General features: G+C 42.9%; 10 protein-coding genes and 1 pseudogene across 18 annotated transcripts in view; 6 read left to right on the forward strand and 5 right to left on the reverse strand.

Moving 5' to 3' along the window:
* Nucleotides 1-1,177, forward strand: part of mpc1 (mitochondrial pyruvate carrier 1) — a 9,443-nt gene extending 8,266 nt beyond the window's left edge. Inside the window, exon 4 of the mRNA XM_056270137.1 lies at nucleotides 1,071-1,177. Coding sequence (XP_056126112.1) covers nucleotides 1,071-1,095 — 25 coding nt within the window. The 3' untranslated portion in view covers nucleotides 1,096-1,177. The remainder of the gene's footprint in view (nucleotides 1-1,070) is intronic.
* A 4,135-nt stretch (nucleotides 1,178-5,312) lies between these two features.
* Nucleotides 5,313-20,014, reverse strand: chs1 (chitin synthase 1). Its single transcript, XM_056270120.1, has 19 exons — nucleotides 19,838-20,014; nucleotides 17,902-18,037; nucleotides 16,786-16,971; nucleotides 14,801-15,906; nucleotides 14,607-14,705; nucleotides 14,261-14,437; nucleotides 13,995-14,142; nucleotides 13,839-13,904; nucleotides 13,261-13,495; nucleotides 12,053-12,253; nucleotides 11,513-11,797; nucleotides 10,726-10,905; nucleotides 10,096-10,636; nucleotides 9,859-10,001; nucleotides 9,407-9,762; nucleotides 8,021-8,131; nucleotides 7,717-7,934; nucleotides 7,555-7,621; nucleotides 5,313-5,387 (listed from the first exon to the last, which is right to left on the reverse strand). The coding sequence occupies exons 1-19, from the start codon at nucleotides 19,882-19,884 to the stop codon at nucleotides 5,313-5,315; spliced, it is 4,377 nt and encodes a 1,458-aa protein (XP_056126095.1). The 5' UTR covers nucleotides 19,885-20,014.
* Nucleotides 20,015-31,725: 11,711 nt separating this feature from the next.
* irf1a (interferon regulatory factor 1a) lies at nucleotides 31,726-39,819 on the forward strand. The gene is made up of 8 exons (XM_056270138.1): nucleotides 31,726-32,095; nucleotides 32,932-33,031; nucleotides 34,686-34,865; nucleotides 37,047-37,130; nucleotides 37,208-37,321; nucleotides 37,398-37,450; nucleotides 39,539-39,632; nucleotides 39,733-39,819. Exons 1-8 carry the CDS (start codon nucleotides 32,009-32,011, stop codon nucleotides 39,807-39,809), a joined length of 789 nt encoding a protein of 262 aa, XP_056126113.1. The 5' UTR covers nucleotides 31,726-32,008; the 3' UTR covers nucleotides 39,810-39,819.
* A 1,907-nt stretch (nucleotides 39,820-41,726) lies between these two features.
* Nucleotides 41,727-70,847, reverse strand: ddx21 (DEAD (Asp-Glu-Ala-Asp) box helicase 21). Of its 2 annotated transcripts, none has more exons than XM_056270122.1 (16): nucleotides 70,693-70,847; nucleotides 69,093-69,230; nucleotides 67,341-67,490; nucleotides 67,191-67,263; nucleotides 59,843-60,021; nucleotides 58,777-58,894; nucleotides 57,992-58,177; nucleotides 54,436-54,581; nucleotides 51,883-52,032; nucleotides 49,118-49,279; nucleotides 48,497-48,616; nucleotides 47,643-47,716; nucleotides 46,583-46,742; nucleotides 45,616-45,750; nucleotides 44,174-44,218; nucleotides 41,727-42,151 (listed from the first exon to the last, which is right to left on the reverse strand). In XM_056270122.1, exons 1-16 carry the CDS (start codon nucleotides 70,795-70,797, stop codon nucleotides 41,882-41,884), a joined length of 2,211 nt encoding a protein of 736 aa, XP_056126097.1. In that variant the 5' UTR covers nucleotides 70,798-70,847; the 3' UTR covers nucleotides 41,727-41,881. The 2 variants fall into 2 exon arrangements, with proteins under 2 accessions (XP_056126097.1, XP_056126096.1); XM_056270121.1 differs by having other exon boundaries at nucleotides 67,341-67,493.
* A 2,682-nt stretch (nucleotides 70,848-73,529) lies between these two features.
* Nucleotides 73,530-124,241, reverse strand: si:ch1073-291c23.2 (uncharacterized protein LOC799862 homolog). Of its 8 annotated transcripts, XM_056270126.1 has the most exons (9): nucleotides 123,992-124,234; nucleotides 117,085-117,194; nucleotides 116,217-116,330; nucleotides 115,408-115,464; nucleotides 114,651-114,809; nucleotides 111,008-111,121; nucleotides 74,750-74,784; nucleotides 74,137-74,173; nucleotides 73,538-73,550 (listed from the first exon to the last, which is right to left on the reverse strand). In XM_056270126.1, exons 2-8 carry the CDS (start codon nucleotides 117,190-117,192, stop codon nucleotides 74,140-74,142), a joined length of 621 nt encoding a protein of 206 aa, XP_056126101.1. In that variant the 5' UTR covers nucleotides 117,193-117,194; nucleotides 123,992-124,234; the 3' UTR covers nucleotides 73,538-73,550; nucleotides 74,137-74,139. The 8 variants fall into 8 exon arrangements, with proteins under 8 accessions (XP_056126105.1, XP_056126101.1, XP_056126104.1 ...); XM_056270130.1 differs by lacking the exon at nucleotides 74,137-74,173 and having other exon boundaries at nucleotides 73,530-73,570; nucleotides 74,733-74,784; nucleotides 123,992-124,226; XM_056270129.1 differs by lacking the exons at nucleotides 73,538-73,550; nucleotides 74,137-74,173 and adding an exon at nucleotides 74,047-74,072 and having other exon boundaries at nucleotides 74,732-74,784; nucleotides 123,992-124,226.
* A 10,383-nt stretch (nucleotides 124,242-134,624) lies between these two features.
* Nucleotides 134,625-176,661, reverse strand: vit (vitrin). Its single transcript, XM_056270115.1, has 23 exons — nucleotides 176,573-176,661; nucleotides 167,708-167,829; nucleotides 166,250-166,309; nucleotides 165,871-166,027; nucleotides 164,241-164,374; nucleotides 163,996-164,070; nucleotides 162,945-163,166; nucleotides 162,684-162,716; nucleotides 161,784-161,822; nucleotides 161,643-161,696; nucleotides 160,447-160,509; nucleotides 160,273-160,332; nucleotides 159,018-159,128; nucleotides 158,789-158,854; nucleotides 158,289-158,348; nucleotides 158,009-158,059; nucleotides 156,085-156,117; nucleotides 154,527-154,601; nucleotides 154,291-154,438; nucleotides 152,736-152,839; nucleotides 150,342-150,568; nucleotides 138,910-139,423; nucleotides 134,625-135,623 (listed from the first exon to the last, which is right to left on the reverse strand). Exons 2-23 carry the CDS (start codon nucleotides 167,739-167,741, stop codon nucleotides 135,445-135,447), a joined length of 2,499 nt encoding a protein of 832 aa, XP_056126090.1. The 5' UTR covers nucleotides 167,742-167,829; nucleotides 176,573-176,661; the 3' UTR covers nucleotides 134,625-135,444.
* Nucleotides 176,662-211,926: 35,265 nt separating this feature from the next.
* LOC130103789 (uncharacterized) lies at nucleotides 211,927-213,438 on the reverse strand (annotated as a pseudogene).
* Nucleotides 213,439-235,398: 21,960 nt separating this feature from the next.
* On the forward strand, nucleotides 235,399-236,808 carry LOC130103802 (trace amine-associated receptor 7c-like). The gene has a single exon (XM_056270133.1). The coding sequence runs from the start codon at nucleotides 235,616-235,618 to the stop codon at nucleotides 236,615-236,617; it is 1,002 nt and encodes a 333-aa protein (XP_056126108.1). The 5' UTR covers nucleotides 235,399-235,615; the 3' UTR covers nucleotides 236,618-236,808.
* A 14,260-nt stretch (nucleotides 236,809-251,068) lies between these two features.
* Nucleotides 251,069-252,082, forward strand: LOC130103805 (trace amine-associated receptor 7c-like). The gene has a single exon (XM_056270136.1). The coding sequence runs from the start codon at nucleotides 251,081-251,083 to the stop codon at nucleotides 252,080-252,082; it is 1,002 nt and encodes a 333-aa protein (XP_056126111.1). The 5' UTR covers nucleotides 251,069-251,080.
* A 7,567-nt stretch (nucleotides 252,083-259,649) lies between these two features.
* LOC130103803 (trace amine-associated receptor 13c-like) lies at nucleotides 259,650-260,691 on the forward strand. Its single transcript, XM_056270134.1, has one exon. The coding sequence runs from the start codon at nucleotides 259,662-259,664 to the stop codon at nucleotides 260,661-260,663; it is 1,002 nt and encodes a 333-aa protein (XP_056126109.1). The 5' UTR covers nucleotides 259,650-259,661; the 3' UTR covers nucleotides 260,664-260,691.
* Nucleotides 260,692-277,119: 16,428 nt separating this feature from the next.
* On the forward strand, nucleotides 277,120-279,387 carry LOC130103791 (trace amine-associated receptor 13c-like). Its single transcript, XM_056270116.1, has 2 exons — nucleotides 277,120-277,463; nucleotides 278,127-279,387. The coding sequence occupies exons 1-2, from the start codon at nucleotides 277,120-277,122 to the stop codon at nucleotides 279,166-279,168; spliced, it is 1,386 nt and encodes a 461-aa protein (XP_056126091.1). The 3' UTR covers nucleotides 279,169-279,387.
* Nucleotides 279,388-288,358: the final 8,971 nt, after the last annotated feature.

Consider the following 288,358-nt stretch of genomic DNA (forward strand, 5'->3'; position numbering starts at 1 on the left):
TGTAAATACAGACTCATCCGATACAAGTACCGTTATTACCCATAATGCCTACTGTAAATCCAGACTCATCCGATACAAGTACGGTTATTACCCATAATGCTTACTATAAATACAGACTCATCCGAGACAAGTACGGTTATTACCCATAATGCTTACTATAAATACAGACTCATCTGATACAAGTACGGTTATTACCCATAATGCTTACTGTAAATACAGACTCATCCGATACAAGTACCGTTATTACCCATAATGCTTACTGTAAATCCAGACTCATCCGAGACAAGTACGGTTATTACCCATAATGCCTACTGTAAATCCAGACTCATCCGATACAAGTACGGTTATTACCCATAATGCTTACTGTAAATACAGACTCATCCGATACAAGTACCGTTATTACCCATAATGCCTACTGTAAATCCAGACTCATCCGAGACAAGTACGGTTATTACCCATAATGCTTACTATAAATACAGACTCATCCGATACAAGTACCGTTATTACCCATAATGCCTACTGTAAATCCAGACTCATCCGATACAAGTACGGTTATTAGCCATAATGCTTACTGTAAATACAGACTCATCCGATACAAGTACCGTTATTACCCATAATGCCTACTGTAAATCCAGACTCATCCGATACAAGTACGGTTATTACCCATAATGCTTACTGTAAATACAGACTCATCCGATACAAGTACCGTTATTACCCATAATGCCTACTGTAAATCCAGACTCATCCGATACAAGTACGGTTATTACCCATAATACCTACTGTTAATCCAGACTCATCCGATACAAGTACGGTTATTACCCATAATGCCTACTGTAAATACAGACTCATCCGATACAAGTACGGTTATTACCCATAATGCTTACTGTAAATACAGACTCATCCGATACAAGTACGGTTATTACCCATAATGCCTAGTGTTAATCCAGACTCATCCGATACAAGTACGGTTATTACCCATAATGCTTACTGTAAATATATGATCAGCCTGTTCTGCATGTGTTCAGGTTAGCCTGGTTCATACAGTAATGCGTTGTGTTCTTCTTCCTCAGCATGGAGCAGAAGACGGTCAAATGATGAGGTTTCAGCGCCACGGTCCCCTCGTCTCTTCAGATCAAACTATCTTTTCTGTTTAATGCAAATAAATAATCCTAGATGATCCGTTTTATGCTGTTTTCTGTCTCTGTTACACATGTATGAGATTTTAAGCCTTACAGTCCTGAAGGTTAAAGTTTGTATGTAATGTAGAAATATTTGATTAATTTATTTCCATTCATAATGAAATCAGTGTTTAAAAATTAATTATGGTTGAAAATAAAAAAAACCTAATAATGCTTTTGCTGTTTTTCACTGACTATCCTTCCATCATTCCTTCCATACATCCATCCAAGCGCGGGGGCCTCCGACCTCTAGGGGCCTCCAAGACCCCACTAACTGGGGCCTCATCCTTTCTTTTCTTTTCTTTTTTCTTTAAAATTAAATTAAAATAATTAATTAATGAGTGTGTTTGTGTGTATGTGTGTTAACAATAGGGTTGGGTATCGTTTGAATTTGAACGATTCCAATTCCGATTCCTTGTTTTGATTCCGGTTCCTAACGATTCTCGATTCCGATTCTTTTAAGAGGCGGGGTCAAAAAAGTTAAGGATATTTTAAATGAGCTAGCTAACCAACAGTCTTTCTAAAGGAAATAGTCTGACCTTCTCCGTCAATTTTAATTCTATGAACTTTTAACTTTTTATGAACTTTACTATGAATTTCTCACAGGGCTGTTTTCAACTACAATATAAATATCAAATCTATGAACTTGAATATAAATATTATAAATTATGAATATATTTTCACAGGGGTACACTTTCCTCAAGAGAGCTTTATTTTTGAAAACCTCATAAAAACACATTTACACATGAGTGTATGATGCTGCAGATACTTGAGCATGTTACCGTGCTCCCACTGAAGGGCTAACCTAGGGCTGTCAAAATTGCTCAAAAATGACGTTCGAATATTCCCTCTAAGAAACCACATATATTCGAACTATTCGAACATCTGGTTGCGCATTTTGTCAATGACGCGCATTACGTCAATAACAGGACAAATTAATACAAAGAGACATAACTACTTGTATAGGTAGTTTAAGTTTAAACATATTTGACAAAGTATTAACTTACACAAAAAAAAGTAAATCAACTAATGGCCAAGACCGCAGACCTCACTCTCGCTCAACCGCAGGCTCTCTCTCTCTCTCTCTCTCTCTCTCTCTCTCTCTCTCTCTCTCTCTCTCTCTCTCTCTCTCTCTCTCTCTCTCTCTCTCTCTCTCTCTCTCTCTCTCTCTCTCACTCTCTCTCGCCCTCACGCTCTCTGCGCATAACGGTTTAAATGAACAACAATAAACAAATGTTGAGTGCTGGATCAAGAGTTTTGTGCAAGCAATTTAAGGTCACGACTCTTGTCCTAAATATAGCAGGCTTCATTCAGTGATTGAAACAAATATTATTAACATTAATTGAAGTTTTACAGTATATATAACCGACATTGATCCCTCCGAGCGAGCTGTGGTAAACTGCTGCTATAATGGCTATTTTTTCGGGGGCGTCGGGCCACGCCCCCTTGGCGGGCTCTGACGTGTATGATGTAATGCTAGCTCATTGGCGCACACGTTGGAGGCGCCCGCACCATTGGATGTGCAGTTGCCGCAGCACAGCCAATAAGTGAGCCAGACACTCACAGTGCTAGCTGTGCAGCTGGAAAATGCGTTTTGCCACTCGTAAAGCAGACAGCCGCGCTTCTGCTATCGCGGGCGTGTCCGGTCGGCGGACTGTGAATCGAAACTAGGAATCGAAATTTAAACTTTTGAACGATTCCGAGAAAATCGAAAAGCTAGTCCCGGTTCCAATCGATACTCGATACCCAAGCCTAGTTAACAATAATTTATTTGCACACACAAAAGTATCATGATCAGTGTGTCGGCTGTGTCTGATGATGGCAATGAGTCGGCTTACTGCGGCACGACCGGCGGTAGAAGAGGGTGTGAAAGACAGAGTTGAGGACATCGAAAAAACAAACAACATGGATAAAAAACAGTGGAGCCACAAAACAGAAAGCTAAAAGGGAGAAGGATAGTGGAGAGGATTTAATTAGCCCTAATATTCCAAACATCTCCACTTTTTTCAAAAGTCGGCTCGACGCAAATAAAGAGTCTGGCGGCACTGGCGCCTGCGGTGATGCTAGCAAAGAGTTTAGCACAACATCCAGCCTTGCTATTTCAGATGAACCTGAGCATCAGCACCAGCACGACGAGACCGAGAACCCCAGCCCGGCTGGAGCGACAGACGCCTGTTCAAGTCCCCCACCCCCCGACTCCGCTTGAGACCCAAACCGGCTTCGGGAGCCGCTGAAGGCAGAGACCCGGCGGGGACGGGTAGGGTAACGTGCATTGCCAGTTTGCCAGCCTCAAAACGTAGATTGCCACCAGCTCTATCGAGACACTGCAAAGATAAAGGAGGCACTTGCACATATAGCCAGCTCAGATGAGGAGAACATGAAGCAGGGGTGCTGTGTTGAAATATCTCGAAACTGCATTTACGGCCTTTTTCTGGGATGCGATCCTTGACAGATAGCAAGCCACAAGCATAAGGCTACAAAAAAGTGACATCAACATTGCAACAGCGGTGAGTCTCATCGAGTCATTGCGTGTCGTTTCCCTAACGTGATCAGTTTGAGATGTATGAAAAGCAGCTCTGATGGAACAGGTGTGCTCCACTCCTACTAGTGTGACCTACAGCGAAGCAGAGGGAGCGAGCCTAAGGAAGATCCAAGACACCTACATGATGGGAGGAAGAAATCCAGAGAGACGCGTTGTATGTAGTCATAGACACACTGGTTAGCTGTCTTGGTCATCGCCTGTCTGTCTACAGGGAATGGACGCATATATTTGGAGTTTTGTTCCTGCCAGAAACAACGAGCAACAGTGAGGTCACAAAACAGGCGAAGCACTACCCTGCATATCCGTCAGCCCTAAACAGCAGCAGCCAATGAGCTCACACAGGACAGATCATTCATGTGTGAGCGAGACGAGTCCATCCATCCAAGCATCCATCCAAGCATCCATCCATCCATCCAACCATCCATCCATCCAACCATCCAACCATCCATCCAACCATCCATCCATCCAACCATCCATCCATCCATCCAACCATCCATCCATCCAACCATCCATCCAAGCATCCATCCATCCAACCATCCAACCATCCATCCATCCATCCAACCATCCATCCATCCAACCATCCATCCAAGCATCCATCCATCCAACCATCCAACCATCCATCCATCCAAGCATCCATCCAAGCATCCATCCATCCAACCATCCATCCATCCATCCAACCATCCAACCATCCATCCAACCATCCATCCATCCAACCATCCATCCATCCATCCAACCATCCATCCATCCAACCATCCATCCAACCATCCATCCATCCAACCATCCAACCATCCATCCATCCATCCATCCATCCATCCATCCATCCAACCATCCAACCATCCATCCATCCATCCATCCATCCAACCATCCATCCATCCAACCATCCATCCAACCATCCATCCATCCATCCAACCATCCATCCATCCATCCATCCATCCATCCAACCATCCAACCATCCATCCATCCAACCATCCATCCATCCATCCAACCATCCATCCATCCATCCATCCATCCGTCCATCCAACCAATCCATCCATCCATCCATCCATCCAACCATCCATCCAACCATCCATCCATCCATCCATCCAACCATCCATCCAACCAACCATCCATCCATCCATCCATCCATCCATCCATCCAACCATCCATCCATCCATCCATCCATCCAACCATCCATCCATCCATCCATCCATCCATCCATCCATCCATCCAACCATCCATCCATCCATCCATCCACTGATGATAACAGATTAAACTCATCTTGCATTGCATTACCATAAAAAGAGATATTTTAATGAAAGTATTTTCCAGTAAATAGATGGGTCCAGATCAATTTGATACAGAACATTTAATATTTGACAAACTAATACATTAACACTGATATAAAGTATGCAAATTATCAAAAGGTAAAACATTCAAAGCATACATAGAAAATAGTGACTTTTATTCAGTGCAAAAATCTACAGTAAACAAATCCTAGCTCCAGTTTCGGGCATGTGGTGTTAGTCCGGCCTCATCGCTGTCGTCTTCATGCCGGAGGAGCCGCTCTGTCCCTCCGCCTGTCACCTGCTAACTAGGAGTGAAAGAGTGATTGATCACAAGTCGTCGCCGGTGATGAAAAGAGTACTCTGCATCTCGTTCCCCAGGACAAACCCTTCATCCTCATCCTCCTGTGAACAACACAACCATCATTAAAAGAGGGTGCTTATCTCCAGTGTTAGGGTAACTCGTCACATCTGTGACTTGAGTTACGAAATCAAATTACTTTTTTCAAGTAAAGTTACGCGTTAAATTTACAGCAAAATATCTCAGCTAATTTTTCAAATAAGTAACGCAAGTTACTTTTTCACATGTATTGACTGACAGCTCTCCTGTCCTCATGTTGAGAGGGTCATGGGTAAGTGCAGAGGCGTTTTGTGTGTGTGTGTGTGTGTGTGTGTAAACATGATGGTTATTGTAGTTCTAGACTAAATGTGAGCGTGCATATACTCATCTCACTTGCACGAAAAAGATTCAGTGTTCCTCAAAATGAATCAAATCAGTGAAATGCAAAATCAGAATTGGTGAAGTAAGTGTTAAACTTTCCTCTCCTGCTATTACTCTGTGATCCACAGCTGAAGGTTTGTTTGTTTGCTACTGGACACGCGGGAATCTGAATTTCCTTCAGCCTTATTATTTCAATTTTGGTCTGGAAGGGCCTTTACGTTTGCCCAAAAATATAACTTTTTTTGTTAAAAAAAAACAAAAACAAGTCCAGCCCAGGGGACTCATTTATAACCGTTGCGTACGCACAAAACAGGCCCTGAAAGAGGCGTACGCCACTTCCGACGCATAAATTGTGATTTACAAAAACAAACTTGACGGAAAAATGTGCGCCCCTGCACGCAAACTCTGTCCCATGTGTAAACCAAGGAGCAGTTTGGCGACACCGATGGTGAGCTGGAGTTAAATGTCTTTTTGGTCACTTTTAGACAGAAAATCTAAAGAAAATTATACATAGGCTATACAGAAAGATAATACAAATATAATTTCACTCACCAAGCATATTACTTGAGGCAAATATTCATCCCTTCTTAAATGTCCGCGCCAGCGAGCGCGTTGGGCAGTTTAGTGAAACTAACGCCTATCTAACGACAGAGTCCTAATCATAAAAACAGTGCATGTTCACAATAACAGTTTAAATAAATAAAAGAATGATTTAAACTGTTTTACTTCTGATATAAACATTTAGATTAAATATGCCATTGTCATTGATGGAGTTAAACACTTAAACATGAAATCATTACTGAGAAGTTACAACATTTTTTATATTCAATAAATATAAATATTTGTTGTGGATGCAATGCTTTTGAACACTTTTGCTCTGGCATGCTGTGTTTTAATGTTTTAACTAAAGAGATAATTGCTTATAGCAGATTGTCTGAGAAAATAGTTTCGTGCAAATAATGCACAACAGTCTATCTGTTTCCATTAAAAATATAAATCAATAAAAAATACTATTTGGTCAGTGGAAAAGATTGTGAAAACTTTCTCTGAAATGTATTTTACAGTATTTGATTTATTTATTCAAAAACAAGGCAAGGATAGGCTACTAAATTATTTTTATTAATGTAGGCTAATGTGACGGCACATCCGTATTAGGCTATTTCATATTTTCCTAATGTCTATACCGTTAAACATGTTATCACATGGATGAATAATCATATGCAAATGATATGCAGATGAGGATATGCATAGTAAAACTAGGCGTTGCAATCTCCATATATGGTTATTTCGGGGAGGAGACGCGTGTGCGCACAATCTTCCGCTGACTGAGATTAATCAGGATTTATAAAGTGAATTCTGGCGTACGCACGGTTTTATAAATCTGAATATTTTTTTGCGTACGCCATTTTTGGCTTTCGGGCGCACGTACACTTTTAGTAAGGATCCTACGCACAGTTTTATAAATGAGGCCCTGGTGAGAAAAAGTAACGTAACGCATTGCTTTTCTTAAAAAGTAACTAAGTAACGCAATTTGTTACTTTTTAAGAGAGTAAAGGCCCTTGCACACTGTGTCCGAAACTCTCGTCCGTCATAAAAAAAATCAGATCGGGTTCGATTTTCTGCGTTTTTCGCATCCGTAATAAGCAGCTTGAATGGTGTTTGTACAATTCAGAGCCACCGAATCACAAATACAAAAAAATGCATACGAAAACTTCGGACTCAGTGTGCAAGGGCCTTAACGCAATATTGTAATGCATTACTCTTTAAAGTAACTTTCCCCAACACTGCTTATCCAGATAAAATAGTCTTAGCTGAATCATGGCTAAACGGCACTAAAGAGCGTTTACTCGCCTCATCCTTTTCCTTGTAGTTTTTCTCCGTGCCTCTGTACGATACCACATGGATGAGCGTGTAAACCCTGTAATGGAAGACAACAGGGCTTCAGTCTCAGGTCATCAAGCTCCACATGTATATAATGCTGGATTGGGTGGCGGTGCGTGACGAGTGTTGCACCTGTGGTAGAGCATCGCCAGGAACTGAACGATCAGCAGAATGGCGAAAGACAGCAGAAACATCAAACTCAACGGCTCCACCCTCATGGGGTCTGGGGCCAACGTGTTGTTCGGAAAGTACTTAGGAATCTCGATGCTCAGAACATCTCCGCCAATGGCCTGAAGGAAGAACGTCGCTACAACCCATAGGACGTTGATTATGAAGTACAAAAACACTGCCTGCTCACACACAAAAAGAGAATATTCACATTTAGCATATAACATTACGGGCCAGAAAAGATGAACTGTTAAGTTGCCAACCTTACCTTGTTTCGTAGAGACTTCAGCTCCCGTGTCACTTCGTCCAGATGAGCTTTGTCATCTTGAATGGGCTTGAGATAGCGCTCTAGCAGTTTATTCCAGAAATCGGTTTCATCCTGGTAACACAGGGAAACAGTTTTCTTTCCTTCATATGAAATTGTAGCACAAGCAAATTCATTACCAGTACTGATATGGCTCCATTTAAAAGTCCATCAGTTAATTTAGCCAAATGCATTGATAAACCACTGAAGCTTCACACTACATGATTCTTGTTAAGAAAAAAATAGGGGGGGAAACAAATAACTCCTGAGACAACACATTGTTCCCAAGTCTTATTAAAGATTTGTATAAAATGAACGAATCATTCATGATCGACCCATTTCTTCTGTTCGACGCGAGTAAAAGCACGAACACACTGGAGAGCCGCTTTATAGCAGAAACTGAAGCTGTGATTCGAACTGAAAGAGACTCTGACACTGTTTGTCATGTCTAATACTGTAAAGCTGCTGCTTTAACTCTATCTATTGTATAAAGTGCTGCATGAATAAATGTGACGCGACTGTAGATCTGAATCTCAGAGCTGGAGCAAACATCTCCACATCACTATGATCAGATGCTTTCTGAACCGCTGTTTCTTATTGTTATTGTGTGTTTATTCTGTTATTGAGAGGAAAGAGAAGCTCATATTTACATATTCATCTAAATGTGGGCGGAGTCATGATGTTCGCTAACAGAATTGTGGGTGGAGTCATGATGTTCATTACATAATTGTGGGCGGAGTCATGATGTTCGCTAACAGAATTGTGGGCGGAGTCATGATGTTCATTACATAATTGTGGGTGGAGTCATGATGTTCACTATATACTTGTGGGCGGAGTCATGATGTTCGCTAACAGAATTGTGGGCGGAGTCATGATGTTTACTACATAATTGTGGGTGGAGTCATGATGTTCACTACATAATTGTGGGCGGAGTCATAATGTTCAGTACATAATTGTGGGTGGAGTCATGATGTTCACTAACAGAATTGTGGGTGGAGTCATGATGTTTACTACATAATTGTGGGTGGAGTCATGATGTTCGCTTACAGAATTGTGGGCGGAGTCATGATGTTCAGTACATAATTGTGGGCGGAGTCATGATGTTCACTACATAATTGTGGGCGGAGCCATGATGTTCACTAACATAATTGTGGGCGAAGTCATAATGTTCAGTACATAATTGTGGGTGGAGTCATGATGTTTACTACATAATTGTGGGCGGAGTCAGGATGTTTGCTAACAGTATAATCGCTGGAAAGGTTTTTCAAACTTATTTTAAGCGAAGAGCAAAAGATAACTTTGCTGTGAGTATATCGGGGCCTTAAATCCTAACCATTCACTAAACCTCACCTCAGATAGTTTCTCAACCTGTGGCGCCACAAGCGTTCTCTCGATCCCCCTCTTGACGCGACGCTCCAGTCTCTGCGCCCCGTTCTCGATGCGGTTGGACTTCACGATGCGCCTGGCGGCTTCATTCAGAGCGTACTGCAGTTCCTCCAGCTGAGTCTCGGTCAACACATCCTCCGGACCCACTTTATCCCTCAGCTCATCATTCAGGGTGTCGGTGAGAATCGACACCAGTTCCTCGCACAGATCCTCCTGGTTCTTGTTCCTCAGCGTGTATCTGATCTGCTCCTGAAGGTTTCTCTTCAGATTTGCATAGGTCAGTTTCTTCAGGAACTCTCTCTTCACGGGCTCCACCCAATCTGTCCATCAGAATAATAATTTTTAATAATTATTCAACGCACAGACCAACTTTACACTCGTGAAACCCTGTGTTCAAGAAAAGGAAGATATCTTACCACTCTCAGGCACAAATTCCTTCGGCTCCAAATTATTGTAATCAAAATCATCATCATCATCATCGTCGTCGTCGTCATCGTCTGTGTAGTCTGTGTCATCGTTAAATTGGTCCAGTTTCTTCTCAATGCTTTTGGAACTCCCACTGTAAAAATAATTTTGAGAGACCATTTGTAAACCATTAAGAACTTTTCTTCTGCATTGCAATTGTAATCCAAACACATTTTCATATTCTTTACCTTCTCTCAGACTCCGAGTCTTTTTCCTTGTTGTCCTTGTTGAGATTCTCTTTGGATTTGTCCTTCTTATGGCTCATCTCCTGGTCGTAGTCCAGAATGTGTTTGTTGGCCTCTAAATGGCTCGGTTCTTCATTGGCGCTCTGAGCCGGCGGCTCGATGGGCTCGGGTTTGGCAGCTTGTGTTGGATTGACGGCTTGCTGCATTTGTTGAAGCAGTAGATTTTCGGTCTCTTGAGTGACTTGGATTTTCACATCCCAACAGCACATTTTGCAGTCGCGATTGCACACGACACCCACTTGCTTTTTATCCTCCTTGCCCTTGCTGGTTTCTCGAGTTCCCCAAGATACAATGTGCATGTTGACTAGGGAGTATATGGTGAGTAGGAGATAGCCACTGGGAATGCAGATGAAGTACATCAGACCGTAGATGATCAGAGTGCTCTCTTGAGGGTGCAGGATGGCTGTCACCAAGTACATGATCGCACCGGACACCAGGAAGAGTCCAGTAGGAGTTATAAATGTTTGTTGTATAACCATGTCACCTAAAGTAAGAAATCCAATGACATGGAATGTCACAAAGCACATTTTTAACACAATTCAAATGCAAAGAAAAAACGATAACAATAATTACCAATAATGGAAAAGAAGGACGCAGTCATCAGGAAGGCATATATCACACTTAGAATGGCAGCAATTGTGATTTGGAAGTTGGGTTTGGCCAAAAAACATATGATCATGTAAATTGTTGGAGGTATAACCGCAATTATTATGGAAAGAGTGCCTGAAAGTTTAAACACAAATTGGAATGCTCCTAAAATGGAAAAAGAGAAAATTAGCAGACTTTGTACTCACTTTTCATACTTTTATATATTCACAGAAACATATTTTCAATATGCGTATCATTAAATAATCATCCACTCCTGCTCCTGGACAATTCAGCTCCAACCCCAATTAAACACACCTGAACCTGCTAATCAAGGTCTCACAAGGCAGACTAGAAACGTCTTGGCTGGTGTTTTGAGGCAAGTTGAAGAAAAACTCTTCTGCAGGACCGAGTTTGGACACCCCATCATAGAATCTTGATGATTCTTTATATATTTTTAAAGTTACTTTGCTGGGGCTAAAAAACAGGTCATACCAGCCTAGGAAGGTCAGATGGTTAACCAGCTCAACCAAGTCTCTACCAGATTAGGTAATACACCAAATATACAGGTTGACCAAATGGTCTACAACATGGTTCCTGAAATCCAGGCCTGGAGGGCCACCATCCGAAAGAATTTAGCTCAAACCATGATCAAACACTGATGCAATTTTCTATTAACTCTGAAGACCTTGACTAACTTGTTCAGGTGTGACTGATCAGGGCTGGATCCCTGAAATCCCTTTCCTTATTTTTCACCAAGTCTTTGAAAATGTACCTGCAATCATGAGGGTAACAGATGCAGGTCCCAGAATGGAGGAAGCCACGGTGAAAATCTGATACAAGATGTAGAGCATGGATATGGAGGTGTTCCTCTTGACCGTTTCTGCCCCGCTGTGGAGCAGATCGAGAGTGTTGGCCAGTGTCGAAGGACCCCATCGACGTCTCTGGTTGTAAAACTCTTTGAACTCTTGGGGAGAGTTGGTGTAAGCGTCCGAGGCGGCGTTATACTCCACACGCCAGCCCTGCTGCAGGAGAAGAGTGCACAGCCAACGGTCCTCACCTAAACGTGAGCGGTTCAGTAAGATGATGAGGACTTAAAGGAAGCTGACTGTACACATTCACACAGAACGATCTGAACAGAAGAACCATATGCAATAAGCCTGGCTAATTGTCTACTATACTGGGCTTTGTTTCCTAAAAGTATCGCATGCCTAAGTTGATCGAAGAACAATTGCCACCAATGGTCTTTATAATCAACTTAGGCTTACAATGCTTTTGGGAAAAGGGGGGGGGGGTAGTAGGGATAGGGATTTACCTTGATCGTACTGCACATACTCAGAGGCTCGGGTGGCTTTGGTGGTGTATCGTTTCAGGACGTTGTCGTCCATCAGCGCAGATCCTCTGAACAGACTGAAACAGCCTGGACTGCACAGAACTGACCCAAACACGTGCTCTGCTGTCTTCTGAAGCCAGTGACCCACTGCATACTCGAACTTCTGATACCACACCATTGGGCCTGAAACATCACATTCACAGGGCCAAAGAACACGAATCGCTGTTTTGAACAATGGACTGTAGTGTGCATAACTGCATTTGAGCAGTTTTTTTTCCAGGCAAGTCTTTCTGATAGCTGAGCAATGTTATCGCATTGTAAATGGTGGTTGTCATGTTTTGTTAAGATTAGCTATCTTTTCGATGGATCTTTCCAGCATGCATGGTGTGGTGCGACGTTTCTATAAAACTGCAATAATTACCGGGAAGGGTTTATGTCAATGGACTTTGTATATTGATCAGTATTTGAATTGCAGGTCAATAAAAGGGCACGTCATTATCTGCTATATAATCCAGTGCTGCTGCTTCTTTCATCCTTTATGCCATATACAGTCTTTTGTCAGTTCTATGTAATACTGTTATGTAATTCAAAGATGTGTTTTTAACATACTACTTTCCAAATTAGCAAAGCTTTTTTCAAAATAGGACAAAAACTGTTCAGTTCTCTCATTTTCTGTCTGAACACTTGGGGTGTAACGGTACGGACGTCACGGTTCGGTGCAAACAGTCAGACGACGAATACAGTCAGAATTTCAGATTTAGAAGCCACTTTTTTTCCTTCTCGCTCATCTTTCCGTGATTTCTTGAAAAAGCGTCAAATTGAATGTGCATCCGGCATAGTCACCGCATGTTAATGAACTCTCACGGGCAAAGAAAATTACAGCGTAGGCAATGAGGAATCAAATCATTAGCCCTACAAAAAAATAAGCTATGCAAGAGTGCATTCTGTTTACTGCCCAGTGCTTAATACACTAAAGGAGGCTGTACTGGACCAACTAGAGGACTGAATGCCGCTAGGTGGATTAATTTGCACTACTGTCTGTTCAAAATAAATGAAAAGGAACCTAGCATTGGGGATTTGTTGCTTTTCCTGTTGTACCGAACTCGTATCGAACCGTGACCCCAAACCCGAGGTACGTACCGAACCGTGACTTCTGTGTACCGTTATTGCTGAACACTGATGACTTTTACCCATTCCAGTGGGGTGGATCCGTCCACACGCTGCACCCACGGTGTCATACATTCTCAGACGGTCGACAAGCAGTATCAGAGCGCCGGGCTGGAAGTCTGTGTCTCCATCCAAAGCCATGATATACGTGTTGTCATCAGATATATGCTTCCTCTTGCTGTCATTATCATGAGAAGGTAGTAAATAAGTCTCACTATCTAATGATATGAGACTGGCACGGCATGGGTTGTTTTGTCTCTGTAAGAACACAGTGTCAGAAAACAGAAAGTTATATTCAGCCGTATGTGGTTACCATGATGTCTAGGGGTTGCAAAGCTTTTCTGGGTCTCGACATGGCTGCTCAAGTCAAAAGAGTTCGTCCTTGTGTCTCTGGTCTCTAGATATGGCTTGGCTCCTTCAATGCAAGTGTGTGAGACCTTTTAACGTAAATCTAATCAGCTGTATGGTTTATGCATGCGGCACAGAAAGTTTAGGGTTAGGGGGTTGTTTGAATCCCTAAACCAACATATGAGCAATAGAGTAATAGTGAAGCTTGACTTATCAAACATCACCGGTGACTGAATGATCAATGAAAACTTACTGTTATTTTCTGAGGGTTTTTGACATTGTATCCTTTCCAACCAAGCAGGTAATACAGGTACATGATCTGAAAATGCACATGCGTTCAGTCAGGTTCAGGTAAGCATTAAAAGACTGAATTATTCTTCATATTAAGGAATAAGGCTTTGACGTTCACCTGTGACCATCTCTTTTTATTTCGAATCAGAGCTTTGTCCTTCAGGTGGACATAAAGCATGTTTCCCTCCGGCATGACAAACACAAGACGACCACCGTAAGGCGTTTCAATGATAGAAACCTCATCGGGCTCCTTATTTGTAAATACCCTTAAAGGCAAAAACAGTGAAATTCGGTTTACATTTGGTTGTGAAATATCAATAACATGAATCTGCCCAAATGAGTCACATACCATAAGCTGATAACGGATAGGAAACTTTGCCCTACCTGTACACCTCCATGACAACACTTATAAGATCGGAAACATATGAGTTGACAAGCTTTTTCTCAGTGCCAGTTTCTTTGTCTTTTTCTATCATGAAGGCATCGTCGACATAAATATGGCACTCAAAGTCAAAGACATCCTTGTGTTCCTCCTTTGGATCCCCTCTGTATCTGTCCAATCTGAAACCAACAAACAAGGGATATGAATAAAGAACAGCAGCCGACTGCTTGAAAGTTAAGAAAATCCTTAGTGATAATATATATACCAAGGACCAACTAGGTTTCTCTTTGCTTAAGGGGGTTTGAGCTGCAATACATTTACATTGCTCATCCATCACAGTATAAATACCTGAACATTGAAGTCAAGATTTTCAGCATCTCGTCATATGTTTCATGCCACATTGTTGCACAAAGGTAAATGACACAGTTTTCCACTTCAATGTCACTACTGCATGACAGAAAGGAAACAGATTGACTCGATTAATGCACTTGTACTGTATTACGTGTATCGTATACATCATGATTTTGTCTGAATGTATGTACCTCTCCTTGTTTGCTGTACGAATGACTTTCATTTTTGTGTTCAGCAGCATAGAGAGGTCAATGAAGGCGGATTCATACAGGCGGCGTACGAAAAGCTGAGAGGTGCGTTCAATTCTCTGCACTTTTATTTTCCACACGTAATACGTGCATGCGATGAGCCCGAGCCACATGCAGACCCCCTCCAGCGCCAGCATGGAGAAAGGCCACATGGCGTACGGATTGTTGAGTGACGTTCTGCAGATACTGTAGGAAATCTCCAGAATTACAACCGGGGTGGTATTGATGCCCTTGATATTTTCAAGTTCATAGCAAAAGGGCCAGAACGGAGAGGAAATGACTTGTGTAGAATTGTTACTGCCAGTAATTATGTCCATGGGAGATGCAATTGCAGGTGGAGGGACTAGATGTTCAGCTTGCGTCAAGAAAAGCGTAATGCCCAGAATTAGTGTTACTGGACCGATTAATGACACAGGCAGGGCGAAACCATATCTCACGGCGTGGATCTTGCAAGCCACAACTCCAAACCAGTGGCACGCAGCCGAGCAGAACGCCTGCAGGAAAAACAGCCCGAGGCCTATCTCTATCGTGCCTTTACTGGCTTTGGTGTACGCATCCCAGTCGATGGGAGTGTCAGCAATCAAGCAGAAATACAGAAAGTACACCCCCAGAGTCACGACTATTCGAAGGAGGCTGGTGTACAGATACACGGAGTCTCTGAAAGAGTCCAAATCCTTGAGCATCTCCTGAATGTTAGTGCTGGCCTGAAACGGGTTCTCCCACCAGTTCAGAGAAACCAACACCGAGGCAAAAATCGCAATGCCGACATATACGTAACAATACTCTATTTGTCCAATGGTGTATGTGGATTCTCTCACGTAGTAGTCGATCCCCAGTAGAGTGTAACCGCTGAGCACTAGGATGAGGGAGCATATGGGGTAGATGATCATCCAGTTTCTTGTCTGCAAGCGGAAGGCGATCTGGAGCATGGATGAAAAGATGCAGATCCCTCCAGGAATGCAGAGGTTTGTGAGGATATCAAGCTTAGGCATCACAATGAGCACCAGCACTGCCGTCCCGACCGCCACCAGACTCTCAATCCCACACATCTGCAGAAGCATTACAGCACATTTCAACTTCCAGTGCACTCAAAGTATACATATCATCAGTTCATGCATGTTTGAGCTACAGCGACTACTCGTCTGCCATCAAGTCGTCATTGTTCTCTACTAGCACGAGCATGTCCTTCGCTAAACGATTGTCTGGCATGTCTAACCTGGAGGAAAATCCAAATAAAATCAGCTTTTGATGGTCGCCGGTTTTGCATAGCTGCTCAAAGCTGGTCTTTTATGGTTTGTAGTTGGTCCAATCTGTGGTTGATTAGCTGGATCTACGGAGGTCTTGGTGCATGTTCAACTGGGTTAGGGAATGAAGACCACCTTGGCAACTGGATAGATTAAGATGGTCGACTAGTAGATTAGCTCTCATTTTAGCTTTAATATTTTTAGTGGAGGTGCTTTAAAGCAGGCGTCACCAGTCCTTCTCCTGGAGAGCTACAACCCTGATTAAACACAAGCGAATCAAGGCCTTCAGGGTTACAACAAGCTGAGGAAAGTAGATGTGCCTTTGATTTTACTCACACCCAGTTTCGCACCCAAGCTGCTTCACGTTTGATTTGGATTCGACGGAAAGCTGGGATATCTGAGAGAGTACGTTTTTCCATCTACTTATGTCAACTAGTTTAATGCATGTAAACCAATTGGTGGGTCTTGTTCATGATCGCATAGACAGCACAAAAGGCTAGACATTTTTACCTCAAGAAGCCCCTTAAGAAAGGCGTCTGATGAACATGAACCAGCATAATTATACAGCGCTTTCTTAAGGTGGGCTAGCGGTTAGTGAACCATTGGACTTATTCATTACTTTTCTTACAAAATTTGCCATAAAAGTATTTGAAGTTCATGTTAATTTGCATCACGTCAACTCACAATTCCCAGAATCTTTGGTTTCGGGGCCACATAGCTCTTGAAGACACACTTCCACAGAGACTTCAGGAACATCAGGAAGTTTGGCATCACCAGGACACACATCAACAGCAGCGTGTACATCTGCTGCTCCACATCGCTTCTCAAAGACTTCGGACTGGACAGAGTGGTCAGAACCAGCAGAGAGCCCTGCAACACAGACGAACAGCCTTGACATCAATGCACTGGACCACAACACACAGAGTCATGTCTGTGAACCCGACGCATGTCAATATGAATCATTCCTAGCATGTTGTGTGGTCGTTAAAATGTCAGCAACTGCAAAAAGAAACAAATTATTCTTTGTTTTTGGTCACACTTTAACTACTATGTGCTAACATGAACATGAAGAATTTTCGGGCTATTCATGTTTTTACTGTTATACGGTAGGGGGTTAAATATAGACTTAAATATCAACAAGACTATGTATTTACTGTGTAAAATTCCCACATTTACTGCCACTGAGTTTGAGGTATGGTTTAGGATCCAGGGTCAGGATTAGGATTAGGGGTGAGAGTTAGGTTTTAGGGTAAGGTCAGGTGTAAAGTTAACACTGTAACTACAAATTGGTAAATAAATGCAAGTACTGTTAATGTAGTAAATAGTATCGATTAGGTAAGCAGTTAAGCACACCTAATGTAAAGTGTGACCATTTTTTTCTCTGAAAAATAACCTTTAGAAAAATGCTTTTAAACTGCACACGTTGTTTGAGATCTGCTTTCCCTTCATGCACTGTTAAGATTTCCTTTCACATTAGGTTATATTGTGTGTTTTTAACACTGGTTTACATGGTGTTTGCCCAATCTGTCTTCAGCAAGTCTTTCCTGGTCATTGAACTTTTAAGACTGTTTCACAACAACATTACAGAACTAAATAAATATGATCACAATAACTCAACAATAAAATATCTCAATAACTCAGCGATTCTGTGCATGCAAACCATAACCGTAAGCATGACGGGTCCAGAACCCTAACCCTAACGTGCGAGACGTCACCATGGAGACGGCGCTCAGTAAACAGGGATGGGTGCTGCTGTTATCCTCTATAAATGTTTATGGTCATGTAACAGTTATGATTCACCTTGCTCACGACGCCGCTGACCAGCACCAGCAGGGCCACGACCACAGCCACCAGGTTCTGCAGAATCCGGAAGCATGTTCTCTTCTGCTCTTTCTCGGCTCCGATCGGGTTCAGCTGGAACGGGTCCCAGGTGTCTCTGTGCAGACGTAAGACAGAAGACCACCGTCAGACAGAGGAACTCGTGAGAGGTGCAACAGTGCTAAATGCAAACAATGCATTTCTTCAGGTCGGTCACCCTGAAATGTGCTTTATGGGAGTAAAGTGTTTTTGTTCCAAAAATCTGAAGATTGTGCAAAAATTGTACCTTTTACCCTTATCACTGGGGCAAAATCTTTAAAAAGGACATCTTTGAACCTTATTTAACCCTAAAAGGTTCATAGTACCCTAAGATACGTATTGCTACTCAGTTTATGAAACGACCTCTCATTACTCACTTTTTGCCACATTTGCCAATGGCCGGTAACTTAAGAAAATTTACAGAAACATTTTTTTACCAGCCATGAAAAATAGATGAATCCATTATTAAAGTTACAAAAGTTATTCAGTCAAGAGCAGTGCCGTCACTTTAAGAGCGAATGCACGGATCCGATATACTGATACACATGACATGCGTTTTATTTATCAACTGTTTACATTCACTTAAGACATAACCAACTATTTTTACAGGGATACTTGAGAAGACGGGCATTCTGACGTCATTTTCTTTGAATATGTCGGTTCAAGCGCAAGAAGACGTGAAAGAGAGCTCTAATTAATATATATATATATGGGGTGCGGGGAAAAATCGATTCATATATGAATCACGATTCTATCTTCTACCGATTTTTATAAATTCACAAATTTCAAAAATCGATTTTGTAAAGTGCTACACTTCTTTAACTTCGCAGTACTACTTACAGTTACTTACAGTTATTGACGTCAATCACAATAAGCTGCGAACGAGGACTCAATGCGGTGTCGTGCTGACGGACACACAGATGAGCCTCTCAGTTCTTTCACAGCCACACACACGATTGTGTCAGAATGAAAATCGTGTGGAGTATTCAATGTAAACAGAGTCTGTTATATCCTACCCGAACAATGTTTAATAATATTGGGTTTGACTAAAATGGGAAGAAAAACTAAATAAATTTCAAGGTTCACATTTAATTCAGTAGGATTTTTATTTCCTTCTAGACCAATTAAACTGCAGTCAAATAAGAAAAGTAACACAAAACATTAAACTACAATTAAATCTATGCACACATTGAATTGAAATTTGATTCAAAATCAAGAATCGATTTAAATCGAATCGTAATGTACCAAAAAGATTCACACCCCTAATATTTTTATATATATATATATATATGTTTTTTTTTTTCTAAAATGCAACTTTTACATTCAATATATATATAGGAAGCAGTTTTGATAATTTTAGAGGTAATGGCCTACTGTAAGGTTTATATACATCAATAATATCCTAAATATACAGTAACAGTAACCCCCCCCCCCCCCCCCCCCAAAAAAAAACGCATTTATACCAAACCACAAAAAGATAGAGTAATGTTACTAATGCCATATTACACCAATATTATTACTTAGTAGTATAGGCTATATGCGCACTTGTTTTCTTTTTCGCAAAGCCAATACGTTTTCAAATATATATATAAACTTTAATCCAGCAATAAGCATCTTTCTCAAGACTGTTGCTAAAGTCTTTTGTGTTTATGTATGTATAATTGAAGTATTTTAAATATTAAACGAAATCAGTCAATAAAAATAATATACTTCAGCTGTTGTGTGAATGTGTTACATCGCGTTTCTATTTTAAATAAAAGCACATCTTCACGTTTAAGAACAATTCAACTTATTTCACCTCAATAATGAGATGAAAGCATTGAGCTGTGCTTTTAAACTCAGGATTGATTGTATTGGTTGTTGATGGCGAGTGTTTTACCTGTGTCGCCCTTCTCTCTTATGTCTCCTCTGCTTCAGTTCCTCCATCTTTGAGCTCTGTGTCTCTCACTCCATTCACCAGCGCACAGGAATGAGACTCACTGATGGACAGAAGACTTAAATCTCACTGTGAGTAATGCCTGCAATCTCAACCAGCTCAGGGTCATAAAAGAGTCCAAAGATCTGCGAGCTTCATCCTTATTACAGCCCTGATCGGAAAACATATTTATGACCTGGACCAAAGTTCAGTCATACGCTTAACATCATCATAATATTACATGAGACTCTCAAGGAACTATTTAATCAGCCATTTCTCAGTCTTTTGAAACTCTCATTACAAAACTGCATTTATCAGGAACAGGATTTACACACACACACACACACACACCAATTTAATATGGAAAATACCATATGACTACTGAGTAATAGACTGAATCCTCATTGAAGACTGTCTTGAAGTTATCTCATACACACTGGGCCGAATCCAAGGGTGGAGAAGATGAGCTGAGTTTTATAACTAATACGATCTGACGCACAACACTTTATCACACAGCGAACAGATAAAGATGTCCTCTGATAAACACACAGCTGTATATTTACATCAGTTATATAATCATCATGATATCTCAGCTGTGTGTCTCCTGTGTGATACTAACATTATTAGTCCTAATGGAGAGTTGGGATCAGGAACGCTGGGGTAAATCACGGATGAGGGTCAGATGACTGTGTGTGTGTGTGTGTGTGTGTGTGTGTGTGTGACTCTCCTCCACCCTGAAACTGAAGCATGAATAAACCCAGAACTTCCTGGATGTTGGTGTTCACTCACAGATCAGCTGATTCTCCTTCTTAAGCTGCGTTCACACTACAAGCGACAAAGCGACACGATACCATTCATTTCAATGGGGAGCGGGCGGTTTCCGGCGACAGGAGGGGGCGTGTCCAGCGACGCGACAAAGTTGAGATCTGTTCAACTTTATGCAAATGAAGAGCGACTTTCGGGAGCGACAACCAATAGGAGTGAAGTCAGTGGAGTCACGTGATCTGTCACTCTTCAGTGCCGAGTCCGACCGAGGCAAGTGAACGAGAAGCTCATTTTAGCAGTCAGAAACAGTCCTATAGTTAATGATATATCTCCGTGTACATACAGTGGTACTCGTCATGCTGACTCCGAGACTGAAGGGTTTTGTGACTTATAAAGACCTCAGAGAAGTGTTTCAACTTGTGTAAAAGTTAAACATGATGATGATGAGATGCATCAATGTAACTACACAACATCTCCACAAACAATTCAGAAACGTCCAGGTGCGTCTCTTCCTGAGTCTCTCCGTAAGGCTGCACTCGCTACTGTGTGCAATCTTGCCTGTCTGGGGTTGAGTCGTTTGGCATCTCGGGGATATTGGAGATTCTTGTGATTGGTGAGTACTGTAAACGTCTCCTTGGCACCCTCCAACCAGCGTCTCCACTCCTCCAATGCGAGCTTGATGGCATGTAGTTCTCTGTTACCGATATCATTATTAATCTCCACAGGGATAATTTCTTAGAAAAGAAGGCGCATGGATGGAGATGTGCTGGTTTCCCTGCTGCTGAGACAACACCGCTCTGCCCCGGCGGTGGATGCGTCGACCTCGGCGACGAACGGCTTGTTGGGGTCTGGGTGGATCAGGAGCGGTGCACTGGTGAAGGATTCTTTGAGGCTTTGGAAAGCCTGAGTGGCGGCTGAAATCCAGGACAGAGACTTGGGCTTGTTTTTAAGGAGGTTGGTTAATGGAGAGGTGATAGGGGTGTAAATTGTGAATGAACCGGCGATAAAAGTTTGCGAATCCAAGGAAACGTTGGAGTTCTTTGATGGAGGAAGGGGTTGGCCAGTTCCGAACCGCATTCACCTTCCCCTCGTCCGTCTGTAAGTCAGTGTTCACTGATGTTATAACCGAGAAACTGCACGGTAGGCTGATGGAAAGAGCATTTCTCGGCCTTCAGGAAGGGTTGGTGTTCTCTGAGGCGTTAGAGGACTTCCGCAACGTGTTGGCTCCGGGAACAGATCAGAATATCATCAATGTAGACGATCACAGTTCGATGGAAGAATTCCCGGAGCAATGAAGCCCTGCAATATGGAGGGGGTGTTTACCAAACCGTATGGCATGACGAGGTATTCATAGTGACCAGTAGGGGCCAAAAAGGCTGTCTTCCATTCGTCCCCCTAACGTATCCGGATGAGGTTATACGCGCTGCGGAGGTCCAACTTGGTGAACACGGCTGCTCCACAAAGTTGTTCAAGGGCTGGTGGGACGAGAGGAAGTGGGTGTCGGAGCTTGACGGTGATGTTGTTGAGTGCTCTGTAATCAGTGCAGGGCCGCAAGCCTCCGTCCTTCTTTGCCAAAAAGAAAAAGCTCAAAGCAGCAGGAGAAGTGGAAGGGCTCCCTGTTGGAGAGCCTCTTCAATGTACTCCTCCATGGCCTTCTGTTCTGGAAGAGATAAGGGGTATATTTTTTTCCGTGGGGAACTGGCTCGTCCGGAAGGTAGATGGGGCAGTCCCATGGCCGGTGTGGAGGCAACGACGACGCCCGTTTGGGACAGAACACGTCACTGAAGTGGGCGTAGCAGACTGGAATGCCGATAGACTGCGGTTCTACACGGCTCTCGGTGGAGTTGGAAGGGGAATCACAGGTTGAGGAAGATGTGGAAAGCAACCTGGAAAGCCGCTATCGCCCCACACAGGACTTCTCCCGTTATCCAGGAGAGAATGGGATCGGGTTGCACTAACCACAGGCACCCTAAGATGATACCAGCGGTGAAATTCTCCAGAACCAGGAAGGAGATGGATTCGGTGTGTAACTATCCCACTTGCATTTGGTACCAAGGAGAATCGCATAATATTGAGTAGAAAATCACAGGCTGAAGTGTGAAATCCATGGCTAAGTGTTGACATTTAATCTTTGGATAGCTAATGGACACAAAACACACGTTAGTCATTTTTGATTGCATCTCCTCAACAGTAAAAAAAAAAAAGAAAAACATAACTTCTTATAAGCAGTTATGCACGCTGTGTAGTTTTATCTGTGTTTATGAACTTATAAACTCGTGCATCGACACTCATACTTATACTGGATTATAAGGCCAATAAAACATCAAGTTATGTATCACTGATATATGCACTTCTTCTTAGAGTTTGTTTCCATGGAGACTCCTGGATTTTGCACTGTTGAGAAAGTCTTTCTGCTTCTAAACTCCAAGCCGAGCTTCTGAAAGCCATAATAACTACAAGTAAAAATCTCTGGTTTATTCACCCAAAGGTTAATCAGAGACTAACATCCACACAAGGACACACTTCCTGCACACTGTGATTGACAGCTGTTTGTTGTGTTATTTTGGGCTCTACTCTAATAATCTATTGTATGACACAAATGAAAAAATACTATATATATATGTGTATATGTATATTCAACATTCAAATTGAATTTTATGTTATCAAACCCTCTTGTCCTTCTCTGCTAATATCTCTACTGCTAAAATGACTTACTATCACAACAAAATTAAAAATTCTTCTGACACTCACATGTTTTTCAAAACCTTCTCCTCTCTTCTCAACCCTAACAGCTTATGATTTGCCACATTATTCATAAATAAAACAACCACCATCAGCGGAAATTTTACCACACCACAAACTGACACACACATCTTACCAGCTAACACACACATTCTACCCTCCTTCTCTCTGCTCTCAGAACACTGGTACCTTTCCCACAGCCATTAAACAGGCTCGGGTAACCCCACTGCTTAAGAAACCCACTCTAAATCCAGCACATCAGGAAAATTACAGATCGGTATCCCTTCTTCCATTCGTCGTGAAAACACTTGAACGAGTTGTTTTCAACCAGATCTCTGCCTTTCTTACACAAAACAACCTCCTGGACAACAACCAGTCTGATTTCAAAAGCGGACACTCAACTGAGACTGCCCTGCTCTCAGTAATTGAAGCTCTGAGACTGCCAGGAGCAGCTTCCAAATCCTCAGTTCTCATCCTGCTGGATCTGCTGCCTTTGACACAGTTAACCACCAGATCCTCCTGTCAATCCTAAAGATGAAGGGCATCTCGAGAACCGCACTCCAATGGTTCAGGTCTGACCTCGGTCCTGTCATGGAGGGGTGAGGTGTCTAAGACCCCTCTTCTCCATCTGAGTGTCATCACTAGGATCTGTCATTCAGAAACATGTTTTTTCCCATCACTGCTATCATTTAGTTACTGGAGTGCCTCAGGGCTCAGTGCTGGGACCGCTTCTCTTCTCCATCTGAGTGTCATCACTGGGATCTGTCACTCAGAAACATGGTTTTCCCATCACTGTTATCATCTAGCTACTGGAGTGCCTCAGGGCTCAGTGCTGGGACCGCTTCTCTTCTCCATCTACATGTCATCACTAGGATCTGTCATTCAGAAACATGGTTTATCCCATCACTGCTATCATCTAGCTACTGGAGTGCCTCAGGGCTCAGTGCTGGGACCGCTTCTCTTCTCCATCTACATGTCATCACTAGGATCTGTCATTCAGAAACATGTTTTCTCCCATCACTGTTATCATCTAGCTACTGGAGTGCCTCAGGGCTCAGTGCTGGGACCGCTTCTCTTCTCCATCTACGTGTCATCACTAGGATCTCTCATTCAGAAACATATTTTTTCCAATCACTGTTATCATCTAGCTACTGGAGTGCCTTAAAGGCTCAGTGCTGGGACCACTTCTCTTCCCCATCTACATGCCATCACTGGGATCTGTCACTCAGAAACATGGTTTATCCCATCACTGTTATCATCTAGCTACTGGAGTGCCTCAGGGCTCAGTGCTGGGACCGCTTCTCTTCTCCATCTGAGTGTCATCACTAGGATCTGTCATTCAGAAACATGGTTTTCCCATCACTGTTATCATCTAGCTACTGGAGTGCCTCAGGGCTCAGTGCTGGGACCGCTTCTCTTCTCCATCTACATGTCATCACTAGGATCTGTCATTCAGAAACATGGTTTCTCCCATCACTGTTATCATCTAGCTACTGGAGTGCCTCAGGGCTCAGTGCTGGGACCGCTTCTCTTCTCCATCTACATGTCATCACTAGGATCTGTCATTCAGAAACATGGTTTATCCCATCACTGTTATCATCTAGCTACTGGAGTGCCTCAGCTCAGTGCTGGGACCGCTTCTCTTCTCCATCTACATGTCATCACTAGGATCTGTCATTCAGAAACATGGTTTATCCCATCACTGTTATCATCTAGCTACTGGAGTGCCTCAGGGCTCAGTGCTGGGACCGCTTCTCTTCTCCATCTACATGTCATCACTAGGATCTGTCACTCAGAAACATGGTTTATCCCATCACTGTTATCATCTAGCCACTGGAGTGCCTCAGGGCTCAGTGCTGGGACCGCTTCTCTTCTCCATCTACATGTCATCACTAGGATCTGTCATTCAGAAACATGGTTTATCCCATCACTGTTATCATCTAGCTACTGGAGTGCCTCAGGGCTCAGTGCTGGGACCGCTTCTCTTCTCCATCTACATGTCATCACTATGATCTGTCATTCAGAAACATGGTTTATCCCATCACTGTTATCATCTAGCTACTGGAGTGCCTCAGGGCACAGTGCTGGAACCGCTTCTCTTCTCCATCTACATGTCATCACTAGTGTCTGTCATTCAGAAACATGGTTTATCCCATCACTGTAATCATCTAGCTACTGGAGTGCGTCAGGGCTCAGTGCTGGGACCGCTTCTCTTCTCCATCTACATGTCATCACTAGGATCTGTCACTCAGAAACATGGTTTATCCCATCACTGTAATCATCTAGCTACTGGAGTGCCTCAGGGCTCAGTGCTGGGACCGCTTCTCTTCTCCATCTACATGTCATCACTAGGATCTGTCACTCAGAAACATGGTTTATCCCATCACTGTAATCATCTAGCTACTGGAGTGCCTCAGGGTTCAGTGCTGGGACCGCTTCTCTTCTCCATCTACATGTCATCACTAGGATCTGTCACTCAGAAACATGGTTTATCCCATCACTGTAATCATCTAGCTACTGGAGTGCCTCAGGGCTCAGTGCTGGGACCGCTTCTCTTCTCCATCTACATGTCATCACTAGGATCTGTCACTCAGAAACATGGTTTATCCCATCACTGTAATCATCTAGCTACTGGAGTGCCTCAGGGTTCAGTGCTGGGACCGCTTCTCTTCTCCATCTACATGTCATCACTAGGATCTGTCACTCAGAAACATGGTTTATCCCATCACTGTAATCATCTAGCTACTGGAGTGCCTCAGGGCTCAGTGCTGGGACCGCTTCTCTTCTCCATCTACATGTCATCACTAGGATCTGTCACTCAGAAACATGGTTTATCCCATCACTGTAATCATCTAGCTACTGGAGTGCCTCAGGGTTCAGTGCTGGGACCGCTTCTCTTCTCCATCTACATGTCATCACTAGGATCTGTCACTCAGAAACATGGTTTATCCCATCACTGTTATCATCTAGCTACTGGAGTGCCTCAGGGCTCAGTGCTGGGACCGCTTCTCTTCTCCATCTACATGTCATCACTAGGATCTGTCATTCAGAAACATGGTTTCTCCCATCACTGTTATCATCTAGCTACTGGAGTGCCTCAGGGCTCAGTGCTGGGGCCGCTTCTCTTCTCCATCTACATGTCATCGGATCTGTCATTCAGAAACATGGTTTCTCCCATCACTGTTATCATCTAGCTACTGGAGTGCCTCAGGGCTCAATGCTGGGACCGCTTCTCTTCTCCATCTACATGTCATCGGATCTGTCATTCAGAAACATGGTTTATCTCATCACTGTAATCATCACGTCACTCCTCTCCTCATAATCTTGCCCTGGTTGCCAACAGCCACTCGCATCAAATTCAAGTCACTGTTGTTTTTCTACAGATCAACCACTGGCTCTGCTCCTCTACACCTAAACTCACTACTTGAGACTTACACGCCATCCAGAAACTTGCGCTCTGCAAGTGAACGCCGTCTTGGGGTGCATCATCTCAAAGAGGCAGAGAATCTCTTTCTCGAACCTTCACCTGGACTGTTCCCTGCTGGAGGAATGAGCTGCCGAACTCAACCCGAGCGGCTGAGTCCTGGCCATTCTCAAGACACGGCTGAAGACACATCTTTTTCGGCAACACTTGATCCATTAATACTAACACTTTCTCTTCTCTTCTCTTCTCTTCTCTTCTCTTCTATTCTATATCTATTAATATATATATATTTTTTTTTTAAAGTACATGTACTACATTAGATTCAACTGGGAAGGGTCATAGCACTTTCATATTGTTGTCCTATAGTTTAACTGCTTCTATTGCTCTAATTTGTAAGTCGCTTTGGATAAAAGCGTCTGCTAAATGAATAAATGTAAATGTAAATATGTAAATATTACCAACATGTGATTTTATATAGTTTATTCTCTTTATTATGCACATAAATGGACTGTGGTGAACATATTTAACTCAAATCTGTCATTGAGACGCAGATGTAGTTAGAAACAATTTGCAAATATTGTGAAACTCAATTTTGTTAGTTTAAATTTTCCAAATAACCAGTGGTGGAATGTAACGAAATACATTTACTCTGTATTTAAGTATAAAACTGAAGTACTTTATATTCAACTCCACTTAATCTCAGAGGCAAGTATTGTACTTTTTTTTAAAGGAAAAACTGATTTTTACACAAAGATTTTTGATTTAGATATAAGATAATGTTTAAAAACACATGAAGACTATATAAGACAAACACTAAAAATATGGTCTTATAGATCAGGGACAGGCGATGATGTTCAGGAGATCTGCTTGGTTTTCCATGTTAAAAATATTTTATGGCTTGATTTTTGAGGTTGTGAGTTTAACTTTTATTCTTCCTGAAAACATCTCAGTGACACAATACACACTGATCCCAAAGTGATTGAGTGTTTGTGTGTGTGCGTGCGTGCGTGCGTGCGTGTGTGTGTGTGTGTGTGTGTGCGAGCGTGTTTGTGTGTGTGTGTGTGTGTGTGTGTGTGTGTGTGTGTGTGTGTGTGTGTGTGTGTGTGTGTGTGTGTGTGTGTGTGTGTGTGTGTGTGTGTGTGTGTGTGCAACATCTACACAAAATCCAGCAGTCAGTGCAACTGATTTTTTGAGAACTGAGAGTCATTTATTTGTTCCCAGAGGTGAGATCAGTGTTTATCAGATAATCCACTGAATAAGACAGCAGTGAAGCCACACACTGGAGGATCCTGAAGCGGACAGAACAAAGTCCAACACACAGGCAGAGGTCAGCAGAAGCAAACAAACAAACATTAACTACAAGATGATGAGGGAAAATAAATGTTTTAAAGGCAGCAGTAGTCTAGACCAGCGGGGCTTACATTACAACTGACATAAAGCTGCAGACTGAAGAAACACAAGGACATCATAAACAAACAGCCAACAGAGAGAGAGTTAAACAGAGAGTTGAACAGAGAGAGTTAAACACAGAGAGAGTTAAACAGAGTTAAACAGAGCGAGTTGAACTGAGGGCCTCTGGTGGCCGACAGGGGAACTACACCAGCAGAGCGCGGACAGGGAACGGTCTGGTAATGATATGAGCACACGTTCTTACAGTAACAGTAGTAGAACGTTCATTCAGAGTTATCTGGTCTTTAAAATGCTCTCAAAACGTTAGTGTTGTATCTTACATTAGTTCCAATAAAAGAAAACGCAGAAGTAACGCGTGCAGTAGCTCAACACTCCAGGATAATAGCGACCCCTAGTGGCAGAGCATTTTTTCTTTCTTTTTTTTATTAACAAGACATGTGGCATATACAAAGTAATAGACAAATGACATATACACACAAGTGCACATAGAGGGGAGAAAAACAAACAGCTAAATATATAGATGTATAGATAGTGTATACAGGTACAGTAATCATTTTAATGAATATTTTGATTATATATATTCTTTAGTGATTAACAGATATCTAGACAATTTGAAACAATCATAAAAATAATAATATTTGTAGTAACAGTAGTAATAATAATAATCAAGCGTAGCATCAGTTCTGGCACAATAGTTGTCCTGACAGAAGTGACAGTAGTACAGCAGTAATATTAACAATACTAATACTGACAATAATAATAAATAATTTCAGTATAATGCGACTTTAGACCAGTCCGTAAAATAATTGCAGACTATCACTACTGTCTAGTTCTGGGAGAGCATATTAACAGCGTAACAGTTTAAGCCAACACAACATTTAGCATTATTAAACATTATTTATAAATCATTCATGCAATGTTTATTTTTTCCGAAAAAACTTTTAGTTGGACGTCCATCTAATGTTTTTTAAATGTTGCTGCTTGTTTCAGAACGTTCCCATTATGTTTGAAGATTTATAAAATTGAATGTTTTCTTTACGTTCATTTAACCACAAAAAGAGCAGCAGTGTCGGCCCAGATCCGGCCCACATCTGGCACACGGGAGTCCACTTCTGGGTCGGCACTATGTTGTTGTTTGGGGTATATATAACTTATTTTTTTTAACTGGATGCTTCAGACATTTAGAGAACATTCCATAATAACGTTTTGATAACTTAATGGGAACATTAGCAGAAGGTTCTTGGAACACAGGTTTGTTATCTGGGAAGTGGGATGGGGAGCCACAAGAAGAAAAATCACATGACATTTCTGTAAAGTTTCTATGTCTCAGGTTTAACACTGAGGAGACTCTGAGACACCAGAACAGCGCACTACTGAGATCATTGTAACACAATACATCATGTTAAAAAGCTAATGCTGGAGCTAAGCAGTTTTTGGTAATTTTGGTCCTATTGGGTCAGTGTGAAGTGAAGTTAACGGGGGCTCATATGTGCCGTGAAATTATCATTTGATAAATCAATCAACTGAGCAATCATTTATAAACCGGTGGATGAATGGATAAAAATGAATAAACTCAGTTAAATGAAGCAATCACTGAATTACGGTCACATTTAGGCTATGTCTTCTGGGACTTTTAGTTTATTTTGTTCCTACTTTCTGTGTTTGTTTCCTTGGTTACCCATTAGTTTCACCTGTGTCTGCTTCCATTTGTTTGTCATCTTGTGTGTATATAATCTGTGATTTCTTTAGTTCCTTCTCAGTTATTGTCCTAGCATGTTCTGCTGCTGTTTCCCTCTAGGATTACATGTTTATCCCTCGTTTGCTAGGGATGATGCCTTGTGATTAATGATGCAGGTCTGAGTAAACATAAGCTGACACGGATGAATGATGTCCTTCCAGACCAGATTTACACTGAAGTAATGGAGGCAAAGGCTGAAGGTTGAGATATTCTACCCGAGCTGCAGAAAAGACTCAAACATTAGGTACGTACGTTATTAGGTACGCCTTGCTAGTTCCAGGTTGGACCCTTTTTACGCCAAATTCCAACCACTATCGAGCAACATAGCAACCACTGTCAAGCACCCTAGCAACCCAAATCCAAAGAGGAATATCTTCAAATCTGAACGTCATAGAGGAGTTGTGGTTGATTTATATCATTCATACTGACAAGCAGATTTTGGAGTAACATCATCACTGTCAGTGATGCCAAGCCACTCCCTAGCAACTAAACCGAGTACCCTAGCAACCGTTCAGGAAGACCTATATCTCTGCATCAGAGCATCGTATAGAGATGGGGGCTGGCTCTTTTGACTTATTCTAGCAAACTGTACTTCCAACATGCTACACATGCAAGCAGTGATGATTAGCTAAGTGTTAAATCAGGCTGAGAACATGCTAAAAACTCCATAGTAACCATCTGTGACAACTTCCAACTGCCTAGCAACACCATTGCAACCACCCAGAAAACCCTAGCAACTGCCTAGCAATGTCCCAACAACCACTCAGAATACCGTAGCAACCGCCAAACTATCGCCCAGAACACCTTAGAAACCACTAAACAACACCCTAGCAACCACCCAGAACAACTTAGCAACACCCTAGCAACAACCAGGGTACCATAGCAACCACCTAGCAACACCCTAGCAACCACACAGGATATCCTAGCAACCACTTTGCAACACCATAGCAACACCCTAACAACCACCCAGAATACCTTAGTAACCGCCTAGAAACCACGCCAAGTACCGTATCAACCACATAGCAACACCTTAGCAACACCCTGGATCCACTGGATATTTCCTCTTTCTCTCAGACCATCCTAAACACTAGAGATGGCTGTGCCTGAAACCCCAGTAGATCAGCTGTTTCTGAAACACTCATCCATATGCCAGGTTCAGTCACTTAAATCACATTTCTTCCTCATTCTGATGCTCAGGTGATCATGTCTACATTCCTAAATGTATTGAGTTGTTGCCCTGTGGTTGGCTGATTAGACAGTTGCATTAACCAGCAGTTGAACAGGTGTACCTAATAAAGTGGCCGGTGAGAGAAAACGTGAGCTAATCTCATCATTGACCTGTATTATCAAACAGCTAATCAGAGCTGGTCCAGATTCATAATGTTTTTAGCTTTTATCTGCTACCAAACCACAGCCTTCTGATTGGTTGAAGAAAAGCTGTTTGTTTGTTTTCTGGAAGTTTGGATTAACAAAAATCTGCACATGACAAGAGCGAGACCAATGATTGTTTCATTGGAAAATACCTGAGATGCATGAAGTTCACAGGAAATCAGGCAAAGCAAAGAATGACTCACCAACATTACTGAGACCGACTGATAAGCATCTAACGTGTTGCTCTTATGCAAATATGCCACTATAAGACACCTCAGCGTATTGAGCTGCAGAAAGATGCTAGATTAGTTCTTCTGCAGTGCTTTTGTTAAGTTGTTTGTCCCAGCAGGAATAATTACTCTGTGACTAATAACTGGTGTATAGCAGGTTTCAGTGGAGTAACTGACATCAGAAGCGTCGGATCGACGAGGTGTGACTGAGGTCGGCCCCTCAATACCACAGAAATCCTCCTGCGGTTGGAAGGAAACCCTCCAAACCGGTTTGTGCAGGTACGAGGACGCTGAGATTTCAATTTTGACTCCAGCAGAGCGAGTGAGGTGTGATGTTTCCTATTGCTAATGTGACTGTCAGTGATGTGTTTCAGTGAGCTGTGTGCTGCTCATGACTGCATCGAGTGAACACCTGGGGGATTCAGGAGTGAAACACACTCACACCAGAACTGAAGATGCATCAGGGACGCCTGCGCTTACGGCCGTGGCTGGAGGAACAGATCGATTCGGGCAGATACCCTGGAGTCGTGTGGCTGGACGAGGTCAGATCTGATGCTCCACACTAATAGGGTTTGATTCATATCACTGTAAAAAAATTATCGTGATTTTAATGGTAAAAGACTGTAAAAATGCTACTATTAATTGGTTAACAAAAAGTTTTCGTACTATATAAGGTGAATAACTGTGATAGATCTAAACGCACATTTAAGCTAATTTTACAGTAAAATACCGGGAAGTGGATGTGAAAAAGAACAAGTCATTGTTTAATTGTGTGAAAAAAACGTAAATTGACAAATTTCCCACAATTCCCTGCATGACACTTCACATTTGATGTATTTTTTTGTTGTTGAAATAACTAAGATTCTTCTAAGATCAGTTATGTACATTAGGGATTTACGTTACATTTAATGTTGTCAAATTAATGTTTATTGCATTTTTTAATTTCATGTGTGTTACCATAGTGTTTGTGTGTATGGCACTGTGCAGCTTCTTTATAATAGCTTTGACTTTCTCATCTTGTGGAAAAGCTGTGTGTGATGAGCTTTGATTCCTAATGTGACTCATCACCGCTGTGATTGGTGGCTGTGGCTGTCAGTGTATTACAATTGTTGTGTGTTGGTATAAAACAGATATTAATACTTCAATAGGTTGGTAAAATAACATTATATCAGATAATTAAATAGGTGTTACTGCAAATTTAATTTAACTCTGTAAAACCTAAAATATTGCTGACGGTTTTTTTTTACCGTAAATTTAACGGAAAGATTTGAACCAAATCACACACCCTACTATACAGATCTGAAGAAAAGTCTCGATAAAGTTCTATAGGGCTCTATAATCTGATTATAGATATTTCTGTGGTCTCTTTACACTGCAGTCGGCCAGAATTTTCCAGATTCCCTGGAAACATGCGGCCCGGCACGGCTGGAACATCGAGAAGGACGCGACTCTGTTCCGAAACTGGGCGATGCACACAGGTAAGGTGCGGACGTCTCCGATTACAGCTCATCTCAAGCTCATCAGCAGTCTGACTCTGTAGCTTCATTCAAACAAATGTTTCATATCATGTTGATATCTGTGAAAAACTAGTTTTTCTAGTCTAATCTTTCATCAACAATATTTTCTTCTTCAAATATCCTGTTTTTTTTTTTTTACATTTTAGTTCAGTTGTGACATAACACTCTTTTATTGGATATTTGATGGTTCCATTGAGATCTTTAATTATCAATAGAATCTTTCTTTACACTTTTAAGGTTCCAGAAGATGGTTTTCAATTGCAATGCCATTGAAGAAGCATTTTTGGTTCCCCAAAATCATTTCAGTGATCAGTTCCTAGAATAACTTAAGAACTTTATCAATGTAAAGAAAGTTTAATAATCTAAAAAACCTTTTGTGGAATGGAAAGATTACATGGATGTTAAAGGTTCTTCATGGAACCATCAATACCAAGAAAGAACCTTTATTTTTAAGTCTACTGTGGAAAGTTTTGGTCCACTTAGTACCACTAAGTATGGTTACTTAGTATAATGTCTAAAGTGGACCATCAAAAAAAAGTGTAACCAAAGGTTCTTCAGATTTCTAAAATGTTCTGCACACTGACAAAAACATGGTTCTTTAAAGATCTGACCACTGAAAGGTGCTTTGGGGAACCAAAAATTTTATTCTATTGCGTTGCTACAAAAACCCTTTTTTGGAAACTTTATTTTTAAGAGTGTACTTGCAAAGTCCCCCCAAAATAATCAGAATAATAGTTAAACATTTTGAAGAATGATAATGCTTACTGTTAACAATCTGCTATTTACATGCATAGTAGCATATGGATTGAACATCAGTAAGCAAATGACACCAGCTCCGTTAAAATTGTCCAGGTTTTACCCAGTGACTGCAGATTTGCTGTAGGGTAATTTCTCACTTGACGTTTCGAGTCTACTAGAAACTCATCCACATTATCTGATTCCAGACACGCGGCCCCAAAAAGCATTTGGACACTAAAGTGGCTCTAAAAAGTGTCTTTTCATTAGATACAAAATATCCAACCAAGTGGCACCAGAGCTTTTCTCAGAATCCACTTCACTTTCCCAAGCCACTTTTAACCGACTGATCTCGATGTGAAGAGAATCACAATAACTATCATCATGTTCAACTTGTTATCAAAATCTTTTTGTCCTCTTTTTATTGACCAATATATCTATTGCTTGTTGTTTTAATAAGCTAACACACTTTATGCTGTGAAATGTTTGACTAAAATTGTGCTGTATTTAAAATAAATGTGACTTGTTTTGATATTTTGATATATAATGCAACAATATGTTTAAATTTTTATTTGCAATACATGTCTGAATAGTTTTTGTGGTCACTGTACCTCTGATCAGCTTCTGTTAACATTGAGATGAGAACAGGTGAACCTTCATGCTCATTTAATGCCAACGTCTGCAACAATGTATACTGCATGCATTTTCACCAAACACTGTAAATATTGGTTCTTTTCTCAAAGTATTCTTAGAGAAGTTAAATAATGCAAGCAATAATCAACTTGGCCAGGAATACAACTGAATTGTTCAGAAACTAGTCCTGTAGATCCTGACAGCCTGATGCCAATCATGCAAACAGCTCTCCTTTCATGGATTTTAGGGAGATACAAACCTGGCATAGACAAACCCGATCCCAAGACATGGAAAGCAAACTTCCGATGCGCACTCAATTCCCTGACGGACGTCAAAGAGCTTCAAGACAAGAGCATCAAGAAAGGCCACAATGCGTTCAGAGTTTATATTCTCCTTCCACACAGCAAAACAATAAAGAGACGCAAAGGTATTTGCTCATCTAAACTTTCGGGATAACTATTTAATATTTCTAGTTTAAACAAACATATAGGAACAGAAGCTTTTATCCAAATATTATAAAAGCTTGTTTCCGCCACGGAATAAAAAGGACGAAAAAAGTCAGAATTGCAAGATATAAACTTGTAATTGTGAGGAAAAAGTCAGAATTGCACGATATAAACTTGTAATTGTGAGGAAAAAGTCAGAATTGCAAGATATAAACTTGCAATTGTGAGGAAAAAGTCAGAATTGCAAGATATAAACTTGCAATTGTGAGGAAAAAGTCAGAATTGCAAGATATAAACTTGCAATTGTGAGGAAAAAGTCAGAATTGCAAGATATAAACTTGCAATTGTGAGGAAAAAGTCAGAATTGCAAGATAAAAACTTGCAATTGTGAGGAAAAAGTCAGAATTGCAAGATATAAACTTGCAATTGTGAGGAAAAAGTCAGAATTGCAAGATATAAACTTGCAATTGTGAGGAAAAAGTCAGAATTGCAAGATAAAAACTTGCAATTGTGAGGAAAAAGTCAGAATTGCGTGATATAAAAATTCAGAATTGCGTGATATAAACTTGTAATTGCGATAAAAAAGTCAGAATTGCGAGATATAAAAATTCAGAATTGCGAGATATAAACTTGTAATTGTGAGGAAAAAGTCAGAATTGCAAGATATAAACTTGCAATTGTGAGGAAAAAGTCAGAATTGCAAGATAAAAACTTGCAATTGTGAGGAAAAAGTCAGAATTGCAAGATATAAACTTGCAATTGTGAGGAAAAAGTCAGAATTGCAAGATAAAAACTTGCAATTGTGAGGAAAAAGTAAGAATTGCAAGATATAAACTTGCAATTGTGAGGAAAAAGTCAGAATTGCGTGATATAAAAATTCAGAATTGCGTGATATAAACTTGTAATTGCGATAAAAAAGTCAGAATTGCGAGATATAAAAATTCAGAATTGCGTGATATAAACTTGTAATTGCGATAAAAAAGTCAGAATTGCGAGATAAAAACTTGCAATTGTGAGGAAAAAGTCAGAATTGCAAGATAAAAACTTGCAATTGTGAGGAAAAAGTCAGAATTGCAAGATAAAAACTTGCAATTGTGAGGAAAAAGTCAGAATTGCGTGATATAAAAATTCAGAATTGCGTGATATAAACTTGTAATTGCGATAAAAAAGTCAGAATTGCGAGATATAAAAATTCAGAATTGCGAGATATAAACTTGTAATTGCGATAAAAAAGTCAGAATTGCGAGATATAAAAATTCAGAATTGCGAGATATAAACTTGTAATTGTGAGGAAAAAGTCAGAATTGCAAGATATAAACTTGCAATTGTGAGGAAAAAGTCAGAATTGCAAGATATAAACTTGCAATTGTGAGGAAAAAGTCAGAATTGCAAGATATAAACTTGCAATTGTGAGGAAAAAGTCAGAATTGCGAGATATAAACTTGTAATTGTGAGGAAAAAGTCAGAATTGCAAGATATAAACTTGCAATTGTGAGGAAAAAGTCAGAATTGCAAGATATAAACTTGCAATTGTGAGGAAAAAGTCAGAATTGCGAGATATAAACTTGTAATTGTGAGGAAAAAGTCAGAATTGCAAGATATAAACTTGCAATTGTGAGGAAAAAGTCAGAATTGCAAGATATAAACTTGTAATTGTGAGGAAAAAGTCAGAATTGCGAGATATAAACTTGTAATTGTGAGGAAAAAGTCAGAATTGCGAGATATAAACTTGTAATTGTGAGGAAAAAGTCAGAATTGCGAGATATAAACTTGTAATTGTGAGGAAAAAGTCAGAATTGCGAGATATAAACTTGTAATTGTGAGGAAAAAGTCAGAACTGCGAAATATAAAAAGTCAGAATTGCGAGATATAAACTTCCAAATGCGATAAAAAAGTCTGAATTCAATTGCGATAAAAAAGTCAGAATTGCGAGATATAAACTAGCAATTGCGAGAAAAAAGTCAGAATTACCTTTTTAATTTTTATTGCTGTGACGAAAACAAGCTTTTCTACAAAGTGACTTTCAAAAGCAATTAGTCAAATATAGCCAACAATGCATTTACTAACAATATTGTTTTGCATGAATTGTTCCTAAATGTGATTTGGGTCAGTTTTACTAATGCATAAATAAGACTGATGTGATGTAACGTGTTTGTCTTCAGCATTACGGTGTTTGGAAACCGATAGTAAAGCAGCGTCGCCTCCACCACCGACACAAAGGAACTTACCGCTGGAGAGATTTACAGGTACTTACCAATAACTCAAACACACCAGCCTCCGTCCACAACATCTGAGCATGCGCATCTCTCCCGTGTGTCCTCAGAGGCCTTCTGGAAGCTCTCAGACGACCGAGGCGGTTTCCCCGCAGAAGCGCTGAGGAAAGAGGATCTCCCCAAGCGTGAGGAGGAGGAGAGGCCGGCCATCTACTGCACACAGGGTACAGTACTGCTCTTAGCTCTTCCTCAGGCCAGCACAGGGCAGTGAAGGGTTAACATGCCTGATTCCCTGTGCAGGACTGCAGATGAACAGAACAGAGGAGCACGAGCAGACAGAGGCAGTGATGAAGGTGAGGTGGACTAACAACAAACACAGTATCTTTTAATGTCTTCATGGACCATTGTCACCCGCTGTGATGAGATGTTTCCACAGTAAAAACATTTGCACTTTCATTTAAAAAAAATCTTATGTACATTTATAATAATATACTTTGCATTATATTAGCCTGGCATACATTGTTGTCATCTTTCTCTCTTCTGACCAACGTAATCAATCTCTCTATCCTCGTTTTCCTCTTTTGGAAAGTCATGAAACGAGGGAAGATGTTTCCACCACAGAATAAAACATTTTAAAAGATAATTGCGAATCTCAGAATTGCGAGATATAAAGTCACAATTGCCTTTTATATGTTTTATTCTGTGGCGGAAACAATTGCGATTTTTTTTATCTCACAATTCTGACTTTTTATCTCAGAATTTCGTGTTATAAAGTTAAAATGCGAGATATAAAGTCGCAATCGCGAGAAATAAACTAAAAATGCGGACTTTTTTTCTCAGAATTGCATGTTTATTTCTCGCAATTCTGACTCAATATCACGCAATTGGGAGATATAAAGTCAGAATTGCGAGACATAATCTCACATTAAAAAAAAAAAAAAAAAACAGAATTGCAAGATAAAAACTCACAATTATCTTTTAAAATTGTTTTATTCTGTGGGAGAAACAAGCCTCCATATGAAACTCTGTTTTCAATTTTGCTAATCAAATGGAAAAGTAAAAATAATGGGCCTCATTTATAAAACGTCCATATTTACAAAAACTGTATTTGAAGTGTAAAGTAGGAGAACTGCAGGTGTTTGGAAATCTCGGCTCTCTCCAGTAAAGGATCTGGACGTTGACTGCTCTTTTATATGTTAATGTCATTAATTACAGGGGGAAATCTAGAGCCACTCAGCGGCCAATGCCCAGATCATCTTCAGGACGGCTTCTGCACAACATCTGATAAACGAGGCCCTGTATTAGTTGTAGTTTCGGTTCACCACTATTGAAGTTTATGACAAGTTTTCAATGCTTGTATTCTATGGAAGCTTGTTTCCGCCACAGAATAAAACCATTTTAAAAGATATTGCGACTTTATCTCGCAATTCTGACTCTATATCTCCCAATTGCCTGTTATTAAGCCAGAATTGCGAGAAATAAACATGCAATTCTGAGAAAAAAAGTCAGAATTTTTATTTTATTTCTCGCGATTGCGACTTTATATCTTAATTGTGACTTTATAACACACAAATGCGACTTTAAATCACGTAATTTTAACTTTATAACACGCAATTCTGAGATAAAAAGTCAGAATTGTGAGATAAAAAAAAAATCGCAATTACCTTTTTTATTTTTTATTCTGTGGCGGAAACAAGCTTCCATAGCATTCATTGGGAACTCAGGAGTCAAGTTCGAAATAATCATAATATAACAGTATGGATTTCACATCAGCTGATGGTCAGACCTCAGGACATCAAAGATTGAGGATCTCGAAGCTTTAAAGGGTGAAGCCTTGCTTCTGTCTGATGAACATGAACAGATGTTGCAGGAGCATCTGGATCTTACACTCAAATATCCCCCAAATGGACCCGTCTGTCCCACAGACTGCGAGAGTTTCAGAAAAACACCAAGAGTTTCAAACCGTCTGGCTAGGTTTTCCAGCGTTTAGTTGCAGCGGCTACTTACCCTGAAACTAACTTCAGATTTTGGAAGCAAAAGTTGAGTTTATCGGTTTCCTCTGAGTAAACTTACCCGGGTTAAGTTGCTTAACCTGCTTTCTGGAACCCCTCCCCGGTCAAGGCCAGACACCGCATCTGTGTCCGTCACCCAGCCAGAACACTTCCACAGCCACACAAGACTTTAGCAGGCTTCACAAACTGGTTTACACTGTTCTTTTGTGTTGAGCTGGAAATCTTTTACTTAATTTGGTGTTCCAGGTCAAAAACAACCAGCTTTTTAAATAGCCAATAAATCTCTCATAATGCTATATCACCAAATATTACATATAATCTTTTTGTCAGCTCGTTTTCTGTCAATATGCACAGGGTTTGTATTTATTTTTGGGTCTGGTTGGTCGTAACCTCATGAGCTCAGTGTCCGAGTGTGCTTTTCTCCGGCAGATCGTGGATCACCTGAAGACCCTGGACCACTGGAGTCCGCCGTACGAGAGCGACCGAGGCTGGAGACCCAACTCCATGTGGATGGGATGCCTGTGTAAGAACACCTTCACATCCTAAACTTGTGTACCGGAGAACTCACTCTTAGCTAATGTAGGAGATTTGCCTTTGAAACCTGTGAACGGCTCTGCTTTCAGGCGAGACGATGGAGTTTTCCGGCTACTCCTTCCAGACAGACTGTCACATTCACAACAGCTCCGGCCAATACGACTGATCGCCACACCGCGCCACACTCCTCCACTCGCCCTTCAGCTGAAGCAGGCGCACTCACTAATGGACACGAGTCAGACGATTCCGGAGTTTACAGCCGGGTCACTGATCAGTGACACCAGTTCCCTGAGAAGATATCAGCCATTTTATTTTCCAAGTCTTTAAATAAAGTTCATTCTGTGGATTAATTTGCGTGTCGCCCTCATTCCCAAATGAACACGAAGGACAAAAATGTGATGAAACGTTAAGAACCGCAGGAACGCTCGATCCTGCCCTGCAGCGTCTACTGGCGAATCCTGAAGACCTTGATTAGCTGGTTAAGCGAAACTCTATGAAAGCTCGCTTCCAATTATGACACTTAAATATGGTGTTTTTAATGTGCTTTTAGACACACCATGTGTCGTTCATAAGTCGACAGCATTGCTGAGTATTTCCTCCTTAAAACTGCAGTGAACCAAAGACAGTCTCAAAAACACGGTTTGAAATCGCTGGTGTTTCTGACGTCACAAACGACCTTGTAACCAATCAGATCAACGTGTGATCGTCAACCAGTGGATCTCTGAGCTGAGGGAGTGAGTGGAGGCGGGGCTCATTTGCATATTCATAGAACCGCGCATACTAAATGAGGCGAGGGTGTCGAGTTACATTCAAGATATTTTAAAGGGGTCATATAATGGTACATGCACTTTTACAAGTTGTTTGTACTGAAATGTGTGTTGGCAGTGCCTGTACACAACCATCATATAATGATAAAAATCCATCCAGTGTTTTTGTTTTAATCTCCTTATATGTTTTCCCCTGCCTCAAATCGAGCCGTTCGACCTTGTGACGTCACACGCTCGGAAGCCCCTCCCACGATTGTTGATTGACAGCAGCGTTTCAACACAGACCCGCCCTCGCTCGTGAGAGCTGTCAATCATAGTCTGCGCGGACCGGCGCGGTCATTGTTGATGTGCCGGAGCACTGTCTATGAGCAGAATGGCGTCTAAGCGATTGTGGTGTTCTGTTCTTGGGTGTAATAACGAACACAGTCATTTTAATGTTCCTAAATCCGAACCGCTGAAGACGCAGTGGCTTAGTTTGTTTTCGAAGGGAATATTCCCCACGAGCAACGTCAATGCTCTCATGTTTGCGCGAATCATTTCTCACCAGACTGCTTTATAAACGAGGGTCAGTATAAAGCTGGATTTGCTAAGAAGCTTTGCTAAAAAGGATCGGTACCAGATATTCGTGTTCCTGCTGAACCTCCAGAAGAACGGAAGTGAGTGAAACGTTTTATTAAACTTTATATTAATATTTATATCTTTGCAAATCGCTAGCTGCACGCTTCACAATGAATGCGTCTAAGGTTTACACTCAGGGTACATTACGGCATGTTTTCTATGTACGAAGTTCTCAATATAATTCATAATCCCACGTTTATACTGAACAACGCGTTATGGTTATTGTGTTACAAACGGTGTAGCACAGAACAGAGGGGCGGAGTCAGCAAAGCTCATTATCATTTAAAGGCATATGCACTGAAACGGCGTGCTGAAAACAGAGCTGTTTTTGACCAGGTAAAATAACTTTTCTTACAATACTAATGAGAATTTTTAATTAAAGTATATTACAAACTTTTAATTTAGACCCTAAAGAATCATATTAGCTTGTACAAAAATGGCATTATATGACCCCTTTAAGGCATGACGACATTTTTTCAAGGAAAAAACATTTAAATATGTCATTTTGGTGATCAAAGATGAGTTTTAAGAAATACAATTATTGACTACAGGGGGACTTTAACAAAAAATGACCTTATCATCAACTAAATTATCAACTAAAATGAAAGAAAAAAATGATTTGCAACGTCACACTTCATTCAAGCCCATGTAAGAATGCGAGCCAGTGAACCGGACCACCCGAGCAAAACCATCAGTCGCGCTGTAGTTTAACCACTTTAATATCAGTGGAAGTCATCATATAAACAGCACAACTGCAAGTAAAAGCAATCAGCGTATTTAATGGGTCGTAGCGCTCCAGTAAAGAGTGAATATGAATGAAACGGTAGTAAAAACAGGACAGTCTGTCGGAGCATCAGTAATCGAAGGCCCGACTGAAGCTGCGTTTCTGAGCGCCTCCTCGTCCCCGCTTCCCGCCGAAGCCGCCGCCGCTGCCCTTGGAGCCGAAGGACCGCCCTCCTCCTCTTCCTCGTCCTCCTCCTCCTCGTCCCCCGAAGCCTCCTCGTCCTCCTCGTCCCCCGAAGCCCCCCGGGGTGCGTTCGCCGGTGAGATGTGGGTTCTGCTCCAGCTCGGGGAGCTCTGTGGCGACGGAGAGCTGCCAGCGCCGGCCGTCCTGCCATTTATCCTGCACACACACACACAAACAGCCTTCGTTCACCAAGCATTTTCCGCATCATTTTTGTCAACAATTTTTTTCACAGACGAAAATGAGACGAGAACTAAATAAAAACCAGTTTTGAATGACAAAAACCTGTTGACATTTTCATCAACGAATTAAAAACTAGACGAAAATGTTCGTTCGGGACGATTAGGGACGAGATCCAGTCAGAACCAGTGTTAAAGGTGCAGTGTGTAAGTTTAGCAGCATCTAGTGGTGAGGTTGTGAACTGCACCCAACAGAAGTTACGGTGGCCGACAGGAAGTGATGTCGTCGTCTGAGACAGCAGAGAGCAGCCAGTTAAACAATGAGGTTTCTTTACAAAGGTAAATTAAGAAATAAGGTTTACTTCATTATTCAGTAAAACGATGTTATTGCGAATATTATAGTTACTTGTTCATCATTGTGTCAGTGTTTTATTTGCTGACTTTAGCAGCTTCTTATCATAAAGAACAACAGTGACGAAATGCATGTGTCCGCTCAGGGCCACCGTAGAAACATGGATGTAAGCGGACCCTCGGTGTGTGTAGAGAGAAACGCTCATTCTAAGCTAATAAACACATAACGGCTCATTATAAGGTCTTTATACTCCACTGAACACATAGTTATGTATATGATATTGCCTTTCTGTCAACAGATCCTCCTAAATATCACACACTGCACCTTTAATTCTTTAATCCTTTAATCTTTATTTTAGTCAACAATTTTTTTTTCACAGACGGAAACGAGACGAGAACTAAATGAAAACCAATTTTGAATGACAAAAACCTGTTGACATTTCGTCAACGGATAAAAACTAGATGGAAATGTCCGGTGGGGGGATTTGGCCAGAACTGATGTGTGTGTGTGTGTGTGTGTGTGTGTGTGGATGATGCCCACGTTTGAATAACGTAGACTAAAACAATTCAGATGACTAAAATATAAACATTTATAACAATATACTTTTATACGTTTTATTAGCTTGGTATTAAATTTGTCATCTTTCTCTCTTCTGACCAACGTAATCAATCTCTCTATCCTCGTTTTCCTCTTTTGGAAAGTCATGAAACGAGGGAAGATGTTTCCGCCACAGAATAAAACATTTTAAAAGATAATTGCAAATCTCAGAATTGCGAGATATAAAGTCACAATTGCCTTTTTTATTTTTTATTCTGTGGGAGAAACAAGCTTTCATATGAAACTCTTTTTAATTTTGACAATCAAATGGAAAAGTAAAAATAATGGGCCTCATTTATAAAACGCCCATATTTATAAAAACTGTATTTGAAGTGTAAAGTAGGAGAACTGCAGGTGTTTGGAAATCTCGGCTCTCTCCAGTAAAGGATCTGGACGTTGACTGCTCTTTTATATGTTAATGTCATTAATTACAGGGGGAAATCTAGAGCCACTCAGCGGCCAATGCCCAGATCATCTTCAGGACGGCTTCTGCACAACATCTGATAAACAAGGCCCTGTATTAGTTGTAGTTTCGGTTCACCACTATTGAAGTTTATGACAAGTTTTCAATGCTTGTATTCTATGGAAGCTTGTTTCCACCACAGAATATTTTAAATTTGAAAAGATAATTGTGACTTTTTATCTCCCAATTGCGTTGAGTCAGAATTGCAAGATATAAACATGCAATTCTGAGAAAAAAAAAAAATCAGAATTGTGAGAAAATGGCATTGTCAAAAGACTATGACTAAACCTAAATCAAAGGGTGCTGTCAAAATGAACACAGAGAAACAAGCCGAGTCAGCGAACACACACACACACACACACACACACACACACACACACACACACACACACACACACACACACACACACACACACACACACACACACACACACACACACACACACACACACACACACACACACACACACACACACACACGTGTGCTAGTGAAACCCGAGAGCGAGTGGCTTGGGGAACGGAGTCAGCTGGACGTTTGTACAGACACGTCCCTCGAGAGTCGCTTTACAAACGACTCCAAACACACATACCTGGATCTCTTTCAGTTTAGCGGCCGGGACGTCGAAACACACACCCTGAGAGAAACACAAACACAAACACAGGACACGTTACACACCGCCTCTTCCCATGCAGAAGATCAAGAGCTTTCCACTCGAACTCTCCGAAGCAGAAGCAGAGCGCTGAGTCTTGCTTTAGTTAGTTTACATTCTCCTGTGATGTAGAAGTAGTTTACAGTGATCCTTCAGTATATCCTGGTGTTAAAAGTGACTTTTTATACTTTATATATGATAATAATGTAATACATTAACAATAACATAGGTCTGCAACGACTCGTTGATAAAGCCGATCATAGATGATTGATTAGTCGGGTCTGTGCAAGGAGAAAATAAGGTGCGCAAAGTTGACTAAAGCACAAGAAAGATTTGCCTTCAACAGTTTAACACACTTTTATATGAACGTTTGTAAGATTCACCATATTCGAGCCGGATCATCGTCAGGCCATGCCAGCAAAAACTAATGGATTTCGCATTGATAGACAAAATCATTTTCGTTTACCGCATCAACAAATGTAATAGCCTGATGCCAGTCTGCATCTGAGACTATCACTGTGTGTAGATCGTGTGTTGTGTGTGTAGTGTGTGTGAAGAGTGTGTGTGGTGTGTGTGAAGAGTGTGTGTAGTGTGTGTGAAGAGTGTGTGTGTAGATCGTGTGTTGTGTGTGTAGTGTGTGTGAGAAGAGTGTGTAGTGTGTGTAGATCGTGTGTTGTGTGTGTAGTGTGTGTGAAGAGTGTGTAGTGTGTGTAGATCGTGTGTTGTGTGTGTAGTGTGTGTGAAGAGTGTGTGTGTAGATCGTGTGTTGTGTGTGTAGTGTGTGTGAAGAGTGTGTAGTGTGTGTAGATCGTGTGTTGTGTGTGTAGTGTGTGTGAAGAGTGTGTAGTGTGTGTAGATCGTGTGTTGTGTGTGTAGTGTGTGTGAAGAGTGTGTAGTGTGTGTAGATCGTGTGTTGTGTGTGTAGTGTGTGTGAAGAGTGTGTAGTGTGTGTAGATCGTGTGTTGTGTGTGTGAAGAGTGTGTAGTGTGTGTGAAGAGTGTGTGCAGTGTGTGTGTAGTGTGTGTGAAGAGTGTGTGCAGTGTGTGTGTGGTGTGTGTAAAGAGTGTGTGCAGTGTGTGAAGAGTGTGTAGTGTGTGTAGATCGTGTGTTGTGTGTGTAGTGTGTTTGTGAAGTGTGTGTAGTGTGTGTGAAGAGTGTGTTCAGTGTGTATGTAGTGTGTGTGAAGAGTGTGTGCAGTGTGTGTGAAGAGTGTGTGCAGTGTATGAAGAGTGTGTGTGAAGAGTGTGTGTAGATCGTGTGTTGTGTGTGTAGTGTGTGTGAAGAGTGTGTGTAGATCGTGTGTTGTGTGTGTAGTATGTGTGAAGAGTGTGTGTAGAGCGTGTGTTGTGTGTGTAGTGTGTATGAAGAGTGTGTGTGAGCACCTTCTTGCCCTTGAGGAAGGTCATCCGCCGGATGTGTTCGTCGATCTCGTCTCCCAGCTGCTCCTTCAGGCCTCGCCAGGCGAAGCCGATGTTGTGCATCTCCTGAGAGCAGCTCAGAGTCATGGTGGCGAAGCCCTGAGAACACACCAGTACAACCAGTCAGACACAGAGTCCCAGCACTGGGAGATCTCTATCTCTCTCTCTCTCTGAGAACACACCAGCACAACCAGTCAGACACAGAGTCCCAGCACAACCAGTCAGACACAGAGTCCCAGCACAACCAGTCAGACACAGAGTCCCAGCACAACCAGTCAGACACAGAGTCCCAGCACAACCAGTCAGACACAGAGTCCCAGCACAACCAGTCAGACACAGAGTCCCAGCACAACCAGTCAGACACAGAGTCCCAGCACAACCAGTCAGACACAGAGTCCCAGCACAACCAGTCAGACACAGAGTCCCAGCACAACCAGTCAGACACAGAGTCCCAGCACTGGGAGATCTCTCGCACTCAGTTCAAAATTGCTTTATTGGCATGACTGTACATCTTACAATATTGCCAAAGCTTGGAAAACATAGAATAATTTGAAAGACATAAAAATATACAAATTAAATTATTTGTACACATTAACATAAATATAAAATAAATAAAATAAAATGGAACAGTTTATGAACATTCTGTGAAGAATTTAGAATTCAGTGTGTAAGTGTTTTCGTGTTTGGTGTACGAGTGTGTGTGTGTGTGTGTGTGTGTGTGTGTGTGTATCACTGATTAGTCGTTGACTGTGGCAAGCATCACTGTATCTGGCTGCTAGTAGGATACAAACTCTTTTTTCACCTAATAGATGTTGAAATTGTGTTTTGTTATTTAATTGTATGAAGTTAGGGCAAAGTATTTCAAATTTTGTATAAAATCACTCACTCCTAATGAAAGCACTGATATGGTGTGATAGTGTGTGTGACGTACAGTGTCGGAGCTCATGAGTGATCTCTGCTCGAGACTCGTGGCTCCTGAGATGTGAGCTAGCGCGGCTGCTAGCGCCTCCACCGCCCCGCGCGTCTCGATTAGCTCATGAGCCGCCGCGCGGAAATACTCCACCGCAGACGCCGGCACCGAGTCCAGAAACCTGAGCGATAAACACACACACACACAAGAGTTCATGAGGCGGCCCATCCCAGCGATAAACACACACACACACAAGAGTTCATGAGGCGGCCCATCCCAGCGATGAACACACACACACACACACACACACACACACGCAAGCGTTCATGAAGCGCCCATCCGTGCGATAAACACACACATGAGGCGGCTCATCTGAGCGATACACACACACACACACACACGAGTTCATGAGGCGGCCCATCCCAGCGATGAACACACATACACACACTATCTTTTGTGAGGATCTTCACATGCCCTCACAAAATTAATAGGCAAACCAAGAATTATTCAGACACCAGATATAATATGTATATGTTTCACTAGTGTGTGCAGGACACTATAGTTCATTTCTGTAAGTGAGGAGAGCAGAATAAAGTAAACTGACATATTATACACAAATATTCTTCATACAGTGACTACCAGTGACATTTATACACATTTGGGACCAAAAATGATTCCTCCACTTTGAGCTGATGATGTTTTGCTGAAGTGTGTTTTCTGTAACTGCTAATGCTCTTTTTACACACAGACTGAACAACATGAAGCATTGCTTGGTCACTGGTTGAGCTAAACTGGTATTATCTAATTGTGGAGTTAAATTTAACAGCTGACAGATATTCAACATAATTCATGTGTGAGAGTCTAACAGAAGGACGGACAAAACCAGTGAAATATCCACTGAGTTCTGCTCATATTTATCACCATTTTCTAAACTATAGCGAATAAACTGATAATGTGAGAAATGTTGAAGGTGTTTGAATAAATTTTGGTTTAGCATCAGCATTGCCTGTGTTCAAAGCGAGTGTCAGAACATCGAAGACTAGAGCATCATCTTTCTGAACACGTTTGCTTGGCCTCTGACCTGACGGCGTCTTTACTGGAGGACTGGACGATGTCATTGGCCGTCGGGACCCCGACCCGTTTAAAGCTGATGCCCTGAAGAGGTGAACAACAGTTTCCCATTAAACAACCATCATTTGTAACAATGACACCATATTAAGAGTCTTTGAGTATGTACTAATATTTCAATTACTAATTCGATCCAGTGTACCTGAAACTCTTTTATTTTATTTAATTGAGTGTTCATCAGAGCGGTTTAAGACCCCAGGAACCCTGTCACACTTGAACCACGAATACAAATTTTTTATTTTTTTATTTTAATGGATTCGAGGAGTTTTGTGGTTGCAAATTTAAATTTGACCCCCTTAGGAATGAATGGAACGCAAGAAATGCTTCACTACACAGAAAAACTTTACCATATAGAGCTATAAGCCCATCTAGAGTCAGGAAATATCATGTGTTATTATTATATTTCTACAAGAGCTCAAAGACTCCCAGTGTGAGATATTTAGAGCTGGATTAAAAGGGTTATGCATGAAATAATGAGTTACTTTGAATTTAAAGTTGAAAAAAAGTGAGGAATGTGCTTAAATTACTATTTATTTATTATTTATTGATCAAATCTAGTCATTTAAAGGTAAAAAAAATCACAATTTTAGGAAGGCTTGTCATAACTACTGTCATATTAAAACAAACTAAATGATTAGACTTAAAATATTTTTCCTTGGTAAAATAAAGCATTTAGAATTATCTTGTCACTTTTTTTTTTAATTTTAGCAAGTTGGAAAAATTATTTTTTGTTGTCCTTTTCATGCGTGTCTGATCACACATTATTACACTTGTTTCCCCCACATTAGCCCGTTACAGGCGCCTCACCGCTTTCTGCTCCACATACAGGAGCTGGTTCTCCTCCTTGCGCTGGTAGAAGCAGATGCACACGCCGGTTCTGCCGGCTCTGCCCGTGCGGCCCGACCGGTGGATGTACGACTCCACGTCCTGCGTGCGCAGATCACACTCGTTACAACAGGAGAATAAACACTGAGCAGAGCATTCAGAACTACAGCTAACGCCACATCAACAGGGTCTACTGGTGGTAAAGTAAACATGCACTAAAACACGACAGAAAACAAACATTTAACAGATCCTTACAGCCTAAAGGCCCGTTCTAGACAGCAACAACTATAAAGACAACTAACTATATGCTATATTGTTCTGTTTATTATAAGTTTTGTTTTCAGTTTGGTCATCTGTCTCATTAAATGTTCAATTCTGATTCTATTATTCATCAGCTGAAAACATCCTTAAAGATTCCAACGATATCATTCCTGTGTGTCGTTATTGTGGTGTGGACTGATTTAAAAAAAAAACTGTAACTTTATTATTTTTTAGAATTATGATTTATAGTATAATCGGGCCTTCAAGATATAAACTGTATGTATGCACTATAAGCTGAAGTGGTCTTGAAACGTGATCTTTGTAGCGGAGCGGCTGCCGTACATTAGGCGGCGAGCACTGGATGACCAGGTCCACCTCGGGGATGTCCAGCCCCCGCGCCGCCACATTGGTGGCCACCAGCACCTCGAACGTGCCGTTCCTGAAGCCCTTCAGCGTGATCTCCCTCTGCTTCTGGGCGATGTCTCCGTGCAGCGTCTGCGCACTCTGGAACACACAAGCCAGAGTCACACACCAGCAGATGCAGACGCGCAGGTGTGTGTGTGAGGCGTGGTGTGAGGTGTGCCGTTACAGGTGTGTGTGAGGTGTGCCGTTACAGGTGTGTGTGAGGTGTGCTGTTACAGGTGTGTGTGAGGTGTGCTGTTACAGGTCTGTGTGAGGTGTGCTGTTACAGGTGTGTGTCAGGTGTGCTGTTACAGGTGTGTGTGAGGTGTGCCGTTACAGGTGTGTGTGAGGTGTGCCGTTACAGGTGTGTGTGAGGTGTGCCGTTACAGGTGTGTGTGAGGTGTGCTGTTACAGGTGTGTGTGAGGTGTGCTGTTACAGGTCTGTGTGAGGTGTGCTGTTACAGGTGTGTGTGAGGTGTGCCGTTACAGGTGTGTGTGAGGTGTGCCGTTACAGGTGTGTGTGAGGTGTGCCGTTACAGGTGTGTGTGAGGTGTGCCGTTACAGGTGTGTGTGAGGTGTGCCGTTACAGGTGTGTGTGAGGTGTGCCGTTACAGGTGTGTGTGAGGTGTGCTGTTACAGGTGTGTGTGAGGTGTGCCGTTACAGGTGTGTGTGAGGTGTGCTGTTACAGGTGTGTGTGAGGTGTGCCGTTACAGGTGTGTGTGAGGTGTGCCGTTACAGGTGTGTGTGAGGTGTGCCGTTACAGGTGTGTGTGAGGTGTGCCGTTACAGGTGTGTGTGAGGTGTGCCGTTACAGGTGTGTGTGAGGTGTGCCGTTACAGGTGTGTGTGAGGTGTGCCGTTACAGGTGTGTGTGAGGTGTGCCGTTACAGGTGTGTGTGAGGTGTGGCTGTTACAGGTGTGTGTGAGGTGTGCGGTTACAGGTGTGTGTGAGGTGTGCCGTTACAGGTGTGTGTGAGGTGTGGCTGTTACAGGTGTGTGTGAGGTGTGCCGTTACAGGTGTGTGTGAGGTGTGCCGTTACAGGTGTGTGTGAGGTGTGCCGTTACAGGTGTGTGTGAGGTGTGCTGTTACAGGTGTGTGTGAGGTGTGCCGTTACAGGTGTGTGTGAGGTGTGCTGTTACAGGTGTGTGTGAGGTGTGCCGTTACAGGTGTGTGTGAGGTGTGCTGTTACAGGTGTGTGTGAGGTGTGCCGTTACAGGTGTGTGTGAGGTGTGCCGTTACAGGTGTGTGTGAGGTGTGCCGTTACAGGTGTGTGTGAGGTGTGCCGTTACAGGTGTGTGTGAGGTGTGGCTGTTACAGGTGTGTGTGAGGTGTGCGGTTACAGGTGTGTGTGAGGTGTGCCGTTACAGGTGTGTGTGAGGTGTGGCTGTTACAGGTGTGTGTGAGGTGTGCCGTTACAGGTGTGTGTGAGGTGTGCCGTTACAGGTGTGTGTGAGGTGTGCCGTTACAGGTGTGTGTGAGGTGTGCTGTTACAGGTGTGTGTGATGTGTGCCGTTACAGGTGTGTGTGAGGTGTGGCTGTTACAGGTGTGTGTGAGGTGTGCGGTTACAGGTGTGTGTGAGGTGTGCCGTTACAGGTGTGTGTGAGGTGTGGCTGTTACAGGTGTGTGTGAGGTGTGCCGTTACAGGTGTGTGTGAGGTGTGCCGTTACAGGTGTGTGTGAGGTGTGCCGTTACAGGTGTGTGTGAGGTGTGGCTGTTACAGGTGTGTGTGAGGTGTGCGGTTACAGGTGTGTGTGAGGTGTGCCGTTACAGGTGTGTGCTGTTACAGGTGTGTGTGATGTGTGCCGTTACAGGTGTGTGTGATGTGTGCCGTTACAGGTGTGTGTGAGGTGTGGCTGTTACAGGTGTGTGTGAGGTGTGCGGTTACAGGTGTGTGTGAGGTGTGCCGTTACAGGTGTGTGTGAGGTGTGGCTGTTACAGGTGTGTGTGAGGTGTGCGGTTACAGGTGTGTGTGAGGTGTGCCGTTACAGGTGTGTGTGAGGTGTGGCTGTTACAGGTGTGTGTGAGGTGTGCGGTTACAGGTGTGTGTGAGGTGTGCCGTTACAGGTGTGTGTGAGGTGTGCCGTTACAGGTGTGTGTCACAGGCGTGTTATAGGTGTGTTAAAGGCGTCACAGGTGTGTGTGAGGTGTGGCTGTTACAGGTGTGTGTGAGGTGTGCGGTTACAGGTGTGTGTGAGGTGTGCCGTTACAGGTGTGTGTGAGGTGTGCCGTTACAGGTGTGTGTCACAGGTGTGTTATAGGTGTGTTAAAGGCGTCACAGGTGTGGCACAGGTGTGTTAAAGGCGTCACAGGTGTGTTATAGGTGTGTTAAAGGCGTCACAGGTGTGTTATAGGTGTGTTAAAGGCGTCACAGGTGTGTGTGAGGTGTGGCTGTTACAGGTGTGTGTGAGGTGTGCGGTTACAGGTGTGTGTGAGGTGTGCCGTTACAGGTGTGTGTGAGGTGTGCCGTTACAGGTGTGTGTGAGGTGTGCCGTTACAGGTGTGTGTCACAGGCGTGTTATAGGTGTGTTAAAGGCGTCACAGGTGTGTGTGAGGTGTGCGGTTACAGGTGTGTGTGAGGTGTGCCGTTACAGGTGTGTGTGAGGTGTGCCGTTACAGGTGTGTGTCACAGGTGTGTTATAGGTGTGTTAAAGGCGTCACAGGTGTGTCACAGGTGTGTGTGAGGTGTGCTGTGCTGCGGGCGCACCTGTTTGATGGACGTGCTCATGGAGAGCTCGGTGGCCTCTCTCTTGGTCTCACAGAAGACGATGGTTCGGCCGTGGCTGCCGCTGTACACCTGGACGACATCACCGATGACCGACGCCCGCTGAGACCAGTGACACGCGATCGCCAGGTGCTGCGCGACAGACAAGTGCTTTAAACAGCTGATATGGGGAAACACTTTTCCTTTAAACACAACCCCCATTATGCTTTTTCAGATATTTCCTTTCGTGTAGTGTGTAATAAAGCGGTTTGTGAATGTAAAGTGTGGTCTGCAAAGTTTCAGAGATCAAAGTGCAGATAAATGGAGTGAAAGAATCGATTCTGAACTCTTGAAACGAGTCGTCAGTAATTAAGTCGAACTTCCTGCTGAACATGTGTCTGTTTGTAACTAATTTGCATAATGCCAGCCTCTGGTGTTGATTGGGTAAAAATTACTAATTTAAACTTTTGTTATTTTCCAAACATTACTTTAAAACCAATGACCTTCGAACACCAACACATTTACAAATGGGTGCATAAGACAAAGGTTGATTTATTATCAAATAAAAAAAGACTTTCACTTATTCTCCTGGTGCATCTATTAAAATCCGGTCTAGGCAAATATTGAATTTAAATGTGCAGAAAAATAAAAGATCACAATGTTCTTCCTGCCAAATTACACAGTGAGACCGACATTATTGTAGGGGTGTGCGATATCACGGTTTTTGATCGTGGACGATTAAAATGTCTCCACGATCTGCTTTTGAAGAAATATCGTAGTATCGTGCATTTTATCAGTTGCAGTTCTGGCGCCGAACTCCGTCTCAACACACAACAAATGTTAACGCAGAGGAACGGGACACTGCAGTTCACAGAAGTTCATTATTTGCATGTGCTTTAAAGCCTTGCTGGTTAAACATGTAATTCACTGCTGATGCGCTGTTCTGACGGGTGCTTTCTGAGCGCATACACCCGAAGCACACGGGCACTAAAAGCCTGTCTAGCAGCGTCTGTTTACTGCAGGACTACGTTATAAGTTATCTTTCGAGTCTTATTGCGCTAATATTGTCAAATACACACAAGGTTTACATAAACAAAGTTGGTTATGTCTAAAGTGAAAGCAAACAGAAAAAAAAATGAGAGAAAATCTGCTTGTCAAATGCGTGTATATTAGACGCGTCGCGTGCAGCTCTTAAAGCGACAGTAGCCAGTTAGTAAACAAGCTGCCTCTTGTCCTTAAAGAGATAGTTCACCCAAAAATAAAAATTCTGTCATTATTTACTCACTCTAATGTTGTTCCAAACCTGTATTAATTTCTTTCTTCTGTTGAAAATAAAAGTTATTTGGAAGAATGTGGCTAACCAAACAGTTGCTGGTCCCCATTGACTTCCATAGTAGGAAAACATATACCATGGTAGTCACTGGAGTACAGCAACTGTTTGGTTAGCCACATTCTTCCAAATAACTTTTATTTTCAACAGAAGAAAGAAACTTATTCGGGTTTAAAACAACTTGAGAGAGTAAATGATGACAATTAAAATGTTTGGGAGAACTATCCCTTTAATGTTAATAAAACAACAAAACACAGAGAGGAAATCACTCACTGCTCTTGACTGAGAACTTTAGTAGTAGCTTTAATAATAATCAATGTATAATTTATACAGTGAAGTCAATGTTGTTTTATTTTCGTATTTGTTCATTTAGCCTAATTACTTTCTTCAATGCTACTGTTAAATACCCCTACTGTAGCTGAAAAAATAAAGCACTGTTTATTTCATTTGTATATTAAGTTGTGTATGCTTAATGCGTATCTTTGTTCCTAATTCTTAATAACAAAGAAAATAATGATAAAGATTTTTATCTTCGCCACTTTGGCCTAAATGTCTGCCATTCTTTTTTCTTTTGTTACCTATAAGGCTTTTTTTTTTTTTAAATAGGGACATTAGTTTGGCTGTAATGCTCAGTCACTTGCAAAATAGTAAAACCAACATGAAAAAGAATCGTGATAAAATCGTTAATCGTGATTTTCCTGAAAAAAATCGTGATATGATATTTTTGCCATATCGCCCACCCCTACATTATTGCAACACCAAGTGTTAACTATCATCTTAGCAACAGCTTAATTCATCCCGTGAGCACTGCAAGTCATCAGACGAGGTGTGTGTGTTAAACGCCACCTAGAGGAGGAAACCTGCACTGCCTTTACAGAGCGCCAGTCTTCAGGGTTCATACTCTTCAAATCTTACTACAAATGTTGTAAAAACACTGCGACAGATTTAAAGCATCAGTGGTTTTAGGCATTAATAAAATTAAGTATTTTTATAGCAGCTCCATGTTTTCTGTCTATATAGGTTTTGATTTCAGAATTATCTTAGTATCTGAAGTTGTTTCCCTAATGAATACTGACATTTGTTCATTCATTGTCAAGAGCTGTTTTTTGACCAAAAAAAAAAAAATTCCCAGATTTTCCTTAAAAATAATCCTGAGAAACTCTGAGGAATCTCCCAGGTTCTGACCAAGCCGCTGGCGTTGAGCTCGGTCATGTGTTCGCGGTTACCTCGACTGTGGTGGCGGCTTTCTGGGTCTTCTTCCCGATGAGATCCACATGGATGAACTGAGAGCGCATGTATTTCTTGGCGACGTCATAAACCCAGGAGGGACACGTGGCCGAGAACAGCAGCGTCTGCGGTTTCTCCGCCGCATCTAACAGCAAAACACCAGAAATACTGTTTACAAGTGCAAAGCCACGTTCTGAAAACTTCAGTCATCATCAGTCGGAAGTCCTCATAGTTCTCAACGGCTACGTTTACAAACACAACTTTTGTTTCAATCAGACTGAATTTATTCCGATTGATAAAACCGAACGTAGTGTTTACATAAACACTGAACATGTGAGCACACACAACTATTCTCCTACACTGGTTCTTTATTTGTTTTAAACAGCAGACTTAAAGGGTCACTTCACCCATTTGCATTAAGGTTTGTATTGTTAGAAACCCAGTCATATATTATAATGATGGTGGAATTTTGCTTGTTTTTTTTTCTGAGATGGGAGAAAAAAGGAATTAAGTGTTTTACTTCCGTCCTATCGTGACGTAAATATCGTCATTTTGCGTCACGATAGGACGGAAGATAAATTTCATTGCATATTAAGAAAACTACAGCCTTTAGCTCATTATTATTCAAGGGCGTGGGACCCACTCACCCCACCGGCCTATTACAGATCAGTGGGTGGGACTAAACCTGAAGAAACTAAACTATTAATCCGCCATCTTGCTTGGAAGACAGCAAGCTAAGCTAACAAGCGCTCAAGGAGTTAGATTTACCATAATGCCTGAATTTACGACACACGATATGGAAGACGAGGATTTTGAAAATCTTTTGCTCGAAACTGATGTTCGTGGCTATTTATACGAGCCACAATATAGCGAAGAGCAGCTGAGGCTGATGGAGGAACAAGAGGCGGCGGCGTCGGCGGCCGCCACAGGAGACCAGCCCGGCGCAGACGAGAAGCCCGGGGTGCTCGTGCTGTAACTGTGCGCCTATGGACACCGAGCTAGAGTCTGTCTTATAATTTCTACGTATTTACGCCATTTACGACTTCTACATCATTACACCAATTCTACGTCATTTCTACGTCATCGTCATTTCTACATCATCGTCATTACGCCATTTCTACGTCATTACGCCATTTCTACATTACACCATTTCTACGTATTTGTGAGATTTTTACATCATTACGCCAATTCTACGGCATTTCTACATCATTGTCATTTCTACGTCATTTCTACATTACGCCATTTCTACATTAAGCCATTTCTACAAAATTACGCCATTTCTATGCATTTACGACATTTCTACATCATTACGCCAATTCTACGCCATTTCTACAATTCAAAGCCATCGTCATTTCTACGTCATTTCTACGTCATTACAACATTTCTACGCCATTTCTACAATTCGAAGCCATCGTCATTTCTACGTCATTTCTACATCATTACGACATTTCTACGTATTTATGACATTTCTACGCATTTACGTCATTTCTACATCATTGTCATTTCTACGCCATTTCTACATTACGCCATTTCTACATTACGCCATTTCTACATTACGCCATTTCTACATTACGCCATTTCTACATTACGCCATTTCTACATTACGCCATTTCTACATTACGCCATTTCTACATTACGCCATTTCTACGTATTTGCGACATTTCTACATCATTACGCCAATTCTACGGCATTTCTACATCATTGTCATTTCTACATTACGCCATTTCTACAAAATTACGACATTTCTATGTATTTACGACATTTCTACATCATTACGCCAATTCTACGCCATTTCTACAATTCGAAGCCATCATCATTTCTACATCATTACGACATTTCTACATTACGACATTTCTACGTATTTATGACATTTCTACGCATTTACGTCATTTCTACATCATTGTCATTTCTACATTTCTACGTATTTACGACATTTCTACATCATTACACCAATTCTACGTCATTTCTACATTTCTACGTCATTGTCATTTCTACGTCATTTCTACATTACGCCATTTCTACACAATTACACCATTTCTACAAAATTACGCCATTTCTACATTACGCTATTTCAAGATTTCTACATTACGCCATTTCTACGTATATATGCCATTTCTACGTATTTATGCCATTTCTACGTCATTACGACATTTCTGTGTCATTTCTACATTCCGAAGTCATCACGTCATTTCTACGTTATTACGCCATTTCTACGTCATAGCTGTCAACATTTGGTTTTCAAAATCCGGGAGATTTGTGGTTTTGGGGTGGGGGGGGGGGTATAGGTTGCCAGGTTGAGATTACAAACGGGTTGAAATTGTATATGATGTGTGGATTGTGTGTAGGGGTGTAACGGTTCAGTACGTTTTCGATACAGCAAAAAGAAAGAAATGCCAGAGAAATTTCCTATTTATTAAAAGAAAAAATATTTTTAAATAAGTTTGAGTTTTCCTACATCTTGAAACGTTCAGGTTTATAAATGGGGGTAATCTTTGAAGGATGAACAAATAATGTTCTGGTCATCACATTAAAAATAACATTTAAATATAGGCCTATATTTACATATAATATTTAGATAATATTTGAGTTTTGAAGTGCTGGAAAAAGATGTGTGAAGTACTTGAAAGCATTTCACTATTCCAGCCAAACTTCGTTACAGTTAGTGTTCTACTATAGGCTATTAAATCCATGGTGAATGTTCCTGATCTGTGGACTTAAAGCCTATAACATGTTCATTCACGGCACAATGTTTCTCCTGGTGTCCACGTCAGCGCTGTTTGATCTAGAGATCTACGGTTAATAACGGAGAAATGTGAATGCTTCTCACTAGATCTCGCAGCGATGTTATTACTTCAGTGGCGAATTCAAATGTTTTCTTTACTGGATCTCTCAGCGCTGTGTAGTGACAGTGTCGCTTGATCGAGATGGGCTTGCGCTGCACAGATGTTGCTGCTCCGAACTGATACACGGTCAATGAGTAGCGCAGTTTCGTTCCGCTTTCATTACGTTTGCCATTTGATGTTGCGCAACGTTGTGGTGATCGCGCCAGCGCGGATTTTGTCGGCAGGAAAAATGGTCCAAGGAATCGTTCGGTTTGTATGCGTACCGAACCGGAAGCCTCGTACCGAAACGGTTCAATACGAATACATGTACCGTTACACCCCTAATTGTGTGAATATAATGCATTTAATACAAGATCTGGCAACTGGTCAACATTAGACAAACATTTTGGTCCGATTATTCATAAAGGAGTTTGGGCCATGCAAATTACGGGAGTTTCCCGGGAGAAATAACAAACCGGGAGGGGTCCGGGAGATAGGGCTAAAAAACGGGAGAAACCCGAGAAAAACGGGAGTGTTGACAGGTATGTTCAACGTCATTACGCCATTTCTGTGTCATCAATCTGATCAAGTGTTTACATGTTCTCTCGATCGGATTAAAAGAGGAATAAACACCCCTTTCAATCCGATGGACGTCTCATTGGGATCGAGCTCAATCCCATTACTAGCGGATTATTTGGCTGCCAGTGAACAGAGTTCAGCAGGACTAGCTTACCTTTGTTATAGGAGGCGGACAGGATCTCCTCCACCTGCTCAGCGAAGCCCATGTCCAGCATCTGGTCCACCTCGTCCAGCACCACGTGTCTGAGCTGGGACAGGTCCAGCTTGTTGTTCTGCAGGTGGTCTTTGATGCGGCCCGGCGTTCCCACCAGTATGTCGATGCCGTTGCGGATCGCTTCCACTGATGCACCACAACTCAGTTATTACATGTGCCAAATTTGTCATTTTTACCTCAACTATAAACATTTCTTTCATTGATCATTCAGTTAGTCATTAGTGTCAAAAACAACATGCTGCACAATATATCAAAATATCACAAATGTATATATCGTGATATGCATATTGCAACAGCTTACAATAACTGGGTCATGAACAGAAGAGAAAATCACTCTGTTCTCGGCTGAATAGCTTTTGTAGCTTTAATAAGAATCAGTATTTTATTCACACAGTGAAAACTAAGCAGTGTTTTATTTTTATATTTGATTATTCAGTTTCTGTTGTTTAATAATCCTAATGTAGGATCAGCTGAACCCCTGAAGCCCGAGGTTTACACTGATGTTATAATAACACTTCTTACGCGTCAGTAAAACACTGTTCACTGGCAGAAGCTGTAGAGATGTTTTCTTGTCACAAAAAGAATGTGAAACATATGTAGGTTATATCAGTTTAAATATACTTTAAGTTTATTTTACACACTTTAAGCATTATCATATCACATTATTTAATGAGTTACCGCATATCGTGCAGCCCTGAACAACATGATGATGATTAAACTCCCACCTTGCGGGTTGTAAGAGCTTCCTCCGTAGAAACACGTGACCGACAGCTTCCTCGTGACGTCCTTGAAGTCTTTGGACACTTGAATGGCGAGCTCTCGAGTCGGAGCCAGAACCAGAACCTGCCAGGACACAATCACCCGGTCACAACTCTTCTGTTTAACAGAGTCAGCTTCTCAAGACACAAACCTTCTGATCCAAAGGCTTTGGCTTAAACGCGTGAGCAATCGTCTTGAAGAAGAACAAACTGTACCAAAATATGGGAGCTTGTTTCCACCACAAAGTACAAACTAAAAAAGGTAATTGCAACTTTCTCAAAACTTCGAGTTATAAAGATATAAGCTCGCACTTGAGAGAAATAAACTCGAAAGTCAGACTTTTTCTCAGAATATCATGTTTCAATCAAGCAATTCTGACTTCATAAACACGCAATTGGGAGATATAAAGTCTCAATTATCTTTTAAAATGTATTATTCTGTGGCGGAAACAAGCTTCTATACCAAACAAACATCAAAATTAACACTTTTTTTGTGAAACTCCCAGGATGCACCACATGAGGTCAGTATGCGACCAAGGTTTTAACTGCTAATGTAAAAATCAGGTTTGTAAAGATGGAATGAAAACAAATCTAAACATGTCAATAACTCAAAAAGTTTGACTTTTGAATGATACTCAGAAATCTGTGATTCTGCACTATTTTTATGTGGCTAATGAAAAGTAAATGAGTGAAAGTGATCATGTGATCATCTGAGATCCAGCTGGAGAACATCATGATCATCAGGTTTGGTTCACATAGATTAGTTTGTTACAGAATATTTTATATGAAAGAAAAGTGAAGGACCATTTAAGGAACCTTTAACTGTTGAAAGTAGAGGCTACATTGAGTAAATGATTGTGGGAAAGCAGAATCCTTGTTTTCTGCAGGTAAAGTTGTAAGATAACACAGTTGTCCACAGTAAGTGTTTCTGTAATCCGGCTGAGATGTGCATCCCTAAACAACATCTCTCCAGGAGACGGCACAGTGTATGTGATGTACAGCAGGACCCATAATGCACTGCTGCGGGCGGTACCTTGGGCGCGCGGCCTCTCCGCCGGTCCTCCGTGTCGGACTGCAGCTTCTCCACCAGAGGAACCGCGAACGAGAAGGTCTTGCCGGTGCCAGTCCGGGCCTGGCCAATAAGATCCTTCCCATCATACACGGAGTTAAAGGTCTTCACCTGGATGTCAAACAGGTACGAGACTCCACGCGCTGGAACAAACAAATATATACATATATATATAAATCACCACTTTTCAGTATAAGCGTGAGTGTAATCAGCAGCTTACAAAATAATGAACTACAGACAAACCCACTCATTCAGCATTAATAATAATAATATTACATGTCTCTTAGAAATGCAGTCCACAGCAGCTTGAGCTTGAGATGCAAGTGTACATTTATTTAATTTTCATCCTCACTAATATAGGGGAGAAATGAATATTCTGTTAGCATGAAGCGTTGATCCTCCATGATCCCGATTAGCACAGGATGATCCCGATAAGCACAGGATGATCCCGATAAGCACAGGATGATCCCGATAAGCACAGGATGATCCCGATAAGCACAGGATGATCCCGATAAGCACAGGATGATCCCGATTAGCACAGGATGATCCCGATTAGCACAGGATGATGATCCCGATTAGCACAGGATGATGATCCCGATAAGCACAGGATGATCCCGATAAGCACAGGATGATCCCGATAAGCACAGGATGATCCCGATAAGCACAGGATGATCCCGATAAGCACAGGATGATCCCGATAAGCACAGGATGATCCCGATAAGCACAGGATGATCCCGATAAGCACAGGATGATCCCGATAAGCACAGGATGATCCCGATAAGCACAGGATGATCCCGATAAGCACAGGATGATCCCGATAAGCACAGGATGATGATCCCGATTAGCACAGGATGATGATCCCGATTAGCACAGGATGATCCCGATAAGCACAGGATGATCCCGATAAGCACAGGATGATCCCGATAAGCACAGGATGATCCCGATAAGCACAGGCAGGATGATCCCGATAAGCACAGGCAGGATGATCCCGATAAGCACAGGCAGGATGATCCCGATAAGCACAGGCAGGATGATCCCGATAAGCACAGGCAGGATGATCCCGATAAGCACAGGCAGGATGATCCCGATAAGCACAGGCAGGATGATCCCGATAAGCACAGGATGATCCCGATTAGCACAGGATGATCCCGATAAGCACAGGATGATCCCGATAAGCACAGGATGATCCCGATAAGCACAGGATGATCCCGATAAGCACAGGATGATGATCCCGATAAGCACAGGATGATGATCCCGATAAGCACAGGATGATGATCCCGATAAGCACAGGATGATGATCCCGATAAGCACAGGATGATGATCCCGATTACCACAGGATGATGATCCCGATAAGCACAGGATGATGATCCCGATTAGCACAGGATGATGATCCCGATAAGCACAGGATGATGATCCCGATTACCACAGGATGATGATCCCGATTAGCACAGGATGATCCCGATAAGCACAGGATGATCCCGATAAGCACAAGCACAGGATGATGATCCCGATAAGCACAAGCACAGGATGATGATCCCGATAAGCACAGGATGATGATCCCGATTAGCACAGGATGATCCCGATAAGCACAGGATGATGATCCCGATTAGCACAGGATGATGATCCCGATAAGCACAGGATGATGATCCCGATAAGCACAGGATGATGATCCCGATAAGCACAGGATGATGATCCCGATTAGCACAGGATGATGATCCCGATAAGCACAGGATGATCCCGATAAGCACAGGATGATGATCCCGATAAGCACAGGATGATCCCGATAAGCACAGGATGATCGCGATAAGCACAGGATGATCGCGATAAGCACAGGATGATCCCGATAAGCACAGGATGATCGCGATAAGCACAGGATGATCGCGATAAGCACAGGATGATCGCGTTAAGCACAGGATGATCCCGATAAGCACAGGATGATCGCGTTAAGCACAGGATGATCCCGATAAGCACAGGATGATCCCGATAAGCACAGGATGATCGCGATAAGCACAGGATGATCGCGATAAGCACAGGATGATCCCGATAAGCACAGGATGATCGCGATAAGCACAGGATGATCGCGTTAAGCACAGGATGATCCCGATAAGCACAGGATGATCGCGTTAAGCACAGGATGATCCCGATAAGCACAGGATGATCCCGATAAGCACAGGATGATCCCGATAAGCACAGGATGATGATCCCGATTAGCACAGGATGATGATCCCGATTAGCACAGGATGATGATCCCGATAAGCACAGGATGATCCCGATAAGCACAGGATGATCCCGATAAGCACAGGATGATGATCCCGATAAGCACAGGATGATGATCCCGATAAGCACAGGATGATGATCCCGATAAGCACAGGATGATGATCCCGATAAGCACAGGATGATCCCGATAAGCACAGGCAGGATGATCCCGATAAGCACAGGATGATCCCGATAAGCACAGGATGATCGCGATAAGCACAGGATGATCCCGATAAGCACAGGATGATCCCGATAAGCACAGGATGATCGCGATAAGCACAGGATGATCGCGATAAGCACAGGATGATCGCGATAAGCACAGGATGATCCCGATAAGCACAGGATGATCCCGATAAGCACAGGATGATGATCCCGATAAGCACAGGATGATCGCGATAAGCACAGGATGATCCCGATAAGCACAGGATGATCCCGATAAGCACAGGATGATGATCCCGATAAGCACAGGATGATGATCCCGATAAGCACAGGATGATCCCGATAAGCACAGGATGATCGCGTTAAGCACAGGATGATCCCGATAAGCACAGGATGATCGCGTTAAGCACAGGATGATCCCGATAAGCACAGGATGATCCCGATAAGCACAGGATGATGATCCCGATTAGCACAGGATGATGATCCCGATTAGCACAGGATGATGATCCCGATAAGCACAGGATGATCCCGATAAGCACAGGATGATCCCGATAAGCACAGGATGATGATCCCGATAAGCACAGGATGATGATCCCGATAAGCACAGGATGATGATCCCGATAAGCACAGGATGATGATCCCGATAAGCACAGGATGATCCCGATAAGCACAGGCAGGATGATCCCGATAAGCACAGGATGATCCCGATAAGCACAGGATGATCGCGATAAGCACAGGATGATCCCGATAAGCACAGGATGATCCCGATAAGCACAGGATGATCGCGATAAGCACAGGATGATCGCGATAAGCACAGGATGATCGCGATAAGCACAGGATGATCCCGATAAGCACAGGATGATCCCGATAAGCACAGGATGATGATCCCGATAAGCACAGGATGATCCCGATAAGCACAGGATGATCCCGATAAGCACAGGATGATGATCCCGATAAGCACAGGATGATGATCCCGATAAGCACAGGATGATCCCGATAAGCACAGGATGATGATCCCGATAAGCACAGGATGATCCCGATAAGCACAGGATGATCCCGATAAGCACAGGATGATGATCCCGATAAGCACAGGATGATGATCCCGATAAGCACAGGATGATGATCCCGATAGGCACAGGATGATGATCCCGATTAGCACAGGATGATGATCCCGATAAGCACAGGATGATGATCCCGATAAGCACAGGTAAACCAGCTCCTCTACACCACGGTCAACAACTACACGCTCTCTGCGTATTTATGAAGCATAAAGACATGTAGCATAACATAAAGCATAAAGACATGTAGCAACACAAAAACTGCTATAGCCTACTAAAAAAATAAATTAATCTGTAATTATATTCCACTACTCCTTTAATACATGCCTCCTTATAATATAATAATTAACATTCAATATGAATATAACAGATTTCTGCCACAGCACCATGATTACAGTGAGTGTTGCTGCAGTACATGATAGTGTGTTTGTGATTAGCGTGTGCGTTTGTGATTAGCGCGTGCGTGTGCGATTAATGCGTGCGTGTGCGATTAGCGCGTGCGATTAACGCGTGCGTGTGCGATTAGCGCGTGCGATTAACGCGTGCGTGTGCGATTAGCGTGTGCGTTTGTGATTAGCGTGTGCGCGTGATTAGCGTGTGTGATTAACGTGTGCGTTTGTGATTAGCGTGTGTGCGTGATTAGCGTGCGTGTGTGTGATTAGCGTGTGCGTGTGTGATTAACGTGTGTGCGTGATTAGCGTGTGCGCGTGATTAGCGTGTGCGTGTGTGATTAAAGGGCATATTGCAGGTTAAAGGACCCAACGAGTCAATGTATAGAAAAATAATGTAGGAACTAGATTTTCTTTAAAATATACTTATAAATACGCTACAGAAGCTTCTGGAGTCGTTTTTGTGAGAAAATTTTACTTCCGGGTCTGAAAATGGGCGTGGCGGGCGTGACGTAACGGGCGGGAGAGCGGTCGATTCAAACAACAGGAAAACAATGGATCGCAATGACATTTCGGACACTGAGGAAATACTTACTCGTATGACGGACCACAGCCATACAATTATGAGCCTGCTATGAGCCTGCTGTGAGCCTGCTATGAGCCTGTTATGAGCCTGCTATGAGCCTGTTATGAGCCTGCTATGAGCCTGCTATGAGCCTGCTATGAGCCTGCTATGAGCCTGCTAGGAGCCTGTTATGAGCCTGCTATGAGCCTGTTATGAGCCTGCTATGAGCCTGCTATGAGCCTGCTATGAGCCTGCTATGAGCCTGCTATGAGCCTGCTATGATGCCCAGAGAGCAGGACAGGCCAGGACTAATGTCAGACAAAACGGTCAGAGACACATTGAGTTGTGGTGTGAGAACCAGTGGAGAACAGGACAGGTGTCTTGGTGAGAGACGTGCTTATAGATACACGTTCGCTAACGATATACACTGTGCTCACAATATTGTACAGATTATTACCATCGTATATGAGGCCAGCAGACATTAGTATGTTTAGGATAGATTTATACTATTAAATGTATAAAAACATACTCAAGTACATTTTTAATACATATTTTTCACCTGGGTTATAACATAAACAGAAAATTAAAGATTTGAATATTTAAACAACCCGAGTAATTTTGGTTTTCAATTACAAGTTGCCTCTATTTAGGGCATGACTACCTATATCACACTATTTCATGCCATTGGTACAGTATTAGATGATCAATATTCTTGCTTCGGCATCCCATGTTGAACTGCATCATATCGCCGGGATGATAATCCTCCGATCTGAAGTGAACGCTACACACGACCGCGGTTCTCGAAGCCGATGCGGAAGAGAAATCCCGTCTCTTCACCGGCACACACCGCACCAGGCACGAAAGATATACAGCACCGTCCCTTTTCTTGTTATAGAAACCTGTGGACTCGATGTCCTGACAGGCCGGAGTTTTTGCAACCTCCACAAACACAATAATTTACCATGACGATGATAAATTAAAATACAAAAACTACCGAAAACACACTGACTCACGGCCGCTCTCACTGAAGCCTACTCTGCACTGAGCCGAGGCTCCCTGGCGGGACGTAAAATTCAATGATGCACTTAGAATTTTGCTTAAGCACCCAAGGTGGTCAAGGGCAAGCCAAATGTTTGTGGTTAATAATGTGCCTACGTTGAAGGCTGAAAATGTATGTATAATTTTATATGTAGATTGAGTGTTTCAAAAAATAGTATTACTAGGGTCTTAAATGACATTGCATTGAGTGATACAAGGTATTTTTCTTGTTTTTGGAAGCATTGGAAAGAAAGCTTGTATGTCTTTTAAATTGTGTTTGGTGTTTTGTTGTTTATATATGTTGTATGTTTATATGGACCCATGGGTCTGAAATAAAGAAATACATTATATATATATATATATATATATATATATATATATATATATATATATATATATATAGGGGTGGAACGGTTCATGTATTCGTATCGAACCGAAACGGTACGGGCGTCACGGTTCGGTGCACGAATTTACACGGAGAATACACGGTATAAAAATAAATAAAACTCGCGTGCAAATTAATTAATGTAATGCGGAACTACTGTTAGATACGCGGGTTCTTTAGGGACACATAATCTGTACCATCGGCTTAGCTCTGAACGCACGTTCACTTCAAACGTTGGCTTTATACGCGCGTCCTATTCGCTTTGGACTAGCGTCGAACTAGACGCGAATTTGACGCTCTATTCGCGTTTGGTGTGACCGCATAATGGACAGGCTGCGATGTCAAGATTGCAATGCTGGAGAGTGTGTGTGTGTGTGTGTGTGTGTGTGTGCGAGAGAGAGAGAGAGAGAGAGAGAGGTGCGCGCGATCTAACTGTGTGTGTGTGAGAGAGAGAGAGAGAGAGAGAGAGAGAGAGGTGCGCGCGATCTAACTGTGTGTGTGTGAGAGAGAGAGAGAGAGAGAGAGAGAGAGAGAGAGAGAGAGAGAGAGAGAGAGTCATTTTGTTTATACAGATCATTAAACCTGCAAAGTGTTTACTTATTGTGTACACTCGCAATAAAACACAACATTGTGCTTTTGTCACACTGTAAACTCTTGTCAAACTGTAACCTACAACTGTCACCCAACCAAAATCACACACACACTGTTTTAAAAGCAAAACATATTTATCCAACTCCATTTCAAAACAGTCTGTGGGTCCCATCATCTTTTGGACATTCATCATATTGCATTGGTTTTCATTTCTTGTTCTCGGAGCACTAATCTTACACACTCTACATTGATTAAAAAAGAAAATCGAATGTGTTTTTAATGGTAGTATTATTTTATACAGAAATCAATTATTTATAATTCAGATGAGAATAATGTTACATTGTCAATTAATAATGTTAATTAAAATTAAGGAAAACAAATATATTGATCTGAAATATAGCAAAATAATTTTAAATTAATAGTACAATTACCAAACATATCGCAAGGTCTTTTTGTCTTTTTATTAATTTAATTAATAAACTAATTATATAAAACTATTGTCAGTGCACTACAAATAAACTGGTTCTATGCCTTTATTAATAAAACTTATTTAAAAAATACAATGCCTTCTGCATTTTTGTTTTGCTTTTTCCCTCCATTGTACCGAAATCGTACCGAACCGTGATGTCTGAACCGAGGTATGAACCGAACCGTGACTTCTGTGTACCGTTCCACCCCTAATATATATATATATATATATATATACTAAATTAGTGCCCTTATGTCGTTTTAAAACATTTTACATCCTGCATTAACTTTTCATATGGTATTTTCATACACGGTTATATATTAATTTAGATTTTTTTTTTACCTGCAATATGCTCTTTAACGTATGCGAGTGTGTGATTAGCGTGTGTGTGATTAGCGTTACCCTGCAGCAGTTTGATGGTGTTGGGGGAGATCCTGAAGTTGGAAAAAGCTCCTTCTTTCTGCTCTGGGGTTTCCTGCGGAAACAAGCACACACGTCAGAGAACACACACACACACACACACTGAAAGCAGCAGAGTAGCTGTGAACGCACTGTCTCGCGGTCGCTGTCCGAGTCCTCGCTGGACGGTGTGTGTGTGTGTGCTGGATCTGCTGCGGTCTCGGTCGGGTGTGTGTCCGTCACGCTCTCCGTCAGAGCTGCGCTGCCGTTCTCTGCCTCTGCTTTCGCCTTCTTCTTCTTCTTCTTCTGTACAGAGATATAGGACACATAAACCAGAAATATTTATTCCACAGAATAAACAAGTAAACAAGGCCATTGCCACTCTCTCAAAGAAAAACAATTTTTTCAAAACAATTGCACGAATTCAGCATTGCGAGTTCAAAATTGTGATTAAGTCAAAATTACAAGAAAAAGACAGAATTGTGAGAAACAACTGCAAGAAAAGTCAAAATTGTGATACTCAGAATTGCGAGAAAAAGGTCAGAATTGAGAAACTGCGAGAAGTCACAATTACGAGAATAAGTCATAATTGCGAGAAAAAAGTCATAATTGCAAGAAAACCTCAAAATTGAAAGAAAAAGGTCAATTGCGAGGAAAAGTCATAGTTACTACAAAACCTCAAAATTGCGAGAAAAAAATTATAATTGCGAGGAAAAGTCACAATTACGAGAAAAAGTAAGAATTGCGAGGAAGTCACAATTACGAGAAAAAGTCACAATTGTGAGACAGAATTACGAGAAAAAGGTCAGAATTGAGAATCAGCAAGTCACAATAACGAGAATAAGTCGTAATTGCGAGAAAAAAAGTCACAAGAAAAGTCATAATTGCAAGAAAACCTCAAAATTGTAAGGAAAAGTCACAATTACGAGAAAAAGTAAGAATTGCGAGAAAAAAGTCACAAGAAAAAAGTCATAATTGCAAGAAAACTTCAAAATTGCAAGGAAAAGTCACAATTACGAGAAAAAGTAAGAATTGCGAGGAAAAGTCACAACTACGAGAAAAAGTCACAATTGTGAGACAGAATTACGAGAAAAAGGTCAGAATTGAGAATCTGCAAGAAGTCACAATTACGAGAATAAGTCATAATCGCGAGAAAAAAGTCACAAGAAAAGTAAGAATTGCTAGAAAACCTCAAAATTGCGAGGAAAAGTCATAATTACAAGAAAAAGTAAGAATTGCGAGGAAGTCACAATTACGAGAAAAAGTCACAATTGTGAGACAGAATTACGAGAAAAAGGTCAGAATTGAGAATCAGCAAGTCACAATTACGAGAATAAGTCGTAATTGCGAGAAAAAAAGTCACAAGAAAAAAGTCATAATTGCAAGAAAACCTCAAAATTGCGAGGAAAAGTCACAATTACGAGAAAAAGTAAGAATTGCGAGGAAAAGTCACAACTACGAGAAAAAGTCACAATTGTGAGACAGAATTACGAGAGAAAGGTCAGAATTGAGAATCTGCAAGAAGTCACAATTACGAGAATAAGTCATAATTGCGAGAAAAAAGTCACAAGAAAAAAGTCATAATTGCTAGAAAACCTCAAAATTGCGAGGAAAAGTCATAATTACAAGAAAAAGCCATAATTACGAGAAAAAAGTCAATTGCAATAAAACCTCAAAATTGCGAGGAAAAGTCATAATTACGAGAAAAAGTCATAATTACGAGAAAAAAATCATAATTGCAATAAAACCTCAAAATTGCGAGGAAAAAAATTGAAATGCGAGGAAAAGTCACAATTACGAGAAAAAGTAAGAATTGCGAGGAAAAGTCAGAATTACGAGAAAAGTCACAATTGTAAAAAAGTCAAAATTGCACTAAAGTCAGAATATGGATAAAGGCGACGCTACCTTGATGTGGTGTGTGTCCGTGTTCCCGTTCTCATCTGGAGTCTCCTCGAGACTCTTCTCAGACTTCCTCTTTTTAGGAGCCGGTGATTCACACTCTTCTGCCTCACACACCGCTTCTTTCATCTTCTTTTTCTTTTTCTGGAGAAAAATGAAAGAAAGTGATAAGCAGTGCATCTGAGGTTCCTCCCGCATGAATGTCTTTATGATGACGACTCATCTAAACACCTTTTTTAATCATTTTTTTCCTTTCATACATTATGCTTGCACACTGTACAGAGATGACATTAATGATATGCAACTTTGTATACAATACACACAATATATATCATCTGAACATACAGGAGAAGAAAAGAAAAAGTTAACATTGATTTGTTAAAAAAAGAAAAATAACCAAGGAAAAATAGAAGATAGAAAAAATGACCGTTATTTTATACATCAGTTAGTGTACAAATTAAAGTAATTACAAATTTAGGTTGTTTTACTTGCTTTCTTATTTACTGAGGATGAAATATTGTTACAGTACATTTTAAATTCTTTAAAAAAACAAAAATAAAAACTGGTTTGTTGTTGGTTAATTTACATTTATGTATTTACAATTTGCCAAGAAAATAAATTAATCACAAAGCCAGCTTTGTTTTAGTGGGGTCAAAATCAAAGCATCCAAAAATAATGTATTTAAAAGTTATGGATATCTTGCTGGATATCATCTTTAATAAATGTGTCAATATTTTTCCATAGTTGTTCAGTATAGAATCATGATCAAAATAAATAATAAACAGTTTCTGTGTGAACTTGGCAAAATGAGCATCTTGTGTCAATATTAATTTTATGTTTAATCATAAAATATTTAACAGGGTAAAATGTGTTTATTATTTTGAAAGACACTTACTTTACTTTAGTGAGAAAATATTTGTTGTACATATTTAAAATAAATAATTTCTACCTTTGTTTTCAGAAAAACATTTACATATAGGAGTTTCTATTGGTCCAGTAGACGAGTAAAATTCTGTGCGCGTCACGTGATGCGCGAGACCGAACCTCATTGGCTCTCAGGTGTGATCCTCACTGTACTGTGTTTGATGTGCTTCTTTCATGTACATTCACTGTTCAATGTTTATATGCGAATAAAAGCCTAAATTAAGACTTGGATTAAACCTCTCCATTCACGTGGAATTATTTAACCATCTCTTTATGAACGATTTGAAGCATATTTTAATGTAGATCTAATGCATTATTTTGTAATCGCCAGATGTGTCGTTAGCATGTCGGCTCACTAGCAAAACAACACACACGTGTTATTCACGTTCACGATGCTCACACACGTGATCACTGACGCACGTCACAGTATTTTAACACACGTGAGCCCACATGTACACTGTCTGGGTTCGGAATAACACACTTTAACACTGCAGAAACAGTATCAGTAACAGTAACAGGAGTCAGGACTGCTATGATCTAACGGGAGTTTGTCAGTGTTGGCATGATGCGATGTGAACGCGCGTTTGCTTGCGTCATCAGCATCCGCGCGAGTCTCTCCGTGGAAGCGCTCGAGTGCGAGATTAGCCGTGTGTAACTGACCGATTAGCCGTGTGTAACTGACCTTGAGCAGCAGCAGGCCGTTCTCCACCTCCTCCATCTGTGTGCAGGGCTCGGCTTCGGGCAGGGTCTGCGACGGCATCTCTGGGGTTGAGGCGCAGATGGACATGTGCGACCGGTCTCAGATCGCACGCGCGGAAGAGAAGGAACCGGAAGCGACACGCGCGCATGCGCAGAGAGGACGTGCGCATCGACATGCGGACCTCGCGTAGGCGGAGCTGGGTTTACAGGGAACAGCATTTGATGACTAGTAATGAGAGGAACTTAATAAATGAGTGTATGGACGTAAAATAGAATAGCTGCTGATGAAGATTATTAAAATTAAAACCGCAAACGACTGAGGTGATCGTTAGAAAAAAGGTGGTGACCAATCAGAAGACACTTCCGCGTTGTATTTGACCTATCAGAAGCAGGCTTAGTGACAGGCCCCGCCCTCTGCAGGTTATGCTTGTGTTCATGTCTAGAGCTTTAATGCGGGGCTTTAACCCAACCGTGCCACGCTGTACGGAACGCCGGACGCGTCAAAACTCAAACGTTGCATTTGAAAATTAGTTTGTAATGAGCACAACCCGCCGCAGCACACTTCTGAAAAATAAATAGACAAATAAAATCTTATATAGAAAGATTTATATATCTTATATACAATCTCTTATATGTGTGTGTTTGTGTGTGTGTAAAGATTATATATATATATATATATATATATATATATATATATATATATATATATATATATAAAAACGGGTTATTTTTTCATTCAACCATTCAACCACACATAGCTATTGGGTCACTATTTTTAACCCAACATTATTAAGCGAGTATATAGATAGATAGATAGATAGATAGATAGATAGATAGATATGCACACACACACAAATATTAAACACAAACATTTATATTAGATGTGATTAATCAATTTGACAGCACTATTTAACTTACATTAAATTTTGGTTTGTTTTTCACCAAACCAATCATAAACCCCCAGAACATGTGGAATATATGCATCGCATCGCGTGTAATCGCATCGGATCGTTCTGTGATACTTTTGCATCTTTTTTAAAGCTTGATGCCAGTCGCTATTCACTTCCATTATATGGTTTAGGGTGAACAATTCTTCGGGTGAAAAAGAGAGAAGGGAACACCACCAGGGTGAGTAAACGAGGAGGCGGAGCTTCAGATTCTAGAGAGCATGTGATTGGACAGAAGATGTGATGAGAAGCGGTGATGTCATAAAAATCCCTGATCCATTTAAGCGGAAGTGACCGACTGTAACTTTTAAATGCTTATTTCATTAATGCGAATGTTGTCATTGTTTTGGAAGCTTATTCATAACCTTAAGGCCGACATATTCATACTAAAAGCTAAAAAACGTACATCTTGATTTCAGGCGGCCTTTAAACTTGTCTTTCCTCTATCTAGGATCATAGTTGGGGAAACAGCCTTAGTGGGAACGACATTGTAATATTGTAGTGTTTGTGTCTCTTGAATCCAGATGTTGCGAATATATTGCCATGCCTGATTATTTAATCAAGTTCACAATTGAATACAAAATGACAAACGGGAAAATAAAAATCACCTTAAAAATGCATGTGTACAAGGAGTATAAAAGCAAGTGTACTAAAGTCTAATATTTCTGGGACTGAATATAGTGCTGTGATGCGATCACCAGTGATATATATGATGATGATGTTGAGTTTGAGATGTTTAAGGGAAAGCAGGACCTGAATATAATGAATATCAGATTCATATATGGACGTTACAAGTACAAGTTTTTATTGTTGTACTGTTTAACAGAATACATGACATTAACAAACATAACATGTTATTATATCATATTTGTGTATCACTATACTATATCACACACTCATCTGTGACTGATAACAGAACTCTTCCTGATTGAAACAAGCATTTTCTGTAAAGCTGCTTTGAAACTAAATGTATTGTGAAAAGCGCTATATTTAAATTGAATTAATATGGACTAATATGGACAAATATAATTATCTGTATTTAGCACTTGTGATCAGATCACACAGACTGATGTTACATTTTAATATACATAATCACTGTATAAGATTGGTGTTTTCATTTGGAATATGTATTTGCAATGTGTGTCAGACGTTTAGGAAATGTTAATGAGACACCAGTGTGTCCCTGAGCAAGACACGTAACCCCTAGTTGCTCCAGAGGCGTGCGACCTCTGACATATATAGCAATTGTAAGTCGCTTTGGATAAAAGTGTCGGCTAAATGAATAAATGTAAATGTATATCTGCCAATATAAAGATGTATATGATACTGTATATGAGCAGTTGCCTTAAGCTGCATAATAAGTGTAATAAGTTTAGCGAGTGATAAATGTCTTCACAGTAAATAGCCAAGATTCAGTGTGTTTTCAGTTAATGTGAATTGAAAAATAGCAAAGTGCTTTCCTTTTTTTACACTGCAAAAAATAGATTTATATTATTTTTAATCAAGATAAGCAAAATAACTTCAGATATTAAGTCTTGTTTTATGAAAAATGTATCAAATCTTGAATAAATGTATTTTGATTTAAGAATGTTTAGATATTAGTACTGGAAAACAAGAACACTGATGGCTGTTTTATATTGTAGGTCTCAGTACAAAACACTGGTATTAGTAACACTAAAAAGAGATACTACATTCTAATGCCCATACTCTAGTAATTTCAAAGATCACAGTTGATTATCAGTGAAGTATCCTGGCTCCTCCTTGGCGTACATTAGGTGGATGTTCAGAGGATCTGGGTTTGTTAGGGTTAGGGTCACTCCGCTGACAGCAGTGTTAGGGTTTGGGTCACTCCGCTGACGGCAGGGTTAGGGTCACTCAGCTGATGGCTGGGTTAGGGTCACTCCGCTGGCGGCAGTGTTAGGGTTTGGGTCACTCCGCTGGCTGCAGGGTTTGGGTCACTCCGCTGGGGGCAGGGTTAGGGTCACTCCGCTGGGGGCAGTGTTAGGGTTAGGGTCACTCCGCTGACGGCAGGGTTAGGGTCACTCCGCTGGCGGCAGTGTTAGGGTTTGGGTCACTCCGCTGGCTGCAGGGTTTGGGTCACTCCGCTGGGGGCAGGGTTAGGGTTAGGGTCACTCCGCTGGCGGCAGGGTTAGGGTCACTCCGCTGGGGGCAGGGTTAGGGTTAGGGTCACTCCGCTGGCGGCAGGGTTTGGGTCACTCCGCTGGGGGCAGTGTTAGGGTTAGGGTCACTCCGCTGGCGGCAGGGTTAGGGTTAGGGTCACTCCGCTGGCGGCAGGGTTTGGGTCACTCCGCTGGGGGCAAAGTTAGGGTTAGGGTTAGGGTCACTCCGCTGGCGGCAGGGTTTGGGTCACTCAGCTGGGGGCAGGGTTAGGGTTAGGGTCACTCCGCTGACGGCTGGGTTAGGATCACTCCGCTGGCGGCAGGGTTAGGGTCACTCCGCTGGGGGCAGTGTTAGGGTTTGGGTCACTCCGCTGACGGCTGGGTTAGGATCATTCCACTGGCGGCAGGGTTAGGGTCACTCCGCTGACGGCAGGGTTAGGGTCACTCCGCTGACGGCAGGGTTAGGGTCACTCCGCTGACGGCAGGGTTAGGGTCACTCCGCTGACGGCAGGGTTAGGGTCACTCCGCTGGCGGCAGGGTTAGGATCATTCCACTGGCGGCAGGGTTAGGATCATTCCACTGGCGGCAGGGTTAGGATCATTCCGCTGGCGGCAGGGTTAGGATCATTCCACTGGCGGCAGGGTTAGGATCATTCCACTGGCGGCAGGGTTAGGGTCACTCCGCTGACGGCAGGGTTTGGGTCACTCCGCTGGGGGCAGGGTAAGGGTTAGGGTCACTCCGCTGGCGGCAGGGTTAGGGTCACTCCGCTGGGGGCAGTGTTAGGGTTTGGGTCAGTCCGCTGACGGCTGGGTTAGGATCATTCCGCTGGCGGCAGGGTTAGGGTCACTCTGCTGGCGGCAGTGTTAGGGTTTGGGTCACTCCGCTGGGGGCAGGGATAGGGTTAGGGTTACTCCGCTGACAGCTTGGTTACGGTAGGGTCACTCCGCTGACAGCAGGGTTAGGGTAGGGTCACTCCGCTGACGGCAGGTTCCTCATCACAACAACAGCCTGCAGAGACCAGGAGATGATCCATAAACATTATGAAATTATGAATAGTGTCAAGAAAACGTACAGCTAGCCGGTCACTATGGCAGAATAAACCCGACAGTGTGATCACGATACATTATATTACTTATTACATGACTGCTTAGCAAAAAAAATTATAAATAAAAATAAAATGGACGTGAAATATTGATTTGAGTTTAAATTATTTATTAGTTTTAGTTTACTTGTAGAAACAGAACACAAGAACAGCTATGTAGGAAACAAAGGTTTCCCAGCTGAACTATTGTTTGATGAATACTGTGATTCAAATATTCCAGTGTTGTGTATAATATTATAAAGTACACATTGCATTAATGTAAAGGAAAGGAATGTTGATTTACACTCTATAGTTCACCTCTTAATGCAGTCTTTGTAAATTAACTAAATTAATTTATGGTAACACTTTACAATAAGATTTTATATAATAACTGTCACGGTGTGGTGTAGGTAGAAGAAAGGCGAAGAGGCAAAAAGCTCCAATATAAACATTTACTAATATTACTTACACAGGTACAGGGATGACGGGCAGCAGGTATAACACACACACACACACACACAAACAGATCGGGGAAACAGATCAGGGAAACGAGACACAGCTGACAAGACTAACGAGGTGACAGGTGAGACAGATGAACTAATAATGATGATGACACGTGACATGACGACAGGTAGACAAGTCCAATGAAAAATAAACGGAACACAACTGTGACATTACTCCCCCCTCCCAGTAGGTGCGTCCTCACGCCGAAGGAAGACCAGCTGCGGATGGAGGGGGTTCAGGAAGAGGACGAAGAGCAGGTGAAAGGCAGACAGAAGGCAGGAGGGACGAGGGCGGAGCAGACGGTGCAGGCGGCCAAGGCGGAGACGACGGAGGGAGGAGCCATGGAGGAGGCGGGGCTGATGACTCCAGGGGGCAGACTGATGGGGGCGGAGCAGATGGTGCAGGCGACCAAGGCGGAGATGATGGAGGGAGGAGCCATGGAGGAGACAAGGCTGGTGACTCCAGGGTGCCGACTGATGGGGGCGAAGCAGGTGGGAGAGGAGACCAGGGTGGAGCCGGAGAGCCGATGAGCCTAGACGATGCTGAGGGTCCGGCGGGACATGGCGACGCTGCAGGCTCTGGTGACTGAAGTGCAGGCGGGGACATAGAAGGACACGGTGAAGACAGAGGGAGTGAGGACCAAAGGGGAACTGAAGGGAGTGAGGAGTCCAACAGAGCTGGGGGGACGAAGGGACGAGACGTAGCCAGAGGAGAGAAGTCCTGAGGTGAGGGAAGGTCGACGAATGACCAAAGTGGATCCGGGGGGACGAGGGAACTGAAGGGCCTTCGGTGGAGCTGAGGGAGGTAAGAGCCAAGGTGGAGCAGATGGGACGAAGGGCCGAGGTAGAGTCCTGGTTGCGGAGGTTGGAGGTGGAGACCGGGGATCCACCAACCAGGCCGGAGCTGCAGGCCAGCAGACCCACAGCGACTCCTCCTCGCAGAAGGTGGTTGGAAGAGGAGCTGAGGGGCTGACAGGCAGTGGCGGAAGAGTAGAGAGGTGGCAGATGGAAGGAGGTGGGAGAGGGAGGCTGGGTGGGAATTTGGAGTCAGACTCTGGAACAGAAGATTCAAGCTCGGCAGGATTGACGTGAATCTCAGGCTCGGCAGGACTGACGTGCAGCTCGGGCTCGGCGGGCATGATGTGAACAGTCTCTGGCTCGGCGGCCATGACGTGAACTTGTCTCTGGCTCGGCAGGACTGACGTGATGCGCAGGCTCGGCAGACATGAAGTGACAAGGTTCAGGCTCGGTAGACATGACGGGCAGCTCAGGCTCAGTGTCAAAGTCAATTAAGTCATTATTTTCATAACTCTGGACGAGGACAGGAAGCGTGGCGAAGAAGATAACTGGTGTAGGTGGTTGAGTGGCGATGTTATCCACTCAACCACAGCACATGATCCAGGTACCGGGCGAGCGTACCTAGGATCACTGCTGCTGGAGCTTGCTGGTATAGATGATCGTCCAACCCACACCAAAAGACAGTTTTTTGGACGTCATCAGCCCAGCTTACCCATTCAGAGAGCTCCAGGAACTTGGCGACATATTCATCGATTTGACGGCCGTCCTGGAAACAGGTCAGAAGACGGTTGGTGGAGTTGGAAGGGGTGATAAGAATACCCATATTGTTCCGTTGTTGGGGTTCGTTCTTCTGTCACGGTGTGGTGTAGGTAGAAGAAAGGCGAACAGGCAAAAAGCACCAATATAAACATTTACTAATATCACTCACACAGGTACAGGGATGACGGGCAGCAGGTATAACACACACACACACACACACACACACACACACACACACACACACACACACACACACACACACACACACACACACACACACACACACACACACACACACACACACACACACACACACACACACACACACACACACACACACACACACACACACACACACACACACAGTAGAACGGACCGTAAACAAGGCAAAACACAGGCCTTAAATACATGGGGAAACAGATCAGGGAAATGAAACACAGCGGACAAGACTAACGAGGTGACAGGTGAGACAGATGAACCAATAATGATGATGCTACGTGACATGACGACAGGTAGACAAGTCCAATGAAAACAAACTAAACGGAACACAACTGTGACAATAACATTAGTTATTAAATGCTGCAAATATATATATATATATTGCTCATTATTAGTCCATTGTTAGTTAATGCATTAAAATTATGAATTAAAAATAAATCCATAAAGTGATCCCTTTATGGGAACCCCTAAAAGATTATATATATATAAAGTGCCTGACAGAACTATGGAAGTAAAATAATGTCAAATGTTTTTGAAATAAAAAGCCTGTTGAATTGCACTACTTGAAAAAAAATAGGCATTGCATTAATCCTGCTTGTATTTTAATGCATTGTATTTTTAGGGCTTGCATTTTTATGGGCTGAAATTTAGCATGGTTGAATATTTAAGCTGTGAATATTTCAATTAAAAACATTTCAAACACATTTTCATTATTAAAAATTCAATAATCCATCATCATTCATATTTAATTTCCAAAATATTCAAACTGTTTAAAAATACAACCAATAATATTCAACAGGCAATTTTTGGTCCATTTTATTTCGCTTTGCAAATTCGCTTCCACAAATTCAGTGGCTCAAATTCGACAGTAAATTCAACATTGACGTCCAGGAACTGCAGGAAAAGCAGTAGATTGCCGAGCATACTCTCCATCTGCTGTTAGTCGACCTCACCATCAGATGGTGCAAAAGCGCTTGTTGTTGACGAAGACGTTCATAAAATGGAAATGATTATCTGTGACAGTATATGCGGAAAGGATGATAAACACACAAAAGCTGTGTTTATGTTTTATTCAATAACTTCATTGTTACTTTCCCTGTGTATTCTACATGTCATCAGCTTTCTCTACCATGAACAGGATTATAATCGGTTTCCCTCAATACCTCATATACTCAAGGATTTCCTTTCCGTTGGAACAAAACGCTTAACAGTCACATACAGTGATATGAAAGACCAATCTTGCACCTTATTGGGGATGTAGGCTGTAGGCTACTATATAGGCTACAGGCAAGAAGATGGACTCAGATAATAAACTTTACGCGCAAAGTTTCATGCTGAGCGTTTTGTGATATACTGGCATAAAATCAACACTTGATCAATTAATACTAACACTTTCTATCCTATTCTCTCTCTCTCTCTCTCTCTCTCTCTGTATTGAAAACTGTATTGAAAACATACATACAACATACATACAACAAACATTTCACACACTTAATTGTTTCACGGCTACAAACGTCATTACATAAGCAAACATTTAGGGTGACACATAAATTACACAGCAAAATAAAATATGAGCAAACAACATTACGAATTATTTATAATGAAAACATATCATACCTCGCTGCGCTCACCAAGGAATGCAAACAATATATAGTCCTTTCTTCCGTCATGAAACGGGCGTCAAGTTCAAGTTCATGAATAAGGGGGCTTTTACACTGGGCTCGTTTGCTGCGGTCCGAGCCCGAGCGCGTTTGTTCCCGGCGCCCCCCGCAGCGTTGGTCTGGTTTCACACTCAACTTGATTCTATCGAACCCTAGTGCGTTTGCGTGCATATTACGTCATCGCAAACGTGCACGGCGCATGATAGAAAACAGAACGCGGGTCAATCTTTAGTGATGGCCAAATGAAGCGTTTCGAAGCATTATTGCTTTCCGATACAATAGGGCTTGGGCGTCGTGACGTCATTACTGGCGTGGCAGCCATGTTGACAGCTTTGCGCATGTAAACATACAGCAAGTCGAACGAGGAGAAGCAGCAGATTTGGGATAAAGAAAAGAAAAAAGATGTTAAAATCCCTAAAAGGATGTGGAATTTAACGGAATATGTTAAATAGGGAAGCCAGAGACTGGTATGTGGACAAAACCGGCACTTTTAACGATTTGGATCCATATAAAATTTCCAACAAAGAGTCGGCAAACAGTGGGAACACAGTAATCCGGACAAAGGTAACGTTAAGATGCGCTCCACCTAGCTGCTAGTTTAGTAACTGTTAGTGCTAACAATCATTCACACATGTACGTTTAACTATGTGTTTCAAAAGTGTAGTTAGTAACGTTAGCCGGTGTTGTGCCGAATTTCGACTCCCTGCCAGAATCTGACTCCCCCTCGCGTGCACGCGCAATGACGTCACCACACTAGTCGCCGAATTTCGACTCCCTGCCAGAATCTAACTCCCCCTCGCTTGCACGCGCAATGACGTCGGTGCGACTGTTTTATTTTTCGTCTGTTTGTGTTTCTTAAAGTTTGGTGTCTTTTTTTTTTTTACAGGTGTTTATTAATAAATATAATAATTATCAGTGTTTTCCAGAAAGCGTTGCAAAAACCGATCACTGGCATACAGGATGTTTAAGTGCACTATACTTACCAAGTCAAATATGAAATGTTAATATTTAACATTTATTCCCATTTCCCATTGTGCACTGTTTACTAGACAGTCCAATAATACCATGTGCAATAAGTTCTACTTTATTCTGCACATAGATTATTCTATACTCTGCCAGTAGGCCTACATTTTATTTAAATCCAACCCCAGAATTATTTTCGTGTCCAAAGCACAGGTGTAAGCAAATTATATAAATCATACTTCCCTAATTTTTCAGGTTTGCAAAGTCAAAGACACATGAAACTCATGCTGGTTACACCTCTTACTATGGATGGTAAAATAATTTCTGTGTTTTACATTTGATATTGTATTGTGATAGGCACTTTTAGTTAATTCTGGCTGATATTTGCCAGTATAACTGGGTGGCTAGACATTTACCTACAACTTTAAATGTATTTTGATGGTGCACACTTTCTGTTTTCAGGATGATTAACTGCATTTCGGTGATAAAAAAAAAAACAGAAATACATGTAAAAACGCCTATAACTGTGAAGTCATTCAGGAATGTTTTTATTATTATTTGCTCAATGAAAATGTCATTTCATTGCCTTCACCGTTGGTTCCCTTTTATGTACATGTGTCACAGTAAAATAATAATTTTTATTGTATGTGCAAAATTGTTGTCTTTTGAATTGTGGTCTCCAATGAGCTGATCAAAAACGCATAAGTTCGAGAATAATAACTTAAATAGAATTACAAACTAAACAATAAAAAAAAAGAGAAACTACTACAACACTTGAAAATAAATACATTTATTTCATACAAGCTGGACACAAGTAGTTGGTAACTTCCATCGATGTTTTTGCGCAGTCACAGTGGTACCACCGAGGGCACACATCACAGCCAATCTTAGGGACAAAGTGAATATTAGTATGCACCACAGTTATCTTTTTACATCCATTATGATGAAAAAATAAATATGGTGTACTTAAAGACTACTCTTTTCAACAACAAAAAAAGGATCAAATAAAAAGTACAGTTAGAGTACCCACCCAGTCAGGACTTTCTTCCTCCCCACAGAGAAAGCACAAATCTTTTAGATCATCTATGACAATGCCAGGGGAGAAGAGCCAATATAAGACACAAGGCCAAACCTCACAATTACTTTAAACAGGCTCCTGAATAGACTACTTTAAATAGACAGTCTGAATATTTGGATTTTTTGGCAAGGGGATAGTATTCCACACTTACCCGTGTTTTGTAGGAGGCAAGTAGCTATGGCCAATCTGATGGAATTCACACTTGTTTTGCTTGTTGAAAACAGAACTGGCTTTTTGTCCAGCATACATTCAGCAAACTAAAAATAAACAATTAGAACAATTTCATTGTAATAAAGACAAACAGATGTGTTGGTATCAAAGATTGCAGCCAATAAACTGACATCAATGAAGAAAGAACACTATGTAAATCTTACTGTGTAACTGTCAGTGAGTGGTGAATGTGGTCAGCATATTAACACTGGAGTTTGAACTGATTTTTATGCTATTCATTAGGGACTACTGTCTTTTTAATCAGTACTCTTAGCCAATTCCATAATTCTTACTTTTAGGACAAAGGCCCCACAGGAACTGCTGTCCTTTTGGTGTGGGTGTGGCAGTGTGTCACATGCCCACGTGGACACATGTATGCCTTTTTGATTCATGAATGACCTGTAATCAATAATAATAATAAAAAGCTCAGAACAGCACAATTTTTTTCCATTCAACATTCATTGATAATTTGCCCCATCATAGGACTTGTTTAAAAGCTGTAATTACCTTGTCACTTCTTGGCATCTTTTAAGGTCAGGTTGCCTCTCCCCAAGAGGATCCAAATACAGAACCTGTGCTTTGGACACGAAAATAATTCTGGGGTTTGATTTAAATAAAATGTACTGGCAGAGTATAGAATAATCTATGTGCAGAATAAAGTAGAACTTATGTGCAGAATAAAGTAGAACTTATTGCACATGGTATTATTGGACTGTCTAGTAAACAGTGCACAATGGGAAATGGGAATAAATGTTAAATATTAACATTTCATATTTGACTTGGTAAGTATAGTGCACTCAAACATCCTGTATGCCAGTGATCGGTTTTTGCAACGCTTTCTGGAAAACACTGATAATAATTATATTTATTAATAAACACCTGTAAAAAAAAAAAAGACACTAAACTTTAAGTAACACAAACAGAAGAAAAATAAAACAGTCGCACCGACGTCATTGCGCGTGCAAGCGAGGGGGAGTTAGATTCTGGCAGGGAGTCGAAATTCGGCGACTAGTGTGGTGACGTCATTGCGCGTGCACGCGAGGGGGAGTCAGATTCTGGCAGGGAGTCGAAATTCGGCATAACACCGTCAACCCTCCCGTTTTTTCCGGGTTTCTCACATATTTGAGCTCTTTTCCCGCTGTCTTCCCGTTTTAGTATTTTCCTGTAAAATATCCCGTATTTTAATATTCTCATAACATTAACATTAGCCCTTCAATCGGACCTGTCAGTCTCTGTACTGTTGTCCTGTTGCTACCCCGTTGCTTTAAGCATCGTTTAGCTTACTATCTTAAGTTTTACTTAAAACAGCTACTAACTACACTTTTGAAACACATAGTTAAAAGTACGTTAACGTTACATGTGTGAATGGTTGTTAGCACTATAACTGTTACTAAACTAGCAGCTAGGTGGAGTGCAGTTTACCTTTGTCCGGATTAAGTTACTGTGCTCCCACTGTTTGTTGGAAATTTTAAATGGATCCAAACCGTTAAAAGTGCCGGTTTTGTCCACATACCGGTCCCTGGTTTCCCAATTAAACGTATGCCGGTAAATTCAGCATCCTTTTAGGGATTTTAACATATTTACTCCCAACTCTGCTGCTTCTCCTTGTTCGACTTGCTGTATGTTTACATTCGTGAAGCTGTCAACATGGCCGCCACGTCCCAGAATGCAACGCGGCGCCCAAGCCCTATTGTGTCGAAAATGGTTCATTACTCGAAGCTTCATTCAGATAGAAATTGCAGCACTATCTCCTGGTGAAGTAAATGTAATGCAACAAAGCTGACAACCATAAAATGCCAGTAGGCTTATGTTAACGCCCCGTTTATGACGTGTTTACCGAGGCGATCAAAGCGTAGTACCCCAGAGTGCAGTCTGGACGATGGGGCGGGGCGACACGTATCGCTCCGCCCACCCCCAATTTAATTGGTTTATAATACCGCAATCTTATTGGTGTAAACGATTCAGGTCTGAGCATGCGCATTCCTTTATGTACGATTTTGTGAATGATTTGACCGTATCAAAGAAATATTAAATGCTAACTTTAATCGTATCAGTTTACCATGGTAATTTTTGTTAATATCTATTGGCTAATACTTTATTATACTTAAGACATAGTATAGATTAAGTTATTGTTTAAAAACGAACGCTTGGTGACGTTACTTGTACTTCAGGGAGATGTTTTACATTAGATTAGTGCGTCATTCTCTTCATATTTCTATCAGGATCGGTGGATCAGCACAAACTCGGGATTTTACGCAAATGATGATAATTGACTGTAAGAATGTAAGCAGCTGATTTTAAATTCTAAAGCATGACCGTTTTTTGTTGTCATTTTTTTTAACGAGATTGTCCAATGCTTGCATTATTTGGTACAAAGTGCAAATAAAATGTTTAATGGCAAACACGTGTCCTGGTTGATTACCTGTTCATACAATATGAGGGCCTATTGGTTCTGTAAAGCCCTATGTTATATTTTTTAAAGATTCATGTTTTCTAATAAGTGTCAACCGGTTATGTACGACTGTCGTATCTGTGACTGTGACATCAGTAGGCTATATTAAAAATCCAATTGTTTATTCATCCACCATCGCATTGCGTGTTCATGTTCATGCAGGCTACTGGATAAAAATGGTTACAAATATTAATACTCACATATAGGCTAGCTGCATAACCATAAAAAAACACACTGCTAAATCTGTGCAATTATAATAGGCTGTAATAAAATAAATAAAACACCCAGCAGAGAAGTGATATGAACATGTAGGCCAATTGCTTAAATACGCTCTTGAGCACATAGCCTATACATTATAATATTTGCTATAGATCAACATAACATCTGTTTTAGTTAAAAAAAACTTTTTTTTTTCATTTTTTTTTTTCACATTGCAGCGCTGCACGGATTTTATTCCCATTGTACGCACATAACCCAATGGCCGCAGGGCTTGCTATTTGCTAGCCTGTCTAATTTGTCACCGTGGTTTTGCTTTAAAATAAAATAAAACACACTTTCGGATTTATCCTTTGTTTTACTGAAATACAGGGAATTATCATAATTTGTGTAAAATCCCGAGTTTGTGTTTATTCACTGATCCTAATGGAAAAACGAGGAAGCATAAACGAATGATGTAAAATTTAGGAGCTCTGCATGACATGCGGAAAAATATTGTCTAAATCAGCCCACATAGAAATGATCTCTCCTTTGATCTGCCAGTAATTTCATGCAGTCATGCTCATTGCCCACCAAAAGTGGCACTGACTTATCTGCAGGGTAAATTAATATAGCTAGGCTAAATCTCAAACAGTGTATTATTTATCAGCAACATATGATATCGCCAAGCCATAAAACTGCTCAATATTAAAGCTTACAATATTACTTTTTGTAAAGCTGCTTTGAAACGATGTGAATTTTGAATACATTTTGACAGTAACTTCATCTAACTTGATTCGTAAGTTCATCAAAACATTATCCACTTGATCGTTACTGAAATCGCAATGGTTATATCACTTAATATAGTACGGCCAAACAGCGTCATAGATAATTCATAAACTCGTACATAAAGGAATGCGCATGCTCGTGCCTCAAGCGTCTATGCCAATAAGATTGCTGTATTATAAACAGATTATAAACCAATAAAATCGAGTGTGGGCGGAGCGACACGTGTCGCCCCACCTAAAAGTGTCGCCCCGCCCCATCGTCCAGACTGCACTCTGGGGCTACTCATCAAAGCTGAAACAGTGTAGTGCTGTGAAACTCATTTATGTAGGTGAAGTTTACAGACACTGATGAATTTCATGTGTTCACCTTGATAATAAAACATTAAGCATGATGTGTGTGTGTGTGTGTGTGTGTGTGTGTAATTATTTCTTTAGACAAGGACATAGAAGATCAGACCAGCTTAAAAAAAGTTGGAAACCATCACAGAAATTCTAATGGTTTCTATTAAACTGGCTTTTACCATTTAAACCACTACATAATTCTTTTTGTAGTGTGTTTGGCACATACCGGTATTCCATTATGATTTAATGCCCCCACCAATAGAACCCAACACATAATCAGTAGAGACCCACAGACACCACTATAATTTCCATTATAACCAATAAACTTCTCATGAAAACCATTAAATCCAATAGAATTTCTGTAATGGTGTCTATAGTTTTTTTTAGCAGGGCAGTAGCCTCTCATGTGTGAAAGCTTTATCTTGTTTAGCTGTGGGAAGCAGAACTCTATAACTTATTAACTGGTGGGACTGATATATTTGTATGTTGAAAAGGAGGTGCTTGTGTAACTGGTTGTGCTTGTATAATGTAGCAGAGGGTTTTTGAAGTTTCTGTCTTTGATGCATATTTTTATGTAACAATGTTCATATGTTCTCAAATTAATAATAATAAAATGTGTCAGAAGGTGTGCTTTAGGTAGGCTACATCATACAGAAGGCTTATACAAAGTGTTCATTAAATGGTATGGTTTTTATTCAGAAATATTATTTTCTCCACAGTCTTTGGTGAAAGGCGATTTCTTTTTTTTTAAACAATTTCACCAGCTTTAGAGAATATCCTCTCGCATGGAACAGATGATGCAGGAGTACACAAAAACAGTTTAGAAAGCTGGTATAAATGAGGATATATTGCTTTGTGGGTGGCCCAGTAAACCATAAACTCAATCCACTCTCCTCAACAATAACACCTATCCAAACACCGACTACTACAACCCACATTGTTGCCATGGTTTGGCTTCACTTTTATAAGAAATACAGCCGCCAGGTTTCAAACCTGTCAACACTGGATCGGGCTGTCAAAGCAGTCAGGTGGTTCACTACAGGAGTGAAGCAGTGTGTTTGCTTCAGACGTCATTTTCACGTGACTAGTGACGTAATGATACAAGCTCCGAAGCAGTGGTTCATTGCAAGGACCGATCGAGTTTGAAGCAAGCTTCGGAGCGTCGGTGTCAGACGTAACATCACTAGCAATCTTGTGTTTTTTTTATTAATTCGCTGCTATTATGCGCAGTTGAGTGAACAATACAGGTTTACTGTGCGTGTGTCACATAAGGTGGACTTCTGCTGCTTGCAAACGGACTCTTTTGAGGAGACAGTGGATTTCCAAATTTGGTGCCCTGATTTCACGCGCAATGCACAAATACACTGCAGGCTCACTCTCGCTCGTATCCAAGGTAAATCATCAACACTATCATCCCTTACAAGTGTTTTATTTAACTTAATACATCACAATAAGCTAAAACGCATGCGCAGGTTACTTTACTTCCTGAACAAGTGCGCACCCGAGTCCGTGCTGCTTTCACATTCACGCGAACCGCGGCACGGTTCGGGAGCAACCGAACTCAGACCACCTCCTCCAGGTAGTCTCGGGTTCGGTACCCCAGTGCGCACCCGGGTCCCATGACAGCGTTCACATTAGCGATTTTTCATGCGAACCGTGCCCCATTCCGAACTAAACTGCCAGTGTGAAAGCCCCCTAAAACGCAATCTCATATAAAATCCATCTAGGCTCAAACACAGCTGCGTACCATTCACCCGCCAGCTACCATTAAAATGTTTATCTTCCCCCGTGCAAACTACGGTGCCACCAAAGGGACAAATTGCAAAACTGCAGGTGCACCGAATTTCCGGTCAATCACACACAAATGACATCAAAGCACATAGGCACATCCAGGGGCGTAGGAATGAGCTTAACATTGGGGGGGACCAGGGGTGATTTTAGGATTTTCATTTTAGGGAGGCTCAGCCCCCAATGAGAATACGCAGGGGGTTTTCTTGGCTCAAAACGAGGAGGAAGACATGAAATCCTGATCATGTACGTATTTATAAGATAATTTGAATTTTATTTTTCACATAGGCCTACCATATAGGCAGTTATTCCCACTGTATTTTTGTGGATGTAGCCCAGTACCTCTAGGTACCACCCCCGTAAGAAAATTTTGTACATTTTAAAGATAAATTCATTAATCTGGTGCACTTTGAGTCATCCAAATCCACTGTTTAAAATAAATAATCCACCCGCCAATCGACGATCTATGTTCGTGCCTGCGCGCGCACGCTACGCGGTCGAGCACAGTCTCTGTCTCGCACGCTCACTCTAGATTCCGGGAGATTTTAACTAATTTGCGGTATATCTAGTCGATCACGAGTGGCTCAACAGGGAGATCTATAGATAAACTCATCTTTCAGGCATTTGACCGACCGGGTTGACACTTCTGCGTGAGAAGTCGGGGGGTGGCGTGTAAAAACCAATCAAATAGCCTACGTGTGTCTCACGGCCAATGCGTGAGAGTTGGCAAATATTTTTGTCTTTCGCGGTGTCATTTTTGGGTGGGACAAATGCGACTGTCTCCAATATTGGGGGGGACACGTCCCCCCCGTCCCCCCCGGTTCCTACGCCAGTGAGCACATCAAAGCACATGACATCAGCCCAACCCATACCTCATTCAATCAACAGCATACATTTACTCCACAGTGGACCTTTACACTGGCATAAAATCAACACTTGATCAATTAATACTAATACTTTCTATTCTATTCTATTCTATTCTATTCTCTCTCTCTCTCTCTCTCTCTCTCTCTCTCTCTCTCTCTCTCTCTCTCTCTCTCTCTCTCTCTCTCTCTCTCTCTCTCTCTCTCTCTCTCTCTCTCTCTCTCTCTCTCTCTCTCTCTCTCTCTCTCTCTCTCTCTCTCTATATATATATATAGTCCTAAAGTCCTAAAATGCCTACGTGTATTGCATTAGCTTAAACTGGGATCATAGCACTTGCATATTGTTGTCCTCCTATTGTTAGTTTAACTGTAAATCGCTTTGGATAAAAGCGTCTGCTAAATGACTAAATGTAAAATTGGCTTGACATTCGCACATTTAGGGACCGTCTCTAAAGTTGCATACAACCTTGGCATACGTTTCTAACTTCAATAGCAAACTTAAATTTATTTGAATAAATATAAAAAAATCCAAAGGGTGCGCATTATGCCTGACACTACATGAACACTTTACAGTTGGTTTTATGACTGTAAGTCGTTCTATTCTAATGCTATTGAAGTCGTATACACCAAAGTCGTATACACTTTAGAGACGGTCCCTAAATGTGCGAATGTCCAACTGGGAAACGCTTAGCTGTGCGCGTTATTCTGATGCTGCGTTCCAGGCAGGTTTTTGAGCACGTAAATAACGACTTCAAACCACGACTCACGACTTTGTAGCGTTCCAGGCCAGTCACGCCAAACTACCTGAGCGCAAGGAATTGTGGTAGCTAGATGTAAACAAACCATTGTTGTTTTGTATGGTTTCGCGGGCTATGTGACGTCAGAGCTCGTAACTGGGAGTGCATCGATCTAGTACGAGTTCACGGGTGGGAAGTCACGGGTTTGACTGCCGTTCCAGTGCACTTTCACGGGTATAAGGTTGGATAAACACGGGTTACAGGTTGCCTGGAACGCGGCATGAGTCCTTCTGCTTGCCTGTGAGTTTGGACTTTTACATCACTAGTCCATTAAGCTACGTTAAGCGTATGTCCAGCAGGGGAATCCTGAAGTATTGAGGGAAACCCTAATAGCCTGCATGCAGCACATCGCCACAATTTAAAGTTAAGGCAACTAAACAACCAAGATAAATATATGTCAACCTCAAAAATGTTACATTGGATCTGTATATCCGCATCGGGGAATAAAATTATGATCTCGTTCATGGTAGAGAAATATGCATGTAGGCTACACAGGAAAAGAAACCGTGAAGGCACCGAATTTAACAAAAACAGCCGTCATAATAATCACAAATAAACTTACATTGCTGTAAATGAGTTTTATGAATGAATGACTTGCTCTAATTTTGCTGGTCTTCGGCAACAACACGCGCTTTTGCACCATCTGATGGTGAGGTCGACTAACAGCAGATGGAGAGTATGCTCGGCAATCTTCTGCTTTTCCTGCAGTTCCTGGACGTCAATGTTGAATTTACTGTCGAATTTGAACCACTGAATTTGTGGAAGCGAATTTGCAAAGCGAAATAAAATGGACCGGAAATTGCCTGTTGAATATTATTGGTTGTATTTTTAAACAGTTTGAATATTTTGGAAATGAAATATGAATGGTGAATATGGATTATTTAATTTTTAATAATGAAAATGTGTTTGAAATGTTTTTAATTTAAATATTCACAGCTTTAATATTCAACCATGTCGAATTTCAGCCCATAAAAATGCAAGCCCTAAAAATACAATGCATTAAAATGCAAGCATGGTTAATGCAATGCCTATTTTTTTTTCAAGTAGTGCATTTCAACAGGCTTTTTATTTAAAAAACTTTTGACATTATTTTACTTCCATACAGAACCCTCTAAACGTTTCTGGTAAGAGTCCTGGTGTTAGACAGAAGTAAGGCTGTGTGTGTGTGAGAGGACCTGAGTTCTGCTGTGGTGTTAGACAGAAGTAAGGCTGTGTGTGTGTGAGAGGACCTGAGTTCTGCTGTGGTGTTAGACAGAAGTAAGGCTGTGTGAGTAAGAGGACCTGAGTTCTGCTGTGGTGTTAGACAGAAGTAAGGCTGTGTGAGTAAGAGGACCTGAGTTCTGCTGTGGTGTTAGACAGAAGTAAGGCTGTGTGTGAGTAAGAGGACCTGAGTTCTGCTGTGGTGTTAGACAGAAGTAAGGCTGTGTGAGTAAGAGGACCTGAGTTCTGCTGTGGTGTTCGACAGAAGTAAGTCTGTGTGTGTGAGATGACCTGAGTTCTGCTGTGGTGTTAGACAGAAGTAAGGCTGTGTGTGAGTAAGAGGACCTGAGTTCTGCTGTGGTGTTAGACAGAAGTAAGGCTGTGTGAGTAAGAGGACCTGAGTTCTGCTGTGGTGTTCGACAGAAGTAAGTCTGTGTGTGTGAGATGACCTGAGTTCTGCTGTGGTGTTAGACAGAAGTAAGGCTGTGTGTGAGTAAGAGGACCTGAGTTCTGCTGTGGTGTTAGACAGAAGTAAGGCTGTGTGAGTAAGAGGACCTGAGTTCTGCTGTGGTGTTAGACAGAAGTAAGTCTGTGTGTGTGAGATGACCTGAGTTCTGCTGTGGTGTTAGACAGAAGTAAGGCTGTGTGTGAGTAAGAGGACCTGAGTTCTGCTGTGGTGTTAGACAGAAGTAAGGCTGTGTGAGTAAGAGGACCTGAGTTCTGCTGTGGTGTTCGACAGAAGTAAGTCTGTGTGTGTGAGATGACCTGAGTTCTGCTGTGGTGTTAGACAGAAGTAAGTCTGTGTGTGTGAGATGACCTGAGTTCTGCTGTGGTGTTAGACAGAAGTAAGTCTGTGTGTGTGAGATGACCTGAGTTCTGCTGTGGTGTTAGACAGAAGTAAGGCTGTGTGTGTGAGATGACCTGAGTTCTGCTGTGGTGTTAGACAGAAGTAAGTCTGTGTGTGAGTAAGAGGACCTGAGTTCTGCTGTGGTGTTAGACAGAAGTAAGGCTGTGTGTGTGAGATGACCTGAGTTCTGCTGTGGTGTTAGACAGAAGTAAGGCTGTGTGTGAGTAAGAGGACCTGAGTTCTGCTGTGGTGTTAGACAGAAGTAAGGCTGTGTGTGAGTAAGAGGACCTGAGTTCTGCTGTGGTGTTAGACAGAAGTAAGGCTGTGTGAGTAAGAGGACCTGAGTTCTGCTGTGGTGTTAGACAGAAGTAAGGCTGTGTGAGTGAGAGGACCTGAGTTCTGCTGTGGTGTTAGACAGAAGTAAGGCTGTGTGAGTAAGAGGACCTGAGCTCTGCTGTGGTGTTAGACAGAAGTAAGGCTGTGTGAGTGAGAGGACCTGAGTTCTGCTGTGGTGTTAGACAGAAGTAAGGCTGTGTGAGTAAGAGGACCTGAGTTCTGCAGTGGTGTTAGACAGAAGTAAAGCTGTGTGAGTGAGAGGACCTGAGTTTTGCTGTGGTGTTAGACAGAAGTAAGGCTGTGTGAGTAAGAGGACCTGAGTTCTGCTGTGGTGTTAGACAGAAGTAAGGCTGTGTGAGTAAGAGGACCTGAGTTCTGCTGTGGTGTTAGACAGAAGTAAGGCTGTGTGTGAGTAAGAGGACCTGAGTTCTGCTGTGGTGTTAGACAGAAGTAAGGCTGTGTGAGTGAGAGGACCTGAGTTCTGCTGTGGTGTTAGACAGAAGTAAGGCTGTGTGAGTGAGAGGACCTGAGTTCTGCTGTGGTGTTAGACAGAAGTAAGGCTGTGTGAGTGAGAGGACCTGAGTTCTGCTGTGGTGTTAGACAGAAGTAAGGCTGTGTGAGTGAGAGGGCCTGAGTTCTGCTGTGGTGTTAGACAGAAGTAAGGCTGTGTGAGTGAGAGGACCTGAGTTCTGCTGTGGTGTTAGACAGAAGTAAGGCTGTGTGTGTGAGAGGACCTGAGTTCTGCTGTGGTGTTAGACAGAAGTAAGGCTGTGTGAGTGAGAGGACCTGAGTTCTGCTGTGGTGTTAGACAGAAGTAAGGCTGTGTGAGTGAGAGGGCCTGAGTTCTGCTGTGGTGTTAGACAGAAGTAAGGCTGTGTGAGTGAGAGGACCTGAGTTCTGCTGTGGTGTTAGACAGAAGTAAGGCTGTGTGAGTGAGAGGACCTGAGTTCTGCTGTGGTGTTAGACAGAAGTAAGGCTGTGTGAGTGAGAGGACCTGAGTTCTGCTGTGGTGTTAGACAGAAGTAAGGCTGTGTGTGTGAGAGGACCTGAGTTCTGCTGTGGTGTTAGACAGAAGTAAGGCTGTGTGAGTAAGAGGACCTGAGTTCTGCTGTGGTGTTAGACAGAAGGAAGGCTGTGTGAGTTAGAGGACCTGAGTTCTGCTGTGGTGTTAGACAGAAGTAAAGCTGTGTGAGTGAGAGGACCTGAGTTCTGCTGTGGTGTTAGACAGAAGTAAGGCTGTGTGAGTGAGAGGACCTGAGTTCTGCTGTGGTGTTAGACAGAAGTAAGGCTGTGTGCGTAAGAGGACCTGAGTTCTGCTGTGGTGTTAGACAGAAGTAAGGCTGTGTAAGTAAGAGGACCTGAGTTCTGCTGTGGTGTTAGACAGAAGTAAGGCTGTGTGAGTAAGAGGACCTGAGTTCTGCTGTGGTGTTAGACAGAAGTAAGGCTGTGTGAGTGAGAGGACCTGAGTTCTGCTGTGGTGTTAGACAGAAGTAAGGCTTTGTGAGTGAGAGGACCTGAGTTCTGCTGTGGTGTTAGACAGAAGTAAGGCTGTGTGAGTAAGAGGACCTGAGTTCTGCTGTGGTGTTAGACAGAAGTAAGGCTGTGTGCGTAAGAGGACCTGAGTTCTGCTGTGGTGTTAGACAGAAGTAAGGCTGTGTGAGTAAGAGGACCTGAGTTCTGCTGTGGTGTTAGACAGAAGTAAGGCTGTGTAAGTAAGAGGACCTGAGTTCTGCTGTGGTGTTAGACAGAAGTAAGGCTGTGTAAGTAAGAGGGCCTGAGTTCTGCTGTGGTGTTAGACAGAAGTAAGGCTGTGTGAGTAAGAGGACCTGAGTTCTGCTGTGGTGTTAGACAGAAGTAAGGCTGTGTGAGTAAGAGGACCTGAGTTCTGCTGTGGTGTTAGACAGAAGTAAGGCTGTGTGCGTAAGAGGACCTGAGTTCTGCTGTGGTGTTAGACAGAAGTAAGGCTGTGTGAGTAAGAGGACCTGAGTTCTGCTGTGGTGTTAGACAGAAGGAAGAATGTGTGAGTAAGAGGACTTGAGTTCTGCTGTGGTTTTAGACAGAAGTAAGGCTGTGTGCGTAAGAGGACCTGAGTTCTGCTGTGGTGTTAGACAGAAGTAAGGCTGTGTGTGAGTGAGAGGACCTGAGTTCTGCTGTGGTGTTAGACAGAAGTAAGGCTGTGTGCGTAAGAGGACCTGAGTTCTGCTGTGGTGTTAGACAGAAGTAAGGCTGTGTGTGTGAGATGACCTGAGTTCTGCTGTGGTGTTAGACAGAAGGAAGGCTGTGTGAGTAAGAGGACTTGAGTTCTGCTGTGGTTTTAGACAGAAGTAAGGCGGTGTGAGTAAGAGGACCTGAGTTCTGCTGTGGTGTTAGACAGAAGGAAGGCTGTGTGCGTAAGAGGACCTGAGTTCTGCTGTGGTGTTAGACAGAAGTAAGGCTGTGTGTGTGAGATGACCTGAGTTCTGCTGTGGTGTTAGACAGAAGTAAGGCTGTGTGAGTAAGAGGGCCTGAGTTCTGCTGTGGTGTTAGACAGAAGTAAGGCTGTATGAGTAAGAGGGCCTGAGTTCTGCTGTGGTGTTAGACAGAAGTAAGGCTGTGTGAGTAAGAGGACCTGAGTTCTGCTGTGGTGTTAGACAGAAGTAAGGCTGTGTGAGTAAGAGGACCTGAGTTCCGCTGTGGTGTTAGACAGAAGTAAGGCTGTGTGAGTAAGAGGACCTGAGTTCTGCTGTGGTGTTAGACAGAAGTAAGGCTGTGTGAGTAAGAGGACCTGAGTTCTGCTGTGGTGTTAGACAGAAGTAAGGCTGTGTGTGTGAGATGACCTGAGTTCTGCTGTGGTGTTAGACAGAAGTAAGGCGGTGTGAGTAAGAGGACCTGAGTTCTGCTGTGGTGTTAGACAGAAGTAAGGCTGTGTGAGTAAGAGGACCTGAGTTCTGCTGTGGTGTTAGACAGAAGTAAGGCTGTGTGTGTGAGAGGACCTGAGTTCTGCTGTGGTGTTAGACAGAAGTAAGGCGGTGTGAGTAAGAGGACCTGAGTTCTGCTGTGGTGTTAGACAGAAGTAAGGCTGTGTGAGTGAGAGGACCTGCGTTCTGCTGTGGTGTTAGACAGAAGGAAGGCTGTTTGAGTAAGAGGACCTGAGTTCTGCTGTGGTGTTAGACAGAAGTAAGGCTGTGTGAGTAAGAGGACCTGAGTTCTGCTGTGGTGTTAGACAGAAGTAAGGCTGTGTGAGTGAGAGGACCTGAGTTCTGCTGTGGTGTTAGACAGAAGTAAGGCTGTGTGATTAAGAGGATCTGAGTTCTGCTGTGGTGTTAGACAGAAGTAAGGCTGTGTGAGTGAGAGGACCTGAGTTCTGCTGTGGTGTTAGACAGAATTAAGGCTGTGTGAGTGAGAGGACCTGAGTTCTGCTGTGGTGTTAGACAGACGTAAGGCTGTGTAAGTAAGAGGACCTGAGTTCTGCTGTGGTGTTAGACAGAATTAAGGCTGTGTGAGTGAGAGGACCTGAGTTCAACTGTGGTGTTAGACAGAGGTAAGGCTGTGTGAAAGGACCTGAGTTCTGCTGTGGTGTTAGACAGAAGTAAGGCTATGTGCGTAAGAGGACCTGAGTTCCGCTGTGGTGTTAGACAGAAGGAAGGCTGTGTGAGTGAGAGGACCTGAGTTCTGCTGTGGTGTTAGACAGAAGTAAGGCTGTGTGTGTGAGAGGACCTGAGTTCTGCTGTGGTGTTAGACAGAAGTAAGGCTGTGTGAGTAAGAGGACCTGAGTTCTGCTGTGGTGTTAGACAAAAGTTAGACTGTGTGAGTAAGAGGACCTGAGTTCTGCTGTGGTGTTAGACAGAAGTAAGGCTGTGTGAGTAAGAGGACCTGAGTTCTGCTGTGGTGTTAGACAGAAGTAAGGCTGTGTGTGTGTAAGAAGAGCTGAGTTCTGCTGTGGTGTTAGACAGAAGTAAGGCTGTGTGAGTAAGATGACCTGAGTTCTGCTGTAGTGTTAGACAGAAGTAAGGCTGTGTGAGTGAGAGGACCTGAGTTCTGCTGTGGTGTTAGACAGAAGGAAGGCTGTGTGAGTAAGAGGATCTGAGTTCTGCTGTGGTGTTAGACAGAAGTAAGGCTGTGTGAGTAAGAGGACCTGAGTTCTGCTGTGGTGTTAGACAGAAGTAAGGCTGTGTGAGTAAGAGGACCTGAGTTCTGCTGTGGTGTTAGACAGAAGTAAGGCTGTGTGAGTAAGAGGACCTGAGTTCTGCTGTGGTGTTAGACAGAAGTAAGGCTGTGTGAGTAAGAGGACCTGAGTTCCGCTGTGGTGTTAGACAGAAGTAAGGCTGTGTGAGTAAGAGGACCTGAGTTCTGCTGTGGTGTTAGACAGAAGTAAGGCTGTGTGAGTAAGAGGACCTGAGTTCTGCTGTGGTGTTAGACAGAAGTAAGGCTGTGTGTGTGAGATGACCTGAGTTCTGCTGTGGTGTTAGACAGAAGTAAGGCTGTGTGAGTAAGAGGGCCTGAGTTCTGCTGTGGTGTTAGACAGAAGTAAGGCTGTGTGAGTAAGAGGACCTGAGTTCTGCTGTGGTGTTAGACAGAAGTAAGGCTGTGTGAGTAAGAGGACCTGAGTTCTGCTGTGGTGTTAGACAGAAGTAAGGCTGTGTGTGTGAGATGACCTGAGTTCTGCTGTGGTGTTAGACAGAAGTAAGGCTGTGTGAGTAAGAGGGCCTGAGTTCTGCTGTGGTGTTAGACAGAAGTAAGGCTGTGTGAGTAAGAGGAACTGAGCTCTGCTGTGGTGTTAGACAGAAGTAAGGCTGTGTGAGTGAGAGGACCTGAGTTCTGCTGTGGTGTTAGACAGAAGTAAGGCTGTGTGAGTAAGAGGACCTGAGTTCTGCTGTGGTGTTAGACAGAAGTAAGGCTGTGTGAGTAAGAGGACCTGAGTTCTGCTGTGGTGTTAGACAGAAGTAAGGCTGTGTGAGTGAGAGGACCTGAGTTTTGCTGTGGTGTTAGACAGAAGTAAGGCTGTGTGAGTAAGAGTACCTGAGTTCTGCTGTGGTGTTAGACAGAATTAAGGCTGTGTGAGTGAGATGACCTGAGTTCAACTGTGGTGTTAGACAGAGGTAAGGCTGTGTGAAAGGACCTGAGTTCTGCTGGTGTTAGACAGAAGTAAGGCTGTGTGCGTAAGAGGACCTGAGTTCCGCTGTGGTGTTAGACAGAAGGAAGGCTGTGTGAGTGAGAGGACCTGAGTTCTGCTGTGGTGTTAGACAGAAGTAAGGCTGTGTGTGTGAGAGGACCTGAGTTCTGCTGTGGTGTTAGACAGAAGTAAGGCTGTGTGAGTAAGAGGACCTGAGTTCTGCTGTGGTGTTAGACAAAAGTAAGGCTGTGTGAGTAAGAGGACCTGAGTTCTGCTGTGGTGTTAGACAGAAGGAAGGCTGTGTGAGTAAGAGGACCTGAGTTCTGCTGTGGTGTTAGACAGAAGTAAGGCTGTGTGTGTAAGAGGAGCTGAGTTCTGCTGTGGTGTTAGACAGAAGTAAGGCTGTGTGAGTAAGAGGACCTGAGTTCTGCTGTAGTGTTAGACAGAAGTAAGGCTGTGTGAGTGAGAGGACCTGAGTTCTGCTGTGGTGTTAGACAGAAGTAAGGCTGTGTGAGTAAGAGGATCTGAGTTCTGCTGTGGTGTTAGACAGAAGTAAGGCTGTGTGAGTAAGAGGACCTGAGTTCTGCTGTGGTGTTAGACAGAAGGCAGGCTGTGTGAGTAAGAGGACCTGAGTTCTGCTGTGGTGTTAGACAGAAGTAAGGCTGTGTGAGTGAGAGGACCTGAGTTCTGCTGTGGTGTTAGACAGAAGGAAGGCTGTGTGAGTGAGAGGACATGAGTTCTGCTGTGGTGTTAGACAGAAGTAAGGCTGTGTGCGTAAGAGGACCTGAGTTCTGCTGTGGTGTTAGACAGAAGTAAGGCTGTGTGTGAGTGAGAGGACCTGAGTTCTGCTGTGGTGTTAGACAGAAGTAAGGCTGTGTGTGAGTAAGAGGACCTGAGTTCTGCTGTGGTGTTAGACAGAAGTAAGGCTGTGTGAGTAAGAGGACCTGAGTTCTGCTGTGGTGTTCGACAGAAGTAAGGCTGTGTGTGTGAGATGACCTGAGTTCTGCTGTGGTGTTAGACAGAAGTAAGTCTGTGTGTGAGTAAGAGGACCTGAGTTCTGCTGTGGTGTTAGACAGAAGTAAGGCTGTGTGAGTAAGAGGACCTGAGCTCTGCTGTGGTGTTAGACAGAAGTAAGGCTGTGTGAGTAAGAGGACCTGAGTTCTGCTGTGGTGTTAGACAGAAGGAAGGCTGTGTGAGTGAGAGGACCTGAGTTCTGCTGTGGTGTTAGACAGAAGTAAGGCTGTGTGAGTAAGAGGACCTGAGTTCTGCAGTGGTGTTAGACAGAAGTAAAGCTGTGTGAGTGAGAGGACCTGAGTTTTGCTGTGGTGTTAGACAGAAGTAAGGCTGTGTGAGTAAGAGGACCTGAGTTCTGCTGTGGTGTTAGACAGAAGTAAGGCTGTGTGAGTAAGAGGACCTGAGTTCTGCTGTGGTGTTAGACAGAAGTAAGGCTGTGTGTGAGTAAGAGGACCTGAGTTCTGCTGTGGTGTTAGACAGAAGTAAGGCTGTGTGAGTAAGAGGACCTGAGTTCTGCTGTGGTGTTAGACAGAAGTAAGGCTGTGTGAGTGAGAGGACCTGAGTTCTGCTGTGGTGTTAGACAGAAGTAAGGCTGTGTGAGTGAGAGGACCTGAGTTCTGCTGTGGTGTTAGACAGAAGTAAGGCTGTGTGAGTGAGAGGGCCTGAGTTCTGCTGTGGTGTTAGACAGAAGTAAGGCTGTGTTTGTGAGATGACCTGAGTTCTGCTGTGGTGTTAGACAGAAGTAAGGCTGTGTGAGTAAGAGGGCCTGAGTTCTGCTGTGGTGTTAGACAGAAGTAAGGCTGTGTGAGTAAGAGGACCTGAGTTCTGCTGTGGTGTTAGACAGAAGTAAGGCTGTGTGAGTAAGAGGACCTGAGTTCTGCTGTGGTGTTAGACAGAAGTAAGGCTGTGTGTGTGAGATGACCTGAGTTCTGCTGTGGTGTTAGACAGAAGTAAGGCTGTGTGAGTAAGAGGGCCTGAGTTCTGCTGTGGTGTTAGACAGAAGTAAGGCTGTGTGAGTAAGAGGAACTGAGCTCTGCTGTGGTGTTAGACAGAAGTAAGGCTGTGTGAGTGAGAGGACCTGAGTTCTGCTGTGGTGTTAGACAGAAGTAAGGCTGTGTGAGTAAGAGGACCTGAGTTCTGCTGTGGTGTTAGACAGAAGTAAGGCTGTGTGAGTAAGAGGACCTGAGTTCTGCTGTGGTGTTAGACGGAAGGAAGTGTTTATGAATGAGAGGACCTGAGTTTTGCTGTGGTGTTAGACAGAAGTAAGGCTGTGTGAGTAAGAGTACCTGAGTTCTGCTGTGGTGTTAGACAGAATTAAGGCTGTGTGAGTGAGAGGACCTGAGTTCAACTGTGGTGTTAGACAGAGGTAAGGCTGTGTGAAAGGACCTGAGTTCTGCTGTGGTGTTAGACAGAAGTAAGGCTGTGTGCGTAAGAGGACCTGAGTTCCGCTGTGGTGTTAGACAGAAGGAAGGCTGTGTGAGTGAGAGGACCTGAGTTCTGCTGTGGTGTTAGACAGAAGTAAGGCTGTGTGTGTGAGAGGACCTGAGTTCTGCTGTGGTGTTAGACAGAAGTAAGGCTGTGTGAGTAAGAGGACCTGAGTTCTGCTGTGGTGTTAGACAAAAGTAAGGCTGTGTGAGTAAGAGGACCTGAGTTCTGCTGTGGTGTTAGACAGAAGTAAGGCTGTGTGAGTAAGAGGACCTGAGTTCTGCTGTGGTGTTAGACAGAAGTAAGGCTGTGTGTGTAAGAGGAGCTGAGTTCTGCTGTGGTGTTAGACAGAAGTAAGGCTGTGTGAGTGAGAGGACCTGAGTTCTGCTGTGGTGTTAGACAGAAGGAAGGCTGTGTGAGTGAGAGGACATGAGTTCTGCTGTGGTGTTAGACAGAAGTAAGGCTGTGTGCGTAAGAGGACCTGAGTTCTGCTGTGGTGTTAGACAGAAGTAAGGCTGTGTGTGAGTGAGAGGACCTGAGTTCTGCTGTGGTGTTAGACAGAAGTAAGGCTGTGTGTGAGTAAGAGGACCTGAGTTCTGCTGTGGTGTTAGACAGAAGTAAGGCTGTGTGAGTAAGAGGACCTGAGTTCTGCTGTGGTGTTCGACAGAAGTAAGGCTGTGTGTGTGAGATGACCTGAGTTCTGCTGTGGTGTTAGACAGAAGTAAGTCTGTGTGTGAGTAAGAGGACCTGAGTTCTGCTGTGGTGTTAGACAGAAGTAAGGCTGTGTGTGTGAGATGACCTGAGTTCTGCTGTGGTGTTAGACAGAAGTAAGGCTGTGTGTGAGTAAGAGGACCTGAGTTCTGCTGTGGTGTTAGACAGAAGTAAGGCTGTGTGTGAGTAAGAGGACCTGAGTTCTGCTGTGGTGTTAGACATAAGTAAATCTGTGTGAGTAAGAGGACCTGAGTTCTGCTGTGGTGTTAGACAGAAGTAAGGCTGTGTGAGTGAGAGGACCTGAGTTCTGCTGTGGTGTTAGACAGAAGTAAGGCTGTGTGAGTAAGAGGACCTGAGCTCTGCTGTGGTGTTAGACAGAAGTAAGGCTGTGTGAGTAAGAGGACCTGAGTTCTGCTGTGGTGTTAGACAGAAGGAAGGCTGTGTGAGTGAGAGGACCTGAGTTCTGCTGTGGTGTTAGACAGAAGTAAGGCTGTGTGAGTAAGAGGACCTGAGTTCTGCAGTGGTGTTAGACAGAAGTAAAGCTGTGTGAGTGAGAGGACCTGAGTTTTGCTGTGGTGTTAGACAGAAGTAAGGCTGTGTGAGTAAGAGGACCTGAGTTCTGCTGTGGTGTTAGACAGAAGTAAGGCTGTGTGAGTAAGAGGACCTGAGTTCTGCTGTGGTGTTAGACAGAAGTAAGGCTGTGTGTGAGTAAGAGGACCTGAGTTCTGCTGTGGTGTTAGACAGAAGTAAGGCTGTGTGAGTGAGAGGACCTGAGTTCTGCTGTGGTGTTAGACAGAAGTAAGGCTGTGTGAGTGAGAGGACCTGAGTTCTGCTGTGGTGTTAGACAGAAGTAAGGCTGTGTGAGTGAGAGGACCTGAGTTCTGCTGTGGTGTTAGACAGAAGTAAGGCTGTGTGAGTGAGAGGGCCTGAGTTCTGCTGTGGTGTTAGACAGAAGTAAGGCTGTGTGAGTGAGAGGACCTGAGTTCTGCTGTGGTGTTAGACAGAAGTAAGGCTGTGTGTGTGAGAGGACCTGAGTTCTGCTGTGGTGTTAGACAGAAGTAAGGCTGTGTGAGTGAGAGGACCTGAGTTCTGCTGTGGTGTTAGACAGAAGTAAGGCTGTGTGAGTGAGAGGGCCTGAGTTCTGCTGTGGTGTTAGACAGAAGTAAGGCTGTGTGAGTAAGAGGACCTGAGTTCTGCTGTGGTGTTAGACAGAAGTAAGGCTGTGTGAGTGAGAGGACCTGAGTTCTGCTGTGGTGTTAGACAGAAGTAAGGCTGTGTGAGTGAGAGGACCTGAGTTCTGCTGTGGTGTTAGACAGAAGTAAGGCTGTGTGAGTGAGAGGACCTGAGTTCTGCTGTGGTGTTAGACAGAAGTAAGGCTGTGTGTGTGAGAGGACCTGAGTTCTGCTGTGGTGTTAGACAGAAGTAAGGCTGTGTGAGTAAGAGGACCTGAGTTCTGCTGTGGTGTTAGACAGAAGGAAGGCTGTGTGAGTTAGAGGACCTGAGTTCTGCTGTGGTGTTAGACAGAAGTAAAGCTGTGTGAGTGAGAGGACCTGAGTTCTGCTGTGGTGTTAGACAGAAGTAAGGCTGTGTGAGTGAGAGGACCTGAGTTCTGCTGTGGTGTTAGACAGAAGTAAGGCTGTGTGCGTAAGAGGACCTGAGTTCTGCTGTGGTGTTAGACAGAAGTAAGGCTGTGTAAGTAAGAGGACCTGAGTTCTGCTGTGGTGTTAGACAGAAGTAAGGCTGTGTGAGTAAGAGGACCTGAGTTCTGCTGTGGTGTTAGACAGAAGTAAGGCTGTGTGAGTGAGAGGACCTGAGTTCTGCTGTGGTGTTAGACAGAAGTAAGGCTTTGTGAGTGAGAGGACCTGAGTTCTGCTGTGGTGTTAGACAGAAGTAAGGCTGTGTGAGTAAGAGGACCTGAGTTCTGCTGTGGTGTTAGACAGAAGTAAGGCTGTGTGCGTAAGAGGACCTGAGTTCTGCTGTGGTGTTAGACAGAAGTAAGGCTGTGTGAGTAAGAGGACCTGAGTTCTGCTGTGGTGTTAGACAGAAGTAAGGCTGTGTAAGTAAGAGGACCTGAGTTCTGCTGTGGTGTTAGACAGAAGTAAGGCTGTGTGAGTAAGAGGACCTGAGTTCTGCTGTGGTGTTAGACAGAAGTAAGGCTGTGTGAGTAAGAGGACCTGAGTTCTGCTGTGGTGTTAGACAGAAGTAAGGCTGTGTGCGTAAGAGGACCTGAGTTCTGCTGTGGTGTTAGACAGAAGTAAGGCTGTGTGAGTAAGAGGACCTGAGTTCTGCTGTGGTGTTAGACAGAAGGAAGGCTGTGTGAGTAAGAGGACTTGAGTCTGCTGTGGTTTTAGACAGAAGTAAGGCTGTGTGCGTAAGAGGACCTGAGTTCTGCTGTGGTGTTAGACAGAAGTAAAGCTGTGTGTGAGTGAGAGGACCTGAGTTCTGCTGTGGTGTTAGACAGAAGTAAGGCTGTGTGCGTAAGAGGACCTGAGTTCTGCTGTGGTGTTAGACAGAAGTAAGGCTGTGTGTGTGAGATGACCTGAGTTCTGCTGTGGTGTTAGACAGAAGGAAGGCTGTGTGAGTAAGAGGACTTGAGTTCTGCTGTGGTTTTAGACAGAAGTAAGGCGGTGTGAGTAAGAGGACCTGAGTTCTGCTGTGGTGTTAGACAGAAGGAAGGCTGTGTGCGTAAGAGGACCTGAGTTCTGCTGTGGTGTTAGACAGAAGTAAGGCTGTGTGTGTGAGATGACCTGAGTTCTGCTGTGGTGTTAGACAGAAGTAAGGCTGTGTGAGTAAGAGGGCCTGAGTTCTGCTGTGGTGTTAGACAGAAGTAAGGCTGTATGAGTAAGAGGGCCTGAGTTCTGCTGTGGTGTTAGACAGAAGTAAGGCTGTGTGAGTAAGAGGACCTGAGTTCTGCTGTGGTGTTAGACAGAAGTAAGGCTGTGTGAGTAAGAGGACCTGAGTTCCGCTGTGGTGTTAGACAGAAGTAAGGCTGTGTGAGTAAGAGGACCTGAGTTCTGCTGTGGTGTTAGACAGAAGTAAGGCTGTGTGAGTAAAAGGACCTGAGTTCTGCTGTGGTGTTAGACAGAAGTAAGGCTGTGTGTGTGAGATGACCTGAGTTCTGCTGTGGTGTTAGACAGAAGTAAGGCGGTGTGAGTAAGAGGACCTGAGTTCTGCTGTGGTGTTAGACAGAAGTAAGGCTGTGTGTGTGAGAGGACCTGAGTTCTGCTGTGGTGTTAGACAGAAGTAAGGCGGTGTGAGTAAGAGGACCTGAGTTCTGCTGTGGTGTTAGACAGAAGTAAGGCTGTGTGAGTGAGAGGACCTGCGTTCTGCTGTGGTGTTAGACAGAAGGAAGGCTGTTTGAGTAAGAGGACCTGAGTTCTGCTGTGGTGTTAGACAGAAGTAAGGCTGTGTGAGTAAGATGACCTGAGTTCTGCTGTGGTGTTAGACAGAAGTAAGGCTGTGTGAGTAAGAGGACCTGAGTTCTGCTGTGGTGTTAGACAGAAGTAAGGCTGTGTGAGTGAGAGGACCTGAGTTCTGCTGTGGTGTTAGACAGAAGTAAGGCTGTGTGAGTGAGAGGACCTGAGTTCTGCTGTGGTGTTAGACAGAAGTAAGGCTGTGTGAGTGAGAGGACCTGAGTTCTGCTGTGGTGTTAGACAGAAGTAAGGCTGTGTGAGTGAGAGGACCTGAGTTCTGCTGTGGTGTTAGACAGACGTAAGGCTGTGTAAGTAAGAGGACCTGAGTTCTGCTGTGGTGTTAGACAGAATTAAGGCTGTGTGAGTGAGAGGACCTGAGTTCAACTGTGGTGTTAGACAGAGGTAAGGCTGTGTGAAAGGACCTGAGTTCTGCTGTGGTGTTAGACAGAAGTAAGGCTGTGTGCGTAAGAGGACCTGAGTTCCGCTGTGGTGTTAGACAGAAGGAAGGCTGTGTGAGTGAGAGGACCTGAGTTCTGCTGTGGTGTTAGACAGAAGTAAGGCTGTGTGTGTGAGAGGACCTGAGTTCTGCTGTGGTGTTAGACAGAAGTAAGGCTGTGTGAGTAAGAGGACTTGAGTTCTGCTGTGGTGTTAGACAAAAGTAAGGCTGTGTGAGTAAGAGGACCTGAGTTCTGCTGTGGTGTTAGACAGAAGTAAGGCTGTGTGAGTAAGAGGACCTGAGTTCTGCTGTGGTGTTAGACAGAAGTAAGGCTGTGTGTGTAAGAAGAGCTGAGTTCTGCTGTGGTGTTAGACAGAAGTAAGGCTGTGTGAGTAAGATGACCTGAGTTCTGCTGTAGTGTTAGACAGAAGTAAGGCTGTGTGAGTGAGAGGACCTGAGTTCTGCTGTGGTGTTAGACAGAAGTAAGGCTGTGTGATTAAGAGGATCTGAGTTCTGCTGTGGTGTTAGACAGACGTAAGGCTGTGTAAGTAAGAGGACCTGAGTTCTGCTGTGGTGTTAGACAGAATTAAGGCTGTGTGAGTGAGAGGACCTGAGTTCTGCTGTGGTGTTAGACAGACGTAAGGCTGTGTAAGTAAGAGGACCTGAGTTCTGCTGTGGTGTTAGACAGAATTAAGGCTGTGTGAGTGAGAGGACCTGAGTTCAACTGTGGTGTTAGACAGAGGTAAGGCTGTGTGAAAGGACCTGAGTTCTGCTGTGGTGTTAGACAGAAGTAAGGCTGTGTGCGTAAGAGGACCTGAGTTCCGCTGTGGTGTTAGACAGAAGGAAGGCTGTGTGAGTGAGAGGACCTGAGTTCTGCTGTGGTGTTAGACAGAAGTAAGGCTGTGTGTGTGAGAGGACCTGAGTTCTGCTGTGGTGTTAGACAGAAGTAAGGCTGTGTGAGTAAGAGGACCTGAGTTCTGCTGTGGTGTTAGACAAAAGTAAGGCTGTGTGAGTAAGAGGACCTGAGTTCTGCTGTGGTGTTAGACAGAAGTAAGGCTGTGTGAGTAAGAGGACCTGAGTTCTGCTGTGGTGTTAGACAGAAGTAAGGCTGTGTGTGTAAGAAGAGCTGAGTTCTGCTGTGGTGTTAGACAGAAGTAAGGCTGTGTGAGTAAGATGACCTGAGTTCTGCTGTAGTGTTAGACAGAAGTAAGGCTGTGTGAGTGAGAGGACCTGAGTTCTGCTGTGGTGTTAGACAGAAGGAAGGCTGTGTGAGTAAGAGGATCTGAGTTCTGCTGTGGTGTTAGACAGAAGTAAGGCTGTGTGAGTAAGAGGACCTGAGTTCTGCTGTGGTGTTAGACAGAAGTAAGGCTGTGTGAGTAAGAGGACCTGAGTTCTGCTGTGGTGTTAGACAGAAGTAAGGCTGTGTGAGTAAGAGGACCTGAGTTCCGCTGTGGTGTTAGACAGAAGTAAGGCTGTGTGAGTAAGAGGACCTGAGTTCTGCTGTGGTGTTAGACAGAAGTAAGGCTGTGTGAGTAAGAGGACCTGAGTTCTGCTGTGGTGTTAGACAGAAGTAAGGCTGTGTGTGTGAGATGACCTGAGTTCTGCTGTGGTGTTAGACAGAAGTAAGGCTGTGTGAGTAAGAGGGCCTGAGTTCTGCTGTGGTGTTAGACAGAAGTAAGGCTGTGTGAGTAAGAGGACCTGAGTTCTGCTGTGGTGTTAGACAGAAGTAAGGCTGTGTGAGTAAGAGGACCTGAGTTCTGCTGTGGTGTTAGACAGAAGTAAGGCTGTGTGTGTGAGATGACCTGAGTTCTGCTGTGGTGTTAGACAGAAGTAAGGCTGTGTGAGTAAGAGGGCCTGAGTTCTGCTGTGGTGTTAGACAGAAGTAAGGCTGTGTGAGTAAGAGGAACTGAGCTCTGCTGTGGTGTTAGACAGAAGTAAGGCTGTGTGAGTGAGAGGACCTGAGTTCTGCTGTGGTGTTAGACAGAAGTAAGGCTGTGTGAGTAAGAGGACCTGAGTTCTGCTGTGGTGTTAGACAGAAGTAAGGCTGTGTGAGTAAGAGGACCTGAGTTCTGCTGTGGTGTTAGACAGAAGTAAGGCTGTGTGAGTGAGAGGACCTGAGTTTTGCTGTGGTGTTAGACAGAAGTAAGGCTGTGTGAGTAAGAGTACCTGAGTTCTGCTGTGGTGTTAGACAGAATTAAGGCTGTGTGAGTGAGAGGACCTGAGTTCAACTGTGGTGTTAGACAGAGGTAAGGCTGTGTGAAAGGACCTGAGTTCTGCTGTGGTGTTAGACAGAAGTAAGGCTGTGTGCGTAAGAGGACCTGAGTTCCGCTGTGGTGTTAGACAGAAGGAAGGCTGTGTGAGTGAGAGGACCTGAGTTCTGCTGTGGTGTTAGACAGAAGTAAGGCTGTGTGTGTGAGAGGACCTGAGTTCTGCTGTGGTGTTAGACAGAAGTAAGGCTGTGTGAGTAAGAGGACCTGAGTTCTGCTGTGGTGTTAGACAAAAGTAAGGCTGTGTGAGTAAGAGGACCTGAGTTCTGCTGTGGTGTTAGACAGAAGTAAGGCTGTGTGAGTAAGAGGACCTGAGTTCTGCTGTGGTGTTAGACAGAAGTAAGGCTGTGTGTGTAAGAGGAGCTGAGTTCTGCTGTGGTGTTAGACAGAAGTAAGGCTGTGTGAGTAAGAGGACCTGAGTTCTGCTGTAGTGTTAGACAGAAGTAAGGCTGTGTGAGTGAGAGGACCTGAGTTCTGCTGTGGTGTTAGACAGAAGTAAGGCTGTGTGAGTAAGAGGATCTGAGTTCTGCTGTGGTGTTAGACAGAAGTAAGGCTGTGTGAGTAAGAGGACCTGAGTTCTGCTGTGGTGTTAGACAGAAGGCAGGCTGTGTGAGTAAGAGGACCTGAGTTCTGCTGTGGTGTTAGACAGAAGTAAGGCTGTGTGAGTGAGAGGACCTGAGTTCTGCTGTGGTGTTAGACAGAAGGAAGGCTGAATGAGTGAGAGGACATGAGTTCTGCTGTGGTGTTAGACAGAAGTAAGGCTGTGTGTGTGAGAGGACCTGAGTTCTGCTGTGGTGTTAGACAGAAGTAAGGCAGTGTGAGTAAGAGGACCTGAGTTCTGCTGAGGTGTTAGACAGAAGTAAGGCTGTGTGAGTAAGAGGACCTGAGTTCTGCTGTGGTGTTAGACAGAAGTAAGGCTGTGTGAGTAAGAGGACCTGAGTTCTTCTGTGGTGTTAGACAGAAGTAAGGCTGTGTGAGTGAGAGGACCTGAGTTCTGCTGTGGTGTTAGACAGAAGGAAGGCTGTGTGAGTAAGAGGACCTGAGTTCTGCTGTGGTGTTAGACAGAAGTAAGGCTGTGTGAGTAAGAGGACCTGAGTTCTGCTGTGGTGTTAGACAGAAGTAAGGCTGTGTGAGTGAGAGGACCTGAGTTTTGCTGTGGTGTTAGACAGAAGTAAGGCTGTGTGAGTAAGAGTACCTGAGTTCTGCTGTGGTGTTAGACAGAATTAAGGCTGTGTGAGTGAGAGGACCTGAGTTCAACTGTGGTGTTAGACAGAGGTAAGGCTGTGTGAAAGGACCTGAGTTCTGCTGTGGTGTTAGACAGAAGTAAGGCTGTGTGCGTAAGAGGACCTGAGTTCCGCTGTGGTGTTAGACAGAAGGAAGGCTGTGTGAGTGAGAGGACCTGAGTTCTGCTGTGGTGTTAGACAGAAGTAAGGCTGTGTGTGTGAGAGGACCTGAGTTCTGCTGTGGTGTTAGACAGAAGTAAGGCTGTGTGAGTAAGAGGACCTGAGTTCTGCTGTGGTGTTAGACAAAAGTAAGGCTGTGTGAGTAAGAGGACCTGAGTTCTGCTGTGGTGTTAGACAGAAGTAAGGCTGTGTGAGTAAGAGGACCTGAGTTCTGCTGTGGTGTTAGACAGAAGTAAGGCTGTGTGTGTAAGAGGAGCTGAGTTCTGCTGTGGTGTTAGACAGAAGTAAGGCTGTGTGAGTAAGAGGACCTGAGTTCTGCTGTAGTGTTAGACAGAAGTAAGGCTGTGTGAGTGAGAGGACCTGAGTTCTGCTGTGGTGTTAGACAGAAGTAAGGCTGTGTGAGTAAGAGGATCTGAGTTCTGCTGTGGTGTTAGACAGAAGTAAGGCTGTGTGAGTAAGAGGACCTGAGTTCTGCTGTGGTGTTAGACAGAAGTAAGGCTGTGTGAGTAAGAGGACCTGAGTTCTGCTGTGGTGTTAGACAGAAGTAAGGCTGTGTGTGTGAGATGACCTGAGTTCTGCTGTGGTGTTAGACAGAAGTAAGGTTGTGTGAGTAAGAGGGCCTGAGTTCTGCTGTGGTGTTAGACAGAAGTAAGGCTGTGTGAGTAAGAGGACCTGAGTTCTGCTGTGGTGTTAGACAGAAGTAAGGCTGTGTGAGTAAGAGGACCTGAGTTCTGCTGTGGTGTTAGACAGAAGTAAGGCTGTGTGTGTGAGATGACCTGAGTTCTGCTGTGGTGTTAGACAGAAGTAAGGCTGTGTGAGTAAGAGGGCCTGAGTTCTGCTGGGGTGTTAGACAGAAGTAAGGCTGTGTGAGTAAGAGGACCTGAGCTCTGCTGTGGTGTTAGACAGAAGTAAGGCTGTGTGAGTAAGAGGACCTGAGCTCTGCTGTGGTCTTAGACAGAAGTAAGGCTGTGTGAGTAAGAGGACCTGAGTTCTGCTGTGGTGTTAGACAGAAGTAAGGCTGTGTGAGTAAGAGGACCTGAGTTCTGCTGTGGTGTTAGACAGAAGTAAGGCTGTGTGAGTAAGAGGACCTGAGTTCTGCTGTGGTGTTAGACAGAAGGCAGGCTGTGTGAGTAAGAGGACCTGAGTTCTGCTGTGGTGTTAGACAGAAGTAAGGCTGTGTGAGTGAGAGGACCTGAGTTCTGCGGTGGTGTTAGACAGAAGGAAGGCTGTGTGAGTGAGAGGACATGAGTTCTGCTGTGGTGTTAGACAGAAGTAAGGCTGTGTGTGTGAGAGGACCTGAGTTCTGCTGTGGTGTTAGACAGAAGTAAGGCTGTGTGAGTAAGAGGACCTGAGTTCTGCTGAGGTGTTAGACAGAAGTAAGGCTGTGTGAGTAAGAGGACCTGAGTTCTGCTGTGGTGTTAGACAGAAGTAAGGCTGTGTGAGTAAGAGGACCTGAGTTCTTCTGTGGTGTTAGACAGAAGTAAGGCTGTGTGAGTGAGAGGACCTGAGTTCTGCTGTGGTGTTAGACAGAAGGAAGGCTGTGTGAGTAAGAGGACCTGAGTTCTGCTGTGGTGTTAGACAGAAGTAAGGCTGTGTGAGTAAGAGGACCTGAGTTCTGCTGTGGTGTTAGACAGAAGTAAGGCTGTGTGAGTGAGAGGACCTGAGTTTTGCTGTGGTGTTAGACAGAAGTAAGGCTGTGTGAGTAAGAGTACCTGAGTTCTGCTGTGGTGTTAGACAGAATTAAGGCTGTGTGAGTGAGAGGACCTGAGTTCAACTGTGGTGTTAGACAGAGGTAAGGCTGTGTGAAAGGACCTGAGTTCTGCTGTGGTGTTAGACAGAAGTAAGGCTGTGTGCGTAAGAGGACCTGAGTTCCGCTGTGGTGTTAGACAGAAGGAAGGCTGTGTGAGTGAGAGGACCTGAGTTCTGCTGTGGTGTTAGACAGAAGTAAGGCTGTGTGTGTGAGAGGACCTGAGTTCTGCTGTGGTGTTAGACAGAAGTAAGGCTGTGTGAGTAAGAGGACCTGAGTTCTGCTGTGGTGTTAGACAAAAGTAAGGCTGTGTGAGTAAGAGGACCTGAGTTCTGCTGTGGTGTTAGACAGAAGTAAGGCTGTGTGAGTAAGAGGACCTGAGTTCTGCTGTGGTGTTAGACAGAAGTAAGGCTGTGTGTGTAAGAGGAGCTGAGTTCTGCTGTGGTGTTAGACAGAAGTAAGGCTGTGTGAGTAAGAGGACCTGAGTTCTGCTGTAGTGTTAGACAGAAGTAAGGCTGTGTGAGTGAAAGGACCTGAGTTCTGCTGTGGTGTTAGACAGAAGTAAGGCTGTGTGAGTAAGAGGATCTGAGTTCTGCTGTGGTGTTAGACAGAAGTAAGGCTGTGTGAGTAAGAGGACCTGAGTTCTGCTGTGGTGTTAGACAGAAGTAAGGCTGTGTGAGTAAGAGGACCTGAGTTCTGCTGTGGTGTTAGACAGAAGTAAGGCTGTGTGAGTAAGAGGACCTGAGTTCTGCTGTGGTGTTAGACAGAAGGCAGGCTGTGTGAGTAAGAGGACCTGAGTTCTGCTGTGGTGTTAGACAGAAGTAAGGCTGTGTGAGTGAGAGGACCTGAGTTCTGCTGTGGTGTTAGACAGAAGGAAGGCTGTGTGAGTGAGAGGACATGAGTTCTGCTGTGGTGTTAGACAGAAGTAAGGCTGTGTGTGTGAGAGGACCTGAGTTCTGCTGTGGTGTTAGACAGAAGTAAGGCTGTGTGAGTAAGAGGACCTGAGTTCTGCTGAGGTGTTAGACAGAAGTAAGGCTGTGTGAGTAAGAGGACCTGAGTTCTTCTGTGGTGTTAGACAGAAGTAAGGCTGTGTGAGTAAGAGGACCTGAGTTCTTCTGTGGTGTTAGACAGAAGTAAGGCTGTGTGAGTGAGAGGACCTGAGTTCTGCTGTGGTGTTAGACAGAAGGAAGGCTGTGTGAGTAAGAGGACCTGAGTTCTGCTGTGGTGTTAGACAGAAGTAAGGCTGTGTGAGTAAGAGGACCTGAGTTCTGCTGTGGTGTTAGACAGAAGTAAGGCTGTGTGAGTGAGAGGACCTGAGTTTTGCTGTGGTGTTAGACAGAAGTAAGGCTGTGTGAGTAAGAGTACCTGAGTTCTGCTGTGGTGTTAGACAGAAGTAAGGCTGTGTGAGTAAGAGGGCCTGAGTTCTGCTGTGGTGTTAGACAGAAGTAAGGCTGTGTGAGTAAGAGGACCTGAGTTCTGCTGTGGTGTTAGACAGAAGTAAGGCTGTGTGAGTAAGAGGACCTGAGTTCTGCTGTGGTGTTAGACAGAAGTAAGGCTGTGTGAGTAAGAGGACCTGAGTTCTGCTGTGGTGTTAGACAGAAGTAAGGCTGTGTGAGTGAGGAAGTAAGGCTGTGTGAGTGAGAGGACCTGAGTTCTGCTGTGGTGTTAGACAAAAGGAAGGCTGTGCGAGTAAGAGGACCTGAGTTCTGCTGTGGTGTTAGACAGAAGTAAGGCTGTGTGAGTAAGAGGACCTGAGTTCTGCTGTGGTGTTAGACAGAAGTAAGGCTGTGTGAGTAAGAGGACCTGAGTTCTGCTGTGGTGTTAGATAGAAGTAAGGCTGTGTGAGTAAGAGGACCTGAGTTCTGCTGTGGTGTTAGACAGAAGTAAGGCTGTGTGAGTAAGAGGACCTGAGTTCTGCTGTGGTGTTAGACAGAAGTAAAGCTGTGTGTGTGAGATGACCTGAGTTCTGCTGTGGTGTTAGACAGAAGTAAGGCTGTGTGTGTGAGATGACCTGAGTTCTGCTGTGGTGTTAGACAGAAGTAAGGCTGTGTGTGTGAGATGACCTGAGTTCTGCTGTGGTGTTAGACAGAAGTAAGGCTGTGTGAGTGAGAGGACCTGAGTTCTGCTGTGGTGTTAGACAGAAGTAAGGCTGTGTGAGTGAGAGGACCTGAGTTCTGCTGTGGTGTTAGACAGAAGTAAGGCTGTGTGAGTAAGAGGACCTGAGTTCTGCTGTGGTGTTAGACAGAAGTAAGGCTGTGTGAGTAAGAGGACCTGAGTTCTGCTGTGGTGTTAGACAGAAGTAAGGCTGTGTGAGTAAGAGGGCCTGAGTTCTGCTGTGGTGTTAGACAGAAGTAAGGCTGTGTGAGTAAGAGGACCTGAGTTCTGCCGTGGTGTTAGACAGAAGTAAGGCTGTGTGAGTAAGATGACCTGAGTTCTGCTGTGGTGTTAGACAGAAGTAAGGCTGTGTGAGTAAGAGGGCCTGAGTTCTGCTGTGGTGTTAGACAGAAGTAAGGCTGTGTGAGTAAGAGGACCTGAATTCTGCCGTGGTGTTAGACAGAAGTAAGGCTGTGTGAGTAAGAGGACCTGAGTTCTGCTGTGGTGTTAGACAGAAGTAAGGCTGTGTGAGTAAGAGGACCTGAGTTCTTCTGTGGTGTTAGACAGAAGTAAGGCTGTGTGAGTGAGAGGACCTGAGTTCTGCTGTGGTGTTAGACAGAAGGAAGGCTGTGTGAGTAAGAGGACCTGAGTTCTGCTGTGGTGTTAGACAGAAGTAAGGCTGTGTGAGTAAGAGGACCTGAGTTCTGCTGTGGTGTTAGACAGAAGTAAGGCTTTGTGTGTGAGAGGACCTGAGTTCTGCTGGATCGTAGCGCTGCCCGAGCGAAGAACGTCATGGTTATAAGCAGACTCCCTCCTATCAAGCTGTGGCAGAAGAACACTCGCTCTACTTTTTCGATGGCCATCTGTGAAAAAGAAAAGGGAGTTTCAGTTCATATAGTAACTTGCACATGTATAATCGCTCATTCATTAAACTCTTAAAAATAAAGGTTGCAAAAAGGAGTTTTCACAGCAATGTGATAGAAGAATATTCTGCAATAGATAACAAGGAGGGATACCCCTCAGGTAGTCTACCTCTGCTTGGCAAGATCTTCAACACGGGCCATGCTATAGAGGCCTATAAAGCACCCATCAAAGGGGAGAATACATCCCTACTTCAAGACCCAACGGTAGTTAGGGAGGGAGGTAAACAAAGCAGTGGGAATCTATAATTCTGTTTATCCTGCATCAACCCTAAGTGGACACCTACCAAGCAACCCATCCACAGGGGATTTTACATCCCCTATGTAAGAGTCTAAAGTAGAATATAGCTCTACTCTGGAAAAATACTTTTAGGATATCAGAGCAGAGAAAGAGAGACGGCAAACCTCCGCTCACAGCCACTGAGCTCGGGGGTGAAGGGGGGTGTCCTCAGACATATAGCGATCCTATAACCTAATCTGAAACGATCTTTACTTTATCTTTATCTTTACTAGTGGGTTGCCATGATCTTCACTTTAGAATAGTGTTACAAATAATTAGTAATTCCTTCTGAAGGATTTGGTAATACGTGACTAATTGCTCTTAGGTTACCATAATCTTTTCTTTAGAATCAATTGTACATTGTGCATTACTCTCATTAATTATGAACCTGTAAATACTACTTATTAGTAATCCTCTGGGAGGTATGAAAAAAATAGTAGTTTTTTTTAACTGAGCGCTATTACTGTAACGTGATGCAGTTGAATTAAAGATGAGGCAGGATCCAACTGCAGCACACGCTTTAATTAACAAACTTTACAACAGGAAAGACTAGATACAGGACTCGGGAACAGGAACAAACAACATGTCGTTAAACATTCGACAAGAACTCACAAATACCAGGCTGAAACACAGGGCTTAAATAATCAGGGACACACGAGCTAGATAGGATAACAAGGGGGCGTGGTAAATGGGAAACACCTGGGAAAACTAATGACAAGACAGGGAACCACTAAACATGACAGGACACAAAACCACATCGTAACATAGCCCCCCCCTATAAAAACAGCAAAAAAAAAAGTTCAGGAGGGCGGTAAAGCGGAGGCGGTCTTGGGGGAGAGACAGAGGGCCAGGCCCGTGCAGGGGAACGGGACCAGGAGGTAGCCAAGGCGGGCCTGGGCCGCAGAGCGTGGAAGGACCAGACTGGGCCGGTGACCAGGGCGGAGCCGGACGAGGTGAAGGCCAGGGCGGAGCAGGACGAGGCGAAGGCCAGGGCGGAGCAGGACGAGGCGAACGCACCGACAAGGTCCATGTCAGCGCTGCCTCCATGACCCTTTCGTGGGACCTCCTACTGCCCCCCCCAAAAAAAAATACTTGGGAGAACCTAGGGGAACAACCTCCGGGCTGGCAACGGACTCTGGGACAGTCTCATGGAGCTCGAGAGACATTGGCAGGGCGAGGCGCAGAGGCGGGGCCGGCAGGGTGAGGTGCAGAGGCGGGGCCGGCAGGGCGAGGCGCAGAGGCGGGGCCGGCAGGGCGAGGATTATGGGAACGCCCACTGTACGGGACCGATCTAAACCAAACGAGTCCTCCTTCTCCTCCTGCGACGGCGAGTCACTGGGCTTGATACTCTCACTTGGCTAGATTCACTCACTTGGTTAGATTCGACATTTGACTCATTTGACTCGGCTCTTGACTTGACTCACTTGACTTGGCACTTGACTTGGCACTTGACTCACTTGACTTGGCACTTGACTCACTTGACTTGGCACTTGACTCACTTGACTTGGCACTTGACTCGGCACTTGACTTGGCACTTGACTTGGCACTTGACTCACTTGACTTTGCACTTGACTTTGCACTTGACTCACTTGACTTGGCACTTGACTCACTTGGCTTGGCACTTGACTCACTTGACTTGGCACTTGACTCACTTGATTCACTTGACACGGCACTTGATTCACTTGACTCACTTGATTCACTTGACTCACTTGATTCACTTGACTTGGCACTCGGCTCACTTGACTCGGCACTCGGCTCACTTGACTCGGCACTCGGCTCACTTGACTCGGCACTCGGCTCACTTGACTCGGCACTCGGCTCACTTGACTCGGCACTCGGCTCACTTGACTCGGCACTTGGCTCACTTGACTCGGCACTCGGCTTACTTGACTCGGCACTCGGCTCACTCGGCTCACTTGACTCGGCACTCGGCTCACTTGACTCGGCACTCGGCTCACTCGGCTCACTTGACTCGGCACTCGGCTCACTTGACTCGGCTTTCGGCTCACTTGACTCGGTACTCGGCTCACTTGACTCGGCACTCGGCTCACTTGACTCGGCAGTCGGCCCACTTGACTCGGCACTCGGCCCACTTGACTCGGCACTCGACTCACTTGACTCGGGACTTGACTCACTTGACTCACTTGACTCGGGACTTGACTCACTTGACTCGGCGCTTGACTCACTTGACTCGGGTTCGTCGAGGCAGAAGCGACGTGCGGGCTCGGCTGAGCGGACGAGAAGCGCGGGTTTGCCGAGCGCGGTCTCGGCAGGGCTGGGGTGAAGCGCGGGTTCGACATGGTGGGACCCTGGAATGATGGTCTTCCTGGCAGCACGCGCAGACCTCATAGGAGGATCAGCCACGCTGGAGATCGGTCCCGTACGGCCATAGACCGATCCGGTGGCTGGCTTGATTGCTGGCAAGACGTGGAGCGTGGTCTGAGGGGATACTGCAGGTTCAGGGTGCTTCTCCTCCTTGCCCACAGTAAACGGGGAACCGCTCCACAACAGAGCCAGGTCAACGTACCTTTCCAAAGACCCGTGCGGACCAGGTTCGGGCATCCGGGACCGGAGTGGTTCAGACAAACCCCCGCGGAAGAAGATCTTCAAGCCGTGGGTGTTCATTTGCGCGAGATATGCCAGCTCGAGGAATTCTGCGACATAATCCTCGATAGCGCGATTCTCCTGGCGAAGACGGAAGATCTGGACATCAGGACTCCAGGTCGGCATGGCTGCTGGATCACGATGCGGTGAGTTCTTCTGTAACGTGATGCGGTTGAATTACAGATGAGGCAGGATCCAACTGCAGCACACGCTTTAATTAACAAACTTTACAACAGGCAAGACTAGATACAGGACTCGGGAACAGGTACAACCAACATGACGTTAAACATTCGACAAGAACTCACAAAGACCAGGCTGAAACACAGGGCTTAAATAGTCAGGGACACACGAGCTAGATAGGATAACAAGGGGGCGTGGTAAATGGGAAACACCTGGGAAAACTAATGACAAGACAGGGAACCACTAAACATGACAGGACACAAAACCACTTCGTAACAATTACTTACCAATTCAGAGTTTCTTGTTAGTTAATTGTAGTTACTAGAATGTTAATATGGTGTTACTCATTTGATCCTGTGTAGTTATTCATTAATGACAGGGTAGTATTAAATCAATAAAAACCCTCACATAATGTTGGTCGAGATGTTGTCTCTCCTCCGCTGTTTGATTTTCAGTCAAATGATTCCAATATGTGTCATGGATCCCAGTGATGGCTCTGGCAAACCCCACGCAAGCGCAGAACACTCCAATGGTGGAGATGATACTCAAAGCAAGGCTGGCTGTGATCTGGGAGCAGTCAGTTCAGAAAACATCAACGCGAAAACAAAATATCAAACACATTTAAGAATATTAAAGGATTAGTTCACCTCAAAATGAAAATTTCCTAATAATTTACTCACCCCAATGCCATCCAAGATATCCATGCCTTTCTTTCCTCAGTGGAAGAGAAAATAAGTTTTTTGAGGAAAACATTTCTGGATTTTTCTTCGAATAATGGACTTCAATGGCAACCAACGTTTTGAATTCCAAATCAATGCAGTTTCAAAGGTCTTTGAAGTGCTTCAACGGGCTTTGCACGATCGCAGCTGAGGAAGAGGGTCTTATCTAGCCAAACGATAGGTAATTCCCCCCCAAAAAAAACCTTTTTAACTACAATTGTTCGGATTGAGCTGATCTGCAACGCGCCGGGAACTACGTCATCACGTTGAAAGGTATCTTGGATGGCATTGGGGTGAGTAAATTATTAGGAAATTTTCATTTTGAGGTGACCTAATCCTTTAATATTACACTTTAAATAGAGAAAATTGTATAGTTTGGACACATGCATTCTCAAAATTATTGATGAGTACAAACAGTGAAACACAAAGGTTAAACAGACACTTACGATCTTTTTGGAGGGGTTGCGTTCACACAGTATATACAAAACGCCACAGATAAAGAACTGCGAAAAAGGTAAGACATTTAGTATTCAACTGTTGCTAAATACTCATCATAATACACACAGATTCACACAGTTCATCTTTTAATGTGAATTAATTACTTAAAGTGCATGAATCATGAATTCAAAACAGTAACATATAAAATGTAGATAACACGTTTATATTCGCACTGTTTTTTCAGGATCTCAGGTTTACACATTTTGCATTTGAATTAGATAAATTGTTTAGATGTTTGATGTGTGATGCATAAGAATTTGAATGAATGTTTATACTTTTTTTTTAAATTGGTTAACGTTTGTTAAATGACTGAAACCTTTTTGCATTTTGCAAATTGTTGTGAGTGAAGTGGTCTTTTTACTAAAGTGATATCATATGCCATTTCAGTTAAATTGTAAAATGAACTAAAATGAATGAAAAGGGCATGATACTTGCCTACTAAATTTAAAGGACAAAAATAAATAAAAAAATGGTTCAATACAAGTTGTAGCTGATGTAGCAGATTTGCATTTGGACAGTTGTAAAAGTAATATTACGATTAGAACATATTAGACTTTTATGAGTGGAATAATCTCATAATTAATCTGTAGACCAGTGATTTTCAAATGTGGGGATCCAATCCAATGATTTTGTTTTGGAACATAAGGCTAGTTTTGCAGAGGTGTAGTTCATTAGTGTAGTTGGTTGTGGCCTTAGAAGTTTTCTTAGAAGTAATGAAAGAACAAAAACATGCTCATATAGTCACAAGAGCACATACCAGGATGGCGAGCCAGAAAGGGGTGTACATGTCTGCGGAGGTCATCGCATCTGACTGCACATTCATGGCGATCCCAAACATGATCAGGCATACGGCCATCATCACCAGCACAATCTTACACCGGACATGTGGAAACGGACAATCACATGTGAAACGTCTCTCAGAAAACCGCTTCTTAGGGGGGGGGGGACTTGGGACAGCAGGGGGACAAATACTAGATGTTGTCACAAGGTCATGCTACCTTGGTCCATTTTTGTTATTTCATGTGTTGTTTTGCGTTTCATAAATTATAATATCATTGTGAGTTCAATTCATATGTTTGGTCACACTTTATATGAGGAGTCTTTAACTACTATGAACTTACATTTAAAAAAAAGGTGTGAATTACTGAAATTGGTAACACTTTATTTTGATGGTCCCTTTTGAACACTCAGTTGATTATAAGTAACTTTGCAACTATATGTAAACTAACTCTCATTAGAGTATTAGTCGACTTTCTGCTTAATATCTGCAAACTCTTTATTGTGATGCTCCCCAACAGATATTCTACTGACTCTAGGTAACTTTGCAACTACATGTCAACTTATTCTACTAACCCTACCAGTCTACTAATACTCTACTAATACTCTGAGAACTAGTAGACATGTAGGTGCAACTTTACTTATAGTCAACAGAATGTGTATAAAAATAAAGTGAAATCGTGAAATTTAGTGAGTATTTGCTTAAAACAAGGAAAAATATCTGCGAGTGGAGTCAGAAAAATAATATTGACTCCCCTTTGAATTAGGTTTATTTATTTGGATGAGTCCTGATTGATCTGTGCTTGAATAGTTTTCTTCATCTGACAGGATGGTGTTGTGTGTCTCACTCCGATACACTTGGGTTGTCCTTTGAGGAAGCGGTGCACAGGTTTACTGCCGCCCGTCACCACACTGATCGGCTCCGACGCTCCTGTGGCTGCTGGACCCTCCACCATCACTGCAGCACAGTTACAATCACAGCTTTACTCAAGGCCTTTCCTCAACTGGACCCTCCTCCATCACTGCAGCACAGTTACAATCACAGCTTTACTCAAGGCCTTTCCTCAACTGGACCCTCCACCATCACTGCAGCAAAGTTACAATCACAGCTTTACTCAAGGCCTTTCCACAGCTGGACCCTCCACCATTACTGCAGCACAGGTACAATCACAGCTTTACTCAAGGCCTTTCCTCAACTGGACCCTCCACCATCACTGCAGCACAGTTATAATCACAGCTTTACTCAAGGCCTTTCCACAGCTGGACCCGCCACCATCACTGCAGCACAGGTACAATCACAGCTTTACTCAAGGCCTTTCCTCAACTGGACCCTCCACCATCACTGCAGCACAGTTATAACCACAGCTTTACTCAAGGACTTTCCACAACTGGACCCTCCACCATCACTGCAGCACGGTTACAATCACAGCTTTACTCAAGGCCTTTCCACAACTGGACCCTCCACCATCACTGCAGCACAGTTACAATCACAGCTTTACTCAAGGCCTTTCCACAACTGGACCCTCCACCATCACTGCAGCACAGTTACAATCACAGCTTTACTCAAGGCCTTTCCTCAACTGGACCCTCCACCATCACTGCAGCACAGTTATAATCACAGCTTTACTCAAGGCCTTTCCACAGCTGGACCATCCACCATCACTGCAGCACAGGTATAATCACAGCTTTACTCAAGGCCTTTCCACAACTGGACCCTCCACCATCACTGCAGCACAGTTACAATCACAGCTTTACTCAAGGCCTTTCCTCAATTGGACCCTCCACCATCACTGCAGCACAGTTACAATCACAGCTTTACTCAAGGCCTTTCCTCAACTGGACCCTCCACCATCACTGCAGCACAGTTATAATCACAGCTTTACTCAAGGCCTTTCCACAACTGGACCCTCCACCATCACTGCAGCACAGTTACAATCACAGCTTTACTCATGGCCTTTCCTCAACTGGACCCTCCACCATCACTGCAGCACAGTTATAATCACAGCTTTACTCAAGGCCTTTCCTCAACTGGACCCTCCACCATCACTGCAGCACAGTTATAATCACAGCTTTACTCAAGGCCTTTCCTCAACTGGACCCTCCACCATCACTGCAGCACAGTTATAATCACAGCTTAACTCAAGGCCTTTCCTCAACTGGACCCTCCACCATCACTGCAGCACAGTTACAATCACAGCTTTACTCATGGCCTTTCCTCAACTGGACCCTCCACCATCACTGCAGCACAGTTATAATCACAGCTTTACTCAAGGCCTTTCCTCAACTGGACCCTCCACCATCACTGCAGCACAGTTATAATCACAGGTTTACTCAAGGCCTTTCCACAACTGGACCCTCCACCATCACTGCAGCACAGTCATAATCACAGCTTTACTCAAGGCCTTTCCTCAACTGGACCCTCCACCATCACTGCAGCACAGTTACAATAACAGCTTTACTTAAGGCCTATCCTCAACTGGACCCTCCACCATCACCGCAGCACAGTTATAATCACAGCTTTACTCAAGGCCTTTCCTCAACTGGACCCTCCACCATCACTGCAGCACAGTTACAATCACAGCTTTACTCAAGGCCTTTCCTCAACTGGACCCTCCACCATCACTGCAGCACAGTTATAATCACAGCTTTACTCAAGGCCTTTCCTCAACTGGACCCTCCACCATCACTGCAGCACAGTTACAATCACAGCTTTACTCAAGGCCTTTCCTCAACTGGACCCTCCACCATCACTGCAGCACAGTTATATTCACAGCTTTACTCAAGGCCTTTCCACAACTGGACCCTCCACCATCACTGCAGCACAGTTATATTCACAGCTTTACTCAAGGCCTTTCCACAACTGGACCCTCCACCATCACTGCAGCACGGTTATATTCACAGCTTTACTTAAGGCCTTTCCACAACTGGACCCTCCACCATCACTGCAGCACAGTTATAATCACAGCTTTACTCAAGGCCTTTCCACAACTGGACCCTCCACCATCACTGCAGCACAGTTATATTCACAGCTTTACTCAAGGCCTTTCCACAACTGGACCCTCCACCATCACTGCAGCACAGTTTTATTCACAGCTTTACTCAAGGCCTTTTCACAACTGGACCCTCCACCATCACTGCAGCACAGTTACAATCACAGCTTTACTCAAGGCCTTTCCTCAACTGGACCCTCCACCATCACTGCAGCACAGTTATAATCACAGCTTTACTTAAGGCCTTTCCACAACTGGACCCTCCACCATCACTGCAGCACAGTTATATTCACAGCTTTACTCAAGGCCTTTCCACAACTGGACCCTCCACCATCACTGCAGCACAGTTATATTCACAGCTTTACTCAAGGCCTTTCCTCAACTGGACCCTCCACCATCACTGCAGCACAGTTATAATCACAGCTTTACTCAAGGCCTTTCCTCAACTGGACCCTCCACCATCACTGCAGCACAGTTATATTCACAGCTTTACGCAAGGCCTTTCCACAACTGGACCCTCCACCATCACTGCAGCACAGTTATATTCACAGCTTTACTCAAGGCCTTTCCACAACTGGACCCTCCACCATCACTGCAGCACAGTTATATTCACAGCTTTACTCAAGGCCTTTCCTCAACTGGACCCTCCACCATCACTGCAGCACAGTTATAATCACAGCTTTACTCAAGGCCTTTCCACAGCTGGACCATCCACCATCACTGCAGCACAGTTACAATCACAGCTTTACTCAAGGCCTTTCCTCAACTGGACCCTCCACCATCACTGCAGCACAGTTATAATCACAGCTTTACTCAAGGCCTTTCCACAACTGGACCCTCCACCATCACTGCAGCACAGTTACAATCACAGCTTTACTCAAGGCCTTTCCTCAATTGGACCCTCCACCATCACTGCAGCACAGTTATAATCACAGCTTTACTCAAGGCTTTTCCACAACTGGACCCTCCACCATCAATGCAGCACAGTTATAATCACAGCTTTACTCAAGGCCTTTCCTCAACTGGACCCTCCACCATCACTGCAGCACAGTTACAATCACAGCTTTACTCAAGGCCTTTCCACAACTGGACCCTCCACCATCACTGCAGCACAGTTATAATCACAGCTTTACTCAAGGCCTTTCCACAACTGGACCCTCCACCATCACTGCAGCACAGTTACAATCACAGCTTTACTTAAGGCCTTTCCACAACTGGACCCTCCACCATCACCGCAGCACCGTTATAATCACAGCTTTACTCATGGCCTTTCCTCAACTGGACCCTCCACCATCACTGCAGCACAGTTACAATCACAGCTTTACTCAAGGCCTTTCCACAACTGGACCCTCCACCATCACTGCAGCACAGTTATAATCACAGTTTTACTCAAGGCCTTTCCTCAACTGGACCCTCCACCATCACCGCAGCACAGTTACAATCACAGCTTTACTCAAGGCCTTTCCTCAACTGGACCCTCCACCATCACTGCAGCACAGTTACAATCACAGCTTTACTCAAGGCCTTTCCTCAACTGGACCCTCCACCATCACTGCAGCACAGTTACAATCACAGCTTTACTCAAGGCCTTTCCTCAACTGGACCCTCCACCATCACTGCAGCACAGTTATAATCACAGCTTTACTCAAGGCCTTTCCACAGCTCAACCCTCCACCATCACTGCAGCACAGTTACAATCACAGCTTTACTCAAGGCCTTTCCTCAACTGGACCCTCCACCATCACTGCAGCACAGTTACAATCACAGCTTTACTCAAGGCCTTTCCTCAACTGGACCCTCCACCATCACTGCAGCACAGTTATAATCACAGCTTTACTCAAGGCCTTTCCACAGCTGGACCCTCCACCATCACTGCAGCACAGTTACAATCACAGCTTTACTCAAGGCCTTTCCTCAACTGGACCCTCCACCATCACTGCAGCACAGTTATAATCACAGCTTTACTCAAGGCCTTTCCACAGCTGGACCCTCCACCATCACTGCAGCACAGTTACAATCACAGCTTTACTCAAGGCCTTTCCTCAACTGGACCCTCCACCATCACTGCAGCACAGTTATAATCACAGCTTTACTCAAGGCCTTTCCACAGCTCAACCCTCCACCATCACTGCAGCACAGTTACAATCACAGCTTTACTCAAGGCCTTTCCTCAACTGGACCCTCCACCATCACTGCAGCACAGTTATAATCACAGCTTTACTCAAGGCCTTTCCACAGCTGGACCCTCCACCATCACTGCAGCACAGTTACAATCACAGCTTTACTCAAGGCCTTTCCTCAATTGGACCCTCCACCATCACTGCAGCACAGTTATAATCACAGCTTTACTCGAGGCCTTTCCACAGCTGGACCCTCCACCATCACTGCAGCACAGTTACAATCACAGCTTTACTCAAGGCCTTTCCTCAACTGGACCCTCCACCATCACTGCAGCACAGTTATAATCACAGCTTTACTCAAGGCCTTTCCACAGCTGGACCCTCCACCATCACTGCAGCACAGTTATAATCACAGCTTTACTCAAGGCCTTTCCTCAACTGGACCCTCCACCATCACTGCAGCACAGTTACAATCACAGCTTTACTCAAGGCCTTTCCACAGCTGGACCCTCCACCATCACTGCAGCACAGTTATAATCACAGATTTGGCACATAAACAGATTCAGTATTCCTCAACATGAATAAAAACTGTGAAATACAAACAGAATATTACGGAAACCTGCAATAATTAAATATGCTAAATAACACATATGTACTTGATGTATTTAATCTCACTTTATTAACCAATGTTTCTGCTTCTGACCTTTGATGATCCAATTCAACCATACAAATTAGCAAAAAAACAAGCGTAGCGTCAGTTCTGGCAGGTCATGTTAGTCGAGCTCGCATCAGTGACTCTCAGCTGATCCTCTAACTATAAGAATACGACTCTATCACTGTATTCATATATAATCTCATCAGTATTATTCGCAGCGATCGCGTTTCTCAGGAGCGATTACCCTCCTCCCTCCCCAGCTCCTCCTGTCTCAGTCAGGATTTGGCATTCTGAGTGCCCTTGAATCAGAATAAATTCTCGAATTATGTTGTTCTTAAAATCTTGAATGAATGATATCCGCATACATTCATGTTGGTTCTGTTCTGTTTCCCCTAAGGGGGGTTATTGCTGCTCTTCTCCATGCTAGGCTGACTGGATGCACAGGGAGTTCTCGCCCAGAACAGAACCATACCTATGGTATGGTAAAATTAGTTTTTCCAGCTTCGCCTCCTGGCTAAAGTTAAGCCTGTCCTTAACAGGCATGATTTAGAAAAGGCGATTCATGCTTTAGTTCAAGGTTGGACTACTGTAATGCTCTTTATGTTGGTTTGAACCAAGCCTCCATTTCACGTCTTCAACTTGTGCAAAATGTTGCTGCTCGGTTTTTAACAAATATACCTAGGCGTGCACACATCACTCCCGTCCTCTACACCTTACATTGGCTCCCTGTGCGTTTTAGAATCGAGTTTAAGGTGTTATTGTTTGTTTTTAAGGCCCTAAATGGGCTAGCCCCGGAGTATTTATCGAGATTTTAACCCTGCGTGAGTACAGCAGATCGTGGCGGTCTTCAAACCAACTGGTTTTAGAAGTCCCGAGGTCAAGATCTAAACGATGGGGTGAGCAGGCTTTTGCAGTTGCTGCCCCGAGACTCTGGAACAAGTTACCCCCTGATATTCACACCAGTACAGATGTTACCCTGTTTAGGTCTAAACTCAAAACCTACCTGTTTAGAATGGCTTTTAATATGCAGTGGTGTGACATTTTCCTTTGTCTGTTCTATGCAACATTTTCTGATTTTATTGTTGTATATGTTTTATTCTGTTATGGTATGATATGTTGTTTTATTTGTAATCTTTGATGTGAAGCACTTTGGATACCTGAGGGTTGTTGTAAAGCGCTATACAAATAAATAATGATTGATTGATACCGCCAATCCAAGCTGTATGCTAATGGTCAATCGTATTTGACGATAGTGGTCCTGACAGAAATTACTATTAAACATCACATTTTTGTTTTTATTGCTGAAGTAGTGTTGAACTTCTCCTGCGTCCTGTTCTTCTGCGGTCCAGAATAGCAGAACCGCTGAAAGGTTTGTTTGTGTGGCGCCCTCTACTGTACAGGAGGGAATTCGCATTTCCTTCAGCCTGAGGCTTATTCAGTTCACTTCTGGTGTGAAAGGGACTTTACATTTGCCAACATTTTTATTTATTACAAAACATACAAGCCAGTCCTGCCCAGATGAGAAAAAGCAATGCAAAAGTAACTTAACACATTACTTTCAATAAAAAGTAACTAACACAATTAGTTACTTTCTTTAGGGAGTGATGCAATGTTATAACTCATTACTTTTAAAAGTAATTTACCACAGTATTGTCTGCATAGTGACCGCCTGCCAATGTTTTAACAGCCTCCCTGAACACACATGAAGCAACTATAACAGCTCGTCACTGATGCTGCGCACGCACTGAAGTCTTCTAATGCTCAACACCCTCACACTTCACGACTGTGGACTGGACTAACTCGTGGACTGTACCAACCTTAAAGCCTTTTCTTTTCTGTCTGCCAGTCAATTTGTATCAAGTCTCCTATATTTGACATTCATTCACAAAGAAATACATTTCAGCAAACTGCAACTGAAGGTCATGAGCATGTTGTGAGTATCAAAAACAAGCAACTAATGAAACAGTGAAGGAAAGAGCTTGTCAGTTACCTGCATGTGTCTGTAGTGAACCAGCAAGATGAAAACAAGGAAGTTGTGCAAGAGCAGAAGAGGAACAAGAGAAGAAAACAGAGGGAGGGAAGGACGGGGCGTCACCACGGGATGTTTGGGAAAAGAGGTCAAATCTGTGCTCAGCAAACAGAAACAATGGCCAGCTTCATGAAGAGTTGAGAAGAACACAGTCAGTGCTGTAACACATTCCTCAACTACACATACAACTATAATGGTTTGGGAAAGAAGAAGCATGAGGAGAGAGAATGAAAGATTGTCAAGTGTGAGAAAGAAGGGAATGCGGTGTCGAAAGCAGCTCCCAAAAGATAACAGCTGCTTCCTATGACAAGCTGACGGGATCCAGATGTGTCATGCTCAGCTCCACTAGTCCAGCTGTGGCCTCCACTTTACATGCATATAAATCCAGCTTTTTAAAGTAGCCTAGTTTTAAACATGAGTCTTTTTGTCATCCAAGCATGTAGAAACTCTCTCTCTCTCTCTCTCTCTCTCTCTCTCTCTCTCTCTCTCTCTCTCTCTCTCTCTCTCTCTCTCTCTCTCTCTCTCTCTCTCTTTCTCTCTCTCTCTCTCTTTCTCTCTCTCTCTCTCTCTCTCTCTCTCTCTCTCTCTCTCTCTCTCTCTCTCTCTCTATATATATATATATATATATATTAAAAAATTCTGTAAAAGTGATTTATATTGCCCAATATTTTTATTGGAATAAAAATCTTTTACAATTTCAAATAAATAAAATATCTATGAGTAAAATAAATTCAAATATCACTTTGAATTTATTTTACTCATAGATATTTTATTTATTTATCTGCTGAAGTAAAAATCACTGTAAATTGAGTAAATTTACTGCTATTAAATAATTTACTCTCCGTCATGTCGTTCCAAACCTGTATAACTGACTTCTGTGAAACACAAAAGATGATATTTTTAAGAATGTTGTAAACAAACCATTTTGGATTAACCTTTACTTCTAATGTACGGGCAAAAAAACACAGATATTTCTCAATTTATATTATTTTATGTTCCACAAAAGAAAGAAATTTATACAGGTTTGCAATGACATGATGATAAGTAAATGATGACAATTTTCAGTTTTGGGTGAACTATCCCTTATTTTTAACACCTAATTTATACAAGACATTGTTATTTATCTTTAATCAGTCTCTTATTGAATTAATATTTTACTTAAATTGAAATTAAACATATTTAAAGAGAAGAAAGCTTCGTCCTTAACTCGTGGGATCCAGGCTGTAGGTGTTGTCACGTGACGTGAGTGCACGAGAAAGAGAAATATGAATGCTCTCCTATTTTCCCAAGAAAGTTTTCTGTTCCTTGTCTTGCATTATTTGAGTTATCCGTGATTTGTGGTTGTATGTTTCCTGGTTTAGGTTTTGTATTAAAGGTCTCGTATATTATCGCCTTCGTCGTGCGCTTGATTACAGACAAACGTTTTGTGTTTTCGGCATATTAGACAAATGATATATATATATAACCTATATATTATTTGCAAATAGCTTAAATCATGAGTGTAGCTTGTGGGAAAGTTGCAACTACATAGTTTTACAAATAAATGATATTTTCAGCTCGAAAGTAAAATTTTGTGATTTTAATCAATTTTGAATTGTTTTGGTCGCCTCAACGTTCAAAAACCTTTGTCGCATTATTTTAAGATCTTAATGTCGAGAATGTTTTATCACATGGCATTCATTCTCTCGTTCTCATTCTCGGTCCGTCCCTGCTGTCTTTCTTATTGCTGACATTGGTGTAAATATTTGGTCTGATTTGAATTTGCCACATATAATAAACACATGAGATTGATGGTGATTATTTTACGTTTTAATAAAAGTATATATTAAAATTAGTAATAATTGTTTATAAATATTCTAACTGATCCAACTGAAAAAAGCTGTGAAAACACTGATTCCTACATTTTTTAAAGAAGTCTAGGAAATAATATTAACCTCAATGTGTTGTTGCGGTTGTTGTTGTTTCTGACGTTTAGAAAAATACAATGATAGACAAATATGACATATTTATATGTAACTACTTAGTTAAAAAGTTAGAAAAAGAAGGAGAGCCACAGAATTGAACAACAGTGAATTACAATGACTATCCCTTTAGGAACATCAGGAGTGTAGCACAACTTGTGTCCACCAGGGGGCGCTTTACACCGAGTCCTGACCAGAGACACCAGGCATGATGGGAGATTTCAAACTTCTTTCATTCGAAAAACATCACATGTACTCGCTTGTTTGTGTAATTTCATCAGGATTTGCTGCTTCAGTCAGCTTCTGCACTAGCCTTAACCTTTCCAGTAGACAAACTCAATCTTTGTGTGATCAAACACATTTAGTGCCTTTTTCCAGTGTTTGAATCCACTACTCACAAATACATCATGCTTCACAAATTACCAAAGACACACAAAGCCGTTTGCAGAATCTTTCTTCTGTGAGTATATGAGCCATTATCCTGGGGATGATGATGATGATGTGGTTTTGGCTATTTTTGGATCTTTTCACCCAAGTCAAACTGCTGCCTGTACTTCATCTGTGTCGGTCTTTTTCTGAGGCTGCAAATCTATTCTGTCTTCATGACAATCAGCTAAAAACACAAGGTTTCCAAGCACAGTTAAACTTCTCAGTATACAGTACTGTGAGAATTCCCTTCTGCATTTCCAAACATCTTACACAAGTGACATTTGGTGGTCCATTGGTAAATATATCTTGAGATAATAGATATCCATGCTATTTCAAGGATCTTAACTCTTTTCCCGCCATTGACGGAATTTGGCTCTTTTCTTTCTTTTGATATATTGCATGTTCAGATATTCATACAACACAATATTCTGGGGGCCATGAACGTTTTGTGAAAATGATCAAAAATGCCGTGGTGGCTGGAAACATTTATTTTAAAATGCTGGCAGGGAAAGATTTAACTACAATTTTTTTATATTAATTCATTTATATATTCATTTATATTTTATATTTAAGTGAAAGACACTTTGTCCAAACCTACTGAGTAATCATAGGAATAATCATAGATATCCTTTATACCAGAGACGAGAACATAGACGAACCCTTCATTGTTGTATTCACTGGATCATCTTTCACCAATGCTACTGTAGAATTATACAGGGCTCCTGTGGACGTACAAGCATAAGCATGTGCTGGATATATGTGCTAATATCGCCCCTGAGGGTCCGAGCAGTTCATCTTCCAGGCCACCAGAGGACTGTCACGTCCTGAGAGTACGTGTCTAGCACATAGACAGTATAAGAAGTGGACAGAGCATCTCATTGGAACTCAGTTGAGGCAGTTGAAGCCCATTTTTAGCGATTTTTGAGCACTTCCGTTCCTGACGCGCAGACTCAAACCGACTCAAACTAAGCTTGATGACGTGCGCAACCTGTCTGACAGACGTAAATATTCTAGTAGAGGTGCCAAGAGGAATCTGAATCATTCCCTTCCGAATCTTGCAGAGCCGGAGATCGTGAGTATTAGCTTTATGCCTCCACGTCCCCCCGATTGCGCGCGAGTTTCTACTTCTGTCTATACGGTAATTTTCTCTAGTGTGCGCCAGAGAGTCGCGTGTTATGACGCAATCGTTAGCCTATTTAAAAAAACGGCTTCTACGGGGCCATAACGTAAGATACAAAGTAATGGAGCCTTTTATACATTGTCGTGTTTCTTTAGAAATAAATAATGGACAAATGGAGTCTTTAAACGCCTCAGATGTAAAGTTATTCGCTGTCAAAGTGACGCCAAAATGAATGGGAGTCAATGGAAATGCTAACGCAAGTGAAGTTCTGCTACAAGATGGAGGCACCCGGCCGGCTTCAACTTCCGGTCGATGGATTACCCCCTTGGTCTAGCAGAGCCGGATCTCCTAGATGCTTTCTCAGACATGGGTTTCTCTTTGTTCTGTAGTTATAAGCAGGATATCATTTATGTTGGCCAACTATTCTATTCTATTCTATTCTATTGTCAATTGCACAGCTTATTGAAGAAATTTGAATTGTGAAGAGGTAAATAATATGCGTAAATATAGTTAAATTATTGCCTAATTATTCTATTCTATTCTCAATAGCACAGCTTATTGCAGCAATATGAATTGTAAATTAAACTGACTTGATAAAACTAACTTAAGCAGTATATAAGTTGTTACCCAACCATTCTATTCTGTTCTATTCTATTCTATTCTATTCTATTCTATTCTATTCTATTCTATTCTATTCTATTCCCAATAGCATGACATATTGAACCAATGTGAATTGTGAAAGCACTAAATAAAATTGACTTTAACTTTCATTAAAAAAACATGAATGGCATAAAAAATTATACAGCAAGACATTATTTATCTTATATTAAAATTGCAATAAAATGAAGCAAAATTCTTATGGAATAAAGTAAGCCAAGGCTAAATTATGTGCTTTTACATTGTTTCTAAGACTTTTACTAATTGTTCTGTAAGTATAATCAGTATAGAATTGTGTTGCCCAACTATTCTATTATATTCTGTTCTGTTCTATTCTATTCTATTCTATTCTATTCTATTCTATTCTATTCTATTCTTAATAGCATTGCTTATTGAAACAATCTGAATTTTAAATGTAACTGACTTAATAAAACTGACTTAAGCAGTATATTATTTGTTATTCTATTCTATTCTCAATAGCACAACTTATTGAGGCAATGTGAATTGTGAAAGCACAAAATAAAATTGACTCAAACTTTCATTTAAAAAGATTGGCATTACAAACTCTACAGCAAGACAACAATACATCTTATTATTTATCTTATATTAAAATATAAAGTAAATGTAATAAAGTAAAACTATGATCAAATAAAGTCAGACTAGGTTACATTTTGTGATTGTATTTTTTTATTCTATTCTATTCTATTCTATTCTATTCTATTCTATTCATGGACTGCCTGCAGTAGATAGTTCACAAAGGCAAGTGAATCTTGAAACAGGTTTTAATTGGTAAGCCGCAGGGATACACAGGAGAAAGGAACACAACTAACTAAACTCTAACGACAAACAACAACAGTGCAAGACAAGGGAGAGACTGAAAGTGAGGGCTTAAGTGCACAGGCAAACAAGGGAGCTAACCAGATAATTAACAAGAATCTCCATAGAAACAAACAGGCAGGGGACAGAGGATGACATGACTAAATAACAACTAATGAGCTAACTTAGAAACACAGACAAGAACTGAACAGATCAAAAACAAACTTGAAACATGACAGTACAACCCCCTCCCAATGTCCACAGAGGAGAGAGGGTGGGCACTCTGGAGGTTAACGGGGGGTGGCTTAGGCAGGAATGGAAACCTCCAGTGGGGAACCAGTGTTACAGGGCACAAGGGAAATGCAGGCAGCTCAGGGAGCCAGGGAGGCTCCAGCAGTTTAGGGACAGGCACCGTGGCCTTGTCTGGGAGAGCAGGCAGCTCTGGGACGGCCACTGTGACCTTGTCTGGGAGAGCAGGCAGCTCTAGGACGGCCACTGTGACCTGGTCTGGGAGAGCAGGCAGCTCTGGGATGGCCACCGTGACCTTGTCTGGGAGAGCAGGGAGCTCTGGGACGGCCACTGTGACCTTGTCTGGGAGAGCAGGCAGCTCTGGGACGGCCACTGTGACCTTGTCTGGGAGAGCAGGCAGCTCTGGGACGGCCACTGTGACCTTGTCTGGGAGAGCAGGCAGCTCTGGGAAGGCTTCAGTGGCCTTGTCTGGGAGAGCAGGCAGCTCTGGGACGGCCACCGTGACCTTGTCTGGGAGAGCAGGCAGCTCTGGGACGGCCACCGTGACCTTGTCTGGGAGAGCAGGCAGCTCTGGGACGGCCACTGTGACCTGGTCTGGGAGAGCAGGCAGCTCTAGGACGGCCACTGTGACCTGGTCTGGGAGAGCAGGCAGCTCTGGGATGGCCACCGTGACCTTGTCTGGGAGAGCAGGGAGCTCTGGGACGGCCACTGTGACCTTGTCTGGGAGAGCAGGCAGCTCTGGGACGGCCACTGTGACCTTGTCTGGGAGAGCAGGCAGCTCTGGGACGGCCACTGTGACCTTGTCTGGGAGAGCAGGCAGCTCTGAGAAGGCTTCAGTGGCCTTGTCTGGGAGAGCAGGCAGCTCTGGGACGGCCACCGTGACCTTGTCTGGGAGAGCAGGCAGCTCTGGGACGGCCACTGTGACCTGGTCTGGGAGAGCAGGCAGCTCTGGGACGGCCACTGTGCCCTTGTCTGGGAGAGCAGGGAGCTCTGGGAAGGCTTCAGTGGGCTTGTCTGGGAGAGCAGGAAGCTCTGGGACGGCCACGTGACCTTGTCTGGGAGAGCAGGGAGCTCTGGGACAGCCACCGTGGCCTTGTCTGGGAGAGCAGGCAGCTCTGGGACGGCCACCGTGGCCTTGTCTGGGAGAGCAGGCAGCTCTGGGACGGCCACCGTGACCTTGTCTGGGAGAGCAGGCAGCTCTGGGACGGCCACCGTGCCCTTGTCTGGGAGAGCAGGCAGCTCTGGGACGGCCACCGTGCCCTTGTCTGGGAGAGCAGGCAGCTCTGGGACGGCCACCGTGACCTTGTCTGGGAGTGCAGGCAGCTCTGGGACGGCCACTGTGACCTGGTCTGGGAGAACAGGCAGCTCTGGGACGGCCACCGTGACCTTGTGAGGGAGAGCAGGCAGCTCTGGGAGGGCCACAGTGACCTGGTCTGGGAGAGCAGGCAGCTCTGGGACGGCCACCGTGACCTTGTCTGGGAGAGCAGGCAGCTCTGGGAAGGCTTCTGTGGCCTTGTCTGGGAGAGCAGGCAGCTCTGGGATGGCCACCGTGACCTTGTCTGGGAGAGCAGGCAGCTCTGGGAAGGCTTCTGTGACCTTGTCTAAGAGAGCAGACAGCTCTGGGAAGGCTTCTATGGCCTTGTCTGGGAGAGCAGGCAGCTCTGAGAAGGCTTCAGTGGCCTTTGCTGGGAGAGCAGGTAGCTCTGAGAAGGCTTCTGTGACCTTGTCTGGGAGAGCAGGCAGCTCTGGGAAGGCTTCTGTGACCTTGTCTGGGAGAGCAGGCAGCTCTGGGAAGGCTTCTGTGGCCTTGTCTGGGAGAGCAGGCAGCTCTGGGACGGTCACCGTGACCTTGTCTGGGAGAGCAGGAAGCTCTGGGAAGGCTTCAGTGGCCTTTGCTGGGAGAGCAGGCAGCTCTGGGAAGGCTTCTGTGACCTTGTCTGGGAGAGCAGGCAGCTCTGGGACGGCCACTGTGACCTGGTCTGGGAGAGCAGGCAGCTCTGGGACGGCCACTGTGACCTTGTCTGGGAGAGCAGGCAGTTCTGGGGCGGCCACTGTGACCTTGTCTGGGGAGAGCAGGCAGCTCTGGGAAGGCTTCAGTGGCCTTGTCTGTGAGAGCAGGCAGCTCTGGGACGGCCACCGTGACCTTGTCTGGGAGAGCAGGCAGCTCTGGGACGGCCACTGTGACCTGGTCTGGGAGAGCAGGTAGCTCTGGGACGGCCACCGTGCCCTTTGTCTGGGAGAGCAGGGAGCTCTGGGAAGGCTTCAGTGGCCTTGTCTGGGAGAGCAGGGAGCTCTGGGACGGCCACCGTGACCTTGTCTGGGAGAGCAGGCAGCTCTGGGACGGCCACTGTGACCTGGTCTGGGAGAGCAGGCAGCTCTGGGACGGCCACCGTGCCCTTGTCTGGGAGAGCAGGGAGCTCTGGGACGCCCACCGTGACCTTGTGTGGGAGAGCAGGCAGCTCTGGGACGGCCACCGTGACCTTGTGTGGGAGAGCAGGCAGCTCTGGGACGGCCACCGTGACCTTGTGTGGGAGAGAAGGCAGCTCTGGGACAGCCACCGTGGCCTTGTCTGGGAGAGCAGGCAGCTCTGGGACGGCCACCGTGGCCTTGTCTGGGAGAGCAGGCAGCTCTGGGACGGCCACCGTGACCTTGTCTGGGAGAGCAGGCAGCTCTGGGACGGCCACCGTGCCCTTGTCTGGGAGAGCAGGCAGCTCTGGGACGGCCACCGTGCCCTTGTCTGGGAGAGCAGGCAGCTCTGGGACGGCCACCGTGACCTTGTCTGGGAGAGCAGGCAGCTCTGGGACGGCCACCGTGCCCTTGTCTGGGAGAGCAGGCAGCTCTGGGACGGCCACCGTGCCCTTGTCTGGGAGAGCAGGCAGCTCTGGGACGGCCACCGTGCCCTTGTCTGGGAGAGCAGGCAGCTCTGGGACGGCCACTGTGACCTGGTCTGGGAGAACAGGCAGCTCTGGGACGGCCACCGTGACCTTGTGAGGGAGAGCAGGCAGCTCTGGGAGGGCCACAGTGACCTGGTCTGGGAGAGCAGGCAGCTCTGGGACGGCCACTGTGGCCTTGTCTGGGAGAGTAAGCAGCTCTGGGACGGCCACCGTGACCTTGTCTGGGAGAGCAGGCAGCTCTGGGAAGGCTTCTGTGGCCTTGTCTGGGAGAGCAGGCAGCTCTGGGATGGCCACCGTGACCTTGTCTGGGAGAGCAGGCAGCTCTGGGAAGGCTTCTGTGACCTTGTCTAAGAGAGCAGACAGCTCTGGGAAGGCTTCTATGGCCTTGTCTGGGAGAGCAGGCAGCTCTGAGAAGGCTTCAGTGGCCTTTGCTGGGAGAGCAGGTAGCTCTGAGAAGGCTTCTGTGACCTTGTCTGGGAGAGCAGGCAGCTCTGGGAAGTCTTCTGTGGCCTTGTCTGGGAGAGCAGGCAGCTCTGGGACGGTCACCGTGACCTTGTCTGGGAGAGCAGGCAGCTCTGGGAAGGCTTCAGGGGCCTTTGCTGGGAGAGCAGGCAGCTCTGTGAAGGCTTCTCTGACCTTGTCTGGGAGAGCAGGCAGCTCTGTGAAGGCTTCTGTGGTCTTGTCTGGGAGAGCAGGCAGCTCTGGGACGGTCACCGTGACCTTGTCTGGGAGAGCAGGCAGCTCTGGGAAGGCTTCAGTGTCCTTGTCTGGGAGAGCAGGCAGCTCTGGGAAGGCTTCAGTGGCCTTGTCTGGGAGAGCAGGCAGCTCTGGGAAGGCTTCTGTGGCCTTGTCTGGGAGAGCAGGCAGCTCTGGGACGGCTTCTCTGGCCTTGTCTGGGAGAGCAAGCAGCTCTGGGAAGGCTTCAGTGGCTGTGGACGGGTAGCCCTCCCACCTCCAAAATATCTTGGGAGGAACTACACCCCTGTGAGCAGCCAGCACACACAAAATAGCTGTAGCCATGATGGTCAGTGCTGCACTCTCTGGAGCGGACTCAGGGGCTGGAGCCTTCACTGGACTCTTGTCGGGGGCTGGAGCCAACACTCGAGCAGACTCTGGAATATCTCTCATAGGAGCGGATTCAGGGATTTCACTATCTGGAGCAGACTCAGGAATTACACACACTGGAACAAACTTGGGAACTTTATTCACTGGAGCAGGAAGATCCCTTACTGAAAGCATTGTGACCCTTGGAATTGGCAATGCTGTAATCTCCTTTGAGCGGGAATTTCTCACACTAGAACGCACTCGAGGGTTTCAATCTCTGGAGCGGATTCGAGGGTTTCACCCTCTGGAGTGGACTTGGGAGCGGACTCTGGATCTGGGGGCCTGAGAGGGGAAGATTTGTTCAGGGCCTTCCAGATAGAAATAACCGACAAGAACTGAAAAAATCAAAAACAAACTAGAAATGTGACAATTCTATTCTTTTCTCAATAGCAATGTGAATTGTGAAAAGCGCTAAATTATATTGACATAAGCAGTATAGAATTTATGTTGCCCAATTATTCTATTCTATTCTATTCTCAATGGCACAGCTTATTGAAACAATGTGAATTGTAAAAAGTGCTAAATAAACGGACTTAAGTAGTATAGAATTTGTTACCCACCCATTCTATTCTATTACAAATAGCACAGATTATTTATGGTAAATGGTAAATGGACTGCATTTATATAGCGCTTTCACAGACCCAATGGCCACCAAAGCGCTTTACAATTTGCCTCGCATTCACCCATTCACTCAGTTATTCACACACCGACGGCGGTGTCAGCCATACAAGGCGCCATCCAGCTCGTCGGGAGCAGCTAGGGTTAGGTGTCTTGCTCATGGACACCTCGACACTTGGTCAGGTGGAACCAGGGATAAAACCACCAACCTTCCGGTTTGTAGACAACCTCCATGAACCACTGAGCCACTGCTAAACTAACTTGGCTTGCTGTCCTTGGAGGAGGCTCGAACCCGAGGCTTGGCTTGAGCTCCGAGTCAAAACCCCCCCATGATGGAATTGCACATAAGAGGATAGAGATAATTTACTGGAGGAGAAGGGGAGGAGGAGGGCTGCCAGAAGAATTTGTCAATGGGATGACGTGGTGTCTGCTGCTTAAATAGTATGCTAGTAATGATGATTGACAGGACTGAATGTTTAGGCTCCTCCCGAACCTACGCTTTGAACTTCATCTAACTAGCCATGATTTACATGAATGTTTTGACTTTATTCTTTGGAATAAATCTCAGCATATAAATCTACTCGTCATGTGTGCCTGCAATGTAAAGAACAACAACAACAGAAACAAACAAACACATTTGCTTGCATACTATGGCCTGACAGATTTATTACCCTAAATAATTATCAAGATTTTGGCAGAGTTTAAAGATATTCTCTCCCAACACTTAACATTTCAGTCCAAATCCATGAATTTGCTGGTTTTCAATAATCATTTTATTAAAAATGTCATTAAAATATTGGATAAATTGTGTCATCTTAAACAAAAATACAAGCATTTTTATATACAAATACAAAAATTACAATATATGAATATAAAATGACAAGTAAAAAACTTTTTAGGTCTATGATCAACATCTGCTCGAATGGATAAGAGTCATCAAACCACACAACCGGAGCTTTCTGAATGTTGCCTTTCTTCTTGTATTTTCTGTAACTTCTTTTAACAACAGTCATAATACTCCAATACTGGTCACCTTTGTGCCTTGACAAATATCTTGTACATTACAGTAACATCAGTCAGTTCATGCATGCATTAACAATCCTGTCTTCTGAACATATGCAAAATCCCATTCGTTTAGCACATCATTTAAAAAGATTTTTCATTTACAATTAACAAACATTTTCTTAGCTTGGCACTTCTATCTTATGCAGACAGTTAACTTTCCATATGAAAAAAAGATATTATAATTATTATGTAATTTTTCATATTATTGTGTTTATTAGCATGTAAAATATAAATAATCTTTAAATGAAACAATCTATGCAAAAACTGTAAGCATGTGTTTTCTCTCATACCAATACAAGTCGGTCACACTGTGATCCAAAGTCACTGAACACACATTCACTGCCATCGTTAAATGACCATTTCCACACTGTATTTTGTTTAAATAGCAAAATATCAAAGCTGGAAACATGCTGCCCACTTCTAACAGCACTAAACCTGTACCACTGTAACTGTGTGGTAATGCACTTGCTCCTCGGATTTCTGGTGATATTCCACAACGGTTCAGTTACGTGGTTGGGAGTTGAATTCGTTGCAGATGTTGTGAATAATTTTTGATACATACTTGTAAAGGTTGTCAAACTCATCGACAAAGAAAGAGTGCTCTCTGTCCGGGTCAGTGGCGATGTATTCCAGCTCGTCCTGCGCTGCCCAGGCGATCCCGATGGAGTACGCGATCACACCTGGAGCGGGAGAGACAGCAGAGGAAAACACTTCAACTTCCATCACACCACACCACAAATACATGCTCGGAAATGGGCACTTCTATTATTCAGGGCCAAAAAGTTCTAGCAACAGCCTCTGAATTATGACGTTTAATGTGATTCTAGATCTACATCCTTGGCTGGTCCTGGTACAACATTCCCAAAAATCAGTCAGATGTTAGACTTGGCTTGACTAACTCTTTTGCAGGCTTATTAGGTTGCTGTCACTTTAAGACCTAAAGCACACATCCATTATACTGTTACACATGCGTTTCTTTTCTCAACTGTTTACGTTCACAAAGCAGAACTGACTGTGTTTAAGTGAATGCTCGCCATGACCGGCATTTTGACATTATTTTGTGTGTATTTGACTGTTTAGGCGCAATAAGCTGAGAAAAATAACTCAATTTAGTACTGAGAGGCGGCTTTATGTGCACAAACTTTGGGTGTGAGCACAAAATATGTGGGAATGAGTAGAATGCGCAATCCCACGCCTGTGACACCAACAATATTCATCCAGAGCAAATGAAAGGAGTGAGTGAGGAGAGGCAGGCTTGTGTGTCACTCGCTGTCGGAGAGAGAGAGAGAAAGAGACACTGGTGTAGTGTGTCTACTCTGCGGAAAATGAGTATTGAAACGTTTCATATCTTTCAGTATCAAAATGTATTGGAAAATCAATATTTTTGAGACACCCCTCGCTGCAGCCTGTAGCACGATGACGTAGCTGGATGGTCCAATACGTATTGGATGGAGGTGTGTTTTGCTGACGTCATATACGCATGCGCAGTGTCGATCTCTGGATTTTAATTCGCATGCGCTGGTTTTAAGTGACATATATGCTCAATATTGTACTGATATGATGTTCTAACCTGTGTAGTATAGTACTGCTAAATAGTAATTATTGATAAATAAGTAATTATTTACATAAATGGGATGCTTATCCGAGTTTCACACATAGGCTATGCAAAATAGTTAATTTTACAACATTTTAAATCACATGATTTTAAACCTAAATTTGATAGATTAATAGCATGTCCTCAGCACCGCAAGTTTTTTTTTTTTTTTTTTTTTAAAGCCATTTTATTTTATTCAGGTCACATTTGCTGTTGAGTGGAAGCAAAAATGAATCAAGTAGCCAAATTGTCTTTGTAATTTTAAAGGTACAATACAATAAAGTCTGAAACATTTTAAGATACCAGTACACATTTAAGGGAAAATGCAAAAATAATAACAGCATCAAGAAAATAAATCTTGTCAGATGTAAAAAAAAAAGTGCTTGATATTTTGCCTGGTAAGAGTTCCTTCTTTAATGGCTATAGCCTACTCATTTTTCCACAGTTCAGTGTCTGCAATACATATGGTAGGCTATAGAAGCTTGTTTTCGCCACAGAGTGAGAAATAAAAAAGGTAACTTTATCTCACTACTCTGACTTTTTATCTCAGAATTGAAGTCGCAATTGCAGGTTATAACGTCAGAATTGCGTGATATAAAGTCGCAATTGCGTGTTAAGTCAGAATTATGAGATATAAACTCGCAATTGCGAGGCTTCTTGAAATTCTGGCTTTATAATAACCTACGCAAATTGGAGATATAGGCTAAAGTCAGAATTGCATGATATAAAGTCGCAATTGTGTGTTATAAAGTCAGAATTGTGAGAGAACTATTCTGAGGTAAAATTTGACTTTATAACTCGCAATTGCGAGTTTATATCTCACAATTCTAAGAAAATATGTCCGAATTGATAGATATAAAATCTTAATTATGTGTTATAAATTCAGAATTGCGAGAAAAAAGTCAGAATTTCGACTTTATAATACCAATTGGGAGATATAAAGTCAGAATTGCATGATAAGTCGCAATTGCGTGTTATAGCCAGTCAGAATTGTGAGATATTAAACTATTCTGAGGTTAAAAAAATAAGTCATTTTTTCCCTTAGAATTTGACTTTATAATTCGCAATTGCGAGTTTATGTCACAATTATGAGAAAAAATGTCAGAATTGGGAGACGTAAACTCCCAATTATGTAGGCCTATTATAAATTCAGAATTCTGACTTTATTTCACGCAATTCTGACTTTATAACATGCAATTGAGACTTTACATCTTGCAAACTGACTTTATTTCTCAGAATTGTGATATATAGTCAGAACTGCGTTAAATAAACTCGCAATTGTGAGGAAAAAGTCTCAATTATATATTTTTTAATGTTTTATTCTGTGGCGGAAAAGAGCTTCCATACTCAAGTGACCATTTATATTTAACTTACTTTATTCTTCTTGGAAGATCAAAGCACGTGCGATCGTTCACCAACTCTCTACTGTCTCTACACCTACTCTAACTATAGAATCAATTCTTAATGCGCATATGAACGCCATCAGCGTTTATCACAGGTTCTTAAACATTATTTAAGAACCGCTATAAAGCCAAAACAATCTCATTTACCTTAAATTATATGTTTATCTCTGCTTTGAAACAATCTACATTGTTAAAAGCGCTATAAATGAACTTGACTTGACTAGTGCGCATGCGTATATGACGTCAGCAAAACACACCTCCATCCAATACGTATTGGACCATCCAGCTACGTCATCGTGCTACAGGCTGCAGCGAGGACCTCTTGATATTTTTGACAACACTACATTGCACTTATTATTTGAGATGCCTTTTTAAAAGACTACAATTGAGAAATGTATATGTTATATATTAAATTCAAACGTTACACACCCCTGCTGAAGTACACACACATCTGGCGGGTTTGCGGGTGTTAACTTGAAGGCCTGAAAACGGACACGAGGTTGCTTTATTTCTTCTCGATACGCGAGTAACGTTGGTTTTGCAGTGTTTTACAGAACTAAGATATGCTGTCTTTTGCTTGAATATATACTTGTGTGTCATCTACGCTTGTTTGTTCATTTGCATTATTATTATTATTATATTAATATGAAGGGATCAAAGCAAAACAACAATTAGACATTCATATTATCATAGTAACACAAATTGCTTTCCCGTACTGATGACATCATACCCTCGGGCACAGACTCCGCCAGAGTCGTTCCCTGTGTCGCGGCGAGTAGCTGAATGTGGAGGCGGAGCTATGAAAGACAGGGGTGTGGTCCTGTTGGGTCTGGGCTTGTTTGTTTTGGTGATTTCGAATCTCAACAGCGTTTATCAGAGATCACTTTCTGCACCTTTTTGGTCTGTAAACTCGATAATGACGTCAACCTACTGCGTCCTACCTCACGCTAGGCGTTTCGCCGCACTCACCTTTCCGATGTACCGCCAGCGCCGGGGCCCTCACGTCATCGTAGGAGCGTCCGTCCGTGATGACGATCATGATCTTACGCTTGTTGGGTTTGGATTTGCTGAAGAGCTGGTCCGCGGCGTACGTGATGGCGGCTCCTGTACTGGTTCCTCCGCTCCAGTAGTTGATGCGCTTGATGGCGTTCAGCAAGTCGGCTTTGTTGTTGTGCTGTCCGAAAGCGAACTCCAGCCTCTGCTCATACGTGTACTGTACGATTCCTACGCGCGTGTCCGTGTCGGAGATCTCGAACTCCCGCGTCACGTTGGCGACGAACTGGAGCACGGTGCGGAAGTTCCCGGTTCCCACGCTGCTGGAGCCGTCGATGACGAAGGCGATGTCGTTGGCGTTCAGGCAGGTCTTGCTGCACATCAGGCGGTCGGTGTCACACACACGCTTCACCAGAGGCTGAACGGCTTTACGCAGAGCGAACCAGCTCGCGATCGGAAGCGAGTAGAAGCCGTTGGTTCTGCACACAGCCTACGGCACAAAACAAGAAATTAAGTTCTCTCTATGTTCCTTAAAGCGATAGTTCACCAAAAAAATTATATTACCCCATTATTTACTCATCATCAAGCCATCTATCCATCATTAAAGTGCATCTGTCCATCATAAAAGTGCATCTGTCCATCATTAAAGTGCATCTATCCATCATAAAAGTGCATCTGTCCATCATTAAAGTGCATCTGTCCATCATTAAAGTGCATCTATCCATCATAAAAGTGCATCTGTCCATCATAAAAGTGCATCTATCCATCATAAAAGTGCATCTGTCCATCATAAAAGTGCATCTATCCATCATAAAGTGCATCTATCCATCATAAAAGTGCATCTATCCATCATAAAAGTGCATCTGTCCATCATTAAAGTGCATCTATCCATCATAAAAGTGCATCTGTCCATCATAAAAGTGCATCTGTCCATCATTAAAGTGCATCTGTCCATCATAAAAGTGCATCTGTCCATCATAAAAGTGCATCTGTCCATCATAAAAGTGCATCTGTCCATCATAAAAGTGCATCTATCCATCATAAAAGTGCATCTATCCATCATAAAAGTGCATCTATCCATCATAAAAGTGCATCTGTCCATCATTAAAGTGCATCTATCCATCATAAAAGTGCATCTGTCCATCATTAAAGTGCATCTGTCCATCATAAAAGTGCATCTGTCCATCATAAAAGTGCATCTATCCATCATAAAAGTGCATCTGTCCATCATAAAAGTGCATCTATCCATCATAAAAGTGCCTCTGTCCATCATAAAAGTGCATCTGTCCATCATAAAAGTGCATCTGTCCATCATAAAAGTGCATCTATCCATCATAAAAGTGCATCTATCCATCATAAAAGTGCCTCTGTCCATCATAAAAGTGCATCTGTCCATCATAAAAGTGCATCTGTCCATCATAAAAGTGCATCTATCCATCATAAAAGTGCATCTATCCATCATAAAAGTGCATCTGTCCATCATTAAAGTGCATCTATCCATCATAAAAGTGCATCTGTCCATCATTAAAGTGCATCTGTCCATCATAAAAGTGCATCTGTCCATCATTAAAGTGCATCTATCCATCATAAAAGTGCATCTGTCCATCATTAAAGTGCATCTATCCATCATAAAAGTGCATCTATCCATCATAAAAGTGCATCTGTCCATCATTAAAGTGCATCTATCCATCATTAAAGTGCATCTGTCCATCATAAAAGTGCATCTGTCCATCATTAAAGTGCATCTATCCATCATAAAAGTGCATCTGTCCATCATAAAAGTGCATCTGTCCATCATAAAAGTGCATCTGTCCATCATAAAAGTGCATCTGTCCATCATAAAAGTGCATCTGTCCATCATAAAAGTGCATCTATCCATCATAAAAGTGCATCTATCCATCATAAAAGTGCATCTGTCCATCATAAAAGTGCATCTGTCATCATAAAAGTGCATCTGTCCATCATAAAAGTGCATCTGTCCATCATAAAAGTGCATCTATCCATCATAAAAGTGCATCTATCCATCATAAAAGTGCATCTGTCCATCATTAAAGTGCATCTGTCCATCATAAAAGTGCATCTATCCATCATAAAAGTGCATCTATCCATCATAAAAGTGCATCTGTCCATCATAAAAGTGCATCTATCCATCATAAAAGTGCATCTGTCCATCATAAAAGTGCATCTATCCATCATAAAAGTGCATCTATCCATCATAAAAGAGCATCTGTCCATCATAAAAGTGCATCTATCCATCATAAAAGTGCATCTATCCATCATAAAAGTGCATCTATCCATCATAAAAGTGCATCTGTCCATCATAAAAGTGCATCTATCCATAATAAAAGTGCATCTATCCATCATAAAAGTGCATCTGTCCATCATAAAAGTGCATCTGTCCATCATTAAAGTGCATCTATCCATCATAAAAGTGCATCTATCCATCATAAAAGTGCATCTATCCATAATAAAAGTGCATCTATCCATCATAAAAGTACCTCTATCCATCATAAAAGTGCATCTATCCATCATTAAAGTGCATCTATCCATCATTAAAGTGCATCTGTCCATCATAAAAGTGCATCTGTCCATCATTAAAGTGCATCTATCCATCATTAAAGTGCATCTGTCCATCATAAAAGTGCATCTGTCCATCATAAAAGTGCATCTATCCATCATAAAAGTACCTCTATCCATCATAAAAGTGCATCTATCCATCATAAAAGTACATCTATCCATCATAAAAGTGCATCTATCCATCATAAAAGTGCATCTGTCCATCATAAAAGTGCATCTATCCATCATAAAAGTGCATCTATCCATCATAAAAGTGCATCTGTCCATCATTAAAGTGCATCTATCCATCATAAAAGTGCATCTGTCCATCATTAAAGTGCATCTGTCCATCATAAAAGTGCATCTGTCCATCATTAAAGTGCATCTATCCATCATAAAAGTGCATCTGTCCATCATTAAAGTGCATCTATCCATCATAAAAGTGCATCTATCCATCATAAAAGTGCATCTGTCCATCATTAAAGTGCATCTATCCATCATTAAAGTGCATCTGTCCATCATAAAAGTGCATCTGTCCATCATAAAAGTGCATCTGTCCATCATAAAAGTGCATCTGTCCATCATAAAAGTGCATCTATCCATCATAAAAGTGCATCTATCCATCATAAAAGTGCATCTATCCATCATAAAAGTGCATCTGTCCATCATTAAAGTGCATCTGTCCATCATAAAAGAGCATCTGTCCATCATAAAAGTGCATCTATCCATCATAAAAGTGCATCTATCCATCATAAAAGTGCATCTATCCATCATAAAAGTGCATCTATCCATCATAAAAGTGCATCTATCCATCATAAAAGTGCATCTATCCATAATAAAAGTGCATCTATCCATCATAAAAGTGCATCTGTCCATCATAAAAGTGCATCTGTCCATCATTAAAGTGCATCTATCCATCATTAAAGTGCATCTGTCCATCATAAAAGTGCATCTGTCCATCATAAAAGTGCATCTATCCATCATAAAAGTACCTCTATCCATCATAAAAGTGCATCTATCCATCATAAAAGCGCATCTATCCATCATAAAAGTGCATCTGTCCATCATTAAAGTGCATCTGTCCATCATTAAAGTGCATCTATCCATCATTAAAGTGCATCTGTCCATCATAAAAGTACCTCTATCCATCATAAAAGTGCATCTATCCATCATAAAAGTACATCTATCCATCATTAAAGTACATCTGTTCATCATTAAAGTGCATAGAAAGTGGACAGATGCACTTTTAAGGACTTAAAACAGAAACCGGCCATTCACTGCCATTATAAAACTTGGAAGAGCCACGATATTTTCTTAATATATCTCAGATTGCATTCGTCTGAAAGTAGAGTGTCATATACACATATACCTAGGATTTAGCCTAAAAATCTAGACGCACCCTAGAGGCAGCAAAAATTATTTTGCAGAGAGAACGTCACTTAAGTCATTCTTAAAAAAGGAAGATGTGTTCGGAGTTTTGACGACCGGATACGGCAAAAGTGTTATATCAGCTGCTCCGCCGGAGGGAAACGCACAGGACTCACTCAGCCACAGCCGTTCGTGGCTCTGGTTGGTTGTAGCGCTGTCCTATTGCGTGCAGAGGGATTTCGAAAGACAACTGTTCATCCCGCCCCTCGGAGTGAGTTCCCAGACCTAACATCTTGATGCTACCTAGGATTAGTTGAGGGTGAGTAAATCATGGGCTAATTTTCATTTTTGGGTGAACTACTCCTTTAACTCTCAGGTTTTGTTCAGTCATTTCAGACCAAAACATTTTGGAATGTTATGAAACTTGATGACTTTTCTTGCACTTGCTATGTGAACACAAAAATAAATCATGGACATGATTCATTAAGGCTAAAAGGTCGTAAAAAATAGTCACACTTGTATTGTACACTTGCCCTGTATGTATTTATATACAGGCATCTAGTGGCGACATCATGGCATTAAGGCCTATTCACATTCAAGGACAATAACATGATATAGTTTTAAAAATCATTCTAAATAGAATAGCAGAGTCCACAACACAACTATAACAATAACGACACAGAGGAACGATATTGTTGGAATCACTTTTAGTCCAGGCAAAGTAGCGTTTTATGACAGACTAATTGTAAAATAATTTTTTTCAGCGTAGATCATTTCTATAAGGTGTCCAGAACAACATACTAAAAGTCCTAAGAAATCCTAGTTGAGGAAATGTTTAATTCTCATCAATCCGAGATGTGTGCCAGTAAGGCCAGACAACAATACACCCCAATGGGGCTATTTTTTCCCTTACTCCTATCAAAATGAAACTTTACACAATGAAAGTATCCATGAAAAGTTTTCTAAAGTTTATTTGAAAATGAATTTTAATTTGCAAATGAGCTATACACTAATTAAATATGCCCAACATACACCCACATACGATGGACATCAGGGACTGTAACATACGGTGGCCGATACAGCTCAACGCGCTGCAACTGAAGCAAACACATGCAAATAGAAAAAAAACACATGCAAATAGAAAAAAACACGTGCAAATAGAAAAAAACGCGGGGAAATAGAAAAAAACGCGTGCAAATAGAAAAAAACGCGTGCAAATAGAAAAAAACGCGGGGAAATAGAAAAAAACACCTGCAAATTAAAAAAAAACATCTTCATCAGTTTCACAACACGTGTGCTCCAAATACAGAAACGCGCTGCAAAAGTTCACAACACAAATACAGAAAACGCACTGCAAATAACACAGACCACAACGGAAATGTTTCCAGGGGAACCAAATAAGTGACGAACCCGGCTGGGACGTGCTTACTGCTCGTGAGCGTCCCTGTGCCCTACTCCCTTCGAAGGGCAGATTGCAGAGCCCTTAAAGTGGGCCTTTGGAGCAGGGCTCTAGTGTGCTGTTATAGCCGTGTGGAGCGCACTTGATGAAGGAGCAACGAAAGACGTAATTTCCTCATTATTTTCACCTGGGATGTTCCCATGACAACGCAGCACGGTGTCCATCAGCTGGGTCTTACCACAGAAATATAATGCTGTTAACATAACGGTTGCAAATACATTTTTATTTTTAGTTTACAAAAAAAGCTTTTAAAATATGCGTTATATATCTGTGTGTCTCAACTTTAAAATTTTGGACCCTACATTACCTAACATTTCTTACGAAACTTTTCTTTATGAAAATGTAATAACATGAAACAATTTGTACAGTGTAACTGATGTATAGAGAAATATCTTTCCTTCATGTTTTTCTTCTTTATCTTTTTTATTTATTTATTTTAGTTTCCAGCTCATTGTTCTTTTCTCATTTGTAATCTGATGACATTGAAGATATTGTTAATACATTTTGTACATTGTATACAAGTTGTATGTCATAAAAAAATGTAATCTCTGTATGTTTTGCACAAATAAATAAATAAAGTATCATTTTAAGCTGTAAGCACCAGCACGCCAGCACGTCCCAGCCGGGTTCGTCACTTATTTGGTTCCCCTGGAAACATTTCCGTTGTGTTCTGTGTTATTTGCAGCGCGTTTCTTTATTTGGTGGTGTTGTGAGTATTTGGAGCACACGTGTGTTATGAAACTGATGAAGATGTTTTCTTAATTTGCGGGTGTTTTTTTATTTGCACGCGGTTTTTTCTATTTGCACGCTTTTTTTTCTATTTGCATGTGTTTTCTTCAGTTGCAGCGCGTTGAGCTCTCTCGGCCACCGTAGTAACATCTTCTGTTTCTCTGAAACATGGCTCGCGACCTCAGCCCCGGACTCTGTTGTGACGCCGTCTGATAACTTTTTTTGTGTTACGGAAGGACAGAACAGCTGAGGCTGGGAAGACAAAAGGTGGTGGGGTGTGTTTTATGATCAACAAGAAATGGTGTGACCCCAGGAACATCACAACTCTGTCGCACTCTTGCTCGCCCCATCTGGAACATTTGTCCATCTCTTGCCGTCCGTACTATCTACCCCGGGAGTTCTCATCGATCATCGCCACTGCCGTTTACATCCCTCCTCAGGCCGACACCAGTGAGGCTTTGTCAAAACTCCATGAAGAGCTTAGCGGCTACATAAACAAACATCCTGACGCTGCTTTTATCATCGCGGGGGACTTTAACAAAGCCAATCTCAGGAAAGTCATGCCGAACTTTTACCAACATGTCTCTTTTCCTACTAGGGGGAACAACACGCTGGATCATTGTTATTCTCAGTTTAAAAATGCTTACAAAGCCCGATCACAACCCGCTTTTGGCAAATCGGACCATGCCGCCATTTTCCTCACACCGGAATATAAACAAAGGCTCGTCCAAGAACCTCCGGTGCAGAAAGTAGTGACGCGCTGGTCCTCCAACTCAGAAACTTGGCTACAGGCGGCTCTTGATGACGTAGACTGGGACATGTTCCGGGCGAGCTCATCTCACGTCAGCGAGTTCACGGACGTAGCATTGAGTTTTATAAACACACTAACAGAACAAGCAACGGAAACTGTAACTATTAAGATATTTTCGAATCAGAAACCATGGGTGGATAAAACTATTCGTGCTGCAGTGAACAAATGCACTGCAACATACAACGCCGGTCTGCTGTCGGGGAACATGAGCGAGTACAAATCATCGTGCTACGCTCTTCGCCACGCAGTGAAAGACGCCAAACTCCGTTACAGGGATCGAGTGGAGTCTCATTTTCAACTAAATGACTCCGGACGCATGTGGCAGGGACTGAGGACCATCTGCACCTTCGGAACTAACTCCTCTACAAAGGTGAGAGCAGATCCGTCGCTGGCTGACGAGTTAAACTCTTTCTTTGCTCGCTTTGATTGCAAACGCACCAGCGTAACTCTGCCTCTCGACGCGCGAGAAAGTAGCGGTCAGAGTGTCGACGGCCCTGTAATCACTGTGTCGGAGGACGAGGTTAGGAGGGCGCTAAAGCAAGTGAACGTCAGGAAAGCAGCTGGGCCTGATGGCATCTCTGGTCGCGTCCTGAGGTGCTGTGCTGACCAGCTTGCTGGATTGTTTACGTCAATATTCAATGAGTCCCTGGCTACCTCCGTGGTCCCCTCATCTTTCAAAGAATCTGTCATTATTCCTGTGCCTAAGAACAATAAACCCTCCTGCCTGAATGACTATCGTCCAGTTGCCCTCACATCCATAGTCATGAAGGTATTTGAGAGACTGGTTAAAAACTACATTTGCTCCTCCATACCTGAAACACTGGACCCTCTTCAGTTTGCTTATCGACCAAACAGATCTTGTGAGGATGCCATCTCTCACGTTCTACACTCCTCCCTTGCCCACATCGACAGTAAAAATGGGAACTATGTAAGGCTGCTTTTCATTGACTACAGCTCAGCCTTTAACACTATAATTCCCAGCAAATTAACTTCCAAACTTCTAAATCTTGGTCTGAATTCTTCTCTCTGCAATTGGATTCAGGACTTTCTTTTACACAGACCCCAGGTAGTGAAAGTAGGCCGGTTCACCTCCAACTCCATCACTCTGAGCGTGGGAGCGCCACAGGGCTGTGTCCTGAGTCCGCTACTTTACTCTCTCTACACACATGATTGCGTGGCTTCTCACAACTCCACTTCTATTGTCAAATTCGCTGACGATACAGTGGTCCTGGGCCTTATCTCCAACAACAATGAGATCGCATACATGGAAGAGGTTGAGAAACTAACATCTTGGTGCCAGGACAACTGTCTCTCTCTGAATGTGACCAAAACCAAAGAGATGATTGTGGACTTCAGAAAGAGACAGCAGGCCTTCACTCCTCTTACGATCAGTGGGACCCCTGTGGAGAAGGTGAGCAGCTACAAATACCTCAGTGTGAACATCTCTGAGGATCTGACCTGGACCTCTCACATACACACACAGGTGAATAAAGCCAGGCAAAGACTATACCATCTACGACAGCTAAGGAAATTTAGAGTCTCACCAACGATCCTAAAAAACTTTCTATTCAGGGGCCATAGAAAGTGTTTTAACTCAGTGTATCACAGTGTCGTATGGGAATAGCTCTAGTCATGATTGCAAAGCCCTTCAGAGAGTCGTGCGCTTAGCTGAGCGCATCTCTGGGTCTTCTCTCCCACCCTTACAAGACATTTACCTCAAACGCTGCAAGAGCAGAGCCAACAAAATCATTAAAGACTACAACCATCCACATAACTGTCTCTTCAACTTGCTGCCATCTGGTAAGCGCTACCGCAGCTTGAGGACTAAAACAGAGAGACTTAGGAGAAGCTTCTTCCCTCAGGCCATCAGGCTCCTAAACTAGGTCTCTTAACATCATCTGTACTCAACAATGACTCAACACTGATTGCTTTATTATAATGCAGCTACTTTTCTTGCATCATTGTGCACTTTACACTGCTGCTATGTAAGTACTTCGTTACCAATGTCTGCACATTTATGTATGTAAATATTACCAGTTTAGCCTATATTACAGATTTATATTACTAGGAATTTTATCTTATTTATCTAAATTGTTAATTTATGTCTAGTATTTTATAATATTGCACTATTTTGGAGTGGACCCTATTTTACATTTCACTACAGGTTGTATTCTGTATAACTGTGTATGTGACAAATAAATCTTGAAACTTGAAACTTGAAACATAGACTTAATGTTTTCCTTTATTTCTACCACAATAAAACTTTACAAAGTAAAAGTATACATGAAAAGAAACTTTTTTTGTATTACAAGTTTCTTTTGAAATGAATTTGAATATGCACATGAGCTCCACATGTCCTAATTTGCATAGGCAGAAAAACCCAATCATCCTACTGCCAATGGGTGATGGCAATGCTGCTTTTAGACTGGCCTCTAACCTTGGTACCTATACCCCCCCCCCCCCCCCCCCCCCCCCGGTATAGTCTTCACAGGGTCACAGAGGCACAAAAGCCTCAGGGGAGGGTTGTGTGGTCATTATTGCCATAAATCTCCCATCCAAAACATGCCACCCCCAGTCTTTTGGGTCCATGCGTTCACTTCGCCCTTTCCACTCCATCATTTGGTAAAAGACCCGAAGACTATGGAAGTTTGCAGCTGTTGATGTTGGAGGGAGAGTTTGAGGTTCCACTGGAGATGAGTTACTTTATCACAGAATCGCCTGTATATGCATAGGTTAACTTACTGAACGGACATGAATGTGCTAGTTATTTGGCCCCTGTTTTTTCTACTTGTGACTTTATCCATTTTAAGTCAATTAGGCCTAGTGTTGAGCTCATTTGCATATTTAAAATAGATTTTTCCAAGAAACTAACTACATACATTTTTGTTTTACAAGATACTAACTTGTAAAACAAAAATGTTACTTTTCCTGTATACTTTCACTGTGTGAGGTTTGATTGTGATAGGAGTAAAGGAAAAAATAAGCCCATTAGGGTGTATTTGGGGCATATTCGATTAGTATATTGCTCATTTGCATATTCAAATTCATTTTCAAAGAAACTTCTAATACAAAATGTTTTACTTTTCTTGTAGACTTTCATTGTGTAAAGTTTTATTGTGGTAGGAGTAAAGGGAAAAATTAAGCCTATTTGGGTGTATTTTGAGCATATTCGATTAGTGTGTAGCTCATTTGCAAAATACAATTCATTTTCAAAGAAACTTGTAATACAAAAAAAGTTACTTTTCATGTATACTTTTACTTTGTAAAGTTTTATTGTGGTAGAAATAAAGGGAAACAAATTAAGCCTATTTGGGTGTATTTTGAGCATATTCGATTAGTGTATAGCTCATTTGCATAATACAATTCATTTTCAAAGAAACTTGTGATACAAAATGTGTTACTTTTCATGGATACTTTCATTGTATAAAGTTTTATTTTGATAGGAGTTAAGGAAAACCATAGCCCCATTGAGGTGTATTGTTGTCTGGCCTTACTGGCACACATCTCGGATTGATGAGAATTAAACATATTTCCTCAACTAGGATTTCTTAGGACTTTTAGTATGTTGTTCTGGACACCTTATAGAAATGATCTATGCTGAAAAAAATTCTTTTACAATTAGTTCAATTTTTGGCTCCAAAATGAGTTACTTTGCCTGGACTATTTCAGAATATTTTTTTCCCAGCTGATGAGCGATAAAAACATTGACAGCCAATCAGAATCCATCCTGCTTTATCGAGCTCAAGCATTTAAAGAGACAGAAGAAAAAACTGCAGAACTGTTTATAGTTATAGATGGTTTTCTTTATTTCTATCCACCAGATGGTACTAATCTCTGGAAGCTTGTTTCCGAGACAGAAAAACTAATTCTGACTTTTTATTTTTCAGAAAAGCAAATTTATATCCTGGACTTTATAATTCATAATTCGTAATTCGGACTTACAATTGTGATTTTGTGTCACAATTCAGATTTTTCTCTCTCGCAAATGCGAGTTTTTTCTCAGAACTGTGAAATATAAATTCTTAGTTATGAACTCAGTTGCGAGATAAAAAGTCGCAATTATTTTTTTATTCTGTGCCGGAAATAAGCTATGATACTAATCTGCCTCCATTCAACAGATTTTAAATAATTTTGCTCCATTTCAACCTTAAATACTGCATTAATTAAAAAATAGCATCAAATGTGTTTTTTCTTATATTTTATAAATTTTAAATAGAAAGAAATGTTCCATAATTTAGAATTTTTTATTGTTTGGTATCCTAAAATCCCCTTAAAATACAAAATGTTAAAGAAAAAATAAATTTTAATGAAAATAAAATGATGTTCTCTGGTCTGTTCTGACCGCGAACAATACAATACTCGGCCTAACCCTAATGAGCACCACCAGAGGGATAACGGTGCTCGTTTCTCACAGCACTTACACACGCTGAAATCGGACCCCCCCCCCCCCCCCACACACACACACACACTTCTCCACATTAATACCTTGTCAACAAAGTTGGCCTCCACCACGTTCTGCTTCTCGTTGTCATCGGGGCCCTCGATGGTGACGAAGAAGATGTTGATGCCGGACTCTCGAGCGAGCCGCGACGCCTCCTCCACCCGGTCCGTGGGCCAGCCGTCCACCAGCACCACCGCCACGTTGGGCGCCCCGCCTCGGTTCCCATTAGCATCGCTGAAGAAGTGCTTGTTGATGTAGGAGAGGGCCTTCCCTTAAAGAGCACAGAGCCAGAGTCAGCACAACACATCTACAGTTCTGCGTCTCAATCGAGCTCTGTTCCGCCTCCAGCCTCGGCCCTCAGGGCTCCCCGTAAACGCTACCAGGACTCCGGAGAGGCGGGGTGTTGCACGCCACGGGAACACTATCAATGCAGCAGTTAGGAAAACATTATTCCACTAAGTTTAATTGAATATTCAGACTTTGAGCTCATGGATTTAATAAGAAACATTTTTAGAAGTGCTGCCCTCAGTGGACCCTGAAAGCACCGAGCTAGCACAGCTAAACATGTTGCTGCATTAAAGTCCCCATCAAATCAAAATGGACAATTCTTGTTTTTTATTGAATATTGCAGTGTTTATTCTAAATGATTTATCTGCGTATTAAATTCATGTCCCTGGTAATCATGAATCAGAATCAGTTCCTCTTGCAGCATCTCTTCTCTTCTCTGATGATGTGGGCGGGGCTATAACCTGTCACTCACATGAGATCCGCCAATAGCAAACCACAACCGTCCAATCAATTCCTCACGGACACAATCAAGCCCCGCCCACATGTGATCTTGTTCCAGAAGCGTTTCACTCGATATACGACACAATAGAGGAGAAAAGACCAGCGAATCTAAAAATTCATTTAAAATTCACACAATGGGTCTCATTCATGAAACACGAGCAGAACGAATTGATGTGTAAATCGTGTGTAAAGTGGTTCTGGCGTAAATTTTCGGATTCATTAAAATGTTCGTATTTTCCAAATGTGAGTTGGTACACAAGAAAACTACACCTGCTCCCAGCCACGCGTAAATAGTGCGCTTAACACCCGAACGTTTTGCTCATTAATAACTAAGGCTGCATTTTAATTCACCTTAATCGGGTACATATTTGCACAGCATTTTGAAAAAATATTATATATAGTAATTACATACTTTTTTTCTTATTATGAGAGCCAGTAATAGCATCTGCGATGGTGGTCCTTCTCCAGTTCGAATACTATTTTTCCGAAGTGAACTAATTCGTTTTTTGCTCTCAAGCTTAATGTCGAACCATTTTCTTCTCACTTCTGGGAATGTTCGATTAACAGATGAAACTCCAGTAACTGCATCTGTAATATACTGCAAGCTTCCTTTTCTTTAGGACCCGATACGCCACTATGTACGCTTGAAAATAAAATGTGGCGTTTTGAATGAACTTCTGATAATAAAACTTCAATTTCTGCATCTGAGAATTTTTTTTTTCATTCGCATTTATGTCATAATATGATGCCCATATATAGTTGTCAGTCGGATTTAATGGGCGGGATTTATGGTAATTGAGAATAAACGTGCACGCCATTTACGACTGATTGGAATTCATTAACACACACACACACACATTTCACTATCACATCTGACGTTTACGAAGTATTTGTGAATCAGGAGAAGAGTTTTCGGGAAGGTCTCTTTACACGCAAATCAGTCGCATATTTACTCGTATATTTACGAATGTTTCATGAATGAGACCCATTGTGTGTGTGCTTTAAAGGGATACTCCACCCAAAAATGAGTTGTTGCAAACCTGTATGAGTTTCTTTCTTCTGCCGAACACAAAGGAAGATATTTTGAAGAACGATTGGAACTTTGGCCCATTGACTTCCATAGTAGAAAAAAAATATACTATGGAAATCAATGGTGCCAAAGTTCCAATCGTTCTTCAAAATATCTTCCTTTGTGTTCGGCAGAAGAAAGAAACTCATACAGGTTTGCAACAACTCATTTTTGGGTGGAGTATCCCTTTAAGTGTCCCGAGAGTTTTCATGCTCACTGCAGTCCTCAGGGGTTTCAGAGTCCAAACAAGCGTGTTTGTGTGAATCATAAGAGAAGATGGAGGGCTACGGCTCTAATTAAACCTCATCCACCCAGATTCATCAAAGCAGATGATGCTGTGTCCTCGGGCTCTCTTTGACTTTACAGGCAGCTGCTGTTTTATTAAAGTGAGACACTATCTATAACACAAACCATACAACCAAATCTCTAGGTTGGATAAACCTCAGGCATTTGGTCGGCTTGCACAGAACCAGCAGAGTGGCACAGCCCTGTAATTTCACAGTTCCCAGCCCAGATTTAGATCTCATTGTGAACCCGTGATAACTCGGAGAGCTCAGGCGGCTCAGCGTTACGCACTCACCTACATGTGACAGGCCGCCCTTCTGGGTGATTTTACTGATGGCCGGCTTCACGTCGCTGGAGCTGGAGAACTGTTTCAGGCTGAATTCTGTGACCGCATCATCCCTGGGTCAGAAATGAAATGCTTATGATTCGTCATGCCAGTTATATTTTGGTGCAATTGTGTATGACAGCATGTAAGTTCATTTAGAGATGTACAAATCTGCAAATCTCCTGATTACTGGTCAGAACTGAAACTCCACGACCCGCCGACTTCAATAAAGGACACATTATACTCAAATAAATCAAGCTAGTTTGGGATCAGTAAGGTTTAAAAAAAGAGAGATTAATATTACAGTGTTCAAAAGTTACAGTCAAGACATTTATAACGTTGCAAAAAATTCTACATCAAATAAATGCGGTTTGTTTGATTTTTCTATTCATCAAAGAATCCTGAAAAATAAAATGTTTGACGGTTTCCACCGAAATATGAAAAGTGTAATCAATTGATTATTCACATAGAAAACAGATGATTTACACTGGAGTAATATTACACTGTTTTTACTGTAGGTTTGTATTCTGTATTTTATCAAGTAAAAAAATCCTTGGTGATTATACTGTACGAGAAAAAACAAAAAAAGTCTTACCGAATCTAACAGTAAATGTATATTAAACTCCTTCAACTCAATATTCTACAATCAACTTTAGGATTCATACACATCTCTGAAGTTCTTGTAATGTAAATATGTTTTCATTTTAGTCAGTGAAAGTAAAATGATATTGTTTCTTTCAGTGGATCTTTCATCTAAACAAGTGTGTAATCTGTAAATATTACAGTCTATTCTGACTTAACCTAAAGACGGTCTTAAGACGGTCATATTTGTATTCTTTAATCGTATTATTTGTTGTGTGTGTGTTGTGTGTGTGCACTGGTGTAGCGGTCGGTCAGCAGCTGCAGTGTCCTCGACAGCCACCAGAGGGCGCTCCACATCACACTACTGTCATCTCCCATAACTCACTGCCCGGACTCTTCATCCATTCCCACAGTCACCTGTGTCTCATTATCTTTTTAACTCACACTATAATAGCCGGGTTTTCACATTCATTCCCTGCGAAGTCTTGTTTAGTGTAACACTGCAATGCCGAGCGTTCTCCCTGGTTTCATGTCTCTTGGTTTCGGATTGCTTGCCTGTGGATTACTCTTTCTCCCGTGTGGCCTTGTTGTGTTTGCATGGACCGCCTGCCTGTGTTTGACCTTGCCTGTGCTTTGGATTACGTCTTTGGATTGCCCTGTTCAGTAAATACTGCACTTGGATCCTCAACCTGCTTGTGTTGGAGCAGTTCGTGACAACTGGAAGCTTCATTACCAAGAAAAATGCCTTGTGTGTGCGAACAGAATTGGCAGTAAACCTCTTTCTGATTCTGAGGGGAAATTAATGTATGCTAAAACCACATTTTATTGGTAATTTTGTGAATAGTAACGGGCTCATGTTAGCTGTAGGTTAAGTGCCAGTCCCTCACTCTTCTCATTAACAATCCTCCAGCATCTGTTTTCTGGCACAGGGACACATTATTACCCGTATTGGATGATGCCCATCATGGCTCCTTCCGCGCCCACATTGAGAGCCTGGGAAACCTCCACGAGGAAGTCTTTCTGAATCTTGAATCGTCGTTTCCCAATACTCCAGCTGCCATCCATGAGGAACGCAATATCCACTTTACAATCTACAGACACGGATGGGAATCGAGTGAGAGCCATGAAGGGAAGCGAGTATAGCTCTATTCTCACCAGTGTCAGGTCTGAGGACAGTACTTGGGTCTCCGCGTGTCCGGCCGCTGAGTTCAGGAGCTCTGGCTAAAGATGAGTCGTGTCCTCGAGCGTTGAATCCTGGGAAATCAGAGGATGCTGCTATTACACATCAACCCTGTACCTTATCCACAGTACTGCTCTGTCGCGCTTGAAAATAACACTGCACCTACACTAAACCCTAACCGATAGTGTGTACCCAAACAGACACGAGATAAACACACATTTGCTGAAGCTAGCGTGGCATCTGAAGCTGTTGGCCGTGACTCGCACCCGAGCGGCGCTGCACTGCTGGACCAGGCGAGCTACAGCCAGTTTACTTCGTTAAAGGGATAGTTCACTTTGAAATTAATTGTTGACATGTTTTATCTTACCTCAAGGGCATCCAAGATGTAGGTGTCTTTGTTTCCGCAGTATTTTCAATTTTGATATTTTTAGGTCAAACCGTTCTTGTCTGTCAGTCATATAATGCAGGTCTATGGTCACCACCTCAAAGAGCAGCACAGAGAAGTCCAAATTAAACATGATTTAATGACTCGTAAATGTAAGTACACATTGATGGCCTAAGACACGAAACGAGCGGTTTGTGTGAGAAAACGAACAGTATTTATATCGTTTTTACCTCTTGTAACCACAGCAGCGTCCAAGTGATCAGAGGGCGCCGGCGCTTCGTCTTTTCCGGAAAGCGCCGGAAGTGAAACCTCGCGCATGTACGTCACTCATTGTTTACACAGAGATTGTAGGTAAGACGGCTAATTAAAAGGGTACTAATTTGCGCTTATTCAGGATGTTTAAACCATCGTAAAAGAAAACAATTCCAAAAAAAAAAAAAAAAAAAATTGTATGAGTGACGTACACGCGCGAGAGATCACTTCTGGTGCTTTCAGGAAAAGACCAAAGCGCCGGCGCCCTCAGATCACTTGGACGCTGCTGTGGTTACAAGAGGTAAAAACGATATAAATACTGTTCGTTTTCTCACACAAACCGCTCGTTTCGTGTCTTAGGCCATCAATGTGTACTTACATTTACGAGTCATTAAATCATGTTTAATGTGGACTTCTCTGTGCTGCTCTTTGAGGTGGAGACCATAGACCTGCATTATATCACTGACAGACAAGAACGGTTTGACCTAAAAATATCAAAATTGAAACTACTGCGGAAACAAAGACACCTACATCTTGGATGCCCTTGAGGTAAGATAAAACATGTCAAAAATTAATTTCAAAGTGAACTATCCCTTTAAATAAGCCACACTAGCTATTTATGTGATGCAAACATCAAAATGTATTAGTTTACAAATCATGCACTATGATAAAAGTGTTTCAGCTCATAACATAGTATTGTGTAAGGAACCGCGTGAAAATAAGTTTATATTAATCAATAATATTTCCCTGTAATCATAATTTTTGTGAAAAGGAATACAATTGGTTGGTGTTTTGCTGTATTTAGTGTTCATTTCAGGTGTAAACTGGAGTGAATTGTAAGTATAGATGCATTTTTCCAGTGAGCTTGTGTTGCATTAAAGGCTTTTCTAAACTCTTCAGTCAGTGGTTAGTTTCCTCACCTGAGTCGAATGGGTTTGACTCCGCTGGCGTCTCTGTGACAGGAACACACACTAATTAATGATTAATCACACAATCTTTAAAAAAGTGTAAACGATCTGCAAAGTTTCATAGATCAAAGGTGCAGATAAATGGAGGTTTTGTCTTCCAAAAGAAAGAAGTGATTCTGAACTGAAACGAGTCGTCAGTAATTCCGTCTCACTTCCTGCTAAATCTATATAGGTTTGTAACTCATTTGCATAATGCCAGCCTCTGGTATTGATTGGCTGATCGCGTCTCTTAGCCCCGCCCTCAAACACTGGTGTATCTGAGACTGGAGGAGTTCGGCTCCTGTTGTTCGTGTCGAGAAGACGCTGTTTTCTGAGATTGATACGGTAAAACCACTGATCTATATAGAATGACTGGATAGCTCATGATGTCATAAACAGTGAAGCCACCGCGCCGCCATATTGTGATTCCCTAGTGAGCTCACGCGTTCTATTGAATCAATAGGAAATTGTATGATTTGACTGAGAAAACATTGCATAACGAGACACCGTCTTTAAATCTAAAGTCTCCCTGAACGGTCTTACAACGCAAACATCCTAAGCATTTAAATGAGTATTTGTTTAAAGTCGGAAATTATTCCTGCTTACTAAAAATTAACTATATGTGAATTGTGAACTCAAAATTTAGCTCTTTCTGATTGTGTTTTACAGATAGATCAGTAGTCTGTTCAAGTATTTGATTAGTTAGCAAGAACATGTCCAGGAAATGCATAATACAAATTGTATGGGTTAATGTACACCTGTTTCACCTCTTATTTACCCCTTATTTACACTGCACACGTCTGCGGCGCGTTTACAGCTGCGACACGGCTACCGGAGCTGATCGCGCCCACAAATCGGCAAATCACGTGGAAATGCTCCCGGTGTGAGTTGACACCGCGTGAAGGTAGGAATAAAACATTGTCGGAGCCATAATGCGCCGCAGATGTGTGCACTGTAAATAAGGGGTTTACACATAGGCCTACTCCGTTTGCAGTGCATATTTTTACCATACCCACGTCAACAGGTGGAGCTTTCACTGCCCGCGGATGCCCGTCCTGTGCGGTGCGTGCAGAGATCGTTTGTGCTGCAGGCGCTGAATTAAAGTGACAGCGCATGGTTCGTGGTCAAACTGAACACGGATTGACATGAAAATATTAAATATATGCATTTAATTAAATTTATAAGAAGTAATGCATTGAATAATACGTTTATTGGGTTTAAACTTGAATATGTCTGTGAGAGAATGCATAGTAGGCTATAATTTTTTACTATATATGGGCTTAAAGTACAACCTGTGAGCAGTTTTTCAAGATCCTTTTGTGATCTTCGTTTTACACTTGTTGATGTGCAGCGGGTCATCTTAAACGTGCCGTCGGAGCTACCGATCTCTGTATAACGGCCGTTGGAGCCCTCTGCTGGTAGGGAATCGTAAGATGGCCGCTCGAACACTTCCGGTGGCTTCACTGCCTGGTGGCAGTTTAGAACGGCATGAGCTATCCAGTCATTATATAGATCAGTGGGTAAAACCCACGCCATCGTTACTGTTCGTATCACTGTGATCAAGAGCTGAGATTCAGATATGATAATGAGCGTTTACTTTCTGACCAATCAGAGCAGAGCAGCTCTCAGAGAGGCGGGGCTTAGAGAGACTGAATCCTCGATGGAAGCGTTTCAGACACTGAGAGACAGAGCTGAAGTTGCAGTGGAGATTATGAGGACATTACAGTGTTTTTTTTACCTTGGATGCATGTAAACGTATCGTAGGAGATTCCAAAATAACATTAGGAACCTTTAAAATAGCATAATAGGTGCACTTTAAGCAGACACTGGACTATACTGTGCATTGTGAGAGAACTGTGGGCTTTTGTATATAAATGTGCTTGTGTTTGTGACACACCTCTGCTGTGGCCCGTCGCAGGCGGAGGCTTGTGGTGTTCTGGCTCAGGAGCTGGAAACACAAATCATGTACACATGAATCTGGCCTCCAGTTTCACAAAGACACAGTGACTCACAGTGATGGTGACCCTCCTCACTACAGTAACACCAGTAACAGATTCCAGATCAGCCACGAGCCTTAAACATACAGTAAAGCCGAGGGCCATACACTTCTTCTCATGAATTTTTCAAGTTTCACCTGTACTTTGCATTACTCCAAAATAAAAGAAGAGAATACTTACAAAACTGTCCAAAGTGATAGTGGTGCTGGTGCTCGGTGTTCCCCGGCGCCGGGTCGAGCGCTGCAGGACAGAGGCAGCGTGTGCACGAGCGGTTAGTTCAGCGCAGTGCATTATGGGAAACATACCCATAATACCTGTGTCAATGTGTTAGCATAACAAGCCGTAAAGAAAAGCGTAGCTTACCACCTGTTCTCTGACATGGAGGATGAAGCTAAAGTCATATCGCAGAAACACATGCTCTGAATGATTTGATATCATATGGGCCGCACATTGGGATGGATTTATTAAACGTTCTTGAAAGCTTATGCCGTGGTCTATTTAAACCACATGAAGGAAGTGAATGATAATGTAGGAACCGGCATACACTGATATGATGCTATGGTGCATGAACAGGCATGTGCTAGCCACACTATGAAGCCATAATGCAGATTTATGTGTTTCTTTGTTATTCTCCTCGGGTACTGGAGTGGATTTACAGTCTGACAACACGAAGGCCTTACCTGCGGGGTCAGCGGGGCTCGTCCGGCTCCAGGTGTGGCCCGTGTTCGGCACTGAGTGGCTACCATCTGAACACAGAAAGCGATGTTTGGGCCTCATGTCAGATATAGACATGATGGAGTAAGGATTAGCATGAATTATTATGAGTTTATGGATATTCACTCGGAATTTAAAAGCATGTTTAGCCTTCGTTTATGTCGTGTTTAATGTTTGCTTATGGAGGGTTACGTTATTGAACTGGATGGACCTGCATAATGATTCTGATACCTGTTGGCCTTCTGGTGCCAGAGAACCAATCAGGGCGTGCGTACGCAGGGTGCGTCCAATCACGGCGTACCAATGCTAGACGGGGAGATTTAGAAACTGCTTACAATACATACAAGACATAACATGGACTTGAACTGATTCTCTCTAAACAAGAGACAAAACAAGCTAAAGTTTATGAAGCATGGAAATATTAATTAAATTACAGGTGAAATATAAAAGGGTTTGCTCAAAAACACATTATTTATCATTTAATGGTAAAGTCCCCCTGTGCCTGTGGTGAAAATCCAGCTTTTAATGTTGTTTATGTGTGTATGTGGTGTGTTTAATACGCTTTAAGACACACCATGTGTAAGTTCATAAGTCGACAGCATTGCTGAGTATTTCCTCCTTAAAACTGCAGTGAACCAAAGACAGTCTCAAAAACACGGTTTGAAATCGCTGGTGTTTCTGACGTCACAAACGACCTTGTAACCAATCAGATCAACGTGTGATCGTCAACCAGTGGATCTCTGAGCTGAGGGAGTGAGTGGAGGTGGGGCTCATTTGCATATTCATAGAACCACGCATACTAAATGAGGCAAGGGTGTCGAGTTACATTCAAGATATTTTAAGGCATGAAGTTTTTTGCTTTTTTCAAAGAAAAAACGTTTAAATATGTAATTTTGGTGATCAAACAAACTCATAACAAACATTACAACTGTGTTGCTCAGAGACACAAGTGTCGACTCAGGTTTGACTTTGTTTCTGAAATATTGCCTTATTTGACAAGAGAGCAAAGATAGTGTTTAGTGTTTAGTGTTTTAGTGTTTAGTTAGTGCAATATTGCGTGTAAAAATCAAGTTAAATATTAATATCCTGTTTATTGATCTGTAGTATAAAATCATCAGATATTTTGTGCCAGAGATAAGTCTCAAGAATCAGTGAAACTGAAAGATCCTTGTTCATGCCTTAGGAACAAATGACAGGGCTAGTACATTAGCATCTAGTTTATTACTGGTCTTTAACTTAGTTGACATCAATGGCACTGGTGAATATCCATGAAAGCTCAATATTTGTTTACTGGCATCATGTAAAATTAGTTTATTGGAGAGCCTTACTAATGTATAATGTGCTTTACCTGATCCCTCTAGATGCAAGAAAGAGCACTGGACTTCTTTAATTGCATGTTTGATGTGTATCAGCACGCTCATGCTAATAGATGGCATCTGCAGACACTTACTGGGATTCGACTGCGGCGTGTGTTGCTTTCTCTCAGACTGCGGCTGCACCCGACTCAAAGCTGCTTATCAACGTGAAACAGATGGAACAATATCCAAGAGAGAAGAAAGCAAGAGTTCATGCACCGCAGCTGCTACTGAGTGATGTCTGAATCGAGTGAATGCGTCATGCAAACCTGAAGCTGAGGGAACATGCGGCTGTCTCCGGATGGTGGAGCTCAGCTCTGGCCGCTGCACACCTGCCGTCACAACACACACATGTTCAACACAAGCTGCACCTCGCTGAAACAATACACTACTGTCAAAGCCAACTAAACCAAGAAAAGGCATGCATACTGGTTAATTACTAACCAGCCTGAATAATGGCTGGAGTTAAAATGTATCGGCTAGTTTACTATGCTGGTTCATGCCCTGGTCTGATCACAGTGGTGGTGTTAGTTTAGTGTCACCAAACTCCGTCCATACAGTCAAACCAAGAATTATTCAGACACCAGATATCATTTTGTTATATTTTTTCACTAGTGTGATCAGGACACTATAGTTCATTTCTGTAAGTGAGGAGCGCAAAATAAAGTAAACTGTGACATATTACACCCAAATATTCTTCATACAGTGACTACCAGTAACAATGATTCCTCCACTTTGAGCTGATCATGTTCTGCTGAAGTGTGTTTTCTGTAACTGCTAATGCTCTTTTTACACACAGACTGAACAACATGAAGCATTGCTTGGTCACTGGTTGAGCTAAACTGGTATTATCTAATTGTGGAGTTAAATTTAACAGCTGACAGATATTCAACATAATTCATGTGTGAGAGTCTAACAGAAGGACGGACAAAACCAGTCAAATATCAGCTGATCTGAGAACTCTGAGTTCTGCTCATATTTATAAACTATAGCGAATAAACTGAGATAATGTGAGAAATGTTGAAGGTGTTTGAATACATTTTGGTTTGACATTTTTCATTAGCTCCAACCAACAGGAAGTCGGCCATCTTGGATTTAAATGAGAATCTTTTGAAAATTGCAAAATTTGATTTTTTAAAAACTCCTCCAAGGAGATTAATACAATTCTCACCAAACTTGGTAAAGATGATGCCGAGACATTAAAGATGCTCAATTGCGAATGGATTTTTGATATCTTAAATGATGTTGCCAAGGCAAGGGAATTAGTGCCAAAAAAGAGAAACAGGAAGAGTCTCATATACTAGTGCATTTTCTGATTTAGATTAAACTGTATGTTTGCTCATGAGGGCTGATCACATGAATGTTGCTATTGTTGTTCACAGTCATAGCGCCACCAGCTGGCAGCAGGAAGTGACACATACAACAGACTTTGAAACACAGACAGAGTAATAGGAGTGTGGTTTACCTGTGTTGGTGCGTGGTAAAAACCTATTGGCATAGACGGAGCTGCCTCTAAATGCTTTAGACAAATGTTATGGTTAGAGTTTAGAGCTTGTGTTATTGACAGAAAGTGAAGAATACACAGTGGACATAAAGTAGGACATACCTTGCGTGGGACCCTTTCCTTGGGCACTCTGTGATTGTCCTACATGCCGCATTTAGAGAGAACATAGATATTGAAGCAGTAGATATATTCTGTTTCTGTTTCAGCTGTAACAGTAACCGTAAAGTCAGCACGAAATCCTGGTCTTACTGTACAGGATTCATCAGTGCATTTTATTCTAAAGAAAAAATATCTTTAACCTTTATCAAAATGTTAGTATTAATACACTTTGCCTTTGACACAACTGGTGCTCAAACCAGTGTTGGAGTAAAGCATTACAAGTAACGTGCATTATGTAATCAGATTACTTTTTGATATAACGAGTAAAGTAACTTTTTACAAGTAATGTGTATTACGTAAACACATATTTTTATATAATGTGTAAAGTAACGCAAAAGTAACGTAACGCATTACTCTGCATAAAATGTACATTTCCTTTAAATTACTTTACATAAAAAGTTATGTAATTAGTTCATTTTTAGGGAGTAATGCAATATTGTAACATTATTTTTAAAAGTAACTTTCCCCAACACTGGCTTCAACTACAATTGTCACTGGTATAGTAATCAGAGGATAAAATTAAACTCCACCTTACAATTTCCTTCTTATTTAATATCTTTGTCACTCATCATGTTGTGGAAATGAAATGCTGTTTCATGCGTACTTTAAAGTGGATTAGATTAAAGAAAAGGGATTTCACAGGCCAACACCATCTACACCCCAAACGTCAAGACGGTTACTACAATAACAAGAATCAAAGGAAAACTGCAGGAGACCATTAGCTCTGTAAAGCACCACAAAAAACACCCCGAGATCTCTGAATAAAATTATACGACAGCAGAAAGCAGCTGCAAGAACACAAGTCCCACATGAGGGAGGCTTCGACATGCCAGCTTGACTTACGTGCAACAGAGCTGAAATACGGGTGACTGCTGCCTAGATCAGAAAGAAAGATTTTGCTTTAGAAACAGAGAGAGGAAAAAAGGACGGATTGAGAGGGAACCTGATCCATATTGTCCAGTCAGGATGTTCATTTCAATAGGGTACTGGAAAACTGCCCCAGTAACAAATGGATAAAAGATGGATGATTCTACTATAAGGGACCATGATTCATTCAAGGCATTAAATGAAAGATTTAAACAGGCATTAAACAGATTGGCTCACCTGCCTCGCGGACTTTATGAACGGTGGCCCGTGGCTTGGCTGATGTGGTTGTGGGCGGAGCTGTGGAGGTGGGCGTGGTCACAGGAGTGGTTGTGGGCGGAGCTGTGGTGGTGGGCGTGGTCACAGGAGTGGTTGTGGGCGGGGCTGTGGTGGAGCTCGGCTCCGCCTCTGGAGCTTCTGTCACTGGTGACACTGGGAAGTACGACAGCTCTTTAGATTCACCTTAAGCCTAGTTCACACTACATGATTTTAAAACGTCGGGCTGAACTGTGCGGTTCACACTACATGACTTGCTCTCTGTGAAATCAGGAGTGTTCAAGTTGTTGAGCTGTTCACACCACACGACACAACGTGATTGATCCGCAACAGGAGGTAACGCACTACACGAGTTGACAACAACTCTGTCACCCAACGATTCTATCTTGTCTACAAACCACGTTTTGTCATGAAAAATCACGCGATAAAACGAACCGGAAATGACGCGAAACAGCACGCGCGCCAATACCCAGCGAAGAAGACGAAGAAGTACACAACACGCGAACATGCCTTGCTCTGATTGGCTGTAGCTCATGACATCACGTGAGCTTGAGTCGTGCGACAGCTCTGGATATCTAGCATGCTAGATATTTTTCTGGGCGTCTGCGAGGCGTCTGCGAGGCGTCTTTGATGCGTTGCTGGCTCTTTCATACTAACAGATTGGCGAGCGTTCATCGCCCGCTAATCTCCCGCGATTTTCACGCGATAACACCCTGACCTGTTGGCGAGCTCAACGATTTGCAAATCGGGCTTAAAATCATGTAGTGTAAACTAGGCTTTAGGAAACATGAATGGATGATGAGCTGCTACTGGACACTGACATTCATCATCAAAGAGCTTCTGTGAACAAGATTCTGGCCTTGGATCCACACTCCTCTATCAGGTTCTGCCAAAGGGGAGTATGCTGGGAGTTTAGCAATCCCATGATCTTGGCATTGTTAGCGCCATGCATTATTGGTTGAGCTAAAGGCTTAAAGACATAGAAATATGACAAACTAGCATTACAAACACTTACCAGGTTTCACTATGGGTCTTGAGTGTACAAAGACCAGAGTGGATGGATATATCACTCCCTTCTTTGGTTTACCCACTGACACATAAAACCAAAGGTTATAAATCCAACATTCAAAACATAAGTTAAACAATGTGAGAAAGTAAGTTTCTTACGAAATTAGTGTGTCTTTCCATGTTTCTCATTTCATTTGATTGCTATAGCGAGCCTACAGTAGGAGTGTTTGCTCAGAGTAAAGTTCCCCCTACCTGAGACAGAAAATGATTCTCTCCAGTTGGGTAAGGACAGGGATCGGATGCCGTTGGCAAAGCTGCCCTTGTAGATCGGCTGTCCGGCACTCTTCATCACAATTACCTTTCCTCCAGAGTTACTGATGACTCCACTGAAAACAACAAACAGCAAAACACCATGCATGTGAGAGCTAGTAAATTCGGTAGCTTTAAGCAAATATCTAGACAGAACATTCAATTTAATTTACAGCTAATTATAGAATGCTATGCAAATGGATTTACTTAATTAGATATGCAATTCAATTGAGAGGTTGCAACTTAAATTTGACTGAGATCCGATGGCAAAGAGGTTTTGATCACTTCTGGAGATAATCCAAACTCAATGCATGCAGTCTGCCTTATACTGCGGTGTAGAGATCAAGGAGAGAGCGGGGAATGAGTCTAGGACATGATGCAGACCAGCAGCCCACATGTGCACTAACCCATTCACCACAGCAAGCCATAAGAAACAGTATTTGTTGAAGAGGCATTTTGTGCAACCTGATCCACCTGTGTAATTCTGCTCATTTATCAAGTTTCATAGTGTCAGAACTTGACCACTGAGGCCATAATATAAATTCATGTACTCTCCAAACCTCTCAGGAGCCCCTCTAAACAGACATCTGAGGATCAGATGCTACCAGATGCTCACAAACCAGGGAAGGCCTTAAGCGATCTCTAAAGACATCTTCTCCCTGCTTGAGCTCATATACAGGGTTCGGACAGGTAAGGAATGCTATAAAAAGCTTAATTTCCCCCACACCACTAAACCTACTAAGGACAACAAGAACTACAGCAAGTGTTGAGCTGCTATCATGTGGGGTCAAACATGAATGAGGTAATATTATGCCCTTGTATAAAGCCTTGATGTTGTTTTTGGGATCTACTAGGTTTCCACGCTCAAATGTTGATTATTTTCCCCATATTCTCCATTGTTGCGGCTCCTCTCTTCCCAGTCTGTCAGTAACGCTCTGTTTACTTCCTGTCTCTATGAAGCCCCTCCTTCTGAAAAGCACACTGTGCTCTGATTGGTCGGCTGGAGCAGTGTGTTGTGATTGGTTGAGCGCTTCGAGTGTGTTTGGGAAATGTCCCGCCCCTTCCCATAACCGCCAGTTTAACACACTACTGACTAACTCAACCAGGCCCCGCCCCTTTAATTTTGCGTATGGATTATTATAATGAGGAATATTGTGACGTGTTCGTTCCCGGAAGAAACTCAAGATACAATGGAGGCGTTTCAGGAGTTCAGAAACACTGACACTGATATAGAGGAGAACTGGAGCTTCTTCATGATCACACAGCAACATCACACACTAAAGAAAGATGAACATGGAAAACAGCACCATAGGACTCCTTCAAAGAACTTTTATCAATAAAATAGCATTGAAAACTTCTTACTCAACAAAATAGCATTGAAAACTTCTTACTCAACAAAGAACAGACTGATAGTATGTATTTTTAAATTAGCCTGTGCTTGTGTTAGTTTCTTTTTGATTAGATTAGCAACTTAGATTAGTAATTTGGTCAAGGCAGCCCAAGCTTTCGCATAGTAATGTCTTTTACCCTAAGACTGATCAAACTTTAACATCAGGTCTCATGTATAGCTCACCTGTGAATAGCAGCATTGCAGATACTGGATATTGAGGCAAACACACCCGTCCCATAGACCTTCTCCTTGCTCTCCCTGCAGTTACCTGGACACTTCACAATAAACTCTGGGAGATTGATCTTCCCAGACCGCATTTCACATTCAATTGCTGGAACGACTGGAAAAGCAGAATCAATGTCAGAAGAATGTGGCAAACATGCAAATTACTATTAGCATAGAAATCAAAAAATCAAAAGTTGTCACTGTCATCCTTTCAATAGCTACTAATATATACCATTTAGGTACTAAGGTGTACCTTTGAGTTACTAATATGCACCATTTAGGTGTGAATAGGGTAAAAAGGAGTACATTGTGAAAGGTTCCCACCCATTTAAGCTACCTTGTTTTTGCTTTTTGTTCTTTCCATTTGGCTTTGCTCCACTGGAAGTCAGCAGAAATGCTAGGATATACAGAACATAATGCAAAAGCAAATTATGAGACAACATTATCCAAGTTATTACATTCTCTGAAATCAAATAAGACCAACGTAAGACTATTCCTGGCATAATTTCAGAACTCGGAGTAGCAGTAAAACTGTAATCCGAAATAAAGCAGAAGGGCTTTATCTCCCTAATACTCGTTCCTTCCACCTCTCTGATGTTGAACGGGCTGTAAATTCAGCGAGTGTTTTGTCTTGTGGACGTAACATAAACATGTGAAACCGCTTATAGCAGCGTAGAACTGAAAAAAAAAACAAAAAAACATCACAGAGACTCTAAAAGGAATACTTTTCTTTATATTTACTGTTTATAAAAGTATACTTATAAAGCCCGTGTCACTCAGATTTATATTTAACAGTGAAATCAGTGACAATAACAATAGGAAACCACAGAATTGATGCTGAAAATTCAGCTTTGATCACATATTTCTGTCATTTGATCACCATCTCAATCATAGATAGAAATGACCATTTGCAGCCAATACAGGCAATTTACTATAGGAAAAATACAGAGTTAAAGTTTTTTAACAGATATAGCCCCACCTATGGTCTAATCATATGTCGCATGCTCTCATCTATTTTCGTGAAGTTTTGAGTTTTCATTCAGGAATGATAGGCTTTTGGGTAGACTTGGCCAAACCTGTTTTTTAAATGACCCTGCTATAGCTATCCAGAGGCCAAAGTTTTTTTTTTTTTTGATACCTATTGACCTAGAGAGTCCTGAGAATTGTGCCACGTCCTTTTCAATGCGACCACAACATGAGCTCTTACTTAGGTGTGCTGAGTTTGGTGAAAATATCTCATTCCGTTCACGAGTTATAGACATTTTAGTAAAAGTGGCTCCTCCCACTTCTACTTTTGGCGGCCCTTAAGGGGTAGTTTTATTGAGAACTATTGACAATCAGACTCCAGGGAATCTTGCTGCACTGGTTTGGTTCCGATCGATCGGGCCAAAACCCTAGATCTCGCAAAAGTAGTTTTAAAAAAAAACAAACATCCAAAATACCCGAAAATTTCGCCTAACGGTTTAGGAGTTATGAGGCATTTTGTACTTTTGACCGTTGTAGCGCCCCCGTCAGGCCGATCGGGGCGAGCATTGGTGACGTTGTAGGCAGTGTGAGTACTACTAGCCCTCAAAGTTTCAAGTCTCTATGACTTACGGTTTGGTCTGCCCGCTCACTTTTAGGGGAGAATGCTGATCCTTGGAAAATTGAACAATTACAAAAGGGTTACAGGGCTACACGCTTGAACCCCTAATAAAAAGTCATGTCATTACACCTTTAAGTAAATATACCTGTTTTCAGAAGTACAATTTTATATACTGTATATAAAAAAAGAAAATCGTAAAAAAACACCTACCGATAAAGACAGCAGTGAGAGTCGATTTACTCATCTTGAGCTCCACAGTGTAAATCTGCTCAAATGTTTTCTTCAGCCTCCGTATGTCTTCCTGTAATCCACCAGAGGAAAGGCTTCGGAAACTTTAAAGGCAAATACAAAAATGAAATGTGTTAATGAATGCAAATGTCACTTTGAAGCAAAGCGTGGTGTCAAACAGCAACACGATGACGAAGATGAAGGTAAAATAATACTTATTTAAAGTCCCCCTGTGGTGGAACCCAGTGAATGGAGGCGGGGCTCATTTGCATATTCATAGAATCACGTATACTAAATGAGGCAGGGGTGTCAAGTTACATTCAAGATATTTTAAGGCATGAAGAAATTTTAAAAAAGTTTAAATATGTCATTTTGGTGATCAAAGATTAGTTTTAAGGGATACAAGCATTGACTACAGGGGGACTTTAATAGAAAAAAGCATCACCAAACTCAACATAAGCATTAAATACACAGGCAAACTAGGAATATTAACAACACACAGCAGAATAACGAAATCATATACCGTGACAACTAAAGACCGGCGGGGACTAGAACAAAGGAGACTGAATAGAAACAGTAGAATTACACCCTCCACAGATTTTACAGTAATCATTGGTGTCAAAAAATATGATCTACTATTTTTAAGATTTTAAAGCCTTGTATTGGTAATGAAGCTAGCAGAATGTTAAGATGGCTTTCTCTAAACCAGTAAACTAGTTTGGTTACAGGAAATGTGAATGATAACTCATCAGACCATGTTATATTTTAAGTATATATCCAGACTGCATTCATGGTGTATTTTTGTGCACTAGTCTTGGACACAACTGTTTTTTTAATGGCAGCCCTTTCAAAAACCCTGGCTTTATGAAGCCTGTGGATATTCTGCGGCTCAACACACACGCTGCCAACCTCATCAGGGTAACAAAGACTGCAGAAAGGAAAGCCAGGTCAGTAATTTCTCATCTCAATGATGGCATTATCTCTCAACTCAACCCCACGGCCTGAGACACAGGCCTGATTTACTAAAAGTTGGCATGTATAAACATTTTTTTATAAAAAGAAAACATACTGTAATTAACAATACAGGTAGATTGAGATTGGGTCATGGGTTGTAAAGTCTTGTGGTTTCTGGGGGTTTCCTTGAATGAGACTGTAATTTCAGGAGCCCCTCCAAACATGCACCAAATTAAGGGATGCCAGATGGGTTAATTATATACTGAACCCAGAGGTCGCGTTAACAGGAAAATTTAATTAAAACAGAAAAAACAAAACAGTATTTATTGTTTAAATTTTGTGATAAAACAACCAGAATTTGAAATCTGAGACTTTGTTTCATATCAAAAGTAACAAAGCTTATTGCCATATATTAGACAAACATTCATGATGAAACCTGAAAAGTGACGAAAAGTCAACTTTCTCTTCATAAATAAATAAATGCATAATCTTGCCTATATGCTTGTCCTGTAAGTTTGTGAATAAAAATGAAAAACAGAGCCTATTAAATGGCTTATTATCATTTAAATGTGAAAATTAAAATGATGGGTAATAATAGATTATGACTGAATTTTTACGACCGAAAATGACGAACAATGCGAAAGCCTTAGGCGACCTCTGGCTGACCCTGCTGATCTGGGGTGAGTTTTCTGTACGTCGTAAATCACTGCTCACTACCATAGTATGATCATCATTGAAGAAATCAACTCGTTAGTCTCGCAAACCTGTAGTTCAACCACGTTGGTTAATGATGTCACAGGTGGTGCATGAATCCGTTTGAGGTTGAATTACTGCCAGATCTTTAGCTATAAATTACAGACATGGCATCTGAGGACTATTTCTCATTTTCTCAGTTATTCTATTCTCAAAAACTGTGTTTTAAATCTCTTGATAAACTAAAAGATGTACATGACATTTGTGTGTATTTGAAATGAAAGATATAGATTGTACTGAATGTCTTGATTATTTTGCTCAAGATAAGGATTTATTAAGTCAAACAAGAAACTCTGCTTCAAACCACAGCTCGAGATCTGTCGTCCCAAACACACAACTCTGCGATGCTGTTTGCGAAGGTTCGTTTGATGTTTTCGGGAAACACGACTGATTGAACTTTGCTGATAACGATGAAACTTGCGGAACATAGTTGGCGAATAATGTTTTAGGGAAACACACCTTAGTAAAGGTGTCCTCGCAAGGGATCCCTGGTTATATATGGACAATACTTTAAAAGGCTAAGCATTTGGCTTTACACATAGGCTAGTATTTGTGTCAAAAAAGTATACTTTTAACCATATGACCTGCACACGCCACAGTAACTGGTTTGGGGGGCATTGGCGCAGACCCTGACCACTATTACTGTTCACATATGGGTTTCTTTCTTAAAATCTGCATGAAAGGTAAGTTGCGCTCGTCTTTTCTTCTCTATTGTGTCGTATATCCGAGTTAAACGCTTCTGTAACAAGAACAAATGTGGGCGGGGCTTGATTGTGTCTGTGGGGAATTGATTGGATGGTTGTGGTTTGCTATTGGTGGATCTCATGTGAGTGACAGGTTATAGCCCCGCCCACATCACCAGAGAAGAGAAGAGATGCTGCAAGAGGAAGTTATTCTGATTCAAGATTATTAACACAATAATGATGTGCACCGATAAATCATTTATAATAAACACTGCAATATTCCATTAAAAAATAAAAAATGGTCCATTCTGATTTCATGGTGACTCAACTGGTGAGCGGAGCTAATGTAAATAGCCTTTGTCAACAACATGTGCTATTTGCACTTAGGCTCCGTTCACACTGCAAGCTTAGTGCTCAATTCAGATTTATTGCTCAGATCCGATTTTTTTGTATATCTGTTCACATTGTTGTTTTAAATGCGTCTAATATCAGATTCCAGTGGGAACATATCCTGGTCCTGAACTGACCCACATGCACAAAATAAAATCGAAATTGAAGAGTTCATTTTCAGTGTGGTTTGTGCCGTTCACACTGTCACGAGAAAAAACTGATCTGAGTCACATGTGAGCAAAAAAATCGGATTTGGGCCACATTTACCTGCAGTCTTAGGCTGCATTTACACTGCAGGTCTTGATGTCCAAATCCGATTTTCTGACTATACCCTGACTATACCCGACCCGCTTACATCATCTTTTAAAAGTGACCCGTATCCGATGTTTGCATTTACACTATACACTGCTGAAACTACCAAATGTAGACGTTCTGACCCGGAAAAAAGGAAGTAAAACAGCACGAAATACAATGGATGCAGATGCGAATAAAATTATCCAGCGTTTTGCTTTCCACAATATTTTTAAAAGTCATTAAGCTTTTTATCTTACGGTGGCACTGGGGGGTTTATCCCAGCATCAGTGTTCCCACTGGGGGGTTTATCCCAGCATCAGTGTTCCCAATGGGGGTTTATCCCAGCATCAGTGTTCCCACTGCGGGGTTTATCCCAGCATCAGTGTTCCCACTGGGGGGGTTATCCCAGCATTAGTGTTCCCAATGGGGGGTTATCCCAGCATCAGTGTTCCCACTGGGGGGTTTATCCCAGCATCAGTGTTCCCACTGGGGGGTTTATCCCAGCATCAGTGTTCCCACAGGGGGGTTTATCCCAGCATCAGTGTTCCCACTGGGGGGTTTATCCCAGCATCAGTGTTCCCAATGGGGGGCTATCCCAGCATTAGTGTTCCCACAGGGGGGTTTATCCCAGCATCAGTGTTCCCACTGGGGGGTTTATCCCAGCATCAGTGTTCCCACTGGGGGGTTTATCCCAGCATCAGTGTTCCCACTGGGGGGTTTATCCCAGCATCAGTGTTCCCAATGGGGGGCTATCCCAGCATTAGTGTTCCCACAGGGGGGTTTATCCCAGCATCAGTGTTCCCACTGGGGGGGTTATCCCAGCATTAGTGTTCCCAATGGGGATGGGGGGGGGGGGGGTTATACCAGCATTAGTGTTCCAGCATTATACCAGCATTAGTGTTCGAATAAAATTATCCAGCGTTTTGCTTTCCACAATATTTTTAAAAGTCATTAAGCTTTTTATCTTACGGTGGCACTGGGGGGTTTATCCCAGCATCAGTGTTCCCACTGGGGGGTTTCTCCCAGCATCAGTGTTCCCACTGGGGGGTTTATCCCAGCATCAGTGTTCCCACTGGGGGGTTTATCCCAGCATCAGTGTTCCCACTGGGGGGGTTATCCCAGCATTAGTGTTCCCAATGGGGGGTTATCCCAGCATTAGTGTTCCCAATGGGGATGGGGGGGGGGGGGGGTTATACCAGCATCAGTGTTCCCACAGGGGGGTTTATCCCAGCATCAGTGTTCCCACTGGGGGGTTTATCCCAGCATCAGTGTTCCCACTGGGGGGTTTATCCCAGCATCAGTGTTCCCAATGGGGGGCTATCCCAGCATTAGTGTTCCCACAGGGGGGTTTATCCCAGCATCAGTGTTCCCACTGGGGGGGTTATCCCAGCATTAGTGTTCCCAATGGGGATGGGGGGGGGGGGGGGGGGGGGGGGGTGTTATCCCAGCATCAGTGTTCCCACAGGGGGGTTTATCCCAGCATCAGTGTTCCCACAGGGGGGTTTATCCCAGCATCAGTGTTCCCACTGGGGGGGTTATCCCAGCATTAGTGTTCCCAATGGGGATGGGGGGGGGGGGGGGGGGGGGGGGGTGGTATACCAGCATCAGTGTTCCCACAGGGGGGTTTATCCCAGCATCAGTGTTCCCACTGCGGGGTTTATCCCAGCATTAGTGTTCCCAATGGGGGGTTATCCCAGCATTAGTGTTCCCAATGGGGATGGGGGGGGGTTATACCAGCATCAGTGTTCTTACAGGGGGGTTTATCCCAGCATCAGTGTTCCCACTGGGGTTCTTGAATTGAAAGTGGCGTGTATGTTTACGCTAAGTCATGATGTCATGTTGCCCAGCATCAGTGTTCCCACTGGGGGGTTTCTCACAGCATCAGTGTTCCCACTGGGGGTTTATCCCAGCATCAGTGTTCCCACTGGGGGGTTTCTCCCAGCATCAGTGTTCCCAATGGGGGGTTTATCTCAGGATCTCAGCTGGAGCTGCTTCTTCGAGCCCCTCCACTGCGGACATCAAGCCAAACACGCTTAACCTTATTAGCTTAAAGATTATATGGGCAAAGGAACTCATGAATTCTTAGTAAATCACCTTCAATACACTCATGAAGTGTACCTGCCATTTGAAAGACTATACAACCAAATCAGTTCCCTTTATTTTTGTTCTCAAGTGAAACAACCTTGAGCCCTATTCAGACGGTAATTGTTTCTCATGGGGCCGTAAGGTGTTTTCACCATTTACAGGGTTAGTCTGTGATTTTATTGCCGTCTGAATCCAGAATGTCTGTGTTTTTCTCCCACCGCCTGCGTAAAAAATCCCTGGCCGAAGTACCTACTGTTTTTTGACAAACAGCAAGATCATGTGTTGATTTAATCGCCGTCCGAATCAACATCTCTGAGTTTACATGAAGAGATCACCTCAAAATTCGCTGTTTAAATCCTTTTTGATCTCTGCAGAGCACCGTACGTACGATAACTGTTGCGCTTTACTGTAATCTACATGCATTTTAAAGATGTACACTTTTATTACTGAAATACTGGAAAGATTTTACAAGAACAATATTTCATCAATGCTACACCTCAGCGAACGAAAAGGAGAAAGAGAAAAATCACGTAAACATTTGAAATGGGGCGTTTTTGTGACAGCAATATATATCATACCGTTTTAAAATAGGTAGACTATTATGCACAACATTAAAAATACAAACCAAGCTATAGGAGTATTTGTGGATCAGACGGCTGAGAAGAAGACTCCCAAATCCACCGTTCTTCATCATTTAACTCCTGGATGTCAGAGCCATGGACATGAATAATGACATATACAGTTACACTGGTGCCGCACGCAGTAGATTACTGTACACTGCACACCCCATCTTCACCGTAATGAGTGTTAAATACTGTAGTATTTAAAGACCAGTATCTGCTTACCCAGTTAAAAACCCTGCTTAACCAAATTGCACCACTTTGTGACATGCAAAGGCCTTTCTGGCCCAAAACTGACCAAGTCTGTCTCCATTAACCACCTCAATGCATCTACAGTTGTGATTTAGGTACTCGTTGAACTCAAGTTGAACTCGTGTGAACTCATGTTGTGTTTCAGGCGCTTCACCACATATAGCTTTATTTTCTCAGGATCTGTAATCATTGAGTGCAATCATAACACACAGATTAGGGAGGAATTCTGAGATCAATGAGCTTCAGCTCTTCTTAAAGCCCAGAGTGAGCAGACAGACCAAACCAATGACCACACATGAAAGAAAACCTGTGACACGTTCAAACATCATAAAAGGAAACTATACACCTTATCCATCCATCCATCCATTCTCAGAAGCGCTTGTCCTCTGTAGAGACACTGTGGATTTGAACCTGCACCTCAGAGTTCACTAAACATCCAATATTGTGAGAATAAAAGAGCTGATCTTCATGACAGCTGGTTTAGATGAATTACACCACATTAGGAAAAAATAAGGAAACAATAGCAAAATGGTGAAAAGTTTTTTTGAGTCACAAGACTAATGTTCAGATCAGTGGCAGCTGGTACCTTGAGCTGACAAATCTCCTGAACAATCAACGTCTAAGAAACAGACTAATATCCCATAATCCCCATCTAACTGAAAGCATTACTGAGCAACAGCAGAACAGCTCAAAGAATAAACATACATTGAACCCACTTTATATTCAGTGTCTTTAACATTTAAATTGATCATTTGATACAGTTAGCCAACTATGGTCACAAGTTCCGTCATTGCCAACATAGTTCAACAATTCTATGTTTCCCGAAAAAAATGTTCCAAGAGATATGTGCTTCAAATCATCATCATCGTCATCATCATCATCATCATCATCATCATCATCAAAGCTTTATTCAGGACACACGTGGTCCAAAACACAAACAATAAAACATTCCAATACAAATACAAAAAGAAACCACAGAATCCACAATAAATATTTTCATATTTATGATAAATAAGGCCAACGGTTCCACTTACTGGAGGAAAACCAGACTGAACTTAGTGTCGGGTTCGTCACTGTTAAAATTATACCATTTACAGAGTCAGATAACCCACACATAGATCTGTACATGCTCTTGCGATTTAAGGAGACTACCAGACAGAGAGACTTCAGGAAATGACAGTGTCCTGTCCTCCTTACTCCTAACAATCATAATATTACTCTTCTTTTCATTGCATTTAATGTCAAAGTCTGAGCAATATTGAGAGCAAACCCTCAGCAACTGTTGAAGGCGCGCACTATATGGACAGAAGATCACCAAATCGTCCGCGTACATCAAGTGGATGATCGTGTACAACAGAGGCGTGAACATGTTAATATGGGTTCGCAAAAGTCGTCACTCGTTGGGTAGTTTCTCCAACGATGCGATGTACTATAGTATGAGTTACATGCTTGTACAGTAAACGCATGCTTGACAAAACTCAGCTTTACAATGTAGGGTTGCTATGCAGTTCTGAGTGTTCTAGTGTGTCATGAGGTTTGTCTGCACATCTCGAAGTTTAAGTTGTTTAGCTCTTTACTCTTGCGTATGGGTGTTCAATTCAATTAGGGGGAGGGTCATTCTCATTACAGACAGCATTTGATTGGACAAACGTTTCTATAGGCCTAAGCGCATGTTGAGTCATAGTCCTCTTTCTTCCCAGATGAGGAAGTCTTCATTTTAAATGTGTATTCAAGCAAAAAAAAAAAAATCTCAACTTTTTTGGAGTTTACTAGCATACTTAAACATTGATGGAAATAAATGTTGTGATGTTATTTCCATCAAGAGGTGCATCATTTCTTGGTCCAGATCTTGTATTGTCAACACAAGAGTCCTGCACTCTGTAAAGTCTCCTCCAGCACACCCGAACACTTTCACTGATATCAAGATCTGGACTCGTGGACATTATTCTTCATGCTCCTCACAACCGTTCTCTCACAGTCTGAGTGTTATGAATCTTCACATTATCATGCTGGAATATGGCCATGATGTTCTTCCTACATGGTTGTTTAAGAGATGAAAAGCTACACACTCCATTAGAGTTAGAAGAACTGTTGCTAAACATATAAGAAACATAATAATCACTGCAATACTGATCCAATCACAGACTCTTAGGCATTTGCCTATTTAAATCCAAACAGTGAGCTTTTTGGCTGGGCAGTGTGTGTATATACATATATATATATATATATAGTAATAATAAAAGTTGACACATATGATCAGACTGTTGGGACAGCTGAACAAAGAGCAGCGGGAGAAACACAGCAGTCCTCGAACTGCAGACATGTCTCTACAGAGCTTCCCTTCACATCTTCACATCTTCACACACACACACACACACACACACACACTCATTCACTCACTCAATACAAGCCTGATCAAGCTCACAGCGATTCCTCACATACTGCTGTAAACACACACACACACACACACGGATGAGGGAGAATAGAGATTGTTCTTCTCTTCTGCAGGATGGCTTTAGGCTGCAGGTTCAGCACGTCACACATCTACCTGAGAGTGAACTTATCCTTATCCGAGCCCAAATAAACACTAAAACCCTGTGCATTCCCAACAGAGCACACACACCGACTCTATGTGACGCGACAGTGTCTCGATATTTACTTGAAAAGTAGATGAATCAGATGAAAACATGTGGAGAAAAGACTGAACCACACACCTGCAGGTAATTCAAACAAACATAAAAGTTTGTGCCGTTTTTCTCTCAGAGAAACCGAATCCACATGAAAGTGTGTGAAAAGAGCGTCGATCTTACCTTTACAGCTGCTCGGCTCACGCGCACAGATTCTCCGGTCGCGCGCGCTGCTGTCAGTGTGTGTGTGTGTGTGTGTGTGTGTGATGTTGGAGGGGGGAAAGTCACTGCCTCCTTCAGTCCCACCCTAAACACACGCACAGCTGTGAACAGTCATCAAGGTCACGATCAAAACTCTCCGTAATACAGTATGTGTGACTCATTCCTGCTGTACATCAGCATGTTTACTCTCCAGCCTATCAGCCATTCAGAAATTCAGAAAAATGTATTTTTGGGGAAATTAAACCAAATTAAGATTTAGAGTTAAATCTATTTATTATAAATAGCTGATTATGATTTATTGAATCAATTTCAGTTTTATGACAGTCAATTAAGAGTAGTGACACAAACTAACAAAACAAAATATGTTCCAAAAACGTTTTTCTAACATTTCCATTTCCAATGTTTTTGTGTTAACGTTTTGAAAACATTATTAAAGACCAGATAATTTTGAACAAACATTCTATTAACATTGTCAGCCATTTAAAAAAGCCAACCCGTTCCCCTCTCAAGGAGTCCAATAATGATATAACATCATGATCAGCACTTTATCATCGCTGCAATGATGCGCTAAAGTCTTATGCAGGAGTGAGAACAGATGTAGTTTCCTCACCAGTCTAATCAAATCCCAACAAAGTGATGATAGATGCTATTTACACTAAATTTAAATTGCAATAGATTTTATTTACGCTATGTAAAAATAGGATTTTCTTTTCAATAAGTGTAAATAGTAGTTAGATGCTATTTACACCTCAGTGTTGTTGTACATTAAATGGTTTGCAATAATAACAGAGTATAAATGATTATGTTTATTAAAATAATGAAATGGATGCTGCCTTATTGGATCAATAAAGCCCTCCCTACACCTACCCCTAACCAATAAAACACTTTATTATTAAACACACATTAGATACTTTATTTCCACTGCTCGAATTTTTTATTTTAATTTTAATTGAAAATAAATGCCTTTCCAGTCTGATATTTGATGGGAAAAGGGAGTAGAGCAAGTTCGGCAAAAGGCAGATTCAAATCTCGGGACGATTTGAGTCAACACACACACACCTGAAGGGGGTTTATTCTGAGATAACACACACACACACACCTGAAGGGGTTTATTCTGAGATAACACACACACACACACACCTGAAGGGGGTTTATTCTGAGATAACACACACACACACACCTGAAGGGGTTTATTCTGAGATAACACACACACACACACACCTGAAGGGGGTTTATTCTGAGATAACACACACACACACACCTGAAGGGGTTTATTCTGAGATAACACACACACACACACACCTGAAAGGGGTTTATTCTGAGATAACACACACACACACACACACACACACACACACCTGAAGGGGTTTATTCTGAGATAACACACACACACCTGAAGGGGTTTATTCTGAGATAACACACACACACACCTGAAGGGGTTTATTCTGAGATAACACACACACACACACACACACACACACACACACACACCTGAAGGGGTTTATTCTGAGATAACACACACACACACACACACACACACACACACACACACACACACCTGAAGGGGTTTATTCTGAGATAACACACACACACACCTGAAGGGGTTTATTCTGAGATAACACACACACACCTGAAGGGGTTTATTCTGAGATAACACACACACACACACACACACACACCTGAAGGGGTTTATTTTGAGATAACACACACACACACACACACACACACACACACACACACACACACACACACACACACACACACACACACCTGAAGGGGTTTATTCTGAGATAACACACACACACACACACACACACACCTGAAGGGGTTTATTCTGAGATAACACACACACACACACACACACACACACCTGAAGGGGTTTATTCTGAGATAACACACACACACACACACACACACACACACACACCTGAAGGGGTTTATTCTGAGATAACACACACACACACACACACACACACACACACACACACACACACACACCTGAAGGGGTTTATTCTGAGATAACACACACACACACACACACACCTGAAGGGGTTTATTCTGAGATAACAACCGGCTGGATGTACATGATCCTGCTTATTACACGGATACTTGACACATCAGTAAATAATTAGACACAAAATATTGGTCTTAGTTGAATTTTTATTTTATTAGCTCTTTAAACGCAAAGCTTCGCGGAGAGAGCGGCAAGTTCAAACTAGATGGACATTTAAGAGATAGTCATAACACTTATTACACAGCATTTCACCACATAAATAATTATGGAGATAAGAGATATTGACTTCAAATTAAACTATTTTTAAATCGTACTTGTTTGTATTTTGTATAATCCAACAGTGAACAAAACAATAGTGACAAAATGGCCGCCGTTCTTGATGTTAGATAATATTATAACTTTTCATTGTTAGTTCATGTCAGCTCAGGTCCATTAAAAATATTAAGAGATGAAAATTTTGATTTCAATAATGTATAAATAAATGTTGAAATGTTTTTTTATTGTTAGATCATGTTCACTATGTATTTAACAAATGGAATCTTACTGTAAACCTTGATTTATTATGCCTCACTAGTGCATATCCAGTGCATGTCCTCAGGAAACCCCATTAAACAGGAGTTGCTGCTTCACTGATGTAATGACTATTATTGCATTGCTGTCATACAAAATTAAAACTTCAAGCATTTGCCAATGTTCAGGAAATTGCACAGGGGAAATAATAGAGGACATGATCACCGGTGTTTTGGGTCGTTGTGACAGAGCTTTGCGGCGCTTTCACACAAAGCCAACTGCAGCTGTCTTTCCATCCACCTATGTTTATGCTAATTTTGGGATATTGTATAAAAGCGCTAGATGGAAGCACCAAGATGAGCATAAATTCTAAAAATGTGAATAAAACGTATGTGCTCAATTGAGGCGAATAGTTTGTAAATGCATGGAACACATTTACTAAGTAAGTTCCTTTATGCGCAACAAAAAACTCATGTGACTTTCCCTCAGCGTCAGCTGTGATTGGATAACTGGAGTAACCAGTGGACCAATGGCGTCGCAGCGTCTCTAATGCATAGACAGTATAAGAAGTGGACAGAGCATCTCATTGGAACTCAGTTGAAGCCCATTTTTAGCGATTTTTGAGCACTTCCGTTCCTGACGCGCAGACTCAAACCGACTCAAACTAAGCTTGATGACGTGAGCAACCTGTCTGACAGACGTAAATCTTGCAGAGACGGGGAACTTGAGCAAAGAGTTCTTTGGCGTGAGTGAGCAGGAGTAAGTATCCCGTTGCTTTTATGGACTCATTATCTATGGGCTTCTCCCTTGACGGGACGTCCCCCCGATCGCCTGCGAGTGTTCTCCTCCTGTCTGTACGGTCATTTCTGTACAGCGCGACAGAGAGTCGAGTGGTTATGACGCAATCGTTAGCCTATTTTTACTAAATCTGTTTCTACGGGGCCATAATGTAACATAGAAGGTAATGGAGCCCTTTATACATTGTCGTGTTTCTTTAGAAATAAATAATGGACAAATGGAGTCTTTAAACGCCTCAGATGTAAAGTTATTCGCTGTCAAAGTGACGCCAAAATGAATGGGAGTCAATGGAAATGCTAACGCAAGTGAAGTTCTGCTACAAGATGGAGGCACCCGGCCGGCTTCAACTTCCGGTCGATGGATTACCCCCTTGGTCTAATGTTGGTTTGGTGTTTCTGAAACGCCGGAGTGGAAGTGTGTGATCAGAATGATGTGTAATTCCCTCCAGAAGCGTTCCCTCGACACACACTCGTTTATGATGACGCTCGACACACACTCGTTTATGGTGACACTCGACACACACTCGTTTATGGTGACACTCGACACACACTCGTTTATGGTGACACTCGACACACACTCGTTTATGGTGACACTCGACACACACTCGTTTATGGTGACACTCGACACACACTCGTTTATGGTGACACTCGACACACACTCGTTTATGGTGACACTCGACACACACTCGTTTATGGTGACACTCGACACACACTCGTTTATGGTGACACTCGACACACACTCGTTTATGATGACGCTCGACACACACTCGTTTATGGTGACGCTCGACACACACTCGTTAATGATGACGCTCGACACACACTCGTTTATGATGACGCTCGACACACACTCGTTTATGATGACGCTCGACACACACTCGTTTATGGTGACACTCGACACACACTCGTTTATGGTGACACTCGACACACACTCGTTTATGGTGACACTCGACACACACTCGTTTATGGTGACACTCGACACACACATTAGTTTATGGTGACACTCGACACACATTCGTTTATGATGACGCTCGACACACACTCGTTTATGGTGACACTCGACACACACTCGTTAATGATGACGCTCGACACACACTCGTTTATGATGACGCTCGACACACACTCGTTTATGATGACGCTCGACACACACCACACACTCGTTTATGATGACGCTCGACACACACTCGTTTATGATGACGCTCGACACACACTCGTTTATGATGACGCTCGACACACACCACACACTCGTTTATGGTGACACTCGACACACACTCGTTTATGGTGACACTCGACACACACTCGTTTATGATGACGCTCGACACACACTCGTTTATGGTGACACTCGACACACACTCGTTAATGATGCCGCTCGACACACACTCGTTTATGGTGACACTCGACACACACTCGTTAATGATGACGCTCGACACACACTCGTTAATGATGACGCTCGACACACACTCGTTTATGATGACGCTCGACACACACTCGTTTATCATGACGCTCGACACACACCACACACTCGTTTATGGTGACACTCGACACACACTCGTTTATGGTGACACTCGACACACACTCGTTTATGATGACACTCGACACACACTCGTTTATGGTGACACTCGACACACACTCGTTTATGATGACACTCGACACACACTCGTTTATGGTGACACTCGACACACACTCGTTTATGATGACGCTCGACACACACTCGTTTATGGTGACACTCGACACACACTCGTTTATGATGACGCTCGACACACACTCGTTTATGGTGACACTCGACACACACTCGTTTATGGTGACACTCGACACACACTCGTTTATGGTGACACTCGACACACACTCGTTAATGATGACGCTCGACACACACTCGTTTATGATGACGCTCGACACACACTCGTTTATGATGACGCTCGACACACACCACACACTCGTTTATGGTGACACTCGACACACACTCGTTTATGGTGACACTCGACACACACTCGTTTATGATGACGCTCGACACACACTCGTTTATGGTGACACTCGACACACACTCGTTAATGATGACGCTCGACACACACTCGTTTATGATGACGCTCGACACACACTCGTTTATGATGACGCTCGACACACACTCGTTTATGATGATGCTCGACACACACTCGTTTATGATGACGCTCGACACACACTCGTTCATGATGACGCTCGACATACACTCGTTTATGATGACGCTCGACACACACTCGCTTATGATGACGCTCGACACACACTCGTTTATGATGACGCTCGACACAAACTCGTTTATGATGACGCTCGACACACACTCGTTTATGATGACGCTCGACACACACTCGTTTATGATGACGCTCGACACACACTCGTTTATGATGACGCTCGACACAAACTCGTTCATGATGACGCTCGACACACACTCGTTTATGATGACGCTCGACACACACTCGTTTATGATGACGCTCGACACAAACTCGTTTATGATGACGCTCGACACGCACTCGTTTATGATGACGCTCGACACGCACTTGTTTATGATGACGCTCGACACACACTCGTTTATGATGACGCTCGACACAAACTCGTTTATGATGACGCTCGACACACACTCGTTTATGATGACGCTCGACACACACTCGTTTATGATGACGCTCGACACACACTCGTTTATGATGACGCTCGACACAAACTCGTTTATGATGACGCTCGACACACACTCGTTTATGATGACGCTCGACACACACTCGTTTATGGTGACGCTCGACACACACTCGTTTATGATGACGCTCGACACACACTCGTTTATGATGACGCTCGACACACACTCGTTTATGGTGACACTCGACACACACTCGTTTATGATGACGCTCGACACACACTCGTTTATGGTGACACTCGACACACACTCGTTTATGATGGAGGGAAAAACAGCCGATTGCAGAAACGTACAGTTTTATTACTGATATTCTGCACCAATTTCCCAGCAAGTGATGATGTTGTTCTCTTGAACACACGGGATGGAAACGCTGCTTTATTCGCAAATGTTTTATGCGATATTCCAATTTTGTGCATGAGTTAAATTCACAACTTTGGATGGAAACACAGCTTGTGTTGCATTACTGAACATGCATTTGGTCAACATCTGGGCATGAGCTGGTAGCATGAGATATTTATGATCTGTGTCAGCTAATGCTTAATCATTGATGTAATGCACATAAATCTACACAAGAAGGGGGAATATATAACACACACACACACACACACAGTTAGAGGTGTTTGAAACACTTAAAGCAGATGCCAGTTCTTTACACAACATGGATCTCATGCTAAAGGATGTAAGGAGTGTGTACGAGCTGGCTGGCCGAGTGCCGAGTGAAAAGCTCTGGTATATGGAAACCGCAGGTGGACCACATGCAAACCACAGCATATGGACGCCAGGGCAGAATATGGGCTCTGTAAACCACTATAGAAACCTGGAGTGAAATATACAGGTTGTGTTGAAGACAAGGCTGAATGTACAGGGACGCTTCATCATTATATAAGTACTTTGAAAGAACAAAATCTCAGGCATGAAAATACATAAACACAGTATATGTATTTTAAAAAAGTGGTAACCTGCAGTTGTTACCTTAAAGAGCTGTTTCTTTACTTGATTTAAACCATAAAAATTACAGTGTCTATTTACAACAAGTGTTGTTGACCTGCTATTACTCTGACTCCGCCCACCAGTGTCCAGTGGAGGACTACAGAGGAAACCTGTCTGATCACAGGGTCAGTGGCGTCTCGCGGTTTCCCCAGCTCGCTCTGCTCCCGTTCACCATCGCAGTCGTGTTGCTAATGTTACACTAACTATGTTCCTGTTCGCCATCTTAGATTCTAACAATTATCAGAAATGCTTTGAACAATTCTGAACATCATTGGAGAAATTCAATTTAAATTTCAATTCAAATTTATTTGTATAGCGCTTTTCACAATACATATTGTTTCAAAGCAGCTTTACAGAAAGTGCATTTCAGAAATGTACATAGAAGAATATAGTTAGTTAATCATCATGTATTAATTTAGGGCATAACATATCGCCGGCGTTGAGTCGTCTCTTCACAGGCGTCGAGTCGTCTCATCGCAGGTGTAGGTGCATCTGAAGTCTCCGTGAGAGTCTGGATACAAACTGGAGCTGACGAACGCTATTTACCTCGACTAGCGTCCCGAGATAACAGCAGAAAAGCAGATGGGAGATAATTAGCGTAGCTGCTGTTCATAAAATTAATGCATTCGATCTGATTCAACAGTGGTATAAAAGGTAAGCATTATGTGAATGCTTGGCTGAAGAGATGCGTCTTTAATCTAGTTTTGAACTGGGAGAGCGAGTCTGAGCAACAAACAGTATCAGGAAGGCTATTCCAGAGTTTAGGAGCTAAATGTGAGAACGCCCTCCCTCCTTTAGAGGACTTAGATATCCTAGGAATGACCAGAAGCCTCGAATTTAGGGATCTTAAAGAACGCGATGGATTGTAGGGCGATAGAAGGTCCATTAAATACACAGGAGCTAAACCATTTAGGGCTTTATAGGTCAGTAGTAGTACTTTGTAATTAATACGGAACTTAATAGGTAACCAGTGCAGAGATGATAGAATTGGTGTTATATGATCATATTTTCTTGACCTAGTAAGAACTCTAGCGGCTGCATTTTGCACTAACTGAAGTTTGTTTATTGAGGATGCAGGACAACCAGCTAATAAAGCATTACAGTAATCTAGTCTCGAGGTCATGAATGCATGAACTAACTTTTCTGCATCAGAAACAGATAGCATGTTACGTAATTTAGCAATGTTTCTAAGGTGGAAAAAGGCAATTCTTGTAACATATGAAATATGATTTTCGAAAGACAAGTTGTGGTCTAGTATAACACCCAGGTCTTTTACTGTAGTCGATAAGGTAACAGGACATCCTTCCAAATTAAAGTTGTATTGTAAGAGATTTTGTGGGTAGTTTTTTGGACCAATAAGTAATACCTCCGTTTTATCTGGATTTAAGGCATATAATTTATCATAATATCATAATATATATCATAATATATATCATAATATATATCATTCACCCGCTATATTGCTAAAAGGTACTTTTTCATATCAACAGAAAAATATCCCTGGATAACGTGGCTTCTCTTGAGACTCCCCTGATATGCTAAAGTCAGAGTTTGTCTCTGGTAATTAACAGCTCCAGCTAAATCCAGCCGAGTGAAGCTGATTATTGCAGTGAGTTATCATAAAGAGCAGGAACACATCAACCCGCATGTTAGCATGTAAAGAAGTGACTCACTGATGTGTCTCTAATTAACACACTGACAGAACCTAATCTCTGTACTTACTCAAATGAATATACAGTTAGGAAAGAACACTAAATATATAGTTCTATATTGTGAATAAAACAAACAGAACAGAAAGTTCTATGCAATGCAAAGTTTGATCACGTATAAAAATGCATTCTGTGGATTAGATAAATACACAAAAATACACACAAATATAAAATAAGGCTTGTATAAGAGGTGGGCGAATCACAGCCAACTAATGTCTCCTATATTTATTAAATATAGAAAAAACAGCACAGTAGGCAGTTCAATGAATGATATAACTGATAATTATAGATGATAATAACTGGGTCTTTTCTGTTACCAGGTTGAAGCAAGAGTTCAGGTGCAGACGGGAAACGTGAATACTGAAGAGCACACACACCACAGCATGAGCGCAGCATCAGGCGAGTGTGTTCTCACACAGGCGAACGCAGGAGTCTTTACCCGAAGATCGCAGACTACTGTGGTGCAGGTGTAGAGTCTGTGTGTGTGTGTCTGAAGGTGTGTGTTCTTCATACTGATGAGGACAGATGGGCAGGCAATCGGGAATCAGCTGATCACTTTTTATTCTCTTCTCACTTTGTAAATATTACAACAGACACTGCCATCTTGAAATCATCCTGCTGACTGAATGAAGAATAGCTCATGAGTCTTCCTCTTTCTCTCTTTAAATCACTATTGGCATCCTTTAATGTGTATGTGGATATCTATAGTATTAGATATGATTTACATACTGGTGAAAATAGTGGCAGATCTTTTTTTGTACTCCAGTTCAAATACTACTAATACACATTAAATGTTGCCATCACTGCAACATTTTTATTGTGTTTTTGCATGTGTTATAATCTATGGAACTCTTCCTTGAAACCTAACCTACAAAAACTAAACCATGGTTTTCTTTATAGATACTATAGTATTACGTGAAGACATAATGGCATAACTTTATTTTACAGTCCTTTTACACACACACACACTCACACACACACATATACACTCACTGGCCACTTTATTAGGTACACCTGTCCAACTGCTCGTTAACACTTAATTTCTAAGCAGCCAATCACATGGCGGCAACTCAGTGCATTTAGGCATGTAGACATGGTCAAGACAATCTCCTGCAGTTCAAACCGAGCATCAGTATGGGGAAGAAAGGTGATTTGAGTGACTTTGAATGTGGCATGATTGTTGGTGCCAGAAGGGCTGGTCTGAGTATTTCAGAAACTGCTAATCTACTGGGATTTTCACGCACAACCATCTCTAGGGTTTACAGAGAATGGTCCGAAAAAGAAAAAACATCCAGTGAGCGGCAGTTCTGTGGGCGGAAATGCCTTGTTGATGCCAGAGGTCAGAGGAGAATGGCCAGACTGGTTCGAGCTGATAGAAGGGCAACAGTGACTGAAATAACCACTCGTTACAACCGAGGTATGCAGCAAAGCATTTGTGAAGCCACAACACGCACAACCTTGAGGCGGATGGGCTACAACAGCAGAAGACTCCACCGGGTACCACTCATCACCACTACAAATAGGAAAAAGAGGCTACAATTTGCAAGAGCTCACCAAAATTGAACAGTTGAAGACTGGAAAAATGTTGCCTGGTCTGATGAGTCTCGATTTCTGTTGAGACATTCAGATGGTAGAGTCAGAATTTGGCGTAAACAGAATGAGAACATGGAACCATCATGCCTTGTTACCACTGAGCAGGCTGGTGGTGGTGGTGTAATGGTGTGGGGGATGTTTTCCTGGCACAGTTTAGGCCCCTTAGTGCCAATTGGGCATTGTTTAAATGCCACGGCCTACCTGAGCATTGTTTCTGACCATGTCCATCCCTTTATGGCCACCATGTACCCATCCTCTAAAGCAGGGGTCGGGAACCTTTTTTGACCAAAGAGCCATTTTTTCATTTTTGGTTAATGCATTTTTCCAAAAGAGCCACAGTAAAATAATTATATAATATTATTATTAAAGACGTGCTTTTTATCAATAATTTCAACAGCATTAGGCTAAAAACAAACAAATATTTAGCAAAGTTTCAATATTAATTGTGAAGGGCTTTCACTGTGAGGTTGAGTTATCAACTGATGAGCATAAATCCTCTCTGTCTGCGAGAGAGAGCGAGAGCGAGAGCTTACATTTACTGTGTTTACGTGAATACTCGACTTGCCATTTTTATATATTTCTGTATTTATTTGGCCGTTTCGGTGCGCGACCGAAGACAAAGGCTATGCTTTTCCGTGTTGCGCGCGCACACAGCATCCTGCCAGTAATTCCGTTCTCTTTCACGACTTATCGCGCTTTTAATATTTCTTTTCAATATAAAGCACATCCTTCTCTTTTTTTCATTCCTTCAATTTTTGTTAGTAATAACTTAAAACAGAATCGTCAACTGAAATCTGCGTGGATTATCAAACCCATTTGTCATAAAGGGTCTCAGCGGCAAAAGTGAAAGTATTAAAGTGTATGCTGATTTTCGCCATTATGCCTACCTTAAACAAGCTGCAGCTGCTTGAATCCCAATGCAGGAGCTGTAGGTTATCACAGAGACAAGTTGATAGCTCTGATGACTCGTAAAACTCGTGAGCGCGACCAGCACTGAATACGCACTTTTGCCGGTACAACATGAATATACTTATTATCATAAACGTTTAACTAACTTCAGTAGACTGTGCTACAAGGGAATTGTAACTGGCAGATTTTTCTGCAGAGAGCCGATCTCTATTGATGTGTCTTTTTTTTTTTTTGTTTCGCTCGTTTGTTGGTAAAGGGTGAGAGACCTCGCGAGCCACATGATTTTTGCCAAAGAGCCAGGTATGGCTCGCGAGCCATAGGTTCCCGACCGCTGCTCTAAAGCATACTTCCACCATGTCACAAAGCTCTAATCATTTCAAATTGGTTTCTTGAACATGACAATGAGTTCACTGTACTAAAATGGCCTCCACAGTCACCAGATCTCAACCCAATAGAGCATCTTTGGGATGTGGTGGAACGGGAGATTCGCATCATGGATGTGCAGCCGACAAATCTGCGGCATCTGTGTGATGCCATCATGTCAATATGGACCAAACTCCCTGAGGAATGCTTCCAGCACCTTGTTGAATCTATGCCACGAAGAATTGAGGCAGTTCTGAAGGCAAAAGGGGGTCCAACCCGTTACTAGCATGGGGTACCTAATAAAGTGGCCGGTGAGTGTATATATATAAATACACACACACACACACACACACACACACATATATATATATATATATATATATATAAATATATACACACACACACACACACATACACACACACATATATATATATACACACACTATGTACTTATTGTAGTAATTATAATATCTGGGTAATAACTAGGTACTAATCCCGAACCTACCCCTAAACCTAACCTCACCCATGTAGTTAGCTTATATTACCCAGTACTTTCAGATAAGAACACTGTAAGTACATGTACTGTAAAATAAAGTGCAACCACCTACATTAATTGCCCAGTACTCAGGTAAGTTAACTGTAGGTAAATGTACTGTTAAATAAAGTGCAACTGACATTATTATGGTTAACTGTTTTAAAACCATGGTTCCCTTCCTTTTCCTTCAAAAAAAAAAAGGGGAACCTAGCATTTCATTCAGGACTCCAGCTAATGGCAGATGTCGATTGCTGTATCGGAGAGAGGGGCTGTTTTGCTCTGGAGATCAGGATGATGCTGAGTTCCCACTGTAATGGTGTGTGTGCTTATGCTTATTCAGATTCAGGGCTGACAGCCATGCTCTCCCGGGTCTTTCTCGGATGTGCATGGAAAACTTAGCAGTATGGAAATATGCAACGCCAAAATTGCCAACTTTTGCATAAAAGTTTTCACCTGAGGTGAGGTGGGTGGGGTGGCTCTGGCAGGCACTCTTCTTGCACGAGGGTAGTTCTGAGCTGGGGTTGAGCTGCGCACGTCGACTGACCGTGATCAAGTCACAGCACAGGCCCTCGGTCAGACGATGTCCACCTTGGTGGTCCAGAAGCGCCTCTGGCTGGCCTTGCAGAGGTGCAAGAGGTCGCCAAATTACGCTTTCTTGATGCTCCCATCTCACAGTATGGCCTTTTCGGCGACACTGAGGACTGGCCCAGCAGTTCTCCGCAGTCAGTAGCAGACTGAAGTGCTTCCCCCGACAGAGAGGCGTCTGTCGTTAGCATTCTGCGACGGCAAGACGCACCTAGACTGGGACCCAGGGCAAAGAACCGGGGTCTGAACCACGTAGAAAGGGAACGAAGCCGCAGCGCGTAAACCGTACCATAAACATGGATTTTTAGAAAGGACATGAAGCACTCAGTGCGTGCCCTTGCCCTTATTCGCCTTTGGGGTTTGTACCCCCAAGCACGCTACCCTCTGGACAGGAGAGAGAACGCTCTTCTTCGTGTTGCATCTCAGCCCCAGAGAGAGAAGATGAGCGGGGATCGATCTCGATGTGGAAGCGTAAGCTCTTGAGACTGGGCCATTATCAGCCAATCGTCTATCTAACATGGCTAGGTCGAATGGAGGGACCGAGAGTGGTAAGCTTCGCCCCCAAAAGCAAACCTTGGGAACATCCTGTGTTGTGGCAATATTACTATGTGAAAATATGCATCTTTAAGATCGACCGTGAAGAACCAATCGCGATGTTGAATTTGCAACACAATCTTATTGATATATAGCATCTTGAACTTGAGCGTTCTGACGAAACGGTTCTTCTTTTTTTTTCACTTGTCAGACAGAGTGTAGAGGAAAAAGAGAGGGATTTGTCTGCACACTGCCTAGCAAAAACTAACTCCTATCATTGGAAACAGAGTTTTTGAGAGCTTGAGAAGCACACACACATAGGGCTGGGCGGTATGACGGTATATATCGTTACCGCGGTAGAAAATGTCAACCGTAACAGATTTATTTATTCCGTGTATACCGCGACATGCAAATAAGTGGGCGTGGTTAACTCGCGTGCAACGTGCGTGAGACTGAAACACTGAGAATTGTAAGAAATAAGTTACCAAATAATAGAAACAGAAAACAATGTGAAGTACTTTTCATTTCTAAAGTATTTGGGTTTATTTATTATACAAAGCCCTTTTTGTCGATTTTTCGAGAATAACTACATATATAAATAACTATATCGTGAAATATATCGTTACCGTGAAATAAAATTAGTCATACCGTGAAATAGAATTTTGGTCATACCGCCCACCCCTACACACACATCACAGTATGGTATGAAGACAAAAGAGCCGTCGATGCAGCTGTGGCTCTTCAATTTAGGGGACGTCCCCGCCCGAGGCTGTAAAAGTTCCGGGTCAATTTCATTGACGTGTTGCACACATATTGATAAAGCTGGTTACGTTAAAGACGTTCCCAATGCACTGATCAGCGCAGCATTGATCGTAGCTTTTGAAATGGAACTACAGTATTACTATGGTAAAACCACACTGTAAAATCTAACAGTGATTCAAACTATGCCTGGTATATTCAGAAAACCCAAGTTAAGATTAATTGATTGGTTTGAGTGCCATTTTGTCAAGCAAAAAAAGAAAAAATTTGGAGGCGGGGGCAACTCATTTGCTTCACTTCTGCAGTTATTTTTCTCTAGTTGCATTAATTTCCCACAGTCATCTTAAATGTTTAATTGTCAATACAACTGAAAATTTTGAGAGAACATCACATAAACTTAGTTTTCCTACAATTTTCCTAAAATGTTTTTGCATGGTTCCCTTTTGGTTGGGCACTTTGAACTTCATTGATATTATTGTAATTCTCTTCCAATTGATGCAGCAATGCAACAAGAAATCACATGTATTTGGTTTTAAAGTAAGGGAAGTAATACGTATTATATATATATATTTCATGTCAAATATTGAACTTGTATTGCTAACATTAACGTCATAAACACCAATCCCTCTATATTCGTAACAATATCTTGCAAATGACCATGCTTGAGTCACACACAGACTTCAACATTCAGCATGCAAAACACAACAATGGTAACAATTATTTTAAAAAAATTAAATTAAATTAAATTACTTTCAGTTCTTTTTTAGTCACTAGAACTCGTGTATAAGTGAAATGCATTTGTCAGTACAACATACTATTCCTATTTCACTTTACTTAGGCAATAGCTTTGCATGCTTTTTTAAATAAGTCTAACTAAATAGATTTGACAGTGCATGGTTAATTTCTGTTAGAACTGAACCCTAATCAAAGGAGCGACACAATCTAGAAATGTCCAATGTTGAGTCTTGTGATAAAGCCATCGTATTTGTGCAAATAATGACAAGGTCAAAGTTTATATTTTAGATCCTTTAACTGACCACAATTGCCAGTTTTTCACTACTTTTAAACACTCCTTTGCCATTTCATTTGAAAGGGTCTTGGGGGATGACATTACACTGCCTTCACGATCATTTTAAAACAAGATGAATTAGTTTAAAATGAAGTGTCATGCCACAGGACATGTAAACTTTGCAAAGTATTTTATGTCTGATACACACTTTGTGACAACAGAAGTCAAAAGATCTGTCAAATCAAGTAATGTTTTTCCTGAAGCAGCCAATGCCGACGGGCCTGTATTTCCCTGTAAGCCAGTCTCTCCCGCTGACTCTCGTCCCACTGGAGTACATGGACACTCAGGTGCAGTATTTCAATGGGATTCAGCTCTGGTGAGGCTGGTCGTGTCCCATCATGTTGATAGAGTAACCTGTTAATGCTTCCTACATGCCTCTCTCTCTCACACACACACATACATTTACATTCCCACATCTCTCTTCCACTTTCAAAAGGGTAAATACTGTCAACACAGTGTGCTTATTCGAAGGACAGGTTTTTAATTTTTTTAATTGGCCAGAGCGGCCATAATTTAGCACGTCAAAGAAATGTTCACTGTTTTCATTCTGTGATAGAAATAAAGACCCACGCTCTGAAACAGGAGGATATAGCCTTGTTATTATTCCCCGCACCCTGTTTTTCTAAGGTTCTGCAAACAGTCCTCTCACACAAGGCAACCGTATCCCACTGCATAACAGGCTTGGAGCAAGAAAATAAGCCAAAAGGCAGCCCACATTCCAAGCTGTGTATGAAGACAATGCTAACAATTTCACTGCCAAATGAGAATGATGAACACCATATTCAGGCACTGAACAGTTATGAGTACAGCATCATCATCAATAGATAACAATCAAGAAAGTATGGCAACAAAAACATGGGATGTGTCGGCTTTCAAACCTGTATTTAAAAAATTTAATAATAATTTTGGAATATTGATGGTCTGGGGGTGCAGAGGAATTCACATTTCTCAGTGAACCAAAGTCAGGCAATGTTCAATGTAGATAAAAGAGGTAATAATAAAGAGTTGTAACCGGCCTAAAGATAAAGAGGCCATTAATGTAACCTGAAAGCAACATTGTGCTCATAAATGACTGTATGCAGCGTATCACCCCAAAGCAAACTCAGAAAGGTTTTTCAAAGGAAACAGAAAGGTTTGGTTACAGCTCTTCGGCATGGCTTCAATTAGTGGGACTCCTAGATCTACATTTGAACATATCTAAGCCTTTTCAAACCAGAGAAGTGCACAGTGTGATACTAGACGTCAGCAATGCAGTGGTCAACAGTCTGTGACAGGCCAGGGTCAGCACTCAGTTGTGTTGTTACACAAGTAAGGGAAAATCGTTTAAGAGCTAAGCACAGAGAGTATTAGAAGATTAAAAGGATACAGACTAGTGAAGCCATACACAGAAAGAAATCCTTGGCAACATTCGTGAAGGCCACTTCAAACACTGCACTAGAACTCAGTGTCTAGTCTAGTGGCCAGACTTGGTAATCCCAAGACACATCTCAGTGACTCGAAGCACCACTTAATGAAGCTGTGTCTGCTTACTTCAACGTAAGCACATCCAAGGCAACTATGAGGCTTCTTGAGAGGGCAAATAAAACCCAGTGAGTGCAGATATTTCTCGAACTGAGGTGGTGGCACATCCTCTGAGGTCACAGCGACAGCAGTAAAAGAGGCTTTTGTATGTCACAGCATTCCAGTGAGGACTGCCACAAATTGCAGTCCTGTCAGAGACCTTTAGACCGTTTGCAGACTCAAGCACTATTGTTAGCATATAAGGCGGAAGTCAGAGACACTGTTGGTCATTGCATGGCAGTTAGCTAGTGATGCTACAGTATATCAATAAAATTATAGAAAATGAATAGAATGGATATCATTTTGTCTTTAGCATGCACCAGAAGATTGAGAAGTGTTCGGCTCTTCTTGCATATAGGGAAAATGATCTTCCTTGTAGTAGGGGCTACAGATGAGGGAAGGTTTGCAGTTGAAGAGGAGTGCTGGTCCATTCATTGCCTTGTTTGCCAGTACAAGTGTTTTCTGCTTGAAATGGTTCCACTTTATATTATTTGCCTCTAACTATGTATTCATGTTTAAAAAAAAAAGTTTGGTTCAATGTACTTTTTGTGTTGTATTGCAAAACATTTTTATCTTTTGCTGCTATTGAGGTGGGGCACGGGTGGGGTGGGTCTCCATTAAGGCCCCGATATTCTCACGGCGAAGTTCTTTTTCATTCTTCGCTTAGGGGTAAAACGAATATCCAACACAGCCCAAACTGCGGAGAGCTCCAGTTATGTGTAAAGACAAAATGTAAAGACTTTCAGCTGTTTGCAATGAACAAATCAAACATCTTCTGGCAGCATTTCTGAGGAATCTTAGCCCATTCCTCACGAGCAATGGCCTTCAGTTCAGTAATATTCTTGAGTTTGCGTGCCTCAACCACCTTCTTCAAATCCCACCAGAGATTTTCTATGGGGTTCGAGTCAGGAGACTGTGATGGTCACTGTAGAATCTTCCAGGACTTCTTTTGCAACCATGCTTTGGTGGAGTCTGAGGAATGCTTGGGATCATTGTCCTGTTGGAAGATCCAAGCGTCAGCCTCATCACTGATGGCACAACGTTTTCTCCTAGGATCTCCTGATTCTTCAGTGATCATCTCTCCTTCCCCACGCTGCAGGTTTCCAGTGCCGGAGGATATAGATCCGCCGCAGAGCATCACGAGCTCCACACGCTGAACTGTAGACTGAGTTCTTATCAGCTTATGCTTCATTCTTCCTCAGGACACACCGCTGATCCAGAGGGCCGAGAAGTTCATTTATTGCTCCACAGAACAGAATCCCAAAACTTCTGTGGCTTATTTACATGATTTTGAGCACTTTTCTTGTGGTTTGGGTCAGTAGTGGTGTATTCCTGGAGCTCTGATGCGTTTAGTATGAGCTTTACTGTGCAGCTGAACATCAGTGCCTGTGGCCACCAGCTCTTCTGCAGTCACTCCAGGGTTTCTCTCATCCGGCCTTCTCAGAAATCTGGTTGCAGCCGTTGATCGCTTCCCTTTTCTGTCCGTCCAGGTAGAGTAACCACTGTTCCGTTAGCTTTGAACTTGCGAACTATGCTTCCAACTATGTCTCTAGAAACATTTAGTGCCTACGCTATCTTTCTGTATCCTGTTCCTTGTTTGTGAAGGGCGATGATATCTTCTCTTAACTTTACTTTTTGGATCATTCTTTTGACTTGGTCATATTTCTAGCCTGCAGTCAAATGTGACACTCAACAAACCTCACCAGGTCAGATATTTCATGTGTTCTAGCTCAAGCACACCTAGTGCAACTAATGAAGCCCTTGATTAGCCCTTGATTAGTGAGACAACACCTGTCTTGCAGATTTGTGCTGTTGTAAGGGATTCTATTCACAGGGTTGATTAATTTTGAGACTGAAGAAGTCATTAAAATTTGGATTTTCAGTTGATTTGGGGGAAACCAGTTGAAACATTTGTTGTGTTAAGCTATTTCAATTACTTTTGTTTGATTTGTTCTTTGCAAACATCTGAAAGTCTGTAAATTTTGCCAATAAACCTGATTTGCAATGGGAGTTGAATAATTTTGATTACAAATGTATATCGCCTTTGCAGTGATATACTGGTAACGAACATCCCGACGCCATTCACACTGCTGTGAGCAATGCTTAGATGAATATGTAAATATGTACTGCACACCTGACTCAGATCATCAGCTTGTTAACAGAGAGCTACACGAACTCAACTGAGCGTGTCGGAAAAGAGAGACATACAAAATGTGCTGTCCCCAGGACCAGGACTGAAAACCACTGGTTAAGTGGAAGAGATTGTGTATTTATGGATGTAATTACAGAAATTAAATTAAAATTTAGTTACAGATGTGTTGACATACAGGACTTTATTTTTAAATGTAAGTAGATCAGCAGGTAGAATACCACTGTCACATTCTGGATCATCTGCAGAGTCTCAGTCATATACCTAAGAGCGTGAAGGTCAGCCAACAGTCTGATTTTCCTGATGTTTAAAAGCATGAATCTGCATGATGCTTTATAACACCCTGATCTTTTGCAAGTGTGGTAAAGTTGAGTAAATGATGGTGGGGTCATCAGGTTGAAATGACAGGCAAAAGGTATGTAGCAGTAGTAGAAGAAGTGGTGTGCCTGTTATGCCCATCGAGGGTGTGCATATCAAGAACAGAAATGGACCAAGCATTGAACCTTGAGGCACACCGCTGCAGTATTTCAGTGGCCGACAGCAGTGAAGTCTTTGTGAAATGTCCATTTTTGGTAAGCTATTTTTTTTAATAGATTAAGGTTTTTTTTAAAGTTAATTTGAAATGAAAGAAAGGAGCTTAAATGCCTAAATAAATGTGATGGAAATATTGTCAGTTGTAAGAGATGTGTTGATGATGGGGGTGAGAACAGGTAAGCGTGCTGTAGAAGATGGGATGGAGTATTTAAGGACAGGTTGTATGAAGGACTCTGGAGACATCAGTGTGGATCTGTATGATGATCTGGGTGGCTTCTTTGATAAGGAATGCAATGACTCAGCAAATATTCTGTATGTCCAGGCTTTGGTGAGTGTGTGGGGCACAACATTACTGATCCTCATGCAGTCTAATGTCAAGGCAATATTAGATCTCATAGATGTAGTCTGATGTGTGTTAGGATTGAAACAAACTGTATCAGACTAAAATATGTGATTCTGGGTAAGGGTCAGGTGTTTTAAAACATTAGCAGGCATCAGCTCAGTGGGCACTGCATGTTCATGGTGGCGCTTGTGTGCAAAAAAGTGATGATTTCCTAGAATACACGTTGGTGAAAGTGGAATAATGCATTGGTGGCCAGTCTTAATTTTGAAGAGTCAAAAGTCATCTTGTGTAAGAGTTGGCGGGGTAATATGGAGGTGAAAGCGTGTTTTCCTGATAATGAAGGTAGTTATTTTTTCTCATAATGAGGCAAGAGCATATGGAGTTTATTGAGGAATACAAGGCAAGGTATTTCCTATCATCTCTTAGTTGTCAGTCATCATCTCAAAGTTCAATATTCCAGGGCAGTACTACAAATTACTGTAATACATAAGGATATATTACAGCCATTGGCAATCCAAAATGTCTGTTTGCAAGAATGTCAGGTACGACAAAGGGGTTTGGGAAATTTTAAGGCAAAGGCAAAAATACTCTCTTTAAATCCTTTCACCCCTCCAGGCTTAAAGCTGAGAAGGTCTATGATTTCAGGCACCCCCACCCATCAGTAACCCGATTCCCTGCGTGGACGACACGCTCACAGTATGTCCCTTGTTTTAACACTTGCCTGCAGCTCAACTCCTGCAATTCTCTGGATTTAATGTGCAAAACCCACCGTTTCCTTTGAGCACAGACAGCCTCCGCTGTGGGGATAAACCCTTGACCTCCGCTGTCGTTTATCTGCTATCCAACACTTCTCTGCTTTACTTCTCTCCCACTCAAAATGTCTGGAAGCATTCATTACCTTTGCTGCGTGTTGCAACAAATAGAAGCTCACATGTGACATGATGCATTTTGTCAATATGATGCCTGAAAGCCATGCTTTGAGTTTTTGTGGTGGTGGCTAATTAAGGGTGCGTCTCAATCATCTCCTTAGCTCCTGAATCAGTGGATTGTGAACACAAATTCGGGCACTGGTAAGTAGGGGTGAGCGATATATATCTTATACGATAATATTGTGAATGTTGTTTTAATGATGTGTGATCTGACATTATCGAGTACGTCCCTCACTGTACAGAACACATATAGCATGCATATGCTACGTGATGTAGTCTAGTAAGACTAGTGCGCTTGTGCTAGTGCACACTTTCACTGCGTGATTTAGTTTATTAAAATGCATTTATAATGCTCTCAATATTCAAGATGATGAGAAAACAATCTCTGTATGTCTTCTATATTTATATAATTTTATATTTATATAATTTTATATTTAATAAAAGAAGAGTGACGTTTTTTTCTCCAAATATCAGCACGATTACAAATGTGATATTGATTTTATACAACAGTTCAATAAACACAAAGTTAATATTAAGTGACTTACATTTTAGACACAGTTTAGCCTATTTTTGCTCAATTTCGCCAACAAAAATAGTTCCAAACAAAGCCACACGTCACTGAGCAACACAACAAGGCGGTGCTTCATTACTGAATAAACGAATCGGTTGAATGAATGATTCAATGACTCACTCATTAAGACAGTCAAATGCTTCGTTCCTGAATGAATCAGCCGTTTGAATGAATCGGTTGAAAATCAATTAGTGTTCTGTAACGGTGGCTGTTTTAGAGGAACGAGAGTGGGATACAGATGCAGCAAACATTTATTCAAACAAACATAATAAAAGTAAATCCAGGCAAAACTGATAAATGCAGACACGGGCGAGGAAGGCAAACAAAACTGACAACAAGCGCACACATAACATCCATAGAAGGACAACACCAGACCAAGAACATGAGAAACACTGGGGTATCAACGCATTCTCATCCCAAGGCGTCATAAACTGACACTTTTGACATTTCGTCTAAATCCAACGCACACGGCACCCTTTAGCGTCAATATAGTTATGGGTAGGTTTAGGTCTGGGGTAGGGTTAGGGTTATACCACTAGGAGGCGCTTTCTGGCCCATATATATCTGCGTCTCATATTGACGCTAAAGGGTGCCATGTGCGTTGGATTTAGACGAAATGTCAAAAGCGTCAGTTTATGACGTCTTGGGATGAGAACGGGCTCGGGGTATATACACACTCAAGGGGAGATAGGCGAACAAGACACACCTGGAACAATCAAGAACTAATCAACAAGAAGAACTACAAGGACTACAAAACATGACACACAACAGGAAATAACACAAGACAAGGGGAACACAAGACAGGAATCATGACAATTTGGTTGGTAACAGCCCTATTGTGTCGTATTATTCTAATAGAATTTGATTTAGTGTAAGAATTTGACCGCAAAAAAACGATGCATGCATTAAATTAGGTTAAAAAATGGCTTTATAAAGTTTTTTAAAAAACCAAATAAAAGTAAAAAATCTATTTAATCTTATTGATTAAAGATGGTTTCTGTTACTTCTGCAAACTGACCACAGAATAAATATAGAATATGAAGAATATGAAAAAGGAGTGAGCCGTCCACGGCAGTCTTAAACCTGCCAAGGTACCAACACAATAAAAGCACTCAGCAAAATATCGTCTAATTTTCGTTATCGATAACATCCCAGAAAATATTGAGATATAATTTTTTGTTAACATGACAACATCCTCACTGTACAACACTACTGGAATTTATGAACAACAAAACAATATCTCTATTTCTCTTGTCATTTAAAAAAACATAAACATATTATTATTTTATACTATTAAATATTATTTTTGTACAATGCTTTTGCTACGTTTGGAAAAACTGATCAAATATTCACAGCATGCATGTTTAAGTGCACGCACACCATGGCAAGGTTTGTTTCACGTGGATTATTTAACGTCTCATCATATGTTTCTGTTCTTGTGTTGCGCTCATAACTAATAAAGCAGCAGAGATTTGCTCAGGACCCTGAGATGAGTATAAATATTATTATATAAATATAATAATATAAATATTATTGCAGGCCTGCAGCTCTATTCAGGAGGAGGTCTCATCTGTAGGCCTCTATGGTTTGTTTAACTTGGTAACTTACGTAAGTAGTGCTCAAATATGAGGAAAGATGATGAGTGTCCCAAAGGACGCCGCGTATAAAGCTGGTATGTTGATGGGATATTTAGCACACAAAAAAAGTTTTATAAATTATTTCCATTATGAAAGTTAAAAATGTAGTCAATATTGTAATAAAATCATGTACAAAAAAATTAGTTGGTAAAATGCATATTCTCTGTCTAGGGGTTTTATGATAAAAAAAAACGTGTATTATAATCAAAGCTTTGTTGAGCTTTCTTGCGACTAAAGTCCGATCACTGACTTTAATGACTCTGACGAAGGAAGTCAAGCAAAGATATACAAAGGTCTTCGTGACTCCTATAGATCTACAGCCCGGCGTTGGTTGGTGATATTGTGGTCTCAGTTCTTTACAAAACTAAGGTCTGGTTCCACAGACGGGGTTTAGATTGAGCCAGGATTAAGTCTTAGTTCAAGACATTTAAGTAGCTTTTCATAAGAGAATATTAAACACTAACACGTCTCGTCATATATTAAACATATTTCAACACTGATTCTCCTTATGCAGTCTGACACAAAGCATGCTGGGAACTAGAACTGTGCCGCACTTGTTCGGTTTGAGTTCGGCTAAATATAATGAGTAATTGAGTTCACTTAACTTTTGTATTAAAGACAATGAACTTTCAGTAATACTTGAGTGAAATAAACCCATTTCATTTGGTTAATGTCACTGTTCGGGTTTACAGTGTGATATGTAATATTTGTAATCTTGTTCAGAATGAAGAACATCAAGTTCTGCACTGAAGTAGTGACAATATGAAAAAAAACCCCCTGCTGAATATTAAGCTGTGTTTGGCAAAAAGAAAAGCCTTTTTACAAAATAACACTGAAACGTTTATAAAAGGTTTCATTCAGAAAATCAGTCAAACTTTGCTAATAAGAGTGAGGCTCTGATTGCAGGATTACGGGATGCTGACGTGTTTAAACCGTGACATGAAGCGAGTATAGAGAGCGTAACGTGTGCTGACGTGTTTAAACCGTGACATGAAGCGAGTATAGAGAGCGTAACGTATGCTGACGTGTTTAAACCGTGACATGAAGCGAGTATAGAGAGCGTAACGTATGCTGACGTGTTTAAACCGTGACATGAAGCTAGTATAGAGAGCGTAACGAATGTTGACGTGTTTAAACCGTGACATGAAGCGAGTATAGAGAGCGTAACGTATGCTGACGTGTTTAAACCGTGACATGAAGCGAGTATAGAGAGCGTAACGTGTGCTGACGTGTTTAAACCGTGACATGAAGCGAGTATAGAGAGCGTAACGTGTGCTGACGTGTTTAAACCGTGACATGAAGCGAGTATAGAGAGCGTAACGTGTGCTGACGTGTTTAAACCGTGACATGAAGCGAGTATAGAGAGCGTAACGTGTGCTGACGTGTTTAAACCGTGACATGAAGCGAGTATAGAGAGCGTAACGTATGCTGACGTGTTTAAACCGTGACATGAAGCGAGTATAGAGAGCGTAACGTATGCTGACGTGTTTAAACCGTGACATGAAGCGAGTATAGAGAGCGTAACGAATGTTGACGTGTTTAAACCGTGACATGAAGCGAGTATAGAGAACGTAACGTATGCTGACGTGTTTAAACCGTGACATGAAGCGAGTATAGAGAGCGTAACGTGTGCTGACGTGTTTAAACCGTGACATGAAGCGAGTATAGAGAGCGTAACGTGTGCTGACGTGTTTAAACCGTGACATGAAGCGAGTATAGAGAGCGTAACGTGTGCTGACGTGTTTAAACCGTGACATGAAGCGAGTATAGTGAGCGTAACGTGTGCTGACGTGTTTAAACCGTGACATGAAGCGAGTATAGAGAACGTAACGTATGCTGACGTGTTTAAACCGTGACATGAAGCGAGTATAGAGAGCGTAACGAATGTTGACGTGTTTAAACCGTGACATGAAGCGAGTATAGAGAGCGTAACGTATGCTGACGTGTTTAAACCGTGACATGAAGCGAGTATAGAGAACGTAACGTATGCTGACGTGTTTAAACCGTGACATGAAGCGAGTATAGAGAGCGTAACGTGTGCTGACGTGTTTAAACCGTGACATGAAGCGAGTATAGAGAGCGTAACGTGTGCTGACGTGTTTAAACCGTGACATGAAGCGAGTATAGAGAACGTAACGTATGCTGACGTGTTTAAACCGTGACATGAAGCGAGTATAGAGAGCGTAACGTGTGCTGACGTGTTTAAACCGTGACATGAAGCGAGTATAGAGAGCGTAACGTGTGCTGACGTGTTTAAACCGTGACATGAAGCGAGTATAGAGAGCGTAACGTGTGCTGACGTGTTTAAACCGTGACATGAAGCGAGTATAGAGAGCGTAACGTGTGCTGACGTGTTTAAACCGTGACATGAAGCGAGTATAGAGAGCGTAACGTGTGCTGACGTGTTTAAACAGTGACATGAAGCGAGTATAGAGAGCGTAACGTGTGCTGACGTGTTTAAACCGTGACATGAAGCGAGTATAGAGAGCGTAACGTATGCTGACGTGTTTAAACCGTGACATGAAGCGAGTATAGAGAGCGTAACGTGTGCTGACGTGTTTAAACCGTGACATGAAGCGAGTATAGAGAGCGTAACGTATGCTGACGTGTTTAAACCGTGACATGAAGCGAGTATAGAGAACGTAACGTATGCTGACGTGTTTAAACCGTGACATGAAGCGAGTATAGAGAGCGTAACGTGTGCTGACGTGTTTAAACCGTGACATGAAGCGAGTATAGAGAGCGTAACGTGTGCTGACGTGTTTAAACCGTGACATGAAGCGAGTATAGAGAACGTAACGTATGCTGACGTGTTTAAACCGTGACATGAAGCGAGTATAGAGAGCGTAACGTGTGCTGACGTGTTTAAACCGTGACATGAAGCGAGTATAGAGAGCGTAACGTGTGCTGACGTGTTTAAACCGTGACATGAAGCGAGTATAGAGAGCGTAACGTGTGCTGACGTGTTTAAACCGTGACATGAAGCGAGTATAGAGAGCGTAACGTGTGCTGACGTGTTTAAACCGTGACATGAAGCGAGTATAGAGAGCGTAACGTGTGCTGACGTGTTTAAACAGTGACATGAAGCGAGTATAGAGAGCGTAACGTGTGCTGACGTGTTTAAACCGTGACATGAAGCGAGTATAGAGAGCGTAACGTATGCTGACGTGTTTAAACCGTGACATGAAGCGAGTATAGAGAGCGTAACGTGTGCTGACGTGTTTAAACCGTGACATGAAGCGAGTATAGAGAGCGTAACGTATGCTGACGTGTTTAAACCGTGACATGAAGCGAGTATAGAGAGCGTAACGTGTGCTGACGTGTTTAAACCGTGACATGAAGCGAGTATAGAGAGCGTAACGTGTGCTGACGTGTTTAAACCGTGACATGAAGCGAGTATAGAGAGCGTAACGTGTGCTGACGTGTTTAAACCGTGACATGAAGCGAGTATAAAGAGCGTAACGTGTGCTGACGTGTTTAAACCGTGACATGAAGCGAGTATAGAGAGCGTAACGTGTGCTGACGTGTTTAAACCGTGACATGAAGCGAGTATAGAGAGCGTAACGTATGCTGACGTGTTTAAACCGTGACATGAAGCGAGTATAGAGAGCGTAACGTGTGCTGACGTGTTTAAACCGTGACATGAAGCGAGTATAGAGAGCGTAACGTGTGCTGACGTGTTTAAACCGTGACATGAAGCGAGTATAGAGAGCGTAACGTGTGCTGACGTGTTTAAACCGTGACATGAAGCGAGTATAGAGAGCGTAACGTGTGCTGACGTGTTTAAACCGTGACATGAAGCGAGTATAGAGAGCGTAACGTGTGCTGACGTGTTTAAACCGTGACATGAAGCGAGTATAGAGAGCGTAACGTGTGCTGACGTGTTTAAACCGTGACATGAAGCGAGTATAGAAAGCGTAACGTGTGCTGACGTGTTTAAACCGTGACATGAAGCGAGTATAGAGAGCGTAACGTGTGCTGACGTGTTTAAACCGTGACATGAAGCGAGTATAGAGAGCGTAACGTATGCTGACGTGTTTAAACCGTGACATGAAGCGAGTATAGAGAGCGTAACGTGTGCTGACGTGTTTAAACCGTGACATGAAGCGAGTATAGAGAGCGTAACGTATGCTGACGTGTTTAAACCGTGACATGAAGCGAGTATAGAGAACGTAACGTATGCTGACGTGTTTAAACCGTGACATGAAGCGAGTATAGAGAGCGTAACGTGTGCTGACGTGTTTAAACCGTGACATGAAGCGAGTATAGAGAGCGTAACGTGTGCTGACGTGTTTAAACCGTGACATGAAGCGAGTATAGAGAACGTAACGTATGCTGACGTGTTTAAACCGTGACATGAAGCGAGTATAGAGAGCGTAACGTGTGCTGACGTGTTTAAACCGTGACATGAAGCGAGTATAGAGAGCGTAACGTGTGCTGACGTGTTTAAACCGTGACATGAAGCGAGTATAGAGAGCGTAACGTGTGCTGACGTGTTTAAACCGTGACATGAAGCGAGTATAGAGAGCGTAACGTGTGCTGACGTGTTTAAACCGTGACATGAAGCGAGTATAGAGAGCGTAACGTGTGCTGACGTGTTTAAACAGTGACATGAAGCGAGTATAGAGAGCGTAACGTGTGCTGACGTGTTTAAACCGTGACATGAAGCGAGTATAGAGAGCGTAACGTATGCTGACGTGTTTAAACCGTGACATGAAGCGAGTATAGAGAGCGTAACGTGTGCTGACGTGTTTAAACCGTGACATGAAGCGAGTATAGAGAGCGTAACGTATGCTGACGTGTTTAAACCGTGACATGAAGCGAGTATAGAGAGCGTAACGTGTGCTGACGTGTTTAAACCGTGACATGAAGCGAGTATAGAGAGCGTAACGTGTGCTGACGTGTTTAAACCGTGACATGAAGCGAGTATAGAGAGCGTAACGTGTGCTGACGTGTTTAAACCGTGACATGAAGCGAGTATAAAGAGCGTAACGTGTGCTGACGTGTTTAAACCGTGACATGAAGCGAGTATAGAGAGCGTAACGTGTGCTGACGTGTTTAAACCGTGACATGAAGCGAGTATAGAGAGCGTAACGTATGCTGACGTGTTTAAACCGTGACATGAAGCGAGTATAGAGAGCGTAACGTGTGCTGACGTGTTTAAACCGTGACATGAAGCGAGTATAGAGAGCGTAACGTGTGCTGACGTGTTTAAACCGTGACATGAAGCGAGTATAGAGAGCGTAACGTGTGCTGACGTGTTTAAACCGTGACATGAAGCGAGTATAGAGAGCGTAACGTGTGCTGACGTGTTTAAACCGTGACATGAAGCGAGTATAGAGAGCGTAACGTGTGCTGACGTGTTTAAACCGTGACATGAAGCGAGTATAGAGAGCGTAACGTGTGCTGACGTGTTTAAACCGTGACATGAAGCGAGTATAGAGAGCGTAACGTGTGCTGACGTGTTTAAACCGTGACATGAAGCGAGTATAGAGAGCGTAACGTGTGCTGACGTGTTTAAACCGTGACATGAAGCGAGTATAGAGAGCGTAACGTGTGCTGACGTGTTTAAACCGTGACATGAAGCGAGTATAGAGAGCGTAACGTGTGCTGACGTGTTTAAACCGTGACATGAAGCGAGTATAGAGAGCGTAACGTGTGCTGACATGTTTAAACCGTGACATGAAGCGAGTATAGAGAGCGTAACGTGTGCTGACGTGTTTAAACCGTGACATGAAGCGAGTATAGTGAGCGTAACGTGTGCTGACGTGTTTAAACCGTGACATGAAGCGAGTATAGAGAGCGTAACGTGTGCTGACGTGTTTAAACCGTGACATGAAGCGAGTATAGTGAGCGTAACGTGTGCTGACGTGTTTAAACCGTGACATGAAGCGAGTATAGAGAGCGTAACGTGTGCTGACGTGTTTAAACCGTGACATGAAGCGAGTATAGAGAGCGTAACGTATGCTGACGTGTTTAAACCGTGACATGAAGCGAGTATAGTGAGCGTAACGTGTGCTGACGTGTTTAAACCGTGACATGAAGCGAGTATAGAGAGCGTAACGTGTGCTGACGTGTTTAAACCGTGACATGAAGCGAGTATAGAGAGCGTAACGTGTGCTGACGTGTTTAAACCGTGACATGAAGCGAGTATAGAGAGCGTAACGTGTGCTGACGTGTTTAAACCGTGACATGAAGCGAGTATAGAGAGCGTAACGTGTGCTGACGTGTTTAAACCGTGACATGAAGCGAGTATAGTGAGCGTAACGTGTGCTGACGTGTTGAAACCGTGACATGAAGCGAGTATAGAGAGCGTAACGTGTGCTGACGTGTTTAAACCGTGACATGAAGCGAGTATAGAGAGCGTAACGTATGCTGACGTGTTTAAACCGTGACATGAAGCGAGTATAGAGAGCGTAACGTGTGCTGACGTGTTTAAACCGTGACATGAAGCGAGTATAGAGAGCGTAACGTGTGCTGACGTGTTTAAACCGTGACATGAAGCGAGTATAGAGAGCGTAACGTGTGCTGACGTGTTTAAACCGTGACATGAAGCGAGTATAGAGAGCGTAACGTGTGCTGACGTGTTTAAACCGTGACATGAAGCGAGTATAGAGAGCGTAACGTATGCTGACGTGTTTAAACCGTGACATGAAGCGAGTATAGAGAGCGTAACGTATGCTGACGTGTTTAAACCGTGACATGAAGCGAGTATAGAGAGCGTAACGAATGTTGACGTGTTTAAACCGTGACATGAAGCGAGTATAGAGAGCGTAACGTGTGCTGACGTGTTTAAACCGTGACATGAAGCGAGTATAGAGAGCGTAACGTGTGCTGACGTGTTTAAACCGTGACATGAAGCGAGTATAGAGAGCGTAACGTATGCTGACGTGTTTAAACCGTGACATGAAGCGAGTATAGAGAGCGTAACGTGTGCTGACGTGTTTAAACCGTGACATGAAGCGAGTATAGAGAGCGTAACGTGTGCTGACGTGTTTAAACCGTGACATGAAGCGAGTATAGAGAGCGTAACGTGTGCTGACGTGTTTAAACCGTGACATGAAGCGAGTATAGAGAGCGTAACGTGTGCTGACGTGTTTAAACCGTGACATGAAGCGAGTATAGAGAGCGTAACGTGTGCTGACGTGTTTAAACCGTGACATGAAGCGAGTATAGAGAGCGTAACGTGTGCTGACGTGTTTAAACCGTGACATGAAGCGAGTATAGAGAGCGTAACGTGTGCTGACGTGTTTAAACCGTGACATGAAGCGAGTATAGAGAGCGTAACGTGTGCTGACGTGTTTAAACCGTGACATGAAGCGAGTATAGAGAGCGTAACGTGTGCTGACGTGTTTAAACCGTGACATGACGCGAGTATAGAGAGCGTAACGTATGCTGACGTGTTTAAACCGTGACATGAAGCGAGTATAGAGAGCGTAACGTGTGCTGACGTGTTTAAACCGTGACATGAAGCGAGTATAGTGAGCGTAACGTGTGCTGACGTGTTTAAACCGTGACATGAAGCGAGTATAGAGAGCGTAACGTGTGCTGACGTGTTTAAACCGTGACATGAAGCGAGTATAGAGAGCGTAACGTATGCTGACATGTTTAAACCGTGACATGAAGCGAGTATAGAGAGCGTAACGTGTGCTGACGTGTTTAAACCGTGACATGAAGCGAGTATAGAGAGCGTAACGTGTGCTGACGTGTTTAAACCGTGACATGAAGCGAGTATAGAGAGCGTAACGTGTGCTGACGTGTTTAAACCGTGACATGAAGCGAGTATAGAGAGCGTAACGTGTGCTGACGTGTTTAAACCATGACATGAAGCGAGTATAGAGAGCGTAACGTGTGCTGACGTGTTTAAACCGTGACATGAAGCGAGTATAGAGAGCGTAACGTGTGCTGACGTGTTTAAACCGTGACATGAAGCGAGTATAGAGAGCGTAACGTGTGCTGACGTGTTTAAACCGTGATATGAAGCGAGTATAGAGAGCGTTACGTATGCTGACGTGTTTAAACCGTGACATGAAGCGAGTATAGAGAGCGTAACGTGTGCTGACGTGTTTAAACCGTGACATGAAGCGAGTATAGAGAGCGTTACGTATGCTGACGTGTTTAAACCGTGACATGAAGCGAGTATAGAGAGCGTTACGTATGCTGACGTGTTTAAACCGTGACATGAAGCGAGTATAGAGAGCGTTACGTATGCTGACGTGTTTAAACCGTGACATGAAGCGAGTATAGAGAGCGTAACGTGTGCTGACGTGTTTAAACCGTGACATGAAGCGAGTATAGAGAGCGTAACGTGTGCTGACGTGTTTAAACCGTGACATGAAGCGAGTATAGAGAGCGTAACGTGTGCTGACGTGTTTAAACCGTGACATGAAGCGAGTATAGAGAGCGTAACGTATGCTGACGTGTTTAAACCGTGACATGAAGCGAGTATAGAGAGCGTAACGTGTGCTGACGTGTTTAAACCGTGACATGAAGCGAGTATAGAGAGCGTAACGTGTGCTGACGTGTTTAAACCGTGACATGAAGCGAGTATAGAGAGCGTAACGTGTGCTGACGTGTTTAAACCATGACATGAAGCGAGTATAGAGAGCGTAACGTGTGCTGACGTGTTTAAACCGTGACATGAAGCGAGTATAGAGAGCGTAACGTATGCTGACGTGTTTAAACCGTGACATGAAGCGAGTATAGAGAGCGTAACGTGTGCTGACGTGTTTAAACCGTGACATGAAGCGAGTATAGAGAGCGTAACGTGTGCTGACGTGTTTAAACCGTGACATGAAGCGAGTATAGAGAGCGTAACGTGTGCTGACGTGTTTAAACCGTGACATGAAGCGAGTATAGAGAGCGTAACGTGTGCTGACGTGTTTAAACCGTGACATGAAGCGAGTATAGAGAGCGTAACGTGTGCTGACGTGTTTAAACCGTGACATGAAGCGAGTATAGAGAGCGTAACGTGTGCTGACGTGTTTAAACCGTGACATGAAGCGAGTATAGAGAGCGTAACGTGTGCTGACGTGTTTAAACCGTGACATGAAGCGAGTATAGAGAGCGTAACGTGTGCTGACGTGTTTAAACCGTGACATGAAGCGAGTATAGAGAGCGTAACGTGTGCTGACGTGTTTAAACCGTGACATGAAGCGAGTATAGAGAGCGTAACGTGTGCTGACGTGTTTAAACCGTGACATGAAGCGAGTATAGAGAGCGTAACGTGTGCTGACGTGTTTAAACCGTGACATGAAGCGAGTATAGAGAGCGTAACGTGTGCTGACGTGTTTAAACCGTGACATGAAGCGAGTATAGAGAGTGTAACGTGTGCTGACAGCAGGTGCAGGTGTGGATGTCCTTTCCAATGTGATCATATACATCAAAATTCATTAACACACGCAAGCATGAGGTGCAAAAAGCATGAAACTTGAAAGCATGAAAGCATGAAACATTTGAATTTTGCTGAAATTTGTTTGAACATATATTTACAATGGCTTAATCTTTACAATGGTTAAGGAGTTTATTTTAGTCATTCTCTCATTCACAACCCTCAAACACAAGCAAACACAGACAGCACACGTTCTTCTGGCTCTTGTATACACTAAATAAAGTTGAATGCCTTTATTAAATAATATGGGGTTTTCTACATGTTGTTGATTCTATACAGTGTAAAATAAGTTTGAACACGTTTGGATGTTTTTAATGGTTTATGCATGCCTGGGTCAGTACTGGGTCAATGGTGCCCTCTGGTGGCCATCTGAAGTCGGTGTGGATGTGGCGTTCAGTGGAAGGAAAGACTCATTTTACATTTGTCCACATCAACCAGTGTTATTATGTCTTTGGATTATGCCAGTTTGTTTAAAACTGATGGGCCCAGTTATTCACAAACCAATTATATGTGGTAAACATCCATTTATAAAGACCTTAAGACGCTTTTAATTGGCTGAATTTTGACAGACATATGGTCTCATCAAGCAGGATAACATGTTGTTCATGAACTTCCATGTCTGGCCGCGGTTGCTCACGTCCCATGTGAAATTATAAGGGAAATTAAAGTGATTTTCATTAGGGAAATAAAAGAAATCGGCAACCAGTTGCAATTGATTCATTAACAATATTATTATATGTTAATGATTAGGCTATTACACAAAGCTTAGTAAAATTATATATTTAAACAAAGCATTCATCAGTTTTTGATACAATGACAAAACATGGCTAGATCAAAACTGGCAAACCACAGGCCGGATTTAATCCGGTCAACGGGTCAATGATCCTGCTCCGGTTCTGTCACGCAATATCTCTGTTCTCTTTCAGTAATGCTTCACAAGCCTCAACAAGTGTTCAACATGCGGAGAAACTTGGACAGATCTGGACAACAAGCAAATCTTGATCTCAGAGTCATGATGTCAGATGTCACAGTAATGCTCTGTCTTGTCTCACCTGATTCCCTGATTAGTTCCCCGTCATCAGTTAGTTCCCTCGAGTACCCTGTGTGTTTATTCTCCCGTTCAGTCGTCGGCTAAAGTTTGTGTGTTTGTGTGTGCATGTCTTTGTGGACACGTTGACACCTTTCCGTTGCATTGCAATTTTTTTTCTTATTCTAAACGCGATCAACATTTGATGTGTTTGGGGAATTTGGCTAACATGTAACATTTTAAATACATTCTGCTGAAATTAATGAAATGACTCGAAAAAAGATTTGATCATTTTGTTGAATGAGATTCTAAGATCCTAGTCAGTAAAATGATCCGAACTTCCCACTCTTAGAGTTGACTGCAGAGATGACACCTTACACAATCCAAATGTTCTTTGTGCAGAAGCAGTGGATGCTTACTGTGAGACGGTGGTAACTCGTTTATTGAGATGGATGAACTGCTCACACAAATATGCTAGTGCATATTTATACAACTAGTGCAAAATGCCCGTGCAAAATATTTTTAAGCAATTGTTGGTTTGGTGTGTTTGAGGGCTCATTGTTACAATTACACAGCAAAAGTTCAGTGACATTTTTATTTGTGCATGGTAGAAAGCATACTGATACTGACATAATGATGCATTGGAGGATATATTTAGAGTGGATATTTATGTTTTGTTAGTGCAGACTGGCTGTTCTTGAAGATTACATGTTGTTATTGTGTCAGCACCTCTTTATAGACAACATTGCTCAGAAAGTGGCGCTTTTTGTTTGCTTCATTATTTTGAGCAAGAACACGAAGTCTGCTTGATCTGCCAACTCTGCTGGCTGCAACGTAGAATTGACCATGACTGAAGAAGTCTCTTGTGCAGAAGACACCAACATGTTTCAAAGACTGGCCTTGTGACTTATTGAATGTCATGGCAAAGCAGGGTCTCACCGGAAACTGCCTACGTCGCAGGGTGAATGGAAATATGTTGTCAGATGGGATGAGGATGATGCGTGGAATGAGTAATGTGCGTCCAGGATTGACGCCGATCACAAAAGTAGCAACCAAAAGATGAGACAGGATTTGTTCAATGATGTATCTCGATCCATTGCAGTGTCCATTTTGTTGGTCGAAATTTCGAAGTAGCATGATCACCATTCCCACCTTTAAAGTGATGCGATGGGGAGGCATACCAGATGGGCAGGGTATTTAGAAACTCAGTCGGGTACATATGGTGACCCTCAGATTCTGCAGTGTCCACACTGTTACAAACATGCCCTTCTCCAGGAAAATTCTTTGTCATATATTCATTCACTTTGTCAACTTCAGAGTTGGTTGGGCACAGTATGACACGTTCACATAGCCACTTTGGATTGGAAATGTTGACTGTCATGTCATCATATACCCAATTGACAATGTCCTCAAGTTTCTCGCCAGAAATTGATAGTGATTCATTGAGCTCAATTGCAAATTCACCCTCTTCTTGAACCACAGGAATTTTTCCCTCACCAAGGTTCAAAAGGAATTTGGCAAAATCTGCTTCTGTTTGTTGATCTCTAGCAGCTTGAGTAATCCTCATGTTTTCTGTTAGACGAAGAATTTCAACATTTTTCCATAAAAAACACCTCCCTATGATCTGGGTATGGCTACCATGTGGGACAACAGTAAGGATTTGCCTCCAGTCACCGCTGAAAACCATTGTGATGCCACCAAATGGCTTGTCTGAACCTCTGAGCCACTGGAATGTACGATCTGCTGCTTCTAATGCACGGCGATCCATCATTGAGACTTCATCCACAACCATGAGATGCGTCATTCTAATGAGTGTTGCAGTGCTGTCATGTTCACTCATACTGCAAGTGGACTCGTCGGTGAGAATGAGAGGACATTTTGTCCTGCTGTGAAAGGTTGTGCCTTTCGGAAGTAGGGTAGCTGCAATGCCACTTGCAGCGGTTACAAGAGCTACTTTGCCCTGTGCAAGCACTTTGTTAAAGGATGTGGCACAATATGAATGTTTTCCCAGTTCCACCACTTGCATCAAGGGATATCATTTTTCCAAGTCCTTGTTCCACACTTTCCATCACTGTTTTGACAACTTTTTGCTGTTCGTCATTGAGGCTGTTTTCTGTGTCAGTAATGATAGTTTGAAGTTCCTCTATGTTGTGCTCAGTCTCATGCTGGATGATGACTCCGGACGTGAAGTGGATCAGGCTCAGGGAGGCCAAAGTTCCCATTTAAAGTAAAACCATGTCTTTCAACATGGTCCTTAAGGTCAAGTAGCACTTGAGTCACAATAAATTCATCTGGCTCATTCACATTGGCCCTGTGCATGAAATCTTCACACAGCACATGCTTGTGCCTTTCCCAGAACTGCAAGTGTTTCCCTCTATGAACAAACATTAGCATGTTGGCGAATACTTCACGCAGTGCTGAGCCAAATGTCACATTTGTGTATGTGAAGAGTTGAAACACATCTGGGTACACAATGTGTCGCATGTGTGGATGAAGAGACATTGCTTCAAAAAAGGCGGTCAGTGTGGTGGCAGGTGGCCCTGAGTCCAACAGGTTCTGGGCAGCGCCTTCATCATTGAACATGATGACCTGTTCATCCTCTAGATGAATTGCAAGCATCTTTACTGGTGGCTGTTTCTGCTGAATGGGGAAGTCGTATATGCGCCAGTATCCCTCAGATGCAGTGATGTAACGCCCTAACTCATAACGTGTCACCTCATCACGTCGTAGTATCTCACGGGTCTCATCATCAGGTACATCCAGTCTCACCATGCACTGATCAGGTCCCTTCTTCAAATATTTATACAGATATTTGACACTGGAGACAGCACATACAATTTCAACGTTAATATGCGCATTGTATCGGAGCAGGATGTACGGATTGTATGGCACAACCCATGTATTATTGACAGGTACATTGACGCCACCTCTGATGGTCTTGATGATGGGAGAACCAGGTGCTCCTTCTGTTCATCTTCGGTACAGTGGGTAGGAGTTGTCTGAAAAGCTTGTGTTCAGTCTCAATTGTTTGGGATAGTCTTTGGTGCACTTTTTGTTTACCATGCAGGGGCTAGCACTGTTCCATTGCCCACATGGACCGTGAATCATGTGTGATGTTACAAAGCGATGTAGTTCCATATTTGTGTTTTTGTCAGGAATCTCTGCAGACACCACACGGTCAATATCGCTGGCGGTCCTGGGTTTGTCGCGGGCTACCATGGTCATGAGCATGTATATATGTGGAAGATGCCTCTTTTGTGTTTCCTTCACCATCACATATGCATCAATGTGTCCCAAGATGTCACGCTTGAGGAGGTCTGTGAGGAGTGCTTCCACCTTCATGTGAAATACTTGAGCAATGATGTCTGGTCTCTGATTGGTCTGTTGACCCTCAAAAAGTGATCCTGTGATTTCAGGCCAGTTCGGGTTGCAAGTGAAGGTGAGGAAGAAGTCAGGGTTTCCTTTGATTCGTACCAAGGCCATGGCATCTTGGAACTCCTTGGCATACCATCGGGGTTATCCGTAAATTGTGTGTGGCAGGATGGTTAGGCGTCCAGGAATGATCTCGGTGTGACTATTCAGGGCATCAACAATGATTTTATACTTTTCAGCCTCGATAGACTTCTGGTTGTGGCGGATCCAGTTGAGGCGGTGTGACTCAATTTTTGCCATCATGTCACATACGTATTGCTGTGTCAGTCTCCCACCACGAAGCAGCAAATTGAAGTGTTGAGCAATGTCACGCACTTGAATATGGTAACGGTAGAATCTAATTTTTATGCCATTCAACTTTGGTTCCAATCCAATCATCTTCTATTGAATAAGAAAAAGTCATATAGCATATTGTTCCCCACCAGATCAGCTTCAATGAATCAAGATAACAAACTTTTACTCAAATTCCTAGATGATACTCAACTTGTACAAGTTGATGAACTTAAATATTTGGGCCTTTGGCTTGACTCACAACTCTCCTTTAGGTGTCATATTAACTCTGTTGTTAAAAAGATTAATTGTAATTTACGAATATTGTATCGCTCTATTAACTGTTTCACTCAACTGATTAGACTAAGAATTGTGTCACAGTTAATATTTCCCATATTAGACTATGCGGACATTGTCTATCAAAACACATCAGAATCAAATTTGAAGGTATTGAATGTTGTTTTCAATAATATATGTAGATTTGTGCTGAGATGTCCTTTTACTACTCACCACTGTGTAATGTATGACTCACTGAATCTATTATCACCAAAAGCCAGAAGACAGTATCACTGGTATCAGGTCATTTTTAAATGTGTGTATTATAATTATCCTTCTTACCTGAAGGATTATTTACTTCCATATAGACCCAGCTATAGATTGAGACACACTGAATATCTCTCCTTCATTGTGCCAAATATCTCCAAAGAGAGTGGTAGACGTGCCTTTAAATTCAAAGCCCCCTCAGACTGGAATAGCCTGCCTGGGTCTCTAAGATCTGTCACATCATTGTGTTCCTTCAAAATATCTCTCTTTACTTACTTGCAAGCAAACTGTTGCTGTAAATGTTTTCCTCATGCATGACTGGACTTTTGTTTTTTATACCCTTTATATTTGGGATACTTATTTTTTTTTATTATTTTTTTATTATTATGTGTACTTATGCGAGTATGGGTGTAGGTACGTGTATACATGATGTTTGTATATATGTATGTATAGACATATGTGTATGTAAGCCAGGGCTAAATGTTGTTATGCATCTTAATACTGCAATATGTTTTACTCATGGATTTGTTTCCAATAAGGAGTTGGTGGGTCGGGCGAGGCGGCATGAGGTAGAGCTTTAGTGTGAGTGAATGTATATGTGCTGCATTATCTTTGTCTTTGTCTCGAGGACCCCCTCGAAAACGAGATGTTTCATCTCAAGGGGTATTCAATTCAATTCAAATGTTGGTGTGATACCTGCGAGCTCAGTGTGGTATCCTTGGGAACCCTGAGGCAGAAGAAGCACATATGACAATGGATCATATGCTGGATGCATGGCGTCGATTGTCTGAAGCCTTCCTCCTCTGAGGTGAAGAGTGACAGCCAGTTTCCCAAACTGCTGTGTAGTTGTTACTCCTGGAGCAATGACAGCCACGTCACTGTTGAGTGATGGAAGATTCACAGTGCCACGATGAAGGTCATGACGTCGTGTGCGAGCTGTTAGGACCATTTTCAGTTCATTAGCATTGTCATTTTGGGTCACATAGTCAAGTCAAGTCAAGTCATCTTCATTTATATAGCGCTTTTAACAATGGATTGTTTCAAAGCAGCTTTACAGAGATAAACATATAATTTAAGGTAACAGATTGTTTTGGCGTTATAGCGGTTCTTGAATAATGTTACTTCCAGCTAAAGTTAACTTTAACATACTCAATGGCTGACTTAAACTGTTGCACGTATGGATTGCACATGTGAATGGCCTCTTGTGTCCTCAGTAAAAAATCTTCATTCAGATCACTGTTTGAGGCATGGGCTCGACGGTTTTTCCAGCTCATGAGCAGGATCGTGGAAATAGATCTGAGCAAAGAGTGGTGTGCGACCTTGTTCTGGAAGGGGGCCGGCAATGTAATGATAAACTTTGCCTTGTAAACGTACACCTGGGTTGAAGCCAGGCATAGCTACCTCTTTAATACCAATACTTGCCATTGCCAGCGCATTGTTGTATTGTTTTGCTTGCTTCACAAAACTTTGATCAAGGAAAAGGTCCTTCCAGAAAAGCATCTGGAGGCTGTGGTGGGATTGAGCCAGGCTTGGGATTTGTGGCGTTATATGTAAGGTTAATCTTACCGGAGTTGCAGCAGAATCCTTTTCTCTCCTCTTTCCATACATAGGCACCACAATGTGAGCATGTAGGACATTCAAACAGTGAGGTCTTGCTCAGCATGTGCCTATAATCACCATGAAGTTCCTCTTGGAAGAAGTCTGTATCGTCACACCGAGCAAGGTTGCGATTGTCTTTTCGTGCCTTTTCCAGACGGGCGAGACGCATCTTCTGATGGCACGTGGTATCCCTTGCTCGTCGCTCCTCTTGCTGCTGAGGGGTCTCCTCCTCTCTGAGAAGGTTGTGTCGTTGACAGTCATGCATCTGGCGATTTGCTCGTATCTCAGGTGTTTCCTTATCTCTCATGTTAGCATGGTGAGCAGCAGGGGCGTCACTAGGATTTTCATTTTAGGGGGGCTAAGCCCCCAATATGATTTTTTTTTTTTTAAATAAAAATATGTAACACTTTAGTTTAGGATCTAAAGATCACTATTAACCATTTTCATTCCGATGCAAAGGCACGTTTTTATAATAACTGTGGTCCCTAATGTGAGGTAGGGCAAATAAGGGGGTTCGGGGTCTCACCGAGAAAATTTTGATTTCTCTGATTTACATATGTGCATTTTAAGATGTTCTGAAGGCCAAAAAACTTGGATAGTGGGCAGCTGATTATTTTTCTCTCCTCATCAGCATCACACTCTTTTTCTCTTTGTTTTTATCTTGCCCTGTCTCTTCCCCTCCTAAAGCTGAGCTTTGACTGATATAGGCTTTTCATTTTTGTCTGTCAGTGAAGAAAGTAAACATAGGGTCAATTGATAGGTTGATTTTGCCTATGAATCATTTTCTCAGACGCGTTTATTTACTGAAAGCTACTAAAGGTAATTAAGTTTATTAAATGCATTCACAATATGTAGGCTACACATTTATTATTGATCTTATGCCTAATACAGGGCCGTAGACAGGGCTTTAGTCACAGAGGTCCTAAATTTGAGGTTGGTAGGGGGTTCAAATTTTTTATTTCTCTGATATGTGCATTTCAAGACGTTTGAAGACCAAAAAAGGATAAGAAATAGCTTTAAAACCATGTCAGTGGGCAGATTATTTGTCAATACCTGCTCTCTTCTCATCTCCATCACTCTTTCTTTTTTTCTCAGTCTCTTCGTCCCTTTCTCTTCCCCTCCTAAAGCTGAGCTTTTTTAATTTACTAAAGGCTACAATTTGTATTATATCCTCAATATGTACACATTCATTATTAATCTTGTGCCTAACATGATGAAAACGGCTTTGTTAATGTTTCTTGTAAACTAATTATTACATTACATGAGTCACGTTACAGCCTATTTTCAGTTCAAAATGGCGAAATTAGACAAAACTATATTAGTTTGCCTGATTATTTTTTGTCATTCGTTTAACATTTATGACCTAAAAAAAGTAAAATATGAAATGTTAAGTTTAGCTACTTACATCTTATCTCGCACTTGACCGTACGCGTCGAGTCGCACTGTTAAAATTCGCGCTCAGCAGCGTCTGTGAACATAAAGCCTGCCTACTTTGATTTGATTGGTCATCTCAAATATTCTGACATTGACGAGCAGTGACAGACCAATGAGGCTCAGATGAACACACATGAACACACACACACACACACACACACACCCTGTCCTCTGTTTCTGACGTGCTCTCTGTCGGCGCCGCTGCGGATTGAAGATGAAGAACGCGCTGAATCTGATTATAACAAGACTGAAGCGAACACGAATTTGTGTAGCCTACATTAATCTCACATTTTTAGGGGGGCTAGGCTTCAGCCCCCCTAAAAAGGGCCTAGTGACGCCCCTGGTGAGCAGCGTTGCTTGCCAGCCGAGCACGGTGTTCGTCCTCTTCCTCAGCTCCACGTCACCTTTTCTGCCGTGCAGCGTTACTTGCCAGCCGAGCACGGTGTTCGTCCTCTTCCTCAGCTCCACGTCACCTTTTCTGCCGTGCAGCGTTATTTGCCAGCCGAGCACGGTGTTCGTCCTCTTCCTCAGCTCCACGTCACCTTTTCTGCCATGCAGCGTTACTTGCCAGCCGAGCACGGTGTTCGTCCTCTTCCTCAGCTCCACGTCACCTTTTCTGCCGTGCAGCGTCACTTGCCAGCCGAGCATCTCGGGCTTCGACTGACTGAGCATTACGTGCATGACGCATTGTCTTGCGCATCCTCTCTCTGTTGGTACGACTATCTTTCGTCATCTTAGCATCAGCAAAGGTGGTGTAACAGTAGGTCACAATCAGGTGGTCTGCAAAAGATCAGATGGGCAGAAATGTGGTATGAATATAATTAATTTAGCTGCTGTTCATAACTAATAGTTCATTTGAATTTGAATAATTTATGCACATCAATGCACAGCCAGAGACGGAAGAGAGTGATCATGAACAATAAGGCTGTGTGGCGTGAGCATGGCGTCTGCGTGGCGGTTTTTATGTCTTTGCACACCAGAAACGTGTCTGATGCGGCGCTGCTGCTGCTAGGTGGCGTACAGTGAGGGCTATCTCGGGATTTGGATCACCCTTGTGCAAAATATGGTGAGAGAGTTGTGGAAGGCCTATAATTTATGTTAAACAAAACATAAATATATAGCCTACTGATACAGCAAAGACTACGTCGGCAGTATTGACAAAGTAGGGTACAGAATTTTGTATTCTGTATTGAGAGGTGCAATATTTAAATATTTGAATATCGAATAACTATATCTGCATTTATGCAGTGCTTTTGGCCGCATTTGTGCGCAAAAACCGTGTATAAGTATAAGCGCGGAAAAATGAAAGTTTGAAGAATACAGATCCTATTTATTTTGCATTAGCATGAAGCTGCAGCTTCAAAATGCATGAATTACACTTACGAATAACAGTTAAATGCTACAAATATTTTTTTCTTACACTTGAAGGGCGATTTACACCTTTACAAATCTTCTCTTGCACATGCAAATTTAATTTACGCTTGCAATCTTATGTACGCTTTCACAAATCTTACCCTGTGCATGCGATTCTTTATGTCATAATTTTACCTTCATAGATTTGCTGTCACACGATCGGTAAGAGGATTACTATACTCGTTAAGCTCGTTAAAGCCTGCTATATACTGTTGAATAGGCAGGGCAACTATTTACCATAGCATATTAAACATCACATAGTTAACATAGCACATTAAACATCACATAGTTAACATAGCACATTAAACATCACATAGTTAACATATTGAGAATGAGAAGGTGACGTCACGCGTATCACTCCGTGTTGCATTGTGGGAAGGATTCGCCATCTTGGTAGGATACGCTATCCGTTGTCATGGTTACTTCGACCGTGAGACCGAGACAAATAGCGACAGAGAGAGAGAGAGCAGCTTGATATTTGTTTGCATTTTTGCGATAAGGCACAGTTTCTTGGGAATAAATGAAGAAGGGGGAAGCAAAAGGAAAGGGGCTCTATCGGGAGAGACTAAATAACAACACAAAGCAGCGTTATTTAGAGAAACTACTTGACATCAACATAGACCCGTACGACCTGCTACAGAATGGACGAAAGACCAAAGCACTACCACCTTTCACATACGCTGACAAAGTTAATTACCTGGTTTGTTTATGGTATCAGTGACTAACGTTACTGCCTACACAATGCAAGAGGATTAGAAGCTGAACAAGTCTGTTGCGGCTGCGGGTGCAAGACTTAGAAACCCCCAAACCTGTAACGTTAAACTGCGAGAGTTCAGTCATACTTGATGTTTCATTCAGGCCTCATTCATATGTGGAAATAAATCTGATATGAATCAGATACGTGCATTTGGACCTGCCGTGCAACGTTAAGCGAACAGACCGGACATTCCCCTGTCAATGCGAATCGTACGTCATTAAAAAAAGTGTATTTTTAAAACATTTCATGGTACAGATATATCTATAACAAATGAAACAACTCTAGTTGAATAACAGAGTATTAATTTCGTTCGTTTGTGTTAAATAAAAGGCGAACTGTGCTGAAATGTGTTGCTTTTGAAAGCAGGCTTTGCTCGCTGTTGCTGCTGTCAGTTTATTGACAAGCAGTTTCTCTAAGCTGGCTAGCACTGTTATTTAGTCTCTCCCGATAGAACCCCTTTCATTTCTCTTCCTTCTCCATATCTTCCAAAGAAACTGCGGCGTATCGGTAAAATGTAAAATGTAAACAAATACTAAGCTGCTCTTGTCAGAAACCAATCAGAGTCCACATCTCACACCACACAACGATCACTCTCTCCTGAGTTCTAATCACCTGCACCTGTTCCCAATCAGCAACCAGCTCCATAAAAACATCCAGTTCACATTCAATCTTTGTCAAGTCTCCAACAGGAACAGACGCTTTACCACTGTTTCACGAAGTCTCTGATACAACCTGTCCTCGTCACGTAACGTATACTCACCTGAATTATACTAACCTCTGTGTCCTTGTTCTGATGTTCCTAGAAGCTTCAACTGTATCCGGGTCTCCTGAGTCCTTGTATTCCTCCTGAGTTCCACTCGCTCACAGCTGTATCTGAAAGAGAAAAGACAATTCATCACCGAACTGTGTTAGTTTATCGTTAGATAAACTGAAGAGGATCTGCTCACCTGGAATCCTTCCCGCACAGTAATCTTCACCGAATTCACCTCTGAACTTTGAATTTTCTCGCCTTTGAACTTGATGCACTGAAATAAAGCTTTATGTTGATTCACTTACCTCAGTCTCCAAGCCTGTATCCTGACAGAAGACTTGACCAAAACCGAAAGAGGTGAAGAAAATGGATTCCACACGAACCTCAGGCACGGATACAAACTCTATTAAACCTACCGCCGCTGCAACAAATTCCATACAAGTCCCCGCTGCCCCGGCGAACCCAGTGCTACCCCCAGCCAGCGCTTCCGTAAACTCTGCTTCCTCTATTGCTTGCTTCGCTAGTCCACATTCGCGCCCAGCGCCATTCTCCGGTCGGGCGGAGGATTGCAACGGATTCTTATTGCAATGTTCACTTGCGTTGGAACAACAAGCCCAACTATATCCCACCGAGCGATCGAAAGTCGCTTTCATTATTCAACAATTATCCGGAGCAGCTTTGAGATGGGCTGAGGCATTGTGGATGCAGGAATCCACTGTGATGACATCTGTTCAGGAATTTGTAAAACACTTCAACGAAGTTTTCGGACGTCCAACTGAAGACTCCTCTGTCGGTGATCAATTGTTGCAGTTGCGTCAAGGAAAGAAGACAGTTTCTGAGTATTCTTTAGAATTTCGCACTCTAGCCTCCAACAGTGGGTGGAATGAAAGGGTGCTCATCTCAGTTTATCGCCGTGGGTTGAATCCTGCCCTGCGTCTTCAATTGGCGATTTATGATGACACCCTGGGAATAGAGAAATTCATCCAGCAGGCTATTCGTGTGCAGCAAAGATCTCAGAACTGTTACCAAGATACTATGCTATGTCACTCTTCTTCTCCTCAAGTTGTCATGGGTTCTGCGTCAGAAGATCAATCTGAGAAGATGCAAGTCGACACTTTTTTCGACTTTCCCAGGCAGAACGCACTCGCAGAAGAGAGTTGAAATTATGCATGTACTGTGGAGCCAAGGGTCATTTTAGACTCACCTGTCCCATTCGACCAGGTCGGCTGACGGTAAGCTCCGTTCAAGACAACTCCCTTATATCAACACCCCTTACGATTCCTGTAATCCTGAAATCTCGAAATATCCATGTATCTGTAACAGCTATCATCGACTCTGGGTCAGCAGGGAACTTCATTTCAGGACAGCTCTGTAAAGAACTCAACCTCCGGAAGATTGACACTCCCAAGCCCTACTCCATCTACGCCGTAACAGGTGAGCTGATTAACAAAGGACATGTCACATCCCAGATAACACCCATCCAGTTATGGATTGAAAACGTACACCATGAAATGTTCGAACCTTTTGTTCTACAGAATAGTCAAACAGACATAATCCTAGGTCGCCCATGGTTAATTCGTCACCAACCCACCATAAATTGGCAGTCTGGTCAGATCACTAGATGGGGTTGTCAGTGCCCACTTAATGAAATTCCACATCCTAGCTCTCCTTGTGCTCAACCACCCGAAGTTCTAAAAGTGAATTCCACATCCATCGAAAGTCCCACGGAAAACCTATCCACGAGTATTCCCTCCTGTTACTCCTCATTCTCTGACATTTTCAATCCAGTTACTGCCTCCAACTTACCTCCCCATCGGCCATGGGACTGTGCCATTGATCTGAAACCCGGAGCATCCATTCCCAAGGGTCGAATTTATTCCCTGTCAATTCCCGAACAAGATTCCATGCGAAAGTACATCGAGGAAGCCTTGGAACAAGGTTACATCCGTCCTTCCACATCACCTGCTGCGGCTAGTTTCTTTTTTGTTCCCAAGAAAGACGGGGGTTTAAGACCATGCATTGACTACAGAGCCCTAAACCAGATCACCGTGAAATTCAGTTATCCACTGCCCCTCATCCCATCAGCTCTGGAAAATTTTCACCAAATTGGATTTAAGGAGTGCATACAATCTGGTCCGAATTAGGAAAGGGGATGAGTGGAAGACGGCTTTCATAACTCCTGCAGGGCATTATGAATATCTGGTGATGCGGTATGGATTGGTAAACGCCCCTTCCGTCTTCCAGAGCTTCATGGATGAGGTACTCTGGGATTTCTTGGGAAAGTTCGTGGTGGTATATATCGACGATATTCTTATTTTTTCCAAAGACCTAGTGGAACATCGACATCATGTATCTCAGGTACTCCAACGACTCCGAGAATTCACTCTGTTCCTAAAGGCTGAGAAGTGCTCTTTCCATCAAACCAGTGTCGAGTTCCTGGGATATCATCTCAGTGAGAACGGAGTGGAAATGAATAATCGGAAGACGGAGACCATTCTGTCCTGGCCTACTCCTCAGTCAGTTAAGGAACTTCAGAGATTCCTCGGTTTCGCAAATTTCTACCGACGATTTATACATCAATACAGCCTTTTGACAGCTCTCCTGACCTCCCTGCTAAAAGGAAAACCCAAGACACTTCTTTGGACCCCAGGAGCAGACAGAGCTTTTGAATCACTCAAGGCCGCTTCACCGTTGCACCATTACTCCATCATCCAGATCCGGAAAAGGTATTTGTGGTAGAAGTGGACGCCTCCACTACAGGAGTAGGAGCGATTCTGTCCCAGTACTCTGATGATTCCTCCAAAACCATACCCTGTGCGTTCTTTTCTAGAAAGCTATCAACTGCAGAAAGCAATTACGACATTGGAAACGGGAACTCTTGGCTGTGAAACTTGCCTTGGAGGAATGGAGGCATTGGCTAGAGGGGGCCAAACATCCATTTCTAGTACTCACCGATCACAAGTCCCTTCAGTATTTAAGAGATGCTAAGAGACTGAATCCACGTCAGGCTAGATGGGCACTGTTCTTGACTCGTTTTCTCATATCGACCAGGATCAAAGAACACTAGAGCAGATGCTCTTTCCCGTATCCATGCCCGAGAAAGTCCAGTTGAAGAACCCGAAACCATCTTACCTGATAGGTTATTTGTCAATCCAATCCATTGGGAAATCAATGAACAGCTGCTAGAAAGGTCACGACAACAACCCAGAGTCCCAGGATGTCCCCCCGGCAAGATTTATGTGCCTGAAGATTTTCGTAACTCCTTGATTTCATCGGCTCATTCCTCGGTGGGCACAGGTCATCCTGGAATAACTAAAACTACGTCCACTCTCCAACTCACGTATTGGTGGCCCAACATGCAGCAAGACATAACCACGTTTATCCAAGGATGTATTCCCTGTGCCATGTCCAAAGTTCCACGACAGCTGCCAGTGGGTAAACTGATGCCCCTTCCTGTCCCACATAGACCTTGGTCACACATTGGGGTAGATTTCGTTTGCAGATCTTCCTGTCTCAGAGGGTAACACTTGTATCCTCGTAGCCATTGATCGGTTCTCCAAGGCGTGTAAGTTGATCCCCCTGAAGAGTCTTCCCACAGCCTTCGTCACGGGAGAATTATTAATGGAACATGTTTTTCGAAATTTCGGTATCCCAGAGGACATTGTGTCCGACAGAGGGCCTCAATTCATCTCCCGGGTTGGGCGAGCATTCTTCTCTATGATGAATGTGACTGTAAGTCTCTCATCAGGGTACCATCCGCAAACCAACGGCCAACCCGAACGAAAAATCCAAGATGTTGGACGATTCCTGCGTACATTCTGCCACTCCAACCAGAACATCTGGAGTCGGTATCTGATTTGGGCAGAATACGCACAAAATTCCCTCAGACAGGCATCTACAAAGTTAACTCCGTTCCAATGTGTGTTGGGTTACCAACCTCCTTTGTTTCCTTGGTCCGGTGAGCCCTCCGAGGTGCCAGCGGTTGATAAATGGTTTAGAGAGAGTGAAAGGGTCTGGAATCAAACTCATCATCACCTTCGACAAGCAATAAATCGCCAACGAAACTTCGCAGATGCCCGTCGCCGTCAGATACCTGAATACCAACCTGGACAACTGGTCTGGCTTTCTATGAGAGACATCCGTCTACGTCAACCTAGTCGTAAACTTAGTCCCAAGTACATCGGACCATTCCCCATAGAAAGACAGATCAATCCAGTGACCTATAAGCTTCGTCTCCCGGCTCAGCAACGAATCCATTCCACGTTCCATGTCTCTCTCCTGAAACCGCATCATCCAGCGGTGTCTAGCACAGCTACAGAACCAGCTCCGGAGGATACTCCCACGATACCTCCTATTGAACCAGAGTCCATCTATTCAATAAGAGAAATATTGGACTCCCGACGTCGAGGTGGTCAGCTCGAATATTTGATAGATTGGGAGGGATATGGACCAGAGGAGAGATGTTGGATACCCCGGAAGGACATTCTTGATCCTGATATGCTCCTTGAATTCCACACTCAACATCCAAGCAAACCTGCACCACGACCCAGAGGTAGACCCCCGTGACATCGGGGTTCAAGGTCCGCTGGCGCGGACTCTGGAGGGAGGGGTAGTGTCAGAAACCAATCAGAGTCCACATCTCACACCACACAACGATCACTCTCTCCTGAGTTCTAATCACCTGCACCTGTTCCCAATCAGCAACCAGCTCCATAAAAACACCCAGTTCACATTCAATCTTTGTCAAGTCTCCAACAGGAACAGACGCTTTACCACTGTTTCACGAAGTCTCTGATACAACCTGTCCTCATCACGTAACGTATACTCACCTGAATTATACTAACCTCTGTGTCCTTGTTCTGATGTTCCTAGAAGCTTCAACTGTATCCGGGTCTCCTGAGTCCTTGTATTCCTCCTGAGTTCCACTCGCTCACAGCTGTATCTGAAAGAGAAAAGACAATTCATCACCGAACTGTGTTAGTTTATCGTTAGATAAACTGAAGAGGATCTGCTCACCTGGAATCCTTCCCGCACAGTAATCTTCACCGAATTCACCTATGAACTTTGAATTTTCTCGCCTTTGAACTTGATGCACTGAAATAAAGCTTTATGTTGATTCACTTACCTCAGTCTCCGAGCCTGTATCCTGACAGCGCTGTCTCTCTTTCGCTATTTCTGGATGAATGTTTAGTCGCGCCTCTGTGAAGTTCTGAAGGCGTTGCCCCTGGCAACCGATAGCGTCTCCTACCATCATGGCCGACCGGCTCAGACCCCGCCCAAATCGGCACGTGACTCCTCACTCTCAATACATGCTAACTTCAGCGCGCATGACAGATAACGTTAATAGCATTTACTACAAATGATGGGCGTGAAAGAGACTGCGAACGCAGTAAATATAATATTAAGAAGTAAACAGCGTAGCTGACTTACAGATTAACAAATGAATAAGCGCGACGATTCAGGGAGCAAATCTGCTTTCTTCGTCCCTGGTCCTGCGCTGTGCTCACCCAGCGGCTAGAGCGGTAAAAACATATATATTTAGCGAAATCTTTTGCATTTCTAATCCAAACAACGTCAAACTCGGCACTGCACTTACTCGTGCCCGTAGCAAGACACCTGTCAAGTTTGAGATCCATCGGACTAACGGTTCGAGAGATATGCGATTAACAGACAGACACACACACACACACACACAGACAGACAGACATTCCTGTAATTTATAGATAGATTTCAGTCCACAGGTCTCATCCCTCCACGGAATTGTCCATTACCGCTGTCGTAAATAATTTAGCCTACTACTGTCGCACGCGCACGCTCGCTGTTTATCCAGCACCGGCTTTGGAATCAACAATGGCCACAGACAATTTGAGGAAGTGGTGGGGGAAGTGACGTATGCCGTAAAGCAGTCGAATTTTGTAGTTCTTTTTGTGCTCCGGTTACTACCCGAAACCCGAAGTTACATAGTGCCAGTAAAAGCAATACAGACACCGTCAGGCTATGGCAGACGTGTCATTTAACCTATTGTAAGGCGATATACCATCACAAGGGTATTGGAAATATATTATGAAGGTTAAAAAAAATACATAGTGTTACTTTAAACAGGTCTTGTCCAGCGGCCGCATCTACAAACAACAACAGTGGCAAACCCATGACCCTGTCCCGCAAACATCACGGGCGGTGAGGATTTCCCTTTCGATTTGAACAACTATGTGCGCCAACTTGAACTTGCGTCAGGAATGGAAAAGGTTCGAGATCCACTTCAGGAAGTCATTGGATACCAAGCTACTCGAAGAAAGAGCTTACTCTGCCTGCTCCGGTGACCCGGCGAAATGGAGTAAAGTCATCCAGTATTCTTCCAAAACAGAATATTTAGAACGAGGCGTACCAGCGGGAAAGAGTTTGGATGGCCACTCCTGAAATACATGTCACGCATCCTAAAAAAGTTCCCCTTGAGCGATAAACATCCGGACTAAGAATGCAGGGAAAGTTGGCATGTCTGGACTTTGCTGATCATTCTACCTCTCATGCTATGTACAGAAATGCTGCAATGGGGCGGATATTCTCTGTCTCACTGCCAAGGCCAGACTACAGGTGTTACCAACCAGACACAGCCTAGCATTATGAAGATTACCATACTGTCACATGTCTGTCCTGTCTTGTGATGCACATGGGTGTTTTGTTATTTTGGGCCATGTGCTCTTGTCATTGTCTGGTCCCTCCCCCTTGTTATCTGATTATTGGTTTATTTGTCCCACCTGTCCTCCTCGTTACCCTCCTTTGTTTGCCTCCCTATTTAGTCTTCCTGTGTTTGCTGTCCTGTACTCGTTCGTTATTATTGTTATGTGTGTTGAGTCGTGTGGAGTTCTGTGCCTGCCCTGGCCTGCCATGTAATGTGTTGGATTTAGTTTTTTGGGACCTGGATTTCTTTTGTTGGTTTGCTTGTTTTTTGTTTCAATTCAACACCTTCAATTAAACACCTTCAATTCACTCTGCACTTGAGTCCTCACTCCATTCCCCACAACCCACCCGTGACACATACACACTGTATAATGCAGTCTAACTCTGATCACCTTGAATCAGTTGCTCATTTTGTAAATGGCTGTAATATGTCCAAAGGGTTATACACCGCACGCCGTGACCGTATTGTAGATCTCATTGCAAGTTCTGTTCAAGACATATTTCCAAATATGCCTATGTATAAACACTCACGAGTAACACTGTTTCAACAGCTCTGATGATGTGTCCTGTAACACCCCTAACACCCCTGACGCTGTGCTTATGGACACAGATAGACAGGAGGTGCTAGTCCTTGAAATAGGTTGTGTTTATGGTTTGTATATGGACATAGCCTTTTCTGAAAAAATTACTTTCCCATTCATTTTCAATGTGGGGTCCATTTGGTCGCCGGGGAGTGTTTTATGTCTTGTTTGTTTTTTTACATACCTTCAGAACAACCTAATCAAACCCTTTGTGTGTGTGTGTGTGTTTAGACAGATAATGTAACAAAAGTCACAAAAATCCAATCACACTGAGATAAAGGGAACATCAACTGGGGTCCGAACTGACCCCACAGACAACATGAGGGGTTCAGTAATATTCATTGTAAACTAACCCAAACCCAAAGCTGTTGCTGGACACAGCTGCATTTACATCAGCGGTGAATTCTTCATAATAACTGTAATGCACTGGGATTATAAGTGTCCATGCTGACACCAGAAGACACTTCCACATACAGGTCCTGTCGTAGGCTCGTCCAGCCAACCCTAAACTCAACATGATTTCTCAGATCTTGTGGTGTACCTGTTTGTTTTTAAGATAGGAAGTGTTAGTTTATATGCTAATTGAATACATGTGACATTAACACTGACATGACATTATCATATAAGACATCTTCATAGTCTTACAATGAAATAACCACACAAACCCAACCCAGCAAATTACATCTTAATAATGCAATATTAAACGTGTACAAACAGAGAATCAAAATCACCTCGAGTCTTAAGAAGTCCATAGCCTCCAGCATCTCTGAGCTTCGGAAACTGTTTATGAAGGTAATCTGTAAAATCCTCTGGCTGACAATATTTATCCGAAAGGCAAACAAAATGTGTACACTGCAAAAAAATGCCTTTCTTACTCAGTATTTTTGTCTTGTTTCCAGTCCAAATATCTAGTCTAGTCATTAATGATATCATATCATAATATCATGTCTAGTGGTGTCATTTACACTTGAGGGTGAGTAAATGATGACAGAGTTTTCATTTTGAAGTGAAGTATTCCTTCAACTGAATGAAAGGCAATAATCAGCAATGTGCATTCACTCAAATAACGTTTTATTTAAATGTTTAATGTGCGTTGACACAACTGACTTTATTGGAATGTTTCATTGATATAGCATGACACTGATTTGTTTGAAAATAAATGTTTAGTGACATTGCGATCGTTTCTTGAACTGGTTCAAAAACGAACTGTTCGCTGAAATAAACCGGACTTTACATCACTACTGCTCATTTGCCAAATTCTGAGGCCTTCGTAACTATTACTATTTTACTATTTCTTAACCATTACTATCTTCAAATGTTCCTTCTACTGAAGTACTGTATGTACTAAAGCAGGGGTTCAGGACTCTGGCCCTTGAGATTGAGTCTCCTGCAGTGTTCATATCTAAGCCTGATCATTCACACCTGAACAAGCGCATCAAGGTCTTCAGGATTACTGGGACGTTACGGGCAGGTCGAGGTGAGTTTGATCAGGGTTGGAGTGAACTCTAAAGTGGACCTCGAGAGTTGAGAACCCTTGTACTAAAGCATGATATACAGTAAATGTGGATGGTGAAATCACAATGTTTATTAACACAAGGAGGGTGAGATCATCTGATCACATACCTTCTGTAAATTAAAATTATTACTCAACTGATGCCTATATGAATATCTCTACACTTATTTTAGGTATTTTCTTCAAGGTCATTCACCTATACATTTTTCTAGTGAGATCCAGAAACATTGCATGTCTGTCATTTGAACTTTCTGTTTGGAATATCAACATTTATTATTATTAGTCTTTTCCTGGATTTCTGTGTGTGAATTTGGAATTTGCATGTAGAATGTAGAAGACTGACTGAGTGTAAATCCTTAGACGTTTATGCGCTAGGCTGAGGCGAATGTTGTGTGAAGAGTGCTGTAGTTAAGCCAATTATGTTACAGCAATGAAACACAATAATGTACTTCGCTTTTAGTTAATTTGCAAGTTCACCAAAAAGAAGGGGAATACAGCATTGTATGAAATTATTTAACATTTACATTAGCCTACTTCAACATGTGTTTAGGAAAAACAGGCAAAGAGTCCCCAGTGACATAATCTGTGTTGATCAACATGTTTCTGACCAATCAGCTCTTTTACTGAACAATGTTATTTATCTGACGAAATCTTTAACTCTCCAAAGTGTCTATTATCACTTATTTGTCTGGCAGTGATGTCTCATTAAATGTGTTTGAAGCCTAACAATCAAAGGTGTTAGATAAACAGGCTGTGCTGATGCAATGGCAGCTTAGATCCATTCACCTGGGAGAAGGTCGTGAAAACACCGGACTAAAACACCTACAACTTCACTGAACTTTGTATAAAACAAACAAGAGTGTCACTTTAATAATATGTTGTGCGCATGACTGCTTTTTGATAAATGTACGTACATTTTATACAACTAGTATTCTAGTACTGTTTATTCTGTATAGTACTATGTATAATTCAAAGTGGAAACAGGTGAGGTGGCTTTAACAATGAAAGCGGTGGATCACAAAAAGAGTAATATGTGCCATATCCTAATTCACCTACTTATACTACACCCTTGTGAAGAAAAAGTACTTTTGAGTTTGTAGCAGAAGAGTAGGCAAGCTTTGGGACAAACTACTTCGTCATAATCGCATCTTTAACGGAAGCTCTGTCGCATAGGCAACGTTCACACTGTCAGTCCAAATCTGGTTTTTGTGCATATCCAATTGATATCCAAATAGATTTAGCAAGTGTGAATGGCACATTAAATGTGATTTTTACAAATCCGATTTGAGCTACATTCATATATGGTTTGAAATCAAATTGCATTTCTGTCTGTACTGCTCTGATCGGATTTTGCATGGTTCATGGTTTATACGTCTCATCCCATGTAAAATAGAAACGTTAGAAGTTGTTATAGGAAACGTGCTGAAAATCGCTGCAAAAAACAAGGTTGTGTTGTTGCAAAGTGGCGGACAGAAGAAAATGACAGTATAACTGAGACATGTTTTGAAACCGGTGGAGTCGACTGTACAGAATAAAGCCAAGCATACGGTCCTGCCGCTGCCTCAGAAGACGCAGTCTTCCAGCGCGGCAGATACACATGTCATGTTGTAAATAAGACCACATCTGAATTGCGAGCCCCTCCGTGTTGTTGTTGTTGTTTTAGGCATATGCCTACCAACGCAATGTCATTGCCATTGAAACCAATGTAGATATGCTGGAAAACTAAAGAGCAGCATGGACATACAAATCGGCTCTGAACTGCTGCGATACACAATGAGGACAGTCAACAATTTTAGATCAGCTTCCAATCGGATACACAAATAATCGGATTTGGACTGACAGTGTAAACGTAGCCTTGGTTACATGCATCCTTTCAACCGTCAGTTTCGCATATCCACTATGTTTGTAGTTTTTAACACTGTTAAAATCGAATCCTCGTCCAACGTGCAATGGGTTGTAGACAATATTAACCGTTAAAGTGTACATGGATCTGCACTTTGGATTCTAAGCTGAAAAGTAGGCACTCGTTCATTGTAGTCTGCGAAGGTAAACCTAGACTTGCTTGCTGTCAGTATAATCCTTTATTTACAATGGAAATACTTGCAGGAATTTCTAACATTTACAGGTAATGTCAAAAGTGTCAGATGCAAATTGTGCGCTGAGAAAAACACATCTCGAAAGCATTAAACAACGTGCAGATCTGACAGCAGTGCAAGCCAAGTAGGTTCATGATTTAGTTTGAAGTGCTTAATATAAAGCACGTTTCATGTTTAAGACAACTTGGATTGTGCCCTTATTCGGCAGCTCACTCCGTGTCCTTTGTTATTTTTCAGATGTGTTTGCAACATTAAAGTATATCGATATAAACAGTATTGTCTCATCCTAAATTTGAAAGAGTTTGAAACGGTGTTTCACACACAGAAAAGTTCCATTTGTTAAAAAATCCCTGTATTCGTCTGGTACACAAGCGTACCAAACTGAAAGACCAAACATTTTCCGGTACGAACACATGTTCCGTTTCATCCTTACTAAACACTGAGATTTTTGTCTCACTTTTTTTCATTCACTCAAAATATTTGTCTGTCTATGTGAGAAACTTCAGAAATGAATCCAGTTATAAACATGCCTCACTTTACGTCAGATACGTATAACTGACATGCCTGGATCTTGGACACCAGCAAATCTAGAAAGCACGTCAAAATCGAAAATTGGTTTCTACAGGCAGTCTTTGTTTCCACTGGTCAACTGCAGTGCATCCATGCAGGCTAGGGCTAACTAAATGTTTCCAAATGCAAACTGTGGTAATTATGTAGTAATTATATATTTTGTAAATGTTGTAAATAATTTTAGAAATATTAGGTACAGTACTGCACATTTATTATGTGATTTATGAATGGTAGCGTTTCAGAGAACTAGCACCCTTTACTAGTGTAACGTTTGAAACAGGAGTGAAGCGGAGAGAATCCAAGTGCAAGCATTAATTTAATAAACAAACAGGTAATCCAGGGTAAAACAACAGAACATGAACTCAGGACACGGAACTCAGGACAGGAGCAATAAACAGCTACAAACAACAACGACCGACAACCAACAATTGAAGCACAGAGGTTTAAATACACAGACAAACAAGCTAAACAAGATAACAAGGGGGCGGGGCTAATTAGAAACACCTGGAGAGACTAATAAACAAGAAAAACTACAAAGGACTACAAAACATGGCACAGAACAGGAAATAACAAAAGTCCACACAAGACAAGGAATCGTGACAACTAGTCTTCGGGCCTTCAGCCTTCTGTGATTAAATTCTAAATCATATTCTGAATAATATTCTAAATCAGAATTGGACAATTGGAAATTAGTGGCGGTTCTAAGGCACAGCTGCTGACTCGGAAGTCCAGGGCAGAGCCATGGTGACGATGGGTCAAGGTGCAGCCAGAGAGTGCGTTAAGCCGAGGTGGAACTGATGGGTCAGAGGGCCGAGGTAGAGTCGGGGGCTTGGAGTCTGGAGGTGGAGCTGAGGGATTCATGGGCCATGGAGGAGTTGATGACTGGGAAGCCCCAAGCGGATCCATGCAGCAGACCGGAACCACTGGAGGAGCCGAGGGGCTGGCTGATGAACTCTCACTGCTGATGAGCCATCCGGCTTTGGCAGTGAGGAGGGAGAAGGAGGCTGGGGGGAACATCTGCGACAAACGATACCTGGAGCAGGCATCTGTGTGTTAGAAAAACAGGCATTGAGTGCACATCTACTCCAGCTTACCAGGTGGTAGTAATGCAAAAACTCTTCCACATACTGCTCCAGAGGCCTACCTTTCTGTTGGACAGAGAGGAGAAGATGATCTTCGGCCAGTTTCTGTAGCTCAGCCCATTCCATTGTATTTTTTGCTCCTGTATTCTGTAACGTGACGTGCTAGATAGAGATTCTCACGAAGAGGAAACATTTTAGAAGACAGACTTTAGTCACAAATACACAGGGAACAGGATAGACGCAGGAGAAACCACACTACTACAAACGTCAAATGATACAGGACAAAGAATGAAGGAGAACTCGGGTTATATACAAAAGGGCAAACAAAGAAGCTATTGAGTTAATTAAGTGGGCACAGGTTAATGAGATGAAACAATAATTAACACAGGAGAACTTCGTCAAAGGAAAAAAGGCAAACAGGCAAACAGAGATTGAACAGAAAGAAAACTAAAGCCGGGTGCACACTGTGCAATTTATTATCGTACAGTCAGAATATGATCATTGCTGTAATCCATGTCACACTGTAAGGTCTCAGTTGTCATTAATATCAGACTGTATGACAGTTAAGACACGTTAAAAACGGACGCACGCAAGAGTGCATTACACGCAGGATAGAAATGGTGGTTACAAAGAAATCTCTAATGTTCATTTTGGTCACCGCTTGTCTTGAAATACTAAGACAATTTGAAGGTCGTCTTAGGAGAAGCCACACTGCAGGACTGTAAGTCAAATCTTCTGACACTGCGAGAATTTTGCCTAAGATAAAATTTGATCGCGACGGTATTTAATCGGCTGTCGGTGAACATGTCAAACAAACGATCAAAGACTTCATATTTTAGCCTAGGATCAGAGGATTCTTTTAGGATTTGATAAATTTGCCACAGACGGCCAAAATTGCACAGTGTGCACCCGGCTTAAGATGAAACCTAAAACTAGCTGTGACTTTGCGGAATAGATACAGTGCTTCCAATAGGTCTTATACTGGGATAAAACATTTTGAAAATCCACTTAACTTCCATCTATAATTGGTATTATGTGTATAACCATATAAAAGCTTTCAGGTACAGTCTTTAATGAAAGGTTCATTACAATACAGATCAGATTAGATCTGATCTAAAGCTTTAGCATAAGTTCTGCCAGGAAGACTCAATTACTACATCACTTATTACCTTCACATCTATCCAATCATGTCTTAATACTTGCTGTATAAAAGATTGGTACTTACACATGTTTGAGTTTGCAGATGCTGATGCAAACAATTACCTTCACCCTCCCCACCACCACCAGGATGGTCCTGTCCATACCTCCCTGGTGGTCGGCTGCGCCCCTGCCTTCGTGTCCGTACCTCCCTGGGGGTCGGCTGCACCCCTGCCTTCGTGTCCATACCTCCCTGGGGGTCGGCTGCGCCCCTGCCTTCCCGTCCATACCCCGGGGGGTCAGCTGCGCCCTTGCCTTCCTGTCCATACCTCCCGGGGGGTCGGCTGCGCCCCTGCCTTCCTGTCCATACCTCCCTGGGGGTCGGCTGCGCCCCTGCCTTCCTGTCCATACCTCCCGGGGGGGCGGCTGCGCCCCTGCCTTCCTGTCCATACCTCCCGGAGGGTCGGCTGCGCCCCTGCCTTCGTGTCCATACCTCGCTGGGGGTCGGCTGCGCCCCTGCCTTCCTGTCCATACCTCCCGGGGGGTCGGCTGCGCCCCTGCCTTCCTGTCCATACCTCCCTGGGGGTCGGCTGTGCCCCTGCCTTCCTGTCCATACCCCGGGGGGTCGGCTGCGCCCCTGCCTTCCTGTCCATACCTCCCGGAGGGTCGGCTGCGCCCCTGCCTTCGTGTCCATATCTCGCTGGGGGTCGGCTGCGCCCCTGCCTTCCTGTCCATACCTCCCGGGGGGTCGGCTGCGTCCCTGCCTTCGTGTCCATACCTCCCTGGGGGTCGGCTGCACCCCTGCCTTCGTGTCCATACCTCCCGGGGGGTCGGCTGCGCCCCTGCCTTCGTGTCCATACCTCCCTGGGGGTCGGCTGCGCCCCTGCCTTCCTGTCCATACCTCCCGGGGGGTCGGCTGCACCCCTGCCTTCGTGTCCATACCTCCCTGGGGGTCGGCTGCGCCCCTGCCTTCCTGTCCATACCTCCCGGGGGGTCGGCTGCGCCCCTGCCTTCGTGTCCATACCTCCCGGGGGGTCGGCTGCACCCCTGCCTTCGTGTCCATACCTCCCTGGGGGTCGGCTGCGCCCCTGCCTTCCTGTCCATACCTCCCGGGGGGTTGACTGCGCCCCTGCCTTCCTGTCCATACCTCCCGGGGGGTCGGCTGCACCCCTGCCTTCGTGTCCATACCTCCCTGGGGGTCGGCTGCGCCCCTGCCTTCGTGTCCATACCTCCCAGGGGGTCGGCTGTGCCCCTGCCTTCGTGTCCATACCTCCCTGGGGGTCGGCTGCGCCCCTGCCTTCCCGTCCATACCCCGGGGGGTCGGCTGCGCCCTTGCCTTCCTGTCCATACCTCCCGGGGGGTCGGCTGCGCCCCTGCCTTCCTGTCCATACCTCCCGGGGGGTCGGCTGCACCCCTGCCTTCGTGTCCATACCTCCCTGGGGGTCGGCTGCGCCCCTGCCTTCGTGTCCATACCTCCCAGGGGGTCGGCTGCGCCCCTGCCTTCGTGTCCATACCTCCCGGGGGGTCGGCTGCGCCCCTGCCTTCCTATCCATACCTCCCAGGGGGTCGGCTGTGCCCCTTCCTTCCTGTCCATACCTCCCGGGGGGTCGGCTGTGCCCCTTCCTTCCTGTTCATACCTCCCGGGGGGTCGGCTGCGCCCCTGCCTTCCTATCCATACCTCCCTTCGTTTTCAGGCAGGAAACACACATCCGCTACCCTCGAATTATGCATTACGGACGGGGCCTACGCCAAAGAACTTTATAAATAATTGCTTGCTGGGCTGTCAATAAATTAATGCTTTGTTATATCATTCTATCTCCCTAGTCTTTCTGGTAGAACTAAGTGTTCTATGAATATTGAGGTAGTGGGTTGGTTGATAGTTGAATATTCAAACATCATGGTAAAATGAGGTGGTCGCTGAGTTTCCGTAAGTATAAAACTGAGTCATATTAGTGGCAAGCATTTGGAGTCTACTCTCCAAGATAGATCTTTCATGGAAATGTCTAACTGGGGAGTGACAAATATGGACAATCAAACAATCCAATACTGCTTTCCAAACAACAATTTGTCTTGTACCAGAAGTATCCGACCTGAAGCAGAGTACATTATTGTGTACATTTTCATCGCTGTAACATCAGTGTTCACCGTGTTTCTGAACCTGTTGGTGATCATCTCCATCTCGCACTTCAAGCAGCTCCACACTCCCACCAATGTGCTGATCTTCTCTCTGGCAGTGGCTGATCTGATCGCAGGACTGATTCTCATGCCAGTTCAGGGAATGAAATTGATTGAGCCATGCTGGTACTTTGGAGAAATATTTTGCTCAATATTCCCTCTTGTTCTTTATGTGGTTGTCACAGCATCTCTTGGTAATATGATTATTATTTCTGTGGATCGATTCATTGCTGTGAATGACCCTTTGCGATATCCAATGAAAGTCAATAATAACAGAGCTGTTGTTTCTATTGTTGTAAACTGGTTATTATCCTTCATATATAATTTTTATCTGTTGTATGATTTTTTACTGTATCCAGAGATGAACCACACATGTATTGGAGAATGCATACTTTCTGTTAAGTTGGAAAATATAATAATAGATTCCATTGTTTGTTTAGTCGCACCTTGTTGTATAATTATTCCTTTATATGTGAAAATCTGCTTTGTAGCAAACTATCAAGCTAAGCATTTAAATTCAGTCACAGACAAAAAGGCCAAATCAGAAAAAAAGGCTGCAAGAACCTTAGGGATTGTAGTACTGGTTTATCTTCTTTGCTGGATGCCATACTATTTAACTAGTCTGTCTTTGGGGCATGACGAAAATGACACTCTTATAATTAACGTAATGTATTGGATTGTATGCATGAATTCCTGTATGAATCCAATTATATATGCAATGTTTTATCGATGGTTCAGACTGTCAGCAAAATACATTTTGACACAGAAAATATATAGACCTTCATCGGCATACTTAAATCTGTTCCCAGAAGAGAAATGATCACTTACACTCTCATGCAAATGTGAATGAGATAACGTGTCTCCAAATGAAATAGTTTTTGTTTTAAGCACCTCCTTATAGAACATTATATGTCATAACAGCTGTTTTCTAAATATGGTGTCTAACATGTATACTGTGAGCATATTTGTGTGTGACACTGTCTGCTTCATTTGCTCCGTCTGAACATGAAAGCACAGCAAAATTGTAGTGGTGCTGCTTGGAAGGCAGATGTTAAAAGAAAATGTAACATTTGTCATAATAAAGTAGTTATTACAAATATAATCTTTAGTTTAAATTAAAGACATTTACTTTATTGGAAGAAAACAAGGTACAATAAATTTTTGCACAATGCATAATGACAAACCCATAATTGATTGATGATGGGTAAGAGTGATGTGATAATGATAATTATTATTAAGGTCTTCATATCTCTGTTTTTCTGCCTGTTTTTTGCCTTATAAAAAAGATTGAACCAATTAACTAATATGACGTCCAATAACTAAAACACTCATTTTGTATTTCTACAGTGTGTTAAGCATGTACATTTAAATTAAGCCTTTCATCCACCAAAGTTTACAATATGCATTAATCTTAAGAATATTTAATTGCGAAATTTTCCATAAATACTGGTTCCTTTAAAATGTTGTGCATTCCATTCCTGAATAATACAAATATATATATTTTGGAACAATATTTCAAGTTTCATTTTATAATGTTATGAAGATGTTATGATTCAGTGAACAGTGTCAAACAAGCCCAACTGTGTTTAGGCTCACAGCTCTCAGTGATGTGTCAGATCCTTGCAATAGAAGCATGTTTTGCTGGAATGAGTGAGAACCCAGTGTGCCTGTAGCTTTCTTTATTTCTGTTTTGTTGAGTGACAGAAAAGGCCTATTAAGCATGTATGGCATATCTAATTTGCATTATATTACACACCAAACCAACCTGTGATATGAGGTCAAACAAATATAAATACGGAGGGCGCTTTCACAGGACGCAATGACACTCAGACTCATTACATCATTCCATATTCCCCTCTGTTTTAGATGCGGTACACAGTTTTATTGCATTACTTCTCAAACCTGTCCTGGAGACTATGAAACATTGAACACACCAAAATGGTTAAAAAAGTGTCAAACACACCTGAACCTGCTCTTCAGGATTACTAGAAACTTCCAGGCAGGTGTGTTGGAGCAGGTGGGAGCTAAATTCTGTGGGACATATAACTGTATGAGGTGGCGAGAGATTCCTTTTACATCATTCTCAGGGCAAAAGGCACCCAGTATTGAAACAAGTACTTTAGTTTTGCATAATACAATCTACATTAATACTTAGCAAAGTTATAAAAATATATTAGATCAAATTAGTCCAGAATAAACTTCCTGCCCATGATCGCATCAAATATCAGTTAAATGTCCACATGCATAGCGAAACACTGAGTTTTTGCACTCTCAGAAAAAAAAGTACAATAGCTGTTACTGGGACGGTACCCTCACAAAAAGTTACTAATACCATTTAGCTACCAATGTGTACCTTTAGGGTACTAATATGCACCCTTAAGGGGTAAAAAAGTACAAAGATGTGTCTCTCTGGCTCAAACTTTGTGGCAGGCTTGGGATCGATGGCTGGCTCTGGGTCTGGAGTGGCGCTGGCGATGTCCTCATCAACCATGCAGATGGTGATGGGTGAGTTTCACTGCATCAGCACCCACTCCAAATATTTGGCGACGCTCCCTCGAGGACCATTTGCTATCTCTGTCTATTTAATTCCTCTGTTTGTATCATTCATTGTCCGGTATTATTTGTACAGAGCACAACGTTTCGTATTGTTGGATTGTTGTCTGCATTACTATTCTGAGTTATTTAATAAATCTTGTTTTATTTTTAAATCATCTTCTTCCTTGGAAATTTTAGGGAGGTGCAGAGACAATGGGATCCCAAGAGCAGATCAATTGAGAATAGGATTTATTGTCCAAAAGGTTGAAGGAAAACAATACAAAACATAAAATAATTAGTAGCCGAGCCACCAAGTAAAAGGGCGAGACAGAGGCGAAATCCAATGGACAGGCTGGGGTCAAAACCAGTAGCGGACCAACAGTTTCAAGGAAGAAGCCAAGGCAATAGTCCAGGACAAGAGCAGGGGGTCAAAAACCGGGTGAGCAAGCTGAGTCGAGATAGGAAACATGAACTAGGCAAATAAATAACAAAACAGGATTAAATAATCAGACAAGGCTTTAAAGGTCTAGAAGCAACGACAGTGGTGAAGCGGATGAAAACCAAGACACACTGACAGAGAACCAAAGAAAGAGAGAAGCATAAGTAGTGGAGAAAATCAGTGCAGAAAATGGAAAACAGGTGTGTGAGTAATGAGAGTGATTAGGAAAGCACTGATTAGGATGGGATTCAGCTGTGATGGTAGAGTGAGGTGAACTGACAATCAAGACACAAGACAAACACAGCAGAAAGGCTGAAGATCAAACCAGAGTCCTGACAGGAAAAGCGTAACACTTGTGTAATCCTTAATGAAGTGATCCCCCTGTTCCAGCAGGACATGATGGACAGCCAGGATATCCATGTTTTAAATTTGCTTTAAAAAACCCTATCTTGTGGTCTTGGGTTTGCTTGTATTAAAGTCCAATGAATGTTGCGTGACGCAGAATGTAACGAGGATTAGACTTTAATTAACAGAGAACTTGAGAACTATATACAAAGCAATATAACGTTACCACATGAACTGAGGAAGGCTGAAGGCTTAAATACACAGAGAGATCATTAAGAGACCAAGGAACAGGTGAGAAACTAATCAGGGACCATGGCAACTAGTGAAAAAACTAGAACTCAGGCAAAAACAATCAAATAAAACTAATACTGAAAACTTAATTGTAGATTTTTCGGACTTTGTTTGTACTGTGGGGTGCCCGGAAACTTTGGTACCAACTGTCCGGTAACTGACCGGAGGTTACTTTCGGGTGGAGTTTCCTTCGAGAAATTATCTTCTGGTACTCTTCTTCCTGTCAGAATACAATGGGCCACCACATTCCACACCTGTCAGGCTTTAGTGCACTCCGGAGCAGAGGGTAATTTTATCTATGCCACGTTTGCCATACAACTTAAGATTCTTGTGGTCACACATCCCCTTCCCATATCGGTCCATGCACTCAGCGGTCACCCAGTCTACTGTTTCCATCAAGCTCATCACACTGAAGAAATCCGGTTCCTGTTAATTGACCCCACCCTGTGGCTCCCCTGGTCCTTGGTCACCCTTGGCTGTGCCGTCATAACCCACACATTAATTAGCAACGGAACACTGTTTGTTCCTGGAGCAGTAATTGCCATGAATCTTGTTTGGTGTATGCTTGTTCTTCTGTGTCGTGTTTTGTGTTTCAGGAGGAACCGATGGAACTACCTAACGTGGTCGAAGAGTACCTGGACCTGAAGGAAGTGTTCAGTAAGTCTCGAGTTGCTTCTCTTCCTCTGAGTCGTTATTATGACTGTGTTATAGATCTATTGCCAGGTACGTCTCCGCCTAAGGGCAGGTCCTGAAAAGGAGGCCATGGAGAAATATATTTTTGATTCTCTTGCAGCCAAGATCATCCGCCCTTCTTCCTCTACTGTTAGCACGGGGTTCTTCTTCGTGGATAAGAAGTATGGTTCTCTGCAACCTTGTATTTACTATCGGGGGTTGAATAACATCATAGCAAAGAATAAGTATCCTTTATCGTTGATGTCTTCAGCCTTAGAGCGGTTGGAGTGGATTTCCTTTTTCACAAAGTTGGATCTCCGTAAAGCTTATCATTGGGTTCGCATCAGGGAGGGGGATGAATGGAAGACCACCTTTAATACCCCCAGGGGGGATTTTGAATATATGGTCATGCCATTTGGGCTGTCCAATGCTCCCGCGGTCTTCCAAGCACTCGTCAATGATGTGCTGAGAGACAGGGCTGATCAGTTCATAGATGTTTACCTGGATATATGGACATATTGATTTTTACTTTGTCTCTCCAGGAACATATTCAGCACGTTAGGCGAGTGCTTCAGAGGCTGCTTGAGAATGGGCTTTTTGTCAAGGCAGAGAAATTCGTTTTTCATGCACAGTCTGTCGCTTTCCTGGGCTTCATAGTCTCGTCCGAGGGGGTGCGCATGGATACCGACAAGATTCAGGCTGGTTTTTCATTTTACCCGTGGATCCTCCTTCGGATTTTACCCGTGGATCCTCTTTCGTCCTTCAGATGAGACGTTAAACCGAGGTCCTGACTCTCATTGAACACTCTCATTGTGGTCATTAAAAATCCCAAGATGTCCTTCGAAAAAGAGTAGGGGTGAAACCCCGGTGTCCTGGCCAAATTTGCCCCTTGACCTCTGTCAATCATGGTCTCCTAATCATCCCCATATACTGATTGGCTTCATCAGTCTCCTCTCCACCAATAAGCTGGTGTGTGGTGGGTGTTTTTGTGCAATATGGCTGCCATCGCATCATCCAGGTGGATGCTGCACATTGGTGGTGGTTGAGCAGATTACCCCTTCCATGTAAAGCGCTTTGAGTACCCAGAAAAGCGCTATATAAATGTAGCGAATTATTATTATTATTATCCTTCATAATTACAGCCAACTGGTCGCCCCTCTTACTGCCTTGACCTCCACCAGGGTGACGTTCAGGTGGTCTAGTGCAGCTGAAGTTGCATTTTTCAACCTACAAGCTGCTTTTTTTCAGCTCCCATTCTTGACCCCTGATCCCTCGAGTCAGTTTGTGGTGGAGGTCGACGCGTCTGAGGTTCTTTCCCAGCACTCTTCCTCGGATGACAAGTTGTAACTCTTGCGCATTTAATTCTTATTGTTTGTCACCTCCAGAACATAACTACGATATTGGTAACAGAGAGCTGTTGGCAGTCAAGCTGGTGTTGGAGGAGTGGCGTCATTGGTTGGAAGGCTCGGGGAGCCTTTTCGTCGTCTGGATCGATCACAAGAACCTTGAGTACATTAGATTCGCTACACGCTTGAACTCTAGGCAGGCTCTGTAGGCGCTTTTTTTCAGTCGCTTTGATTTTTCTATCTCGTACCGTCCGGGCTCTTAAAACATCAAGCCCAATGCTTTGTCTCACATTTACGATCGTTACGAGCATCCATCCTCTCCCGATTCCATCGTGCTGCAGAAACTGTCCCTTTCTGCGGTCACATGGGAGATCGAATCAAAGGTCCGAAATGCCTTACAAGGGGTAACACCTGCGAGTTGTTTGTGCCTGAGAATTTGCGGTACAATGTTATCTGCTGGGGTTCCAAGATCTCTTTGCGCTAGATTTCGTTACAGGCCTTCCACTTCCCAGTGCAACACGGTAGTTTTAACCGCGGTGGACCGGTTCTCGAAGGCAGCCCATTTTATTCCACTTCCTAAATTCCCTTCTGCCAGGGAGACAGGGGTTACTGTCATTGACCATGTTTTTCGCATGCATGGCCTCCCGATGGATGTGGTCTTTGACAGGGGACCCCAATTTGTGCCCAAATTTTGGAAAGAGTTTTGTCGTTTGCTGGGGGTGAAGGTTAGTCTTTCTTCTGGTTTTTATCCTCAGAGCAACGGTCAGAATGAGAGGGCCAACCAAGACTTGGAATAGTAAATGGACTGCATTTATATAGCGCTTTCACAGACCCAATGGCCACCAAAGCACTTTACACATTGCCTCACATTCACCCATTCACTTACTCATTCATACCCTGACGGCGGTGTCAGCCATGCAAGACGCCATCCAGCTCGTCAGGAGAAGCTTGGTGCCTTAGAATGCATCCTCCTGGAGTCAGCAGCTCTCATGGGTTAAGTACGTGCATAACTCGCTAACAGTATCGTCAACAAACCTCTCTCCATTTGAAGGTAGTTTAGGTTACCGAATACGAGGTCGCGGTTCCCTTCGCTCACGCTTTCGTCCAGAAGGGCTCTCCTTCGGGTGCGGGCGTGCACTAAGCCCCAGGCCGATCACCACTTTTCAAAGCCTCCTGCTGAGTCAGAAAGTGTGGCTTTCTACTCAGAGCATTCCTCTCCGCACCTTTTGTAATAAGCTTGTTCCCAAATGTATTGCCCCGTTCACTGTAACTTTAGTCCTTAGTCCAGTGGCAGTACACCTCAAACTTCCTCTGGTGCACAGGAGAATTCATTTGTTTTTCGTTTTTCATTCACCTATTAACCACCCATCCCCCCCGCCGTGTTTTGTATATGGGGAACCTGTCTATTCGATCAAACGTATTCTGGACTCGAGACGGAGGGGACGTGGATTCCAGTACTTGGTGGACTGAGAGGGTTACGGTCCGGAGGAGAGAAGTTGGGTTCCTGCAAGAGACTCCTCCTCGATCACTCCTTGATCGATGATGACATTCGACAGGTAAGCTCTCATGGGAGCACCAGGAGGCACTCCTAGGAGGAGGGGTACTGTCACGGTTCGCAGGTCTGTGGATTCTTACTTGTCTTCTGTGATTGTGTGTGTTTGTCATATGCGTTGCTGGTAAACCAATGATCGCAAATTAGTTATCGGGCTCAGCTGCGTCTCATCAGTCTCGCAATATCTTGAGCCTGTGTGTGTTCATTCCGTGTCGGATCGTTGTTTTGCTCACTACTCGTTCTCTGTCCAGTGTCTCCTGTCTTCTGTGTCCTGTGCTCCAGTTCCTGCCAGTTTTCTGGATTATTTGAACCTTCCTTGTGGATTTCTCTCACTGGACTTCTGCCTTGGATATTCTGTCATCATCTGCCCATTGTAGTCCCTGCGTTGCCGAGGTTCATCATCTTCATCCACGACTTTCCGACCATTGCACTGTTTATATCTTGTTCTTTCTGAAATAAAATGGAAGCTTTAGCGTTAAGTTCTGCCAGGAAGACTCAATTGCTACGTCACTTATTACCTTCTCATCTATCCAATCGTGTCTAATACTTGCGGTATAAAAGACCAGTACTTACACATGTCTAAGTTCGCAGATGCTGACGCTTTCATTCATGCTCTCGTTCAGTCGCCAGCCAACATGTTTCAGGACACGCATAGTGTTCTATTATTGAGTTCCGACGATGGATATGTCCCGCCGTATCTCCTGCTACACGTCGAGGTTCCCGCGTTCAGTGCCGCATCTCCCCGTATGCACAGTGGTCTTCGGAGAGTTTTTGATCAGCCAAGGCCTCTCATGAGAAGTTCTGCTCTCTAGGCCTAAAACACCCTGGGTAACCAATCAGTTTCCATTTTCACGTCATCAAACGCCTCAACAGCGTCAGCTCAGTCAGGATAATCCGGCAGGAAGAGAACTATGTCATTCTCAACAACTTGTCCAGCAAAAGAACCTCGCTGTCTGCACGGGTGCATTATCCCGCAGATCACCGATCCACCGACATGAATCAACAACTCTGCAAATCACGAGAGGCGATCTTCTCTCGCTAGTTCAAGTTCAAGCTCCACTTCCAAGGCTTTCAAGTCGGTTTTTCAAGTTTGGTAGGCGCTTCCACCAGCCACTGTTAATATGTCCCCTCTATCATGATTAAACTTCATCCAGGTAAGTATTTCTCCGTTGCTTCCTAAACCAGCGGCAGAGTTCAAATTGGTGTCCACGGTGACGTGGCGTACGTGTTCATAATTACTAACATTACTGATCTGCAGACTGCAATGGGGCCGGTTAGCTCGCCTTAAAGGGGAAATGTTCATAGCAAGTGTAAGCAAGTTTTGCGTCACCGCCACAGTACAGTGATCTAATAATATCAGCGTTGTCAAAACACCCGCAATGTTGGAAACTGCACAATGTATTATTTTTACAATGGAGATGAACGTTCCTGTAAACTGTGCAATTGTTGAAAAAAAATATATATATATCAGCGTTGTCGATACCACGCTCTCGTGGGCAGTTTGCAAATACCCACTAACAACTGAGTAACTGATTTAAAAATAAATAAAAAAACCTGAGCTAAAGAGAGCAAGTTGTTCATTTGGCTGTTATGCATTCTGTAGTGGATATCTCTACAATGGCAGTTAATTACATACTTACATAAGTGTTGTAATTTCACAAACAACTATTTTCAACATATTTAGGCCTACTTTAAAATCATATTACAAGTCCCTTAATGAAAATTAGATCTACAATATTGGAAATGTGTACAATTGCTGTAATATTTAACCTTTCCTGGTGACTACTTAATCCACTGATATGTGTGATAGAAATATTTTATGTGATGGGTATTTCCACATTAATGTACAGAAAAATGCAGACTAAGGATGCTCCTGTCAAAGGCCACATATCCTTAGCAAAAACTGCTAACTCAGTAGAACTAACAGTCATATTAGTTTTATCAAGTCAAACCAATCAACAGAACTAATCAGTGAAGGAGACTCGAGTGGCATTGTCTTTGCTCAACTGTTTGATTTACATGCTCATGTATCTTTCGTTTTAAGAGTCACAACTGTTGTTGTGGCCAGCAATCTCCCAGCCATGAATGGGGCTATGTCTGCAAGAGCAACTTGGGAGCCATGTCAGGCATATGCTGCGCATCTGAGAAAAGGATTCTACGCTCAAAAAACAACAGATCAAGTATCATTTAGGTAATGATAGTAGCTTCTTGACAGGACGCCGTCACCTTACTTCAGGTAAGTACCGTATTAAGAAGTCAGATTTAGCCGATTAAAAAAAAACAAAAAAAAACACACTAGACAAAGGGTGCATGTCCAATCTCAGATTCGGATATCTAGGTCAGTAAAGGCTAGATGAATCTTCTAAGCTCACTCAAGGTTCGTCCGCTCTTCACAAAATCATCCTATAGCGGTCGTTAGCGTCCTTAGGGATTTGACGTGGTCGCAAAATATATTATATCGTTGTGCTACAAAGCATGGTTGTCATCAAGGCAGATCTTATTGTTAGGCGATCATGCCATTCCTGAGACGTTAATTTGGCTATCAATCGTCTTCAATTTCATAATTAAGGTTGCGCTTATTCCTTCCAATGCAAAGCCATAGCTACGCGCTTTCACTCTTCGTTACAGGCTTTCAGACGGCTTTTGGCCTTCAGCAACCCGGATCCATCACCCTGCCCTCCTCTAACAGAGCTTGTTAAATTAGTAATGTTTGCTTTTCTTTCAGATTCCTGTTTTCACATCCTGATCACGGCCGATTGTTCCTTCCTCGTCTACAATTACGAATCGTAATTTAATATTTCTTCCATCCATAGTTTGCTCGCAGGCATTCAAATTCACGCAAGTATTTTAATACTAATTATCCAAGTCTGTTCACCGTTCCTTCTCTTTGTTTGCTACTTACGGCATAGCCAAGACCTGTAGAAAACCTCCGATAAACGCCTGCCAATCACATTGTATCACAAAGATAAAAATAAAAAAATGTGTATAATTGTGCCCTTTTCGCAGGATATGTGGTGGGTCTCCGGTGTGTATGCGGGGTTTGGCTCGGAATGCCCCACAGATAATTTTGAATAGCATGTTGGAATGGTCATTTCGAGGTGATTAAGCATATCATTTTGTCTATCCCTTTTGGATGTGGCAGGGCTGCTACTCCCGGCACAGGGGTTTGGAGTTTCAACAGCTCGTTTGCAGCTTCAATTACCTCTCACCAACAATTTAAAATTTTCACTTTGTTCCACCAGAATCATTCAAGATGGAGCGACTCAAGAAGTGTCAACATATAGACAACATTCCGAATGGTCGTTGATAAATTATGTAGCTCATCGTAGCTATCTCTAGTCACTAATTAGTTTATTCTGTCTCGATATTCTTTAAATCATGTTCTGTGGGCAGGATTCATGTAAATTTAGGTTGTTATGCACTAACCCAGGAGGAATTTCGTTAGCTCCTCTCAGCGCTGTTGTAGTCTTTAAAAAGCAATTCTTAAATTAATTTCTCCCATTGCTTGAACTTTGACTGTTGTAACCTTGAAGATGTTGGTTATGCTTATACGGCAACATTTCACACTAAGTAAGTTAAAAAAGCAAAATCCATCCAACCCCCTTTTTATTACTTCCTGTCCGCATGGTCTCTTTTCTATTGGTATTCAGATTGGAGCTGTCTGTTACAGCGTCATGGCTCATGCATCCAGGGGATTCACTCCAGGAGCTAAATACTCCGATTTCCCCATGGTCTTTTTCTGATTTGCGTTTCTCACCTAATTTCTTTACTCTCTTTCTTAAGAACTCTAAGAATGACTCTCAAGGCTCTGTTTCACATTATCAATTTATTAATTAGTAATAAATTCTGTCCCTTCTCATCTATGATTAATTTCTTAAATTCCCCTCCATTTATCCTAACTAACGGAGCACTTCTTTCTAAGCTAGTTCAGGACTCATCAGTTCTGTCCTCAAAAGCTGCAGTCTATCTCCCTCCCAGTATACTGGTTATTCCTTCAGGATCGGGGCAGCCACTACAGCAGCTGATCATGGCATTTCTACTTCAGCTATTAAGATCCTGGGCAGATGGTCTTCCTCTGCATTAGTCTATATAAGACCCGATTCAAAATCATCCTCGAAGCTCAGCAAGCTCTTCACTAAAACTGTTCAGGTAAATAACCTTTGCAACTACTGGTGGTGGTGCCATGATATTCCATTCTCACAATTGGTCTTAAATTCTGCTTGCATTTACAAATGGTCAATGAGTCATTGTCTATATGTGGCCAAGTGGCCTTGTCTTAATGTGGCCTTGTCTCTATGTGGCAGTAGTAGCCGTTGTGGTCTTGTTCCATGTGGTCTTTATGGTCTTAAAAAATAAAATAAAATAAAAAATAAAAAATCATGCAAGTGTATGATATACATATTCAGTGTGGTCTACTGTGACCGTGTAGCCTAATGTGGCCTTGTCCCGTGGTCTTGTGGCCAGTTATGGCATGGTTCTGTGTGCCCTAGTGGCTGTGTCTCGTTGGCCTTGTATCCGTGTGGCATTAGCAGCCTTGTGGCCCAGCGGGCCTTGTCTCTGTGCGGGTCTCAAGGCCTTGTGGCATAATGTTGCCTTGTCCTATGTGTGGCCTACATGGTCTTGTGGCCCTTATGGCCTCGGTTCTGTGTGGCCTAGTGGCCGTTGTCCCTCTGTGACCTCGTCTCAGTGTGGGCTTACGATATCGCGGCCCTTGCGGCCTCATTCTATGTTCAGTGTGGTCTACTGTGACCGTGTAGCCTAATGTGGCCTTGTCCCGTGGTCTTTTGGCCAGTTATGGCATTGGTTCTATGTGGCCTAAGGCCTTGTCTATGAGTGGTTCTGTCTCTGTATGGCTTTAGCAGCCTTGTGGCCCATCGGGCCTTGTCTCTGTGTGGGTCCAGAGGCCTTGTGGCACAAAGTTGCCTTGTCCTGTATGTAAAAAATGGCCAGTGGTCTGTGGCCCTTAGTGTTTAAGCATTTAAGCATTTCATCCACCAAAGTTTACAATTTGCATTAATCTTAAGAATATTTAATTGCGAAATTTTCCATAAATACTGGTTCCTTTAAAATGTTGTGCATTCCATTTCTGAATAATACAAATATATATATATATATATATATATATATATATATATATATATATATATATATATATTGGAACAATATTTTCAGTTTCATTTGATAAAGTCCTGAGGGAGAAGATGTTATGATTCAGTGAACAGTGCCAAACAATCCCAACTGTGTTTAGGCTCACAGCTCTCAGTGATGTGTCAGGTCCTTGCAATAGAAGCATGTTTTGCAGGAATGAGTGGGAACCCAGTGTGCCTGTAGCTTTCTTTATTTCTGTTTTGATGAGTGACAGAAAAAAAAGGCCTATTAAGCATGTATGGCATATCTAATCTGCATTATATTACACACCAAACCAAGCTGTGATATGAGGTCAAACAAATACAAATCCGGAGGGCGCTTTCACAGGACGCAATGACACTCAGACTCATTACATCATTCCATATTCCCCTCTGTTTTAGATGCAGTACACAGTTTTATTGTCCAGAGCAGTACTTCTCAAACCTGTCCTGGAGACTATGAAACATTGAACACACCAAAATGGTTAAAAAAGACTGGTTTCACTAAGACAGGCCTGTCCAATCCTGCTCCTGGAGGGCCGCTGTCCTGCAGAGCGTCAAACACACCTGAACCTGCTCTTCAGGATTACTAGAAACTTCCAGGCAGGTGTGTTGGAGCAGGTGGGAGCTAAATTCTGTGGGACATATAACTGTTTGAGGTGGCAAGAGATTCCTTTTACCTCACTCTCAGGCTAAAAGGCACCCTGTATTGAAACAAGTGCTTTAGTTTTGCATAATACAATCTACATTAATACTTGTTCAAACAACTACTTCAGCAAAGTTATAAAAATATATTAGATCAAATTAGTCCAGAATAAACTTCCTGCCCATGATCACATCAAAGATCAGCTAAATGTCCACATGCATAGCGAAACACTGTGAGTTTTTTATGTGGCCTAAGGCCTTGTCTATGAGTGGTTCTGTCTCTGTATGGCTTTAGCAGCCTTGTGGCCCATCGGGCCTTGTCTCTGTGTGGGTCCAGAGGCCTTGTGGCACAAAGTTGCCTTGTCCTGTATGTAAAAAATGGCCAGTGGTCTGTGGCCCTTAGTGGCGCGGTTCAATGTGGCCTAGTGGCCGTTGTCTGTGTGGCTTGCTCTGTGTGGTCTATAGTGGCCTTGTGGCACAAGTTGCCTTGTCCTGTAGGTAAAAAATGGCCAGTGGTCTGTGGCCTTTAGTGGCGCGGTTCAATGTGGCCAAGCGGCCGTTGTTTGTGTGGCCTTGCGGCCTTGTCCAGTCTACCTCGTTCTATGTGCGGCATTAGAGGCCGTTGTGGCTCATTGCGGCCTTGTCTCTGTGGTCTAGCAAGGCCATGTGGCCGGGCGGCCTTGTGTCTGTTGTCTATCATGGCCGTGTGGTCCAATGTGGCCAGTTTGCGGTCTAAGGTGGCCTGCTCTGTGTGGTCCAATGAGGCCTGGCCCAATGTGGCATTGTCTGTGTGGTCCATCGCGGCCTTGTCTCTGTGTGGTCCAATGAGGCCTGGCCAATGTGGCTCTGTTTTGTTTGGTCCATCGAGGCCTTGTCTCTGTGCGGTCTGTTACGGCCTTGTCCCATATGGCCGGTTCTGTATGCCCAAGGTGGCCTTTTCTCTGTGGTCCTATAACAGCTTTTGTTCCATGACCTGTCCCTATGTCCTAAGTTAGCCTCGTTCTCAGTTAAGTCACTATTCCACAACACTTGCTTCCCTCCAACTCATTCTCAGGGAAACTGGTTCGATCAGACGTAAGTGCGTCTCAAAACATAAGTCGACTGGATGAAAGCGTCAGCATGGATAAATGCTAATGTACATACAGCAGCAGAACATAAATGCATAAATGCATTATTCACGTCTTCTCATAGTACCTTTCAGGCTCACTATGAAGTCATCTCTTACTAATTAGTTATTGGCTACGAGGCTTTCCAGATTTCATGTTCATGCCCATTATTAACTCCCTTTTCTTTCTCTTTTAGGCTCTACAGGATACACGACTGGTGGGTATACTTTTCTTTACCGTTCTTTGGGGGTGGGCTCCGTCCTGGTGGAATTATCTTCCACCTATTTTTGGGGGTCGGCTGCGCCCCTGCCTTCGTCTTCAGGCAGGAAATGCAGAGTCCGGACCCTCGGATTGCGAGCTATGGACGGGGCCTACGCCAAAGAACTTTATTGCTTGCTGGGCTATCAATAAATGTATTTATTGTTACAGTATTTATTCTCCCGAGTCTTTCTGGTAGAAATGGAAGCTTTAGCGTTAAGTTCTGCCAGGAAGACTCAATTGCTACGTCACTGATTACCTTCTCATCTATCCAATCGTGTCTAATACTTGCGGTATAAAAGACCAGTACTTACACATGTCTGAGTTCGCAGATGCTGACGCTTTCATTCACCTCCATCCTCCCCACCACCACCAGGATGGTCCCTTCGCCTCCATCCTCCCCACCACCACCAGGATGGTCCCTTCCTATACCTCACAGGGGGTCGGCTGCGCCCCTGCCTTCGTCTTCAGGCAGGAAATGCAGAGTTCGGACCCTCGGATTGCGAGCTATGGACGGGGCCTACGCCAAAGAACTTTATTGCTTGCTGGGCTATCAATAAATGTATTTATTGTTACAGTATTTATTCTCCCGAGTCTTTCTGGTAGAACTGTTTATTGCACTTGCAATTGAATCCTGAGTCATTACCTGACACAGTGTTTCCAATTGGTCTTATACTGGGATAAATATATATTTTTTTAAATCCACTTAACTTCCATCTTTAATTGGTATTATGTATATAACCATATAAAAGCTTTCAAGGACCAGTCTTTTATGAAAGGTTTTTTAGAATATAGATCAGATTAGATCTGATAGGTCTTTGAATATTGTAGTAGTGGGTTGGTTGATAGCTGAATATTCAAACATCACAGTAAAATGAGGTGGTCGCTGAGTTTCCTTAAGTATAAAACTGAGTCATATTAGTGACCAGCATCTTCACACAGAGTCTACTCTCCAAGATAGATCTATCATGGAAATGTCTAACTGGGGAGTGACCAACATGGACAATCAAACAATCCAATACTGCTTTCCAAACAACAATTTGTCTTGTACCAGAAGTATCCGACCTGAAGCAGAGTACATTATTGTGTACATTTTCATCGCTGTAACATCAGTGTTCACCGTGTTTCTGAACCTGTTGGTGATCATCTCCATCTCGCACTTCAAGCAGCTCCACACTCCCACCAATGTGCTGATCTTCTCTCTGGCAGTGGCTGATCTGATCGCAGGACTGATTCTCATGCCAGTTCAGGGAATGAAACTAATTGAGCCATGCTGGTACTTTGGAGAAATATTTTGCTCAATATTCCCTCTTATTTTTTATGTGGTTGTCACAGCATCTCTTGGTAATATGATTATTATTTCTGTGGATCGATACATTGCTGTGAATGACCCTTTACGATATCCAATGAAAGTCAATAATAACAAAGCTGTTGTTTCTATTGTTGTAAACTGGTCATTATCCTTCTTATATAATTTTTATGAGTTGTATGAATTTTTACTGTATCCAGAAATGAACCACACATGTATTGGAGAATGCATTCTTTCTCTTAAGTTGGAAAGTATAATAATAGATGCTTTTGTTTGTTTAGTGGCACCTTGTTGTATAATTATTCCTTTATATGTGAAAATCTGCTTTGTAGCAAACTATCAAGCTAAGCATTTAAATTCAGTCACAGACAAAAAGGCCAAATCAGAAAAAAAGGCTGCAAAAACCTTAGGGATTGTAGTACTGGTTTATCTTCTTTGCTGGATGCCATACTATTTAATTTGTCTTTCTTTGGGGCATGACGAAAATGACTCTCTTATAATTAATGTAATGTATTGGATTGTTTGCATGAATTCCTGTATGAATCCACTTATATATGCAATGTTTTATCGATGGTTCAGACTGTCAGCAAAATACATTTTGACACAGAAAATATGTGAACCTTCATCGGCATACTTAAATCTATTCCCAGAAGAGAAATGATCACTTACACTCTCATGTAGATGTGAATGAGATAATGTGTCTTCAAATGAAATAGAGTTTTTGTTTTAAGCACCTCCTTATAGAACATTATATATCATGTAACAGCTGTTTTCTATGGTGTCTAACATGTATATTGTGAGCATATTTGTGAGTGACACTGTCTGCTCCATTTGCTTCGTCTGAACATGAAACCACAGCAAAATTGTAGTGGTGCTGCTTGGAAGGCAGATGTTTAAAGAAAATGTAACATTTGTCATAATAAAGTAGTTATTACAAATATAATCTTTATTTTAAATTCAAGATATTTACTTTATTAGAAGAAAACAAGGTACAATATATTTTTGCACAATGCATAATGATAAACCCATAAATGATTGATGATGGGTAAGAGTGATGTGATAATGATAATTATTATTAAGGTCTTCATATCTCCGTTTTTCTGCCTGTTTTTTGCCTTATAAAAAAGAATGAACCAATTAACCAGTATGACGTCCAATTACTAAAACACTCATTTTGTATTTCTACAGTGTGTTAATTATGTACATTTAAATTAAGCATTTCATCCACCAAAGTTTACAATTTGCATTAATCTTAAGAATATTTAATTGCGAAATTTTCCATAAATACTGGTTCCTTTAAAATGTTGTGCATTCCATTTCTGAATAATACAAATATATTTTCAGTTTCATTTGATAAAGTCCTGAGGGAGAAGATGTTATGATTCAGTGAACAGTGCCAAACAATCCCAACTGTGTTTAGGCTCACAGCTCTCAGTGATGTGTCAGGTCCTTGCAATAGAAGCATGTTTTGCAGGAATGAGTGGGAACCCAGTGTGCCTGTAGCTTTCTTTATTTCTGTTTTGATGAGTGACAGAAAAAAAAGGCCTATTAAGCATGTATGGCATATCTAATCTGCATTATATTACACACCAAACCAAGCTGTGATATGAGGTCAAACAAATACAAATCCGGAGGGCGCTTTCACAGGACGCAATGACACTCAGACTCATTACATCATTCCATATTCCCCTCTGTTTTAGATGCAGTACACAGTTTTATTGTCCAGAGCAGTACTTCTCAAACCTGTCCTGGAGACTATGAAACATTGAACACACCAAAATGGTTAAAAAAGACTGGTTTCACTAAGACAGGCCTGTCCAATCCTGCTCCTGGAGGGCCGCTGTCCTGCAGAGCGTCAAACACACCTGAACCTGCTCTTCAGGATTACTAGAAACTTCCAGGCAGGTGTGTTGGAGCAGGTGGGAGCTAAATTCTGTGGGACATATAACTGTATGAGGTGGCAAGAGATTCCTTTTACCTCACTCTCAGGCTAAAAGGCACCCTGTATTGAAACAAGTGCTTTAGTTTTGCATAATACAATCTACATTAATACTTGTTCAAACAACTACTTCAGCAAAGTTATAAAAATATATTAGATCAAATTAGTCCAGAATAAACTTCCTGCCCATGATCACATCAAAGATCAGCTAAATGTCCACATGCATAGCGAAACACTGTGAGTTTTTGCACTTTCAGAAAAAAAAAGTACAAAAGCTGTTACTGGGACAGTACCCTTGCAAAAAGTTACTAATACCATTTAGCTACTAATGTGTACACTCTAGGTACCAATGTGTACCTTTAGGGTACTAATTTGCACCCTTTAGGGGTAAAAAAGTAAAAAGAAATGTCTCTCTGGCTCAAACTTTGTGATGGGCTTGGGATCGATGGCTGGCTCTGGGTCTGGAGTGGCGCTGGCGATGTCCTCATCAACCATGCAGATGGTGATGGGTGAGTTTCACTGCATCAGCACCCACTCCAAATATTTGGCGACGCTCCCTCGAGGACCATCTGCTATCTCTGTCTATTTAATTCCTCTGTTTGTATCATTCATTGTCCGGTATTATTTGTACAGAGCACAATGTTTCGTATTGTTGAATTGTTGTCTGCATTACTATTCTGAGGTATTTAATAAATCTTGTTTTATTTTTAAATCATCTTCTTCCTTGGGAATGTTAGGGAGGTACAGAGACAACAGGAAACCAAGAGCAGATCAATTGAGAATAGGATTTATTGTCAAAAAGGTTGAAGGAAAACAATACAAAACGTAAAATAATTAGTAGCCGAGCCACCATGTAAAAGGGCGAGACAGAGGCGAATTCCAATGGACAGGCTGGGGTCAAAACCAGTAGCGGACCAACAGTTTCAAGGAAGAAGCCAAGGCAATAGTCCAGGACGAGAGCAGGGGGTCAAAAACCGGGTGAGCAAGCTGAGTCGAGATAGGAAACAGGAACTAGGCAAATAAATAACAAAACAGGATTAAATAACCAGACAAGGCTTTAAAGGTCTAGAAGCAGCCAAAACAAGACTTTCAAGCAAGGGGATAGTGGTGAAGCGGATGGAAACCAAGACACACTGACAGAGAACCAAAGAAAGAGAGAAGCATAAGTAGTGGAGAAAATCAGTGCAGAAAATGGGAAACAGGTGTGTGAGCACTGAGAGTGATTAGGAAAGCACTGATTAGGATGGGATTCAGCTGTGATGGTAGAGTGAGGTGAACTGACAATCAAGACACAAGACAAACACAGCAGAAAGGCTGAAGATCAAACCAGAGTCCTGACAGGAAAAGCGTAACACTTGTGTAATCCTTAATGAAGCGATCCCCCTGTTCCAGTAGGACATGATGGACAGCCAGGATATCCATGTTTTAAATTTGCTTTAAAAAACCATATCTTGTGGTCTTGGGTTTGCTTGTATTAAAGTCCAATGAATGTTGCGTGACGCAGAATGTAACGAGGATTAGACTTTAATTAACAGAGAACTCGAGAACTATATACAAAGCAATATAACGTTACCACATGAACTGAGGAAGGCTGAAGGCTTAAATACACAGAGAGATCATTAAGAGACCAAGGAACAGGTGAGAAACTAATCAGGGACCATGGCAACTAGTGAAAAAACTAGAACTCAGGCAAAAAAAATCTAATAAAACTAATACTGACAACTAAATCGTAGAAGTTACGGACTTTGTTTGTACTGTGGGGTGCCCGGAAACTTTGCTACCAACTGTCCGGTAACTGACCGGAGGTTACTTTCGGGGGGAGTTTCCTTCGAGAAATTATCTTCTGGTACTCTTCTTCCTGTCAGACTACAATGGGCCACCACATTCCACACCTGGCAGGCTTTAGTGGACTCCGGAGCAGAGGGTAATTTTATCTATGCCACGTTTGCCATACAACTTAAGATTCTTGTGGTCACACTTCCCCTTCCCATATCGGTCCATGCACTCAGCGGTCACCCAGTCTACTGTTTCCATCAAGCTCATCACACTGAAGAAATCCGGTTCCTGTTAATTGACCCCCCTCTGGCTCCCGTGGTCCTTGGTCACCCTTGGCTGTGCCGTCATAACCCACACATTAATTAGCAACGGAACACTGTTTGTTCCTGGAGCAGTAATTGTCATGAGTCTTGTTTGGTGTATGCTTGTTCTTCTGTGTCGTGTTTTGTGTTTCAGGAGGAACCGATGGAACTACCTAACGTGGTCGAAGAGTACCTGGACCTGAAGGAAGTGTTCAGTAAGTCTCGAGTTGCTTCTCTTCCTTTGAGTCGTTGTTTTGACTGTTATAGATCTATTGCCAGGTACGTGTTCGCCTAAGGGCAGGTCCTGAAAAGGAGGCCATGGAGAAATATATTTCTGATTCTCTTGCAGGCAAGATCATCCGCCCTTCTTCCTCTACTGCTAGCACGGGGTTCTTCTTCGTGGATAAGAAGGATGGTTCTCTGCGACCTTGTATTGACTATCGGGGGTTGAATAACATCATAGCAAAGAATAAGTACCCTTTACCGTTGATGTCTTCAGCCTTAGAGCGGTTGGAGTGGATTTTCTTTTTCACAAAGTTGGATCTCCGTAAAGCTTATCATTGGGTTCGCATCAGGGAGGGGGATGAATGGAAGACCACCTTTAATACCCCCAGGGGGGATTTTGAATATATGGTCATGCCGTTTGGGCTGTCCAATGCTCCCGCGGTCTTCCAAGCACTCGTCAATGATGTGCTGAGAGACATGGCTGATCAGTTCATAGATGTTTACCTGGATATATGGACATATTGATTTTTACTTTGTCTCTCCAGGAACATATTCAGCACGTTAGGCAAGTGCTTCAGAGGCTGCTTGAGAAGGGCCTTTTTGTCAAGGCAGAGAAATTCGTTTTTCATGCACAGTCTGTCCCTTTCCTGGGCTTCATAGTCTCGTCCGAGGGGCTGCGCATGGATACCGACAAGATTCAGGCTGGTTTTTCATTTTACCCGTGGATCCTCCTTCGGATTTTACCCGTGGATCCTCTTTCGTCCTTCAGATGAGACGTTAAACCGAGGTCCTGACTCTCTGTGGTCATTAAAAATCCCAGGGTGTCCTTCGAAAAAGAGTAGGGGTGTAACCCCGGCATCCTGGCCAAATTTGCCCCTTGAGCTCTGTCCATCATGGCCTCCTAATCATCCCCATATACTGATTGGCTTCATCACTGTCTCCTCTCCACCAATAAGCTGGTGTGTGGTGGGTGTTCTTGCGCAATATGGCTGCTGTCGCATCATCCAGAGTACCCAGAAAAGCGCTATATAAATGTAACGAATTATTATTATTATTATCCTTCGTTATTACAGCCAACTGGTCGCCCCTCTTACTGCCTTGACCTCCACCAGGGTGACGTTCAGGTGGTCTAGTGCAGCTGAAGTTGCATTTTTCAACCTACAAGCTGCTTTTTTTCAGCTCCCATTCTTGACCCCTGATCCCTCGAGTCAGTTTGTGGTGGAGGTCAACGCGTCTGAGGTTCTTTCCCAGCATTTTTCCTCGGATGAAAAGATGCACTCTTGCGCATTTAATTCTTATTGTTTGTCACCTCCAGAACATAACTACGATATTGGTAACAGAGAGCTGTTGGCAGTCAAGCTGGTGTTGGAGGAGTGGCGTCATTGGTTGGAAGGCTCGGGGGGCCTTTCGTCGTCTGGACAGATCACAAGAACCTTGAGTACAATTGATCCGCTACACGCTTTGAACTCTAGACAGGCTCGGTAGCCGCTTTTCTTCAGTCGCTTTGATTTTTCTATCTCGTACCGTCCGGGCTCTAAAAACATCAAGCCCAATGCTTTGTCTTACATTTTCGATCATCGTTTCGAGCATCCATCCTCTCCCGATTCCATCGTGCTGCAGAAACTGGTCTTTTCTGCGGTCACATGGGAGATCGAATCGAAGGTCCGAAATGCCTTACAAGGGGTAACACCTCCGTCCAGTTGCCAACCGAGTTGTTTGTTTGTGCCTGAGAATTTGCAGTCCAATGTTATCTGCTGGGGTTCCAAGATCTCTTGTCAATCAGGAGGTAATCGTACCATTTTTCTGGTTTAAAAGCAGTTCTGGTGGCAGTCTGTGGCTAGAGACATTCATAATTTTGTTTTGGTCTGCTCAGGTTGTGCTGTCGATAAGACTTCCAATCAGCCCCCGGTGGGCCTCATTCAGCCGCTGTCTGTCCCTTCGAGACCTTAGTCCCATATTGCGCTAGATTTCGTTACAGGCCTTCCACTTCCCAGTGCAACACGGTAGTTTTAACCGCGGTGGACCGGTTCTCGAAGGCAGCCCATTTTATTCCACTTCCTAAATTCCCTTCTGCCAGGGAGACAGGGGTTACTGTCATTGACCATGTTTTTCGCATGCATGGCCTCCCGATGGATGGGGTCTTTGACAGGGGACCCCAATTTGTGCCCAAATTTTGGAAAGAGTTTTGTCGTTTGCTGGGGGTGAAGGTTAGTCTTTCTTCTGGTTTTTATCCTCAGAGCAACGGTCAGACTGAGAGGGCCAACCAAGACTTGGAATGGTAAAATGGTAAAAGGACTGCATTTATATAGCGCTTTCACAGACCCAATGGCCACCAAAGCGCTTTACACATTGCCTCACATTCACTTACTCATTCATACACCGACGGTGGTGTCAGCCATGCAAGGCGCCATCCAGCTCGTCGGGAGAAGCTGGGGTTAGGTGTCTTGATCATGGACACCTCAACACTTGGTCAGGTGGAACTGGGGATTGAACCACCAACCTTCTGGTTTGTAGATAACCTACATGAACCACTGAGCCACTGCCGCCCGGAATGGGTGTTGCAATGTTTGGTGCCTTAGAATCCGTCCTCCTGGAGTCAGCAGCTCTCATGGGTTAAGTACGTGCATAACTCGCTGACAGTATAGTCAACGAGCCTCTCTCCATTTGAAGGTAGTTTAGGTTACCGAATACGAGGTCGCGGTTCCCTTCGCACACGCTTTCGTCCAGAAGGGCTCTCCTTCGGGTGCGGGCGTGCACTAAGCCCCAGGCCGATCACCACTTTTCAAAGCCTCCTGCTGAGTCAAAAAGTGTGGCTTTCTACTCAGAGCATTCCTCTCCGCACCTTTTGTAATAAGCTTGTTCCCAAATGTATTGCCCCGTTCACTGTAACTTTAGTCCTTAGTCCAGTGGCAGTACACCTCAAACTTCCTCTGGTGTACAGGAGAATTCATTTGTTTTCGTTTTTCATTCACCTATTAACCACCCATCCCCCCCGCCGTGTTTTGTATATGGGGAACCTGTCTATTCGATCAAACGTATTCTGGACTCGAGACGGAGGGGACGCGGATTCCAGTACTTGGTGGACTGGGAGGGTTATGGTCCGGAGGAGAGAAGTTGGGTTCCTGCAAGAGACTCCTCCTCGATCACTCCTTGATCGATGATGACATTCGACAGGTAAGCTCTCATGGGAGCACCAGGAGGCACTCCTAGGAGGAGGGGTACTGTCACGGTTCGCAGGTCTGTGGATTCTTACTTGTCTTCTGTGATTGTGTGTGTTTGTGACCTGCGTTGCTGGGAAACCCATGATCGCAAATTAGTTATTGGGCTCAGCTGCGTCTCATCAGTCTCGCAATATCTTGAGCCTGTGTGTGTTCATTCCGTGTCGGATCGTTGTTTTGCTCACTACTCGTTCTCTGTGCAGTGTCTCCTGTCTTCTGTGTCCTGTGCTCCAGTTCCTGCCTGTTTTCTGGATTATTTGAACCTTCCTTGTGGATTTCTCTCACTAGACTTCTGCCTTCATTCTTCTGAATTCTGTCATCATCTGCCTATTGTAGTCCCTGCGTTGTCGAGGTTCATCATCTTCATCCACGACTTTCCGACCATTGCACTGTTTATTTTATGTTTTTCTGAAATAAACTGTTTATTGCACTTGCAATTGAATCCCGAGTCATTTACCTGACACAGTATTTCCAATTGGTCTTATACTGGGATAAATATATATATTTTTAAAATCCACTTAACTTCCATCTTTAATTGGTATTATGTATATAACCATATAAAAGCTTTCAAGGACCAGTCTTTTATGAAAGGTTTTTTAGAATATAGATCAGATTATATCTGATAGGTCTTTGAATATTGTAGTAGTGGGTTGGTTGATAGCTGAATATTCAAACATCACAGTAAAATGAGGTGGTCGCTGAGTTTCCTTAAGTATAAAACTGAGTCATATTAGTGACCAGCATCTTCACACAGAGTCTACTCTCCAAGATAGATCTATCATGGAAATGTCTAACTGGGGAGTGACCAACATGGACAATCAAACAATCCAATACTGCTTTCCAAACAACAATTTGTCTTGTACCAGAAGTATCCGACCTGAAGCAGAGTACATTATTGTGTACATTTTCATCGCTGTAACATCAGTGTTCACCGTGTTTCTGAACCTGTTGGTGATCATCTCCATCTCGCACTTCAAGCAGCTCCACACTCCCACCAATGTGCTGATCTTCTCTCTGGCAGTGGCTGATCTGATTACAGGACTGATTCTCTTGCCAGTGCAGGGAATGAAACTGATTGAGCCATGCTGGTACTTTGGAGAAATATTTTGCTTAATATTTCCTTTTATTCTTTATGTGGTTGTCACAGCATCTCTTGGTAATATGATTATTATATCTGTGGATCGATTCATTGCTGTGAATGACCCTTTGCGATATCCGATAAGAGTCAATAATAACAGAGCTGTTGTTTCTATTGTTGTAAACTGGTTATTATCCTTCATATATAATTTTTATCTGTTGTATGAGTTTTTACTGTATCCAGAGAGGAACCACACATGTATTGGAGAATGCATTCTTTCTCTTAAGTTGGTAAATGTAATACTAGATTCCATTGTTTGTTTAGTGGCACCTTGTTGTATAATTATTCCTTTATATGTGAAAATCTGCTTTGTAGCAAACTATCAAGCTAAGCATTTAAATTCAGTCACAGACAAAAAGACCAAATCAGAAAAAAAGGCTACAAGAACCTTAGGGATTGTAGTACTGGTTTATCTTCTTTGCTGGATGCCATACTATTTAACTAGTCTGTCTTTGGGGCATGACGAAAATGACTCTCTTATAATTAATGTAATGGATTGGATTGTATGCATGAATTCCGGTATAAATCCACTTATATATGCAATGTTTTATCGATGGTTCAGACTGTCAGCAAAATACATTTTGACACTGAAAATATTTCAACCTTCATCGGCATACTTAAATCTGTTCTCAGAAGAGAAATGATCACTTACACTCTCATGAAAATGTGAATGAGATAACGTGTCTCCAAAGAAATAATTTTTGTTTTAAGCATTAGATGTCATGTAACAGCTGTTTTTTGAATATGGTGTCTCACATGTATATTGTGAGCATGTTTGTGTGTGACACTGTCTGCTCCATTTGCTCCGTCTGAACATGAAAGCACAGCAAAATTGTAGTGGTGCTGCTTGGAAGGCAGATGTTAAAAGAAAATGTAACATTTGTCACACTAAAGTAGTTATTACAAACACAATCTTTAGTTTAAAGAAATCTACTTTATTAGAAGAAAATAAGGTACAATATATTTTGCTGCATGACCATGGTGACTTTGCACTACCAGTAAAACAATTGAGACAAATTTCACAGCATGAGCTTAAATGATTGATGATGGGTAAGACTCAGTTATGTTTAATCATTATAATGATAAGTATTATTAAGCTCTTCATATGTCCGGTTTTCTGCCTCTTTTTTGCCTTATAAAAAAGACTGAACCAATCAACCAGTATGACGTCCAATTTGTAATACACTTATTTTGTATTTGTACAGTGTTAAGCATGTAATTTAAAAAAAAAAGTTTATAATATGCATGGCATTAACAGGAAGAATGTTTAATTGGGAAATTTTTCATAAATTCTGTTTCTTTTAAAATGTACTGCATTCCATTCCTGAATAATACAAATATATATATTTTGGAACAGTATTTTCAGTTTCATTTTATAAAGTTCTGAGGGAGAAGATGTTATGATTCGGTGAACGGTGTCAAACAATCCCAACTGTGTTTAGGCTCACAGCTCTCAGTGATGTGTCAGATCCTTGCAATAGAAGCATGTTTTGCAGGAATGAGTGGGAACCCAGTGTGCCTGTAGCTTTCTTTATTTCTGTTTTGTTGAGTGACAGAAAAAAAGGCCTATTAAGCATGTATGGCATATCTAATCGGCTACATAATACACACCAAACCAAGCTGTGATATGAGGTCAAACAAATATAAATCCGGAGGGCGCTTTCACAGGACGCAATGACACTCAGACTCATTACATCATTCCATATTCCCCTCTGTTTTAGATGCAGTACACAGTTTTATTGTCCAGAGCAGTCGTTTTCAAACCTGTCCTGGAGACTATGAAACATTGAAACAAGTAGGCCTGCTTTAGTTTTGCATAATACAATCTACATTAATACTTGTTCAAAACAACCACTTCAGTAAAGTTATACAAATATATTAGATCAAATTAGTCCAGAATCAACTTTGTGTTGCTACCCATGATCACATTCAGGATCAGCTAATTAGCTTCTGTTGCCTCAGCAAGCGATCTGTGTCAATCTGTCTGTTATATTTACTGTTGTCTGTCTCATATATATATCTAAACATTATGGCGAAACAATTGCACAGACTCTGTGTTTCTCCCTGCTCGAGTTATTTAACGGGTGGGGACACACACAAGCTTTGTGTGATTTGTTTGGGAGTAGAGCATGCGGTGTCAGCCTTCGAGGGGGCTGATTGCCAACATTGTGAGAAGCTTTCGCTTCGCATGCTCCGCTCCCGCCTGTCACTTTTCGAGGAAAGTGTTCAGGTTTGCGGTTTTCAGGGTGCAGAATGCATTCCTGGGGATCGCAAATGGATCTCTTTACAGTGGAAACGGGTCTGAGGATCTTTTCTCCTCCCTTTCCCGAGGGATCCATTGCTCTCTCTCCGGTATCGGTAGCCGGCGCCGCGGTTACTTCCGCCCGGGGAGAGAGACCAATGCTTCACTCCTCGGAGGTAGAAATGCTTGAAAGTGACACAATCACGGGGGAAGAGGATCTCTTTCCCCAGTGTATGAGTAGCTGATGGAGGTGATTACTAAGGCTGTAGATAAATTAAATATTGTGTGGCCAGCAGATAAAAGGGGCGCTCGTCCTAAAAATAAAAATAAATTAAACAAGTGCTTCCTTCCCCCTATTGTTTCACCCCCATCACGGCGCCTTCGATTTTTTCCTGATCTGCACAGCGAGATGTCTAGATCATGGGAAAACCTTACTCATCTTGTATCAGCCCCCAAGTTCAGGTATATTCAGATATTAGGGGGTTGAGAGAGTATGGATATGGGGCAATGCCCCGGGTAGAATAGACGCTTGCGAGCTATCTGTCTCCCGGTTCAGCATCGTCCCTGAAGGCGCCAGCTTTTCTCACTAAACCATTAAAGAAAACTACTTCTAATCTAGTGGGAAAAGCATATATGGCAGTGGGTCAAGCTGGAGCCTGCTTACACACTATGGCAGTGTTACAAGCATATCAGGCTGACCTGCTGGGGAATTTGGACATAGGTGAGGGAGTTAAGCCCGATGGGGTTCGAGAACTTCGTCGGGCCACAGATTTATCTCTCAGGGCTTATTAAGGAGACCACCAGAGCAATCAGGCGGTCTATGGCAGCCCTTGTGGCCACTGAGAGACACATATGGCTCAATTTGACGGAGATCAAGGAGAAAGATACAGCTATTTTTCTTGATGCTCCCATCAATCCTTCTGGTCTCTTCGGCGACAAGGTTATTTCGTTCGTCGAGAGTCTCCAGGAGAACAAATTACAGAGGCGGTTAAAATATCTCTCCCTCGCTATGTCCACCCCTGGGGCTGCTGGGCGTGAACAGCTCCAGCCGTCTAGATTCTCTTTCGCAGCACAGCAGCCAAAGCCTTCGAAGCAGAAGCCGGTTCCGAGGGCCGTTCTTCATGCTGAGAAGGCTTCGGCTCAAAAGAAATGGCGCCATCGACGTCAGACCAGTGACGGCAGCCCCAACCGGGGTGGAACGGTGTACACCTCAGTATACGGTGCCCGTTCCATCTCGGTGTCCTCACGAGACCGTTCTGCCAACCCCGCCACCCTTGGTGCTTCGGGGCGCAGCGGTCTCCAGCAAGCCTTTGGCGCAGTTTCAACTCGACATTGCGTCAGACTCGCGCCCTTCGAAAACAGTCAGTTCGGGTAGTTACTGCCAGTATGCTTCAGGTCCCCGGACTGGCTGTCTCAACTGCACCAGAGGCCAGCCTCGAGGGGCTGGTTCCCTTGGTAGATTTTTTGGCAGCGTGGAAGCTACTGCCAAATATATCTCTATGGGTCCTGCAGTTAGTAGCAAGAGGCAGATTCCAGTTTGGTTCTCGTCCTCCAGGCTATACCGGGGTGTTGCTCAAGGTAGTGCATCCCGAGCAGGCTCTGGTAATGCAGCAAGAGGTAAAGGCCCTGTTAGCGAAGGAAGCTATAGAACAGGTGTACTCACCCGACATTGCGTCGGATCTTTACAGCCATTATCTCATTTTTCCAAAAAAGGACGAAGAGCTGCGTCATTTTCTAAATCTTATTCTGTTGGAGTGTTCGGTGCTGGAACTCAAGTCCATGTTGCTGACACTCAAACAGATCGTGACTCAAACCAGATCCAAGGACTGGTTTGTCACGATAGATCTGAAAGATGCATACTTCCATATCTCCATCCTCCCTCAGCACAGGAAGTTCCTGAGGTTTTCTTTCAGGGGCAAAGAACAGCAGTATCAGGCACTTCCTTTCGGTCTAGCTCCATCATCCCACACATTCCCGAAGTGCGTAGATGCAGCTCTGGCCCCATCCAGGCTGCAGTGCATACGCATTCTGAATTGCATAGACAACTGGCTGATTCTAGCGGAATCAGAACAGTCAGCGGTTTGGCATCGAGATGTCGTCCTCGCTCATATGCGAAGGTTGGGGTTGAGGCTCAATTCCAAGAAGAGTGTGCTTTCTCAAGTACAGAGGACAACTTTTCTTGGAGTGGTTTGGGATTCAGTCACGATGCGAGCCGTTCTGTCACGCGGCAGTATCCACGCGCCTTGGTTATATGGAGGAAACACTGGTTCTTGTCCCAGGTTCCGGTGTTGGGAGCTCTTTGACATCGAGTTGCTATCTCGACAGATGCTTCCCTAACCGGCTGGGGAGCTGTATTGGAAGGCCGCTCAGCTCAGGGCTTGTGGAGGAGTCATCATCTCTCTTGAAACATATGTTGCCTAGAGATGATGGTCGTCTTCAATGCGTTGAGACATCTCCTCCCAGACCTGAGGGGCCATCATGTGTTGCTCTGGACAGACAACACGCTGGTGGCCTCTTATTTTTGGTCCCTCAGGAAAATACGCTCTCTGAGGGGAGTGTATATTCCAGGGGGACAGAATATGGGAGCAGACACCCTGTCTAGGCAGGGGCTGAGGCCAGGGGACTGGAGACTCCACCCCGAGGCGGTGGAGCAAATATGGGAGGTTTACTACCAGGCACAATTGGATCGGTTTGCGTCTCAGTACACGACGCGCTGTCCACTTTGGTTCTCCCTCCCTCAACCAGCCCCCTTGGGGCTGGATGCTATGGTGCAGACATGGCTGAGGCTACGTCTGTACGCAATTCCCCCTGTTACTCTGCTCCCGGGAGTTCTGGAGATAATCCGCCAGGATGGAAAAAGCCTACTGCTAGTAGCACCACGCTGGCCAAGCTGAATTTGGTTTGCGGACCTAATTCTTCTCCTCAACGGCCCTCCCTTGGAGATCCCGATCAGGAGAGACCTTCCATCTCAGGCAGGGGGCGCAATATCGCACCCCCGGCAGGGGATTTGGAAACTGTGGGTTTGGCCCCTGAGGGGGCCCAACTCATAGAGAGTGGTCTCTCAACCGAGGTTGTTGAGACCATTCTAAGCTCCAGAGCTCCCGCTACGAGGAAACTTTATGCACTAAAATGGAGAGTTTGCACTTCTTGGTGTCACTAGCGTCAGTGGGATCCAGTTAACTGTTCAGTGAACACAGTACTTGAGTTTCTGCAAGAGTGCTTTACGTCAGGGTTATGTCCATCCACGCTCAAGGTATACGTGGCTGGCATAGCGGCTTTCCACGCCCTGGTGGGTGGTACATCGTTGGGTCGAGACCTCCTGATCACACGTTTCCTTCATGGCACATTGAGACTGAGGCCTGCAACTCGCACTAGGGTGCCGGCTTGGGACCTTGCAATAGTTTTAGAAGGCCTCTCTAGGGCTCCATTCGAGCCCTTAGATGCCCCAGCATCTTTCTGCTAGCTATTTCGCCCCTCAAAAGAGTCGGAGACCTTCAGGCCCTTTCGGTTTCCCCCACTTGCCTTGAGTTCGCACCGGGGATGGTCAAGGCATTCTTATATCCAAAACAGGGATATCCAACAATGCAATAACATCTTCCTGTCTGAGAGAGATAAGAAGGCAAATCACTTAAAATCTCAGAATCACTTAATAATAATAATAATTAATTCATCACATTTATATAGCGCTTTTCTCGCCACTCAAAGCGCTTTACATAGAAGGGGGAATCTCCTCAACCACCACCAATGTGCAGCATCCACCTGGATGATGCGACGGCAGCCATATTGCGCCAGAACGCCCACCACACACCAGCTTACTGGTGGAGAGGAGACATAGTGATGAAGCCAATTGGTATATATATACATGGGGATGATTAGGAGGTCATGATGGAAAGAGGCCATTGGGCAAATTTGGCCAGGATGCCAGGGTTACACCACTACTCTTTCAAAGACATACTGGGATTTTTTGTGACCACAGAAAGTCAGGGCCTCGGTTTAACGTCTCATCCTAAGGATGAGACGTTAAGCATCCCAGTTGGCATCCCATTAATATCCAATCATGTGACTAAGAACGAGTTTGGAGAGACTAAAACCTAAAGACTCTTAGACTGAGTCTGTTAAAGTGCACAATAGCAAGGGAAAAGTCTGAGTGAGAGTCCTTGTGATAAGTGCATTTTCCCAAACACGTTGGATGTAAATTTGGCCCCTAGGTATGGAAGCATATGGGTAGCAATATTCTATTTGAAATGTAATATGCAAAATGACAATGCAATATATAAAATGGCATTGCATTCTGTATTTAAATTTACATTTTACATTACCATTCTAGCAACGTTTGGTGCAAAATGAAAATGAAAATGAAATTAGATAATTTACATTTGCTATTTCATACACTAGTTTTAATATGCATTATTGAAACGCTTTATAAGTTGCAAAATGAAAATGAAAATGCATTACAGAAATGATTAGATATGTGTAGCATGTTCAAGCAAAAACTATGGCAAAATGATCATTCAAATGTTATTTTTCTTAATTGAATTTACACTCACAGTCAAGACACTTGCGATTGCATTTTCATGAAATGTCCCGCAATGAATGTAGCAAAATTCAATGTGCACATTGAAAATGCATTCCGAGCCTATCACGCCCCCTCCTGCCCTGTCAATCACTGCATCAAGGCGGGGCTTAAGTTGTGTTGTTTCTCTGGTCAGTTGACATAGGTCAGTTCTTATACCACTGCTTTAGCTTTAAAGTATTTCCATGTCTGGTTGTGGTGAATGAACCAAATGCAGATGAAAAGCCTAACCTGTCTACTCAAATTTCTTCTCGATACCCTGCAAGATGGTGTTGATCTCTCAAACACTTTTTTGATTTTCCACTCAGATCCTGTGAATTGTGAAATCTAAGTTGACCCTGAACTTCATTCTAACCCCATGGAGTTGTCACATTAATGTTAACATGGATGAGTTGCCAAGATTAAATAAAAATAATGTATTGGTAATTTAGTGCATTTATTGAACAATATATTTACTTTTTTATGTAATGTTCTCTTAGTACTTAGTGATATTTCAGGTCTTGGAGTCTCTACTAATGAGCTGGTGGCCTAAATCGGGTCCTCTGAATCAGGTTACCTGAAGAAGATCACAATTTGCACTGTTATGGACAAGCTACGGAGAGTGAATGACTTTCCTGAGGTAAATGTAACCTGACATATTGTTTTATTGATGTATTTCTATGGCTCTGAAAAACAGCATTTTCCTCAAATCCTCAGTAAAACCTGATCTTAGTAATTTTGTGAATAGGTTTAAAAATCTTAAAAACTTTCTTGCTAGAAACTATTTAGAGAATTCTAAGTGAATTCAGCCCCTGATCGGCAGTGTCCTCTTGGCTTTCTTATGATGTAATGATTCTTGGTTCAATCCTTTTGAGACCAATCAGCACTTTTAACTGAACCAAGCTGTTTACATGACAAAATCTTTAACTCTCCAGGGAGTCTATTAGCGCGTGAAAACATTTGTCATCAGTAATGATGTCCCATTGATCATGATGTTGAAGCCTAGCAATTAAAGGTGTTAGATGCATGAACATATGCTGATGCAACATCCATTCCCCTTTGATGAAGGTTATTATTACCCAAAAACTGCTTTACTGCTTCTGTACAAAAAAGACAAAAACTTAATGCTTTTGTTGTGTGCAGTGAAAAGAGTGGCAGTTTTAACAAATGAAAATGAACAATGCATGAATGTGAATTCTAAGTGAATGCAAGGTTTTCTGTAGACATGTTGTTTGCATTTATAATGTTTGCTTTAAGTTACAAGAACCATTCAGAAGAATGCCTGATTGCTGCAATACTGGCATGCAATAAAGTACCAGTTACGTCTGTTTAAGTCAAGTCAAGTCAAGTCACATTTATTTATATAGCGCTTTTCACAATACAGATTGCATCAAAGCAGCTTCACAGTGATAACATGAAAGTAGTACAACACAGTTCAATAATATTGTTGAATATTAAATATCCCCAACTAAGCAAGCCAAAAGCAAGGCGACAGTGGCAAGGAACCAAAACTCCATCAGATTGGATGGAGAAAAAAACCTTGGGAGAACCCAGGCTAGTCAGGGGCCAGTTCTCCTCTGGCTAACAATCATAGCTTTACAGTAAGTGCATATCAGAAAGTACCTGGAAAAAATACATTTAGTTAATCATGTAATATTTAGGGGATAACATATCGCCGGCGTTGAGTCGTCTCTTCGCAGGCGTTGAGTCGTCTCTTCACAGGCGTTGGTCTTCTCATCACAGGCGTTGAGGCATCCGAAATCCCCGTGAGAGGCAGGATACCAAACTGGAGCCTACGAACGCCATTTTTCTCGGGACAAGCGTCCCGAGATAACAGCAGAAAGGCAGATGGGAAAAAAATTAGCATAGCTGATGTTCATAATGATTTCCATTACACGGGAGTAGGTGTTAGAAAACCATAATCTCACAACTCTCCGCAACCCAAACTCTCCGCAACCCAACCGCAACCATACGGACCGACCCGTTTGTCTATAAGGCTGTCGAGCCCCACTGGTGCGTTAAGCAGTTTCAGCGGCAAACGGTTCCGTATGGCATAGCAGAGGACTAAAAGGTAAGCATTATGTGAATGCTTGACTAAAGAGACACGTCTTTAGTCTAGTTTTAAACTGTGTCAGCGAGTCAGAGCATCGGACCGTATCGGGAAGGCTATTCCAGAGTTTTGGAGCTAAATGCGAGAATGCCCTCCCTCCTTTCGTGGACTTCGATATCCTAGGAATGACCAGAAGCCTTGAATTTAGTGATCTTAGAGAACGCGGTGGATTGTAGGGCGAAAGAAGGTCCGTTAAGTACATAGGAGCTAAACCATTAAGGGCTTTATAGGTCAGTAGTAGTACTTTGTAATTGATACGGAACTTAATAGGTAACCAGTGCAGAGATGATAGAATCGGTGTTATATGATCATATTTTCTTGATCTAGTAAGAACTCTAGCGGCTGCATTTTGCACTAACTGTTTAATTTCGGATTCTTTCACAATCCTTTTCCTCTCTGCTCCAATTGCTTCCGGTCTCCTCTATACTGTTCTGTCCAATAAAGGCCAAACATATATCTTAAATAATATACATGTAGGTGGTAGTTAACAAATAATAAAATGTGAACAATTATAGGTTTTACTGTTGTATAAAACAAGTAACTTGTAGTCATTTTTTATGTGTTTGTATTCTTGTAAGTTTTTTTCTTCTGAGTGCATTGCAGAGAGATATATTTTCATTATATCTTTCTGTTTCATGAAACCAGCCAAAGTTTTAGGATGTTTTAACACACCTAAAAGTATAATTGGTTTTGTACCTGGTATACAAAGGGAAATCAACCCTGTAATTTTTGTTAAATGAACACCAAATTGTTTATTCAGACAAGTGCTGAGAAAGCTAACAGGTAAAATGTGACAGGGTCTGAATTATTGTCATATTCAAAATACACAGCAAAGAGATGAAATACCAGAATCTGTCACTTTTTCACTGGTCAAATAGCACAACGGAGATATATTCAAATAGGCTTTAATTAATAATCCAAAATCACTCATGAATACATAGGATATTTAACAATAACGAGATCCGACAACATAGAACTGAAACACAGGGATATAAATACAAAGAACGTCTAGGTTACAACTGTCGACACTGGGTCGATTGACGCTAAGGGGAACGCCTCAGGTGTGACAGGTATCTGAAATCACAATCAAATCACGGTAATCCTATGACCGGCAGACAGCCCATGAATCATTAACGTGTGACCTGGAAGTATAAGGGCGCCTTGCAAACATGATAATCACCTTTTCGTCTGAAGGGAGTGTTTGGTAGGCAGGCAAAAAGACGCAGTGTCTCGTTCCCTGTTCTCAGGTAACAGAGGTTACAGTCGTAACCTAGACGTTCCCTTTCGAAAGGCAAGTCGCACTGCGTCGATTGACGCTAAGGGGAACGAAATACCAACGCCACCATGCTAAGAAGAGTGCATACCCATTGACAGTGATAACTGTCAAAACCAGCAAATTCAAATGAAATGCCAGAACCACTGACCCTCAGGTCACACTGGGTTTTTAGTGACAGCATTCCCTTACGGTCATAGCCCAAGCTATAAGTTCCACAGGAAAACCTCCATAAACCTTGTTTAATGAAAGGCCTACCTGGGCCTGCTCAAGGGCCTAGGACTGCAGCTTCAAATTTAGAAGGTGTCCCATCTAGGGAATGTGGCTAGGGAACCCGAAGGAGCCCCAGCCAATCACTACTCAGGGGGAACATACTCACCCGAAATGCCACCAGGAAGGTCTGACCTGGGGTCACTTACATTGAACACTTCAGTCTGGCCAACTTCCTGTCTGTCCGAAGACAGAGGGACTGCGAAGCTGACAGTGAACCACTCGGCCCAGATTTCAGAGACGGGGTATCCCGGAGAACATGACTAAGCATAGTGCTTAAAACCCTTGCTAGCGAGGGGAGTTTCTCTGCTCGATCCACAGATCTACCCAGCGTTTGTGTTTCAAAACACTGAGGAGAGAACCAGTAGCAGAAAATGACTATTAGTCATGCTAGGGCACAAGCTCACCTTCAGAAGCTGCCTGCTAAGGCCAGCTGAACTGATAGCAAGCGGCCACTAGCTGCCAGAACCCAGCGTCGCTGGGAAACCACTTACAAGGAGGCCTGGTGAGGCCTACTACCTGACAACCAGAGGGGTGGCTACCTGGTGCCCGTATTTGGAAACTCCCCTTTGGGGAGGCCTAGTGAGGCCTACTACCTACCAGCCAGTACAGCTAGCTGTGCAGTTGCCCATCCTTGGGACTTCGCCTTCAGAGAGGCCTGATGAGGCCTACTACCTGCCTTCAGGGAGGCCTGGAGAGGCCTACTACCTGATAGCAAGCATCCGTGGGAACTCGCCTTCAGGGAGGCCTTGAGAGGCCTACTACCCGATAGCAAGCTAAAACTGGTTATTGCTATGAACCCTGATTCCGGGTGTCAGTCCCAGGGCGGCCTGCTAAGGCCTGCCAGTCCTGGGGTTCAGTCTCGGAGCGGCCTGTTAAAGCCGGTCCCCTGAAAGCTTTCTTTAGGTAAGAAATTGACTGCCATGGCCAGTAAGGTTGGGGACCGAACTACATGGTGGCCTGATAAGGCCAACCGCCTGACAGTGGTCAATCTTAATCGGCTGATCATAATCGGGGCTCGCCTCCAGAGAGGCCCACTGAAGCCAATTGCCTGATTGGCCAGCGAATTAACAGTCGGGCACCCCATGATGGGGCTCAGGGTCAGGGACGCCTTGCTAAGGTCAGCGCCTGACCATCAACACCACTGTTTGTATACCCCCTCACTCAAGACTCACTTATAAGATTTGAGAGGCCTACTAGGCCTGAAGCAAGTCAGTGCTGTCAGCCAAATTCATACTGCCGGGGACTCGCCATCAGGGAGGCCTGGTTGGGCCTACTAGCTGATAGCCTGTCTGTTCTGCTACAAACATATACTATTGGGAACCATACTACACCAACACAAATATTGAGGCCACCCAAAGGAGGGTGATTTTCAAGTGCTTACAGACAGAACACTTCCTGAAGACGAAAAGATGATTATCATGTTTGCAAGGCGCCCTATATACTTTCATGTAACGGGTATTAACTCACTTGCTAATGGACCAGAAAAATAAAATCAGAAGACTGCACGATACGTAAAAGGAGGTGGCGGTGATGCTGAGAAACAGGCAGAGACAGAAGGTAAGTTGAACCATAAAAGGTGACTTTACTTTGAGTATTTAGCGATTTTTTTCTCTTTAGTGTTTTCTTTTTACCTCAATCACAAAATAACAATACAAAAATAAACAGAAAAGAAAAAGACAATAAGCTATTGCCTGGGTGCACCCTCTAAATAACTTTTCATATATCAATAATCACAATCACAATCAATGTATTCAAATGAACACAAATGAAAGAAAAAAACAAAACAATCACCAGTGATATTACATATAACCCACTGAAATCAGTTCTTCAAGTTTGAACTTGAATATCAATTGGAATATTTATCAGTCTTAAACTTTCCCAATTGTGCTCTTGAGATGTTTCAGTACCAAGGAAAATATATATCAGTCTCTGGAAATGTGTTCTCTTACTTATAAATAATAAATCGAAAATTGTCCTTTCCTCTAAGCTCGTGATCCTTTCAGAATCGAAGTGGGAGGCTCGCCATCAATTAAGGAAATCCATCTTGAAAAAACATTCACACAGAAAAAAAACCTGACCTGATCACAGACCAGAATATGCATTCAATATTGTATATCAATAATGATTTACAATTAAATATATGACACAGGAAACAAATGAAATATATATATGCATACCATCATCATAACAAATGACATTGTACTCAATTACCTGTCCATTCACTTTCTTCTCTCTTTGTTCTTCCACAGGCACGCGCAACCAAAATGGCGTCAGCAGTGAACACTTAATACACCATGCGGTCTGACACAACCACACTGCAAATGAACAATCCAACCCATACAACATCAGAATATAACACAATTTTGTCTCATATGCATAAAACAAATAAACCTCTACCACATCCAAAGTGCTGTCATTCATTTTTTAAGGCTAATTATAACATTGGCAAACTCACAGAGTCAAAATGTAAACTGTGAAGTGCCCGATTGACACAATCACACTGGATCATCCACTATCTTATAGTTACCCTCTGATTTATTCAGTTTTTGTGAACTTTGAACAGTTTAAGAACTATATTTGTTCAATTTTAACACTCTCTCGTTGTGAGATCAGATATCTCAGTGGCTCTGCATCTGTCGTCTAATCTGCGCAACGCTATTTGTAAGCAAAGGGGCGGAGCCAGCAACCAAACGCTCCGATTGGCAGATGCCTCTCTTAACTCAATTCTGATATATATTTATATATATTTTTTCCGTAGAATTACACATGTATGAATAATCATAACATTCTATTCAAGCAAACATAAAAATAAATAATATCTGTAAAACAATTATTTAACCAGGGTTACACTCAAATCGCACGTTAATGATTCATGGGCTGTCGCCGGTTATAGGATTACCGGGATTTGATTGTGATTTCAGACACCTGTCACGCCTGGGGCGTTCCCCTTAGCGTCAATCGATGCAGTGCGAGTTCCCTGCCGAAAGGGAACAAACAAAGAACACAGGTGAACAGAATCAAATAATCAATGATTAAACAGCAACCAAGCGTGAAAGAGTAACCAAGGGAACTAATAATGAACAGGCAAACGGGAACAGAGCAAAAACAAAACAAAATGAAACTAAACCAAAACAGAGCATAGACGTTACATTACATTAAATTACACCCAGACGAAGAGCCAGCAAGAACAGGCATCACCGATGGTCCTGGAGGCCAAGGCGGAGATGCAGTGACGAGTGTCCGAGGTGTAGCCAGGGTGCCAGAGGACTGAGGTGCCAGACAGTGAGACATCTGACCAAGGCTGAGCCGGAGGGATGAGGGAGCCTGGTAGAGCTGTAAGGATGATGGTGTCTGGTGAAGCAAAGGGAGGGAGGAGCCAAGGTAGAGCCGACAGGTTGACAGGCCGAGGTGAAGTGACGAGATCAGCGGCTAGAGGCAGAGCCGGGGGATTCTCTTTACTGGGCAGAGTTGGAGACCGGAAGACCCGAGGTGCATCCATGCAGCATATTGGAGTAAAGAAGGGAGGAGCTGAGGAGCTGATGGGAACCAGTAGAGGCGGGGCCAACAGGCTGGCTCACTTTGGATGAGGAGGCAGGAGAGGGCGGCTGGGTGGGATCTCTGAAGACACGGGAGGCACAGGATTCTTGGAGTTTGGCGAGACCAGTGAGGACAGGAGAATAAGGGAAATATCAGCTTCCATATTTTCATACATTTTTGCAGAGGCCAGCTGCAGCTCACTCATAGGTTTCCTCCATGCCTTAGTACTCCACGTGCAGTCCCACGGCTCGGGCTCTGGAGTGATGGCTTGCTCAGTCCTTAACTCTTGACATCTTCATTGAGGCAGGCTCTCCATCTACAGTGGGCTCTGGCATTCGCTCCTTGTGAGGCGGCTGGCTGGGCTCTGGAACTGGAGCCTTTGTGCGTTTGTTCAAACTTGTGTGAGGAATATGCACAGCGAGTGGTCTGGAAAGCTTGTTAGGCATGCCAGTTGTGGAAATTACCTGGTGTGGACCTTTTGAGATTGCTGCTCTTGCTCTATTCAGAGCAGCTGGATGGCCGGTAAATCCATATCTTTTATGGTCGGTTCTTCTGTCAAGTTTACGCTGGCCAAATAGCACAACGAAGGAGATATATTTAAATAGGCTTTAATTAATCATCCAAAATCACTCATAACACAGGAATATGTTGGAGATTTATCCAGAGTTAGACATGACGTGTAGCCAATCGGTGTCCCATACTTGGAATTTGTACTCTGCATTTCACCCATCCAAGTGCACACACACACAGCATTGAGTATTAAACACACACACCGTGAACACACACCCAGAGCAGTGGGCAGCTATTTTAGCTGTGGCTCCCGGAGATGATTGGGGGTTTGGTGTCTTGCTCAAGGGCACCTCAGTTGTGGGTAATGAGAGTGGAAGTGAGCGTGAGTGAGAGTTCATTCACTCTCCCCACCCACATTTCCTGCCGGTTCTGAGACTCAAACCCGCTACCTACGGGTTACAAGTCGGACTCTCTAACCATTAGGCCACAACTGCATTAACATTATATCATTATAACCACAACATATCTTGACATTAAAGAGAACCAACAACCAAGAACTACCAAGGAACAAACTACACAGGTGAACAGAATCATATGTTTATATATTTTCCATGAGAAATCACATTTACACAACTGATTCAAATCATCAGTTTGTTACCAGAGAGTTGCTTGACCTGAACATTGTTTGTCAGATAAGGGAGACATACAAACTGTGCAGTACTGTGGCTCTCCACGATCAGAGTTGAGAACCACTGATGTAATTGATATGCCTGGAACCTGGGGCCAGTTGCACAAGCTGTAAGTTTCAACTTACCCTAGTTGCAATGTTAAAGAGCTCTAATTAACAACTTACACAATACTAAATCTGTTTGTGTTGCATCATTAAACTTTATTGAAATATAACTCATGATACAAACTCATTGAAAACATAAGCTAAATATTTACAATATCCTCTGACCATGAGTAATGGTTAAAATGATACAGCAGATTGATTTAATGCAGGGATGGGCAACTTCGGTCCTGGAGGGCCACTGTCCTGCAGAGTTTAGCTCCAACCCTAATTAAACACACCTGAACAAGCTAATCAATGTTTTCAGGATTACTAGAAAAGAGTTTTTGTCAGGGTTGGAGCTAAACTCTGCAGGACAGTGGCCCTCCAGGACCGAAGTTGCCCATCCCTGATTTAATGGAATCTATAAGCTCATGTTTTACCTGACAGACTTAAATTCTTAAGACATACTTAAGACATCTTAAATTCTTAAATTCTTAAGACATCATTAATTCCAGCAGAACATGACCTAAAACATTATGACCACCTGCCTAAAATGTGGTTGATTCTCTGCATAGTGCCGAAACAGCACTGACTTGCTGAGGTATAGACTCTACAAGACCCCGAATGTGTCCTGTGGTATCTGGCACCAATACATTAGTAGCAGATCCTTAAAGTCCTGTAGGTTGCAAGGTTTAGCCACCGTGGATCAAATTTGTTGATCAAGCACATCCCACACATGCTCAACTAGATTGAGATCTGGGGATTTTGGAGGCCAGGGCAACATCTTGAACTCTTCATCATGTTCCTCATACCATTCCTGAACAATGTGTGCAGTGTGGCAGAGTGCCTTATCCTGCTGAAAGAGACCACTTCCACCAGGGAACACCACTGTCATAAAAGGGTGTACCTGGTCCGCAACAATGTTTAGATAGGTGGCACGTGTCATATTTACGTCCACATGAATGGCTGGAACAAGGGTTTTCCAGCAGAACATTTCCCAGAGGATCACACTCCCTTCACCGGCTTGTAGTCATCCCACTGAGCATTCTGGTGCCATCACTTCCCCAGGTAAAAGGCGCAAACGTGCACGGCCATCCACGTGGAACACGCACCCAACATGTTGATTACGAGAAAGAATTGTTTGCTTACCATCTAATCTACCCAGACCTTAATATGTGGACTTGTTAGGAAATGATCAATGATATTCCCTTCACCTGTGACTGGTCATAATGCTTTAGCTCATATGTGTAACGGTTATGTTCTGTTTGTGGACTCACATGTGGTTTCCTTTTGTTCCTGTGTTTCCTTCTCATGTTCTGTTCTGTTAATGTTTCCTTTGTTCTTGTTGCTAGTTTGTTGCCATGGCTACTCATTGGTTAATTATGTTCACCTGCACCTCCTTTATTATCACCTCCAGCATGACACAGCATAATATTAGGGCATTGTACTGTCTGCGAGGTGGAGGACGACGGAGCAACTCCGTTGCAGCCCTTCCAGTCACTACCTCCATCATAATGTCCTCGATCATCTGCACTAAGCCTATGCCCACAACGGATCTGGAACTGCAGCCCACCACAGACCCAGACCCGGAGCTGATGCCCGCCACGGACCAAGAGCCTGAGCCGATGCCCACTACAGAGTCAATTCCTGTAGCCATGTCTGTCACCTGAGCCAATTCAGTCTGAGCAGTCTGAGCAGGTGTGTGAGCTGATTCCTGTATCAATTCCAGTGGGAATATTAATAGAATATGAAAGCACGGAATGGAGCCCTGTCCATACTCCCGACGCTGCTGTGGATATGATGAACTTGAACCCTTGTGGGATTAAGGAATATGAAGAGATTATTTCCAAACCTGCTCCCACCTAGCCTCCCACTTTTACCTCCTCTGTCTATGCCATCCAGTTCTTCAGCCTTGTCTTTGCTGGCTCCTTTCAGCCCCTCGGATCCTCCCTCATTCACATCACCTAGAAATTCGGATCTGCCTGGGGCTTCCAGTTCGCAAGCTCCACCAAAAGATGACGTTCCCCTGGCTTTACCTCAAGCCTTTGAGCCGGTCACTCCACCTCGGCCCATCGACCAGTCGGCTCCACCTTGGCCCCTCTCCCCCTCGGCTCCACCTGGGACCGTCATCCTTATGGCTTCACCGGGCCTCCTCTCCCCTCCGGCTCTGCCTTGGTTAGTCTTTTCTCTTAATCCAGGGGTCTCCCATCCTGCAAAGATTAGCTCCAACCCCACATAAACACACCTGCTAATCAAGGTTTTACTAGGCAAATTAGAAACTTCTAGGCAAGTGGGTTGAGGCAAGTTGGAGCTAGACTGTGTAGGACAGTGGCCCTCCAGAAGCAGCATTGGACACCCCTGTTTTAATCTAAGCATTAGCTTTAATCAAAGCTATCAAAGGACAGATCATAGTTTATGAGGACAAATTGTGGTCAGAATTCAATTTTGACTAAATTACTTATTCTATTTTGCCTTTGCATAACAGTCTAATAATATTTCGAGGCTCCTTTCTGGAAATTTTTTCCAGGGACATAAATTGGTGGTAGGCCTATACTTGAAATGTGAAAATATATAATTTTGAATGGAATAGAAGGCAATGGACTGGACTTATTGCTCTAACAGTAATGCACTTGCCTGCTGTTTGTAAGTACAGATGCTGTCTTGCATGGGCAGAATGTAAGAGTAAACAAGCTTTATTAGATTCGCTAATCCACTATATTGTATTAATCAGATTGATCGGGTCTATGAATATGTAACTAGTGGGTGGATTTGAGAGGATGTATTGTTGAATGGGGTGGTCGCTGTGCTTTCTGTACGTATAAAACTGAGTCATGTCAGTGACAAGGACCAGGGGGCTAAACTGACAAGCATCCTCACACAGAATCTATCCAACTGGGGACTGACAAACATGAACAATCAAACAATCCAATACTGCTTTCCAAACAACAATTTGTCTTGTACCAGAAGTATCCGACCTGAAGCAGAGTACATTGTTGTGTACATTTTCATCGCTGTAACATCAGTGTTTACCGTGTTTCTGAACCTGTTGGTGATCATCTCCATCTCGCACTTCAAGCAGCTCCACACTCCCACCAATGTGCTGATCTTCTCTCTGGCAGTGGCTGATCTGATCGCAGGACTGATTCTCATGCCAGTGCAGGGAATGAAACTGATTGAGCCATGCTGGTACTTTGGAGAAATATTTTGCTCAATATTTCCTCTTATTCTTTATGTGGTCGTCGTGGCATCTCTTGGTAATATGATTATTATATCTGTGGATCGATACATTGCTGTGAATGACCCTTTGCGATATCCAATAAGAGTCAATAATAACAGAGCTGTTGTTGCTATTGTTGTAAACTGGTTATTCTCCTTCTTTTATTCGTTTTATCTGTTGTATGAGTTTTTACTGTATCCAGAGAGGAACCACACATGTATTGGAGAATGCATACTTGTTGTTACATTGGAAAATCTTCTAATAGATGCTTTTGTTTGTTTAGCGGCACCTTGTTGCATAATTATTCCTTTATATGTGAAAATCTGCTTTGTAGCAAAACGGCAAGCTAAGCATTTAAATTCAGTCACAGACAAAAAGGCCAAATCAGAGAAAAAGGCTGCAAGAACCTTAGGGATTGTAGTACTTGTTTATCTTCTTTTTTGGACACCGTACTACATAGTTACTCTTTCTTTTGGGCATGACGAAAATGACACTCTCATAATTAACGTAATGTATTGGATGTTATGCATGAATTCCTGCATGAATCCACTTATATATGCAATGTTTTATCAATGGTTTAGAGTGTCAGCAAAATACATTTTGACACTGAAAATATGTGAACCTTCATCAGAATACTTCAATCTGTTCCCAGAAGAGAAATGATCACTTACACTCTTATGAAGCACAAAAATGTAATTTCCATCTGTCTATGAATGGAATAGTTTGGGTTCTTGTGTTAAGGACTTCCTTATCAAACATTAGATGACACCAGAATCTGTGCAACACCTATGTTTGTGAATAGTTTAAATATTTTGCCTATAATGTATGTATATTGAGAACATGTACATGTGTGAGTAACAAGGAGTAACATTTTTGCTCTCTTGAAGGCTTTAAAATGACTAAATCAACAACAACATTATCTTTAAATACAAAGTCATCTTTTTATAAGAAAACAAGACAATGCTAAATACATTTGTGGGACAAACTATAAAACAGCAGCTGTAAGTGAATAATAAGGCCTGTGATATGTAATTTTTCATAATATATTTATAAGGCTGTTCATGTCTCCCAATAGTGCCTGTTTATTCACACAAAGTGTTTATTATTGAATATGGAGCCCTCTTCCATTTGACTGTCGGGAACTGATGAGGTCAGATTATCTGTAATCGAACAAATGGCATTTTGCAAACTGTCAGTTGTAAGAGATAGGCTATCTCAGTTTTAATGTGTTTAAAATATGCTGGAATGTATGATGATCAGCAAACCACACTTAAACATGGGTCAGAAATAAAGGAATCAACTAAACACTTCATATGGCATCCATTTTCTAACATTCTCATATTGTTAAGCATGTTACATTTTTTAAATTGTGGCCGCAATGTTTTCTGTTGTAATGGGCTGAAATAAATATGTTCAGATATGTGTTTGTGTGATATGTTTGAGTAAAAACAAATATAGTGTAAAATTCTTTGCCCCGTGTCTGAATTCTGGATTCGTCCATGTTGTATATGGTCATACTGTATTTCATAATGGTAGGCAAAGCAAGGCAAGTTTATTTATATATATATTAAATGTCATGCACAATGGTAATACTGCACTGTTTACATTTGAATTATTAAAGATATAGATTTTTTTAAAACTATACTAATCTTTAAAAAACGGGTTTAAACAATGACACTTAGCACAAAAAGAAAAACATATAACAATGGTCTTGTCACAAAGTAAAAACCAACCCAGATTCATCCCTAATCATAACACCACCTTTAAAAAATCAGGTAATTTTTAAATGAATGAATAAATTGATTGAAGCATGTATATATAGCTCTTCTAGATATTACTGTACACTCAAAGCATCAGGGGTCTCTCTTCTCAACCTCCACATCATATTTATCTGTAACTGAAGTGCATATTCAACAGTGACCTGAGAGTCTGGACATAAACATCATCATCATCATCATCATCATCATCATCAAATTATGATTTGTCTTTATCCTTTAACCAACACCGACATGAGATTTTTGTTTCTTTTTCTACCTCTGGTTTGCTCACTGGAGGAATAAAGGATTAAAGAATTATGGAATAACTTTCTAGTGACTCCCTGATGAACATACTATCTCTAATCTTATCTGACAAAATTAGTACTTTAATATCGCATTAATGATTAATCAGTAATGACTGATACTTTCTGTTGCATTTACAAAAATATATTTATACAACAATACTATATTAGCAGTAGCCTACCTTCTCTATACAACTGTCCTTTCTATCACATTCTCTTTCTTTCTCTCAAATATTCTTGCTCTGTTTCTCATCCCGGCCCAAAAAAGCTTGTTTCTGCCATGGAATAAAAAACACAAAAGGCAATTGTGACTTTTTATCTCACAATTCAGACTTGTGTGATGTAAACATGCAATTGTAAGAAATAAAGTATAAACAATTCTCAAAACCCAGAACAAAACCTATGGCGTTTCTTTAGTCTCAAATCTTGCCCACATAAAAATCAGGCGTGTGCACATGATACGGGCGTGCAACTTTAATGGCTTTATCAGATTATTCCAGAGATTATGCCCATTTCAGTATGTTTGGGATTTTAACACACCTTTGAACATTACAGATGCTTTAACGGGAGCAAAACCACAGGCATGGATGCTGCAAATAGGCTAATCCTGTCATGTTTCTCTATAACAATAATAATAATGATCTTTCATTTATATAGCGCCTTTCCAGGTCTCAAGGATGCTTTACAATAAACAAGCGACAATAAAGGCAATGGACAAAGACAGCAGACAAAACAACAGTAGATGAACGTGCAAGTAATAGAATACAATCAGATTTTTTTTTTAAAGCGGAAAAAAAAGCAATACAACTTAAGAATTATGGAATTCAGAAAATAAGTGAGTTTTGAGCATGGATTTGAATTCAGAAATAGTGTTAACAGAACAGAGTGATCGGGGGAGAGAGTTCCACATTTTAGGTTGTGGCGAAGCAGGAAACAGACGATACAGAGGAGGTTATAGTCTAGGTGGAACCTGCCCCAAAAACACCGACTACGCCACCCTGGAATTTCACCCAGAGAATGATTTTCTTTACTTCCTAATTGCAATATTACTCATATGCTTACGGACACACAGGTAGGTATACAATTCAGCCAGAGACGAGGTTCAATTTGTTAGAAGGGACAACAAACTTTATTTCAATAATTTAAAAACAATTTAAAACACGTTCATACTTTAGGAAGGGGGACAGAGGGACAAATTATACTTGTTGCTGAGGCTTACCAGTGGAGGAGAAGGAAGTCACTAAGGCAGGAAGGAATCCCAGGAAAAGTTACCCACGTGAACACACACAAACTCTACAAAACACAACAGTGAACACAGCAAAGAAAACAGGGTAGACAACACAGCACACCGGAAGGGAACACCACCCGGACACCAACACCACCACCTTCGGCTCTCAGCAACTGGAACACAAACACACACGATCAAAAAAGGGGATTCACTCAACAAAAAGAAAATCAATATAATATTTAAATAAAAAGAACAAACTGAAATAGTCTTAAGTCACAAAATAAACCGGCTGCCAGAACTAGCAATGGTTCCAGAAAGGCAGTACAAAAAAAAACAAAAAAAAAAATTCTAAGAAGACACTTCTCAATAAACCAAGAAAATAAATTATAATAATAATAACAAGTATGATTAAAGTACAATGAGACTTGGCCAACTAATCCAGTAATAAGACAGAATCAGACAAAATATAAATACATTAACTGGGTGAGTTTATCTAATAAGATAAACTAAAGTCACTGATAAAGAAACAAACAAACAAACAAACAAACAAAAATACAAATTTTAACTAAACTGAAAACGAAATAATGAAAAAGGAGAAGAATCTTAACCAAATTATAACCATAAAGAGTCAACCCCTCCAGCTGCGTTCCAACAGTTTAAAATACTGGCCGTGATTGCACCGTGGCCGTGAAGGCAGAACAGGCAGACAGTGATCAGTAGAGTTGCTTGTATAAATATTTTATTATTATTATTCCAAAACGTGCACAATCACATTAGAAAACAGCTGTCCAGGGCGGGCATACCGCAATCAAGTAGAATTGGTGGTACAATGTTCGAAATACACGTTAGACAAACAATAATCCAGGCAAAACAGCAGCTAGTGAATGAATGCTCTGCGGCTGAAGAGAATCTCCAGTTGAACCAGCCCGGTTCCTGTTATTTATAAAAAAAAAATAGTTAAGATAAAACCAGATAAAACAAATAAATCCTTCACCATGTAGCCTACATACCGATCAAGCAGCGTTTTGTGTCAACCCAGGAAGAGGCAGCTCAAAGGGTATAAACAGTACAGGTAGCTTTTGGTAACATCCACTTTTAAATGCGTTGAACGACGGGGTGGAGGACTAGCCCGCCAACTGGAGATCTAAGAGCGTTCAATACATAGTAAACATAACAGCAGCTGATAATAGTGGAATAAGTGCAGAGACAACAAAGAAGCTACTTTACCTGTAGCGCAGCAGCCAAACAACACGGGAGCGAGTGACCCGGAAGTATGACGCACTTCCGTCACCAGCAAGCAAGAGGGCAGTCAGGAGGGCTACTACCCGTATTTATGGGTGGGGCCTGTGGCAGTGATTGGCCAAAAGAATGTCCAGTAGTTACGAGTTAAACTCATACTGCTACAATCTACCCCACCTTTTGAATCGTCGCCCCGGCGATGGATAAGTAAACCCAAAAATACCACCACTTAGACACATCCGCGGACATACCCGGCCAATAACAACGCTGGCTTAGGAGCTCTAACGTCCTTTCTATACCCTGATGGCCATGCTCCTGGTGGACCTTAGTCAGCACCTCTTCTTTAAGGGAAGCAGGCACCACCACCTGCAAGACTATTTCCGTGCCGTCCGGGCGGAACACCTGGCGATACAGGACACCACTCCTCTCAACCAACCTGTCCCACTGTCGAAGTACCACCAATGCAGGCCGGGACGGCCTTTGACGCTCTTCAAAGTTGGGACGCTGCTCACGTCTCCAAAACACTAAGATCTCCTGTATAACCGGATCAGCCTGCTGGAGGGTACAGATATCAAAAGTTGTGAGATGAGGCAGGGCCTGCTGTAAAGGCTTGGGGAGTGGTGTACCAGGAAGCATAGCTTCCATATTTGTTGGGACAGGGGGATACTGGCGGGATAGAACATCCGCATTCTTGTTACTACTGTTTGAGCGATACTTTACCTCAAAATCAAATGATGCAAGCTGGGCTGCCCAGCGTTGCTCAGTTGCACCAAGTTTAGCAGATGACAAGTGGCTAAGAGGATTATTGTCAGTAAAGACCACACATTTATGGCCCAGCAGATTCTCCTGGAATTTCTCCGTCATGGCCCACTAGTTTCATTGAACTGTAGTTCACCATGTTGCACTCAGTGGGCCTCAAACCCCGGCTAGCGTAGCCTATGGGTCTAACCTTACCATGTTGCTCTTGTGATAACACGGCACCAAGGCCACCATGACTTGCGTCCACCTCCAAAATAAAAGGAATAGAGAAGTCGGCATACGCAAGCACCGGAGTACTTGTGAGCTTGGCTTTCAGTGCTTCAAAGCTGCTATGACACTCCTCTGTCCAGTTTTCGATAACAGCTCGCTCGGCCCTTCTCTTAGACTTGGTGGCCCCCAGATGTGCCACCAGCTTGTGTAGAGGGGCCGCCAACTTCGCAAAACCCTCCACAAAGCGGCGGTAATAGCTGGCGAATGACCGCAGCTCTGAAACAGTAGCAGGAGACTGCCAGTTGGCTACCACCTCTACCTTGCTCGGATCTGTGGCAACCCCCTTACTGGAAATCACATGCCCCAAATACCGCACCTCTTGCTGGAAAAAGGCACATTTGGTGAGCTTTGCCTTTAGATTCTCCCGTTGAAGCCGACCCAGCACCACTTCCAACCTCTCCAAATGCTGCTGGATTGTGGAGGAGAAAACCACAATGTCATCAAGGTAAAGCAACAAGGACTGGTTTTGTTGGTCACCAAACAGCCGTTGCATCAATCTCTGAAAGGTGCCGGGGGCATTACAAAGCCCAAAGGGCATGCGATTCCATTCGAAAAGCCCAAAGGGCGTGCAAAACGCAGTCTTGGGCCGATCTCCCTCAGTAACAGGGACCTGGTTACACCCACTGGTCAGGTCCAAGGTAGAAAACCAGCGAGCACCCGTGAGTGCATCCAAGGATACCTCGATGCGAGGAAGAGGGAAAGCGTCTTTCCGGGTTTTACAGTTAAGCTGCCTATAGTCAACACACATTCTTAGAGTTCCGTCCTTTTTCTTAACAAGGACAATTGGACTGGCATAAGGACTGCTACTCTCCCTGAATACCTGTCTCTCAAGAAGTTGGTGAATGTGCTCTTTTACCACCTCATACTCAGACGGAGGAATACGCCGGTAGCGTTGCCTGACATGAACATTGTCTGAGAGAGGGATGTCATGGCTAATCAGGTTGGTGCAACCAAGGTCCCCATCATGAGCGGAAAAGACAGAGTTCTATCTCCCAAAAAGGGACTTCACCGGGCCCTGTTCCTCAGCAGACAATGAGGACAGGTCCATGGCATCTACATTTACATTTACATTTAGTCATTTAGCAGACGCTTTTATCCAAAGCGACTTACAACTGAGGACTAAACCAAGCGAGTCATCGTGAAGAGGCAAAAGCAACGCAAGAAGTGCTCAAAATACAAAGTTCAGACATAGCTCGGAGTAGCATAAGCCAGGCAAGCGAGGATTTAGAGGAAAGGATTTTTTATTTTTTTATTTTTTATTTTTTATTTTTTTTTATTTTTTTTTATGTTAAGTGCTCCCGGAAGAGATGAGTTTTCAGTTGTCTTTTGAATGTTGTCAGGGATTCTGCATTCCGGATGAGGGTGGGGAGATCATTCCACCAGCATGGAACCGTGAATGAGAATGTTCTGGAGAGTGATTTTGTGCCCCGCTGTGATGGTACCACGAGCCGTCGCTCATTGACCGATCGTAGGCTTCTGGTAGGGATGTAGACTTGTAGTAGTGAGTGGAAGTAGGAGGGAGCTGAACCTGTGGTCAATCTATCTGATCCTGCACCGTAGGAGCAGCAAGCTGAGATGCCACTATGGCCACGCCTGGAGGCTCCTCTGTGACTCCTGTGGGCAAGCTAACCACACAAACCACGTCCAAAGTACCTACAACAATGCGTAGATATAGCAGCACGTCAATGGTACCCACATTCACAACTGGGATGTAGGCGGTACCCCTTGCCACCCGAACCAAGGCAGGAGATGCAAGAAGTCCAGCGGGCAGCCCAGAGCTCAGGGGTTCGAACAACACAGTATTCTCAGAGTACTGTGCTGAACATGTGGTAGCGACTATTTTCATCACACCTCCAGGAATCCGACAGGCTTTCCTGCCTCGCACTCTTACATTACCAGCTGCCTCATCACCCTTGCAAAGCCTTCACAACAGATTCTGGACTATTGGCGACCACAGGTAAGTCAAACATGGCCAAGCCATGCCGACTGAAAAGCTCCCTGTAGCATCTGCGAATCACATTCATCCCCAAAATACCAGGAACCTGAGAAGACACACCACCAGAGGGATCCTTAACTACCAGCAACCCACACCGCTGCAATAATTTACCACAAAGCTCAATGTCAAGCTCCAAGTAGTCAAGATAGGGAATGGCCAACCCATTGGCTGCCCTGAGCTGCAGCCAGTGACAAGACTGGAGCCTCTCCTGACCCCATGGCTTGAATTGTTGGAGAAAGAAGCTCTCTGTGATTGTAGAAACCATTGAACCGGTGTCAACCAGGCAAGGAACCTCAACCCCACCCATACACACATCCAAATGTGGGCAAGATGACATCAGCTTTGAAGTTTCCGCCAGATAATTAAAAGCAAATGAACCAGTATTTTCCCCCTCCGAACTGTGGCTCTGCAATCCGGCGGGTGCTAGTTTTCCGACGTCGGAGCAGGGCGAGACTGCCTGTTAAGAGGTGGATGGGCATGCGAAGAAAACTGAGCATGAACAGGGGCGCGTTCTCCTTCGCACTCTCTAGCAAAATGGCAAGGCTGCTGGCACCGCCTACATATTATGGGGCCATTATAAGATAAACGACCACGCTGCAAGCGGGCAATGCTTTGAGTGAGCTGTTTGAGCTGCCCTTGCTGGAGCTTGAGCATCTCCGCATTTCACTCAGCTCAGATACTTGGGGTGAGTTAACAACAGACCGAGGATCACTCTGAACGCCAAACTGAAAACCAAGGGCCGAAGGGACAGAGTGACTCCTGCCCCTAACGCCCCCTGGCAAACCTTCTCGCTCCCACCGTATCGCCTCTGCCCTCACCTCCAGCAAAGTAGCGACTGGCTGTCTGCGTACACTCTGTTTCAACTCGCGACGGAGGGCACCGTCAAGTACATGCTCGACAAATTTATCGCATAGTAAAACTTCGGCATTTGGTATATCACTAGGAGCGCGCTGCTTTACCGACGCCATAAGACTCATCAATGCGAGGGAGAACTCTTGCAAAGTTTCCCCTTCCTGCTGCCAGCGGGAGAAAAACGCTTCTTGCAGGGCTACGTAAGACTCACAACAACCATAAAACTCCTGTAAAATGGCAATTATCTTAGCTGGGTCCTCACGTTCTACACTAGGACGAAACTTTACTTCATCGCGGGCTTCCCCCTCCAGGTGATCGAACAAAAAGAATGCTTGATCGGATGTTGACAAATGGCGCGCCCTCATGCAAGCTTGCACTTCCTCAATCCATTCTGTTAACCCTATACCTGATCTTCCCCAAAGTCCTTTTAGGCAAGTCATGCCACTCGGCCGCCATCTTGGCAACGCCTCCAGGCAGCTATTTCGGACTAACAAGACCAGGCTCCTATCTAAATGAATGGGCAGAGAGTCAGAACTGCACTTTCACTGGTCACCAGGACATAAAAACTGCTTGCATAGAAACAGCAGTAAAATATGATAAAAAAAATCACTGAAAAAGTTTGGTGACTTTGCCCCAAAATAAGGTTTAAAAGGCCTTTTCCCCCACAGGTTATACGTTTACTACGCATGCGCAAGGGTTCTCGTCTCCGCTGTCACAAACCTCAACTGTGCGCATGCGTCAGTGGAACCAGACGATAGGCTTATATATTTCCCGGCTTGACTGTTAAAAGCAGACGATTGGCTTTCCAGCGGGAGGGGCGGGACATGTGCATACAACCGCCATCTTTGGCGTTACGGGTTTTCCCTATGTAGTTGTATTGAGGATTGAGGAAGTGGTGTGTCTCTATATAAATTGTCTCTGTCTTCCCCTAAACATAGGACATTTTTGGTCACGGGGCACAAAAACAAGTGTCTCAGTAGTAGGGGCTCTAGCCGTGGGTAGTGCAGTAGGTAACACATTAGGGGGTGCGGAACTAGGTCCAGGCACGGCCCCGGCCTGTTCCAGAGCAGGCTCTCATTATCTGCCCTTAACCCTCTGGGGACCAGAGTGTTTTTGGGGCCCTTGGGATGTTTTGACATGCACTGACATTTGTGCTTTTTTCAGTTATTTATAAACATGTTAATGGCAAAGGTGTAAATTCACTCTATATAGCACAAACTTGGCTACCATGATGAGTGAGCAACATGTATGTACATGTTTGTATTTTTAATAGAATAATGTTTATGCGTGGTTATTGAAAAAAATAAAAATGAAAGTTGCTGAAATAAGACCACAAAACACATATTGATTATTTCTTCACAAGACTTTTGAAAATTGTATCACATAGCCTAGAATATTTGCTCCAAAACTATGTGAGAATCATCCTGACTACTCATTCAGATAAGTCAAT

This window comes from Rhinichthys klamathensis, unplaced genomic scaffold (genome assembly GCF_029890125.1).
Source record: "Rhinichthys klamathensis goyatoka isolate OS25496 unplaced genomic scaffold, OSU_Roscu_1.1 h1tg000297l_1, whole genome shotgun sequence".
Taxonomy (NCBI): domain Eukaryota; kingdom Metazoa; phylum Chordata; class Actinopteri; order Cypriniformes; family Leuciscidae; genus Rhinichthys; species Rhinichthys klamathensis.

What these genes read in the sequence shown, in the direction of transcription:
- ddx21 (XM_056270121.1), bottom strand. Translation starts at nt 70,797, where the DNA reads ATGTCCATCTGCGCCTCAACCCCAGAGATGCCGTCGCAGACCCTGCCC. An exon ending in TGAGCACGTCCATCAAACAG is followed by an intron (nt 49,280 to 51,882) that starts GTGCGCCCGCAG and finishes TGTGTGTTCCAG; the next exon opens with AGTGCGCAGACGCTGCACGG. An exon ending in CACTCATGAGCTCCGACACT is followed by an intron (nt 45,751 to 46,582) that starts GTACGTCACACA and finishes GTGTGTTCTCAG; the next exon opens with GGCTTCGCCACCATGACTCT.
- chs1 (XM_056270120.1), bottom strand. Translation starts at nt 19,884, where the DNA reads ATGGAGGAACTGAAGCAGAGGAGACATAAGAGAGAAGGGCGACACAG. An exon ending in CGTACAGCAAACAAGGAGAG is followed by an intron (nt 14,706 to 14,800) that starts GTACATACATTC and finishes TCTGTCATGCAG; the next exon opens with TAGTGACATTGAAGTGGAAA. An exon ending in GTATGTGCAGTACGATCAAG is followed by an intron (nt 11,798 to 12,052) that starts GTAAATCCCTAT and finishes GCTCACGTTTAG; the next exon opens with GTGAGGACCGTTGGCTGTGC.
- LOC130103791 (XM_056270116.1), top strand. Translation starts at nt 277,120, where the DNA reads ATGAAGAGATTATTTCCAAACCTGCTCCCACCTAGCCTCCCACTTTTA. An exon ending in TCCCCTCCGGCTCTGCCTTG is followed by an intron (nt 277,464 to 278,126) that starts GTTAGTCTTTTC and finishes GAGTCATGTCAG; the next exon opens with TGACAAGGACCAGGGGGCTA.
- LOC130103802 (XM_056270133.1), top strand. Translation starts at nt 235,616, where the DNA reads ATGGAAATGTCTAACTGGGGAGTGACAAATATGGACAATCAAACAATC.
- si:ch1073-291c23.2 (XM_056270126.1), bottom strand. Translation starts at nt 117,192, where the DNA reads ATGGTGGAGGGTCCAGCAGCCACAGGAGCGTCGGAGCCGATCAGTGTG. An exon ending in GCAACCCCTCCAAAAAGATC is followed by an intron (nt 114,810 to 115,407) that starts GTAAGTGTCTGT and finishes GACTGCTCCCAG; the next exon opens with ATCACAGCCAGCCTTGCTTT. An exon ending in TACGATCCAGCAGAACTCAG is followed by an intron (nt 74,785 to 111,007) that starts GTCCTCTCACAC and finishes TGGTCTCTGCAG; the next exon opens with GCTGTTGTTGTGATGAGGAA.
- vit (XM_056270115.1), bottom strand. Translation starts at nt 167,741, where the DNA reads ATGAGTAAATCGACTCTCACTGCTGTCTTTATCG. An exon ending in CACGCCGCAGTCGAATCCCA is followed by an intron (nt 159,129 to 160,272) that starts GTAAGTGTCTGC and finishes CTCCCCGTCTAG; the next exon opens with CATTGGTACGCCGTGATTGG. An exon ending in ATGGGCATCATCCAATACGG is followed by an intron (nt 152,840 to 154,290) that starts GTAATAATGTGT and finishes TTTCTGACCCAG; the next exon opens with GGATGATGCGGTCACAGAAT.
- LOC130103803 (XM_056270134.1), top strand. Translation starts at nt 259,662, where the DNA reads ATGGAAATGTCTAACTGGGGAGTGACCAACATGGACAATCAAACAATC.
- LOC130103805 (XM_056270136.1), top strand. Translation starts at nt 251,081, where the DNA reads ATGGAAATGTCTAACTGGGGAGTGACCAACATGGACAATCAAACAATC.
- irf1a (XM_056270138.1), top strand. Translation starts at nt 32,009, where the DNA reads ATGCATCAGGGACGCCTGCGCTTACGGCCGTGGCTGGAGGAACAGATC. An exon ending in AACAATAAAGAGACGCAAAG is followed by an intron (nt 34,866 to 37,046) that starts GTATTTGCTCAT and finishes GTTTGTCTTCAG; the next exon opens with CATTACGGTGTTTGGAAACC. An exon ending in AGACAGAGGCAGTGATGAAG is followed by an intron (nt 37,451 to 39,538) that starts GTGAGGTGGACT and finishes TTTCTCCGGCAG; the next exon opens with ATCGTGGATCACCTGAAGAC.